The sequence below is a fragment of the Aptenodytes patagonicus genome, chromosome 2 (genome assembly GCF_965638725.1).
Source record: "Aptenodytes patagonicus chromosome 2, bAptPat1.pri.cur, whole genome shotgun sequence".
NCBI lineage: Eukaryota > Metazoa > Chordata > Aves > Sphenisciformes > Spheniscidae > Aptenodytes > Aptenodytes patagonicus.
In genome coordinates this window covers 123,018,250-123,276,000 of record NC_134950.1, presented here as the reverse complement: position 1 = coordinate 123,276,000, position 257,751 = coordinate 123,018,250, and the positions used below count along the sequence as shown (strand labels likewise).

The window sequence follows — 257,751 nt, the reverse complement described above, 5'->3', positions numbered from 1 at the left end:
TTCTTCTGCAGAGATACATGTAGCTGGAAACCTCTGTTTAAAGTGTACCTTTTAAGCTGAGAACTCTGTTCTCACTTTTCAATCATAATACTTAAAACATTAATAAATATTTTAAATCTTTATAGATACAAATACCTAGTCTTCAGCTTTCACACTTCAAACTTAGTATGACTGTTAATAGAAACAAGATTTTGCAAGTACCCAAAGGTTTGCAGACTTTGGCCATGACAGCTTTATGTCTTGGACACACATTTCACTTCCTTCTGCTAAGTGCTATGTTTAAATCCTCTAAAGTCCATTTTCTCTCATCCATTTTCATAGCATATGAACATGACTGTCTACGATTGTTTAAAATATAAACAGAACCTATTTCAGTTCAATGCATCAAAGTTATTTTGGGCTAGCCTTCCTTTTCCCTGTTTTTACTTTGTGTGTGTGTGCCATTGTCCTGTTTTAGTAATGTCTCTACAAAAGACACCGTTCTGTTTATACAGTCTTTCAAGTCTCTGCACTGATATAATTGACTATGTTAAATGTTAGGCAACAGGAAAGCCTGCTCTTACTGTTAGTCACACATTAGATTCCAGCTCCCAAAGATGCAAGTTTTCCCTTCTCTGTATCTTTTGAGCTGAAAATTTGGCCATATATGATATGGATATTAAAGAGAGATTGGGGGGAAGGAAGAGTTTCTACTCAGAAGTATTTATTCCAGCGTGCTTGAAGATCCAGTTGCTAATCAGCTTGTTTGTGACAGACACAACACACATTACACAAAAATGTAGAAGTCTTCCAGGGGCCAGAGATGTTCCTTTCTAAACATTTGATAAGTAGGTGCAACACATACCCAGGTAATAATAAAATAATTACAATTCGTGGGATGAACAGTGACTGTAGAATGCCAGTTGCTCATTAACTCTCAAGAATTCTATAGGAAACCAGGCACGAATATGTTTCCATAACGGTGTTCATTTCTTTTCACATTTTGATGCTATGTTTCACCAAGTAGTTCCTTGGCTGGAAAACCAAGATAATTTTGCGTTTTCCCACTGTTCATTCCAGAAAAGTCAGACACTCAAAATGTCTTATGCATCATCTTATCCTCTATATTTTCATAAGCCTGAAAGTATCATTTTATTTCCAGATGAATTTGTCTGTAATTCTTTTTCAGCATTTCACAAGTATTTTGTTTGGCAGGCTTTACTGAAGAACATCGTCAGTGAAACAATTGTGTGTCTTTTTATTTAGCCCTTATTTAGGTAAGGTCACTTTTGACTTGTTAGAGTAAAGACTGCCAGGTGAAGATCTAGTTGAGATTTCTTGAAAGGTATGACAGTGAAGCTTGTTTGAGCTCTTGTCTTTTCCAGCACTCCTTGCTTCTGCATTGCAATCTCCTTTGGGGAAACCAGGTTTCTTTGAGACAGGAGGGTATTTTTTTTCTTCTTGTGCAATTGGCTTGAGGGTATTTTCAGTTGCTGTCTGCAAACGCAGCTGTGTGTGACTGTCATTTTCATTTTCTGGTGTTGGACTAATCTGGAGGTGTTTTGCTTACTGTGGTTTTCGTTGTATCCTCCCAGTATTTGTTTTCCAAAAATATAATTTCTAAAAGTAAATTTATGATTGTTATATACTTAGAATTGCTGTAACAAACTGCTGAAATTCTTTACTTAATTTCTACTGTTCCTGCTTTCCTTCAAGTACAGAGATTTCTGCTAAAACACTGAAAAGTAAAGTAGCTGTTGTAACTGAGATATATTGTCATGAGACATGATCAAGTAGAGTGGCAGAAATATACTTAGTTATTGCTTTGTATTAGCCATCACAGAATTGATACTCAGTAACAAAACTCTATCTACTTGAATGCTGAAAACACTAGCTATACTTTTAATTGTGAAACAGTAGTTCAATATTTTCATTCTTTTCAAATTCAGTGTAACTTGGCCAGCTGGTTGGGGCTGGCTATATATTCCTTCAAAAAGCAAAGATGTAGCTATAGATACATGTCTTCATGAAAGTCTAGAAATTTAGCCATACGTATAGCGCACTAAGTGTTATCAGATTTTTTAGATTTCTGTAAGCAGTGCAGAAGATTTAGGCCTATATTTTCTATAATTTTTATTAGTGTCACTGTTTTAAAAATAATAAATATATGAGTATATTCAGAACACAGGTTTGTCTTTTTATGTGAATGTTTTTGTAATGAGACGAGTACAATCTATATATCTGAAATAACAGCAGCTTTGCCTCCCATGTACTATTGGTTAAGAAGGTGACACTTTGCAGATTGTAATAATTTTGGCAAAAGCTATTCTGTTGAGCAACATCACAGTGTATGGAAAGGCTACATGCTGTTATGTGGTGGTGTTAATTGGCATATAACAATGAATGCATGATAAACGTCCTACATTCTTTGGAAGTACAGTCATGCTATGTGTTTGGTGGTGGATGTACTTAGATTAAATAGCTTGAGATTAAATAGACAAGTTTTGAAGAAGTTCAAAGTGGTTTTGGTTTGAGCCACATCTAACAATGATGTGTACCTTACCTGAATTAAATTAACAACCAAGAAAATAGTTTTTTCATCCTGCCTTCATTGAAAAGTCCTGTTAGAATTATTTTTGAAGTAGCATTTGTACAGGGTTGTTTTGGAAGAAAAAGGGAAACATGCTATCTAGTAAAGATGATTATTTTCTTATTCAGTTCTATAAATCACTTTTTAGAGTCCTATCAGTGTCGATCCTTTTCATTCCTCATGGCTCTTCTGCCATGTAGGGTTGGTCTTCAGTGAAATCCATGTTGTGCAGAATGGGCCACATAGTGTGACTCATACTTGCATATGGCTCTGTACATTGACTTTTCATAGCTCTGCTTCTTATTACAGAAAAATATCAGTAGTAGAAGCCATGTGTCCTGCATAGCTTTACTTTATTGTTATGCAGCATGTTAATGCTAGAAGCAAGGCCTTGATGGAATTATTATAAATAAGACCATATGCTTATACGAGCATTTCTTAAACTCTGACAATGGGGATTGCTTAATTCCATCAGTCATCAATCTGTTCCAAAATCTAGTATGTGCAAAATATATGTAACAAAGGATTAAAAAAAACCTTTAAAGGAAATCTATGTGTGTATAAAGAAATAATTCTTGTTACAGTTTGGCCTGAAGCTGCTGTATAAAGCAGTTGTCCTTCCACTCAGTCTAAATGAAGGAGCAGTTAATTCCCTTTTGTTCAGCCATTGCAAAATAGTAGAAGCTGAACACTTGCCCAGATAAGAATGAGCAGAAACCATTTAGGCTAAAGCCTTTTCTTGGGAAATGATAAAGCACACGCAGGAACTAGGATTGGCTGGAGAAAGGGGAGAAGGAAAAGGAAATGCAGCAGAATCAAAAGCAAAGAAGCCAAAGTCACAATGACCTTTGAGAAATGAAAGGAGAAACAGTCTTGGGTTGAGTGCTGACTGCAGTAAGGCAGGGAATTCCTTACTGGTGTTCAGGGAAACAGGAGTTTATACTTCTGTTGTATATAAACGAGGTTACATTAAAGGCATTTGTGCTTCCATTATCAGTTTTTCCTTTCCAAGGGACTAATCTGAAATCTGCCAAATTTGACTAACTCTTTCATCCAAGAAGTGGGCAACAGTAACCTGAGTCAGACCCTGACCAGCTGGTGACCAGGTATTCCACGACAGTCTTCTACTAGTAGCTCAGCTGATCTGGTCATCAAGAATAGCAAGCCATAAGAAGACATTAAAAAATGACATTCAAGGGTATATTGGAAATGTGTGTATCTACTTGTTGGCTTGCTTCCAGGGTTAGCTGCTTAGACTGTGGAGTCAAAATGAGCATTTGGATAATCTAACAGTTCCCACTGCAGAGTACAGATAATAAATCTGCAGTTAGTAATTCACGCATTAAGTCCATTTAGGACGCCAGCTATTTTGTAGTTAGAAGTTGTAACGGCAGGGAACTTTCCACACTCTTTAGGCTGCTCTGCACCTAATCAGCATCAGCGAGGGGTGGGGAAAACAACCCAGTCTCAATTTTCTAGCCTCATTTTTCAGCTGTCAGAACTAGTTATAGTTTTCTCTTATAAACTGAAAAATGCTGGCAGTATAAATGGAGGGACCAGATTTGCTATTCTTGTGAATGGATACAATTCCATTGAAATAAATGCAATGTCATCGAAATTGCTTGTAAATATCATTACACTGTTAAGGTTTTGGTATGCTATTTGGAAATGTGACCTTACCTTTGGGTTCATGTAAATGATCAATTTTATTTGCATTTCTTCCATCTCTTTGCCACCTCATTCCTGTAATTGCAACTGAACCTGTCCATAAAGATATTTGAATAGTTAAGATGCTAATTTGCCAGCTTGAGGAAAAATTTATTTTAGTAAAATGAGTTAAATTTGAGTGAAGTCATCTTTATTTTTTATCCTATGCTAGTCAACACTCAGAATTTGAATACCTTGAAGAATTATGATACTAGAAGACTGAGAGAATCTATGATCGATAGTAGAAACATGGTTACAATAGTATCAGTTTCCCACAGAAACAAAGGGAGAGAGTTTTTGAAAGTATATTCCAGGTTAGCCTTTCAAGTCAGCTTTCCTGTCACCAACACAGGTAAGTTGACTGTCTTCTTTCTGAACTAATCCTGACATTTTTTCCCCAGTCAACTAAGTAACATAGCTACTGAAAGTTCTTTTTGGCCTCACACAGATCAGATCTAAATCTGTAAGTTTTGACAGAACAGAAGTTGAGGAACACATTCTCTGCCAGCATTACACTAGCCTCGAGGAAAGCACAAACGCTTTTGCTAGCCAGATTGCCAGCAAAGAAAATAAGAATTAAGACGCTTTTTGGGAAATCCAGAAAGCTGTAATATTGAAGACCAAGAGGCTGATTTGTCAAAATAAACGGGACACATAAACTAGGTATTGAAGACATAAACCAAAATTTACTTAGACCAAGAAGTGCTGAATATGAAATGACTCAGTTACTTGTGTTAGATATTTGTTGCTTCAGTTGTGCAAACCTTTGGCTTCCATTTGTCTACCTCAACACTTCAATATTTGTTCTCTTTTATACAGACTCTTTTAGGATCAGGGGCTTCATTAGAGTGGCAACCTTTTTCATTGTAAGACTTCAAACTGTACTTCAGTGATGTAGCGTTTTCAGTTCTCCCCAAACTGCTTCTTCACTTTTTTCACTTCTCCAGGTTACCATTTCAGAAATACTTGAGATAAAAGAACTTGGCAAAAAAAATGCCCAGTCGCAAATCAGCTTGTAAAGGAGAAATAAATCAACAAATGTTACCTATGTGGCATCTAGTTCTTTCAGAGGCAGCTTCCCCTAGATGCTGTTTCTGCCCTAACAACAGTATCAGGACAGTTTAAGAGTTCCATCACATTTAATATTTTCTCTGTTGACAGACTCTTTTGTTCATATCAGATGGTGAAGTAAATCCTTTTTTGAACATGAAACCTGCAAACAAAGGAAATGAAAGAATCAAGAATCCTGGAAAAAGAAGAGTTATAAAGTAGTACTAATAGTATAGAAGAGACCAGAGCCCCAAGCTGTAAATAGTCAGAAATCCATTGATACAAGAGCATAATTGCAACAGATGAGAGTCTGGACATAAATTTTTCAGCAAACTTTTCTTATTGTAGTTGTTATGTTTGGGGCTTTTAAAATCCAATATTGATAAAATTGGCATGAGTCTGACATTTGCTGCTTATTTTTCCCTATAAAGCAGATCAACTTCCCATATGTCTACATAGGAGGCAAATACTTTACAATCTGTGAGCCTGTATCCAGACAGGAAAATGAGCATGTCTGTTCATCTTCAGTGTATGCAGAGATGTCTGGAATTGAAACAGACACAGAAGAAAAGAGACAATGACTAAGTAATTCCTGTCTTTCTATTGTTAAGATTCAGACAGCTTGGTCAGCAGTCAACACAAATAAATTCCAGAAGGTAATTACAATCAAGACACTCGTGTTCTCCCATTCAGCCCAAAACAACATAGAACACTGTTACTTCCAACATGAATCTCCAGAAATTATGGGTAAAAGGAAACCAGAACCCTAGTGAAGATGCCAAGATGAGGATAACTAGCCATGTCATCTTTTCTTTTCAAATGTTAATTTTATTGAAGACTGTACTGTTTGTGATCTGTTATAATTCAGTTGTTCTCTGTAGAAGGGAAGTAAACAGAATTTTTTTTTATAGCCTTCTTTAGGTGATTACGAAAATATTTCTTGATAGTAAATGACCTATTTTTTGGTTAACCTAATCTTCTGAGGCTTTTATTATGCACCTGGCACTGTGATACCTTAAGACTACCTCAAGAAGTGACTAAGGAATTTCCATATTCGGGTAGAAGTTTCTTCCTGACTCAGAAGCATGCTATTTGCTACAGTGTATACTGAAATAGGGGGTGTTTTGTTTCCTGCAATGCATGGCTTTGCCTAGGAAAAAATTACCAGTTGCATGAGAAGTGGCTTGTGGGACAGGATGTGCTGACCCGAGATAATACAGAAGTTGTAGTTGCTGATTACTTACTACAACCTGGTTCGCCATGGTTGTTTTTTAAAGTTTTACCAGACTCTCTGCTTCAGTAATATCTTGTAGCACTAGTTAATATGGTGTGTATACAAATAAAGTATTTTAAATATTGGTAAGTGCATGCTACTTGTTTTGACATTGCAGGGCATACTAATTGGGCCTTTCTTTAACATTTGATAACTTAATATACTGCTTTTGATCGACTTGTACCTGAATGTCCAAACCATGACCTTACCCAAAGATCCAAACGTGGTAGATTCTGCAGAACTAGGAGCAATGGAATCCTCTCTCCATGTTGGCTTCGGTGGGAGGATTGAACATCTCTGGCCTGAACCACCACTACCATCATGTTAGTGCCCCTGGGACTGCTGTGAAATACAGTCACGGGCAAGCATGAAATACAGAGCTTTATTTTAGGGGCTGAGGGATGAACTCAGTATTTTTTGATGTCTAGGGCCTGAGGGTTGGACTAGAAGGTCTGCTGATGTTTCTACTTGTCTTATTTTCTATTTTTCTGTGCATAATCTCTTTGTATCTTTTTTACCCTCCCACACTGGCTTTTTATATACAGTGAAACCCTCTTTGCCTTTTTCTTTTGAATATTCCCATAAAGGTTGGGAACCATTTTGGAGTCGTCTTTTTCTCTACTACTAACTTTTTTTTTCTGGAGGTTCTTATCGTTAAGAAAGGTCCTGTGACAGTCTCTACCTGTCTCTAAGGCATAGTCATAATTTTTCTTTGTTCTGTTTCTACTGTATTGGTTTTTGGGATGAGATCACACACCTGCATGTAATATTGAAAGTGAGGATGCACCAGTGATTTAGATATTAACATTATAGCTTTAACAATATTCTGTATTTCCTTCTTAATGTAACCTAATGTCTTACCATGATTTTTAGGTACTGGCTGCATATTGAACAAATGTCTTTATTCACTTCTCCTTGATGACTCCTTCATTTTTTTTCCACCAGGATCTTATAACTAATTCAGAAGTTATCAGTGCATATGAGTAGTTTAAATTGTTCTTTCCAATGTGCACTACCTTGCAATTTTCTACATTCAATTTAATCTGGTCATCATATCATCCAATTGCTTTGTTATAATAGGTCCTTGTGGAGCTCTTCAGAATCGTTAGCTCAAAGGTTCCTGAGCATTTTATCCTGCTGCCTTTTCTGTCAATATAGTAACATGCAACATTTTAGCAGGAGCTAGGAGATCAATATGCTACCCTAATGGGAAAGTCTTATGCAAGCTAATAGAAATAAAACCAGTAGGCCTCCACATACGTTATTATTAAAAACACATTTCTCTTACAAAAACATGACCTTTTTTAGTATGCGTGTTTAAATTATGTCTAATATAACCCTTTATTTTTGGATGAACTTTAGTTGACAATTCAAAAGGATAAGACACCATGAAAATTTATGTTTTTCTAAATGGCATTGTATAAGTCTCTTCCCTAAGAGTATAGTCACAATCAACACTAAAATACATTAATGTGTTAGAATAACAAAATGTACTTTCAAGGAGAAAATCAATGAGAAAATGTTCATAAATTTTAGAAAGGCCCTATTAATAGGCCCTATTAATTGAGACAAATAGATACAAAATATTCCTAGAAGCTGGCAGTATTGAATGATTTCTGGGTTGGTAGATGCTGTCTTAATCTTGATTAATTTGCAGCATATGTACCCTTATATTTGAAATATCTTTAGTACCATATCGGATCCCTTATTGTTCTTGGCTTTTGATGGTTTTCTAGCTGTGGTTAGAAAAGTTGACTTTTTAAATTGTGACTTACTTGCATTTATTTGGCAATGCTTCTGCTCTCACTAAGCTTTTTAATTAATGATACAAAAAATATTCTATTTTGAACTTTTGAATTAAACAGTTTTTCAAGGTGTTTAGGTTTTTTTTTCCAGGCAAATGTTTGGTTTCCATTGTAAATTGAATCTGTTCTCTTGTTGTTGTTGTTGCTTACCCCATGTTCCAATCTGTTTGCTGACTGATTCAAGAGAATCTTGAAAACTTTTTAAACAATTCCTTGAAATATAATTGTGTTGCTATATTCAGGGCAAATTATTCTAACAGGAAAAATAAAATTTACCCAAACTCAAGGCTTTATTGAATACTGGTTTTAAGTAAAGATTCCAGTCAATTTACTTCTTCCCATGCAAGCCTATCTATAGTTTAATAAAGTTATCATCCAGTAAACCACTTGGAATTAACGTACTTCTCTGGGCATTTGCGGTCACAGGGAACTACATGTGTCACTAAGGCTATTGTCACTCTTTCCCCACTTATGCATCCAATATGAGATTAGTAATAAAATTATATAATTGATTTTATTAGTATTTTCATTACTTAATTATACATAAAATCAAGTCCCAGAGGTTTTTTTCTATGGAGTCATGAACCTCCCATCACATCCATATTTATCACTCACACTAGAAGATTAAACTCAAATGCTTGTGTGGTACATGTTGCATATGTAAAAAGGAATAGAAGAAGCTAGAAATTAAATCAAAATGGCGTTAATTGCTAATAAATGCAGGATGTGCAGCTGGAATGAAATTTTGTTGTTGCAGTCCTGTTTGTAGGTAGAGCCAAGATTCATGTTATTTAGATGTTTAACAGTATCTGCAAACTTGGTTGCCTTTATATATTCCTTCCATTGTCAGTGCTTCAAAACATGGAGATGGAAAATGAGAAATTCAGATCGATGCCCTATCCTCTCTGTCATCATTCTTGAGACAGCAATAGCATGAAGCTATGGGAGAATACTGCATTTGACAGAGCCTTGCTGTTCATATAAGCTATTCATTTGCTTCATACATGTGTGAGGAATATTATATGGAAAGGTTCTTTCTTACCCGAAATGCTGGCTATCCCCCTACAAATAATATCAAGATGTAGAATGAGAACAATATCATTTTTCAGACTGTCAGAAATATGAGGATTTCACAGAGCACAAATGCACTCCCTCTCAAAAATCCATGCAAGAACCCAGTCAATTCTTTCAGTAAAATAACTGTCTGCTTGCCTATTGTAAACAAAGCACCAAGCCATATTTCACAATTGCATAGTAAGTGCAAATATTTTTCTTTACTGTTTTAAATAACAGCCCCATGAGAACTCCATTCTGTCTTTCATGATTAAAACATTTCTACAGAGGGAGTTAGAGATTGAAATCTATTCATTATGGAAACTATTTTCATGTTGTTGGAGCTTTTATGAAAGATTCCAAGTTTCCACACCATTTATTAGGCAATAACATCACAAGAGAGAAACCCCAGGAATATTTTAGATTACAAGAAATCTAATAAGGACCTTCAGAACTGGGGTGAACATGTTGTGCTAGAGATTTGAAAATGTTTCAGAGAAATCTTATCATGGCTTTGGAAAAAGGGAATAATCCCCCTGCCCCTCCCTACCATACTATTCACTTGGACCAAAGTCATATCTTTGCAATTAAATCCAAATTATTATGAGTCATATGGTGACTTTCTGTTCAGTAATGGGAAACAACAAGGATGTTGGAGGAATAGTCAGTGAAAGGATTCATTGAACTGGAAAATGCAGTTTTGACTGTGAACTCCAAATCATTTAAAACCTATGGAGATGTGATGATGGGCTTTGCTGGCATTTTATGGAGAGGCATTTAAAACTATCATCTGTTTAACAGTAATTTTGCTGGAAGATACAGCAACTGAATGATGTAAAAAAATTCAAGGGGAAAAGGAGATAGAAGTGTGGTTTATTTTGCATTTGATTGCCCTGTAAAAAGGTCAAATGTAGACCTGTGGCCCACTGGGTGAGAAGCCCACGTATTTTTCCAGGGGAAAGTGATGAATTTTTCTTTCTGTGGCTAACATACCAAAGTCCAGGAAGACAGATGTGCTTTTCTTTTTCATTTTCTCAGGAAAAAAGAAAGGTACTGGGAAGTTTCTCCCTCAGTTATTTGTGTATATGGTGACTTTAGAGCTCGGAGAAGAAAAGAACTGGAATAAGAAAATCCTTTGTGCCCAGAACCAATGGAGGGTAGGACTGATTTCTGTTTTGTCCATTGTATGTATTTTAGTCCAAGTCCCAGTATGCTTGTGAAACCTGTCAAATATAAGTGATTTTCTGATGGCAGACAGTTGTCTATGTGGAGCTAGCAGAAGCCTACTAACTCCCTGGAATTGCTCAAGGATTGAAGCATGATGATTGAAGCATCCACTGAAGAGGATGATACCCTTAATACATGGTTAATACATCATCCTTAGCTGTGTTAGTATACCTTCCTTGTCCAAGCAAGCACTACATTTCTTTCTTAATTTTATTTGTTCTATTTTAGTCTATTTCTCTAAAATCTCACAATTTCCTTTATTTCCTGGGAGAGCCTCCACCAATACTTCTTTAACAGAATGTGAATCATGCACACGGCATAGAAGAAAATGGCTTGGGTCTATGTTTCACATAGATGTTTTGGTTTTATTTATTTTATTTTATTTTAATGTTATTATTAAACAGTTAATGTTTCAAGGCTTAAGATTTTCAAGGACTCAATAAAAGAGATCAAGTACTTTTTTTATCTATTGCCTTTGGCTTTACCTCTTGGAGTTGCTAATCTATACTTATTTATTTGCTTTTATTTTTAGCATGTGGTCAGAAAAATCTCTGCAAAAATAATTTTGAAAAGGTTAATGTGTGTGTGTGTGTGTGTCTAGGGAAGTGTATGATGGACCATTATTAAACCATACATTACCGTTTCATTTCTCTTCTGTGATATTGTTCAAAGCCTCTATAGACAGGAGCTTCTTTTCTGTTAGTATCCACCTGCTCTGGATGCTTGTATCCTTATTAAAGTCTCCCATAAGCAGTAAATTTCAGAGTAATCTGAAAAATGTAATGTTTGATAAAAAGATTCAGCATTTGTCCAGGGTCAGCTAAGTGGCCAGAAGGCTGGAGCTACCCAGCACAAAGCGCTGTAGAGGTATATCTGCATTAGATCAAATACTAGAAATTATATAGTTGCATTCACGTAAAGGAAGAGCTGTGCTAATTACCATTGCTGAGACCAGTAAAACATATCTATAGCATGAGACCAATAAAAATGTCAATAGGAACTCCTGCAAAATGAATCCAGTCAGGAACCTGCCATTAGCAATCAGAGATCCTCTTCAACTATAACCAGTAAGTTCCTGGAACTGATCGGTAATTAGCCAAATTGGCAATCTGTTTCTTCACAGGACATTACAGTGCAAGGCAGACTGAAAGATAATAGAGATCTATTCTTTCACTGTGCATCAATGCTTGCCATTCAAATCATACTTCTTTCTTCAGTATTTCCTAGCACTATATTTTATAGCATTGTTTATTTGCATTTCACCATGCTTTTTTATTGCTTCCATTTGCAAAAGCCCCAGAACAGTAGTAGAATTACTTAGATTTTTGTTTTGAAAAATAACATAAATGGTATTTCAGAAAAGGAGAATAATCTACTTGGAAGATTTTCTGATATAATCAGGGGTGGGAATACCTTATTGGATCAGTCAGTTTGCCCCTTTCCAGACACAATGATTCCTTATCATATAAATACCAGTATTGCAGCCATATGAATTATAAATTGCTTTTATCCTTTCCCTAGAGAGACTGTTCCATGCTCTGGGAGAGCACATGTACTGAAGGAATGTCCGCTGCAGGGGGCAGACAAACCTGGACTCCAGGACAGAATGTCTGTGGCAACTGAATGCCTGGCTTGTGTTCAGCCACAGAGGCTTTAGGTCAACTTCCACCCATCAATACAGACATAGACTAATATTCAATCTAAATGCTTGTTTTCTCAGTCCTATTATATACGTTCTCATAGCATTCAGTACCCAAGGTGCAACTATCATGTAAAAGTACCTTTTACTTTTAACTTCTTGCAGTTGAGGACTGTCACCATACCTCCTCCTTCTTCATCTGTCAGCCAGATTGGTGTATTGCTTTCTGTCTGTGGGTTGTTCATAGCAGGATAGTCATTTATTTAAAGTTGTATCAAACTATGATTTGTGAAAGTAAGATTTTGACCTGGATCTAGACCAATTTAAGTTCACTGAACTGAATGGAGTTACTATTTATTCATGATAATGAAGATGATGATAAAAAACAGGACAAGAAAGGGAAGAGGGGGGATGAAAAGGTAACAAACAACAAAAAGAGAAAGAGTAAGGGAGGACATTTAACTGGAAGGCTTTTAAATCAGATTTTGAAATGGTTAATATCTGGGCCTAGGTAGAGACCATGCATAGAGAAATTAGGAGGAGGAGGTCATTAAACAGAGGAAACTTCTAGGACTTTGTAAATGCAAAATTAAAAATCAAACTGAATTGTAAAATGTGTAACAAGTTTCATGGTGCTCTTTACTATCATGACCTTTGAGCCTAGGATGGAACCCAGCTGCTCAGTGCTCAAGAGTTCAGAATATTCCTCAGCAGTTGGTAATAAGACTGTAGAAAACATGGTCACAAATAAATGGAAATAAAAGCCAAAGCTTAAAAAGAAGCTTTTTGTTGCAAAAACCTTTCATCTGAAAGCTGTCAGAGACTGAGATGAGCTGGAGAAATGACAGAAAGCTCAAAACAGTATAAATGATGCTCTTCATAATTAAGAATTAAAACTCTGCAGCTCCTTCTTCAAGGCAGACATAGAAAGGTTCTAAATGAGTTATTTTTGTTCCACATAAAGTCACCAAGCACCCTTCTGACTAGTGTTGTCCCCATTGGCATATCAGTCCAGTGCTTAAGAGGACAGAATATTTAATTCTTAGAATAGTGTGTTATTGCACAATTACATTCATTGGGAACATCCATACTACACTTTTGAAGGCTCATTTTGTTCTCAAGGGATAAAAATTCATAGGCTAACTAATAAACTTTATTAGAATTTCCCATTCTTTTGCTAGAAAGAAGTACTGCAAATAACTAATTGGAAAGTAGTGTGTGTGCTGGTTGAGTTATTTGTCTCCATAGCACATATAAATATACAGTCTTTCAGCAAAGACATGCTCCTACAATGAGCTACATTATAATCCCTTATGTGGTAGGTGGACAGAAAGGCCAAAAGTTAAGTTAGGATTTCCTTGTGCAAGAGCAGATTCTGCAAATATGCTAGGTATCCTCATTGCCTAAACTCAAACCAGGTGAATATGGTCATGTCTTCCTGGAGATCTAGTCAGCACTCTGAGCTATGAATTCAGTTCCAGTTAGAAAATTCATAGTGACTTTCCAAAAATGCTTGTGTGCCCCACTGGGAGGGGCAAGAGCAGAATTAGGCATTCAAGATGGAAAAAGTCTCTGACCTAAAACAGTCTGGGAAAGTTGCCATGGAAGCAACTAAAGATCTGGAAAGGAGTTGTGCTCAGGACTGCTTGCTTTTACAGTATGTCCATCCCATGATTAGTAACCCTGCTCTTTTGTAGGGTTAACCAGAGTCAGATGCAATTTCCCATTGACATCTCTGAGTCTTCTCAGACACTTCAATTAACAGGCTTTGTCCTATTGATCATAATGGGCTTAAAGCCAGGTCCTTTGTTTTTCTGAATTTATATTTTCAAGCAGGAGCCAGAGAGGCAGATCTATCATCACTAATCCGCAGAATACAAGAGCCTATGGAGAAATTTTTCCTTACCCTTTGGGTCTCTTGTAATCACCGGCAATGCAGATCTCAGAACACTGTGATAGGGTAATTGATGCTTTAAGTCTCAGTTGCAAAGTAGACACTAAAGAGGAATGACAGCTAAGTGAAATTGGGCCCAAAATCCCAATAGAAAATAAATGTAGACCAAAGGTTTCATATGGATTATTTGTGATTTGACATACAGGTTTTCTTCCATTTAACTATATAATTCTGAAATCTAAATATGTCCAAATGAACCCCGAATGCACATGTTTTCAGTTGCTGAGACTTAGGAATTCTGTATCTGTATTTGAACTCTGCAGCAGGGCTCATTTCTAGAGCTGAGCCTGATCGCCTCTCTGTTGCCTTTCTGAGTGCTTAGAAACATATCTTCCAGGCATTAATTGTTGATATCCTGGGTTTTTTGCGTACCACTGTATCTAGTGGCATCACATCTAGTGGTATGCTATTTCCTGTCGGAACTTGGCTGGCCTTAAAATAGTAGAATCATAAAATATTTTACATTAGAAGGACTCTGGGAGGGCATCTGGTCCAACACCTCCCACGCCAACAGCTTTCTTAAAGCACGGGTAACTTGCTAGCAGAAAAGATCTTGTGTGGAAACCAGTTTATATACACAATTTTGGAAAAAAACATTTTGGGTACAGCCCTCAAGAAAGGAAGGTGCTCAGCATCTTATAACATGAGATCTAGAACTGTTACAGAAAGTGAAATTTATTTCAAGTGAACATGTTCACAGTATCCCAAGAAAAGTGACTTTCTACTCACATTCAAAATGTCATTATTTTCCATCAATAGATGATGCTGGAATTCAAGTAAGTGTTATAAACATAAACTAGTTAAGTCTGGCAGATAGACCCATCTTGGGAATATACATGAAAGAGATCCCTAATAATTTAACCACGTGATATATTTTAAAAATGGTGTATCAGCAAGTTTCTGAGCTACAGAGTAATTAAATAAAATACAAAAGTGAACAAGAACTATTATCCAGCACCAAAGATATTAGCTGTTTTATTTTCTCCCTTTGATCTGTTTATTAAAGTAATCCAAGATGCAGAAATTGTTGTTGTGTAACACTGTAATTCTCAGCAAGATATCTGTATTTTGTTATTAGCTCAATAAATCTTTATGCTGTTCATTTTTTAAATGTTTTTTTAACAGAATACAAATAAACTCTGATCTCCTGTTCCCATTTCTAGACTTTAAGAAATCTCAATAATGGTCCAAAACAATGAGTTGATAAAAATGGAATGCAAAGTCTATTCATGGTATTATCTCACGAGCAGAATGGGTGTTCATAATCTCCGCATTTTCATTAGACTGGAAGAGAGTGAGTTGATTAAAAACTATAAACTTCTTTATAGGAAAAACCTGTACAAGGTCTATTTTCCCCCTCACATTATGTCTTAAATTAGACAGCCAAATATAAAGCTACTTTCCCCCCTCCCTGCCCCAGCATGAATCTTGGGATAGCTTAAATACATATGTTAGAGTTAAAATCTTGGCTATAGATCTAGTTTGCCCTTCTGAAAGGCAGTGATTGTGATTCCATCTCACAGATGCTCAGAGAAGATGCTCAGACACTAGGGGTTCTTACCAGCATAACGCTTTGCTAAATACACGTTGCACTTGCAGCTTCCATACCGTTCTGCTTGCCAGGACCAACTCAATTTCTGAGTGGACATTTGTCGTGCAGCAGTTGTGTGTTTGTATTGCAGCAGCGATGGTCTTGTGAACACAATGAAATTAGTTATAAATTAGCTAGTTTGGCTATTGCTGCCAGGCCTAACACAGAATGACAGTTTAGGTGTTTATTTTATTTACTGGGTGGCACAAACTGAGCTGCATGTTATTAGAGCTACACATTTTGAAATTTCCTACCTAGCTTAAAATTAGCTAACTGATTAGTTTAAACTATCGTTTAGATATGTACCTAAGTTGTCATCACCATCATTACAGTGCAGGGGTATCCTTCTGCTTTGCACAGAGCCTATTTTGATAGGTTCATGAGACGGTGCAGAGACCTTGACGTGACCTAGAATCGTGCCATAGGGTTTCACAGGAGTTCTTCGCCGGAACGCTTGGGTACTCAGGTTGTACTGCAGAGCTAACTGGCTTTGGAGCAGGCATGCTCTTGCAGAGTTGAACGCATGCCTTTGATTTCAAGGGTACTTACGTCTTTTGATAAATGATGCTGTGGATCTATAACCTTTTCTAGGAGCTGTATCTGGGAACGTTTTCTTATCTGAATAGATCTTATCCAGCAGAGTGTTATTGTGAAAATAAGTCTTCTATAAAGACACAAAAATCTCCTTTGAGTACTTTTTTGCAAATCTGAAGATCACCTGGGGATATTACATCTATTCTAGGTGGATTATGAGGTTTTCACCATTGTATGAGATCCTCCCCATCTGAATTACATAGTCAGATAAGAAAGAAATTATGCCTTCCTTTTCTCCCCGGTAAAAACTACTGTAAAATGGGTTTTGGATTTATGAAACATATTCTCACATGAATATTTCAAGCCTAAGAAAATAACTGCAAAACATGGGTTAAGCAACAGAGATTCAAAAAGTGTTGGACTGTAATTTGTAATGATTAATTAACAGAAAAATTGACAGACATTTTGGGAAATTCCAGAGTTGCTCTTACATTGATAATTTTTCTGTCTGAATTTGCAAAATGTCATTCCTTTTAAAATCTTTACATGAAGAGGGGAAAGTGATTTCTGATATAATTTTAAGGGAATGATATCAGAAAGCCATTAACTAGCTTTTTAAACCTACAGTACAGACTACAGCTCTATACATCTCGAAATTTAACATGGCTTTAATTAGGGTTTTAGTTTCAGAACATACATAATTTCTTCTTGCAAATTAGCCATTATTAGTGAATCATTCTCTACATGGTATGCATTATAAAACCTGATTTTTGAGAATGGGTGATTTTGACTTTCTGGCTGCAAGCTTTTCACCTTCCACCGTATTTACTTGTTCCTGTGGGATGCTGAGAACCCTCAGCTCCCCCTGTCTTTCACACGACTGAGCTCTGAGCATACTTAGATTCTTTGATTAAAAGTTTGTTCCCTCGTTTGCTTTGTGCTCCCAAAGGCTTTGCTTCCAGGCAGCTCACATTCATTAAAGACTCTCTGGAAAACACATGAGACAAACTTAATTCAGCAGTGCCAGTCCAGAATAGCAATGCATGTTCAATGAGAACAAGGTGCAGGACAGTTGGCTTCTTGGGAATTGTAAACCGTCAACACGCTCTTCAGAGGCAGGTACATTTGCTGGAGACAGCACTGCATATCAGGGGATATTGGATCTCTCTTCTGTAGAAACAGTGATTTTAAAGGTTACTCTATAAGGTGAAATCATAGTGTCTCTTTACCCATTACAAATTATCACACTACTCTTGAACTACATACAGTATACAGAGTAGTCTTCATTCCATTGCTTATTTCAGATAGTTTGGGGTTTTTCTATTGCATGCACCAGAAGTTGGCTTTGGTCCTATTTCTGCATTTACTGAAGCACATGAAGTTTTGCCATCCACTTAAGGAAAGGGCAAATTTGATTAAAAAAAAAATTATGTGTATTATTATTTGGTGTATTTAGTAATATATGTACTATCTATCTAGTGTAATAAATACCTCATTAATAGCTGGCAAGTACTTTTACATGTAAATTAGGAATGAAGTATAATGCAATTATTCATCTCTGATCTAAAATATTTACATTTCTTAATTGAAATACAACTACAAGTGTGATTTGCAAAAAGCTATCGTAAATGCTACTTAATTTTTTAAAAAGAAATAAGTACCAAGCAGACATGCAGATTTCCTAATAAAGTGATTCAGCGAAGAATGTTTGATCTTGGTGAAACAAATTCTGCATCTATTGCCCAAGTGACTTTAAGGAACTACAGAATTAGGATATTTCAATTTTAAATGTAAATTTTATTAAAGTTCTGTATTTTCTCTTAAGGGGTGGAATTTCTTCTCTGTGGCATGAAGTCATAGAATATGATATATTTTATAAAAATACGTGTTCTAAGTAGTTAGAAACTAACTAGAAACTGCAAAGTTATTTTTAATCAATATGCAGATACCTAAATCATATACACAGTATACATAAAAAGGGAAATTAGACATCCATATGTACATGTAGAAGCTTTTGATGCAGTTTTTCCATGTTTGCAGAGAAAGAGATTTTTGCAGCTTGTGACGGGGCCTATTAACCTATAATCCAGCCTTTCATTTTCAGCCTGGATCCTTGGCAGCATAAGATATGGCTCAAAATGAAAGCTGCAGGAGTCCAGACTCACGAGGCACCAGTCAGCAAATAGAACCCCAAGTCAGACAAAAGCTTGAAGCATCCTAAATGCAAAAAAGAAAAAAAAAGTAAAAAGGGAAGGAAGACAACCAGTAGGGCTACTGACAACCACCGGTGCTGCTGGGGCTGATTTGCCAGTCAGGTCACTGCAGAGACCTCTAGTGAATATTTTTTAAGCTTTGTTTTGTTTCACAAGGGGTTTTTTTACCTGTTTTCTCCAGAAAGATGGATTGAGAGACTGTTTTTCCTTCTTCCCACATAAAGGAGAGATGATGGAAAAGGTAGTTTCAAGCCATTTTTGAAAGAGAAGGAATTGGAGCTTGGCGTGTGTAGTTTTAGGACCAGAAGGGATGAAGTATGAAGCTGAGACCCTTCTGGAGTCCATAAGATCTTGTTTAATTTTTCATCTTATGACATGTGTCTGTTTTCTAACTTAAAAAAATATCTATTAAATAGCACTGCCCCAAACACCTAAGCTGATCTCTGGAATTTCCAGCAGCTACACAAAATTTAGGATGAAAAGCACAAATATCACATTGTTTCTACTTTGGAAAGTTTTTCAATATCTGTGGAAGCCATTTCTCCTCCTGATATTATTGAACCAGACACTAATGTTTGATGGGTAAGGCACATGTTAGTGCTGTTTTCCTGCCGCTCTACTTGTAAAACTAGGAGTTTTTTGGAAGTCTCTATTCCATTTTATCTGGATTTCAGAGACATTAAAAATGATTTTTTTTTTAAATCAGAAGTTGTATCACCACCATGGTGAGTTTAAGAACAGAAATAGCAAAAGCTTGGTTGGATGGCCATGCTTTAGAAGCATCCAAAACCCATCTGTTGTGTGGGCAGTGCTGGGTGATTTTGATTACAGGTGATATTGGCAAAGGATGAATATGCTGTTGAGCATTTAACTTCTCACTCCTCATTCTACTACCATGAATCAAAACCTCAGGAATAGGTCACAGAAACTTTTTAAATGCTGTCAGCTAAACTGAAACCAGTACTGCCTTTAAGTTGCAGGGATGATTGATATGACCAGTTAAATCATAGCATGCTATATGCAGCTGACATTTTTGAAATATTTCTCTTCACATTCAGTCTCACATTTGTCCTGTTCTCAAGAACAAACTTACAACTCCCATGCTCTTGGGCATGATACAATAAAAGGAGAGAGAGAGCTTGTAGGGACAATTGGAAATAATGTTTAAAAGTTTGCAAAGAATCTTGCATGGAAAAATTATACAGAATTTAAGACAGATGAAGACAATAATATTCTTAGAATTTAACTGTTTCATTCATTTCTGAGTGGTGAATGACAACCTTTGAATAAATGACCAGTGAACATTTTTCTCAGATGCAAAGGCAAGAGTGTGATTTACCATGAGTGAAACCCCAGAAACTTCCAACTTTCAAGCTGCTTCTCTCAACATGTGTACAATTTAAGAATATATTTTCATCAAAAGTACTCTAAGTGGCAATAAAGGCAGAATAAGAGTTACATACCATATAGCTCGAACATTTAATCGCTTTCTCAGAGCTATTATTTAATATTGAAGAAAGTATGTAAGGAGTCCTAAGAGCCCTTTTTAGCAATTCATTGGTTTCTACAGTTTATTTCATTCCTTTCAGAAATTACACATGGTTTTGCCATTCAGTTATGTTTGGTGATGAGAATTTACTGTGTTCTTAGGGTATAGCTTGCCGAAGCGAATATAGATGAAAAGGTCTTGCTTCCATGCCAAGAAGCTATTTTTTAATTCTGTGGCTTTGCTGAGCCACAATGTCATGATATATTAGAGGCTAGTAGACTGATGAAGATCTGATGCAGAGTAAAACTTGTAAAAGCAATACTAAGAAATGTTTCTTATCATCTGTGGCAGAAGTGTGTAGTTGGAAACTTCAGTGATCATGACAAAGATTCACCCTGTTGAAAGTTTCAAAGTGCAGGTGGGCTGTAATCGTCATCTGCGTTTGCTGTTTTCTCTACTTTCAACATCTTCCTCTGGTAGAGAAGCACTGTCTTCTCTGAAAGCATTTACTTCGGTCTCCCATGGCTGGTCATTTGATGAAACAGGTTTATTATATGGGCTTCTGAGTGAGAAAACAAAAACAGCAATAAAAAGCAAGCAGATTGGCAGTTGCTATGGCAATTCCATCCTTTGTTAGGGTTGGTATAAGTCTAGGAGCTGGGGGAAATGCTCAGAAATGGTAATTAGTTTTTTCAAGAGAATATAATTTTCCATTGTGAACAGAAATTATAAAGTCAGCAATTTAACTGATACAACTGGATTAAGGAATCTAAATTTTATGTTATCTGTTTCTTAAGGAGGGGGGACATTTTCTGTAAAATAATTGTATTGTTATCTGCAATTCCAATTATGTAGTGTCAAATTTTATTTCAGATTATTGATTTTTTTCAAGTGTATATTCGTGACAGTCGTTAATAATATTATCCGAGCAAACACAAACCCAATAAAGTGTGTTATATTTGTTGCAAGAGGTCCATTAATTTCAATATAAAACATGGTGCTAGAATAACTTAGATTTTCCCAGACCCTGAGAGGAAATAATTATGTGAGTTTTGGGACACAGCTTTGAGGGGTGATCTCTGGGGAAGTTCCTGAAAATGAGATAAAGTTGCAGCTATGTGGTATTTATCCATACTGTACATTTAGGAGATAGCAAAGGACTTCCAGATTAGAAGTTTGATGCCAAGCCATTTTTTCTGGAGAAAAAATTTCTGGTGACAATGTACGTACTACTGCTGCTAAGCTTATGAAACACCTCTGGGTTTTGGGTAGGCTAACGGAATATGCAATAATACTCTTCCCCGTTTATTATTCCAATTACACTGGCTACAGCACAGACATCTAAAGGCTCTTCTTTATATATTGCTTTCTTACTCTGAGACTCTCCTTATATTAGGCCTTATTAAGCATTTTCCAGTGATGGATTTTTTATATTTCTAAGGATGGATATTGAATAGATTTAGTGGTTATTTTGGAAGTGCAATACCCAAAATTCTCTATAGAAACTGTAGCACAACCACAGCACACTAGTTGTATATCACTTGATATTTGTTTCCGATAGAGTCGAATTTGTGGGAGATAATGTTTGTCCCCATGAAGAACAATAGATTCCTACCCTCTCTTTTAAAACCAGCACACTTATAAGAAATTTCAAATTTTTACCATTTGGCAATAGCTGCATCCAATACCCTGTATTTTCTAACACAGGTGTAACATTGAGAAACATCCTCACAATGAAATTGTCTCACTGCTGTGGCTGTAAAGACACAGGAGACATTCTGGGCAAATGTGCTAAGAGAAGAGTGGAGGAGATAGCCGTTTAAACATACCCACAGAAAAAAGCATGGAGTCTAGCTAACAGCTGAGTCACAGGATAGGCTGAAATGAACCTACAAATTCAGCCAAATAATCGTCTGGTTTTATTTTTTCTTCAGGTTCTCTGCAAGAAGATTTTATGTGAAAGTACACTGAAGAGGTAAGTTAATATTAATTTTTACAACCCCATTTTAAATAAACTGTCATTGCACTTTAAAGGATATTTTTTAAAATATATGATGGCAAAACCCAGTCAAATTTTGTATTATGCCTTTGTTTCATGCCAGAATAGTATTCTAAAAGGAACTTCAAAGGAGAGGGATACTATAAGTCACTATCTTCCATTTTTGATCCAAGAGATTATGATTTACAAAAAAACCCCAACAAACAAACCACAACACAACAGGGAATAAATTAATTAATTGCAAGGAGGAACACTTCAAAGGCTGAACATGGTTTCTTTCTCTCTTGTTAATACTATGGGCTTCTGATTCACACAAATGAGAGAAAAAACAATATTCTTGTGTACTTCAGTTAAGAGGTACATTGGAGTATGGACACCTGTGTGGAGAGAAGGCTCTTCATGCATGTGGATGCATTCTCCCTCTGAAGAAGTCTGCTTCCTTATTGCCACCAAATGTGTAAGGAACCTCAACCCTTTAGCTAAATGGCTAAAAAGACAGCGTAAATAACCTCCAGGTGCTGCCCAGAGTCATATTTCTGAAATTAGGGGATATTATCCTAAAATCCCCATATACTTGCAGCATACTTGGAGGTTTTCAGTGAGGACTAGACAGCATTCTTGGAACAACTAATAACCATTTTGTATTTGTTATAGGATATTAATTAACCTCAGAGATGACCCAAAGATGTGCATAACCTGCTTACACAAGTTTTCATACCCTGATCTGCTCTGCAGAGAATGCCCAAGCATGACTGAGGGCTGCACTTGCCTAGTAAGTGACCCCAAACATAAAAGAGCAGATGTGTTCCCTCCTGGGGACTGTGGCTGGCAGCAACAAAGGTGTTATATAGCACTTCGCAGCTCTGAGAATCCATTAGGAGATCACACAAAGAATACTTCTCCAGGAGAGATCATCTGGCCAGAAGCCTGCAGCAGAGCTCTTAGAGCTCCCAGGGAATTACTTTGCATGCTTATGTGTCTAGACTTTTTGAATCATTTGTGTTGTAGAGAGACACCTCCAAAATTAGTCTAGAGAAGTATTTTCTCAAAAGTCTGAGGAGGAAAGCAACTATTCAATTGTCCTGATTAACATTTTATTAAGTTTTCCTGGTATTAACCAGCCAGGCAGTAAATTTAAATTGGTTATATGCTATACTCCATTGAAACAGCTTAGTACAGTGAAGCACACAATTGCCAGTATCAAGGAGAGTACTTTGTCCTCTGGCTGTCTGCATTCCAGGTTCCTCACCAACTGGAATATATATACAAGAATGCAGATTTTCTTTCTCTGTCACAGTCACAGACTTGAATGTGCTGAACAGACAAGTTTGAAAGGGTCTGCAATATTCATGCCAGACACAGAAGGGCATCTTTAAGCCTATACAATTGTACCAGCGTTCTTTGCCATCTGTCCCACCTGAAGGTGCAGAGGTGAAGGATGCCAGTGATAAGATAGGACTGATCTAACAAGGAGAGTATATGGGTAACTGTAATGTTGGAGAGTGAGATTTCGTCTCCACAGTCTCTGGCTCTACATGGAGATGACCCTGAGCACTAATCCAGACTAGGTCCTGATATTGAAGACTAGCCTAAACCTAGTAAGAGGTTGTGCTCTGCAGAGGTACTCAAGTTAGGGTTTTAAGACACTTGGCAGGAATGTATTGAGTCTTCTCAGTCATATGCAAACAGCTGCAGAGGTGTGTAACAATTATTCCTATCAGGAACACAACACAGGCATCGTCATCTTCCTCAGTGTCCTAAAACCTGGCAAAGCAATGCACCCATTCATTGAGCTTGACCCTGTGTGCCACGACAAGGAATGGAAGCATTCAGAGCTGTAGCCTGCATAAGCAGAGGCGCAAATCTTTCTGGCATCCTCTGTAATGGAAAAAGAGATAGAAGAAGTAACAGTGGGGGAAGTGAAAGAGACAATGGCTGGAAGAAAACAGAGCAGTGGGAGGTGTTCTGGAGCACCTAAATGTCTTGATGCAAGAGCACCAGCTCCATGACGTTATCTTTCCTGCCTTGGATAGTGGAGGTTGCCAAGGTGAGACATGGATTTTAGCAACATTGGGAGAAACAAAGCAGGAATAGGCAGCATTTGCACACAGGCACGTACTTTCTGAGCAATTAAACCTTTGTAGTTCTGCAGGTTTCTCTGTGATAATGAAATGCTGATACAGTTTGTCATATCTTTACAATGTCATAAGCTTCGAGAAAACAGGGATTTCACAATAAATGGAGGTACAGTGAAATTGCCTTGCAAGGTTCACACCCCATATATCAATGTATTTAAAAACCCAAGTAATTTTGGATGATATCTTACATTTTAATGTATTAGTTAAAATATGGTTCATGGTCTAAAATTAAACAGCCTAGGGTGATCATATGGTAGAGGATAAAATATTCATCTCCTTATAATTACAGAACTTAAATATAAAAGATTGAAACCTGGTAATGTTGCATTTTGAAAAAAAGATTGTATTGTAAATCTGGAGGGTCATGTGAGTAACATGCACTCTAGGATTTTAAAATATTATTTCCTAGCTTTAATAAATGCATTTTGTGTTGGATTCAACTTTTTCCTCAGTAAAACAAGCAAACTAACAGTGTCCTTTCACCGAGTGGTGGCATCATGGTACAGAGAATTTCCATATTAAAATGTACATTACAATTGACATAGTTTTATATCATGTATACAAATTTGAAATATGGTGGGTTTGCAATAATACTACGTAAGTAATGGAAGCAAATGCTTCCCTCCCCGCCAAACACATACACACAGCAGAAACCCCCCTTGAAGTCTACACAAGGAGGATGCGAAAAATAGCCTAGTGAAGAGTAATCAGAGGCAATGTAATATCAGTTTTCAAACAGGCAAAAGAGTGCTACAAGAAGAGACATTCTGGGTCCATCCACTCTGTTATTCTAAATGTAGTGCTCTCAGAGAACGTAAAAAAGCCTGTAATTTGTACCAAGTAACAGCAATCCACCTTCGCTATGTACTCCCTCACCTGTTTAGTGGACATCTTAGCTACAGCAGTGCTAAATTATGGTGAGACTAGATGGCTGGGAGCTATCATGGAAAAAACATTGTTATGAGAGAACTAGAGAACCTGCTTAATTTTAAATGAGGACAGCTCCCATTCTACCTGTGATTTACTATTAACTGCAATGACATCAAGGTTTCCTGACTCAATAGCTTCTGAAACACAAGTTTCTGGCCTCTCTATGGCCATAACAAGCCATAATAACATTATAATAGGATTTTAGATTGGAGAAAGGAATACAGGAAGCAAGTTCAAATACCACTGGGCAGGTTCGTCATAAGAGAACATACGGCTATAGGCAGAAGATCAACAAATCAAAATATATGTCAACATAAACTTAATTCTGACTTCAAAAAATGCTTGTAAAGGAAGGGATAGAGTCAGATAAGCATAAAGAAACCTAAAGGCAGCTATTACCAAACACCTCAGCCTTTTGCTGCCTCTTTTCAAAGTCCAGAAGGGATGGTTTAAGCATCAGCTCTAGTAGACAAATGAAAATGGTAAGGGGTGTTAGATGTAGATCCCTTCCCTCATTTTATCTTGCCATTATTGCAGACAGAAGCTGTTCTCCTGGAGCACACTTGTTTAATTTTATTGCATTTATGATGCTTCCTTTGAATTTTTTTGTCAGTGAGCAACTCCTTCAGTAATAGCATGAGCTTCTGGGTCTGTTTTATACTCTGAATCTCATTAGACAGGTGACACATACCTGTCTGGGAGGTCCAGATCAGTGCCCACTTAACAATGTGTTATCATTTTAATGGTCCTTTCTTTCACTTTGCAGTATTGCTATTTCATGGTTATAGCACCCAGCAGTGCTAAAGAGCAGCCAAGCACAAGGCCCTGTCAGGAAGAGGTCTCTATTTTTAAAGCATTTTGATTATAGTATGGACCAAGGACTTTCATGAGAAGGTCCAGGTCCATGCCTAAATTTAGGCATAATGAAATTTGTATGGATGGGAGGAAGGTAGAATGAGAACACACAGATGATAAGGACTCTTCAGATAATCAGTTTATTGAGCTAATGCATGTGACAGAAGTGCAGAGGTGGATTTTCTCTGTTCTTCTCCGCATAAGGTATTTCGTTAGCTATGTTTGTGCTATTCTTGTTAACTTCAGAATGGTTCTTCTATACAAAGGTTGGATGACCAAACCTCTAGTAATTTACTCTTCCTTGTGATGTTATTTAATTTGTTACCATTTCAAAAGAAATAGGAATGTTAGATCTACTAAACACTGAACAAATTTCAGCTCTGGTGAGAGTTATGAGTTCACTTTAGCTTTGTAATGAGGAAGGAAAACCTCTCCAGCAAAGTAAGGAATAAATTACTTCTAGTGAAAGAAAACAATTGTTCTCTTTTTAAGTAGGAAAATAAACACAATTATCTAGACATACCTGTGATGTAGGAAGTAGTGATCCATTATATCCTCTCAAAGTAATTAATGTAAGTAAGTGGTGCAATAATTTTGGAAAATCTTTTGATCACGTCTGCAGAAAACATGTATTAGTTATATTCTACCTGCCTCCTTGCTTTTTTTATTTTATATTTTTTAATTCGCTCTTTCGTTAGAGCAAGCTAAGGTTATTTGTACATCTAAAGTCAAGGTTTGGGGCATTTCAAGCTCCACTCAGCCCCAGCTAAGAGATTTCTAGTCTTCTGATAAGATATCTTGGAAATATCTTTTCCAACCTTGAAGAAGGAAATATTCCATAAGAACATATGTAGGAACATATATGTATATGTCCAATTTTGAACCTTTACAATAGCTAAAACATGTTGATTTTAATTGGCACTGAGTATTAGGTTCTGGTTCTGCAAATCTATAATGTTATATTATACATACATTTAAATATACCTGCAGGAAGTAATAAATGTATATTGCTTTTTGTAAAAGAAATGTAAATCAGAGTTCTGACTTGCTTTCTAATTTGGGGAGAGGGAAAAGGATTTGGTTTTGTTGGGTTTTTTTAGTATTTAATATTGGCTGTCAATCAGATTGTCATCAAATGTAGTCAAATATGATGATCTTCAGTCTTTTCAACAAAGCAGATGGCATTCTACTCTTCATTGTTTCTCTAGTTTTCTGTTCAAAGTGCTGTAAATTAGATGAAATTGAACATCTTCGTTGTATCAAGACTGATTTTTTTGGTAATTAGATATTTGAAAAGCCTCCAGCAACTTTGACTCTATTCTCCTTTTCTTCCTTGTATAAATCAGCACGTAGCAGATGTGCATGTGGCAGTATTCCTGCTTCCCTGCCTTTTCCATAACAGTTGAGCTAAAACTTGATCTTGTGTCCAATTAAACACATCCAGCTGTTAAATAACTAAAAAATGGCAGTTGTCAGGGCTGCATCCAAAGCTATGGTTGCAGCAACAGCAGCAAGAGGGAAAAGATTGCATAATCTCTGTTTATGGACAGTCCTTTGGCTTTTCCCCATCCGCATACCAAAGCAAGTAAACTGCTGTTAATCTTAACATCAGCAATCTGAAACGGAAATTAGACCTTGTCCATTATTTATGAGGGTGGGTGGAAAGTAAATAATGCTTTTTAGCATTAAATTGCAAATTCGTAGAGAGTTATGCTGGTTTTGGATGATATGACACAGAGAAATAAATCTTACTGCTCTCCCAATTTAACACATCAGATTCTAAAGGCATAAAAGTGGTTTTATTTCCTGCATCCCCTTTGATTACCTCCCTCTTTTGGTCTTACATGTTAATGCATTTACTCTCTGTTGTTTTGCACGAGACCGAAGTAAAACTTGGGTATACTATCAAGATGGAAGAAGGAAACTACAGGCCCTAAGCCTCCTTTCAATTACACCAATGTAAAGGAATAATTTAATTGAAATCAATAACATTTCCCTGGTGTGAGACCTGCTGACAGCTATAAGCCCTCTACTAAGAATCTAGTAAAGAGATAGTTGATGGATTTGTTGTTCACTGTGTGCAGTGGCAGCACCTGCTTTTCCATTGCCAACATCTAAATATTAGGCCACAATAAAATCTGCTGCTTGTGTGGCTGCCATTGCAAATCTGGTGCTTTGATATAAAGGAGAAAATAAAATGTGTCAATAAAGTGGTTGTCTGCCACTGACAAATTTAAGGAGTTCTTATTTAACAAGAAGAGACATTCTTTCCCCACTCCTTCGTGGTGTTTTTGGTTCCCTCCTTCACCCAGTGTCACTTTTAAAGCCTTGTTTCCTGAGTGATGGTAGGAAGATTAATCCTTTTGCAAAGAAATAAGGACAACTTTCCTTAACTGTGCTCCAGGCTGCTTTCCTTGTTGCCATCACTCTGCAACCACTCTGTATGAAATGGTCCATATTTACAATCCAGAAAGACGACTTTTTGAATGTGTGGGAGGCTATTAACCCTAGAAAAAATAAGCTAGCATTTCCATTTAACTGCTACCCTGGAGTCTTCTCACTTAACGTGTTATGGATCATTGTCTGCACAGAAAATCAGGCTTAAAAAAACATGCAAAAGGGCTGGGTACACATGCTAAATGTAGAGGAGAAGTGCTTCTTACATATCTTAAAGTGCTTTCTGGGGATGCTGGTGTAAACTCAAACAGAAAGTCCAGTTTTCTAAACATCAGTGATGTAGCACACTCCCAACTATGCCTCCAATTTTAATTTTCATAAGTAATGCTGGCTTTCTTCTGCCCCCCCCTTCCCCCCCTCAGATGTTTAGTTTTGATCTGGTAGCTTTATAACTCAGTGTTTTCCCTTTTTGCTTTCCTCAGGGAAGCTACACTCAGGGGTGTAGCCTGGAGTCATTTAGTTCTTTTTTACAAGATGTTGCCTCTAAGAGTATATTATTATCAGGAAGATATTTTTCTACTCCATTTGCACTACTTCCATTATGGAAGAATTCATTAGCTGATTGACTCCTATCTCTTTCCTCATGGAGGCTGGTAATGTTATCAGCTCTCAGTCTAAATCATAGGCCAACTCAATATTGTATGGTCATGAAAGAGCAGGCTAAGGCTATATCTGTACTGAGAGATAGCGAGATCAAGCAGGAGAAAATTGGGTCTTTGGGAACTATGTCCCTTCAAGAAAATAAGTTGGTAGCTTCCTCACACACACAGTAGGCCATATCTTCTGGTAATGAAAATGGACATTGATCCACTGACATTACTGGAGCTATTTGGATCAAAAACAATGAAGGACCTGGCCCTGTAACCCTGTTTTTCCATACTTTTTTTCATGGGCAGGCTTCCAGTCAGAATCCACTGGCAGCGGAGATGGTTTGTCATCAGTGTTCAAAACAGAGGCATCTCTCTGAGAAGCACTAAACAGAGCAGGGCATATCTGTGCTGTAGAGACCATCGATATGGGCTTCAACACCCTTGCTCTAGAAGCTGGCGTGATGTGGACCTGCATCAGCTTAAACACAGCACAGTGCTATATTATGCTGCTGCATTGTTTTCAGAAGCCAATTGCTATCTCCTCCAGACACTAGGGCATGTGGTGTTATCAGCTCAGTTAGAGCTGTCGTGGGGAGCAGTGAAAGTAAGGGTTACATGGCTGAGATATACTACGCTACTATCTAGCTTTTCACTGTTATGGGGGATTACATATCAAGGAGGGATTTATCTTTTCTGCCACTGTCTTATTGCTGCTGTGAAGCAGCAATGAAAAAACTACTAAGAAGTATGTTTAGGCAAGCTGCGTATGAAATTCCCCTAAAATACAAAAGAATCGTGATTTCATTAGTCCTAACAGCTGGGAGCCCAAGGACAGGTAAAAAAAAATATGCTTAGGACCCAGCTTTTTCTGCATCCTTTGTAGGCTTCTGATATCTAAAGAGAACTAGGGTTACCATACAGAAGGGAAGATGACATTCAGTTGCTTTCCCATCAGAAAGGTATGCTCAACTCCATTCTAGTGTTTTTTTGTCCCATGGCTTGGGGCTGTTCACCAGCAAAATCACGTAAGTTCCAGGAACATAATCACCAGATTCATCTTTTATCCAGTCTTTCAGGATCAATGAAACATTGGCATTTGAAATATTAGTAAATTCTTAATCCATTTGCATAATTTTAGACTGGCTGCAAGGTTACCAACTGCAACCTTTGGTATGCACTTGAACTTCAAACCTATGCTGTTAGGGTCATTCCTTCTCCAGGTGTATGCAAGTTACTTAACTAGTTCCACCAGTTTAATAACAAAAACAGGTTATGTGTGACTATCATAGATTTGCAGATGATGACACAGAGGATATTAGCTGAACTCTTGCTTATATTTACTGCTTAACAAATATATTCTGCTGTAGATTGGAAATGTCCTTCTCCTTTTAAATTTCCTTTATTGCAACCAGAGCAGATGTAGGCTGATTAACAGAAAAGGCAAACTGCAGGATGTTAAAAGGTCTTGAAATAACATTTGGAGCCTGTATAAAATAATGTCATAACTATCATATATATGGTGCCATATATCCATTTTTTACACAACTAGTTTATGTTTCATATTTAAAAAGTCCTTTAGCTAAAAGTTTTGAAAGTGAATGCCTATAATCTGATGTTTATACCTGTATTCAGACACATAAATAAAAGTACATGTATTCCTTTAGACTCATAGCTTATATGATGACTGGTGATTTTGTAATAACATTTCTTACATAGAACAGCTAGAGTGGGTCAGACAAGAAGGTGACCTTCCCCAGTATCTTTGGCAGTATCTAGCAGTGGATGCTTTAGAGAGAGTATTAAAAAATGACAGGCATATAGTGACTCTTCCATCAGTACATCCTCCCAACTTCTGTCAATTTAACACATTAGGGGAACCTCTTGGGTTGGAGTTTGCATCTGTAATAATATTTGATAGCCATTTAAGGATTTTTTCTTACATGAATTTATCTAGTAACCTTTTGAATCTCTTTATAAATGTGTTCTCCTGTGGCCACGAGTTCCACTGCTGAATTATCCATTGCATTAAATTGTTCTTCTCTTTTGTTTCTTATTTAAGTCCCGAGCTTTAAAAATAGTAGTGTGGCAAGCTCGATCCCTCCTGGTCTCTAATTATTTCTTCAATATTTTAAGAATTATTTAAGAGTGTAGTTTCCGCTTGGAAAAAAATATGGTTCTCTTCTTTTTAGTAGTTCTTTAGTGCTAACTAGGCTAAACTTTCCTCTTATGTAGATACCCTCCACTAGCTGCCAGGAGGCAGACAATGACAGTACCATATGTCAGTTTGTAATGTTCCCAGGTGGTAGGTAAATGATTTCCAAACACAGGAACAGATTGGTGATGTTTCAGACTCCTTGCTCTCTAAGGAAAAACACTTCCCATATAGCTCACTGTTGTAAAAGCAAGTCAATTTCTTCAAATATTCTTAAAAAGTTGTTTCTCAAAATGCTAAAATTAGAACACACCTGAACATTTCAGATAAATTAGAATAAAGAAATGAATCCTTAGTAGGAGAATGTATTGCAGAAGCTCATAGATCTCTTCCCTTTCTAACTTCTGTTATACTGTCATTCATGTTTTTTAAAATTTGTGTTTCTGACAAACACGAACCCTCTGATACCTATTTGAGATATGTAAGCCTCTTGAAATGAGGGTGGTGTTTGCTAATGGTACACCAGTACCTTTGAAAGTTTGCAAGGATTACCTGTCCAATCTGCACAGCAAATTTTACCACTAGGTGAGAAACACATTTGCTGCTGGCCTTAGGGTGCCAAACCTACTATTCCTCCTTAATGCATCTCCTTCACATTTGTGCTACTATTTCAAACTGCTCGTTAAGGAAAAGATCATTATGGCACAAGTATGTTCTTCCTGCTAGGGAAAAGGCACATTTGGGTAAAGCTGAAGATAAACAGGATTCCAAAGTGGCAGGTCATGATTTTCCTCTTCTTAAAAATGCCACAGCTGTATAAAACTAGATCTCCATCAATCTTACCAGGCTAAAAAGGGGGTCTGAAAGAATTCCTCACCTCCCTGTAACGTATACATCACTGAAGTTAGTCAGCAAGTTTTTATTTTTGAGGGGTTGTTTTTTAAAAATTCTGACTTTCTGAGAAAGAAACAGTAAAATAGAAATGTGCCAATTTTGATGAAAAAATATTTGGAGTTTTTTAGATTCAGGATATGGGCTTCTGCAACAGGGGCACATGAGAAGAAGAAAGATCCCACAGCAGCTAACAGCCACTAACCAAGGCATTTGTTTGGGATAAGAACAGGTCTGGTTAAATCATCAGTATGCTGAATATGGAACAAGGACTCAAGCAAGCGCTGATATATCCTATGAGTGCCTTACACTGACATGGTTGGCTTTTCTGGGATAGGAGTCTCTCATACTCTCCGGATTCAGTTACTGTGTTTTGTGTAAGAGCTCCACTGCTCTTGGCACCAGAGTAACGAACCCTCTGATGCATGGTTAGATTTCTCTCTTGTTTAGAACATGGGAGGCTCAAGTTGCTCTTCAACTCAAGAAGAGCAGGACAGTGGAACTGTGCCTCTTACATATAAGGTGTTTTTTGCCTTGACTTAAATAATCTGTGTTCAGCATGTCTCTCATTTTTCCTGAGAAAATACTGGCAATTCTTTATAACGAGAGCAGCCAAAGACTGAAATCTCAGAATTTTTCATGCATTCTGGTTTCCCGACCAGCTGTACAAAAGCATTCATTAAAGGGCCTTCCTTTGTAGAGGCAATAGGTTTTAATTATATGGTACTTTTAAGAATATGAAAAATACTGCAGTTTATTGGAGAACAAGACCTGAGCATTGTCCTTATAGTTACTGCTGCATCTAGCTAGAAATGTTATACTCCCCCAAAAGGTTTCTAAACAATGCAATGAACATGTAAAAATATTTTCTGTAATTTATGTGGCATATGCAATATGCAGTATGGCATAGGTGTTCAAGTGGTTCAATACAGGATGATACTCATGACGTCAGCACTCCAGAGTAACTAATCCTTCCCGTTCCTACTGCTTCTTAACACATTGTCAATAGCATGTTCTTTCTTCTGTGAGTGCAATACACTAAGATTTTTTTCTGCTTCTCTATCAATCTCCTTTAATCAAAATATGAAACCAATATGGTTAGAGTCACATTTTCAATCCATTGTATTAATGGGTTACAATTGTTCACCACAGATTCTGTTCCTTCCTCCGTAACTTAAACTAATCCTTAGGGGAGATCCAGAATAAACTTGTATCTTCAGTAAAATGCCAGTGATTTCTGCACAATGATACAACAAGGAATGAGAAATGAATGATACATAATCATTTTCTAAAAACAGCACTTGGCATTGCTCAGAATTAACTGCTGACTGTTCAGATCTTACAATTTTTACTGGGTACAGTAGTGGAGGTCATTGCATTTTTTATTAGTGTCTGCATGACCATGAGATGAGAGAAGTATAATTTGGCATGACTTCATCAGAAGGACATCTGTCCTGGTTTACAGCTATTATTTCTGTCCTGTGATATATTTTTGAGCTTTAAGGAGATCAGATTTCACTTAGTATGTAGACTAAGGGAAAGTTGGCAGCTTATAGGCAGTACATGAAACACTTGGCATCTACTGGAAAAGAAGTAAAAATGAATTCCTTTTTTTCTCTGCTAGTCTGCAAATGCAAAATTTATTTTTCAAAGTATTTCTGTGTAATAAAATTCCAAGATTTTATTTACTTGTTTATCTTTCTTATTTTACTTAAAATGCACGTGGGACTTAGTCTGTTTAAATATTTAAATAGGGAGGTAAATTAAATGAAAATTTATACCAGCCATGCACTGTGAGTTGGGCTGAGTTGAAAAATCTGAATCTGTTTCATATCCAACTCTCCTTATGAGTCAAAGAAATATGACGACACTGGAATCACGAATTCTGGAACAGCACACTCTGTAAATAAAAGTCAATATGGAAATGGAGGGAAAATATAAAATTTAGTTTCAGAGTTTGGATCTGATATTTTGGTTCAGGTCAAACTCCCTTTATCTCTCTCAACTTTCAATTCAGAAATGTAGGTATTGTGTACCCTGTTGTTAGATTCCCAGAAATGAAGCAGTTCCTGCTAGCTACTTTCCAGTTTTTCATGCTTTGCTTCCCATCATCGTTTTCAATAAATTTGCAATGCAAACCAAAACTTGATATTTAATGTAGGGATAAACTTGTCTATTGCTACCGAGATACTGAATGTAAAACATGGGAAACTCTGTAGTCTCACTTCAGTGCATTTTGCCATTGATGGTATCTTTCAGTTTACTCCTTAAATATTGGTGGTTGCTGAAAGCTGGATCAGAACCTGAAGTCAGTTCTCATTTTTCACCCTTACTTAGGCAACGTTCTCTGGAAATCAATGTGATATAAACAAGCAGGAATTTAAGCCATACTTCATAATTAGGTCTGTAGGAAAAAGGAGCAGCGTGTGGTACCAAAAGGCAGTGCTGGTTTGTGTTATCTCTTAACTGGTCCTGGCAGAACTACTCCAAGGGATGACACATCTCTGTTAGTCTCATTCTCATGCAAAGCCAGTGGAAATGCTATATGTTGGATAAAGCAGTGAAGATAAAGATGACAATAGAATGTGAAATAAAGCGGTAGGCCAGGTGCTGAGAAAACAGTCTGGCTTTACTCCATTTGTAGATAAAGCTGTGACTGACTTTAATCATTTCACTTGTACTAGGAATTAATTAGGACCTTAAGGTTTGACCAATACTACATAATCACTCTAATAATCTACAATGTGCAACCTAGTTATACCATGGAAAGGGCAGTAATAATTACAGGTTATAAATAACTTGGTAGACAAAACATGAAGTCAGAGACCTCTTACTGTGTTTTTATATGAAATCACTACTTTTTGATCTTTTTTCCCTTTGATTTCTTATTGAAGAAAAGATAGTAATCTCACATTAATATACTGCCTTTCACCTCACCGCACATCAAAAAGGTCTACACACATAGTAGCATGTGTGCATAATGTCTGTGAGTTTGTGTCTTACATAAATATGAGGCCTTTTATTTAACAGGAAGTAGCAAGGAGGCAGAGGCTTAGAGGATGAAGTAGAAAAAAACGCCAAATAACCATTTTAAATTTGTTGGACATTTAAGTCCCTAGAATATAATTATCCAGGTTGGTCTGGTTCTGGGAAGGGGATTCCTGAACTTTTTAGGCCATGTAGCACTCAGCATTTCTGGTTTATCAATGCAAAGCCATCATCTTCATGACAATATGGTTGCACAGATTGGCCACAGATCACTTACTGTGGCCTCCACAACACTGGAAGTAATGTCATCAAAACCATTGGGATTTTCAGTGGTCTGCAAAGGCCAAAAGGATCAGTTTTGTTTCATCATCGGGATGACAATCATGCCCATCGCCATGGTGGTGAGGAGCTGCGTAGGCACTGATTTGGCGCAGTAACTGTTGCAGGTCCTGTGGCTTTGGGCTGGAGCTCCCACTCTCAAGTACGGTGCTGGCCTGATCCTCCTGAGCTTGTGAAAACCAAAGCCATAGCCTCAGGTCTGCCGTAGGAGAGAAGGGTAGGGAATGAAGGAGCAGTAGTCCCTCCCTAAAGCGAATTCCTGTGTGGCAGTAGACATAGCATTTAGGAACAATTTTGTCATTCCTTACCTGCAATAAGCATTATACAGGGCAACCAAAGTAGAGGAGCATCAGATAGCTCAGAATGAATGGCCTGAGAGGCACATGTAATGATGCTAACGGACAGAAAAAACAGCTGTTGTGTTCCTCATGGTCAGAATAGAAGCAACAATGCATGATCACTCCAATAAACACACCAGAATATAGAAACTTTTTGTCATATATATTAGGTTTCCTTCTTACTCTTCTTTGTATATTGGAAATAGAAAGGAGGAGGCTGTGTGGAAATAATAAATGGAGAACTTTGCAAAGGTTGCCAATGCGTAGAGTTAGCAGACAAACTTAGTAATGGAAAATGATGTAGTAGAGTCTGAGGCAAAAGGAGGAAGGCTGAGCCTGAGTATGCTTGGGGAAAGAGGGAAAGAACACCTTTCAGGGTGTGCTCAGAGTCTTGCAGAAGTGATCTGAAAGCAACATCGGTGTGCATGGAACCTAGGCAGGGAGTTTACAGTTTGATGAAATCTGTCCAAGCCTTTCTTCCTCCTCTGGACTTCAAAGAAAACATCATGTGTTACTCTAATGAATAACGAGGCTAGAAAGGTGAGCAGTAAATAGCATTTTCTATTGTCCTATCCTGTAAATCATGCTTTACAAATCCTTTTAATCTTGGCTATGTCCGCTGTGTTATTGTGGGATGGTATAAGCCCTGCCAATGTCAACCTTGGTTACAAAAAGCATTCATTTTCTCAGATGAGCCATTTCCTTTTGGCACAGGCAGCAGTTGAGCCAGACCCGTTTCCCCAGGGCCCAGAGTAACTGTTATCTTTGAACTACTTTTTCCAGTTGATAATTTGGCCTGATCCTGTGATCATAATAGCCAAGTTGTTTGTTGTTTGTTTTTTTTTTTTTTTCCATTAGCATCATGAGTATCTCCCTTTGTTCTATAATACCATCAACCTGGGACCTACTTTCGAACCACCAGTTCAGTGGTCCAGTGACTCACCATAGTCTTTTGCATACTAAGTGTCTTCTTCCTTTGGTAAGACCTCTGCTTTAATCTGCATGGTAGACATAAGATTGAGATAAGACACACTTTGTCTCAGACTGACAAATACAAAAAAATCTTCACTGGTTTGTTACCTACCTGGACAAGAATTTCTTGCTTTCACCAAGAAAAAACATTATTAAAATCAGTGGGCCTTCAGTGGTGACAACTTCTCTGATGAATGCAAGAGTAAGGACGTATCAGCCAAATTTTCTTGAATTTTATATAGTCAGACTCAGAAATAGGGAGTATTTTTAGTTGAGAGTTAGTAAGAAAATGTTTTAAATTACCTTACCCCTTGATGATACAATATAGCCACCAGAGGTTCCTTCAGGCCAGAAGGGTTTTGAAACAATTCATCAAGGAGAATTTGTAATAAGGAAACACTAACAACTCGTGGCGGATGAGTGAAGGCTTAGGGACATTGTTATACATGAGGAATCAGATCCTAGTCAAGGGCACAAAATGTGGGGAAATGTCTGCAGAGGACATCTGTAGCACTTACTTTTATGATGTGTTCCCAGATATTCTACTTGTGTGATATCATTCAGATGCGATAAGCTGCAATTAATTTTGCCTTTGCAGAGCTATATGCCCCTCTGGGTTTTTTTTGCATTATTCATTATTCAAAGGTTGGCCTTGTCATTTGTCTGCAGAACGAAGTTCAGATACCTCTGGATCTTCTTTTCATAACGTGAAAACCGTTCTGAGTACAATAACCAGTCTTCTTACCAGTCCTCCTACTGTCTTTTTCTAGTTGTGAGTACAGCACTTTCAGAGCAAGAGGTTGTGAAATAGGCCACGTATGTCTATCATAACTGAATTAGATGTCCATCTCCTGCCTCCCTAGTTATCTATCTCTAACACTTTAGCAAATGCTTGTTTTTTGGCTTGGTTTCTCCAATCTATCACTTTTCTTCTTCAGAAATAACCTTGGATTTTGTCCTCTCTTCACAGGTCTTCTCTTTTCCCAGACTAGTTTCTTAACATTTCCAACACTTCCCATTTATTTCTCCCCAGCTGTCACACCATACCAATAGATTCATGCAGTAAACATCTCAACAATAGAATAACCTGAGAGAATGTAAATCAGCACAGAGCAGCTCAAAATCTGTCATGATCCCAATTTATGAAGCCCAGAGGTCTATAGATTTGGACCTCGATCACAGTCATCTCACAAAGAAATTTGCAACCAGTTGTGTGTACCAATACCTATTCTACAAAAATCTTCATAAGTAACTAAATCTATTGTTCAGTTTCAGGGAAATTCAGTGTTACCTCTTAATCATTTTTCTTACCTATTCCCACCCCCCACGCCCCATTTCCTAGATAAAAACCAGAAATGCCTTGCCAATAAATCCTCATTTAAAATGAATGTGCAAGGCACAAAGAAGTACTCTCTCTGTGTGTCGTGTGTGTGTGTGAGAGAGAGAGACAAAGCTTTTGGAGAATGGTATTAAACCAGCTAATACAGTTGGGACAAACAATTAGGCATCACATATTTGTGCCTGGAAACATGTCCATTTTTCCTAACTGTATCATTTGATCTAATAAAAGGATGTGCCTGTCCTACAGACCTTGTTTTATCAGAACTATAACAATACTTTTTTTATGCTTCATAGTTTCCTCAACTCATGACTTGCTAGCAAAGCAAACTCATATGCAGTAATTAATCTGGCACCGCAATCCTGTCAGCACAGGGAAAATTTGAATGACATGAAGGAGTGGATGTGAGAGACTGAACTCAGAAACATCCAAATGATTCACTGAAAACTAAATGAAGATTTAAGAATACACCTGTTCATCAACCCTGACACAGCAGTGAATAAATATGTTTCAGTAATCCAGAAAGAATCCAAAGAAACAACAAAACACAGCCCTCTATTACTAGGACTGACAGGAACAAGAGCAGAAGAAAAAATGCAGTGAATTGCTTGCTGCCTGTATTGGATTAACAAGTGAGGTATCCAAACAAAGATGGAAAACATAAAGTGAACTGATACTTCTTTTTATGCCTGATGGGGCAAAAACTACATGTTTGACTTCTGCTGAGCACGACCTATTTATAACCATGCTCCTGCAGACTTAGTGGAAATTCTCCTGTAATCATGTTCATTGCAGCATCTGGCCTTCAATCAGGACCATGCCTTTCTAGTCTGCAGTAGAGCAACGCGTGTAGTCAGGTACTTGCAATGTGAATAAATGTGTCAGAATCATGACCTTTATTTTTAGCAAAGTGGATAAAAATTAGGGATTTGAGCTATAGCAACCTCTTTTTATCCGAAATGTTTTGTGCAGTTGGAGGTCACCATAGTTCCTCTCTGATTTTATAAAGGTTTATGTAAATTTGAAGTAGGCGTACGTAATTCTATGCGTTGAAATCCACTACTACTGCTTTCATGCTGGATAGCTGGCAAATCAATAATAACACTGTGTGTGCGGTAAAGAATTCAACATTATTAATACAAGCAATGACTAATATAACTATCTTCCTTTTGAGTACAAAATTCCTCAAAATTATTTTCCCTTAAAAAAAAAATCCATTCTTCTTGTGAGATAACTCATTCCCATTTCTCTTTAGTATTACTAATATTTTGCCCCAGATCTTTCAAAGATAAGACAAATAGGCAGCATTCTCAGAAGCATGCAAGTAATAGAAACATTTTAATCCTGGCAGATGATTTCTGAGGAACAGTTTTTAAAGCAACTTAAACAAGGCAGACTGGGAGGGCAGAATTGTGTTTTAACAACGAGGATATGGAGGCTGACAAAGTCAAAATGAGAGAGATGGAATTGAACTGCTTCTGGCTAGTAAAACAAATGGTAACTCACCTGTATTTTTCTGTTAAAGAAATGCATAAAGACTGCCTCACTTTATCAGCATGTTGCCGTTATTTCCAGTGGCATATACTGTACGTTGGATTAGGCAGAACTTCACACTGAAACTCTGAGCCTCTAGACTCCCCCATGTCCTCTTGCTGTGCTACAACCTTTAAAATAAACCCTCATTCGTATCAACGTTTGTAAATCTGTCCAGGTTTTGAACAAACCTAGGTCTGTTTTTCAATTGCGTCTTCCCTCATATTATCCATTCAAATGAGAGTAATGTGCAGAAAAATACAAGTGTACTCATTTATATTTTAGTTAACTTGGGCAGCTTTTTAAGTGGGAAGAAACAGAATCCTTCTTCTAGCAGAAACCATACCTTGTTGAACAGGAAATACCTCCCAGGTCATCCGCTTGAATCATCCCAGTTGCTAAAAAGAGTGGCGGTAAGACCAGGAAACTTGGTAATCAGGGTGTCTGATGAAAAAGGGTAAGTATTGTTTGCTAGAGCATACTCTAGGTATGCTTTCTTAGGTAGTTTCTTTCTTCATTAAAATTGCCTATACACAAAGATTCACGTCTTTAATGTTTCACAAACATTTGCTGGTTTACAAAACAGTCTTGAAAATAAAATTTGATTTTAAGCAAAATGCAAGGAAAACTAATTCTGCTAGAGGAAGCTGTCTGCTTCAAAGCCAGTACCAAACACTTTTTTTTTTTGCAAGGGCATAGTGTCCTTCCAGACAAAAAAGTCTGATACCTTACAAAACTTTTGGGAATTTGCATCTTCTGAAGGAATTATTTCTTAGTCTTTCTGTACAACACTTAGCACTGTTGTTGGTCCCATGACTGACTGGCGCAGCTCCATGCTATTTTTAGTATTTCCTTAGACCTTCATTGCTCAGTTCTCTTTAGTTTTTTCACATTATGGACAAAAATCCTGACTATTTGTATGTCTGCTATACAGTTATTAACCAAAGCTGTTTGTGTCATGGAAACAGATATAACTTCAAAATGAGATGCAAACTTTAAAGTGGGCTGTTTCCCTCTCTGATTTATATTCCTTTTATTTCTTAAGTCTTCCCTGCCCTTAAGTCACAAAGTTGGCCAATTACAATTACACTCCAAAGGAAACTGTCCCTAACAGGTTTTGATCTAATGCAAAAGATCTCTGTTTTCATTTAATTTCCCCTTGTATTCAGGGGCATTAGTTATTTATAACCAGGTAATTGTTTTTAGTCATTCTACTGAACAAGATAGGAAGAAAGCAACAGGTAAAGAAAAGGTAAAATCACTTTTGAAGCTAACAGAAAAAAACATTATTTAGAAAGCAAAATTCTGACTTGTGTCTGAAATAAAGTTCCTGATCCTTGGAGTCAACAGCAGGGCTTATACTGATGTCAGCTGGACAGTACCAGTGCCAAAGGTCTTGTGATGCCAGTGCAGATGCTGAGCACACTGCTCAACAGGTTAGAGGCGTTGGAGGGATACCCCTATTATTAACAGCATGGTCTTTCCAGCCTGTTCTGTATAGCACAGTTAACCATAGTGACTACTGAGACATCCTAGGGCAACCACACAGAGCAGGAGCAAACTTGCTTACAATACAGCAAGAAGCTGTCTTTCTCCCTGTTAAATTCTCCCTCTTCAGTAATGGATCCATGCAGAAGAAGGAAAGATTTTTATTTTTTAACCAAAATGAAATCAAGCCTCAAAATCAAATCTGATTTTTAATTTTCCCATAGAGTTCATAGAATTGTGCTCCAAGCTTTTTTTATAGTGATCTGAAGCTCAGGTCTGAACTTCAGCACAAATTTTACTGGCACATCCGGAGGAATTTGTTCTGAAATTTACATTGGGTAACAAGGCAAAATGCTTTTCAGGAGCTAGAAAAATACACTGCTCTAAGTATATGTTCTACATGAACATCTAGCACATTTATAAAGAGTGCAAAGGGATGAGAGAGCCAGTAGCAGCAATGGAAGTAAAAAAATACTGGTAGATCAGCATTATGTAAAGCATGACTGTGTCTTTAATTTTTAATTTCTTGGGTTTTTTATAATTTCTGGTTGTGTTCAGAAAGACATTTGACCAAGCTTGTCTCTTTAGACTAAATTTTCTTTTGCCTGGGTGTATTCTGTTCCATATACTCTTTCTTGCCTTGGCTAGGAGAGATAGGAAATAAAAATCTGGAGGAAACAGGAGAATCGGTTCTAGTTTGCATTAATAGTGATGGAGTCAGAGCTGACTTTAATATGGGTAATGTGAGAACACAGATTTTTCCTGACAGCCAGACAGAGAAGCTTTCGTGATTGGAAAAACCTGTAGTGAGTAATGAAAATATATGTATGTGCATATATGTATGTGCACGCAGCTGACAAAGAAAAACGGGTTCCTTCACTCCTTACTTTAAGAAATGGAGAATTGCAGCTCTCCATTAGGTAAAGCGTTTCTTGGAGGAGATGAATAAACAAGTGCCTAGCAAGCCATTGGTGAAGGTTGAATAGGGCTGAGATGAGGCAGGTGCCACACTGAATGGCATTATAAATCAAAAGACACCGAATAAATAAAATCACTGGTTGGAAGAAGTTGATTATGGGTTGGCTAAAGTTTGACTTTAGTCTGTGATAAGGCTGAGGAGGCCCATTGGAGGCTGGAAGGGTAGAGGAAGAAGGGGTTTAGAGATTTCTTATTGAAGAAGTAATGGAGGATGAACTCCAAAGATTCAGCTGTCTGACATGGAGGTGCTAAATAATTAAAGCTGGCAGTTGTCTGTGTTGAAAATGGTTACATCAAAGCTGAAATGTGGTCAGTGTCTCCATAAATAAATGCAGAAAGAGAAGCGGAAATTTAAACTTTTGAATACAAACATGTGTTGCATGAGTGCTAAAATTCCACGGACAGTTTATATTAGTTGGTCTTTTACAAATGTCCTTTGTTTTCTCTTCATTTCTTCATTCTTTCCTTCAATCCTTCCAGCATTAACTGCAGTGCGAAAAACTACACATGGTCCTCCTTTAAGACAAAGCAAACTGGAAAAAGAACAGCACTAACAGATACGCATTCTTTTTGACTGACTACAGTGTTGCATTTACTTTTTCTTTAATTAATTTTATTTTTCAATGGCAGCTTAGGAAAAATGAATTCTATACTGAGGTACTACTCACACAAGTGCAAAATTCAGTAAACTGTTAACTGTGTGAATCTGTTAAAATTTTGCCTGCTCCATTACATGCACACAACTTAAGTTGAAGCTCAGCATATTTAAAAACTCGGACATAATTGTGCAGTCCTGAGGGAGCGAGGCTTAATAAGTACTCATACTTCTTCCCACTTTGTTATTACTAGGTTATTGCTTTCTTACTCCACTATCTTAACTTGTATGACTTGACTGTTCAAATAGAAACTCATTGACTTGAAAATGAGCCGCATTCAGTTGGCTCTACAACTTTTGCCTCAGAGGATAATTTTTAATAATGTAAACCTCATGAAACCACAGACATTTGCATAGGAAGAGAAAAGAATGAGGCAACCACTTTGTCTTCAAGAGAACAAGGGGTATTTAAGAACATTGTATTTTTTGTTTCTGTGTCTGCAGCTCTTAACCAAATGCTTTAACATTTCTGAAGTCCTTATTCAAGCAAAACGATTAACTTCAAAGTCTCAGAATATGGCCACGGGCCTGTAAAACTATTAGGATCATCTTGGTTGATGCGTTGTAGGACTGTGAATTGCTAGAGGGTGGTTAATAACAAGGTTGAATTTAGCATTCGAAACAGAACCAGACAAATAGATTGGAAACCTCCATTTTCCATGTGCAGCGAGGAAGTTACAGGACAGACAGGAGCACTGTAAACTCTTAAATGGTCTAAGAAAAATCCCTTGCTTTTGAGCTGAGAAGCTTGCCGCTAATGCCAAAAAAATAGTTGACTCAGGCACACTGATGAAAGAGGACACAGACGCTACGTTGGAATTGAGCTGCAAATCACAACATTTATTTACTGCTGCATGTGTGCACATACACACATGGACATAATTTGTGGTCTATCCTGCATGACACCCCTAGTGAGGGATTCCCAAGTCCTGCTCAGGTTGGTCGTTTCGAGAGAAAGGAGCCTTGCTCCTATCAGTCCAGGCTCAGCATCTACCAGCCTGACTCCTTACACTGCTGCCACAAGGCTGGGTGAATCATTACTCCAAATTCCACAGCCTGAATAGATCTGTTTTCTTTCCAAGGATTGGCCTGTTGCTATCCCAACGCATCAGATTCTGTTCATTTCAGAGTGTGACCAATGTTCAGCCAAACACCTTGAAGTGTGACACATTATAAACAAAATCACACACATTTAGGACCATCCTTTTTACTGGACGTGAATAAGAAGCCAAAACATTTGCTGATCCATCCTCTCTAGGAAAATCCCTACATGACTCTTGCAAATATCAGCAACTGTACTAGATGCACTGAGTAACTTGTACTTGCTTTAAAATCAAGACAAGGTAGATGGTGTGCTTGCTTTCTGTATTGTATCTTCAGAGGTGATGGACCTTGCCAATAGGCTAAAGACCTGCTTACAGGCATCTGCAAACCTGTCACCCTGTGGCTGCATCTGGTTGACAGTGGGAGGGTTATTATGAGTACCTGAGGAGTGGCCTGACAGTGCATCACCTGAGCCCAGCGCTCTCCCAGCATGAAACCAGGGAATGGCACTCTTTGAGACTCGTTTCTCTGATCATAATGCTGTGTCTGGCAATTAATGTCAAATTAATTAATATAGCTAATTCATACACATTAGGAGATAGATAAATATCCACTAGAAATGCAGCTGTTTTCACTATCCTCTTTTGTTAATGTTACCAAACAAAGATCAGCTGCCAATGTCTTACAGTTGTTACTGATCTGGGATGATATATAAAATGTAAACTGGGGCTTAAAACTTCTATTATTTTTCCTTTACCAACCCCCTCTCCTTGCCACTCAGTCCATCTTCACTTTGACAAATGCTCTCTACCAATGCCAGTGTGCCCTGCTGTTAACAACTCCTGCCTTCTGTAATATTAACAATCTCAGACAGCATAATTTCCACAGTGCTTAAGAGGGCTTTGTTGTTTGTTTTATTGACATGTAATAGAAATAGATGAATAAAATCTGGCATTGACTGATCAGAAACTTCTTGCACAAAACACAGCACAAAATACAGTGCGGTCTGGATTGCCTCCAAATTGAATTACTGTGTTTCAGAACTGATGAGGCAAATATACGATTTGATGGAGATTTGTATTGCAGAGCTATGGGCTGGTCTTTCCAGAAGTTTGGAAGAGTCAAGGGAGAAAGTCAAACACCTGAACCCATAGGAAATTGATGGGCAGAGGTTGTTTAGGAGGTTGGCCCTGTAAAAATGGCTGAGAACCTTTTGCAAGCAGGGATGAAAGCAGCAAATGGTAGGCAAAAGGAGGATGGCAAATGGATGGAAAACAAAGAGGGGGTTTTGCCCCTGGAAGATACTAAAAGAAAGGAAAAGTTCTCTCTGAAAATGATCTTTTTTTTTTTTCCTATCTACGCAGTACACAAAAATCTAACACTCTGTGGACAAAAACAATCAAAAGAAATCAGTATACTGTAACAAAATTCACATGCCAGGTTTCAGGTGTTTCAGTGCAATACATATTTTTACTTTTTTTCAAAGAAAACAGCCATATTCTATTTGTTTTGTCAACACTCCACATTTATTTTTAATAATAAATAAAAGGCAGGTACCTTGGCCATATCTTATATTTGGCTGAAATACTTCCACACTTCTATTGCAAGTCATATTTAGAAAAAAGACCTTCTTTTTCTTTTCCTTGACAAAGTGAGGGAAAAATACTGTTGTCAGGACATGGAGGCTGTTGTGAAACCCTTCTGGAAAGCTGCTTTGACCGGGGGATTTCCAGGAGTCACATCAGCAGACAAGTAATGCATTAGTGAATCAGAGTCCTACAGTATGTTTTGCGACCAAATACACTTAAAAATCTCTACAAAATGTTGACATTTACATGGCTGAATTTTAATAGCCCTTGAAAAAGACCCATTATATTGTTTTGTTAATGCAGTTGTTCAAATACTTTCATCCAGCTATAAAGAAGAGATCCAGCAGGCTCTAACTGGTTACATTTTCATAAAAACAGAAATATAGTGCCATGATGGCAAGGAGATAATTTTCTAATTGGATCAGGGACAGTGCAAAGAATTTTTATCAGACATCTGTTTTTAAAGTCACTTCCTAGACTTGTAAGTTATGTGACAATTCATTTACATTACAAAGCAGTCCCAGCCTCTGAGGTTGGAAACACATGAGTTTTCTTTTCCTTCTCTCCCTGAAATGCACAGTTCAGAAGAATACAAATAACATAGCTTATTTTAGTTTTCTTAATTCAGAGAAATATAATAATGAATTAATCAATCCCTTCCTAGTTTGGAACCTGATTGTAGTTTTAGGGATTTTTACATTTAGGAATAAGAATTGCATTATCTTTTCAGGGGAACGTTTAGCTTAATGTAACCCTTTGCATCCTATTGAAAGTCTCTGATGTTCACTGTATGTTTCATTTCTGCTGAAAAGTTCTTTTACAAATAAATGCATCCAACCAAAAACTGCTGTGTGCTACTCTAAATCTGGACAGAACAACTCCTAAGGAAAAGAGAGGTGATTTAGGAGGAAAAAGCAAGGAAAATTTTACTTTACCTGTGTTTACATGACAGATGGTGAGCAGAATCCTGGGTAATCTGTTAGTCCTCGTGAGTGAAATCAATTAAGTTTAGAAAAGCTATTTATTGCCAGGGAGATTAAAAAGTAATTAGCAATTATAAAGAAATCTGCAAGGGTCCTAATTATAATGAAGCAATGAGTTCAGTTTCTGGACAGGAGGGAGGTTCTAAATACAAGGGAAGTTTGTATCTTCTCTGTTGTTTATTGAGAAAATAGCAAGCCCTATCTTTTTGCTGTTATGGTGATGACCTCTGGAAAGGCCTCCTGGATTTTTATCATGATGCTGACAAAGTAACAACAGCCCTAATACCAGTTTATTAAAACCCAACTGCAGGATTAAGTACTTAGTTCAGAACATTTAGCAACAGATAGGAAAAGAATTGAAGATCTTGCTACTGTTGTATCTCATATTCTTTCATAGTTAATCAAAACTTTTCCTGCAGTTGCTTTTAGTTTTATTTAGTCATTTATTTGTACCATTACAATCATGTTTTTTTCCTCTGTTTCCAAGAGCTGGGCATAAGATACTTCTGAGAGTAATTTAATTGACACCACTAGGTTTCCATGAGGTGTACATCTGGCTCCCAGATAATGATTCAAAACTAAATTCCACCTATTTGAGCCACATAATATTTCGGTAAGTTCTTGCAGTAAGCAAATCTTTTTCTTGTTTAAAAAGTCCATTGTTTTTAGGTATGCAGATCTTTTTAATGAAAGCACTCACTCAAACTTACATGGAGAAAACCTGCTTGTGGAGAGCTCTCCTGATGGACGATGGCTGGATGATACACAAATGCCCAAGCAGCTGTTTTGGGGTGCAAGGTGAAGTGGAAGGTCTGCAAAGATGCTCCGAAGCGGTTCCCAGTGCGAAGCAGTTTACCAGGTGATCACCAGGGACTTTGACTGCTGGAAAGCACATATGAAACCCCAGCATAAAGGTGGTCATGGAACATTTCTGTCAATCATACAGACATAAACTAGGGAAACACCTAAGATGAAGGAAAAGGCAGCAGCAACAAAACCCTAGAGTTTATGGGACATGTGAAGATGTGTGGTTTGTTGAAGAGGCTTAGGCATGCCATGAGGGGAGGTCTTCTCAGTCACTTGCTGTCCAGAGTGCCCGAGTTTCTTCCCTGCTGTGCCACTGTTGTTATTCCTGACTCCGATAGACACATGGTAAAATGGAAGTTTAAGCCTCCACTGTTTCGGTGTGATGTGGTGACCCTTCAAGAAGACAGCTCCTGCCAGTAGTGATTGCTCAAACAGTAGTAGGAATTCTTTATGGCTGAGGGCTTCTTTAAACTAGATTTCTTTGTTGACATGTTGTAAGAAATGCTTTTCTCTATGTAAACTACTCTCAGATCACTATGCTGAACAAAATGTCCCTATTTTTACTTTCAGTTACCAGTGATCATCTTCAGAAATGTGTTTCATTAAGATACGGCTGAGGTATGTATATATCCTCAACACCTCTGGTTTTGAATAGTCTCTTCAGCACATTTATAAGAAAAACATATTTTGAAGCCCGATATGTAATATTTAGAGGACAGAACAAAAATAATTGTGACAAGCATTGAAAATTTTATATTCTAGTTTACTCTTTTTAATGGTGTACTCTATGCTGTTCAGCAGAATATCTAAACAGCTGCAGTCTTACCCAAAGAACAGTACTCTCAGTGTCTTCTGAATTCTTCTGTAAGGCTTAAGGTTTTTTCTTCCCTCTCTGAGAACTTTTAAAGCTTTGGTAATTTTTTTGATTTGTTGAAGATTTTGTATTTTTAATATATTGCTTCTTTTCCATCTTTAAGATATTATTTGCTTAATTAAATGCTTAGACTTCTAGTATGTTCATGCAACCAGCACAAGAACAACTTTCCCCTATTAACAGCTACCTTTTTGAGAGCCCATCTTGATTAATATGCATCAAAATGAAATCTGTGAATGCTTTCTTCAAGCCATTCAATATGTAAGCATGTCCTATGTGTAAATGACTTTGGCATTCATATCTGATAGTCTTTTGGTTCTTCTGTCCTTCCCTTTCTCTTCTTTACAAATTCTGGGGTGCTATAAGATGATTGTGAAAGACAGAAAAGGATAGAAACCCCCCAGCTATGAAGTTTAAAGTTTTTGAAGTTTGTAGGCAAAATGTTAGACTTCCAGGACCACGTATAGAGATTTAAGTAAACTGCTCAGTCTTAGAGCTGCTAGGTATTTATAGCTTCTATGATTGTCAGTGAAGCCGGTGAATGTTCAAGATGCCTGAAAAGCAGACTGCTTTAATTAAATATTTTAACCATGGATTGAGGGACCCAATGTTAAGCATAAGCGTAAATACAAAAGACAGTAGTAAAAGAACACTCCACTGCCTGCTGTTATCTGAACTTCCCATCAGAATTAGTCCTGTGAATGCAAAATGAGAAGCATTATTTTTAAAACTTTCTAAAATGGCTCAGGCCGATGTTGTGGTCCTGAATGAATGAAAGTCCAATATTTTCCATATTCTTCCCAGTATTTTTACTGTTACCTTTATTGAATCTTTGTGAGGTCTTTCCTTCTTTCATACTACCTTATCCTTCTTAGCACATGAATAATTTCATGACTTCGTAAAGACCTAGAGATGAATTAAATTTGAGATGAAAGGAAGAGAGATTAACAGTGAAAAGGAAAAAGCTTTCTCCTTTAAAAAAGTTACTCTAATACTACAAATTCACTGCCAGTGCTTTTCCGAGATTTATGATCACAGTTGTTTATAAGCCAAGACATTTTTGTAAAAAAACCTATGTGTTTAAGGGATGGTTTTATGCATGTAAGGAACATATCCTTAACAACTCATCTCCAGGTTTTATTTTTAGAACAGTGCCACAATATTTTAGTACAATTTATTAAAAACTTAATAGGCTGTTAGCTCTCAAGTTGTAAATGAAGCATGTAGGAGAGGGATTACTACTGTACAGCTCCTGCAACAGGGAATAATTATAGTCCTTCTAGAATAAGAAGGGGGTGGGAAAATACTGTGTAATAAGTTCGGTATACTTCTTCCTTCCAGTGACAGACTGATTCAGTTTTTAAAATTGCATATTTATAAGCTCCTGCTGGATGTTTGTTACCCACCATGCCACTGGTCTACAGAGAGAAGGAATGGTTACAGTTGTAGAGGGCTCATCTGTGGTTCCTCATGGCTGTAGCTCTGAGAGTTGGCAATAGAATCACCCCTGCGTTGTCCAAGAGAGCAGCCTCACGGGGGCACATTTTCAAAAGGACACTGAAAAATTTGGAATTAATTAGTTTGCTGGCTCCAGTTCTGTAAATTTGGTTGTTTGTTTATATTGTACCTACTATTCCTAGCTGAAATTGGGAACTTTTTTGAGTCTGTGTGCTGTTTTTAAAGACTGTGTCTATCCCAGGGAGCTTGAAGTCAAGTTGGCCAAAGACAGGAGAGAAAAAGAAGAGCTTGAGAAATGACCTGGCTTGTCAGAAAAATGTGCTAGCTTGGTGGCAGGCTCAGGAAGAGAAACCCAACTTGAAACCCAACATGAATGTCTTATTCACACTGGACCAGTGTTGCTTGTGCACCTCATCCAGACCTTTTGAAGCTGATGGAGATCTATCAGGCTTCAGTTCTCTTGAGTGCTAAGGAGTACTTCAAGGACAAAGAATTCATGTATATACCCTCGTTCATCCCACTTTACAACTTCCATCCATTTTACAAAGACAAATTTTACTTTGTATCTAAAACAGTTCAATTTGGATTCTCTATGCACTGAAAATTGCCATTTATTTTGGTTTGGAACTCCCTTTTTTATTTTTCATTAGGTACAAGGATGAATAATGTCTTGTGCTTTTACAAATCCCATGAGGATTTTGAAAATTTCTTATAACTATAGTTATAAAATCAAAATTAATTTCGTTCCAGTGAGGAAGAAATTCAAATCCTTCTCATTTGTTCTTTATAATTACTTATGAATTATAGTGCCTCGAAGGAGCCAAGCTTGCTGGCTTTTGACCAGAGACCAGCCATAACCTCTCTTTAAATTGTAGATCGCTGAAGAGGCTGAACCTTAGTCTTCTTCAGAAAACATCTTTTAACTTGTGAATAACTATTGCTGGCTAGTTGAAAACAAACTACTAAACTGCCTTAAAGTGGTTAACCTCAGGTATGTTAAACATAGACAAGTGATTTCTCTGAAACATTGTTTTCATACATCGTCTGTGTGAACCCTAGGATAATGTTTTCTCAGCAGCTGAAATTTCCTCCTGAATTGCACTAAGCAACTATAGAAGAAAAAGCTTTTACAGAACAAAATTATTTTAAAAGGTTATCAGAGTTGACGGACATTCTGCCAAACAAATCCCCTTTGTGTGGAGCATAGGGGTGCTTTTTAACTTCAGACTGTTACCTTACTCTGTACAGGGCAGCAGGAAGATTAGGCAAACGGATGCTCCTTTTCTCTTTGAATCTGGACTGAGGTTTAATTTCTAGCAAAAAGAAACCTGTTCTTCTTGAGCTAAGAACAGTTACTCAGTTTCCAGCACTGCCTCTGCATCAGGTCTACTCCATCAGACAAGGATATGAAGCCTTCTGTTATCCACCTCCAGTAATATTCCTGCTCCTACCAACTTCACTGCTAGCAAAGGTACAGTAAGTGCATAAAACCTGGAAAAAGGAACTTTTAAAGGGTTTGTGGCAAGCAAAGCTTCTTTAGGGACGACATGCTTGATCCCACTGATTGCTAGAAAGCACTGCCTATTGCAAAGCTGAACTGGGCATTTACAGCCAGGATTTTCACAGTCCTTAGTTGGGCACTTAATGTAGATTGAAAGATTTATTTTACATATGCAGACCCTTCGTTGCCAAACATTGGAGCACTAATTCTCTCTCCTCCTCTATAGCTCTAAAGGCTATTGGCTATGTTACGGAGTCTATAAGCTGGTGATCAGTGTACTTAGTTTGGGCGTTATAAACCGGAGTATCCACAAACTGGCAGACATAATTGAGGATGCTGATGTGAGAAATTGTCTTTATATCTATTTGCTTGTCATATAGGAGGCTGGGAATCTTACACTTCCTAGTCAGTAATGGGTTACTCCATTATTACAGCTCAATTAGCACATTTAGCCTAATTATTTCATATTTGTACTATGATTTGAAAACATAACTGACTACAGATGTTGTTAGTTGTTGGTGTGTGACATGGACTCAGCCATTCACTTTGTTACTAGTATGCAGCAACTCAAAAGAAATATCGGGCAAAAGAAGAAAAGAGAAGGGAAAGCCATAAAAACAAGGCATTGGTTGATGCTCTTGCACTGACAAAGGAAAGTCTCATTGAATAATCCAGAGTTTCAATGTTGGTAATATTTTACCAGCAGCAGCTCTTTCTTTAATCAGAAGGAAGACTGCAAAGATTGCAAAGCCTCTGGAATGAAATGCTGAGTGACCAGGCAGCTCAGGAGACCTTATAGTGGCCTTTCATACTTAAAGGGGGCTTATAAGAAAGATGGGGACAGACTTTTTAGCAGGGTCTGTTGCGATAGGACAAGGGGTAATGGTTTTAAACTAAAAGAGGGTAGATTCAGACTAGATACAAGGAAGAAATTTTTTACGCTGAGGGTGGTGAAACACTGGAACAGGTTGCCCAGAGAGGTGGTGGATGCCCCATCCCTGGAAACATTCAAGGTCAGGCTTGATGGGGCAACCTGATCTAGTGGAAGATGTCCCTGCTCGTTGCAGGGGGTTGGACTAGATGACCTTTAGAGGTCCCTTCCAACCCAAACTATTCTATGATTCTATGATTGCTATGACCTACCATGTATGTCTGAAGCTGCGTGTACCACTTTCCACTCTGAAGTCCTGGATTCCTGACACACTCAACATTTCCATTGAAGTAATAAGAAATAAAAAGTAAGATAGCCTACACCGGCAGAAGACAAATGTAGCAGGTTTGTATTGGCTGTTAATAATTATATAGCAATAGAAAACCCAGGGCCAAAAAGTTAAGTGAAAAAGGTAGGGTTTTTCCCTCTATTGGTGAATATAGAAAAATACAAATCCATAACGATTATGGTTAATGAGGGAAGAAGAATGAAGGCTTAAATTTTTCAGCAAGCAGGAGTGCGTAGAGTAAGGCATTAAACTGGAAGGGATCTGGGTTGGGAGCTGGCACTGTTTCTGGATCTGCACTTCCGAGGCTCAATTTCTCTTGTAGTAGCCACACCAACGCTCCTAGAAACGTTCCCTGGCCTACAGGATAAGCCCTAACTCAGGGGTGGCAAATTTCCTCTGGGCGTCTCTTCCAGCCAGGTTCAAAACTGTGAGTTGCCCTGAAAGCACACCAGCCCTGCTGTAAATGAGAGTGGCAAAACGCTATCAGTCAGAATTTCAAACAACCCACTGCTTGTAGCAAAAGGGACTGTATGGAGCAAACCGCTGTAGCGGCCACCTGTAATTTCATTTTAACGCCGTATTCCTGTCAACAGCTTTTGTTGTGCATTTAACCTTTCCAGCCTGTCGTGTTCCCCCCTCCCCCCCCCAATACCGGACTTCCCCTTTCGGCGCAATTATCGCTAATCCAATACAGTCCTTGTAAAACCCTGCCCCTAATCTCCCCCGCAGCCGCTCCCCGCTGCCGCAACAGCGGCTCCTCATTTACATTCGCTGCCCGCGCCTCGCCCGCCGCTGCTCCGCGCCCCCGCGGCGGGGCCGCCGCCGCCGCCGGCTCCCCCCCTGCCGCAGCCGAGGACCCTTCCCGGGGAGGCCGGGCCGGCGGGAGCCCCGCCCGCGCCGCCGGGGGAGCATCAGCGTGCGGCGGTGCCCGCCTGCCCGCCCGCCCGCCAGCAGCGCCGCTGGCTCCGCAGCGCGGGGGGAGCCGCCGCCGGCGCCGCGGCGGAGGTAAGCAGCGGCAGCCGCCGGCTCCTTCTTCCCGGGGCTCAGCCGCTGGCCGGGGCGGGTGCTGCGGGGTTGGGTTCGGCAATACAAGCTATCCCTGGAGTAGGGGGTGGGGGGGAAGGATGGGGCTCCGCTTCTGAGATGCGTTTGCTTACCGGTTTTCTCATTCTTCTTATTTTATGAAATATGATCTGGAGTGGCAACTGCCTAGTGGTCTGCGCTGGTAGTTTAAAAAGGATCGCATTGTAACTGTCCTCCTGTATCTTAGTGGGCTCGGTTATATGTGAATAAGCAGTTTCAGGGGTAGGCACGTAGTGAAAATCGCGTATGGATTATTTCCACTCTTTTTGAATGGGTGGGAGCTGCGAGGGAAGGTGACATTAATATCTATCGTTGCATGAAAAGCATCGTATCTCTGGTAGAAAGCAGGATATATATATATTTTTAAGCAGGAACTACAAGGTGCTTGTCATGACCGGTGAGCATATGTTTGCTGGGATGCGTATTGGTAATACACAACCGAAGGCACGAGACTGCTCCATATCATCATGAACTGGAAGCCTGTGGCTTGCATATTGTATTTAAAGTAGAACACTGCATGAAAGACGGCATCCTTTTTTAAACAGGTCTTGAAGCGTAGCCAATTGAAAAAGCCTGTTGTAATGCTGTGATAGGCAGTACCTTTTATCTAGGCAGTTTACAAGAGATAGCCTTCATATATTTCTCTTAAATAGTAGGAGGGGCCAGATGACTCTTTCAGGAAAATCTTTTCAAGCATAGATTGAATAGATGGGTTATAACAGAGATAAAATAGCTACGGATAACTAATTAAGGATTGAACTGACTTCTGGAGGAAAAATTGGGAAGGAAACTGAACTATGCTATGTGAATAAATGGCTGTGCTTGTGCACCAGAACTACAAAATCCACCTCTCAACTGCAGAAAGCAGTCAGGCATTCAAGGTCTATGGAGGGAGTCCTTTATATGGAGAGGCTTCTGTGGAAAAAGCTGCTAATTAAAGCAAGTAGGATCAGTCCCTCTTTATCCTATTGACAATTTAATGTTTAAAAATGACCCTTTGACTGCCTCAGGAGGTAAATCAGCAATGGGAATGTGCTTCTGATGAATGAGGCTGTCATTTTACAGCTGGCTTTTTGGAGGGATGGCACAAAATAGTAGACTAAGGAATGCAATTCAAAAGCAAATTTTAAAAAAGCTATAATTTTCTCCTAATGCTTTGCAGCAGTACCTCTGGAAAGGAGATGCAACTGTTCAAATCTATATTAAGTTCTGACTTACATTTGCAGAGTGATTTTAACCAGATAAATTGCAGGAATAGATAACAGTATAGTAACAGTGACACTACCTGTATCTGAAAATATTCTAGTGACTTTACTTAAACTATATTAATTAGACCTAAATCTATACATGCAAACAATTGGCTATTGCCTACTATGCTGTTGTCCCAGAGTGACCTGTTCTCCTCTAGTTTATGTAGCAGACTTACTGTAGGTCCTAATCATAAAGTAATCTTTGATGCAGATGCACTGAAATTATTGTGGTAAATTTCTTACCAGCTATTCTGATTGTGGTGGACCGTGCTAATCAACTGCGTGAACAGAACCTATTCATTTAGAAAATATTGTTACTTCTGAGGATTTGAAAACTGCAGAAATACCTTTAGTCCTCTTAGGACTGATGGAATTTACTCTGCCCTTGTAAACTCATGTTCTCTAGATTAATGCCAGATATGGAATACTTTGAACTTTAGTCTTTCCGCTGGAGAGATTAAAGAAAGAGGGAAGGCAATTACAAGTGTTACAATGATAGAGATGCAATTATGCGATTGTATACAGGATCTGCAGTTACAATAGCATAATGCAGAATAAAATAAAAAGCTTATTATTGACAAAGCCTTTTATTTCTGTGAATAAAACTGATGTGCCAATATAATGCTAAAATAGCTGCAGTAATATGCATACATTAAAGACATTTTTATGTATTGACACCGACTGCCTTAAAAAGTTTGAAAACACTGGGCAGTCCTTCTTCTCTTGGCAGCAGGAGGCAATATTCCTAAGTGCTTGTGCTGTAGCGTCTGCTCTGGTGCTGCCTTCCCTTGGAGGTCTTGCCAGGGCTGAGTTTTGCCTTAACAGATAAGCTGAATCATCACAGACTGCATTTCTTCACAGCCTGCAGCTGCCCATATCAAGAGTTTAGCTAAGCCGAATCCCTTGATGGGCATGCAACAGACCTCAGTTGCATCAATAAAACCCAACCAACTCATGCTCCAGTCTAGCTCATTGCAGGTAAACAAAGTCTTCTCTGAGGATTATAGCCAGACCAGAGGTTTTGGCCATGCTGGCCATTGCCAGGTAAATAGAGACAATTAATGTACACATAAATTCTAGTGTATGCACTTGCAAATGATTTATTCTGGTCAGAGTTAATGCATCTGTGTAAAAACTTTCACTGAATTGTTTTGTGACATCCTTGTTTGTGGAACATATGAACTGGTATGCCTGGTTGTATTTGCTAAACAACTAAATGAATTAATAACCAACAAATTTATGAACAGATACTAAGTTTTTGCATCCAAAGCTCAGCTGTGTGGTGGAGACAATGTGGTGTCTGCAACAGATCTCCTTTGAGTGATAGGGTGTGAATTTATGACTGTGATACTGAAGATGGTTAACTTAAAATCAGTAGAAATTAAAGTGAACCAAAAGCTATCTTGTCATTCCCTGAATTATTCTAAGGAAACCATTAGACAACACAGTTACTGTGGGGTAACTGCAAATAACTTGGCTGGAGGCATGTGTTGGCCACAGTAAATAAACAGAATAGGAAAAATGAAAATTGCTGTTAAGTTTCTAACTTAACATCCACAAAAAGAAACCTTCATAGTTGACTCTCTTGTCTGACTGAAGACTGAGTTATTCTTCAAAAGAAATAGGAGTGAGACCAGATTGTAATTTTGGACTGACTTTGTAGGCTGTTGTAAATAAAGCTTTTCAAGCTTGAGTTTGAGGTACTAGAACTCAGAATGTTGAGGTTAGAGGTGTTACCTATAGATCATTAATGATAGGAATATGGTAACTGTTGCAATAAGGAGTGATGGGTATGGGAAAGAATGACCCATCTCTTGCTCCTGGCTGACTGAGGAACTGGATTATGCAGAACACTTAGCCACCTCTTTGGGTAAGAATGTGATGCATCTCTGCTTGATGCTGGGTGGTCCTTGTCACTGATGACAATATATGTAATCCATAGTTAAAGCACTCATTGTGACCTTTGGTTTTGCTGGTAGTGTTCCCTGAAAGAAGCGTATGAGCTGGCACACTTACCAGTCTTCCTTTTCAAAGCTCTCTTGAGCACTGGGTAAGGGTCCAACTTGTTCTTTATAATGGGGATGAATTCTCTATGCTCTCTTGTCATTCCTTCTGCATCAGAAAGCAGGTTTTATCCAGTGTGCTGTGATGCTGAGGAAAAGATTTGCTAACTAAAATTGCTTTGGCAGTCTCTATTTGGGAGCATGATATAAAGGGCAAAGACATAAACACAATGCCACAAGTGGGCAATACATTAAATGCTGCAAGCAGTGGCCACTGGACCTTTTTCTTCTAAGAAAAGCACAAGAGGAGTTGTATGATTCTTAGCGTAAGGAGCATCTCAACATCTAGTTTAATTTTCAAAGTCATTGTTTCATCAGTCCATTCCACCCATAAAGTGTGGAGACCTCAAAGGAAATTTTTGTCCCACTGTTCAGGATCAGGTTTTCAACTTAGCTATGTCAGTAACATACTTGTTTAAAAAAAATAAATAAATTGGGGAACAGGGCTCTGTTTACAGGCTCACAGAATGGCTGAGGTTGCAGAGACCTCTGCAGGTTGTCTGGTCCAACCCTCTGCGCAAAGCATCTTGAGCAGGCTGCATGGGGCTGGGTTTTGAGTATCTCCAGTCTCCGGGGGTAGAGACTTTTGGCTTTTTTGATCACGGGGAAGTTTACACAGCACTGGGCCTGCTGGCAACAGATGGAATTCAGCTGTCTCACAGGGGGAAAAGGATCATTGCTCGTGAATTGGCAGGGCTCATTGAGAGGGCTTTAAACCAGGTTCGAAGGGGGAAGGGGATAAAACCAGGCTCACTAGAGATGAGCCTAGGGGTAGCGTGCCAATGCCGGGGGCGAAATCGATAGCCCAGCTCAAGTGCATCTACACCAATGCACGCAGCATGGGCAGCAAACAGGAGGAGCTGGAAGCCATTGTGCAGCGGGAGAGATATGACTTAGTCGCCATCACAGAAACATGGTGGGGTGACTCTCACGATTGGAGTGCTGCAATGGATGGCTATAAACTCTTCAGAAGGGACAGGCGAGGAAGGAGAGGCGGGGGGGTGGCTCTGTATGTTAGGGAGTGTTTCGGTTGTCTAGAGCTCAATGATAGTAATGATGATACGGTTGAGTGTTTATGGGTAAGGATGAGGGGGAAGGCCAACGAGGCAGATATCCTGCTGGGAGTCTGTTATAGACCACCTAACCAGGATGAAGAGGCGGATGAAGCATTCTACAAGTGGCTGGCAGAAGTCTCTCAATCGCTAGCCCTTGTTCTCGTGGGGGACTTCAGCTTCCTGGATGTCTGCTGGAAATACAACATGGCAGAGAGGAAGCAGTCTAGGCGGTTCCTGGAGTGTGTGGAAGACAACTTCCTGACACAGCTGGTAAGGGAGCCTACCAGGGGAGGTGCCTCGCTTGACCTGCTGTTTACAAACAGAGGACTGGTGGGAGATGTGGTGGTTGGAGGCTGTCTTGGGCTTAGCGACCAAGAAATGATAGAATTCTCGGTAAAGTAAGGAGGGGGGCCAGCAAAACCACAGCCATGGACTTCCGGAGGGCGGACTTTGGCCTGTTCAGGACGCTGGTTGAGAGAGTCCCTTGGGAGATGGTCCTGAAGGGCAAAGGGGTCCAGGAAGGCCGGACAATCTTCAAGAAGGAAGTCTTAAAGGCGCAGGAGCAGGCTGTCCCTGTACGCCGTAAGAAGAACGGGTGGGGAAGACAACCAGCCTGGCTGAACGGGGAGTTTTTGCTGGGACTCAGGAAAAAAAGGAGAGTTTACTGCTTGTGGAAGAAGGGGCAGGCGACTCAAGAAGAGTACAGGGATCTCATTAGGTCGTGCAGAGAGGAAATGAGAAAGGCAAAAGCCCAGCTAGAACGCAATCTGGCCGCTGTCGTTAAAGACAACAAAAAATGTTTTTACAAATATATAAATGACAAGAAGAGAGCCAAGGAGAATCTCCATCCTTTATTGGATGCAGGGGGGAACATTGTCACTGAGGATGAGGAAAAGGCTGAGGTACTCAATGCCTTCTTTGCCTCAGTCTTTAACAGGCAGACCAGTTATCCTCAGGGTACTCGGCCCCCTGAGCTGGAAGACGGGGACGGCGAGCAGGATGAACCCCCCATAATCCAAGAGGAAGCAGTCAACGACCTGCTATGCCACCTGGACGCTCACAAGTCTATGGGGCCGGATGGGATCCACCCGAGAGTGCTGAGAGAGCTGGCGGAGGAGCTCGCCAAGCCACTCTCCATCATTTATCAGCAGTCCTGGTTAACGGGGGAGGTCCCGGGCGTCATATTGGCAAGCCTCCAGTTGTCCATCTACAAGAAGGGCCGGAAGGAGGATCCAGGGAACTACAGGCCTGTCAGCCTGACCTCGGTGCCGGGGAAGATTATGGAGCGGTTCATCTTGAGGGCGCTCACAAGGCATGTGCGGGACAACCAGGGGATCAGGCCCAGCCAGCACGGGTTCATGAGAGGCAGGTCCTGCTTGACCAACCTGATCTCCTTCTATGACCAGGTGACCCGCCTAGTGGATGAGGGAAAGGCTGTGGATGTGGTCTACCTGGACTTCAGCAAGGCCTTTGACACTGTCTCCCACAGTATTCTCCTCGAGAAGCTGGTGGCTCACGGCTTAGACAGGTGTACTCTGCGCTGGGTAAAAAACTGGCTGGACGGCCGGGCCCAGAGAGTTGTGGTGAATGGAGTTACATCCAGTTGGCGGCCAGTCACAAGCGGTGTTCCCCAGGGCTCAGTTTTGGGGCTGGTCTTGTTCAATATCTTTATCAATGATCTGGATGAGGGGATTGAGTGCACCCTCAGTAAGTTTGCAGATGACACCAAGCTGGGTGGGAGCGTTGATCTGCTCAAGGGTAGGAAGGCTCTGCAGAGGGACCTGGACAGGCTGGATCGATGGGCCGAGGCCAACTGTATGAGATTCAACAAGGCCAAGTGCTGGGTCCTGCACTTCGGCCACAACAACCCCATGCAGCGCTACAGGCTTGGGGAAGAGTGGCTGGAAAGCTGCCTGGCGGAAAAGGACCTGGGGGTGCTGGCTGACAGCCGGCTGAACATGAGCTGGCAGTGTGCCCAGGCAGCCAAGAAGGCCAATGGCATCCTGGCCTGTATCAGAAATAGTGTGGCCAGCAGGAGTAGGGAAGTGATCGTGCCCCTGTACTCGGCCCTGGTGAGGCCGCACCTCGAATACTGTGTCCAGTTTTGGGCCCCTCACTACAAGAAGGATGTCGAGGTGTTAGAGCGTGTCTAGAGAAGGGCAACGAGGCTGGTGAAGGGTCTGGAGAACAAGTCTTATGAGGAGCGGCTGAGGAAACTGGGGTTGTTTAGCCTGGAGAAAAGGAGGCTGAGGGGAGACCTCATCGCTCTCTACAGCTACCTGAAAAGAGGTTGTAGTGAGGTGGGTGTCGGTCTCTTCTCCCAAGTAACAAGCGCTAGGACAAGAGGAAACGGCCTCAAGTTGTGCCAGGGGAGGTTTAGATTGGATGTAAGGAAAAATTTCTTTACTGAAAGAGTGGTGAAACATTGGAACAGGCTGCCCAGGGAAGTGGTTGAGTCCCCATCCCTGGAGGTATTGAAAAGACGTGTAGATGAGGCGCTTAGGGACTGGTTTAGTGGACATGGTGGTGTTGGGTTGACGGTTGGACTCGATCTTAGAGGTCTTTTCCAACCTTAATGATTCTATGATTCTGTGACTCCACAGCCTCTCTGGGTGACCTGTACCTGTGTTGGACTACCCTCACAGGGAGAGTTTCTTATGTTTAAATGGAATTGCTTATGTTTCGGTTTGTGCCTGTTTCCTGTTGTTCTTTCACTGGGCACCCCTGAGAAGAATCTGGCTCCACCTTCTTTACTCCCCCTTTTTTGCCACAAGGGCGTGCTTCTGGCTTATGGTCAACTTCTTGTCCACTGGGGCTCCCAAGTCTTTCTCTGCAAAGCTGTTTTCCCAGCCAGTTGGCCTCCAACCTGTACTGGTGCAAAAGGAGAGGGAGGACTAAACAAGAAGGGAGGGAAAAGAGAAAATGACAAAGAGAAAAGGGTTGGAGAGGGGGGTGGGAGTGTGCAGAGGAATGCAGGCAACTGGAGCCAGTATGCTGGTTGCAGCAGACTGGTTTACCTCAGCCTCATTATAATGCTATTGGGGGAAGACCACAGTCTTGAATGTCAATCCACAAGTGCTCCCATAATTTAAGCAGGATTTAATGCATCCTGCAACTATAAACAATGATATTAGTATGAATTAAAAAGGATGTGTGAGTTTTGTTCTGAGGTTGGTATATATGCTTCCACGGCAGCCAGGACACTTGCCTTTTCAACGGTCTTTGCAATGGCATAGTTCTGACAGTTTTGGTATGATTTAATAAAAAGTTTGGCTGGGCAGCTCATGTTGCTTTGCTAAGCTCTGTCTATTAAGGCAGACTTTTCCAGGAAGGGCCTTTAAGTAAAACATCATGATGCCTCAAAGGAGCAAACGTAGTTTTATGACAAGACACTAGTACAGTATATTAGTTGTGGAAGACATGGGGGAATTGGTGGTGAAAGAAGCCTTCTGTGGTCACTTAAAGGATCGCTGGCATTCAGACTGTGATCCAGCGGTAGTCCTCTAGAATAGATGATGCAGGACTACATTTAGGAGTCCTTTATGATGGTCCTAAAATGGAGGTTGCGCAATAATATTGATTGTGGGGTTTCATAATACATGTATGCATGTACATTTGAGCATATAACTCTTCCATGTTTGGAAATAACACAGGTTTATTGGGAGTTTTTTGTATCTGAGAAATAGTTGCTGCTTTGTCCTTATCATTGGTCCAGATCCACATCCACTATAAATAAGTCAATCAAAATCAATGGAGCAGTACCTGTCTGCCCTTTGTGTACCTTGCCTGTTATGTTTTTTCTTCCAGAAGATTGGAAGTCACCCAAGACACATAAAATAGAGGGGTTTTGCTTGATCAATGGTGTTCCTACTCAAAGTTTTCATAGATGTGATCTGTGCCAAGCTGTTAAAGCAGTGACTTATAGCATGTTCTGCAACTTCAGATTAGAGAGGTGCAGGTAAGGTACTCTCTCTACATGAGCACATACAGAAAAACTAAGATCAGCTTTTCACATGGTAAGATTTTAAGAGGTAGAGCTAACATCTGTAAGTGGAGCTGAAAGCAATGCAATCACTTTTACATACTGCTAATGCTCCTTTGCTCAGCCTTTTTTTTTTTTTATACCTATGTAGATTAACAGTGTAACTGAAATCAGGGCAGTAGCAAATCAGGATGTACGTTATCTCTCAAACGGCTCCCTTTGCTTTAGTTTCTGAGTAAATAGTTAAAGGCATATTGTGTAACCAGACACTTGAAGACATTCTAGGAGTTTGGTTATTTAACCTACGCTTTCTGTAGTTCATGTAATGTATATCATTATGTAGGAAAACACTGTAAAATAATAACAATATTATATGCAAAGGACCAGAAATAGTATACATCCAAGGTTTGAATACAAAATAGTATTGTAGCATTCTATTTATAATGGTAGATTCAAGGGGATCTCCTATTCATTTGTGTTTCTATCAGCATTTGAGCAGAGCATGTGCATCATGAGGGTAATTAATCTTAGTGATCAACCAAGAAAAAACAGTTTTAGATGTCTTTTCACTCTTTATCTTGCTTGCTGCTATTGGCTCATTCCTCTTTGCTCTCCAATGCATGCTACCTCATATCTATCCCTGCAGTCACGTAATTGACGATTGTATACACAGAGTCCTTGTTCTATAGGAATTTGGCACACGACGACGAATTTTTCTATTGAACTGTAATCAGTTCTTCAGTAGTGTTGTGGGAGTGGTACGCCATCAGAGTTCTCTTTACCTACATCCAGGCACATGCCAAAGCCTATGTCCCAAATGTCCTTTTTCTTAACCTGCTGCCTCTTCCTGCCAAGTCAAGTGATCTAGTCCATGGTTCAGTGAAGTGCCTCTTTGGTCCACCATCCAAAGGACAGTAGCCATTCACCTCTGTCTGGACCCTGCTTGCTTCAGGTCTCCTTGGTGCTACAGGGACAAGAAGATTGATCACCTTCTCACTGAGATGGTTGGCCGTGTAATGCCAAGGAGACTTGGCGGCTGCTTGTCCTGACCTGCAGGCTCTGGTTGAGCCAACAGGTCTGAGAAGGCAGGAGAGTTTAATGTTTTAATACCAGATTTACTTATTAGTAGATATTTGACATTACGCTGGATTTTGATTTAGAAAAGTGATACAGCATTATGCCAAAATCACGCCACAAGCATGATGTAATGATTGTAATATACAGTGGAATTGCAATGCAGACTGATTCCCTATGCCAGTCTCTACATGCTCCACTGTCACAAAGAGGGAGGTTTTGTCCTAACTAGAGAGGTCCCAAACCATGGATTGAATAAAAATACAGTCTGGAAATGTTCAGATAGCCTGCCTAGTGAGACATTCTTAGTATTTTTTTTCCTAGTAGTTTGCATTCTGCTGCTTAATTTATAAGAGTGAATGTTGTGGTTTTTTTCTGTGTTAAGTCATGGCTCTCATTTTAGCCAGTACTTCTGAAGGACAAATCTTGTACTTCACTGAAATCAAGTCCTGAAAGTTGTCAGGGGGAAGAGGAGCACCTACATAAGGTTGGTCGTTATTTGGAAATTCAGAGTCAAGGACTCCAGGGTAGTTTTGCATGGCATTTCAGATCTGAGATCTGTCGGCATCGAGGAGGAGGCGGCACAGCTCACTTGAAACATCTCTGGGACCAAGGCCTTTTCTGGCTCCATCAGGAGTTTCAGGTTTAAATGGCAATTAAATCAGATGTACCTTGTGCCATCAGTGTGTGACATGCCAGCTCTGCCATGCAGGGACAGGGTGGCCTTGTGTGCCACCCTTCATGGTGGGAAGTTACATCAGGATGTAAGGCTAGAACTGGTTAATATAGTATAAAACGTCATTGCTGATGATTTCTAGGCATTCTGACTGAAGTGAGTTAATTCTCAATTTTTCATTGTAAAAAAAGGGAGGGAGATAGCAGCCTGGTAAGATGTGTATACTACAAACCATATATACATGAAGCTATACTAACCTTTGAAATACTTGTAAACAGTTTCTATGGAGAGCAGGGGTAGATTTTAAGCAGCAGCAGCCAAAATGTGGAAAGCAGCAGGTGTGGTGCATCCCACTTTCTGCGCTGTCGTGCTGGAGCCGGGGGTGTCTGGTGAAAATCTCGTAAGGAAACAGTTGAATGCTTTGAGAAGTTGACCACAGCTCAGCAAAGCAGATCTGAACTAACGTGGACTGCCTGTCTGCCAGTAAACAGATAGTTGCACTCTGGTTAATTGAACTTTCATGAAACTAAAATATGTTTTTGTAAAATGTGTTCTGCTTGTCGATCCTGCATATAGGGGATCAAGATGGAAGTATTTAAAAGACGTGTAGATGTGGCACTTAGGGACATGGTTTAGTGGATGTGGTGGTGTTGGGTCAATGGTTGGACTCGATGATCTTAGAGGTCTTTTCCAACCTTAATGATTCTATGATATTGGGGGTGGGGAGGGCTATCTGTCAGGTACACAGGTAATGCTCTATATGCTGTACCATCTGCAGTGGGGAGTCAAGCATATGATAAGTGACTCCTTCATAGCTTTTGCCAAAGAAAACTGTAGTGCCTAAGCAGAGAACCTGTTGCTTGGTTTTCAGAGGTCCTTTTGGTTTGGATGACTAGAGTTAAATACCTGGAGGGCACTGCAGCTATAGATGCATTTGAAGAATCTCACTGTGATTCCCTGAGTAGTTCTATCAAAAAAATCCCTCTGACTGAATTTTCCTACTGTCCCACTAATTCGCTCTGCTTCTGAAAAACTTTGAACAGTGTTCAAAGTCACTTTTTTGGAAGGCATTTTTTCTTTTTTGTTACTTTAATTGCTGAACATAAATCTTGGCGACTCTGCCAACCTCCAGTTTCTCAAATTAGTAGCATTCCTATTCCTGAACTAGCATTTAAATGCTAACTTAGTTCCTTTCCACAAGAATCAACCTGTAACAGATAAATTGACAAAGAAATTGACAATTCAGAGATGCAAGTTATGCCACTTTTTTGTACAGTAAAGTGTTTGAATTTCATAAGGTAGGATCATGTTCTCAAATACATATGATATACACCTATGGAATGTGATGTTCTGGAAAGTCTGCAAAGAAATCCTGAAGAGTCCTCTACTTACATTCCCGAAAATCAATAACATGCAGAACTTTGTGGTCTCTAATCCATTAGGCTGAAAGCTCTGGAGAGCAATAGGAGCTGCATGGCACTGAGCCATGTATTTAAATTGAATGCCTTTTAGAATGAGATGAATAAACATATTGGAATAACACACCCACTTCTGTAAATTTACAGGTTGCACCAGCTGGCAGATTAAAAATAAGAAAACAAGAAGCTGGAAGAGTTGCTATTACCAGGAAGATCCAAACCAATGGACTGTATGGATATTGATATGTTTGAAGGCATCTGCTCTTCCCATTACAAGGTAAGACACAGAAGGATTTTTCTGGTGGTTTGTTTCTCTTCAGTGCAGTGCAGCTCTCTTTTGTGGCACTGCCCAAGATGGCAATGGAGGTGTTCTCCAAAGCTTGTTCAGTCTAGTGGCTCACTGCTAATAACTGTGACCTACGGTTAATGTATAACTAGACTATATTCAGACCTGAAAAGGCCTCAACTTTCAAAAGCCAATGACAAATGTGGATCCTCAGGGCCTATAAAATTCAAAGTTTTATTATGTAAAGTACCTGTTCAGGTAGTCCTACAGGTTGTCTATTTTTAGAATGTGCTAATAGGAGACCTTCCCACTCACCTAAGGCATCTTTTTTTATGTGCTTATTAATTGCTGTAGATTGAAGTAGACTTGAAACCTGTACTTCTTAGTGCAGGATCTTAATCAGGAGAAAATGTCTCTAAACTGGATGCCAGAAAATGTCTCTAACTGGAGATGCAAGTTATGCCATTTTCTTTGTACAGTCTTAGTGTTCTTTCACTTTCAGGATTGTTATATGGTTTGTTTACAAAAACTGCTGCATTTTTTCTTTTTTTCTATCTATTCCAATAAAAATTAATTACATATTGCTCTAAGCTGAGGGTGGTGGAGAGCTTGATACATTTTCTTGGCGTCTTTTGCCTGATGCCTGGCTATACTGTCACTTATTCTGAATGCTTCCTTTACTGGGTTGTTTTCAGGGAAGGTACAAAACACAGATTTTTTCAAAACTTACTTGGAACTGGTAGAAACACTTGAGAAAGACATGAAGCAAACTGATTTTAAAGTAAAATTTCTCATTTCTAAGATGATGTAGTTCTGCATGGCTGGGGGATGGCTATGTGGGACTTCTTCATATTCTCACAATTCTGATTGACACAAGGTTGCTACAGAGCAAATTGAAAACCACACCACCAGCTCTGTGTTACTCAAGAGCTCACATCAGGCAGCTGTGCAGTTGCAAAAAGGAGCAGTTACAACTGGTCTTAGCTGGTGTCTGCTTTGACCCAGAGGGGACTTTCAGCTGAAGTCAGTGCGATGCTCCATTTCTCCATTTTCACCAGCCAGTGTTAAATGATGAGGGAACCGTCTGTGCTGGGGCAGTGCACTGCCATTGCTTCTATTCTGTACGGAAATACTGGACACCAGTGTCCAGTGTTATCAGTCTGCCATTTTCACAAGCCTGAGATCCACAAAAGAAGAATGAGAGGAGTGTAAGAACTAAACTGAAAAGATCCTCTTCCTAAGGTGGGGAATGTAACAGACTGTGGCACTGCATCCTATAGAAACAGGAGGTGCTCCCTTGTATGCTGAAATAACAGGAATGAAATGTGTGAAGTATTTAGAAAATGCAAAGATAAGGAATAGCAAACACAACTTACAAGGAAAAACACCTTCAAACTCTTGAGTACTTGGGACATTCCAGTAATTTTCCGTAATTGTTGTTACGGAGGAGTGTACATAGTCCATAAAAACCTGTAAGATCTGGTCTAGATAGCAGACACTTCTCTGAAGAGTTTTATTTCCCCTCCCAGATGCTTGTGTGACCCCTGGTGTCCACACACAAGCGCTCCAGTGGAATTTGTGTTGCCACCAGTTATTGCCAGCTTCCACAAGTATAAATGCTGGCCTGGTCTGTGCTTTCTTGTTTGAACATCTTTACACTCGCATTTTATGAAATCCCTAGCTTTAGAGCAAATTCCTAATATAATGGGGGAGAGGGGAATGTCAGCTTTGGTTCCGCATATGTGAAATGAGAATACCATTTTGTCTTGCTACCTTGCCTGCTTTAATCATGTCCTTCTCTGAATTGGAGCTTCTGAGTTTGTGCTTCTTGGCATGGGAGGGAACTCGGCTTTGGACAGGGCCTCTGGCTGTTGCATGGCAAGTAATCCTTCCAAATAGGATTTGCATTCTTGCAGCAGCCATTCTGGGGGTAGAGAATGAATACATGGAGGCAAATTCTGCTTACACAGACGTAGCTCAAGTCCAGCCATTCAGAGCACGAGTCAATGGCAGACAGAGTTGCACATAAACTGAGTCCTTTCTGAAACAGAACTGGTACTAGTGCCTAAGAAAAATGTACAGGGTCAGAGCGTCTGCAGTGTCTTAGTTAACTGGATTTATAGGCACTTATTCACAGCAAAAATGTTGTTAGAGCCCCAGAGCTGCTTTGTTAGTTTTCATTTGCCAAAGGCTGTCATACCTGCAGAGTTGTTGTGTGGAAATGTGAGCTTGCAAGCCAGCTACTTCTGTGTGCTGTCTTGGTCTTCGCTTAAAACTTCATTGCTCTTTCAGTGCTGTGTGCTCTCTGCTTTAAAGCACCTGAGATGGTCTACTATAATGACTCTTCTATTTGGGATGACAGCCTGCGGCTGTAGGATAGAATAAATAACTGGAGGTAATAGTGGCTTAAATCAAAGCCAGACCTTGAATCCCTGGACTTTTATATTGGCCTTTATTTGTGGGCATTATTCTTGATAGACTTCTAGGTGTGTTTATCCTTTTTTGGTGGAGAAATGATTGAAACATCAAACAAAGCTTAGGAAGTGAAGGAACAGACTACCTTCTGGTTTATACCCAACACAGATATTCTGATATTAACAGAATATGTTAACAGGTGCTGTTAACATTCTTCTCTGAAGAAGAAGCACCTGAAAACTTCTGGGAAGTCATATATTAGAAAAGTTCAAAACTGAATAAAAATTTCCTTTAACTCATCAAAATGTTTTGTAGCTCTTGTTTTTTTTTCTCTGCAGAACATAAAGATGTGTTTGTTCTCTGTAATGAAGCACTGGTAACTTGTTTGAAAATAAATATTTCAATTATTTCAGGATACCTGAATCAAAACCAGTTCATTTTGCTAGGAGTTCACAGTTCAGTGAAAGGTTTCCTTACAGTTAAATAAAATAAATTAATTTTGCTTATGACTTAGTCCTGTCTCTCTCCTTTCTGGTGCACTGAATTTGATGTTGCTATTATTCACCTTTACTAGTAGTGCTGAGGGACCCCAGGCATTGACAAGGCCTCAATTGTGCCGGGTACCATGCCGGGTCCAGCATAAATTGCAAATGCACCTTTCTGCAAAGAGTATATGATCAAAGAGGCAAGAAAGATTAGATGGGTACAGACCCAGGAGCACAAGGGACAGTGAGACATTTTTCGTCAGCATGGTAAGCAGTGGCTTCAAGAACCTGGAGGCAGACATTTACATGTGCAACTCTCTAGCCTTGAGGTGATTGTGTTTTAAGGTGGTGGAGAATCAAAGCATTTCATCCCTGCAAGTAGGGAGGGATCCGAAGAATTGCCTATAATGTCACTATAGTACTCCTTCCATGCTGTTTTGATTTGAATAAGAGCAGTTTGATTTAAATCAACTCGGAAATGGGAGCAGCTTCTTGGCAGTGGGGGGAAGCCTTTCCCTTTTGGAAGTGAAGGTGACATACAGCTTGCCTGTCCTGCAGTGTAATTTGTCCTGACATTTGCTGGCACAGTAAGTTCTAACTGCAGTGACACTTGCCCTGTGTGACATAATTCAAAACACTTTTTCATAATACTTCCACTTGAACTGAAAGCAGCCAAACTGTCTTTTCTAATTTCAGCCCTTTTGATCCCTTGTCCCCAGTGGTAAGTTCTGCTTTGCAGTGTTTCCCAGTGCTGCCTGAAGTAAGAAGATGAGATAGCAGGTAGCAATCCAAGGTTTTTCCCCTGTCGCTACTCGAGAGCATGCTAGAAGTCATTGATCCTTCATGAGCTAAATCCTGAAGGAGTTAGCTTCAGAAGTTAGCCCTCCCAAAGAAGACATTAAGATATAGAAGTAAAAACAGAGCCAACTAACAATAAGGTGTGTTTGTGCTTGCCTCCATTTGTTACCACTAACATTGGACACTAGTCATGGAATATTATATTTAAAACCAATTGAAAGGAAAACGGTATGGAGCGAGATCAGAGTCTTCACAATCAAAACCAATGCATTTTTCTAGGGGTTTTTTTGTGGGTTACCGAGTAGGAATTGTTACAACTCTTTTTAATTTGTTTCTGCAGGAAATCTGACGTAAAGGTAAACTTGCAATGAGACTAATGTAAGAGGGTCTGTGAGTACTGGCAAAAAGAAAGAAGTGGGTACCTGGTTATGCAGGATGCATAGTGCCTCTTCTGGTTTCTTGCCAAACATAGAAACAAAAGCTGGGACACTTTTAGATGGCTACTTATTTAGCCTCAGGTTCCTCACAACCCATAACAAGTCATGGTTTTGAGGACAACCTCCTATCAGCTATGTGAGGTGGGGAAATACCCTTATTCTACCCACCCATACAGATGGCCACTGAGATTAGCCTGGGATCATGCAAAGCAGAGAACTAAATTCCACTTCTAAAACCAAGCACCAGACCTGGCTATTCACTCAATACTCTTACACCAGCGTGTTGACCTTTCTGCAGAATGAGTAGGCCATACCACTCCTATCCTCAGTTAGATTAAGGATCAGTCTGTTGAATTTTAGCTGTGCGTTTCTACGTCAGATTTAAAGTGAGTAAAAAGGTCACACTTTGTTTCAACTATTTGCTGTTCAGGAAGAGAACCGAAAATAGTAAATGGAGTACAGAAAACTACAGAAATTCAGGAGAGACTCAGTTTTGGAGTTCAGCTTCTTACAAGAAAGAGGCCAAACTGAACTTTTACACTCTAATCTGTCTGCAATGGTGAGGTTGCAGCTGAGACAGCATCACCTTGTTGTGCTAAAGAGGTCCCTCTAAAGATCCTCATACTGGAAATTAACTCAGTATACAAAATGTTACAAATGTATACAGTGTGACTTGTGTATTCATTTTGGTATCTGTGCTGTTAATTACATGTTAGATTACTAAAAGTGCATTTTTAAAGCTCTATTTGTGATAGAACCTTTCCTTTTTTGTTTGTTTTCACCTTTCTTTATTCTTCCTTACATGCATGTGCTAACTGCTTAGATTTAGTTAGATGTATACTGCTTAAAAACAAGCCTTTGTAAAAGCAAATGCAAAGTAAAATTCTTTCTTAAACAAGTGTTTTTCGGAATTTAGCATGCCAACAGCAGTGCTAAGAAGTCAAAGGAATGCTTGTGAGTAGGAAGGCAGAAGCAGATCATGTGAAGTTTCACAAGTGAAAGCCAGCATCCTCTTTTGCACGTAGTTGGAGTTGTTTATAGCTGCAAAGAGCTAGCTGAGTGCTGAATCAAAGTGCTTAAAAAGCAGGGAAAGATTTTTGACTTCTCAAAGTTCTGTAAAAGCATGTTTTCATGCATTTCAGTGTGGGATCTAAATTTAAATTGTTGGCATCTTTCTAAATGTGTATTTAAAAGGCATGGGAAAATGATATCTATGATAAACTATGTCAGAAGAAGGAATGGTGATTTCTTTTGCTAGGAAGTGAGACAAAGGTGGGCTTAGCATGGTCTTACCCACAAGATCTGATTGGGTTTTTTTGCATAGCTTTAGCCAAATTACCTAATTTATCCACCTTAAATCTTTCCTTTGGTTAAATGGGGTAATAGCACTAGCTTCATTTGGCTTTGGGAACAAAATAACGGGAAAAATGCATGTGCAGTTGCTGAAGATCCAGATCGTTAAAAATGCAGACCACTGTTATTATATGACTTTGTTCTAGTTTGAACAACATAATCAGCAGGCAGCTTTGTCTAGGCATCCTAGTGAACTACCAAATAAGTATTTAATATCCTAAATCCTCTGCTGGGGTTGTCTTTTGATTACATCAGTGTCATAATTCTTGCTTTCTTTTATAGCTGTTCAAAGAAGAGATTGGTGCTTTTTTGAAAGTTGTATTCTTTGTCCCAGTCCTTCTTCAGAATATTCTGAAGAATTGTACTTTTTGCTCATTTAGCTGCATCCACTGCTGGCTTTGCTTGCTCAGCTTAGTAAAATTTTGGAGGTAGGGTTTATTGTCTATAAACTTCAGGTGGTTCAGCTACTCTGCCTTTTATGCTGAGTCTTTTTTTCTTTTCCACACCATTCTCCAGAAGAGACTTTCAAAGCTAAGAATGACTTCAGAGCGTCACCTTGTACTATTCGTCTTTCTGATTTGGTCTGTTAGCTGTTCTTGTGTTATCTTATGGGAGAGGCAACTGTTCACCAAAAATGGTGCATGTAAAATCTTATTCTCAGAGCTTTTCTTTAAATTGAAGGATGTTTTACCTGTCACGATAGGCTTATTAATTTGCAATTGTTGCTTCCTCTTTTCAGATGTAATCTTCATGTCCTTGAGTAAATCTCTCTTAACATGCTGTTGTCTTAGGCACACATTGTTCACTTTATTTCCTGATTCTGCCACACAACCTAATAGCTTTCAGAACGGAGGTTGTCAGGTACCCAATTATCAGGAACCACCACACTACTATTATTTTGGACTTTCTTTGGCAATTTAATAATACCGTATTCTTCAGTTTTCTGTTTCTCAGCAGTAGCTTACATCTTTCTTCATCTTTCAAACTCCATGTGTTTTATGTCTTGCCTTAATTTTCCCGTTTTGGAGAATTTGACATCTTCCACCTTTCCCCTTAGGCTGTTGAAATTCTTCCTTCATCTTACTGCGCCTTTCCAGGTTAATTTTAGCTGTCTGCTTACGGGTGATCAATCTGTTTTTATTCAGCTTTACACTAAGTGGGATCTTCTTTGTGTTTCTCTCCTGGGACTGTGTTCATCTCTTGAACTTTTGCTCTGTAGAGAAGTAGAAACATTCTGCTTCTCAGTCACAAAAAAATCAAACGCATTTTCATGTTGGTAGTTAGCATTTTATTGTCTTATCTAATATCAGATCAAATAGATTTACATGGCGTCTCTTCATCTACAAGGAAATTATGCTAGCATTCCTATTCTCTTGTGCTAAACTTATTAGACAGGCATGTGTAACATCATGCCTGTCTCCTGCAGCTTCAGTTATACGTATATAAATGAAAACAGTGCTTTGTGTTCTTCACACACTTGTGCATAACTTCCCAGTGACTTTCTGCTGGGTATCTATTAAGAGTTTCCAGTCTTGTTCCATCCAGCATCTTTTCTAATTTAATGTTGCTGCTCTCATGATTCAAGTTGCAGGACACCTGACTTCCAGGCTTGGAGGAGTAAAGGAAATTTGGAACTTGTTAAAGAAATTTTGGCAAGAAGTGGAGGTAGTAATTTTCAATAGCTCATCCAGCAATAGGTTGAGAAATCCTAATGCCTGATTTATCTCTGATGTAAGTGGCACCACTTATTTTAAAGTAACCTCGGGAGTAAAAGACCAAAATAGAATGACCTGAGGCATGTACTGTACACATGGCACATCTGAGCAAAGCAGTCCTAATGAAATAGCCCTTCTTTCTCTCTTCACTTAAGCAGCTCCTGGGAAAGAAGCATTGTGATCTTCCCCTGCACAAGTAGAAAAGGCGTAGGAAAGTGATGTGATGAAACCTGTTAGGGGCATGTTCCTTAAAAAATTTCCCTGGGGTGTTTGCTTTCAAGTATGAAGACTGTCTGCACTGATCAGTGGAAGTGTTCAGGTACAGAGGAAGCTGTTCTGCCTGTTTTCCTGCAGATCTTTCCCCGAAGAACTGCAAAAAAATTCTAACCACTTCAGATATCAGACACACAGTCTCATCTAAGGTGTGCATCTGTTCCAGTGAAGCAGAGAGGAATGTGGAAAAATGTGTTTTAAACAAATGTAGTTCCCCAAGAGAAATTTGTGTTCGTATCAAAGATCCATTTTTTAAGATCTTGTAATTCTTCATAGTGAAGGGAGTAACTGAATGCAGGTGAGGAGAATGGTTCTGCTGCTTCTGTCAAGTTTCCTGTGTAACAGGCTAGTAAATGAACAAATTTAAAAAGCTTTTAGGATCTTTAAAAAACCCAAACACTGAGGTTGTTGCTCAGTGTAATTATCAGAAGGGTTTGGCAGCTAGCCTTGACTGATTTGAAGGCTACCATTAGGACCTATCCACATCAATATGAAATATGGCAAGACATCTTAAAATCTGACACTTTGTCTATAATGGTGTATTTCCTATGGAAGGTGTGGTGTTGCATAGAGATATGTTTGGGAAGTGCTTTAAGACTTGTAGATGAAAGTTGTTATATATGAAAAGTACAAAGTGTTAGAATATCAAAGGAGTAGGGGTTTATATCGAAGATTAGAAATAAATAATTGGCTACTTCACAAAATGTGTGTTTAGTTTTCAAGAACCATAGGGTACAGTGTACCAGCAGGGCTCCCTAAGAATTAGTTTTGGATACATGGCTGCCAGCGGTGACCTTTTCTTAAAAGGAAAGGTGATTTTAGAAATCGGCAACTAATAGTACAAAACCAGTCTAGCGCTCAATCTGATAGCGCAGCCATTGGAGTTTGGTTCTGAGGCAGGAGCTTGGGAGAGAGAGTTGGGGAAGGCATTGAAGGGGTGGGAAGATAATTTTCACACTCTGCACAAGTAGCATAAGCTCTTTGTTTAATCTAATATCCTGAAATCTGACATGGATAACTATCCACTGGGGATATTCAAAGACTGTAATTAAGAAGTTTTTATGTGAGAAGAGGATAACTCACTGAAACATTGCAGGAAGGGTAGCTGTGAAAATTTTTCCACAGATTTTTTTCAATGCTTTTTATCTCCAGTTTAACCTCACGTTGTACTGAAGTGCCTTTGTTTTCCCTGTCTGATAGTAAATGCATTAGTGGGTTATGGCAAATACTCGGATCTGTTGCAACAAGGGGATCATTTGCTATTTTTCTTCAAACTACCCGTAACAGTGCTCTGCAGCTGTGGCATACTACCTTGCAGTGATGCAGCAAACTAGTGTCAGGCTTTCCAAGTATTTTGTGTGCATTAATTAAACTTCACAATACCCTTCTGAGGCAGTATCTGACTTAATGCTAGGCAGTGCTCTGTGAGTAGTTATATTGTGATTAGTGCAGCTATTTATGACTGGATGTATGGTGTTGGGTAAAATCATGGAAGCTAGCCCCATCACAACCATATATCCTCCTTCCAAGGTCTTAACGCTATGACAACAGGAATGCCAAAAATAGAAATCAGGAGTCTCAGCTCCTGGGAGATTGATTTCATCACTGGGCAGCATTTCCTCCCTTAGGACCTTCTTCTGTGTGCCTACTTTAACCCACCTTCTTTCTACCTTTGTTGCAGAGGAACAGTCTGGCCCTGAATCAACTTTTAAGTGAAAGGTAATTGCAATCATAAATCTCTTCTACAGGGGGTTGGCATTGTCTTTCTTTTTAAGTTAGATATACTAGGAATCATACCGAACTGCTGCTTGCTGTGAAGTCAGTGGTGCATGAAAATTGACAACATTCAGGCACCTTTTTTAATAGAATGCCCTTACCAATGTGCAAGGCAGGTTAGTTGTTAGTTTGTTGAAAATCAACCAAATCACAGCCACCATTTTTTTCCCTCCTATCCCTGTTTCATGACCCTCTATTTTTTGTATAGATGTTAAAAGCTAAGGTTCTCATTCTTTAGTGAGCCTGCACAACTCCACCCTAATATTGCTGGGACTATCGTGTCAGGTCACTATCGTGATCACCAAAGGACTGTTCAAGCTGATTTCTTACCACTGGAGCTTACTGCCTGTAGCTGATACTGGGTAATCATGTAACTAGGTAAAGGTCAGAAGTAATCCACCACTTTGCATTCTGGCACTGCAGACCCTTTCTAAATACAGTAACTAGCTGTGGAGGTGGGGTCTGTTTGGATCTCCCTCATGGCATACACAATGTGATGAGAAAAGTAGCTAACAAAAGCTTAGTTTCTTATTTCAAGACTGGTTGCCCAATTCCTGTTATTAAATAGCTGTCTGCTCACTGCTTTGCTGCAGCATCTCCATCATCCAAAATAACATACGGACCACAAATACTGTTCAGTAACAGAAAAAATAGCTGATACCATCCTGCTGTGTGGGTAGGGGCAAGAAGTGTTACAGAGATACAGGATCTTTGCACAGATGTCCAGTGGTTTCTGGGACATGTCTCATGGCTGAATTTGTTTCCACTGTCTGCTTCTGTATTTTGAACTGTGATTATTTTTTAAATTTTTTTATTGGTGTGGAGGTATCACCTCAAGGGAATTCCTAGAGGCATTTTTCTCCCATTAATGCAGCATTTTCTGCTGAAAGGATAATCTGGTCTCACCTTTAGTACAAAGCAATCTTGAGTAATTTATGCCTATATCTTGACTGCAGAAAACAGACTACATCATAAATAGTTTTGAAAAAGCATGGGGGATCACTTACTGAAATTAACAGTAATCTTTCTATTGACTTAATGGTTGAAATTGTGTTCAGTATATTTGTGCAATTGTTTTCAGTGATTTGGACAGGACGGATCACAGGAGTAGGACAAAGATTTGATAGCAAGAAAATAGGGTTAATTAGAAACTGTGTGGTCCTGCAGCGACCCTAGAGATCACAGAAGTAAGCAGGACTTTTGTTGGACATGATACTGGTTTCTCAGCTCCAAAACAGTGGTACCCCAAAGTGTGGATGAAGTTGTTGTAAAATGGTCTTCTCCAGAAGGTGTCATTCATCAAGGTAAAGCAGCTTTTTTGTTTCTGTTTTGGAACTATTTGAATAAACATTGATCAGATACTCCCTCTCCTATTTACTCATGTGTCAATGTGAGAGATTTTGGCCCTGTGCTATTAATGATCATCATTTTAATTACAATATTTTGTACAGCGTCTTTAGCTGTAATTCTTCTCTCGGAGATTATATTATTCTTTTGTTACTTTCTGTACTACACAGCATTATTTAGCATATTTGAGAACTATATTTTGCCCAAACTTGGAATTTCTTCTGTCATTTTGCAGTACAAGAGTGTTGTTATGTTACCATATTTTTATAGTCCTCTGAAGAACACCATTCCTTGATTCCAGCATCACTTTTGTGTAGTTAAAAGGCTGATACATTATAGTCTACTTTAGATCCGAAAAAAATAATGAACACTCCAGGAACATCAGGGGTGAATGGCAAGTACTAGTTAGTCCTCTCCACAGCTTTTCTTTCTACTCCTTTGTCTTCATAAGAAGGACGAATTCAACTATTAATATTTTTATTCTCCTTTATTCAGTGAAGACATAATTCAAAATGTAATAGCTAACTGCAGAGTGCCAGAAAAGTCTAATGAGATATAAATTACCTTAAAAACTAGACAACTTTCTGCTACTTATTCTTGATTCAGGACCATGTAATTTCACAGCTACATACTTAAGCCAATGTCCTCTCAGATACTCTCCCACAGTTATTACAGTAAGTGAATTTCGGTCAATTTACTATTTGGTGTGAACAGGAGTATCAGAATCTGGTTTCAAAATAATTTATCCGTTCTGATCTATTAAATGAAATACCAGTAGCTTCAGGTCTTTTTTTTTTTTAAAATTAATAATTACAGTGTATTTATACTGTCCTTCAATTCACTTAATTCAACAGCAGATGATTAAAAAGATCACAGATAACTTGATTCATTGCCGTGCCAAAGCAGGATTGTTCCTGGTGTCGTATTTTCCATTGCCTTGCCCAATACACTTTTAGGTGACTTGAAAGACAGATTGCCCATAATTTCCTCTTCCTCTCTAGGTAAGGTTCACATTCTTACATGAGTTTCAGTAAAAGGTTCATTCTTTGTTGCAGTAAGCAGTTCATCAATGTAGAATGACTTTTGCCGAGTTGATCAAGATGAATCTGTGTATTTCATATAATAATGGAGCAGTTTATAAACCTTTATGGCTAGATAGTGAAATTGGAAGAGAAAGCATATGACCCCTCGACTTACAAAGGGTCTGAAAAGGTAGAGGCATTGCTGCTTGAACGTTAGCCACGTGATTGTCTCTTGCTGTAGGAGAGCAAAACCAGCCAAGTGGGTAAGCATATGCTACAGGTTATTTAAACTAACAGAGCTTGTAAAGGGAAAAGATGCACTTTGCTGGAAGATTACTGCCTCAAGTCAGCAAGGCTTCCTAACTCAGGCTCTTGCTGCTTACCCCCTTTATAGCTATAGAGTGTCCTTTCAGGTGGTTTATTAATTGATTGTGTTTAGGGATTGGCAGTAAACATGGGGCTTTGCATTCCAACCTCCAGTGAAAAATTCAGCGGTGAGTAGGTTGTCAGCCAGGAGAAGTTGTGGATTCAGTCCCTTGTTAGGGAAGCAATGGTGTTCCAAAACCATAATTACTAAACTCTCTGTAATCCAGAGGGAGAGGCTGATCTCTAGTATGAGTCCTTTCCCTTTTTATAACTCTTATTCTATATGAAAAAACTGGCAGTTCAGCTTAGTCATATAAAGTCGTCTTAATACAGGTAAAACTTTTCCTTCCTCCTCTCTTCTTTTCCACAGTCCACCAAATTTAAGTTCTCAACTAAACCTTTAATTATATTTAAAAGATTACTTTTATAATGCTTCCTTTACTTTTCCCAAAATTACACTCAGTCTCTTCCAGAAATAATTTCCAGTGTCAAAGTGCTTCAGGTAAGCTCCTTCTTCAAGTGGAAAGTTTATGTACTCTCTTCTCTTCTTTAATATGTTTTTCTCTATTAAATAAGTATAAAATTGAGTCTCTATAGCTCCTATTGTCACTTAACCCAGCTAGCATAAGTGATTACTGAAGTATGTACAATCCAGTGTTATCCTGCTTGATTAGCAGATCTCTCAACTGAATTTTGTTCTTCCTGTCCCTGTGGAACTGAAGCTGCTTGCCCAGCCTTCTCAATTCTGGCCAGGTAATTATCTCTGTAGGAATAAAAAAGAAAAAAAAAAAAGGGGGGGGGGGGGCAAATGGTTTATGCTTGGTTTTGAGAAGATATGTTAGATATTAATTCCCATTTGTTCTTATTACGGAATTGTGCTGACAAAAGCACTTCACTCACGAAATAAGAATGGAAGGGAGAGGAGAAGGCAAAATGAATAGGACTGAGGGATGTGCACGTGGCTTGGCAAATCAAGAACCGGGGAGGAGGTGGGGTCAGAGTTCCCAACTTCACCGCTGATTGTCTGATTTGCTCAGTTTAACTGATTTGCTCTGTGACACAAAGTACCTTTGCTCTTCAGTATGCCCATCCGTAAGAAGGTTATCTTACCTGATATTATAAAGAGTTCTGCAGATTATTTGTAAAATGCTTGGGGAACTTCGAATGAAAAGTTATATGCAGATAGGTACAGATGTAGAAAGAAATATAGACATGTACCTCAGCCTAGTGCAGTTACAGAGCACAGCATTACTGCCACCATGGAGAGGACTGGAAGAAACCCACTGGGAGCTGTTAAGTAATTTCTCGACTCTTTTTAGACATTTACTATATGTTACTTTGGCTTGGCAGCAAACGTGGTGTGATACTCAGCTTAATGCGTAAGAGTTCTGGGGGGAAGAGAGGGAAGTATGGGGAGGAAGGGTCATTTGTTGAGGTGTTTTAATTCCTTTTGTACTCTTACCCTGTCATTAGAGGCAAAATTCATTCTTTCTCTCTTCTAGAGCCCTAGCTATTTACTCAGTGTTAAGCCACTGGCATTTTAAAATGAAAGATTTTCAATGGCCAAGGATTACATCCTGAGGGGAAATAAATGGCTTTTTCAGGCATGCTCTTCCTTGAAGACAGAATACTGGGTAGATGGATGGCTGGTCAGCTTCAGGATGGCACTTTTTAGATGATTATAGCAGCTCTTCTCTGAACGCTTGCTTCTCCTACTGCTCATCAATTTCATTTGCAAATCATTCAATTTTTAAACCATTTAATGACTCTGTCTTGAAAACTATTCGAGTTATAGTGATCTGCCAAAAATAACACCAACCTGCTCTTCTACAGCACTATAGGATTCATTCCCCTTGCTTTGTATCTTCTATATATTTTTTTCTTTTAATTTCTTTTTTCCTTCCCTTTCCTCAATTTCAGCTGTCCTTGTGACAGTGGTGTTCAGATGGAGTAGAAAGCAAGGGAAGTAGTTCACTTAATGCATTCTTGCTGCACAATTGAGAGAGAAGCCGATCGGTATGTTTCAGCAGGGAGGCAGGCAAGAGGTAGCAGATGGCATGAAAGGAGAGCTAAGAAGCCATGAAGATACAAGGGAGAAGTATTTCTCAAAGAAAGATAAGTAATGTTGTCAAAATACTACGCAGGGGAAGGAAGACAGTTCGGGATCTAAGGCAAAGTTGGTCAGGGCTTGAAAGTGGACTAAACACCGGTCTTCCCAGACAGAGCATCCTCTCTGGTGAGTGGCCCATGGTGAGCTGCTGGCTACTGGGGGCAAACCTTTGGCTTCTCCACACTGAGCTAAAAGACCCAGGTTTCTAGATCAGAAGACATACAGACCTCTCAAGTACTTTGATTCATGTTTGTTCTTGGATGTTCAGGATGGAGGCACAACCTGTCCTAAGGCATTAGGCCATGTGGTAAGGGAGAAGGTTCCAGAAGATAGCCACATGTAAACTGCTTGCTTGGGGTGGTATCTACACATTGCTAACTCCCAAAGTGTGCCTGAGAATTGTCAAAACGAGGCCAGTGACAGTTTGAATGGTTTAACAGCATTGATGATTGATTTCCAGTGCCCATGGGTGTTCCTTTGTGATGTGTAACTTGGAAACGTGACCCAGGATGCAACAGCTTGGCCTTCTCTGAAGGGTATGGAAAGGGTTACGATGATAATGTAAGGTCAGACATAGGCAGTGAGGATGCACAGTGAGACACATTGATCTTGACAGTGCCACTATGGTGTTTGGGTTGACTTTACCCCAGCTTCAGGAACTGAGAGAATGTTCTGAACAAGTTTTGCTTTTGAACATCTGCAGTTCGTTTGAGCCTGAGGAGCTCAGTTGGCAAAATGAACAGGGACAGATTGCAAGCCTTCTTCCACAGAACTGCTTCAATTTTTCAGACCTTTCTGCACAAGGAAAACAAGATTTTTGGGACTTTATTCCATGAGGACCAGCCATAAAACAACGCTTAAGAGGCACTTTTTTGTTGACTGCACAAGGAATTGCACTTGCCAATGCCATTATATGAATGTGATCCTAATGTCTGTTTGCAGCAGTGCTGTAAGCAAACTTATACCATGGTTTATTTCTAACTAATTAAAGTCTTATTTAGGAATGAATCATTTGTACACCAGAATGATTTATATATTTATTTTAAATCAGAGACAGGCATTTCATACTGAGGTCTGCTGCCTCTGTAGTGCAATTTTTTATCCCCAAAATGATCTGGGGTTGCTTCTCTCTGAATCCAAGCATCTGTGACGTTAATGTTACTGCATTTTATAATTGGTACTTGATAGTTTAAGTGGATAATCAGCTAAGACATAAATGCAGCTTACCAGGAAACAATTGAGAATTTAGGATAATAAGGCTGATTAGACACTGTGTTATGCCAGTCTCATGCTAAGATAATTCTACTGAGTTGAAATTGTACAAATAATGCTGTAAGATCCACAGTGGTCAGGCAGACCCCCTTCACGTATGCTTGACTGCCTATCTTTGAGTAGACACAGTCTAAATGGTAGTGAGCTCCTGTTAGTGAGAAACATTAAATGCTCCTCAAGTCTAGGATTCTAGACATTACCTCCTTGAGATCTTTGCAACTTCTTTATTAAAGAAGTTTGAAAAGCAGTTAATAACATCCCATAGCAGTCATCATTTCAAAGACTCTTCTTCTGTTATCTAGGCTTAATATTTTAGATTAAAACATGAAAGGAGAAGCATCTTGTCCAGCATTACATAAACCTGGTGGCTTTTAGCATTCACTGGGAATGCTTGTTTGCTGCTAAAGCAAGTGTTAATGCTCTGTAGAGGAGGGAACCGTGTGCGTTCTTCTGGTGGACAAGCACGAGACCGAGAGTGCACGATTTGTTCAGGCTCTTAATTCAGGGCCCAAGCAGTAGAACCACGTGGTCCACTCGAGCTGTTTGGGGGAAAGGTGAACAAATAAAGCTTTTAAATTACCTTTGTGACTCTCAGACACAAGGCTTCATGGGGACCAATTTAGTCTCTGGCACAAAAGATAACAGCTTTATCGCTTGGCTATCACAGGGAGGTGACACAGAGCCTGGTGTGGCAGACATCGTTGCTGGATATAGTTTTTTATGGTGTTATTTGTAGCACAAGAAGGAGACCACTCACTTTTGTGTCCCAAGGGCTCATTCTGGCCCTGTTTTCCATGCTATGGGGATGGAGAGCAAATGGAGGGAGTCCAGTGATGATAATACTATTTTTTTTTTTCTCTAGAGTGTGCAGTGCTTCCCTGATACCAGGAAGTACTTTTACTAAGTAGATTGAGCTGTCAGTGTCTTGTGTTGTTCTGGGACTCACGTAACCTGAACCATTTGGATCCATTTGTCAGATTCCTCTGTGCTTATTAGGCTCATGAAATCCACACACTCTGATGAGCAGTTAATGCTGTATCCAAAAGCACCGGCTAATCCCCCGAGTGCCTGTCTCCTTTTGGCACTCTCCTGGTATTGTTGTTTGGCATGCCCTTGACAACTTCAATGTCTTAGGAGCAGCAGCTGGAGCTGTATGTTCAGTGGCCATGTGATGGTTGGTTGGGATGTGTTAGACATATGCTGTGTGTTCAGGGCTATTTAAAGGATTAATTTACACGAGCCATGCAGCTGAACTGAAGCTAGTAATCCTCAGTCTATGCTCATTACTCCGCCATGCTTAAACGCAACAAACTATTCCTCTTATTCCATGTTTATTTTTCCTCCCAGAAATTCACTGGGGAAAAAAATATAATAGAACAGCCTCTGTGGCTGGTTAGAAGGGAAAGAATGAATTAATTTCCTCCAGAGAGTGAAATGCAGGCAAAACTTGCCTGTTCTAGGCTCTGTCTGGCAGGAGCCAGGTGGCCAGTCTGTCTGGTTCATAGATCTGAACAAGCCATGGCACAGGCTTCTCTTACCCAGGGAAGACACTGGAGGGGACTACGGGTTGAGGGGGGCTTTTCTGGGGTTATTAAGGTAAGGGGGAAAGAATGTTGCTGTTTAGGAAACAGGCTACCAGTGGAATGATCGCTTTTTGAAATAATGTCGCCAAATTTCTTCTTTATCTGTTGTCTATATATTGGGTTATTCTTTTATCTCTGTACAACAGTGTCTTCTTTCCATAAAGGTCCATTTCTTTTCTGTACAATGAGGGTCATTTCGCTGTGTCTCCTCTTTTGTCCAAGCATAGGAGGCTTCACTTTTTGCTTTCTTTGAACTTGATAGATATAATTTGTAGTTGTTAAGATGAGACTTTTTTTAATACTTCGTCTGTAGAAGTATGGCAAAAGTCCTGAACACTGATAGTCCAAGATGAACTGGCTCTCATTTGAATTTTTGCTTTGATGCCAAAGTAATTTCTGTGAAGGGATAGCTCTGGTCTCTTTTCAGAATTTTGTCACTGAGGAAATGGCTGAACTGATTCGAATAGTATCTGGTAAAATTGGCATCATCCTTAACCCACAGAAAACGACACTTCACATCCTTGGCTTACTTCCTAATAACAACACAATACCATTTCCATCAAGGTTTTAAGATCCTGAAAAGTTTCCTAATAAATATCTAATTGCAACTGTGTCAGTGGATCAGCATGGCTATGAGTCAGGAAGACTGAGATACTGATTTCTGTCCATTTTTTGGGGTACCAACTGTACATCTACCTGACCTCCTATCAAGCTGCTATTGCTGCCTGGGCTATACATTAAATTTCTAATAGACAAGTTTTTCCTTTTTCCCCCACATCTTTCTGTAATGTTTGTTTTGTTTGTTTATGCGTGTACTTATTCATTTATCATGCATCCAGCAAGATGAATCTGTCTGAAGAGCAACTGAAAGCAGTCTAATTCAGCCGTGTCCTCGCACAGCATTTTTCCAAGGAGAAGTGGAAAATCCCACTATGACAGTCATAGCCCAGCTGCACATCTTAAACACTGTTGCAGCTCTGAATGACTCAATTGTACAATTTAAATAATGAAGTCGAGCTCAAGTGTTTTTATTGCAACCAAACAAATAGATGCACATTGAACATGGCCCTGCCACTGTTAACTGACGTAAAACACTAGGAAATGTCATATTTCTTGGTGCAGTTAAAAACCCAACAGCCCTATCTCAGCATGGCTGTCACATTTATATTGTAAGTGTTTTATGATGGCCACGGTTTTTATTGATGACCCTTACTACCCATATAAAATGTGTTTTCTTCTAGCAACTGTATTATCAAACTGACATCACACCCACCCCCCTTCCCCCTTCTTTCCTTCTCCACATCCAAAGCAACTTTTCACAGTAAATTGATTCAGGCATTTCACCTGTTTAGGTATTTTTAAAAAAACATCACTAGTAGGTTAAAACTATAAGGTGAAATTATAACATTTCTTATAGCTCCCCTTACACAAGAGCATGTGGCACAGAACTTTATGGGAAGGAAATGTCAAATCCAAATGCTTACATAGCGAGAAAAACTAATCCAGCTCTCACTAAAGACCGTAGAGGCTGTTTTGTGAGATTTGATAATGATCTCAGCTTTGATAATGAACTGAAGACAAATGACTTGAAAAATCTGTGCCTTTCCCTGTTCTTTCAGAGGAAATATACTAAGCTTATGGTTAAATAGTCATTTACAATATGATCAGCCAACGACAGTGTTAAAGGAAGGAAGTTTGGTTAAGTTCAGAGAAGCTGAAAGTTCAGAAAACTTAGAATAAGGTTTTTTTGGATGATTGTGGCACCTTTTATATCCTAATTCTAGCGAAGTTGGAAATACTGTGTGAATATGTTCCTGGGAAAAAATAGTATTTTATTTGCAGCCTGGCAGGAATGGAGAGATCTATAAGCTGGTTAAAATGAAAACCAAATAAAATTGTTTGGATTGCATTGCTGCCTGAGGAATGCTTGCTCTGAATGTTGGACTATGTATTACTCCATATTAAAAATGCCCTAATTATTCAAAATGTGTCTTAGTAGATTTTGAGGAAAAATCCTACAAGATTTAATTTGTTTAGGGATGTCAGCTGAAGGTGCATTGCGCCTTGGGATGGGAAGTTAGTGTGTTTTCTGGTAGGAAACCTGATTTGGTTAGGAAGATTAATTATAAATGCCAGGAACACTCATGGCTGGAGTATGGTCTGAAAACCTACTGAATTTACAGTCAGAATTTAGTCTTAGGTGGGATGAGAGATGGAACAAGCTAGATAATCTTTTTAGATGGATGGATGAGCAGTTTCTCTAGGAAAAAACAACTGACTGATTTCCCCCCCCCCCCCCCCCCTTAAAAGTAGTTAACGTTTTTTAAGGTCTCTTCTGGGACCTTTACAAGCAAAGCATAAACACTGAGGCATGACTCTTCAGTGCATCTGCTTCACGTCAGCCAGTATGAAGTAGCATGCCTCTAAATGGATGCCTAGCCCTTAATATAGTGCGAGTTATTGCCAGCACACGTGCAGCAGTTCTGCTTGTTTCTAGACATGTTGAACACACTGCACTTTGGTATGGTTAATCCACAGGGCAGGTCTTCTGCAGTTGATCTGGGCACCTACAGTTGTCATTTGCATTTTAGATATCAGCTAGTTCTCTCTGACCAGGGTTGTTCAGTGTCCAAAAATTCCAGACAAATAGTCAAACCCTTATTTTTTCCAGTCTGTACAAATTTTCAAGCAGTAAAAAAAATAAAAGGACATAAAGAGGAAAAGTTGGACACAGAATAGCCCTATTTGAGGTTGTCTGTTGTGGTAGGCTGTGATTTCAAAGCAAGGCTGATAATCTTGAGGCTTCTGAGGTCCTTGACTGCAAGGAATTGCCCAATCACATTGTCTGCAGGTTGAGAAACCCATGCTCTATCCTATCGGTTGTCCTCCACCATGGGCTTATGCAGTTCATAAATAGGAATGTGTTCTCCCTTGCTGACTTCAGTGCAAGCTTGGTGTGGGTTCACCTGGAAAGCTGAAGATAAACAGGTGGGAAGTAGAATGGTAAGTGTTCTTACCCGTTTTGCCTGAGTAAAAGCAAGTTGTTTACGGACCTTTTCTTGCTTTAATGATCTATGTTCCACCTCTTATTCCAGGAAGCTGTGCTTATCTGCTGGTACCCATGACCAGTGAGCATTATCCTGGACACTTGGATGACAAAGAACTGTTTATTTACCACCTAAGCAGCTGCAGTGTTGTAGTGCAGCCTTTGAGGATGAGAAGAGCACATGATGGACGCTAATTGGAAGGCTTAGACAACTGAGCAGTACCTGCCTTGAATTATAACCTTGTGCTGTGCTCTGCACAAGATATGTAAGATCAAGGCAGAAAACCTCACTGAGAGCTAGGATAGAGTTTCAGAGACTGCAAAGAAATCTGTTGGCAGTCCTTGAAATGCCTTGTTGAATGGCCACTGCCAAGGATGAGTGGTAGATGTGCCTCAACTGCACCTGCCTGAACGAGAGGAAAAAATTTTGACGTGCTGTTGGGGAAATCTAAGCTGTGTGGTGTTGGTTCTGCATACATTGCAAATCTTTGAATTTGAGAGAGCTATGCCTCAAGACCTGAACAGGCTTATTTTTCATATGTGGAGTTCCGCAGAGACTGCTTTGTAGATTGTTTTTTAGATAGCTATGATTTTTACAAGCCATGGTACATAGATTGATGGGCAAAATGAAAACCAAATACCAAAAGTACAGACAGTGTAAACAATTATCTCACCATGAGGCATAAAAAGGGAACACCTTAGTGGCTAGCAGCTTAGTGACAAAATTTGTCAAATGATTACTTTTCCTCTTTGGAGCTTTTCTGGAGTTGCAAGACTGTGAGCAGGGTATCAGGGGTAGAAACCAAGCATCAGTTTTAGTGGGACATTCACGACAGCAACGATTGTCATGTGAGGGGTAGAGGGTGAGTAGGCACCAGGAGGAGCGACAGGCTGATGGAGAGTTACCTTGTCATTCTCCTAAGATGGCAGCATCTGAGGTAGGGGAACTAGAAAAAATGCCACTTGTATATGACAAGATGTATTCTTGTTGTAAGGAGTAATGCAGTGATATTTGCCATTTTCCTTTGCAGTGCTGCCTGACAGCCAGACTGTTCTCAGGAGCACTATGTTGGCTTGCAGCAGAGAAAGGGTTGATGGATCTTGGTCACTTTTGGTGGTTTCACCAGTAGACACCAGTTCAGTGACAAGATCCTGTGTTTTCTGTGTGTGCCCTTGAAAGGAGTCATTGCCCCTGCCCTCCTTTTTCTTTGTAGACATACAGCAGTCTGTGATGAAACATAAATTTAGAGTATTGTTCTGTGCCAAAAATCTGTTCAATGTTTTCATAATGCAGCTAGAGTGATTTTAGGCATGTGTTTCTTTTCTTTAACCTGCTTGCAAGTCATCTTTATGCCTTAAAGAGCACGTTGTTCAGTGTACTGCTTGGCCATCTCTGTGATACCCCTTTTCAAATGCGGTGTTGGTTTGTGTCTAAAGACAGGAAATTTTTTAGTCTTGGCCCTTCATAGAGGCACATTCAGTACAGATACCCACTTGGTAGATAAAGTACAAGGCTAGATGTAAGGAAAAAGTTGTTTGCTTGGCTTCTTGCTCATTGGGCATAGGAGCCCAAAGAGAGAGAACTGGCATCGAACGGGAGTATAATGGCTGTGTAGCCTTTCAGATGCAGAGTGATGGTGCAGGAGACTTCAAAGACAAAGTGCAAAGCAATCCAGGAAGCCTAGTTGTCAGCCCAAGAAAACACCGTGGAGGAAAATCACATACACACAAAATAGGTATTTTGTGACATAACTCATACTTCTGCACCCACTTTTGCTAGGAGTAATGCTTAAGATGTTTTGATAACAGGGCTGATGTTATTTGGATGCAGAGATTTTTACATAGACATAGCTAGTGCTGGTTGCCCGTGTAGACAGGCTTTTACCATAGTGTAGATATTCCCTTACAGGACTGTTCTGGAGGTGTATTATAGATATTTCTTACCACATAGGGAAAATAGTATTTTTTTAAATAACGTATGCATGACAGGTTTTCTAACCCAGGTACCTGAAATGCAGCTCTTGCTTTCATGGAAGTTCCAGGATTAGAGGCTCACGTGTTCCTGTACAACAAAAAACCCTTTATTGCTATGTGTGTCTCGTCTCAGTATGAAATGTTGACCTAAAGCCTTGCTTGTGTTTCTCCTTGTATATCCTGGCAGCAGAGTAGCTGTTGTTGCTGCTGCATGAGTAACAAAGGCTTCCTATTACCATCTGTCATGTCATACTTATAATTTTCAAGATCCAACCATGGACCTCCTGGTGCGATTGACTTCGATTCATGATTGACATTAATAGCTATTTTTAAAAGTCAAAAACTAGGCTTTATTTCTGACAAGGGGAGCATGTTTGATTGATACTGAACTCATTACAATCATTTACTAGAGTTCGGGAGTCCTGGTGCAGTGACATTTATGACAGCTTTGTTTCAGCATACATGCTTACAACTGCGTTCTGGCTGGGGCGGTCTTGCTCCGATGCTTTGAATTTAATGCCATGTTTTAGAGTTCAAAGGGAAGAAGCACCTATAGAGAAAGTAAACACCCTTTCTAGACAGTTGTCCTTTTAGAGTGGGGGACCATAAATTAAATGTAACTCTTAATGCATTGACTTTAGCCAATTTTTTGTTTGCATAAATGGATATACCTGCCTCCTTTAAGCTGCGGCATACTGGCAGTGAAATGCACAGGGAGTTGAGATGCTTTCTGCCTGCTGAAAATATCAGAAAATGCTCTGCAGTGGTACTAAATCCCTAGCCTTTCCAAAAGGCTCATTACATGCTTGAGAAAAGCAGACTTTTCAGTTAGCCTTACTTTTGTCATTCATGCCTGATCGCTTTTTATTTAATGTACAGTAAGTAGTCATGAGAGATACAGCCAAAAAGTTTTGATTCAACTTTGTAGCCAGGCTACAAATAAAATGCTTTTGCCAAAAAGAAAAAGGGCAAACACAGACTTGTATGAACTGAGTTCGCAGAAGTAAATATTGCACTAGCTTTAGGTGCATTGATTACAAGAAAAAGAAGGGACAGCTGTGAATGAAGTCCAAAGGACCAACAGCTGTGGCCTGAAAAATCAATATATTAGAATAAATTGTGTAAAACACTGGCTGTCTTTGAAAAGCATGTTCTGTGGAGAAAACTTTTAGAAGTAGGTATTGCACTTCAGAACTTTGCTCTTATGCCATAGTTTTCCTCCTGTACATTTTGAATAATTTATGAACAAACTAAAGGAAATTTTGAAGCTTTTTTTTTGTGGCAAAATTCTAGACTTTTTGGTACTCAAAACACAGGGCAACTTTAAGGTTAAATGCTTAATTGATGTTACTGACTACGCAGTAGCATCTAAGTCTGCCACCAAAATTTGCCCTACTATTTCTGTGCAATGTTAAGGAGTTTTTTTTTTTTTATTATGAGCCTGTTTCTGGTCCTTATAATAAAGTTTTTAAAGGGTTCCCTTCTAGCACTCTGCCTCATTTATACAAGGTTGTGAGTTTGAAGGGCTGGACTGACACCAAAGTAAAACAGAGCTCTCATCTCCTCTGTGTGAGACATGGAATAAACAATAATAAATGGTAAAGACTGGATGAGCTTAGAAATTCTGCATAAATAAATAATGGGCTAAAAATCAAGTTTGTGCCGAGTCAGAGGCAATTATAACTTTTTAAGCCAAGTGTCATAATCTTTAATGAAACACCTTACAAAGATATAAGTTTATGGAATAGTTCATGAAAACAGCAAGCTATGAAAGGCATGAGTTCTTATAGGACTATATAGCAACATGATACATGAGTAGAATTGACTATATCTGATTGTACCCAATGCAACTTCTGAAATAAAGCAAAACTTTGAAGAGGCATATGTCATTACAGCCCTCTACCAAAAGATGGGACAGAATATACTCATCCTGCAGTCTCTGGGAGCATCACTAGTATCTAGCTGACAAACACTACAGGTTTTCTGGCAAAATTACGCTCATGGCTGCAAGAAAACATACTCACGTTTGAAGTAGTACATTGGATCGTGGTGCCTACAAGCAGATACCACAGCCCTCAGGATGCACAGCCAAGCTATTGTTTGTGTATGTAAAAGAGGTTTTTGTTCTTGTACAATGCATGAACACTTTTGTAGGTGTTTGTTGGACATGCTTGTGAAAACTTGATCTTTCAGCTGGTAGCCTTGTGGACTGAGATTGTATTTTCATTTTCATTAAAACTAGACTTGATTTTTGCATGAATATCACTGAAGGAATAATGTAACCTATGTTCAGGCCTATCAAATTTTGTCCTTTCTTCTTCTAGACTGTGCTTTAAAAAAAAAAAAAGATAAAAATTAGAGTTTCTTGGCACAAATTTTAAATTTCTTCTGAAGCAACCTTCCTTTTTTGAGCTGACTTAGCGAAGTGCCCCGACAGCTCTGTAGCATTCATGCTTTGAATACAAGTTTGAAATGCAAAGAACGTGTCTGTTTTAATATCACTGGCCAGGAACAGTGAAGGGAGTGTAATTCTTCTCACCTTCAACATAATTCAGAGCTCCTGGTTCTTGGGGAGAGAGTATTGGAAGAAGAGTCCTCAATTTGGAAATGACTTATGATTTGTCTTTGACTAGTTTTGATTTCAGATCTATGACCAGGTGAGATGCCTGACCAGGATGTAATCAGAGGATCATGTTTTGGTGGGAAAAAAAAAAAGTGGAAGTAGCTGGGACAAAAACTTTTAAGCATTTCTGTACATAATACAGAATATTTTTTCAAGTACATGAGTGAATACTTTCTGTAAAATTTGTAATGACCCTTATGTTCTTCTTTATGATCATACATATTAAAAAGCTGAAAAGTGAGATACAGTAAGGCAGATAATTTTGATCAAAGTTGGTTTTCTTTTATTTGAAAAAAAAAAAAAACCAAAAAACCAACCCAACATCTAAATAAAAGATACGAGACAGTGTTATCCTCTGCAGCTGTGAGGTGTATTGAACAAGGCTTGTGTAATTATAACTACAAGCAAAACAGAGTTCAGTTACTAGTTGAAGGTCTCGTACACAAGAACATGCCCATGCCAGTATGAGTAGGCTCGTGGTGGCAGCACTGTGATCATGGAGCTGGCTGTCTGCAGATCCCTGGGAATCACTGAGCTGCTTCTAGATGTTCTACAGCAGAGATCAAAGTAAAGTAAGTTTACTGTTAGGAGGCTTAAATTTGCTTGAGAGGCCATCTCACCTCCATTGGAAAATACCTAGGGAGGGTCTGCAAATGGAGAAAGATTAAAGTCACTAGACTGCACAATTACGTATGTATGTTTATACCGAGGAGCTAACCTAACCCTAGATAAAAGCTCTCAAGGTGGGTTATTTTAACAATTGGCTTCATGTATATACTGGAAAAGAAAATTCTTTTCTTCTGGTTTCTTCAGATGAAGAACATTTAAGCATCAGACATTGACTTGTGGGACAAAAAACCAGATTGCTCATGAGAGCTCTCCTACATGATTGATCTGTATTGAACTATTTTAGCAAACAATCATAATGCTTTTATGGTCAGCCATCAACTAACAAGACTTTTAAAATCAATTATTTAGATATCAAATGCTACTTTGGCACAACTGTTACCTTCTAGCAATGACTTTCTAAGTAGATTGTACTCCAGAGAGAAACCAAAGTGTCTATCTGCTGTTGGCATGATTTATGCTTCAAGTGTTGTGCATAACTTCAACAACTATATTTGCATACTCAATTCTAACTATTTACAAGTGAAGCTTTTTAGTCATTTTTAGTTACTTTTGCTTACGTGGTGTGTGACGTGGTTAACAGACTAAGTTTTAATGGATGGGGCTAGTTGCTACAAGACGGGTGCTTTCTCGAACAGACTCTGCAGTTGAGGCATGTTTCATGCATAGATTTATGTTTAGATGTTAAATGCTTACTTTTGTCTAGAGATTGAGGTGATCACATGTATAAAAATTTGTAGACTGTTTCCTTAAGTGAATGTTTGGTTCTAAACTGTAAGGCTAGACTAGAAACTACTAATAGGCTAGACTGTTTTAAGAGATACCAGTATGCCGATTAATCTATTGTTTTACCTTGGTTTCAATGAATTTGAGATACACATTGTCATTTTTTTAGCATGTGCGTATTAATATTCTAGGGTGGTTTTTTTAATTGGCTTATTTTATATTCATGTTTGAGTCTGAATGAAGAGTACTTGTGAGCTCTGGCTTTTCTCAATGTCTTTTTAAAGAAACAGGTGGTTATAATGTTGAGGGAGGCTAGCTCTGTACCTTGCATATATGAAGAACTCAGAGTACCAGAAGGATTTTTGCAAGTTATCCTATGTCTTCATTCAGCTACCTTCTGCTAGAGAAAGAGCTTGTGATGAGAGAGAGGACTTTGCAATTACTACAGATCTCTCTGTTAGTCATCCATGTGGTTGTGTCTTACTTTGCTCACTGAAGATCTTTTTCTTAGTCCTGGTCAGCATGGGGAAAGTGTTGTCTGCAACATCTTTTGCATACATTCTTCTAATGTCACAAGGTAGTATCCTTTTGAAGACGTAAGATGGCAGAGGATTCCAAACATATCCTCATAAAATAAAATCTTCCACTTCAAATTGTCACTAGAGACTCTCTACTGGGTGAGGAGTGCTCTAGAAATAGCTGTTCCAGGAGAAGTGCCTTCTACATTTTAATCACCAAGCAAGTACAAAGTCATAGAATCTCATAAACTGTGGTTAGAAGGGGTCTCTGGAGGTCACCTCGCCTAGCCTCCAGCTCAAAGGGGGCTACTGCCAACAGTAGATGTTGGCAGTAACTGTGGCTTTGCCTTGCTGAGTCTTGCAAACCTCCAAAGGTGGAGATTCTGCATCCTCTCTGAGCAAAGTAGCACTCCAGCATGGTCATTTTGCTCTTAGGCAGGAGGTTCAGCTAGTAATCAGTTGGCATTTCATGAGCACCCAGTTCTAGGGAGAAGGAGGAATTAATCTCTTAAACTGTAAGACCTACACTGTAAGTCAAAACACTTCCCATAAGTAGGCGTGCTGAAGGAAATGTAAAGGGGAAATTCCATACTGGTTTCCTTTAATCACTTTAAAACTCATCAGAGGAATTTGAAAATCAATTATACAGACATGACTGCAAGCCAGCATATCTCTTGTGGAAACAGCAGAATTTCTTATCCTTGTTTTGCTGATCATGTCATGAGGAATCTGAAGCAGTAATCTGAACAAACTGAAGCTTAGGCAATGTTTTATCAGCAAAACAGTTATGGATTTGTGGTTAACAGCGTATCGACCATGTATTTTAGCGCAGTTGGCACTTTTATCCTTTAATCTGCTTGTAAACCCTTTTCACTGGCTTCTAAGATAGGATTTCTCAAAATATGTAAACTGCAGAGTGGATTGTGTGTAATGTTATACTGAGGTGAGCATCTCTTGTGGTTAATATGATGCCATTTCTTCACATTAGGACTATGGAAACAGTTTGATAAATAATGTAGTTATTGATTTTAAATAAAAAGAAAGAGCAAGAACAGAGTCAAGAGTAGGTCAAACTGGACTGAGATAGATACCATAATAGTTGGTTTGAATATATATTAAAAAGTTGGAGTGAACCCAACAAAGTCTGTATTGGGGCAAGGAAATGAACTCGACGGTATTCCTTTCAGAAGTAATTCCTGATTTCTGCTAGAAATAAGACTAAGTGCACAGGAATAACAGTGATAGAAATTCTTCGAGATACACTTTTTTTTGTTGTTATGCATAGAAACTCAACAAAAGTCTTTCAAACTAATTTCCACGGGAAATTTTGTGTGCCTTTTCCAAGCAAATTTGCCGATGTCTTTTAATTTCAAGAACGATCAATTGTTTTAAGTTGCAACTCTTGTGATTATGGAATACGCCTGCAAATTTACAATACTTTTTACAACAATACAGCAAGATTTCATATCTAGTTGTCAGGAATTTTGCCTGCCTGATAGACGTGTGCCTGAGGCAGGTCTTGTTTCATGCACCACTTCCCTGGTGAGCTCTGCAGTATAGGTCTGCTTATTCAGAGATGGACTTCTCCTTACTGCAGTTGAGTTTGCAGGTTGCCATGAGCATTAAGCAGTTCGAAATATGTTCTCACACTTTAATAGCAGCGAGTTCCTGCCCTTCCAGGGCTGGCTGATAATAAAGTTACTGTGTAGAAATGGATAGAGGACAAATGAAGTGCTGTTGAAAAGCTATATTGTGTCAAGTAATACGGAGGAATAAAACATTTCCAGGGCTTTCATTTTTTCTGCATTATGTGAAATGGATGAGAAACGGTTTCTTTGTTCAGTCAAGATTTTTGTTATGAGGCAGCTAGGTCACCAAGATTGGCTTATAGTGAAAACAGGAGAGGAATATCGCTGAATCCTCATTGCTAGCCGAAAGCAGGAGTGAGTGAACAGTGTTCAGTCACAACTGAGAAACATGAAATGGCACAGAACACAAGCTTTCTGTTTTATGAGAAAACCTAGGTAGAGGACTTTGTGTTCTCATTACGAATAGGCATTGTACTTGATTGTATGTAGAGTCATAGATGTTTCAGGTGCCAAAGCTGTATTGATATCACTCGCAGTCGCCCCCCCATACAATCCATGCCAACTCTGTAGTACTTGCATCCCTTTATTACATTGAAAAGTAATGACTGAGAAGTCTGTTTCTTTCCGTCTCTGTTTCCTTCCTCTAATGGGTTAAACATTTTCTGTCTTTGTAAGAAATGAATCAATACAAATGGCTGAAACTCCTTGAAATGTACATCATGTTTTTTTCAGTTAAAGGGTTTTTTTGATGACAACACTTGAGGTCTATTATGTAGTTAATCCTAACCTTCCCCTAAGGTAGGTAAGTAATATTCTCTCCATTTACAGCTAGTTAAACTGCAGCAAAGAGATAAAGTAGCTTGTCAAAAGCAACACAGCATCATTGCCAGAGAGGAGGCTGGGACTCATAAATTCCTGATGCCCACTGGAGCGTATTTTGAATGACTGGGCTGCTGTGTCCTGACATAATAACATGCACATGTGATTTGTATGTAGCTGCACAAGTGAACAAGAATGCTGTTTTCTGTATTTCTTGACTGTTTCCTCATGCCAGTCAGATGCTGTTCATTTAACCAGCACCATTTACTAATATTTTTGTTAGGCCATTGTGTATTTTTCTCAGGTTTTCTGAGTTCTGTGTCAATGACACACTGAGAATGTCATAAATTGCTAACAAAAGGGCAAGTGTCAACTTCAATAAATCCCTTATTGAGGCCTTTTCTCCAGGAAAGGAGATCTCTGCATCGTGTACCAAAGACTAGTTGATTGCTTGGTACAGTAAATCAAACCTGTGATGGAATGGGTAATGAAATTCTTCAAAGGGTTGAAATAGTAATTTGCTTTCCCTAGTAGGGCTCCTCTTAAATATGTTTGTTTAACCCTTTTCAGATTGCCTCCATTGATCGTTACTCAATGCTTTGTTTCCTTTTCTCTTTTACTATTTAAACGTTACTTTTTTTTCTGCAAACAAGGCAAAATAGTTTGTGCATAAAGAGCAGTGTGGAGTATTACCTCTCTGTGTTCAGAAGAATATGGAAACAAATCTAAACAACTAAGTGTAGAAAACTTAAAAAGGAAACATACTGTGCATATATGTAAGCACATAAATACATGTGCAGATATGTCACATACATATTTATGAACACGTTGACTCGTACATCAACACTTAATTTTTTTCTTGTATTGGAGGGAAAAAAATGGTGTGAGATGAGGTTGAGATTGTGTGATAAATCTAGAAAGAAAGGGGTACTTGTTCTGTGTGTTGAATGCTGGCAAAACAAAAGGTCCTCCCAGTTTGTAGTTTTTCTGAACTCTCTGAGCTGGAGCTGCAGGGATTAACTCTGACAAGAAAAAGGGGGAGATAGACATCCCAGACACTGGCAAACACATCGTAAGACCTTGATCCAGCACTGTTAAAACTGCTTGGAGTTTGATATGGGGAAAGCATCAAGCTCTTTGTGCCTGCCATAAGGAGAGAAGTTTTATTCTTGCATTGGCTCATTGGTACCCACTAGCAGCCAGCTAGGACTATGCATGCCACGTGTGCATGTGGCAGTGTAAGGCAAGGGTTTGTTTTTGTCCATGGTCCTTTATTGACCTTGCAGACACCTATGGCCAATGCTGCCAAATCATGGCAAAAAGATTGCTGATTGCAGTGATGTTGCATGTCTGGGGTGGCATTGGCACAGTGAGAGATCTCAGCTCAAGGAGGAGGTTGGCCGCTGGATTGCAGGGCAGATAATTACCTGCAAGGTGTACTCTTCTGATGCCAGAACTGGACAGAGGTAGATAGCAGCCCAGTTCCTGATGTGTTGAAACTTCACGTGCCTTATTCCAAAATAATATATCTGTTGTTTGGAAAGTATTCTTCAGAGAGGCAGGTGAGAGGAAGTTTATAGGCATTGTTGCAATGTTGTGTAATAGAGGTAAACTGGAGGCCCAAACAATGAAGGAAGAAAATTATAACTCACCACTCAAACAGAAGATTAATTAACTAGCAGGTTTGTTAAAAATAATCAGGAGTATACCAGAGGATCTGGGAGTGAAAGCTGAGCATCAAAAGTATCCCTTCCTACCAGGGATGAGGATGACCTCACTGTATTTCATAGATTTATAGCTGAAAACGGCACACTGCCTTTGGATTTTTTTGTCTCCCTGGTGATTGCTGTTGGCCACTGGGTGCTTCAGCATTGCATTTTTCTCATGTAGCTCTATGACAACTTCATATGGGGAGCTCACTCTTAAAAATGACAGTTGCTGTTCATCCTTTTTTGCATAGAATATTTTAAAGACAAAAAAGACCCACCCCCAAAATTTTAGTAGGTTCTGTGGGACAGCAACTCGAAGTCATTCATATTTAGGACAAGAGGATTGAAAGTAGGGTATTGCCCACAAGGACAGGTGCCTTGAGCCCTTGATATAATGCATTGTGTCTGGGCAGTGAAGCCAGGACAATTAGACATGATCCTTGATGTAACTTTGCTTCTTGCATTAAAGATTTGGCATGGAGCATTGCTGTTGGTCCAGACAACTCATGACTAACACTGGTTGAGCTCTGCTAGCTAGCCAAGCCGTGTGTGGCTTAACAGAAGGCAAAGCTTTTTATCTTCCACCTGTTCAGGACTGCACACTTTTTCACAGACCCAAGAACAGGATAAATCTTACAGGGATGTAAGTGAAATTCTTGTACCTCTCTCCCCTCTGATTACATGGCCAAAGTCACAGCTTAATCATCTCTTAGATGTGTAATGACAGAGCTATTCAACACTAAAAGTTAAAAAATCTGTACTTCAGTGTCACTCTTGTGACATCTGCTGCCCATCAGATGCTGTATTCAGTGGATTATACAGTGAAATTCTGATCTCATACACAGATACTAAATCACTTTTCACTAAGCTGAGCAATCTCTGGAGTGGGAGATAGAGTTTAAAGCGCATGTCATGGTTCCATAAGAGTATCCCTTTGAAACTGCGAGAGGAAGTCTGCAGGCTGGCAGAATGTCATTTCTCAGTGAAAAATTAACAGTTGGTCATGATCTCTTCCCAAAAGTACCTTAGGGTTTTTTCAGCCTGGTACTTGATTTTTGCACCTCTAAAAGATGGCACTTCCAGCCCTTGATATCACTCTCTTTTGTCTGCTCAGTCCTGACTCTGAGGTAAGACTGCCATCTATTGAATCCCCAACATTATCTCCTGCAAAATTTAGCTTTACATCCAAATGCTGACCAATTCCAGTCCTGCTTTGTTTATGAGACCTGACAAGATTGGAGCTCTCTCTGGCATGTCTACAGGCTAAGTCACCTTGCAAGCTGCCATCAAAGTGTCAGAAAGCAGCAGCTGAGCGAGAGCTCTCACCTTGCTGCATTGATTCCTTTTACACTGAAAGAAGCCATTACAGATGCATCTTTCCAGAGTTTGGTTGTCAGATGCATTTTTCCAGGGCTTGTCAACTTGAGTAGGATGCAGCTGTCTTCCATCAAAGAGAATTTCAGGCACTTGAGGATAATAGAAAGAAAGAGACAAGAATAACTTTCAGAAAACACCAAATTGGAACATGATTAAGAAGAAAAAAACCTTCCATTCAGCTCATTGATTCCTCTCAGTGGTTTCTTTCTGCTTTCATTTATATGCAGGAATACTATCTAGTGTAATAAGATTCATACCCTGCACAGTAGTAGCAGAAATTTTTAAAAGCACTGGCAGTATGCAATTTTCAAATGCCTCCTCCCTAGACACCACTTCACTTTAATAGTTTGATAATGTGGAAATCCCGTAAGCGCAACACTTGTCATTTACTCTTCTGTGTTTCAAGACGCGTTTTGTGATTAAGAGCCTGCTCTGAGGCCCATGGAGATCCTCTCTCCGATGCAGTGGACTTTAAATCGGACTCTCTCATTTAAAGAAGAAACACGACCACAACCCAAGTTCACTTGAACCCATGTGGCTCAATGCTCTTTCCTGGATGCCAGCGCAGCAGAGCTATAGCAATTTACCTAAGCAAAGTTGAGGGGTCTTGAACACCATTGTTGAAGCATTCTTTGTTAGGCTCTGGGGACTTATCTTACACAGTCAAGAAGAGCATGTGCTGGCACATGGTGAGGCAGCTGGCCAGCTGTAGATACACAAGGATCACTACTAACCTGGCGCCTGGTAAGTTTTCAGGCATTCCCTCTCCGTGCACGGAGCAAACCAAAGGTGCCTGGTTAAAAGCTTCATTTCACTTGACATCTTTTGCATATCTGTCTAGAGGACCTCATGTCTCTTGGGCTCCTTCACTGTAAGGCTTTTCTTCTTTAGCAGTTTTCCTTGGAATATCTCCTGTGCATTATCATTTTCAATGGTGTCATCTCTTTCAACCAAGATCCTAAATATCATGCACTACAGGATGGAGCTAAGCATTGATGCCATCAAGCTCAAGTTGTGCATCCCCAGAATATTAAGGGCTCTCATTTTATGTTGCCTTTAATGAAAATGCATGCAGCTATGCCAACTGAGAAATAAGGTAAATCACAGCCCCAGTTCTTCCTCTTTGCTCTCCCAGGATCTGATGTAAGTTATTGTGAGCACTCAGTCCCAAAGGGTGGTATATTTCCCTTCAGTGATAAAGCAGCAAAGCTGCTTGTGCTTGCAGATCCTTCCCTTTGGATTTGGAAAGGATAATGCTTTCCTATTCAGGCACCGTAAATGACATAACCCATCACCATCAGAAAGCAATGGAAAAAGGAAGGAGCAAAGGTGAACGTAAATCTTATGCTAGCTTGGCAGTGCCTGGGCATTGAGAATTCACTGTCCGCTGCCCGCTTTCTACAGCACGAAGAGCAGAGGCCTCATCTTGTTCTGCACGTAGTAGTCAGCTGCGGCACTTACCCTGAAGCTGTATGAGCAATGAACTCCCAATGGAGCCTGAAATGCTCAGCCATTGTAATGTGCAGTATAAAAGATGGAAATGTCCTCATCCCTGTTAAAGAGGTAAATTGAATGGGCACAGAAACGAGAAGAAAAGGGTTTGGAGTGGATGGAGCAAATGATACATTTTGCCACAGAGTATTGGGTGCTCAAAAGGTTATGTTAAAGCACATGACTGCTCATGTGTAGACACATTCTTGGTGTTCATCACCTGCTTTTCTCACTATGCAAAGGCAAACGTGGGCTTCACCCAGCCTCATCCTGCACAGTGGTCCTGTACAAGGCCTTTCAGCACAATGAAAGTACTTGTGCAGTAACACCTGTCTGAACTGCATCTCGTGGGGGTAGGACTGACAGAAAGTGGCATCAAAACTGAAACATGCTTTTCTTCCTTGCAAAATCTCCATTTTCTCTGTTTACCAGTCATCCTTGGGGCTTTTCATTCAGACATCAATAAATTTGTTCCCAAGTGCCAGGCACCCAGAGAATGATGATGGACTAAGAGCTCATTGTGTGCTGCAAATGGCAGCATCTTGTCCGTGGCTTGACTTCCAAGTCTGAGGGAGATCTGCTTTCCCTGAGCACATTGGGAAAAAATTGGGAAGTGTAGTTGGGCATTTACAAAAACAAATTTCCCCACTCTGTGTGTGTGAAGTATTAGCCAGGAAAAACAACTAGCTAGTTAATATATGTGTTTTATTCCTCCTGGAGCAAGTATCAATATGGATCATAATTTGTTTATGCTGGACAAAGAATTTACATAACTTTAATAAGGCTTTCTATTAGTTTGTGACAAATAACGAAATGCCAATATATTCATCATTCCAAACCCATTAAAGCTGTCAGCTTTGCAAATGATTGATAAAATGCTCTGATTTAGACTTGCACATTTTATCCTTTACCACAACCACTGCTTCTCACCAATTTCTCATCAGGGAGAAGTAATTGGCCAATTAAGTCATAGGCCATGATATCTTGTAGAGTGGAGTTAAATCAGTGATAGTCTAGCTCTGAACAATTTGAATCTTAATGTAGGATAAATTAAGCTCTCTCCTTTGCAGTTGCCTTCATATGGAGTCCTCTGGTCTGAATAATGAAAAACCTGAATTTGTCAGTCAGGCAGCCTCTTTACTCTCATGGATGTGTTGCAGGACTGGGCTCCACCTTTACATTTGTTACTGGAAAGACATTACCAGCTTGGTTGTTAAAACAATGCCTTCTTTATTTGTGGCTGAATCCTGACATCCTGATAGCAGGAAGAGTTTTGTCAGTATGAGGACTACAGGATTTGATTTTGGAACTTTCACAGATTACCTTCCCCCAGCAGTTTCAGCTTCTCGGTGGTAATAGTTGAACTAATATTAATATTCCAGTAGTGTGTAGAGGTTTTGAGCTATACCACAGCCCCATGGTGTCACAGATGCTGTATAAACCCATAGTGGGGAAAAGTCCCAATCCTGCAGAGACTACAGTATAAACAGGCAAGACAATGCATAGCAAAAAGGAAGTGGTATCTCTCTTTTTTCAGATGGGATATCACTATTCACGTGGGATAACAGAACAGTAACACTGTTTTCAGAAGTGTGGAGAAATAAAGCATTTTGCCAAATGTCAAAAAAAATCTCTGTCAGAATTCGGAGTGAGCCTAGGTTTCTTGAGTCCCAATACACTATTCTAATAAAAAGACAATCCTCCTCCTTTGTGATTTCTAAACAAAATTTAAGCATACCTCTGATAGGCTGGAAATGAAGTAGCATTCTTCTGGGAGATGAGAAAAAGTGTTTTGCTGAGTGGGTAACATGCAAAAAGTAAACAGAGATCATAAAAATAAATTAGCTTTTCTTTTTTCCCCTCTTAATAATTTATAGATATCTTAGCAACACCACTAAAAATGTAAGAGTTGTTTCTATTTTGACACAGAGCACCACCTCATACTTGGAATATCTTTAGCGCTGAAGTTTAGCCTGGATGCTTGGATAAGTAGGAACAAAACAGGTGAAGTGTGTGTTTAAGTGCCTAGTGGCAAAAGTTTTGTATGTGACCCAGGTTTGATGCTTATGCTCCTGGATCACTTTTCTGCATTCCTCTGCTGGCAATGGCTGTTCCTCAACTCAGGACTGAATGTTTCCAGGAAAGTCCCTCCCTGAAATATGCAATAAACTCAAATGCTGATTTTTAAATTAAGCCCGTGCCCAGATATTTTTCCACACAGAAGCAGGGACTCCAGCAGGGGACTCAAAAAAGCACAGTTAAACCTGTAAGTTCCCTTAAAAAGAAATAAAATTCCTTTGTGTTTTTCAAGAAGCTTCTCTGCTGATAAAACATGGCTTATCTATTCGTAACCCATCCCCTGGGTACAAGTCAGACAACACATTTGCGGAAGCAGTAGTAGGACCATGAAAAGCCCTGCCTTGGGTTACATTCTCCACTGAATCTGTGGAGCTGCCACCCAGCTTCCAGGAGTGGAGAATTTGGTCTGATGTCTCTTGGCAGTTGCAGGGGCAGATGAGGAGGGCAGTAATGCTGCTGCTGCTCCACTGGAAAGATGACAACAGCAAAATGTCAGCTTTGATTGTGGTAGGGCTTTTCTCAGCCCAGCATGGAAAAATGAGTTGTTGAACAATTCTTTTTGGTGCTCTGTGAACTTTTTGTAGGTGGATCGTGTGCCCATATGTTGAGGAACAGACTTGGCCTTTCACACCACATCAGAAGAGGTTGATTGCTTTTTTGGAGGGAATTTGCCCAGACACCATCAGGGGATAAGTAGTAACCAGCTGGTGAGAGGTATTTAGAACAGACACACATTTGGAGATTAAGTTTTGACTGTTGCACTGATGGCCTTCAGCCTTGTTGCCTTAATGGGGCGGACTTGGCAGCACAGAGGAGTAGGAACACCTGTCTGTTGGCTTCCCCAGCTCTGGCTTGAACACCATATCATTTGAGATGCTGGACATCTGCTGCTAGGCGTTGCTTTTGTGAGCAGTTGCGTACATTTTCAAATAGTTGCTTATGAGATAAATGTAAAATTTGGCTGGGGCAGGGTGTCAGGAAGCAAAAACTGAAGGTGAACACCTTTGCTTCTGGAGTGATCAGTGAGCTTATTTATAAAAAGCTGTAGAACAGTAGTGAAATGGGTCTCAGCTGTGCTGCACGCTAGGCTTGTTCAGAATCTGAAAACAAGATGCAGAAAAGCACCTGCATTTAATCAGTCTGGGGAGAGTTGACTCTAAGCTTTATCAGGATTTCTGATCAACTGCTGGTGCCTAACAACACCCATGGAGGCACTGGGAGTTGTTATGTCACTGGCAAGATATAATGGTGTTATTAATTTAATGCTCTTTAGATTGTTTAATTTGGAAATTCAGATTTAATCAAATGTCAAACTCACTGTCCAAATTCCTAAATTAAACATGAATTGCTTGGGAGATTTTCCAGAACTGCTGTTTGTTGCATCAACCCCACTGTCACTTTTATCGGTTGTAAAAGCAACCATTTTGCAACAAGATAATTTGGCCCTTGCTACAGGAGCCCGAATAGCTGCCTTGAGACATTCTGAGCCCATTTTCTGTAAGAACCTGCAATTTTTAGTAACATCATAAAAGTCAGTTTGATGGAGGCTGAGCAGGAGTGGAACAAAGCCCAACAAAAGGAAAGGTAATTCCCATTCTCATTATGGCATTTGTTTGGTCTCCATATCTTGGTAGTTGTCTGCTTAATGACTGTCGTCTCCTTGATCCTCCCAAGGGTATTCACGTTTGTCTGCTTTTATAAGAAATGAGTCATCTAGGCTGGGCATCTTCATTGCATAAAAGCATCTACAAAGATCTAAATGTGTACACTAGGGTTTTGTTTTGCTGGTGAAAATCATGTTGTGGGATTCAACTCTGCAAACCCTGTGCTATCTAAAGTTGCTTTGTAACAGCTTTGTGAAAAAGGGAAAGACCAGATTTAGAATGTAAATCTGTATGGTTATTTGTTAACAGATGAAGCTCTGGAGCAACTTTTTTATTTGATCTGTACTGGAGTTTTTGGTTTAGTGTTATACATGTCTGAATGCTACATCACTGTAGTCTGGTTCCTTGTTAACAGCAGGGCTTGTGTGAGTTGTGCGCTGCTGAAAAGCTTGTCCCTCTTCTGTGTGTGAACAGTTCGCAACTGAAATACAGGTGCATCTGGTTTTTATCCACTTCCCTCCATTCTGGCACTTTGTAATGGCATTGAGGATGGGCTGTGGGACAGCAGCCATTCTGGATTAGAGTACAAATGCCACGTGTCTCCCCCGTCCCCTGAAGAGCTGAAGTATTTGGAGCAAGGGCTTTGCATGAGCCTGTTTTCATTGCATAAATGCATATGTTATTAGAACAATTTTCTGGACAGTGTGGTTTCTGATCTTTTGTAAATCCAGAACAACTGAAACAGATTTATTTCATACTTTTCTTAAGCTAATTGAAAACATAATTTAGTACTTAATAAGGAATATAAAAATGAAATGGTCATTAAGTTCAGTCTCTTAAAATAGCAAGTGACATTGTGCTAAGTCCAGAAGGGCTCACAGAAACACACTCTGCTGCTCCTCCCTTCCCAGCATCACAAACAATGCAAAACCCCTTGCTCCATAAATAGACTTAAGAAATACCACTATTACTTAGATTTTTATTGCATTTTGGCCTAGCTATTCCCCCTTTTTTAGCTTCTTTATTAGATAGTATTCAACAGATTATCTTTCAACCTTTCTTAATAAAACCAGCCGGGTATAGTTCACTTATTCTGTTCTTGGAGTTACTGGAAGAAAAGCAGTTACAATTGGGTTGTGTTAGTGCAGGATGGATTTTCAATACGCTCCTAAACTTTGGTCTGACCCATGTACTCTTTATGCTGAGAACACCAAGACTCTCGTCTCCCACATCTATTCAGAGACCATCGGTGGTACCAAAAAACATGTTTTCTGGTCTGTATAAAAAGAGGTGCATCTTCACTCCAACACTCCAGAGAGGTACTTGGGATGCTTCGTTGTAGCAGTCATAGCATTCAGGTATGGATGGGACTCTTGGCCTTGTCAGATCTATCACAGCAGGATGTGACTGAAAATTTTTCAGTCTAGACCAGTAAAAGTGTGTGTGTTTGTGTGTAAGATATGACTTCTCAGCTGAGCTGTTGAACGGTTTCAGAAGCCAATGGACAGCTGCTGTTTACCTTCTCCTCACTCGCTTTGTCATTTTTGACCTGTTACGTTAATTTTGTTTCAGCCTTGTTTCCACCCAAATGCGACTCAGGCTGGTCACTGGCACCTGCAGTAGGTGGAGCGGGAAAGAAGGAGGGAGAAAGGGAGAGGAAAAAGAGCTGGCAGTGTGGTCAAAAACAGATGGTATAGGAGTATATTTGGGGGATGATATTTTGCTTCCAAGAATATTTTATACCCTTGTTATTCTGTTTTTATGAGTTAAGAGTCTGCAGTTAATATTGCTTCGTTGCTAATGTGTAACAGCTAAAATGTGTTCCTCCTAGTGCTGTAGAAAGCTGTGTCCCAACAAAAGTGTGAAGCTTTGTGTCAGAAAAGCAAAGTGACATACTGAGTCCTGAGCAAGACTTTTTTTTTTTCTTCTTGAAGGGTAATGAAATCTGAAAAATGGAGAAAGCTGTTTTGGTTTAATATTTCTTGCTTTAATGCGAGTCTGGTAAAGGGCAGTATGGGTATGCTGTGAAGTGGACGTACAGAATGGGTAATTTAATTTTGTTGCTGTTGTAATCTGCTGGGCATTTTTCCAAAACAAGAGTAGGGAGTAACTGGCATATTTCATTACAACTGCCCAGATGACTAGGAGGAGATTAAGCCTTTAATTACAAGATGGAGCATCCTGAGCCAGCGTTACAGCTTGTGGCTGAAGCCAGAGCCAATCCTAGATAAACCTAGAGGGTCTCAAATAGATCACCTGTGTGTAACTGGTAAAGACTTTCTGTCTTGCCTACTTAAATATTCATGTTATTGAAATGATACATATATACGTTTTAAGAGGATTAATATTTTCCATGAACTGGAATAATTCCCATGAGTCTGGTCTCCTAACCATGTGGCATTGAAGCAAACTGACAGCCAGTTCTTTTCCTCTATGTTTGCATATCAGCAACGTAATTTTTAATAGGTGCTACCCTATGTGGATAGGACTTTTAAACACCATAGTTAAACCTCTTGTCTCCTTTTTGACTTTTCTCTTCAAATTTGCAAGGCTGGTTGCCATCAGCAGTTGTGAATGATTAACATTCTTGCTGATTTTTCTTGCCATCAGACTGTCAAGCTAGGAGATGACATGCAGTACTCACGTGGAAGTGGCAGAGAAAAGATTTTTTTTGTATTTTTTTTCCTTGTTGTAAAATGGGTAAAAAGCTGAATGGAGTGAACATCACGAGTACCAGGAAGGGTTGTCTTTTGAGAGTATTTCATTAAGCCAACCTGTATGAATGAGTGATTTTCTGTTTTACTCAGAACATTTGGAATAATGATCTTTCATTTGAATATTTTGGTTTTTAGGGAGCTCCTTCAACTCCATTTGGCTCTAATGGGGGTTGAGAGGGCTCAACTTATTACAGGAAGAGAGTCCTAGAATTATTCCTTTATGCACAAGACTTACACAATTAAATTTGGCATCTGTCTGTAGATGGTGTTTTATTCAGTAAAATATGCTGGAATAGTAGCCAGAGCAGAGTGATAAAATTTATTCTACTAGTTCATATGCATATGTTGAAGATTGGCATGGAAAGCTGTATTTTGCCAGTGTCAGATGGTCTGCCAGCGAAATGAATGAGATAAGCATTCACTGGCATAATGCTTGGATATTGCAGACAGTACCTGGCTGTGAAGAACAGCCATTCTGTCTCAGCTCTGTAAAGTTGTAAGATGTGGGTAATATTGTTATTCAGATACCTTAAGACCTGGATTGTGATCATTGATGCTGAATGATCAATTAGCTCCTATCTCCATCCAGAAAGTCTCAAAGCAGCTTGCTGTCTTGGTAGAGCAGTGCTACTGGGCTCTCCTGGGTTAGAATTAGTGTAGCCTAACACTCTGGGTGTAAAGCAGTCATTTGGCTCCAGCAAACCCTTCTGGTAGCGGGACATTGTTGGGAAATTTCTTGCTCTCCAAATTTGGGAATCCTAGAGGATGGTGGCAAAACAGGGGCCGTGAAAACTGGATATAAGGGTGCTTAAAGGCATGAGAGCAATGTGAACAGCTTTATTGGCTCAGAGAAAGCTGACCCTGTCTCCTGTGTTAGGTTATGGGCTTGTATATTTGGAAAGAGGGGAGCTAACTGCAGTTTAACCAGAGAGTTAATTTTCACATAACAAGTCTGGCCTGTTTGTAAATTACTATGTTTTTCTGAGAGATGAGGAGAACATATCAAATAAACAACAATCAATATTCAGAGTGGCCAAGGAACAATGGAAGTGTCCTTAAAGAGCTCGCATTATATATTATAATCAGCTGCAGTGGTATTAAAGAAAATGTTCTTTTTTCCCCCTGTCTTCATATTCTTCCAATCAATGCTGAAAGATTATAAAAATCAGTTTCAGGTGGTTTTATGTGCACAGTATTTAATTTGTGGCACAAATCAATGCAAGTCAGGAAGAAGGGCACAGAAGGGTTGAGTTGTTTTGCCAATACACTGTTCAGTGGCCTGGTATGTTTTTTCATCATTGCTACACATGTAGGCATCAATATGACCCTGTGCGAGTATAAAAGGATCCATTTTTGTGCAGGGTAAGGATCGTGGTTCTGGTGGTATGAAAGTCGGTGTCAGCATTGTTTAAGCCTGCCAGTATGAGTAAGTTTGAAGGATTTCCCCGTGGTTTTAACAGAGCAATGTGCGGTTCTAGTGAACTTCTCTGCAGCATCAGGAAAGTCAACGTGTTTGATGTCTGTGGTAAACCACATAAAAAAGCGTCAGTGGGAAAATTCCCTTACTAGTGAAATTTAGCTTGCGCAAGCTATAATTCGTGCGGGGTGTAGGCATCCAGGTCCTTTCATGCAGTTTAGCAGCACCTTGACTTTAGTAAAGCTCTGATCCTGTAAACAGTTTGGTACTCCTGCACTAGGAGCAGTATGCATTAAAAGTAGCAATTGAAAATAGCTTTCAAATAGGATTTTTTTTAAAAAACCCCATGGATCCTATACATTTTCCTTACATGTGTCTGCCTTTGGTTGGCATGAGGTGGCCTCTTCCTGAGAGAGGGCCCTAAGAAGGGAATGATAGTGCGGGTTATTTTAGTCATTACAGTGTGTTTGTCTGGGAGAGCAAGAACTAAGTGCAGATACTTCAGCTGTAGTTGAACAACTGAAATGTTGGTGACCATCAGGAAAAAACTAAAAATGCATATGAAATCCTACTTTAATGGGATTATTTTAAAAAATACTATGTCCTGTGAATGCCCCGTTTTAAACGTTGCTAGTCAGAAATCCTGTAGATGACACAAAATTTTATGGAGCAGCCTTTTCCATGGGAAAAGTACAATACAGCACAAGCAAGCAACAGCCTAGTGAGCTGATCCTCTTCAGCATCTCAGTTCAGGCAATCCTGCTGCTATATTGGTGGGATTTTTCTGCAACTGAATTGTCACTTAATGAGAGAAGAGAATATTTTCAAAAGTGAAAATATCCCTGCTAGCTTCTTTGGAAAGAGTTTTATCTTTTTGAGAGCTTTTAAGTTGACATTGGGGAAGTTGGTAAACTAGCAAGCATTTTGATATGTAGAGGTCAAGGATAACTATTACACAGAGTGGCTGGCAGAGAAAACCCAGGCCTTTTAGCAGTAGATTCATGCCACAGCAAGTTATGATCAGGCAGTTAAATAGCAGGGTTATTTGTATCGTCCATGTGGCACTGCTGTGCTATTAACTGTTCCTCCTAGTGTCCTCCACAAAAATGTTTTTGAGAGTTTATATTTAATTGCATATATATCCTGAGGCCCAGTCTTCTTGTCCTTGTATTATTCGCTTAGCAAGGATACCAAGAGCTGCAGGATAGGGCATATTGCTTTAGCATAAGAAATCCAAAGACTTTGTTAAAGTAGCTCTTTCTGTTACTTGTTCTTATGTATTCTGCTTTGCATCCTTTGAACATGACAGGGATTTTTTTTTCCCCCAATAGGAGTGTACATTGTGAGCACCATAAAAGTCCCTTGGCTATGGCTAAAAAATAAAGGAGAGAACAGTTGCAGCTATTCCTTAGCTAGCAGCAGCAATCACTGCATGCTGCATCGGCTGCTCAGCGGGCTCTGCAGCTCCCTGCTCAGTAGCTAGTACAATTACCTTAGATTATTTATGGTTATGGGGTTACATAAGGAGTAAATTTGGGGAAAATTTCCATTTTCATGGTACACCTGGAAGCGTCAGTCATTGCACAAACTCGGCCACCTTACCTCTGTTGATGCAGAAGCTGAAATACCACCCGTTCCAACCCTGCTTATAAACTACTTTCTTGGCTGTGCTTCTGTCGTCACCTCACATCTGGGTGTTCAGTGATCAGCCCCACTGAAAAAGAATGCCAGCCAGCAAGAGGGTACATCTGCACTAGTGTTTTAGTTTGGTTTAGAAATGGGCTTTTGAAGTGAACACCTCCAGTTGCCTGCACTTCTTACGCTTTGGTTCACAGCGGTCCTGGTGCCTATGAACTGGGTTCCTTTTGGATTAAATTAAACCAGGAGATGCACCTCATGTATCCAACTGCTAGTTCCTATTCAATCCATGGGAGACTACAGTAAAGTTAGTCCCAAGTAAGCCACCCTGAAACATATACTCTGTGTGTGGTTGCTGGGCTCTCAGCACCACTGTTTGTCATACAAAACTATTCCTATCATGCCACACTACTTGCTCAATACAAGGCGGGACTAGCAAGCTGTGTAGAGCAACTCACTCCCTGGAGTTCAGCTCAGGCCTTCGTGCATCTCTACTCCTGTGTGGAGGACTCCTTATTCAAATCCTACCTTGACGGAGATGGTGGTGGTGGTTGTTTCAGCAGCCCCTAAGTGCTCATACCTGGGGAGGGTGAGATCACCTTCTCAGACACCAGCAGGTGGGCAGCTGCTGGCCAGGGAAGAATGCCTCCTTTGTCCTACAGTAACCGTGGTCCTTTGGAGTTGGGTGATCCATATGAACTCCATGATTCATTTTCCTTCCTCACTGTTGCGAAGAAATGCCACCACCAGGACTCTGGATCTATTAAGGGCTAGAAGAGCAATTAAGTCTGCTTCATTTCACATGCTGTTAACTAAGAAGTGCTGAAGATGGTGCAGGATACAAATACTTTCTGAGTAGCAAAGTTTATTACTGCTACTATCTGAATGAAACAGAAGAAATTATTGTAGTTATACAGCTGATAAATGATCAACAACAAACACATTGTGTGGAGGCTGTGAAAGTTCAGAAGATGCCCCACAGCAGCTGAACAAAAGATTGGATTTGCAGCTTACTCCCACTATGTGGGCTGGGTAGTAAGCAGTGTATTTCATCCTTGCCAGGATGGCTGTGTGGGCTTCTTTTCTTTCATGCTGTACCAGAAAACTGTCTCTGTGGTAGCTGCACAATACCAGCGTTTTCAGTATTATATTACCATAACTGAAAATACTACTGAATTGCTAGGAAAGTGCCAAATTAAATGTTCCAAATAACCATGGTGCCATTTGTCTGACAGATAACGTTTGATTTTTCTGAAGAACCATACAGCATGCAGAATTAGGCGAGAGGAAATACACTGCATGGATATTAATTCTTTAATACTTGAAACTACTTAGCAATGAACATGTAGATCAAAGCTTTGCTTGAGAAGATTGAGCTTTCGAGACAGGAGATATCGGGAGCAGTCTGGAGCAATATGACAGGATCCTGTAGGATAAAAAAACACTGATTACATTTCTATTAGTTTTAAAATCTCCTTTGTGTTCAGTTTTGACATCTTCATGGCTCTTGTATTGCAGGTTAAATGTAACCTGTTAAGCACTCGATCTGTTTTCCCAAATTGACAGGCACTAGCTTTCCGTTTTTAATAATATATATACTTGGAATTTTGGTAGCCATCATTTAAGGAGAAAGTGAAGATACTCATTGATTTCTGATTGTTACCTTAGATTATGAAAGAAAGAGGTGGGTTGCAATAACCATACCCAAAAGAGGTATTTCAGACAGGTCAGATTTTCATGACCTCAATTGCTATAACTCATAAAATGGAAAAAGGAGGGATAATCTTGTATTCCTTGTTGTGATGTGTATTTAATGGTCTGGTTCATATCTAAAGTCCAAGCCTACCATAAGTAGATTTGCTATTGATTTCATTGGAAACAGAAATAGTATTTTATAGCTCAAAATTATGTAAAGCCAAATCTGACCCTCCTGAAGTCAATGACAATTATACCAGAGACTTTGAAAGGGACAAAATTTGGCCTCAGGCTCCTCTAGATATATATGTAAGCTTTCTAAAATGAATTGGAGCACTACTTCAGTTCAATGACATGAAAAAGAAAATAAAACATTAAGGGTCATTTTCCTCTCTCAGTGGCTTGTTAGCATTTAATGTACTCAGCAATTTGTTAGTATCAAATCTTCCGAGATGGTGTGCTAGGTATATTACAATTTGGTGTTACTGAAAAGGATCAATTAAGTAAAATACTGATTCTTTCATTGCAAAACCATCATATTTCATTAGAATTAAAAGCGTTCCTCTTTGTGTAATTTTTAGTTATTGAAGAGCCTGAATTTCATCTCATGAAGCTGTAAGTCAGTTGAAGCAAATTAAAGTCCCTACAAATCCTATGTTAGTAAGAACAGAAACTGATCCAATTCTTTATATTTCCTTGATATATAATGCGTGTTTATTTCTATAATTAGCACAAGTATAAAAAAAATAGCACAGATTAAGACAGTAAACAGTCCTGTTTACAGAGCTTTGATTTTGACTCACTGGGAGGGGAATGCTGAGCACTGGCTTAGTTAAACATACAAGAAAAGGAGTAAATTATCAGAACAGAAAAGCAGGTTTTAGGAGATGTTAATGCTACTTATGTTGATAAACCTCCATGTGATACAAGAAAGTATATAAATGGTTATTTTACCATTGCTATTTTTGCCTTTTGGTATTAACTGGCAAAGCTTCAGTTAAGGAAAAGGACACCAAAAGGTTAAATTCTTAGTGTTGTTTTTTTTTTCTTTTTAAATAAAAAAAAGGTTTTTAGCTTCCTTCTCTTTTTTTCCCCCATTTTCATTTCCTTCCATCATTGCTAGTACCACTTACAAACACTTTTGGGTCTGCTTGATTTGTCTTTAATGGGTATAAGCGATATTGGGGCGGATTTCCAGCATGTATAAAAATCAATGTGGCTCCATTGACTTCAGTAGACATACATTGATTTTGACCGAACAAAGACCTGGTATTTTATTTTCACTGTCTTTTCTTCCAAAGAGGTGCCTGAACCTTGACTTTTTTTTTCCCCAAGTCTTACAAAAATGCATTTAACACTGCTAGATATCAAATGGCAGTTTCAAAACAGTGGGAGTAAATAACAATTAACAGAAAGTATAATATGCCATAACAGAAATGTAACTCTATCTTCCAAGGCTAATTAGCAGTTGAAAGTCAGGTTTTTCACATTTAATTTGGGTGTGAATAGAGCAAGTCTTTGTAATTGAAGGTTGTCAAAAGAGGAGATTTTTAACAGCTAGCTTTTAATTTATGACGTGAGTCATTTGTTAACTGGTTCATGGCTGTCACAATTTAGGGTGCACCTGAGTCTGTGGGCATCTAGCACGCTGCCCTGTGTTTTAGCTATGTACCTCTCCCCTGGTTGCTGGGCCAGGGGAGAGGCCATCGCACTGGAGGCTGTTGTCTCTGCAATGAAGCGCTGTGAGGTATGTAGAATATATGGCAGTATATAGCAATTTGGATGCTCAGCGCGCATCACAGCCCACTGGACATGCCTGAGGCATGTTGTGAAGCACCTTGGGGAAGGCTGAATGATTTTTCTACCCAAAATGTGCACCAGTGGTGCATTAATCCATGCCCTGCATTGGTTTATTGATACTGAAGTACAGAACACTTTTATGAAGAGGTGAAAGTGTAAAATTAAAAATGAAGGGGTTTATATGCGGCAGGCGAGATTGCACCTTGAGGCATAGTGTGTGTCAGAGCAGAAAGGGAGCCTTCTGGCTGGTAGTAGCAGGTGAATTGAATTTTTCACGGTGTGATCTGTGCTCCTCTCTGCTTTCCCCTGACTTCTGTTGGGCTGAAGGTGAGAGGGAACAATTGATCCCATACCTTTAAAAATCATGTAGAAAGAGGTCTTTCCTGTATCAGAAATAGTGTGGCCAGCAGGAGTAGGGAAGTGATCGTGCCCCTGTACTCGGCCCTGGTGAGGCCGCACCTCGAATACTGTGTTCAGTTTTGGGCCCCTCACTACAAGAAGGACGTCGAGGTGCTGGAGCGTGTCCAGAGAAGGGCAACGAGGCTGGTGAGGGGTCTGGAGAACAAGTCTTATGAGGAGCGGCTGAGGAAACTGGGGTTGTTCAGCCTGGAGAAAAGGAGGCTGAGGGGAGACCTCATCGCTCTCTACAACTACCTGAAAGGAGGTTGTAGCGAGGTGGGGGTCGGTCTCTTCTCCGAAGTAACAAGTGATAGGACAAGAGGAAATGGCCTCAAGTTGCGGCAGGGGAGGTTTAGATTGGATGTAAGGAAAAATTTCTTTACTGAAAGAGTGGTGAAACATTGGAACAGGCTGCCCAGGGAAGTGGTTGAGTCCCCATCCCTGGAGGTATTTAAAAGATGTGTAGATGAGGCGCTTAGGGACATGGTTTAGTGGGCATGGTGGTGTTGGGTTGACGGTTGGACTCGATGATCTTAGAGGTCTTTTCCAACCTCAATGATTCTATGATTCTAAATCTGCTAATTTTTCTGCCCTGTTTTGACCTTGAATTCAATGTACCGTGATACCTTTCAGTGTAATGGTAGCATGTTAGCAGCAGCACAGACACATCGAAAGCATTGAGAGGAAAACCTCAGATGGTGCCATTAGCTGGAATTGACGAAGTGGTACTCAGTGGTGCCCTGGCTACGTTCTCTTGAATTTTAGACATGTTTACTCAGTTCTTGTTCGTATTTCTTTGTTAGTAGTGTGTTACATTTTGCATTCATTTAGTTGATGGCAAAGCAGTTGCCACTGATGATGATGTTTTGTCTCTGCATGTGAAGTTTTGTGCAGTCACTACTTCTGTTGGCACAGAGCTTTGGGATTTGACCTCTTAGATATGAATTAGAGCAAGCCTGGACATTCAAAATGCAACAAGCTTTGTCAGAAAATACTTTTGCATTGAAAGGAAAGCATTGTTTTACTAAAATGTAGCCATTTCATCTAACCTCTGTTTCTCAAGTCCAAGATAGAGTTTCTGGTCACAAGAAGAATAATGTCCCTCTCCAGGATACGTAATACCCTCTTGATTTACACACTCATCTGAGAAGCTGGAGCTATAGATTCAAGTCCCTGGTTGAATCAGACAAAGCAACAATTTGAGCTATTTTTTCCTAGATCCTAGGTGAGGTTTTGTTTAGGGGTTTGGGGTTTTTTAATGAAAATTTTAAGAGTAAATTCCTTACCCCAGTGTGGAACAGAAAAATATTCAAAATGTTGACAATTTTCTTAACAGAAAAAAAATCCTGCCCTTAATACTGCATTGCAAGGAGTTCTTTCTTTGTTTAACTGATGTGTCCTTCATAAGGAAAACATGATGGGTTAGTTCAGACCTGTAGGACACTGTCTGCGATACATGCTGGTCTGGAACCCTATCTCTCTGGCAAGCCCTGGAAGGCGAGGAGAAAAGTCTCCAAACGCTCCCTGCTGTGACAAGGGAGCTTCTGTGTTAGCATACCAGTTTTTGGAGCTGCTACGTCCATGCTGTTGGAAAGATGGAGAAATGTGGGAACACGATGTAAGCTCCTCTCTGCAATGTCTCCACTTGTGGGGAGTGGAGTTTGCAGTTTTGGGGGAGAGGGTGGTTCTCATGGTGTCTGGAGGACAAGGACATGGATTCTTCCTGACCATTGTGGAGCACTTGCATGGGAGGGGAAGGCACTTTGGGCTTCAGTAGGACTCTTACTACCTTCTGTTAGAGACAGAAGAAAGCCTTTGTTTTCTCCTCTTCCATCTTTCTCTCCACCCCCCACATAACAGTTGTGAAAAATCTTCCCTTACAAATACTCTTTAAATATGCGTATGTATATTTAGGTATACACACACACATGTGAGTGTATGTGGGTATTTCTTGGATTGTCCCGGGGATGTGCAGGTGGTCAGCAGGTGGAGAGCACTAGCACATAGCAAATGACCTGATTAGTTTTCCCCTGTTAGTCCAAACAATGCCAGCCCTGCTAGTTATTTCTGGAATGTGTTACAGCAGACCCATGTTCAGCAGACTAGCTTTGTTGCTAAGGAATAGTGGCAACGACAAAAAAAAGCTGATATCTAAGCTTTTCAGAAACAATGTCTGGGGGGATTTCCCTCTAGACTTACAGTACATTAATCTTTCCATCCCTTATCAGAATTGCAGTGTATTCATGTTCAGGTATCACAGCTTGGCTTGGGGAACGTTTGTAAACACAGACAAATGTGTCGTCTTTGAGCATTAGGGGTCTTTTCATTTCAGGAAAGCAATTTGGCCACTTCAAATAATTCTTTACCTCTTGTGAATTCAGCACACAGGAATGGCTCTGGCTTGGCAACCCCAGGTATGCAAAGCTTCTGTTTTGCCAAACAGCTTTTACTTAGGAAAGGGGGAGAGATGTTGTCTTTTCTAACGTGTGGTGAGCAGATCAGCACCTGGTCAACAAAGAAGGAAACCTAAGTAATACGGCAGCAGAATGGAGTTCTTCACATCTGCATCCGTCCATATGAGCAGAGAGACTCTGCAGCATCCTTTTAAAACTTGGCAGAGTTAATTCCAGTGGTGGATGTACAGGGAGGACATGAGTTTGCTGTTGTTGCTAGTGAATTGCAATATCCCTTTAGTTCCAGAAACAGGCAGGCTTTGGTGCCTAAAGCCCTCTCGCTGTAGCTGCTGTAGATTGCCTGTCATGGTCATTCTACATGAACCTGTTAACTGTAGTTTTCTTAGCTGCTGTTCAATAAATTGTCTGAGTTGGAGCTTGCAACAGCTTTCTTGAAAGGACAACAAGTAAATAAACATACAAGTAAAGAAGAAAATTGTGAGGGAGGAAAATAAATCTGTGTGTGTATCCAGTCAGTTGCAAACATCATCTCTAAACCAAGAATTGGCTTAAAGCATCTCCAAGAGTCAGGTACAACTTACACCCACAATAGAAGGGTGACAGGTACTGTGAACTGCAATTATCAGTATCCTTTTCTGTGTGTGCTCATGGGGAATGGTCAGAAAGCTGGATAACTGTGATACCAATAACTAGGGTCATTAATATCAATTATTACTCAACATTAGCTACCCATTTTGCCTTCAGAGACGTGCTACAAAATTCATCTGCTTTCAATAAAGTATGAAATCATAGAAACTTTGGTCAAGAAACTGTTTCCTACTTCAAGTGATAAATTTCCTGTAGCTGAAACAACATTTTTTTTTGTACCACTCAAAACTGTACAATATACCAGAATATAGATCGTGTCATTTTTATTTTTCTTGAGTATTACTGTCAGAGTAAATCCATAAAGATTACTAAAAACTGGCTTCTTCTCTCAGCCCTTTCATTTGTAGGGAAACAAATGTGCCAGTCTCAGCAAACAGATGTCCACATCATAACAATCATCATCACAGTTGGCTGGAAACATTGTCTGTCTCATAAATGCATCTAAGGACTGAAGAGACTCTTGGTCTCTCTAGGTCAGACCTGAGAGAATAGCAAAGGAGAGTAAAGAGACCTGCTTTGTTACTTGCACATTATATTGTATGGGTTTTGAAATCCCAAGCTTTCCGTGCATGTCCTTTAGGAATATCACATTATTAAAACAGGCATATAAACAAAAAGATGTAGACAGTATTGCTGTGCAATGGTTACACCATACTCAGCCATGCTCGGGGAGGGGGATGCATTAAGGATTTAGTGCAAAGGGAGTGTGAGAAGGAATTCAGTTTTATCCCCAGCCTCGGCACAAGCTCTGGATCAATTTGAAGGAGTGAACTTATCAGAACAGAGGTTTGATCTGAGTGCTTTTGGGGTTTGCTTTTGCATTTTTTGGGAGCTTTGCGCAAATACTTTCACCGACTCCTGTAAACGTGTAAGTCAGACTCATTGGATATGCCTGGGATCTAGCTGTATATTTTTAAGATTCAAAGACTGCATGGAAGTGTAATTTCCTGAATCCTGGCTTTGCATCCTTTCTCTGGATGACAACATCTCTGAGAGCCAAGAGTAAATTTACAGACAAAATAAGGTGTTTAGACCAACACTTTAGTGAGGAACAACTTAAAATTTGCTGTGGGTGGTATAACTTACCAGCCACCAGCATATGCAAGACGTTAAGAGCAGGATGCTTTGGGGGTGTTTTTGTTGCAGATTTACTAAAGACGGAGATATCTGCCAGTCACCGTTGGTAAGTAGTATCTCGCCATAGAACAAGCGTGGAGAATTGCATTGCTGAAACACTGAAGTCCCACTTCACAGATTATGGTGTGTATGCAAAGAAAAAAGAGACTGTATCTCAAAGCGCTTTTCATGATCTCAAGTTGAATTTTTTGGGAGAGGAGTGGGTGATTTTAGACTACTACCTTGTAGGGTAAAGTCCTGTAATCCCAAACTGCCACAAACCACTGTCTCTAGTTTTTATCAGAGTTGATGGTGCCACAAGTGAAGTCTGCTGGGGCATTGGAACGGGGATGGATCTTTCCTCACAGTCCTAAAAATTGTCCCATAACATTAAACCAGAAGAGCAAGTCTGACCTGTATGGGGAATCTTGCCATATGCAAGGCTGTGGTGTGCTGTAAATGGTACGCGGGTCTTTTTTTGGTTCTTGTGCTATGACATGCCATGTGTGTAGGATGGTGGGGGTAGGGAGAAGTGTCAGGAAAATGTTTTGTCTTTCAAGAGGACTGCACTTTGCCTGCTTATATGGAAATGATAATGCTGAATTTTTTATATGGTTAATTTCTATAGCAACGAAAATAATCTCATAAATATAGGATTATTGCTTCAGGATCAAAGAGGGGGAGAACCTGGGCTGTGAAAGAGAAAGTTCTTTGTTTAAATATCTTAGCAGCAAAAGGAGTAACAAAACAACTCTTGAGATCTGAGCATATTTTCCTTTTACTTCTTGATCACCTGCAAAACCAAGCCTTAAATATTATGCAAATAAAAGCAAAAATGTCCAGCTTTCTTACTGTATTATCTTGTCAGTGTTGTTCATTACTACTGAGTGCTTGGCAGACGATGAAATAATTGAAATTGAGGCAATAAAGTATAATTAAAAGAAAACCCCTCTGTCTCTTAGCAGTGCCCTGGCATCAGTTGGCTGGAGGGTTAGAGCCTGAAAGAGAAAGCGATACTGTCTGCATTGTGAGAGAGACTGACTCATCCCAGACTGCTCTTAATGGGGACCCCAGTGGAAATATTTCTTCTCAGCAGGCTGGTTTTGGAGGGCAGCAAAAACATACGTGGGCTTGCTGAAGAATTCTAAATGGAGTCCACTGCAGTTTTCGCTAAGAGAAGATTGCTTCAAGCATCTCTGTCCTCCGCTTCTTTTCATCACATGTCATTTTGAAGCTGTTTTGTCTCCTGCATACCTATTTACATATCATAAAGTTAAGGAGGAAATGTAGGTTTGTAGAAAGGGCTTGCCAGCTGCCATTTTTCCTAAAAGAAAAGCTGCAATTTAACATTAACCTAGCAATTAAGCAAAAATTTATGCTAACATGCTGCTTTCTTGCATAAAAATCCCTCTCAGCAACTCTGAAAATTCTCTGTGAGAAAGGTAATAGAATAATTCCCAGCATCTTTGATTTGGAAAAGCCATTTTCTGGCATGATTGATATTTCCTTTGTGTTAGCTTGGGAGGCCATAGAAAGAGGAGTAATCTCTCTGATGGGTGTACTCCACGCTGGTGCCTGGGGTCCATGATACATTTGTCAGGCTTTAATTAAAGGACTGGAGTTGAATTTCCACAGTAATTAACTTTTGTTTGCAGTTATACCATGTCTCTCATTTTTGACACTCACACTTTCCTGTTAGAGATAGAAGCAGCAATTGGCACAAAAAATAAAGAATGTGTAAATGAGGAATAATTTAAGAAATGGCATTGTATTTGCCATGAATTCTGAAAGAAGACAAAACCACATTTTCTTTCAAAGTGGTTTTGTTGTTAGCTACCTAATATGTTTTCTCTCCTGCATAAACACATATCCCATTACCTTGGTTACCCTCCCTTATGCAATGTCCGGGAGTAAACAAGCAACTTCTGTTCAGTAGTCAGCACGTACCCTGCATCTGAGTTACAACAGGTCTTTCTCATTATGTCTTGTAGAAATGTTTTGTTATCTTTTGGCAAATGTTGACTTTTTAAGCATGAACAATATATGTGCTGGGGAGGCTATTCAAACATTATCCCTAGACTGAGACTTTAAGTTCAGTTATGGGTAGGATCTTTAAGAGTAAACGTCACAGGAGCCTACACCCTATTGTCAATGATGGGTTTGGATTGCAGAAATCTGTCTCATTGAACGTACAAATTGCTTTTATTAATAGGAGTTAGGTACTTGAGTCTGCTCTTTAGATACAGCTTTTTCAGGTATCTTTCCCTTCCACTTTTAATTCATGTAGTTTTCTACTTATGCTTCACATGTACTGTGAAGTACTATTATGTAGGAGCACAAGTAACAAAATCACAGGTCATTGTTGTTGTTCTTATTTGGCTTGGCCTTAACAGAACAGCCTTTCCATGAACAGAGGAACACAGACCTGGAATCCAATCCCCTTTTGTCTCAGCTGTTCTCTCAATCACCCTTTCGCAGACCCACTGAGCTCCATTTTAAAAATTAAGGTTTTTTATTCCACTACTGCAGTCTGAAATCCATGCTGCTTAGTGACTATCTTCTTACTTCCAATCCGAATGCATTCATAGCCAGCTCACACCATGTCCTCACCTGTGCCAACCAGCACGTTCCTGCACTCCTGGGTGAGATAGGTGAAAGCATCCTTGCAGGGCGTTACAGTTGAGTTAAAGACTCTGAGCAAAAATTAACTTCTCAGGTATCCGAATGTTGTCGTCTCACTCTCAGAATAATCTTAGTGCCTTCCAGAGAGGAGCTGGCTGCTTGCTAGCTTTTTTTTTCTCAGACCTGTTGGTGTAAATTGATCTTGGAGTTTGCTTTCTGTAATTTACAGCAGTATCTTGCTCCCCAAATACTCGAAATGTTATCTCTTGTTTCTAAACTACAGATCTGGACTTGCTACTATAGCTTTGAAACAGATGATGAGACAGTCCCTCTGAATGCAATACTACCAAGAAAGAAACAGCTAAGAATAGTATCACTTCTGAAATAAAGCACCAGAGATAATTAAGTAGAACAGTGTAGTAAATCAGTGTAGCACTTAAGGGCATGACAAAGACCATGAAAAGAAAGGTAATAAGTTGTATGGTGAGAAATGCTAATTGATCATTATTTGCAATTTCAAGCAGTGTCTCCAGATTTCATTTTAATATTTCTTGTGGACTGAAAAGCAAGTGCAGAACCAAACTGGTTGTGATAAAATAGAAGCATGGAAGCTAGAGAGAGACATGGCCTAATCAAGCACCAAATTCCTGTGAAATTATTCTGTCTGGCAATATATTTCAAAGTGTTTTGCCTATCTATTTTAGAATGTGCCAGCTCTACTCACCCCACTTGTCTTGGAAAACTGTTCCATAACGGAATGTGTCTGGGTACTGTGAAATCCTTTATGATATTTTCCCTATATTTTGTCTTTCTTAATTTGTCTTGATTCTTCCTACTTCTACCATCTCTATACTTCATGTGTCTATACGGTATTTATCCACTGTCTATTAAAATTGTTCCTTGTAGATAATTTCACCAGCTCTTTGATCAGCTTTCTCTCTGAACTTACTTCAGTGCTAGCATCTATTTAGCAATACTGTGTCATGGACTGAGTAGCATATTTTACATGCAGTTGCTCTAGACATATTTTGGGGAGGAATCTCATCTGTATGTTCCACTTGGAAAAGCAACTTGGGTTTTAAGCTAAGGCACGAGTTGGAGACTCTGGAAGTCTTGATTTGATTTCTGGCCCTGCTCAAGTCCCCAGATCTGATTTTGGACTAACCAGTTAGGCTGGAATCTATTTCACTGTCTTTTTTCTCTAAAAAAGGCCTGTTCACTTGGGGCAAGGCACCTAGGCTTTCCATGTCATCAGTGAGTGGAGATGGGCACCTGCAGGTAGTGAGCCATCCTATTTTAAGATAGGGCTTCATCCCAACTTTGTTAAGACAAGATCAGTTATCACCCAGCATGCCTTGTCTTTTTTTGCATTGATTAAAAAGGAGCTTATGCAAATAGCTTACATGATATTCCTAGTTTTTATATGGCTAAAAAAAGGGGAGATGAGCCTTGCCTCAAGTCTGCTGTTAAGCTGGATAACAATTCCTCCAGACACCATAGAGTCTTGCAAAGCAAGAATTAATGTGCTTGGGTCCTACATTGGTAGAGAGGACTAGCCACTGATGAGGTCAAAACTCTACAAACCGTATTTGCAGTATTGCTTGAAAACTTGTGTGTGATGTGCTGTATTATATACCATTACTTTTGATCTTTTTTGTTACTAGTTCATTTCCAGTGTTTCCTTATTCATCTGTAGAGCATTTTATGCCATAAATGTATAATGCATTTCTTCCAGGATCTGTCTGTTTTCCACATAGAGCTATTACTTCATATTTTACAGAGAAGTCTCTTACCTGGAGTAGGGTTTCTGGGCTATTAATTGTCCTTTGATGCTGTTTTGCAGACCAGCCTGAGTTCACTTTGCTCCTGACTGCCCCAAAAACGCAACTTTGAATGGGAAGCCCTGTAGCTGTCTTAGCTACACTTGATCCCGTAAGATCTGTCAAGAGGCTGGATTTATTCCCTGGAGCATAGCACCACACTGTGTGGCTTTCGCCTTCAGCCAGCTCGCATCTTCAGCAAAATATGCTTGCCCTTATCTGCAAAAGACTCTGTAGATGTAACACAGATGTTTTAAAGTGTATTTGTCTTGCCTGGGATTGCAAGCTCTTGGCTCCTTGGGGAGATACTTCTTTGTATATAGATGGTATCTAGGAGCAACAGTTTCTCTCGTTCCCAAACGTTTAAGCTGTTTGAAACCCTGCCCTGCACATGGTGAAACTGGGACTCCACATGCATTCAGGATGCTTTTATGGCGTATATGCAAGGTGAGAGCATACTGTGGCATTGACTGGAATCATCCCATCATGTGCAGAGGCTTTGGAGGCACCTGCCAGACATCTACAGCAGCTGTAGTCTTTCTTCACTCTTGCTGTAGCCAAACTATTGTACAGACAAAAGACCTGCAGTTAGCTCAGCTACTTTGTATCCAGGGGCCTGTGCTTAATATCTCTGACAAAATGTGCATAAATTTTTAACAGAAAATCCCTTGGTTTAATATTGTCCTGAGATCTCAAGCTGTGGATGATTATAGATATGTCTCTGAGTCAAGAAATAGAGCAAGGAAGTAAGTTTTAAAGCTGTGTGTCAGTTTATTCTTTTCACCTAAATTATAAGTCAACAGGCCACAGAATCAGTCTGCACCTCTCAGTTTGTCCTGCTAGAGCTGTTCTGCCTCAAATGAATAATAGTTTAATGTTCATTAGCCAGAGAAACTGACCCCATCGCCTAGTGGACAGGGCACTCGCATTACATGTGGGAGACTCAGGTTCAAGCCCTTGTTGTAGTGATGTCTTAATTATTTATACAAAATGGAAAAATAGCTCTTGAAGGGCAGTGAAGGAAGTCTTATGTTAGAGTACTCAGCAGAGTGGTGGTTAGAGCACTTAGCTGGTTATCCACAACCTAGCTATCCCAGGTGTGTAACTTCACCACCAAACTACAGAGTGGAGCCTTATCTTTCTGAGAAAAAGGTTGAAAAGCTGTTTGCTCATCCAAGAAGATTTGGAAAATATCTGAAACCTTAAAAAAAAATATTGGGGTGGGAAACATGTAACTTGTCTTACTGAACAATACTCTGTCGTACACACACCAGCTGAAAGTGTCAACATCATCTGTCACTCTTCAGTTTTGCATTTCTACAAATGACTAATCAGAGAATGGGGCAGCACTGCATCAACTCTGCTATCTCTGCGGTATCCTAGACCTGTAAGCTGAGGCAGTAAAAACCAAGCCAAAAAATTTTAACTTGTGTTTAGGCAACGATTCTCCAAAATACAGAATTAGTTGAAACTGGTATAAAAAATTACATTAACTTCTTGAATTTGCAGTTTGTAGCTAGTGCCATTCCAAAGTGTAAATACAAAGAACTTGTACATATTGTAAATTCACATATGCACATTGTCCTCCTACTGACATATTAATGCTATTTGTATGGTCAGCCTGCTTTAGGAGCAGTCAGTTGTCAGTAAAAGTGTCACAAACCCTAGGTAAGACAAATCTCAATATATGGGTCTCATTTGCATTCATAGCACAATGGGAAAGACTGTCAGAGTGATGAAGATGTAAGGGATGGAAGCTTGCAGAATGCAGCTACTGTGTGCTAGGTTACTTAGGCAGCCTGAAGATAAAGGTATGTCCTATTTCTTCCCAAATTCATGATGAGAAAGATTGTTCGGAGCTGCAATTGATTCATTGATAATGCAGAGGTGGTATATTTTCAGTGGAATGCAGAGAGAACTGGTTCCTAGGGGTAAGTTATTAGGGAGCAGGAGCACAAGATTTTCTTTCCAAGTGAATAATAAAGCATTTGCATTGCCCTCAAAATGTCTAATATTGACCTTTACTAACAGCAGGACATCAGATTCAGTGGACCATTGCTTTTTGTGACTGTGCCTGGTTTATAGATCCAGTGGGTTATGGTCACTATGACAAATCCCACTGTTCTTTGGTGTGAGATGTTCTGTTTTCTCAAGAAAACAGTCTCCCTCCCAGCCCTAACAAACCACACTAGAATCGCTCTTTGTTTGCATTTTTCATGTTCATTTAGCATTTTGGTGAAAAGCAAGCAAGAGTTTTGTTCTGCTGTGTTACAGCATGCTCAGTTGTAGTCCTACCTGGTGGGAACAGATGTATCTACTTCTCCTTCTTCAGAAATGCCTTGCAGGGCTTTGAGACTTGAAATGGCCTATTATCTATCAAATAACAGATGTCTTCACAGATTAGCCTCTCTGAGTAAAAACACAATCACACCACACAAAAGATGATGATTAGCTAGTTGAATAACAATAGGGCAACTCCAATGCAGATGTACAGGAAACAAGGAAAGGATCAGACACTTATATTTCTATTTTTCCGAGTTCATTATATACATTCAATTTTACAATGACATCTTAATGTTAAAGCTGCGATTATGCAGCTTTCTGTTTCAAAGCTTCTAACTTATGATTTTTTCAAATTAAAATAATGTATTAATATTTCCCCCAATTACATGCTAATAAAAGACTTAATTCAGTTTGCATACAATTAATGCATTTGTTGCAAAAGTATTCTATATGTTAAGTCCATTTTAGTTAATTTCTTTGAAGATTTTTCAGTTAAAGATTTGCATTCATATCTTTCAATATGAATGAAATTGAAGAACTCTGCAATGATAAATTCCCTAAATCATAATACATCTCTGAGTATATGGTCCAGCAAGAAAACAGACAGAAGTTTTGCTTGCATATTTTGGAGGGAAGTATATAAAGAATCAGACACATTTATCTACAGGACTTCCCCTACTTGATGGTTTGATTGCTTCCTTGAAAGGTTCAAATTCCTGATGTGATTTGGTGGGTCAGAGTCTTCTTGAGTGTGAACAGTATAGGTAAGGACTCTGTTGACCTTGAGTCTGGTAAAGGTTGCCTGATGCCTCACTCAGTAAAACCCCTTTGGTACCATTCAAAGTGAAATTTTCCAACCCAGAAAATTTCTTTTCTGATTTCAGGCTGTAATTTTTTCATTTCGGTAAAAATAGTTCAGTCTCTGAGGAAAAAAAAATATGGGGAGGGAGGGGAATCATATTTCATGAAGTTACAGTACCTTCTACTGTTTTGTGGGACTTCTATATCACAGATCAGGAAATTGAAGTTTATCAGGGAAGGAGGATGCAGGACAAAAACCAGAGGGATTTCTCGAGTGGGAGTCAAGGTTAAAGACTTTTTGCATTTTAGTGGAAATCTGCCAGTTTAGACTGTGCTCTGTCTGAAAAATCCATATCCACGTATGTTTCTTTAAGTTTTGCAGCTCAGCTCTCCTAGGATTTTGTCAGTAGGGAGTTTGTGCAGACCATGGGTATGAAGGTTGTGACCATGGTCCAGGTGGTTGGCTCAGGTATTGAAATGATTAAGAAAGAAAGGACAGGGGTGGGATATGGTCCCCATGTAAGGGAAACGAGGAGGGGGACAAAGAGATGAATATGTGGAAATATGTGTGAGACACACACAGAGAGTAGGAGCAGAGAGGAACTGAGGAGGAATGGGTGGGACTTTTAAGAAGGGATAGAGAGAGCACACAGGAGAGAGAGATGGACAGGACTCTGGCAGAAGAGACCAGACTAGTAATAAGGCAAGGTCAAGTGTTAGATCAGGTGTCACAAGTCTGGGCTGAGGACCTAAAGGCTCCAGTTCTCTGGAGGATTGCGTGGGTGTCAGTAGGGCTGTGTGATACAATTTCTGAGTTGGGGTCTTTTTTTCTCATTTTCCTTTTTTTTTTTTAAAACTGCGTAAGTTACACTTAAAAGCCTGTTAAGGGTGCAAAGCAGAGCTCTCTTAAATAAGGAGAGATTTCAGTCAACACTGCTCAGATGAATCAGTTTTTTTTTTTTTCTTAGTGTAGTTCATTATCTCACCCCTTCCTCCCATAACTGTACATCATTCAGATCCAGCTTTGAAGCCAGTTATTAATTTCCTGGGGAGCACTTCTGTGGCTCTCATTATTGCAGCATCTGAGTACTTTACAAACATTAATGAATTTATCTTCACTATGTACCGATAAGGTGAAATGACATTATACACCAGGGAAAATGAGGCACAGAAGCATAATGTCAAGAAGGGACATTTAATTTAGATGCCCAGTATGAGATGTTTGTGCCCTGATTTTCCAGAAATAGCATTTGATCATCCTTTCTTTGTTCTGGAGTTGGCTTTTGCTGAGTCCATCACAGTTGGAATCATTCCATGCTTCCACAGATCAGAGCGCAGGTGTTTTGTGCTCTGCTCTAAGCAAACAAGGAAGATGCAATTAATGACCGCCTGCACAGAGTTTGTTTTTTGTGACTTCCTTGGCATTAGGCACTGAGGCAGAGTCTCCAGGTCCCCAGGGCAGCTTTTGGCTGCCCTAGGCACAACCATGGTGGTTCTCCAAGCCCTTACCTCATTCTCGTTGGACTATGCAATGCCGTCAGTGGCAAGGCAGAGATGCAGCAAACAGCAGGTTCCTTCTTGATGTGACCTTGACTCGCTGAATGTGTGCGGTCAGTCCCTGCTCTTATGCTGAGTGAGGCTGGATAGTAGACAAAAGACTGAAGTATGTGAGTTTATTATTTGGACTCTCACAGTGTGTACAGACCGCAGCCAGCGCAGACTTTTGCACTGCAGGGGTAGATGCACCAAAAGGGCTCTCACTGCTTCTTACTGATTCCCTTCTTGTGTAACTCTGCTGTGGCAATCTTAGCACACAGGAGCAGGGGGCTCCTGAGGCAAGAGAGAACCTGAGGTTTTATTTGAAAAGGATCCTTCATTGCATCCCTGGGCTGCCTCATGGCTCAGTTGCGTGAGCTGATACGGGGATGAGGGGAGAACCACGTCATACGATAGACCCGTGGCTGGGCAACTCCTATCTTCCATCCTTGCAGGGCTGAACTCATGGCTCAGAAGTGAATTGCACCCAGAAGAGACAACACATTTCCCCAGACTTTTTACAGCCCACAGAAGCAAAGCCATGGTGTAATCAAGCAGGGCATAGAGAAGGCAGTCTCTGTTTCCCTGAAAGACTTTTCTTTAGTAGGAAAACAGAGGGACAGAAAGATAAAGAGATGGTTTTCAGATGCACAAATAGGAGTTGGGCTCCATTAGCTTTCAGTACGAGAGGGGAATCTCACTGAAGTTTGTACCCACAAAAATCTTGCTGTAATAATTATCCAGTGTCCCCCAGATCCTCTCCTGGGCTGTTCTGTACTTTACACAAGGCCATTCTTCCCCCTTTTTCCTTCATCAGTTCATTTTCATATTCAAAATCCAATTTAATCACATCATGCTATGACAATGGCACTGAAATTACTCTGGGTTTGCACTTGGCAGCTCAGAACATGGTTTAGCCCATCTTAGTAGCAATGTAGGAAAAGAATATCTGACGCACCTGAAGCTCTATCCTCATTGCATTTTAGCTGAGGTGAATCATTCAGGCCGATACTTATTTATTAAATCCACCTATCAAATGTGCAGTCTCGGGGTTCTTATTCTTTTCCTGCCTATGCTGTTTCTTACCTCTGCTAGAAAAAAAACCAAAACAGCCTTCTTAAAGCAGAGGCCTTCGCTTGCACTGCTTTACAAATACCGAGCCAGGTGCTGGGGTCTTTACTGAAGCAAAGCTCCCGTCGGGGTCAGTGGGTTTTGCCCAAGGAAGAACTTCACATTTCTGGGCAGTAAATGAGAGTTTTCACTAACATATTGGAATAAATTGTGCATCTGAGCATAGTCTTACTTGACAGCATGACTTGTTTTCAGATGCTGCTGTTCGGGATTTCCCATATTCTTTCATATGCGTTTCCTTCTTGCTTACCTGCACGTCTATACGTGCCAGTGTTTGAACCTTTTGAAGGAGGGAAGATGAGCTGTTTAGCCAATAGCAGTCTTGCTGGCTGCATAAAGCGAAAGGGAAGAAAATAAGACACGCGGTGATCAGCGTGCTAAATCCTCTCCAAAGCTACAGACCTGTCATGTAGAGCTAAGTCTCAGACAGTGCCAGGTTAACACTGGATGTGCCCCTATCTCTCCTTCTCTTGCCTTCAGTCCCCTTCTCCAAAGCCTGAAGTTGTTGACATCACGTTGACACAGAGCAGGGCATTATTATTCAGTTGCATAAAAAGTAAATTTATATTGAGTAAAACCAATAAGCCGCACTGCTCTGACATTTAATTTTCTTGGAAACTCTTCCTATTGAATCAGGCAGGACCACATACATTTTCAAATGAAAGGCAGTGTTTGCACTGCAATAACCTCGCATGGACAAGAATGAATAATTTAGAAATTACCAAAAGCCTATTTCCTGCCACCTCCCTCCAAACCTGAAATTTTATGGGGCTATATTTCTGTTTGATGACATGTAAAATTTTCATTTTATTCCCACCTGCTGTGTCAAAATAGTGTGCAAAATATTCTTCTATAAAAGGGGTTACTATTTATAACTGGGTCACTGGCTGGTAGTCCCCTATTCTTTCTGAGGCCACTTCTTCCTTTGACATCAAACCCTGGGGCTGAAAGTTGAGGATAAATAAATGGTGTCCCTTGAACTAGACACAGTCATAATAAACTCTCAGATGAAATGTCAGGTCTAAGCGAGTGTACTCTTCTACTTTCCGGTGTATGTTGATCAGCCCTCTAAAGCAGAGCAGTCATATTTCAGAGCTCACTTTATCTCCCTTCTCTTCTTACCATATTGAATGTCTGATTATAGGAGAGGTAGCAAATGGCTGTGTTAAAGGGAGGTTTAACCAGGGAGATGTAGGTCAAGGCAGCATCTTACTTTCCGTGGCATATGATTGTATACATCATTTATGCATCCATCCGTCCAAATCTGCCAAAGATGTCTCTATTTTTAGAGCATGAGTTGTTATAATTTCATACAAGAAGCTACTTCAGACAGACTTAGTTTTTGAAGTGATAGACACTATTCCAAGATGAATGTGTGCTCTAAAATAGCTGTGCAAAGAAAACTAGCAAACGGTTCAGTTGGAATTGCCGCAGACATAACACCCTGTCATGGGGGCAAAAGGATCTGGCAAGGCGCACGAGGAGGCCTTAAAAAACCCTAACCTTTCATGTTTGTTTACTGTACTGATATTTTTACTAAAATATCATTACAGATCACGTTGTTTTTGTTAGGAATTTATGCTCTGTTAAAAAACCCCAACAGTATGGGTTACTATTAAATGTATTAATGCACCATTGAGACTGAATGGTTAAGAATTCAAAAGGCGGTTATGCTTTGCTACCATGCTTTTTTCAACTATAATAAAATGTTTCTTTCAATCTTAGGTACTTGTATATGTCTATTATAACTTGTCATTGTGAAATTAGATCCTTATGCCATACTTACACATTATGATTAGAGTTGGTTCAAAACATTCCATCCAAAACTGACATGGAAATATTCTTAAACATATATTTTGATGGGATATTTAATATGATTTTCTTTTCACTGAAAAGAAAAAGGGGAAATGTCATGTATGTTTATTAATTTTTTTCCTTTTTTCTTTTTTTTTTCCTTTTGTTACTGGGAGAGGCGTGCTAGTATAAATAGGGAAATAAAGACAGACAAGCAGAAAACATAGCCATCATCTGCTATATACATACATAAACAAACATACATGTTCAATTCAAAGTTGCAATTGCAATAATGAATGCATTGCTTTTTATTTAAATTTTTTGGCACCTGTGGTGTTTATGTTCTCCTTAATTATGTGAACTTGTTTGATACAATAGGATGGGCCACAACCAAAATACACTGGTGGGGCACTGTGACCTGATTCAAAGCTCTTGTTCCTCACCCATCTTCAATTTTCAGAAAGGCTGGTTTTGTGGACTGGATTCAGCATCTGATGGAGTCAGAAGACCACTATGTTGGCGTCCTTCACTGGCAATTATTTCCTCTGTGCTTTACAGACGTAGATTAGCCAGGGAGCTGGGAGACAAAGCAGAACGTATGGCTCATGGGCTGGGCTCATCGGTACTTATCTTACATCAGGTCAGTTGAAATTCCTCTAGAGATGGGCCAAAACTTAGTCTATCTTGACCTTTTTCTTCTTGTATATCCCCTGACCTTCTTAATCTTTATGGTGTCTTGAGGAAAGTTAGTAAAAGAGACCCTCTTTACAGTTAAAGTTTTCAAAGCCAAAACCCAATTTGTGAGATTTTTGTCAAAACAATTACAGGCACTTTCCTTCCTTAGCTCGTATCTTTAGTTCACTGTAAATCAGCTAATGGTGATGCACAATATTGAGCCTCCTTTGTGGTGGTTTATTAAAGGTTATTTGTTTAGCTGGATAATAAAGGGAAGATGATCTTGCAGTTAAAATGTTATATTGAGGTGTTTCCATCTCTACTACAGGTTTTCTTTAAAGTCATCTAGGGCCAGTGTAACAGTGTTTTCAGTGCTACAGTACAGGTGTGTTTGACAGCAAGGCACTTGCTTGCATTTTGAATACTCAAGCATCTTCATGGAACTGGTATTTTGGCCTAGATTTCAGACATGCAGAGCATGCATACTCCTCTTTGTTTACAGTTGATGTTTTCCACTCTTGAACATTTGACCCAATCAACCAACCTTACGAATACAGTACCATATTATAAGAGAGGGAAAATAGTACCTTCTCTTTGCACCCTTTTTTCTTCTCTACTTGAAATATTTACATTTAATCAAGCTGAATAATGTGAAAAGCCTGATTTCAGCTGCTTCGCAAAGGTACACCCTTTTCCGACTCTCCAGTGTTTATTACAGTGCAGGCAGAGCTATTTGCTTGCCTGTTCTTTACATTAAGTCCTTTTATTGTGTATCCTACACAATAGGAACAAGGGAACAGTTTAACACAGGGGCAGCAAAGTTAATCCTATAAACCTTGATATCCCTGTAGTTGGAGAAAGCACTGGGTGGGATTTCTTTGTACAGATGTTGGCATCCTCATTTTCAGTGTTATGAGCTGAATCAATGGTGGACCTTCAACCCTCTGAAACTCAATGGAGAGAAACAGCCCTACATAAGAGATGGGTCTCCTCCTTCCAACAGAGGCATTTTAAACAGGTCACAGGCATCAAGCTTCAGAGAAGCCAAATCTACCTGCTATCTACAGAGGGAGTTTAGGTGAGTAAATCAAATGTCAGCATCCACATTGTGGACACGCTGAGGCAGGTGAGATGCCGTGAGAGATCCTCCGGGGAAAACACGCCATCACAAGAGTGATGTGGAAACGGAGCTTGTTTCTACGTCCGTTCCCTGCTGTGATTGACAAGGAAGAACAAGCTGTATTTTCTTTATTTTCCCAGAAGTTACAGAGATATCTTAACTAGCGTAGTTCTGTGTGCCAAGAAAGTCTTTTAGCAGGAGAGCTTCCAATGGTTACAAAGTTGTTGTGGTTTAACCCGGCAGGCAGCTGAACACCACACAGCCATTTGCTCACTCCCCACCCCAGTGGGATGGGGGAGAGAATCAGGGGGGAAAAAAGTAAAATTTGTGGGTTGAGATAAAGACAGTTTAATAGGGCAGAAAAGGAAGGAAAAAAAAATAATAATGATGATAAAAGAATATACAAAATAAGTGATATACAATGCAGTTGCTCACCACCCGCCAAACGATGCCCAGCCAGTTCCCAAGCAGTGGTCACCGCCCTCCGGCCAGCTTTCCCACAGTTTATGTACTGAGCATGTTGTCATATGGTATGGAATATCCCTTTGGCCAGTTTGGCTCAGCTGTCCTGGCTGTGCCCCCTCCCAGCTTCTCACTGGCAGGGCATGAGAAGCTGAAATGTCCTTGCCTGGTGTAAGCACTGCTTAGCAACAACTAAAAGATCAGTGTGTTATCAACATTATTCCACACTAAATCCAAAACACAGCCCTATACCAGCTACTAGGAAGAAAATAAACTCTATCCCAGCCGAGACCAGGACAAAAGTTTTCCTGTCAAAGAGCAGACAATTTACACTGCTGAATGCTTCCTGGGCATAGTGCAGCATGTGAAATTTTCATCATGCTCTTGATACCATATTAAAAGATTTTCTTTGGTTTGGCTTCCATAAGACCCAGAAAGTAAATTTTGAAAAATTACACAACGTAGTCTTAAATCTATCATATTTCTTTTTTTTTTTTTTTAAAGTCTTTTCAAGGGGACAGTGAAAGGGTCTTTTCACTAAGGACTATTTCTGTACAAATTTCTTGACCCAGTTGTTTCACTTTTTTTTTATGTTGCCCTGTGAAAGGTGCTCCTCCCCCAAACTCAGAGAAGTTGGACTCTCTTTCTTCAAACAGTTAGCAAAAATAGCATGTTTCAAGCTGTGCAATAAAATTTCATCATCAATGATAAGTTTAAAATGGCCATTAGTAACTGAAAAGAAAGAACTATAATGGAAATATTTATGTAGCTAGACCTTAACACATTATTATTAGTTTTCCAGTTGAAGTAAATTTACAAAGCACATATTCGCATATGTGAGATTTCCTGAAAGAGGTTTGAATGGCTCAGGTATGTATGTCTCATATTACTGTTAGATAATAGAGATTTTCATGTTATTCAAGTGGCAGAAGTCACTTCCTCCACCTGGAAAATGGCACCCTGGTACTGTGACTAAAAAAAAATTGCCTTTTTAAGCAGCAGAAGACAAATGGGCACCCAGAATACCTTCTATGGCAGTAGATTTGTTGTAAAGTAAGAGTATCTAATGACATTCTGTAGTGCCTTAAAATGACTAACGTCACGATCCAGTGCTGGGTTGTTGCAGAAAATAGACACTGACCTGTGGGACTGTCTTTCAGCTTTGATGTATAATAAGCTGATAACAGTAACCAGATGGTTAATTCATTTGGAACTAATTGGCAAAAGTGGAAAAGTATTTTTATGTGTGGTATAACTGCAACAAAATAATATCTAACTAACAAGCAGTGTAGCTTAAGTAATGGTGTAGGAGAAAAATGGAGCAAAGGAACTTCTATTACATAAATGCTACTGCATCCAAATTCAACCATATAAAAGTTTTAAAATGCATGCAAGAGTCTTCTCCTCTTCACCCCTAATGTGTATTGATGACCAAATTCTAATTATCCCTACAGCTGCTAAGTCAGTTTGATCCTTATGAAGATGTTAGCTTCTCAGAGCTCCACAGAAATTAATGATGAAAAGGAGAGGCTTCTTCTTATCTTCTTATTCTACAAATGGACAGACAGACACACAGAGAGTCATGTCTGTGCACCCGTGGGAACAAGAAGCAACCAGAACAATTAATGTTCAGACCTCTCTTCCACTGGAGCTGCCTTCAAAAGTGTTTGCTAACGGTAGATAATTAGGAACAAAATGAAGAAATAAAGTCCCTTGCACTATAGATGGAGTGTGAAGGACATTCAATAGCCTAGCGCTTTATGGTTGTTCAATCTCCATCTCTGGGACTTCTTGGTTATAATCAGCCAGTAACCCTGCCTGTCACAGCTTTTCCAAAAAGGTCAGGGGGCTCAAGCTTGCTGGAGGGTAGGCACACATCAAAGCAGGGAGGTCTCACGTGAAATGACCTTTTATTTGTGCCCTGGTATTTTTCCTCCCAGTTTTCCCTACCCTTTCAATGCCTGCATTTGGCTGTTTCAGTGATTGTTCATAAGATTACCACAGACGCCAAGGCATTAGACAGCCAAAGGCAACAGCAGTGTTACCTGGCCTTTTCAGGCTAAGTTCTTCCCCTGGCCATGGTCACCTGGACATGAGGTTCGTCAAGTCCATCGATTCTTATGACAGTGGACCCCAAGAGTGTAGGTCTTTCCTCCCTCTCTCTTTCATTGACACGCCCCAGCTTCGACATGTGAATAAAGGAAGATGATGAAGAACGTGGGAGTTAGCTGACAATGTCCTCCACTCACCATGCTAATGAGAGTAGCCTTCCTTTAAGTGATCATCTAGCCTAGGACTGTTCATGGACAGGCTGTCACGGTTGGGAGGAGGCCTGTGATGATGGAGTCTTTTGAACTTTTATGTTAGAGAGCAGAGATGGGGGACTGGGGTTTCAGAAGTTAATGATGAGCTGGGGAAACTGAGGAAGAGGGAGCAATTACTGTCAGTTTTCCTGTGTATTGACACTGCTTTGTGTGTTTTTCTTGATTTGTGTTTATCCCTGTGGTAATGGGAAGGTATGGATTCAAACACCAGTACAAGCATAACCACAACCAGGCTCAGGCCCAGTGGGGATTGTAGATGCTCTGCACCTGAATGCAAAGAGAAGAGAGGCTTTGGTTGTTGGTTTTTTTTTTTCCTGGATGGTATGAGATTCTCTGCTTATAAGTCCATGTTATGTAGGATGCAAGTCTTGTATATGCAGAAAAATGTGCTAGTATCTCTAGTTCAGCTCCTACCTGACTATTCCTTATGGACATATGACAGGTCTACACAATGCCAGCAAGACTGGTTCTGCTCAGCTGTGATATCCTGAGGGTAGATCCTACTCTTTGGAGACATTAGGAAAGCAATTTTGAGGATAATTGTGGAAGCAGATGTGAATTGCTCTTTCTTAGATCTGCAAAGAGGACTCCATTCCAAAGAGTGCTAAAAGATCTCAGTATAAAGGGGACATAGATATCAAAGATGCTGCACTCAGGATGTTATAAAGGAAGATGGTAATGATGGTTTGCATGTTTGAAGCAGTGGGAAATAAATGATAGCAGACAATGTGGCACATGTTGAACAAGAACACAGGATTCTTGCTTGGAGGAATCTTATTGCTGCAAGTTAATAATCTTTTTATGAGCATGCCCAGAAGCTTTTTGGGATATAAATTTTGCGAAGTGACAGCTGGATTGTGGAAGGCCATTGAATTAAGAAATAAATCACGCAAACTTGAAAACACAAAGTTGCGCTTGAGCCCTGTGTAGTCAAGAAGAGTACACCTGCTTCCTTTTATGAGGCACACTTGCATACCCTCTAAGTGACTAACCTGTGGGAAGCAGTGGGTGAGGACCTTGGTGATGGAATTTACGCTGGGTGAGTAGCTGCTGAGTTACAGCTCTCTGAGTTGTAAGTGAGGAGCCTCTGCTGTTGCTACCTTGTAAGGCATTCGTTGAACATCACAGGACAGTATGATGCTAAAAGGATCAAGGCTGAGTTTCCTTGATTGGGGATTCAGTGATGATTGGAGATGGAAGAACTTCTGGGTGTGTCTTCTTTTCCTCTTTCATTTTCTGTAGAACCAGGGATAATATAGCTGGAAACTGCCAGCGATGCAGCTTTTTCTTCTTTCCAGAATGATCCATAGAGGAGAGAAGGCAGTCAGAAATAACATTATAAAGTTTGGGTGCTTCATGGGATGGAAGTGGCATGTCTTTTGCCTGTTTCCTCTTTGCATTACCGTTTTTTCAGCTTCTTTATTTCAGTCTCCTGGTTTCTGTTTGACAGACTCACAAAGAGAAAGGGTTGTCTATTGACTGTTAGCTTTGCCTCAACGCTCATCTTCCGTTCTTCTCCATTTCTTCTTTAATTTAAGGCACGGTTGGGATTTTATTTTTCCCCATCAGACATAATGAATGGCTGGGAGCTGTCAGCTCTTTTGGACTCTCTTGACTTCTATTCATCATTATGTCTTCATTGTCCTCTTTAATTTAGCTGTGATGTTGAGGGGATCGCTTACTGTGAAAGACAATATTGCTCGCTGTCCATAGGGATTTCACACATTTCTTCATCATCCTGTGTAAGATAAACTATATGTGAAATACTGTGCACTAAAAAGGGCAAAATATGTAAGTCCATTTCAGACACCAAATGCTTCGCTGGTATTTTCAAACACAGGTATCTGAGGCTAGGCATATGACACCTTTTCTGGATACAAATTTCCACCAATTTAACTACTGAAGGTGGGTCTTTCTGGATTGAAATTGGTTTGAGTACAAACTTGCACTAGCTTTATTACTTTGTTTCAAAATATACTAGTAGGTACACCAATATGAATTACAATATAGAAAAAAACCAAAAGTCATAATTAGTCCGTTATTTCCTGGTTTTCAGAGGAGAGACAGTGGGTGTTCGGAGTAATTGGTATGCCCATTTACTTGGAGACCTAAATATGGATCTAGGAAATCAAGGTTAAGAATCTTTTTTTTTAAAAAACAAAAACAACTTAATCAAAGATCTGGTATATTTGTAACAGATAATTCCCTCAAATACTCAGAATGGCTTATCAAATATTAAAGCACAGTATGTTTTAAAATTAATATTTTGGAGACATGTACTCCCGAGAAAACTCAGGGAAGTGTTAAAAAATAGAGTGAGGATAAAATGGGTACAAAATTGAGGTACTCAGATTAGATTTTTGATTATTAAATTTTAACACACATTTTCCAAATCTGTTTTTTTTTTTCCAAGACCATTTTTGTTTCTGTTCACTCTTCATGTTTTTTTCTTCTTGTAAGTGACAGTTGGTGTATTTAAAACAGGTGGCAATACTCTGGTTTTACATTAATCTGCCCAAGGTCAGGAACTGGCTGTGTGTCTGCATTTTCCATCTGCACGTGCACAACTCTGCTAATCTATTAGTGCCTAAAACTGTATGCTCAAATACTTAAGAAAACACGGGTCAGTGAACTGGACCTCTCTCAGCTACCAGCCGCTCAATATGTAACCTTTCTTGCTTGTGATAAATAAATGTATTTATCACAGAAGACCTGCAAAAGATTTTCATAAACTAAAGACTACGAAACCCAGGTACTTCCAGGAAAAGAACTTTTGGATTAGGGGTGCCTGCATGGCCATGAGATAGTACTGTGATGGCTGGACATGGGTTAATACTCAGAAAGGAGGTTTCCTCTGCAGCTTTTCAAAGGCCTGACCATGAATCTTTGCTTTCTCTCCTTAGAGATACAGAAGATTTTCCATGATTGAACTGTGATTGGAAGCTGCTGAAATTAGTATTAGTGTTGAAACTGTGGCAACTTCAGAAGCTGTTATATACAATAGGTGTATGTTTGTTATATAATAATAATAATAATAATAATAATAATAATAATAATAATAATTCTGCCCTTCATTGCCATCTCTCAGAAATGTCATGGTGGTAAAATGGCAGATGAAATTCGGTGCTGATAATTGCAAAGTCACATACATAGGCAAAAAACAGTCCTAGCTCTACATACCTGAGGAGGGACTCCAGATGAGTTGTTGCCATTCAGGGGTTTGTAGCAGGCAGCTCTATAAAACAGTGGAGTAAAGCTCAGCAGCAGTTACAAAGGAAAAGAGAATCGTAGGCAGAATTGGGAACAAAGTACAGAGGAAACAGGAGCCATCACTGTCTAATACGAAAATCCAATACACACCCAAGTTTTGATGGCTGCATGTTATTTTGTTCCCTAGTCCTCAAATCCGAACTGGAAGGGATACGTACAGCTTAAGGTATGATGATTATCAGACATAGGGTATATCTTCTGTATGGAAGAAAGAAAAAGATGAGAATTCCTCAGCTTGAAAAAGAGCTTCTAAATGAGCTAATGAAAGACTAAAATTGCGTATGACACAGAGGAGATAAGTAAGGAATAATTCTTGTCAAGTTAAAAAACATGGCAGCTGAGATACTGTATTCAGCTCAGGGTTGCTGGAAATAGAGCAAGCTATGCCAGGGTGTAAGGATTACTTTACACTCATGTTGTTTCACATGTTATTTCCCTACAGTCCTGCTAGCAGCTAATGTTAAAAGGGTAATGGGCTCGCTGGAGCTTTCACCTGGGTAGGTGCAGCAGTGGTTCCTCTGTTCTTATGTCAGGTCATGATTCAGGCACTTAATGGGATGATGGTTCATCTGCCTGAACTTTGTGCAGCATTGACAGAGGTTGCAAGCAGTCTCTGTCTTTGGAAAACCATCATTGGTGTGATTTGGCTTCTGAACGTATACAAATAAATCTCATAAAATGTCTCTTGCCTTACAATATCTGTAAAATAAATCCTTGCTTTGCATGCATTTCCTGTACACAAGAAATGAGGTCTTAGAAATTATGGAAAGTTTAATTGCAATATTTTCCACTCGTGTTTAAATTTAACCCTAAGTCACACCGAGGACTTTGAAGAAATTGAGAGGTTGTAAGCTCATGGCACCATTTAGTTTATACATCTTCACTGAGTTCTCTATGTATAATTTTATGGCCATATAGTCAAAAAGATAAATCTTCTAAGGGCAACAGAAGAACATAGTGAAAGTTTTCCAGTGCTTATCTTTGTTTCTTTCCCCATATGCATACTAGTTCCTATTTCTTAGCACAGGGTAAATTACCCTAAGAGTCCTGTCTAAATAAATACATACACAAAAGCATACTGTTTATTTTAACTGCAATAACAGAATTTATAAGCAAATACCTTTATACATTATGGGTAGCATTAACATGGAGATGGAAGACAAATAAGGAAAAAATGTGGTTCACAGCCAAAAACTGTATCACATCACAGTTGCCAAGCACAGTTCAAATTATACAAAGTAAATAATGTGCATTTAGGTTTGCAATTTCAGATTCTCCCTTTTTTCCATTGTAATTTTATGACTTCAGATGGGTCAGTGCTTGTAAATCCTGTTTTGACAAAAACTTACAAGCAGAGCCCTTGGGGAAATGGAATCTACATTGTCAGTGGCTTATCTGGTTCTTGTCCTTTCCTGCATATATTTTTATTAATATCTTAATGGATGCTAAACATAGACTTTTTGTATATGTGTCTTTGAAAAGTGCTGTAATAGACTATATGATGTCTATTTATGCATAAAGACTGAGGGCTTTTTACTATGTCTGCTTTGTTGTTTGGTAAACCTTAAGGAGAAAGGGGTGAACAGGAGTGCCTCAGCAAGTTTTCATGGTCAAACAGAGGCATGAGTCTAATTCTGATTTTGATTAAAAAGTAGTAAATTATTTCACAGATGATTGCTTTCATTTAGGAGAAAACACCTTGCAAATACTGACATTTCTGCAAGTTACTCAGATGCTTTTAAGGTCCAGTTTTAAATGGAAAGGAAAGCGTGGGAGAATCAAAAAACACTGTGTTTGTGTACATAAATTTCCGTATCTAATAACTTAACAAAAGATGCTTGGGTTTTGTTACAGAACACAGGCAAGAAAAGTCATGGTCCTTTTGAGGCTTCCACGCTAAAGTCAAACATAGTTCTGTTTTCACAAACTCTTCAGCATTTACTCAGTTCAAAGGTGTTATTCATTGGTTTGACTTGCTTATCTTATGTCTTCAAGATTGCATTTTAAATAAGCTCTGAAAGATTTATATGGGGGCATGTTAAAATGACTCAGATATGTCCCCAGGAGTTCAGAAGATGAAATTATGTTGAACTGAAAACTAGAGGATACTACATGCTATTTAATATTGACAAGAAGCATTTTAGGAGGATGATCTGAGTGTCCTGTCTTTCAAAGTTGGTTATGAATCTTCAGCAAATGCTTTTTTATGGAACGAAGAGCTTAAATGCTGTGTTGTCTTTGGGTACTCAGTGAGACATTACTCACAGCAGTGCTTTGGGACTATATTTGCTTTTCACTTCTGATTTATGCATTTATTTTCCTCACAATGTGAATAATTAATATCAGCATGATTGGGATTTATTTTTTCATAATATTTTTAAAACTGAGGTGAAAAATATCTGTGACAAGTATTTGAAAATACCATCTGAGGACACATAAAATGTTATTAATCACCTCCCAAGTGGGCAAAGGCGGGGAGATGGGGTGGTCAGGTATTTTTGCCACATCCCATTTTCAGACAGCAGTTACAAGAATTATGAGATTCCCTCCTACACCAAGATAGTTCAGTTTAGGAGAAATAGAAAGTTTCCAAGGACATAGAGAAGATTCTCCAGTTGCCGCAGCTCTAGCTGCGGCCCAGGTAGCTGTTGGGGTAGGTCAGGAGGTGATACGAGCTACAACAGCTGTCTAACGTGAAGTTGAAAATTGCCAGGACAAAGCTGCCCTCTGTGCTACCATTTCAACACAGTTTGGGATCTCCCCGCTGCGGCACCACTGAAGTTCTGATTTGGAAAGGAGTGTGGATTTTCTCCTCACTGTACTTCTTGAGGGATGCGAAAAGGTGAGACTTGGGGAGGAGACTCCAGCCCTGTGTGCCCAGCACAGCTGCCTCGTGTTTGCTCTTCCAGTGAGGATCCTTTCTCCAAACTAAAAAGAATCTTGTGAGATCGATTTTAGCAAGTCATAGGCACAATGTGAAAGTAATTCTCAGTGTGTGTATTTTGTATACTCCTGAGAATTTTTCCCCTTTTTGGCCATAGCTCTACCCTTCACTGCCAAGCTGTTGGAGAGCATGGCTAACACAAGCAAAGCACAGTTAGGCAATTTCCCATTGCTAATCAATACAGTTTTCCTGTGAAGCTTCATCTTACTTTTTAATCAACAGGTATAACAATAGAACATATATTTTGTAATAAATAATTTTCTTCTCTTGATTTCTTTGACAGAATCATGAATAAACTGGCAGACCAGCAGGACCACATGATACCATGAAGAGAAGCTTACAGGTCCTCTATTGCCAACTGTTTAGTAAGTAAATATTAATATTTTTTTTTTCTGTAAGAAAGGAAATATTCAAATCCTTACATAAGATAGTAATATTTATGCAGGGCACAATTCAGGGAAGTACTTAGCCATGTGCCTTGCTTCAGGTACCTGGGGGAACCGTATGGTGTTAACTGAGGTATTTGGAGATGTATTAAAAAACCGAATTGAAGTATCAGTTGATTCTGCAGAGTCTTGCACAAGAGTAAAAGTGATTCACCATGCCTTGCAACTGTGAATGCCCTCAGAAAAATGAGATGCAGAAACAGAGGAGGATGGTGGTTGGAAGAAATAATGCAACGGTTTTGTAGTCATGGTTTTTGTCTAGTTCTCAGTGGACAAAAGGGATACATACCATATGGCACATCTGGTGCTGGTCTTTCAATAAAAGATCTACGAGTGAGGGAAGGGAGCCCCAGATTCACCCAGCCCTAAATTCTGCATCACTTCCTGAGATGACTAGTTTCTTTTTTCTAAGTTTTGGCTTTCAGAAGAGTCACCCAGTATGAAAGTCCAGCAAAACAACTCAGGCGAAATTTAGACTGTGTAGATGGGTGCTGCCTCCCCTATTCACGGGAGTAAAGCAAGGTTTTAGGTGTAAAACCATATTGACACTGTTTGGGCATTTCTGTATACTAACAATTTTCTGTGTCAACATCACAAGCAACAGCTTTTCTTCGAAATCTTAGAGTTTAAATAAAATAAGAATAGACACAATGTAAGTGTAATCACTCTGTCATATGTTTTACAAAGGAAATTGCTAATTTACAGTAAGAATCTAAAAAAGTTTTTTTTCATGTGGTCTCTTCAGCAGAATTTCTGACTTAAAGATAAGCATTATAGTACACAATTTTGTATGGATTTCTCTTATTCTAGTCCAAGCAAGACAGAAACCTGAAAATCATGCTTAGTATGCATGGAATGAACAATGCAAGGACTATTGCTTTTATTGGCATGTGTGAAAATGAAGTCTAACAAATATTTTATGGACTGTTACAGAAATCTGGTTAATAGCATATCTTTGCTTTACTCATTACCATCAGGTTATAAAGTGAGAGATTTCTTTTTACTTGCTAGATTGGCTGGTGTTCCTATTCTTATTTACAGCTTCTCCTGTGACATAGGAGAAATTCAGCTGTGTCTACACGGCATCTGAGGGGGAACTCCAGAGGTGCACCCAAGACCATTTTGCTCTAGTGAGCATAAAGCTAGGCCAGATGTGCCTAGGCGGCCTGCCCAGCATACCTTTGGCTCCCAGAGGTTGGGTGCTTGGCTGGAGTGCAAAGGGGGAGAGCTCCTCGGGGAGGACTATAACCAGAAACCCACTGACAGCAGTGTGGGGTCTGTGGTAGTTTTACAATAGCTAAGGACCCAGAATACTTTATGTCACATTTTGACGTGTTTCTGCATGTTGAATAGTAACTTAATCCTAAAATGATCTCAGTTGCTGGAGCAACTTTAGGTTCATTGTAATGAAAATATGAAACTAAACTGTATGAATACATTTCTATCAACATGGTAGGGGAAAAAAGGAAGGTATAATCTACATCCAACCTATCACAGTACTGGGTCTTTCTGTAATTTTTTTTTTTTAATATCGTGCTTCCCTGTTTGGCAGCATTCCCCTTTGTTATCTCTGCTGCTTTAAACTGTATTTTTCAGGGTAATATGTTGAAGATCTAGGCAGCAAATAGAGGAACACTGAAAATGAAGAGGGAAAGACTGAGCAAACTATATATATATACACACACACACATATATGGTATGAATAGGCAACGATATTGTGAACTCCATGAGGTAATTTGAAAAGATGGATTCTGACCATACTATTTCTACTGACAGATAAACAAACTGCTTTATTTCTGAGTGCAGCAAAGATGTGTACTAAATGTAGTTATCATTAAGAAATGCAACAGCTATAGCTATATGAGAGATATTTTGGGCATCTGGATTGAGTTTTTTCACTGGCTGGTTGGTTGGCTGGTTTATAAGAAGCCTATGGCACGATCCACCAAGTTACTTAATTCCTATTAAATCAGTTTTCTTTTAGATGCCCTGTAGGTGTGTTACTTAAGTTTACTTTTTCCCTGGTTACACCATTTTTAGTATTCTAAAAACAATCTCCAGAGAGTGCATTCTGCAACCAAGGAAGAGGAAATTACTTTAATGTGTTTCCTGTAACTGTTCTTTATGCTATAAGAGGGGCCTGCAGCATGGTCTTACTTGTTTCATTTGCACAAAAGAGGGAAAATTGCTGCTACTATGCAGAGAAGGAAAAAAACCCCGAACCTTCAAAGAAAGTGTCAAACGAGGATGTTCTACTTTGGGCCGATTCACCAGTATCCTACACCTGCCTGCCTTCCTCATCTGCAGCTGCAACAAGTGGGTCCATGGTGCTGCCTCTCTGATGTGGCAGGATTTTCATCTTGTCTGCTGTGTTATGAGTGATTAATTGAGGCTTAGGGCTATAGAGAAGGGCCCTATGTATGTACTCTTGTGAGTCAAAAACTGGGATGGCTTGAACAAAGTGTTGGTGGTTTTTGTAGAAACAGTGATCAGCTGGAGAGACAAAACTCTCTCTGTGCTTGTGTGAGCGTGCCTGTGGCTAAGGAAATGTAGGAAGAAGTAGTTTCATTCCCAAACTGATCTGTTGCTATGGGGCTTGTCACATCTTGGTTGAGTCCCAGCTGTGCCACTGGGCCAGTAGTGGCTACACCCTTCTGTGTATTTGTTTCCACCTCTGTTCATTTGTGCTGTGTTCAGCTGTGTCTGTGCAGTGTCTGAGACAGTGGGACCCTCGTACTCATGAGGACTGCTTGGCTTTGGGGCTAGAAGAAAAGACTTATGTAGACATTTGTCTGATTTACAGACTAGTGGGATTAATTAGCTGTATTTTTGAAAGTCAGGCCCATATCTAAATAAGGTTTTAAATGTAGCATATGTCTTTTTTTGCGAATTTTAGATAAGTTATGTAATCAGTCTATTGCCATCCATATTCTTCTGCTGTGCTATCCAAAATGAGCATATTCCATCCATTAATGCTGATCAAGAATAGTATGTGAAAATGGCACTAGCAGCAGCTGCTCTTTTGAATATGGTTGTAGCTGGCTTGAATCTGATCCCAGTTGCCAAGAGGTAGACTTTGTAAAAATTGCAGTGCTACGTTTGGCCCAGGACAGGGGCTCTGAGCAATGCTACTTTACCTCTAATCATTCATAATTTATGAATAAGTAATTAAACATGTGATGTAACTGTAAAGAAGCAGTGCTTTCAAACTGTTTCTTCAAAGATTCCATGTAATCTGAAATCTCTAAGACATTTAAAAAAAACATAAAATGATTAAAACAAAAAATTTGGAAGAGGTTTCTTAGTGAGAGCTCTTTGAAGTCACTAGCTAGATTGAGTTGATGAGGACCAATTAAAGCAAAACATGTGTCCACAATTTGCTGCCATTTGTTCTAGGCACATCTTTATGGATGAAGTTTGTTGCCTCTATAATGATGAAGATGCAAATGCCTTTCCCAGGAGGCTGAGCTATCTCCATTTTTTATAAAGACCTAATGTGATGATTTAAGCCCTACAGCATGAGCCACAATATGTCTGCACTTCTTCTAATAAAACATGCACATTATAATTTCCCATGCATGCACTTTTCACAAAGGGCTTCCAAGTTGCAAATAAACAGGAGAAAAATGTGGAGAAAGGTGAAGCCCTTGGCACGTGAGCTGTATACGAGACTTTCTTACTTCAGACATTTATTTTCCTGAAAAATGGAAGGACTATCTTCTGTTTACTGACAGCACCAGCATCTGTATGAGGACCTGTCATCATAGCATCTGGAAATAAACGCCAGTCTGAGTGTTTCCTCATGCCATTATCACTTACTGTGTTCCCAGGCATCACTCTTTCATCACCAAGGCCTGGCACAATGCCCAGTAATATCAATAGAAAGATCCTCCGATGTACAGGCTTGCACTCTGTAGCAAACATGGCAGTGAGTGGCCGTGCCTTATAATACAGGCTGTCACAAATCTTGTATCCCCTTGCTGTGGATGCAGCTCGCCTTCCTCGGTTTTAACTGGCAGCCTTTCGGTTAAGTCTCTTGCGGTGAAGTTCACGCTGTAGAAAGAGTTAGCACAAGCCAGTGCTCCATTCAGGTCTGAAGCAAGTCCAGGGGCTCATCCCTCTTTTCATAAATATTTGATAAGCATTGTGAAATTCCTATTTTAGAGAAGACCCAATTCTCAGTGCCTTCTGAAAGGTGCTGAGCAGCATTATCTCCTAATGCCTATTGCCTCTAATAGGAACCAACACCCACCGACTCCTGTTTCTATCGCCAAATACCATCTGTGAATAATTACGTGGTATTAATAAGATGGTATGCCCTGATGGCTCGTTTATACAAGCCATATACATGGCTTGTTTTATAGCAAGTGGGGAGGCATGGTAACAGTAGAAAAAAGGTTACTGCCAGAAGCAGGAGAATAACCTGTTCTCTGCCCATAGTAGTAGATAAGGCATGAAGAAATGCATTCATAGAGCACGTAGCTTGACGTTAGACATCAGGCAAAAATGCTTTAGCAGGTTAGGACATTGAAACGCTAGAACAGGCTAGTCAGGAGGACTTTAGTCTGCCACTGAGGCACCAAATGGAAAAAAACATCTCTCGGGAGACAGAGGTCATCTAGATGATTTCAAAAGCTCCCATCAAACCCTCTGATCCTGTGACCACTAGGTACTGTGTCCTTAGCGCAAATGAGCCTGCTTGCTTTGACAGAGGGCTCTCAGTTTTCACGAGCTATGTATAATTAATCCGTGCGATAGAAATGTACAGCTGACGTATGCTTAAAGGTACTGGGGATCACTTGATACAGATCAGCAGAGAGTCTCTTCCTATCATTCACGAGGACTCACAGAGAGAAAAGTAAACATTTTTGTTGTGCTCTGTTAGGCTGGTAGGTGTTAGCTTGAGCAAAGAGAGCAGCAGGGAGTGGTTATCCAGCAACGGATTCCGTCTGGTTTGCTTAAAAATTAGAAAGGTAAACAGCCTCTGGGTATGCAGTGTTTCATGTACAAAGCTTTTTGGGATACTTGCTGGGCTGGAGCATTTGTACTTGAGAGTCACGTGGCTTGGTAACAGACTGCCCATCGGGCAGCTCACAGCAAGCCGTCCATCAACACTTGCTTTTCCCAGAATTCAATTAAAGGTTGTTGCTTCAGTTTCTCAGTAAAAACTTTGCCTTCTTGAAAGAAGCTGCAACTTTCCATTTTGTGATCCCTTCCTGGAAAACAGACCTTTTTAAAGAGAGTTTTAAAAGCAAACTGATGCACCTTATAAAGAAACTAAATTGAATATGCATTTTCTTATCAGATGTAGGCTCCGGTGTCCTTGATGTGCCCTTTAGTGAGATTTCAGCTGCACACACACAAGAATGTGTGTTCCTGCTCGCTGCCTGGATAAGCACAACTCTGTGAATCGGATGGCTCTTGTGATCCTAAACCTGAAATTGTTCCCATGAATAGTTTGCAATATTTATTTTAAATTTGCTGGTTCCATGAACGTTCTTGCTCTTAAAGACATTACAGTTTGGTAGCATTTCACAGATTGCACAAACTCATTAAAGAGTTTGAGGTACATCTTTTGGGGAGGGGATGTTCTGCCTTGTTCTGCCAAGAGCAGATATAAATTTAGGACACAGCAACCCTCTCAAACAACTAACATATTGTGAAAACTTCTCCACTGTTCTTGCAAATTTGCTGAAACACAGAAAGATGTGGAATAGGCCTGGGGCTGTAGAATTTCAGGTCATGGTTTAAGTCCTTGACGCTGAATTTGGGATAAAAAGCCAACAGACAGTTACTTTATTATATTTGCTCTTTCTATTGGCAAGCAAGCAATTCGTGCCTTTGCACGTATCATTTGATAGTCTTATTATGTTCTTGGCATTAAGTACCTTCAATTTTATGCTTATACTGTATATTTTTCAAAATTAATGAGAACCTGGATAACTTCCCAGTGTTCATATTCATCAAGCATTCACACACCAGTTGTGGGACATTCTGGTAACAATGTCCATGACCGTTATGCTAGAAGACCAAGAGATATTAAATACACACGTATAAATATGGATGTGTACCCAAGTTGGAAAGTGCTGCAAGGATTTGGTTTTAAAATTCCTTTCTGTCTTGTTAAAACAATAATTTGATAGGTCAAAAATGAATCCACAATATTATTTTCATCTTACGTTGTGAATTATTTGTGTCTTGGACCTGAAGCAATCCCTATTGTACGACAATGTATCTGTCTAATCTTCTGTTTTAGATTCAGTATTGTTTGCCTCAAGCCTTTAGAGACAGGTTTTAGAGGGAGAGTGAATAGGCAGGAGTACAAATTTGACTTTTCTCTATTTTCCCTTTCAAAAGTCTATTCATCCATCTCTAATAGAAATGAAACTTCAGGAACAAAGACTTAGCAGCTTGTGCAATTTCATGTGTGTGTCTTTGAGACTCAGCGTCAAGTCAAGTGGAGGAAGAAATGTTCCTGATATGCAGACAGGAGCCTAAGCGACCATGAAATATTGATCCTATTGAGTTCGGTGGCAAAACTCCCATTGACTTTAGTAGGATTGGGATTTTATTCCCAGTCTTTATGTTCCCAGCTTGCTTTGATGTGTTGCATTATAAAACAAAAACATCCTGTCAAACATTTATTTCCTTCCCCAAGGCCTTCTTTTCTTGCTGGCTGTGCCTAAGAGACATTAGTATGTTTTTCACAATATTGCAATAAAGCCCTAATCCAGCAAAGGCAGTTAAATATGTAAATAGAGCTCTTCGCATCAGGCAGACTGCTCCTACAGCAATAGGATTCAAGCCATAGGCTTGAATCTCTGTTGGACTGCGTTCCAGTAATTGGACATAAGAAAATTTTTATGTCAGCACGCACGCTGGTGTCTAATGTCCATGAATTTTCCAATGCCTGTGACAGTGCTCCTGTGAGAAAGACAGAAAAATGGCTAACTGTTAGATACTTAATATACATTGTTATCTGATATTCCCCCACATGCGAACTGCCATGCACATGGACGTGTACCATTGGTATCGGTAATACAGTGATATTTATACCGCTGTGTTAGGTGCTGGAACTTTCATATATTAAAAATGTCTTTCACTTTTTGCAAAGCCTTTGAACTCTTCTCCCTCCACCCACCCCTTGGCACTCTACATCCCATTATTTTTGAACAAGGAAGACCTAACTGTGGAGGTTATGCCAGCTTTGATCGCTCCTTTATGTGTCCATTGTAGCTTACTGCAGGCTGTGTAAATAATTTAGAAGAAATACTTCTAAAACCAAGCTCATTGCAGGCTGTGGAAACAGTTTGGAAGAAATACATATAAAACCAAGTGTCATCCAACTTGGCAGCATGTGATGGGCATTATCCCTGTTTCATCTCTAAATAGCAAATACATAGATGTCCTCTCCGGTTTTATAATAGATCTCCAAAGAACCTGAGCGTATGCCAAAATTTAAGCACATTCAACTCAATGAAAGACTTCAAAACTCCACCTTCAAAAAAACTTGCTGTGAAACATCAATCATCTAAGTTAGTCTTTGGAATAAAGCCATTGCTTTGCAAAGCAGTGCATCCGGCTGGTCTTTATTTTGAAGATAGGCATCTACAAAACTTCCTTGACAAATCAAGGCTTATACATAATTGGTATGAATGTATTGTTTTGTAGTACATTATCGGTTTAAACTATGTATATCCTCTAATGCCTGAAACCTCAAGGGCAGGATGTGCTCCCAAGGTCTGGAAAAAGCTGACAGCCTCATTTCACATGATTTTTTTCCCCACATTATTCTTGGATGAAAGGAAGATGTTTGTTATGTGTACCACAAAAGATGTTTGAAAAGTGACCTTAGCAGCAACAATACTCTACCCCTGCTATAGTAACTTAAAACCACATCCCTTCAGCTAGAGAAAGCAAGGGAACCGCAACCCCAAGGCCATGTTTTCTTGGGATGGAGGAGCTGGGTCCCCATACTGGCTGGTGTGTCTGTTGGAATGTGTGCCACAAGTGCGCAGAAGAAACCCACCACTCCAGGTTTTGAAGGAATAGTGCTGTGTAGCCCTGCCAGCTTTCCCATCACTGAGCTTTTCTATACTGTGATGATGACATGGTTCTTCGAGCTACTCTTTTCACTCAAGACCAGGCTCCTGTCATATCCAGGGACAAGGGCAGGATTTTGGGGCCAGGTTTTCCAAATCAGCAAATGTATAACAACTCAGTTGGCCGCTCAGTGAGTTTTCCTAAGTAGCTAAGCAGGTTAACCAGGTGTTCATCTGCTTTTCATCTTAATGGTAGCTAAGTATGAAACTTCTGCAGGTGCCTTTAAGAATTGCGCTAGGCATGTCTGTTTGCATATGGAGTGCCAAGATACTTTAGAAAATCTCATCCCTTTTCTCCTAATATAAAGGAGCAGACTTTGTTTCAAAACTATGTAATACAGTGCAGAACATAAGTCTTTTGCTTCAGAGTTGATGAATAATAATTGGTGCTTACTAAGACCGAGTTATAAAGAAAGGGAAAAAAAAAACCAGAAGGGGGACTGAATCAAGTACACATTTACAGTTCCTAGTAGTGGTAACAAATGCTTCTTACTCAGTACTTTATAAAGTCACGGCATTGTGTAGACATTAATTAGTTGATTTAGGTTCCAGTGAAATTACACAATTAATTTAAGTCTCCAATTTAAAATGTTACAGCTGATGAGCTGATCTGTCTCATGTTCTAGGAGAAGCATTCTGTCCTTTCTATACGCTCCCACATGCATTTGGTCCACAAAGTCTGCTCTTGCATGTTCATGCTGCCACGCAGCTTGCCATGGTCAGAGTAGCTTTCACAAGACGATGCTTTCTAATTCTGCTATAACAGATTCCAGCTGCTGGGAGAAGAAGAAGGAAGAGAAACCTTTTTTGTATCCTGTCAGTGAAGGGATCATCAGGGAAGGAAGCAATGCAGGGTGGGGAGAGATGGCTGGATATTCCTCTTAATAAAGCAGATATATTAATTTCTTATTGCAGGTATAGTTGCAATCTGTAGGTGTATTTCATATACCCACTAAAACACTTGTGCTGATCAGATTTATTGGGTGCATATTCTTGATTCACTATACTGTTGTTCTTACTCTGTACTGCTGGTGCATATAGATCTCTTTCAAGCCACTGCCATCATTAGTAGAAGCACATGTCCAGTCCTGTGACACCTGTGATAGAATAAAGCATGCTCTGCATAGAAATCTGAAATATTACTTAGGTGGAAATGTTCAGACCATACAACAGACTCTATCTCATTGTGGTCTTTAACCCATGGACCTTCCTTATTGCTGGAAAGGGAACAAGCAATTCCCTCTCATCCCTGAGGAATATTGGTCTTAAATAGCGTGATAACCAATGTCATCAGTAGTTATGAGTCATTGCAGGAGAACCTAAAAGAGTTTGAAAATATGTGCACTTATGCAAGACCTCACATCACATTTCACTGTGGCTTTCAGAGTGAACCATGGAGTATTAGTGACAGTACTTTTGTGTAAACTGCATGAAAACCAGCATGATTTCTGGCCAGATTGTAAGTCCATTTTGTAAATCCCGGAGCTTTGTAGCTGCTGGAATTCCCTTGCAGCCAGCCTGTGAGGGGCTCTCAGTACTTCAACATGAAGTTTCTAATTCTTTATGCATTTGAAAAAGGCACTGCTTCTTGAAGTTAGCATCCCATGGGAAGGAGAATGATGACTTTGCAGTATCATCTAAAGCATTAGATATTAGTGGCTCCTGTAGAAGCTACAAATTCATTATGGTATCACAGCTTCTCATTGCTGAGGGCATTAACAATTAACATACAGACACCACAATTAAGATGTCAAAGAGAAGAAAGTGAAGATAACAAACAATGAGAGTACCTGATAAATGGACAACAGTATGCTCGCAGGGCAAACCACTTGTATTTGTATATAGAGAGTTAATTCAGAGCCTTAAAGCACAGGGAGAGAAAGAAAATGGTTTCAAACCCTGTGATCTGTTGGCCTTGTCTTGGAGGTAGAATGGAGTAATTATCTCCCATTTTATGTCTTTCGCCTCAGTAGTGCTCGGGTTTGGCTGTGTTGTTTCCTTAGAGCAACTGGCCATTTCACCCAGTTTAAAGCTGTTTTATTCTGCCATTTCAGGAAGGAAGAGCTGTTTTTTCTGATCGAGGCCCTATACGTGCCCGAGAGCCTCATGTCAAATCCCTGCCCCGAGACCTACTTCTTAACGCTGAGGTTGTGAAGCATAAAGTTAATCACATTACAGTCTGCTGCACAGAAGTGCCCTGACAGTTATTGAGGATGAAGCCTGCGCCAGAGAGAGGAAGAGCAATACGTGCTTAGGGAAGGAGGGTGCTCCGAGACTGATTCCCAGGAGCAGACAAGGAGGATACGCAGGAATGGAGTAGTTGCTACAGCTTAATAGGAATGGACACTAGCAGCTTTTTTTTCAAGCAGAGCTATCCCTTAGGAGAGACATCATCTACAAGAAGGAGTAACAGGACCCTGGGCCTCGGCTATGCATATTGCAGTGCATCTTTCCTGGCCCTTGGGAGATTTATGACTGGGACCATTAGTTGCAAAGTCACTGCAAAGCGTGTGTGTGACTGACAGGGAATTAGATATAAATCCTCTGGCCTCTGAGGTGGAGATGGCTGGACTGGAGACAGCATAAGACAGAGAATGCTTAGTGTACATTGTCCAAGAAAGGGCTTCTATGGGAAAAAGGGAAGTCTTCTCTCCTTGTAGTTTACAGAGCCAGAGAAAACCTGGGGTGAGTGGTGTGCAGTGTACCTAGACTTGATTAGCTCTTGTTTCAGGAAAATCTGTTTCAGAAATCAAAGGAAATTCTAAGGAAAATGTCTTGATCTTAATTGTTATTGGGAGCATCTCTTTATCTTCCTGGCTATTGAGCTTCTCCTCTGGATTACAAGTTACCTGTCTTCATTGGTGTTTCCCAGTGTAGAAAATCCATCTTTCTTGTGGAAGGTGACGATGCCATTTGGTGAGTTCATGTGGTTATTCGAAGCCCTGAGAAGGCCACTGCTCCCTCCTGTGCGAGTGCCCTGCTCCTGGCCTCGTGAAATAGGCAGGGCAGCGAACGCAGCAGCAGGGAGAGCTGTGGGGATGCTGTAGCACCAAGCCCAAACCAGGATATCCAGTTAACTGTGCTTCACTGCTATCAGAGCAACATGCCTTTCCCACAGTGGTTTTCACTGGTGTATCAAAATTTTCAGCATTATTCCCCTGGTTTGCAGGCTCTGTTGCGACCCAGAGCTGCACGGCATGGTTCAGCGCAGGAACTTGTGCTTCTCTGGGCTCTGGGCTGGCCATGCTCCAGAGGAGCCCCGTCACAGAAAGAACAGCTTGAGGGTTACATTCAATTAGCATAAATTGCCAAAGGCCTAAAATACGTTGTAGAGCCAGTGTGGATTGTTAAGCCTCAAAACACGCTCCCTTTTTCTTGCTGCTTTTCCTTTGCTGACTCTGGAGGAGAAAAGGCTTAGAGCCCATTTTGTTATTCTCAGAGGAGGGATGTTCCTGATGCAGCTGCAAGAGTGAGGCCTAGTCCGTCTCCTAGTATCAGGGAGACCTTGGGCTGTTGTTCTTGTCGCTGCATTTCTCAGTATGTCCTGTCCTACACGTCTTATCTTTTGAACTGTAAGCATTTTGGGCTAGGGGTTGACAGTATTTGGATGTGTTGTACAGTGCTGAGCGTACATTTGACTCTTAGTTAGTAATTTTAACAATTAATAGGAAATACCATATGGCTAAAAATATTGTAACTCTCAAAAGAATTATTGGGTCATTTATTTTTTGTGCATATGAGTGTGTGCCTCATTTAAGCCAATTATTTTTCTATTAACTGGCATTGGTTATGCCATCCTTCTGCTTTTATTTGTAGAAGTATTCAGATTATTACAGAAAGTGTGAAGAATGAATGAAAAAAGAAATCTGTCTCCCAGTACTTGTCTTTTAAAATTAAATTTGCTGGTTGAATAATCCTACATTTAATCCTCAAAGGGATGTGTCCCCTATAGGGAACATTCTCTGCACCCTCAGGTGCCTGCTGTCAAAATGTCAGAGGATGGGAGGTGAATCCAAATGAGTTCATGAATCCAAATACTCATTTGGAAATCAGGTGGTGTTTGATTATGACGTTACCAACACCTATGCTAACATATTTAATCATAAATGTGAGATTTATGGAGTAGAGACATATTACTCTCAAATTTTAATTTGCAAGTTGTAGTCTGCTTTTCAGACAACACAGCAAAGTTATGATAGAGTCCCTCTTATTCGCTGTCTCTTGACTTATGGGAGACTGGGAAATCTCAATCTGCAGTGTTTCAAGGTGAAATTTTTAAGTCTAGCAGAGGTGATGCTTTTCGGCATGGCACGGACAAGTGTAAAGCCTCTTCTGTGGATTGAAGGGATTCAAGCTTTATATCCATGGAGGAAAGGAGGTCACACATGGTCCTGCTGTATCTCCAAACTGCATATTGTGTGTCCCGCTTTTTGGACTGGAGGCATATTGTCACTGGCTGTGACAAGAGTTTCTGTTCCTGTTCAGTGACTATATTGATAGGAGTGGTATGCTGCCGAGCCCGTGATCTAGCGCAAAGGATGCATCGGTGTGTGTTTGTTCTGGGCAGCATCATTCACAAGGGAATGAAACCCAGATCAAGCATTTGGCTCACCTCGGTACTTAAATCATCAATGTAGTATGTACAGTTGATTTTTAAAGTAATGCATGAGCTTATAGAGGTGTATTTCTCTAAAGTTTAACTGTGAGTAGAACGTGATGTTTATTGCTGTTAAGAAAGGACTGTCATGCAGTATGTCCATTTCACTGATAATTTTGGAAGAACTATTTCTTGTGTTTAAATATTAAGTAGAAATTATTGAAAAGCTTTGACTACTGCCTTCATGAGAACCAAAGTACAGATAATTATATTTTTAAAGTGTGATCTGATATGCTGAGGGGGAACATGGGGGAGAGGTGTGCAGGAAGATGCAGGTTTGCATTAGTATTTTTTAAAAACAATCAAGACTTTCTTTTGTGAAGTAAAGTTGTTTTGTGGTGCCAGATGTATAAAGACATTGGTTGTTTCAACCTCAGCTGTCACTGGCAGATGAATAACAAGATAGTGAGAAGAATTGCAGACGGATCGGCAAGGCTGATTTTTACCAGTCAGAGAGCTTTGGAGATTACAGTACAGCATGAAGAATTTATCGAGGTGATTTATCCACAGTGCTTGTGAATACATTACATCCATACTCTGTCTCAACTAGTATAGAGCGGGTCTCCATATCTACAAATGTATTATTAATGTTACTTTGGAAAGCAATGTGTTTTTGCATAGTTTCAACATCCTTCGTGTTCATGGATTTTGAACATAACTCTAAAATTCACAGTAAATCTTCTGCTATTGAAACAAATAAATTGGGGGAATATATTAATAAAAAGACTTCTTAAAATGACATTTCATAACAATGCTCAGTCAGCCTTCCTGCTGCCGAGAGCCCCTGGCAACCAGAAGCAGAAACCTCTATAAAAGAGACTTCTGAAAAAACAAAGGGGGAAAATCGCCTATTCTGATTTTGCCTGTGGCGCTGTCTTCTTGTTTTGGAAGCTTCCATCATGAGGTGTGCTTTGTAGAAAAGACAGGTGGAGAAAAGCAAGCTAAAAAAAGGCAATGGAGGAGGTATTATTTCATGTTCTGTACTCTGCTTTTCCTCTGCATCCATCAGTTCTTGTGGTAAGAGGGAAGCCAAAAAACTTACTTGGTAGAGGGGGGGAACCAAAAGCTTATTTTTACAGTCAGAGATAACGACAGTCATGCTAAGAAAGACTCTTCAGCTTGTGTGGTTTTCTCAGTCATGAGATCAGTGAGGGTGAGTTCTCTCTACTTCGCAGTGTCAAGCAGTTCTTCAGCCGTCCACCTCCTGCTCACAAGAGCCGCTAGCTGACCATGCTGATGTTTATCTCCTGCCCAGCCTTGCCAGGTCCATGTATTTTGTTGCTCAGCATCTACAGCCAGGGATGAGTTACCAAAAGAAGTAGCTCCTTTACAGCCACCAAAGGAGGACCCACACCTAGAATTTCTTATTGCAGCATTTCCAGGTGCTCCTTGTGAAGTGCAGAGGAAGGAGTCTGGCAGAGCTGCCCCTGCTGCAGCTGGCAAGCCCTTTGGAAACTACCACCGAAGGAGGAGAAGTGGATGAGGGTAGCTCACCCAGCAAGGGTGGGGAAGATTGCTCGCCGATCAGTGCGGTTCCTGCACGTCAAAGCTGTAGTAAGAAAGAAAATGAAGTCGTTCTGTGAGGCTAGTCATCTGTGGCTGCTTTTTCATGCAAGAGAAAGCAAAACATATTTTCTGCAACGCATCTGTGCAAGAGTAGAAAACAATCATGAATTTGGCAGTGAGAAAATTTTCCCTCTATAAAGTTATTAGCTGCAATGGTTTCACTTTGACAGCCCTGAAATGCACAAGCCACTGAATTGAGAACTTCTCAGGTTTGGAAAATTCAGAACTGGTAGTTCTGGACCGAGTTATGGCAGAATGCTGTGGAAGCCTCTGGTAAATGAGCTTTAGAGATTTACATTCTCAGGTTTGCTTTTCTGAGTAAGCCAATATGTATTAGTGCAGCAGGCAGTATTTTTTATGCAGGAAAGGTAGGATGCCAAAAGTATTATACTTGTCATTATATAAGATCAAAAATGCATTAATTTATAATACATATTCCAATTTTAAGACCCCGTTAATTTCAGTGAATTGCAGGGTTTGGTTTGAAGGACAAGTGTGTTAATGAAGACATAAATCACCAGTCATAAGCACCTCTTTTGCCATTTTCATATATAAAATCTGTAGCTGCCTTAGAGGTTCACTGATATCATTCATAGTGCTTCTGGCCACTATTGAGGATATATTTTCATGACAGGTCTGGGGCTTTGTCGCTTATATTAAACTGTAAGAGTTATAGATTGGGAACTGTATGTATCCAGGGGGATACGGATACCTCATAGTCTACTGAATTTGCCAATATTTCAGTGTTTTAAAATATTAATTTATTTTTATTCCATTACTTAATCCATTTGTCCATTGTTCAGCGTAAGAGAGTTTCAACCTGTCTGCCATACATGCATTAAGCACATCTACTACCCTATGGTGCATTCATAAGTCACTGTAGATTGTTAAGATATTGCCTCTAGGGTAAGTTTGCATATGAACTGCATCAGTCTTCTGGTTTCTTCCCCTTCTCTGACCCCATTTTCATTTGTAGAGGACCTTGGCACTGCTGGTTGTCATAGGAATGTGGTAGGATTATTCAACAGGAAAAGGGGAGATGCATAGCTTTGCCCATAACTCATTCAGGCTGCTACCTCCAGAAGATGCCCATCAGCATCAGCAAGGAGCACAACATGGAAACAGCCATCAGTGAATTTGCGGTTGCAGTAACGTTCTGGTGAGGGCAGTGGCATTCCAGTATTCTTATTTCCAGCCCAAAAGCCTCTACAGACCCCAGCAAGGACCAGGAACCTGTTGTTTAGGTGCTCTACAAACGTAAAGGTGATGGATATCTGTGAGTGAACTGTATACCCCGCTGTTCTGTGATCTCGTGGAGAAAATATAGTGCAGTGATACATTTGACAAAAATATTGCAGAACTTCTCAAGGAATTGGTGGGGAGACACTGAAGTTACCTAACTGTATCTCCTACAGCTTTTGCAGAGAGGCAGAGGCTAAACTGTGTTACAGATGGCTAGTCTTCACCCCAAAAGAGTGCTCCGTGGCACAGTTTGGAGATGATGTAAAGGAGAGACCTTGGAAACGTATGTCTGACTGCTATGCTTCTATAGTATTCCTGTCAGGAGCCTTCTAGCTATTTAGCTTTGAACTGAATTATATTTGTGATGGCTCCTCTCTACAGCCAATTTTTGTGATGGAGGGGATTAATGGGTCTCTTTTTTAAAGGAGCATTGCTTAGTTTTAAGTCGGTATGCTAAAAGCACCCTTAGGCTGTTTTTAATATATGTTGGGATTGCAATACTCTCAAACACTGCTGGCAGTGATGGAGCGAGCACCTGCAGTTTTCATCCTTTAATTTTATCTCCTAGCATTTGAACAAGAATTAATCGGACTGTGAGGAGAATGCTGCAAAGTTTAGGTAGAGTTGTGGCTGCCTAAGCTGCTTTCCTCAAAAAACCAATGTCCTACCATTCCCCTGTGACTGTGTCTACGCTGGCAGTCACTAAATCAAATGCTTAGCATGAATGAGTGAATGAAGGTCCAGCTCAAGAGAAGATCCAGAATATCTGAGGAAGAAAAAAAATAGTCCTGAACTTCTCTAAAAATTATCGTTACAACTGAGATAGAAATCATTAACATGCTTTGGTAAAGAAGGAGGCTCAGCAAGTACAGGTCAGTCAACGAAGCAACAGTATGTATAATGGGATTGTGGAAGCATTGGAAGTGAGGATTAATTTTTAGTATTGTTTAGGAAATACTTCACACAAGTGAACGAGAATGCAAGAGCATGAAACATGCTGCATTTGCTCCATAACAAGAAGAAAGATATCACCAAAGGAAAACCCTGGAATCTCTAGTGCTCTGAGTAACACTTCTAGGTTTCTTTCTGAACTTTCATTTTTCAGCGTATGAGCTGCTTGATACCAAATTGTTTCATTGCCATAAGGAACAAGTAAAAGTAGTTTATTCTTAATGCTTCTATAGGATCTAAAGATCATACTCTGCCTGTATTTCTAGTAGAGTAATTTCAGAGTCACACCACCCAAATTTCTTTAATTCACTGAATCAGATTCTCAGTGCACAGAAATAAGTGCATGATTAGCTTGGTTTAAGTCATTATCACTCCACTGAAATAACTTATGCTATTTTATATATACTTTATATAGTAGGTATTTATTTTATGTATTATATTAGTAAAATATGGAGATGGTACAGACAAGTATGACAGATATAAATCAATTACTTATCTGAGCTGTGACTGGCTCCATTTAATATCCTTGCTGGGAGTGCTTCTTGCCCATGATGTTTGTAAAAGCTTGTAAGTAGTTAAGCAACTGATGTGCTGTGACTGGTGTTTTTTATACCAAACAATAATTTTCTAGTGTCCTGTTGTGGATGAATATATTGAGTAAGCCACAGTGTCCATGAACTCGTTGTTTTATTCATCTGTTATACATAATTATAAACTTAGGACATACCTGCAGTGCAAAAAAAAACCCCTGGATTAGTTGGTTAGATTCAGACAAGTGAAGACAAACAGTGAAGACAAAGCAGGTTTTAATTCAAGTTAGGACTTGGTCAGGTAAAGCTCATCTTTTAGGCACAGCTTTACTGCAGTTAATAAAATACTGATACTGTATTGCAAACCCATTGATTTAGTAGAACATTTATTTGCAAAACTTTAAGCTGGTAGATATCCATTAAAACATCTTCTTAAGGATGTTCCTCCTGTTTTCCACATTAGTGTAGTCTCACAGAAGCATATATGGAAGGTCTGTGCAAGTCCTTTTTCACATGCAGCTACTTGCATGAATATTCCAACTGAAATCCCTCAAGTATCTCTTAATTTAGTTTCTGGTCCTTGACAACTTCTTTCTTTTGCTAGTACAGGCATTTAGGCATTGTCAGAGCATAGCTGGTGCGATCAGCTCCAGATTGGTTGATCTGATAATTTAATTTTGAGGAGAAAAAATTTAATTCACTAGATTATCTTTGGATTTACACTGGTGGTAAATGTGATCTGGTTTCCTCCACACCTGTTCCAACGAGAAAACTTACCTACTGAATTATTTTAATGTTTTCATATCCCTTCCTTGTTGCATTTGCTTTACATTTTGCCTATTTACGGTAGTCCTAGATAGTAAGCAGCTATCTAAGCTGGTTGCTTGTCATGTGAGAGACCGATAGCAGACACCTGGCAGGGGTAGGATGCTTCAGACGAAAATGATCCCCTGAAGTATACCAATTTTGCAGCTATACGAGTGGTGCATAGCCCAAGGAGGAAAGTTGTATGGAGTGACAGATGGATGCCTCTGGTTGACTTCTCTGTAGGTGCAGGAGGAGCAGATGGCAGGAACGATAATGTCCAGCCATATGATTTTATGTACCTTTGCCCCCTCAGCATGGCTGTGAATAGTAGTAAGACTGGGGTCTTGTGAGTTACTTTTCCATGGCACAATGTGCTTCTCTCAGCAGAGCAAAAAGAAAAAAAAAAAAAAAAAACACCTCGCTGTTGTGCATCGGACAGCAGACACAAACATCTCTGGTAATTCAGACACAGACACAGTTATGAACAATTACAAAAGAATAATGTTGTGCATTATTTCTTCTTCTGAGGCTCTCATGGTGTTTTGTGCAGATAAACGAACAGCTCGTACCTCATTAGTGAGATCCAGAAATGAATCGCCCTTAACTACTTCTGTGCTTGGTGTACTATAAACACTTGTTGTAGGTAGTGTAACCAGGTGCGTAATTAGTTTCTCTGCCTGTTTCGCAGGTGGGAAGCCAAATCTACACAGGGAAGAAACTTGTAACTTACTTGAAGACCCTCAGCAAGTTGGTGGCAGAGCAGAGCTGGAGTGCCAGCTCCAGCCACCACGCCAGCCACCAGAAGGCCACCTGGCTGTGGCAGTGCCATGCAGCCAGCCTATGCACAGAGTCCAGGTGTCCCGTAACTGGGGGCTCTTAGTGCACCTGAGCTGGAAGCATTAGGTTGGGGGTTTAGGTGTGGCTGGATGATTGGACTCACGTTGCAGAAACATCTGGAGGACAGTCTTTCCTGTGTAATTCCTGGTTGCTGTATGTTTTTGGTGAACATGGACCCAAATTTTGAAGTTTTGCCTCAAAACACATTTTTTTTCCTTGACCGGACTTAGTTCAGATGATGACTTGATCAAAGCAGGAGAGTGATGATTTGATCTGAGATTGCTTCCATTTCTCAGAGTGATGGCTGAGTAGTTCTTCCTTCTTGGATGAAGTAATGCCTGATCGTGAACAGACATTAATCTCTACTGAGAACATTTTGTAAAATGGAAAATGGAAAGAGAACGAATCCAGGCTTTTTTGCAGCTCTTGGCTTTCTTCTTCCATGGCAGAAAGAACTGAGTGTTTTATAGGAAGGGTCCCAGTTCTCCCTTTTTTGGCCCCAGCTAGCAAGAAGCTAAAAGGCTAGATAGAGCAAAGTGACTGTACAGTCAGGGTATAGTGACCAGGCTAGTTTCTGGTATGACAGACCCCATTGACTGCTGGGGAGCTATACAGTCTCCACATCAGCAGTCTTGCCCACAGAAATGGAATAATATAAGGAAACCTTAATTTCAGGAAGCTTCTTCCTCTCACCTATGAACAGACCCAACAACCTCTCTCACACCTTTACAAGAGCCACTGGAAATCAATATGTAGAGATAAATGGGGCTGTTTAAGGTGGATAGGGTGAAGTTACTACAGCCAGAAGACTGCCTCTCAAGTATAACATTGTCAAGGTTGTGCCCATCCTCAAGTGCCAGGGACAAGGGCACAAAAGTTGAGGAAATCTTTCTGTAGTTTATTATTTCTAGTGGTAATAATAATACTGTTGTGTTCAACCAGAAGGCCTCACTTTTCAAACCCCATACACACGTGTGCAATACCCTCCTGGATCCTAATGCATTCAAAATCAAAGGGACAAAGGGAAGATGAGCAAAAGTATTATTTTAGCTTTGGAAAACTGAATCGATGTAGGAATTGGCTTCCCCAAGATTGCAGGGAGATCTGGTAGATCCAAACTCCACCCTCAAAGCCCTGCCCAGTGCTTCAGTGCAGGATCTTCACTCCTTTTATCAACCAGTCTAGCTTACTGAACTAGGGGAAAAAAATGATCCTGTGTTAATTTCTCTTCTGGTCTTCAGGATTATAAAAAGAAAAACTAACTAAGCAACAAAAAGTAAATGATTTTTATTTCACTCAGAACTGTATAGTAAGTGTAAGCCCTGCAGATAGGTGCTGTGTAAGTGATTAGCACTCCGCTCACATAGGGAGCTTATCTTCTGGGGAGGCAGAAGTCCCCTGCTGTTTCCACATAATCAGTATGGCTTTATGAGGGAGAAAAGCAACACATAGTTTCTATTCAGAAAGGGAGGCTTTGTACTTATCACCAAAGTGGATGAACTACAATGAAATGGTAGTGCCTGTTGAGCACATAGTAGGACACCATTGCTTGCCACAGGACAATGAAATAGGTGTATTTCTTTCCCTTTTTAGTGTACACTGAAACCTTTGCCCCTGCTCTTCACTTGTCATCTTTATTAGAAGCTGGCCAAGTATATAATAAATATAATATAGTATAATATATAATGTAATATAATTCCAGAGTACTCAACGGGTAGACTGAGCATACACTGAAATGCTTGTGCGCACCTCTTCCTTACTCGCTTCCCTTGGGAGAGATGAGATTGCACTGATTTATACATTTTCGTCCTATTAAGAATCACAGATTCAAATCATCTTTGTTTATATTGGGTGTTTTTGGCTATATTGGGTTTTCTTACTGTCTCATGTACTTTTTTTTGACAGAGTTTCCTTATCTTTCATGTATTTTTGTTCTTGTTGTGTGGATTCTCTTTGCCTCTCACATTTGATCAGCTCGCTGACCCTGGCCAGTGGCATTACCGTGCTGAGTAATGCCCAGCTAGGAGGGATATCTTGGCTTAAGCATGGCAGAGCAGGGCTGAGATGTCGTTCTGAATAACTGGCTCTACTGCCAACTTCGTCAGCAGATTTCCCATTTAACCTTGAAAGACTTCATCCATCTTTTGCCTCATTTCCCCATCCCTGCACCCCATCTTGCCTGTGTCCTGCACAGAGACTGTGGCCTGCAAACATAGCAGAGCTGGTGGCCGTAAGTGATGTGGTGGCTTAATGTCTTCTTGTGGGTTTTCTTTTTAAATTGAAGCCAACTCCCCTTCAGCAGCACTCACGGATGAAAAGGCCTTTAAGAGTTGGTGAGCTTTAGCAGGAGAGGAACCACTTACTCTGCATGAACCTGAGTGTGCCCCAGAGGCTTCTCAGAATGAGCACATTTGAAGAAAACAACAATTAACTTTTCTGAGAAAATAAAGATTTCAAGTCTGATCAGACCATCCTCTGTGAAACAGACTCAGACCTGCCCTGTTCCTCTGGTTCATATTGGTTTGCTAATAGCAGTTAAACAAGCATTCATGTTGGTCCTTTGGGATCACCCTTATAAACCAAACCCTAGACTTGGGTTTTTGTGCCGTATGTGCACAGAGTTACTGGCATGATTAAGACCTTGCATGTATGGAGAGAGAGCTAGAGAGAAACAGGGGTTTGTTTATCAGCTCAGGAGAGGTGTCCTGCTCTGGCTGTGGCTCCTGGGGACACGCTCAGCGCATCAGGAATACCTGAGTGTAAGATGTTTGACTGTACCTGGGATGAACACGTACTGTAACTGTGAGAGAAGGGATGCTGCTTCTAACCTTATGCTTACAAAGTATTAGGTGCCACATGACCAAGCACAGTCATACTCATTAATTTGATATTCTGCTATTAAAAGCTGTTTTTATAAAACTGCTTGTTAGCACAGAATCACAGACACTGGAAACAGGAAAAAAAAATATTAGGACATATAGTCTACTTTTACACTCTGCCAATTGTCTCCAGATGTTCCCACATCATATTTTCCAGCCCTGATACACTCCTCTCTTTAATCACACCTCTGAGTTTAAAAGTTACCAAGGAATAACAATTCAAGGTCTATTATTATCTCTCTGAATACCTCATGACTACGCAGGACATGAAACCTAAGTTATATAACACAGAGCTAGAATTACGTGAAAAGCCCACAAGATTTCTCCCTATCTCCTATTTCTTCTTTTCTTCTCATCTGTGTACCTTTGGCTTTGGTATTGAGCTCCATTTATTTCACATTGACCCACATGTTCCACTCCTGGTGTGTTGTTCATGTGCAGATGTAAAATGCACTGGGCAGATACCCTAGTGCATTACAGAAACTGTCCAGGGAAAGTTAGAGGTTTCAGTAAATAGACTACGTCTTTGGGGACTTTTGATACTTCAGACAGTATCACTTGATATTGATTAAAAACCTGATTAGGGGTGAACCTCCCCTTTCGTTCCTTCTTTACACAAAGCTGGAGGTAGCTTGAAATGTATGCTTGAGGAACCTTTCGTAATAACAGATTAATATGTTGCTTCATATATATAATAATTACTACTATCTACTGCCAGTGAAAAAGCACATTACACTTCTTCCTGCTGATAAGATGATGAACATCTTAAAATGATATTTAATTTGTCAGCATTAGTATTCAGAGTGAACACAGCTTTGTAATGAGTCATAACATATCACTTCCAGAGCTGGAACTGCTGCTTATGCATTGTGCTGGTCAAATCTAGAAAAGTTTTTTGTTTGTTTTTATTTTTTTCTGTACTAGAAGCACTAGCAATTTTAAATCAAATCTCAGACAGGTATGAAGCTAAGTTGTAACTTTAAAAATGAGGCATTCCTATGGCTCTTTCCATCCTCTCATAGCCATATATTCAGTGGAATTTGATTATTTTCTTTCCTTGCGCTCTTAATTCTCAGACTGTAAAATCCCACTAACTGATTCACTGCTGCCTAACGTGCCATGTGTGTGTCTACCAAAATTACTATGGTGTCCCTTTACAGGCTAACGAAGAGCAGGGTCCCTGGCACCAGGTGCTAGCTCTACAGCGAGAAATAGGTAGTCTGTGTCCCCATCCATGTACCTTCACCTCCTGTCTTACTAGGTGTTTCAAGAAATTCATTTTGGAATTTGGCAAGGGAACGGGAGATCATATATGGACAGATTCCTCTGCACAGATAACAAAACAATTAGTTCCAATTTAAGACAACAGTCATCCAAGCTGCTCTGCACGGAGCCAAATTGAAGTATACCCAAAACAGATTGCAGGATGTAAGCCTAAATTTGAAACCTCAATATTCTTAGAACTTTTTTATTTAATTATTATTTACTATTTGTTTATTTTGTAGCAGTTCTCCCCTCCTTCATCAAGCAGAGCATTTCCATTAAAATCAGCCAGTCAACTTGTGTAAACGTGGCAGAATCAAGCTTTCGATATTAGTAATAAAGAATAAATTTATGGGACATTTTTTCCACAACGTAATGCCAGCTTTTCTTTCCACCAGGAGAGACTGGCTGTTCCATGGCAACTGGAATAGAAATATGGTTTTTCAGTTGAAACATCCTAAAGAGACTCATAACAATGAGGCCCACTCAAGACTGATGGGAGGGAATTGGTGATTTTGAATTAAGTGCTCCGACCATTTTAGTTGGGGCTATTTTCTGAAACAGTAGGGCAGCAAGTCTCTGAAAACCCAAATACAATCAGGCAAAGAATTAACTTCTCCTTTATAGCTGCTAAATTGAATTATCACTGGAGGGGGGGAAAAAAAAAAAACACAACAGTTTACCGAGACATTGATTCTCTCTTGTTGTCAAACCCCAGCTGTTCTGTGAAAAGGAATAGTGGGGTCAACACACCGCTCTTGTTCCACACCATGGAGGATCAATACCTGCAGTATAATTCAGGTACTTGGAATTACAAGGTCTTGGCAGCTATGCCTGCAGGTTAAATGGCAGTCAGTGCCAAGTTAGTAGATGTCTTTTTCCTGAAAGCCCCAGAATGTGTGGTTTTTGCTTCTTTTCTAACAAGAAGGGATCTTTGATTTCTGACATTTTTAAATTGCGTGGTCTGCAGACTAGTGGGTCTATCAAAGGTGGGTGTGTGGGGTTAACTCTGGCACCATTTACACCAAGGAATCACATTTCTTTGCTTCTCACATAGCCTGTAATTAATCCTATTTTATAATGTTAAGAGAAACAGATTCTGTGGATCATGATGGCAATTGGGAAAGGCCTCTCCTGTGACTGGGACCAATTTCACTTTCATGAGAAGGACAAGGCTGAGGTATCCAAAGCAGCAGCGTGCACTGGTGGGTGGATGGCAGCTCTGGAGTCAAATCACCAATGCTCCAGCAGATGTGCCGGAGAGCTTTCAGATGGATTGCCGCTGCTCCTGGGTTTCAAGTGCTGTCTCTAAATAATCACCCCCATCACCTGTCACTGTGGATTACATTATTTCTGTTCTTACATGGCCATACAGCAGGACGAACCATAAGGCTCCTTCTGTACCTATGCACATGCAGCCTACCTAACGCTCCTGCCAGGCTGCCAAATTACAGCCCTCATCGTGAGCTAAGCACAGGCTCTACGATAGATATTTTGCCCCTGAAGAAAAGCTAGTGAAAAAACTCAGGCATTGGCAGGAGACATGATCACCCTTGAAGAGCTGCTCTTCTGCTCAGCACTGCCCCTTCTCTGCAGGTCGATGCGCTGTTACCATCAGCAAGGTGGAGGGCAAAAGCACAGGTTTGGTTCGTTAATGGAGCTGTTGTGGCATGCAGAGGCCAGGTGTAGACAGTTGGCTTCCCCGGCAGCGCTTCTCTGCCCTGCAGCCAGCCTTTGGTTCCTGGGTCTCGCTGAGCTCCTGCTAGGCACGGGAGCAGCCTGGGATGGGGGCTCCTGCTTTACTCCAGCACAGCTCACCACCGCTGCTCGGCAGGTTAGCAGTGACTCCCATCAGGGCGAGGAAGAGGATGGTACCCAAGACAGCAGGAGCTCAGTGGGACCGATCACCAGTGTATTGCCAGGACCTGCTTGACTGGCCCTACCTGTGAAATAATGCAGGCAGCATGTCACATGAAACAGTGCAGGTGCATCTCTATACGTAAAAAATGGTGGTGTGGTGCTAATCAGCATAAAATAAAAGCAGCATGGTCTGCTGCCCCAAGAGACCCCTATGCTGGGGCAGTTGGAGCCCAGCTGTACACAGCCCAGCTCCGCACACTGACTCACAAGAGCACAGAAACTAATCTAGCGGGTATAGACTGTGGTATTTTGCATGCATCAGTTTGATTTCATCAGTTGAATATTTATGGGCGCTGCTGAACGGTCCAACTTATATAGCATTAAGGAGGGGGGAAAAACGTTGAGTTACATTAGTTTGTGAATGCTGAATGCTTTTCCCACCATTCAGTACATTCTGTGGCACTGGAAGTGTCTACAGACTGATCTTCTACATACTCCCTGGGAGTATGTTCATGTTGAAAGTTTCATATTATGGTAAATATTTCACCCTGCATTACAGGGAAGAACAAGTAGATTTCTTGCCTCGATCTCTTTATCCAGAACCTCTCAAAAACCTGATATCTACCTAATATCTGATGTGCACTTCCAAGAGGGTTTTCCCTGTCTTTGGAACAGTGCAGCAGCTCCAAAAATTTAGTTGTCTGTCATGACAGTACCTTCATCTGGAGGGACTTGGAGCACAAGTAGATATGGAAAGAAAAATTCCTGAACTTCAAAGAAAGATACATTGTTAATTATTACCAGTGATGGAAACTGAAAGAAAATCCCTGGCTCACCCTTGCAAATAATATTTATGCTCCTGCCTTCTGTTTTCATCGGAAAAAAATAGCATCCCTAGCACCATCTAAAAATCACGCTCTGTAGTGGCAGAGAGGGAAGTGTGCCACCCAACGAATAACAAATACAACTGTCAGCAGTACCCAAAACCTACAATTTTTTACAGGTCTGTCATCTTAGAATTCACTAGACCAAACCATACTTAGCTGGTGAGACCAGATGAAGTAATAGATGAGCTACAGACTGTCCCTGCTGTGGACAGCTGGTGAAGTCATTTAACTTTTAGCTGGAGATTTATCTGCAGGCTTTCACTTAAACATCCCTGAATACAGAAGCACAGAAAAGGATTGTATCTATCTATCTAAAAATATATAGATATAATTCTTACATATTTTAGAGAATGAGAACTTACTTCTGAGTCAGGGAGTTTTCAAGCTTGTATTGTTCTAATGTTACCGTAAGTATTTCGGTATCACTAATAAAATATAGATTGCTCAATATATCAAGTTCACAAAAACTGAAGGACAGTATGAGCAATGTAACCTCAGATTTTCCATATGGATTAGGAACGAAGCTGTTTTAACAAAATGGAGACTTTTTCAGGAACAATATTTTTTTTAAAAGTTTGAAATTTCTGTAACCTCCCTGCAATTATGGGATAGACAACTAATTGATTGGAATTTTGAATTTTTACTTATACAGAAAATCCACCCTGATCCTTGTTTTTACTGAAACATTCAGTGTTGGAATTATTTTGGATTTCCTTTTGCTAGGAATGCCCAGGACAGGATTTTCAACTAAATATATGCAACAGAATGAGGAAACAATGTTTACAGGAGTGCCTTGAGTCTAAATGAAGGCATTAGCAATTGTTATTATAATAACAAAGAAAGGTGTATCCCCTCTTGGCAAATTCCTGTTGTTTGCTTATCTCATGTGCAGCTCTCTGGTGTTTTGTTTGAAGAACATTTATTGATTGTTCCTCATTAACTACCATGTTGTATTAAATGAAGAGAGTCAAGTCCTGTTTGATATACTGCCCTCAAACCCGTAAGCTTAGCACATCCATCCTGGTTGCATTTTTTCCCCACTGCTTCTATTCATTAGTTTTAATGGACACTTTGAAAACTGCATGATTAGAAGCTGATTGTGCTTAATTCATTTTTTTTTAAAATGAGGGAAGAGCTCTTATATTGTAGGAAAGTACCAGCTCATCCAATTTGGCACATCTAACATCTAAAGCTGGGTATGTCTAATCTGATACTATCTTCCTGAGAATGGCCAATATACTAGACAATGCAGAAGAGAGTATAGGAGGTTCCCTAGGGAACAACGGCTAGGTTAACTTCGCTTAATGACTGACTTTTGTCCTGAAATAAAAGAGTTTATTGTTCCATTTTAAGCTATTTAGATTAGCAGTGTGCAGTCTTTTTTTTTTTTCCTAGGTAGAGCTAAATTAGCTCTTGTTTGAGTCTTATTAAATTCCTCTTTCTAAAGGAATAACACAGACTATTTGTGGTCACCACCCTATTCCTCTCCCCTTCTGTTCAGGACCGTATACCAACTTAGTTTTATTTCTATAGCTTCTCAGTTTTCACATATCTTGCTATTCTAGATGTCTAGATATTGAATACCCAGATAGAATAAACAGGAATGTTCGATTTACCTTTTCTGATTATTAGTGTGCAGAACTGTCTCACAATCCCTTCTGTGCATGTCTTCTCTAAGCCTTAAGTCTTCATCTCTTCAATTTATCCTTGTAAAAACCTTAACGACTTTGATTATTTTTAACATCATTCACATTTTGCTTCTGCCAGAAAACACAAGGTATTGATAATTTTGGGGCTCGACACAATACTCTTTATCTGATCATATCTATTCCTGATTCATACATCTATACTTCCGCTTCAGCAAATTTAGCAGAATATTGGCTACATAATTAAAAAGGAGAACAGGACTGGTTGTAATGTTACTTGATAATTGTATAAACGAATCATAAGCCCGAGAAGTGACATTTTAACAATCATCAGCTAATTGAACTGAAACTTATAAATAATTGGGGAGGTATGACCTCTGCTTGAAGAATGTAGTCCTGCTCCTTCAGCCTAACCATAATTCTGCTGCTTGAGTCATCAATTCCTATGCTGCCTGTTGTTCTCTGGATAGCGATGTTGTACACATGCATCATGCAGCACTGACACAAACACAGTTTATTAAGCCACTTTCATCTCTGGTGAAAGTAAATGCTACTGCTGATGCCTGCTGCAAAGTCATCTATATCAGCTGAAAAAGTTCTGCTATTGTTGTCATATTATAGGCCATAATCCTTCAGAGCTCTGGAAAGAGAAAACAGTGCCAGCTACTGGTTGAATTGAAAAATGGGCTGTTTTGGGGGTGCCTAATATGCATTTTGGCCTTTTTTTTTAATTTCATCCTCAGCACAAAGTCTATTCCACAGCAATAAATTTTAACTATATATTTCTATTTCCTTGGCATCAGTGGGACTAAAGCACAAATTTATATCAAAACACTGCCTGAATAGGAGTCAGGTGTGGGTAGATGCCCTCCATCCCATCTCATGCCATGTCAATTCTTCCTTCCTGATATGTTAAACAGATACACCTTGTGGAATGATTGTCCTCTCTAAACCAGCTGCAAACTAATTGCATATTGCTCTCCACTGTCAGGTCATTTCTTTCTTACTTCATTTTTAGTGGGAAGTGCGAAAGGGCCAGGTGGTGCCTGACAGAGGACAGGGTTGTGAGATTTTGTCCAAACAATATCCCAGAACATCCATTTCTGAGCAGGCAATTTCTGTATATATGACTTTATCAGGCATTTCAGTGAGCAAATTCAACACCTGCTGCATTTACCCTTACCCACAAAAATTGTCCTTTGGGGGCTCAGCTTCGACTTCCAAGAAACTTTCTAGCCTTAAAAATTGTGGGGAAAGCTCAAGAATGTGACCTCAGTGTAACGGGACACCCCACTGCGGGCAAGCCTTTTAGATGATTGATCTTCTGCTCTGTTTTGGAATGTTTTGAAGCACGCCCAGTTTGCACACTGACCCTACTTGTAATCTCATAGCCAGCCCATGCAGATGGCAGATGATTTCCAACAGACACGTACACGTGTGGATTTTGCTGGCTGGATTTTAGAGGAAGGTTTACTGGCTCACTGCACTCACCAAATAGCCTCTTTTTCTCACCTGAACAAGATCTCGCCTCTGGGAGACGCAGCTATTTCCAGCTTCCATCCTTCTTTGAATTCCCAAGTCACCAGAGGCTGTGAGACAGCTCATTTCACAAAAGCAGGATCAGCTCAGGAGCAGTATCTCACACCAGATGCTGTGGTGCGCTGTGGCTCGGTGCTCTCGGCTTGTGCTGGGTTGGACCCAAATGTCTCCAGCAGCCACCAAGGTGCACCTGGGAGCCGGAGCCCTGAGCCAAGAGACCTGAGCTGGGATCCACTGCTCATCACGGATTAAGATCCAGCTATCAAGGGTCTCTTGAGCCAGTCTGCTTCATGGTACCTTTAGGAAGCCAGTGAGAAAAGTGGTTCTTACATGCACAGGGTAATGTGTGCTGATCCAGCCTCCTTTTACCGCTCCACAGCTCTTTTTAAGGTGTAAGTCAGTCACTGGGGGGTGAATGTACAACTGAGACAACTCAAAACCTGACTACACTGTCTGTATAATAGGCTTTGTCTCTGCCTGAATTTGCAAATAGCCTGAAACATTGGTGTCATGGTTTAACCTCAGTTGGCAACTGAGCACCACACAGCCGCTCGCTCACTCCCCCCCGCCCCAGTGGGATGGGGGAGAGAATTGGAAGAGTAGAAGTGAGAAAACTCGTGGGTTGAGATAAAAACAGTTTAATAATTGAAATATAATAATAATTATTATAATAATAATATACAAAGCGAGTGATGCACAATGCAGTTGCTCACCACCTGCCAACCAATGCCCAGCCAGTCCCCGAGCAGTGGCCCCCCCTGGCCAGCTTTCCCCAGTTTATGTACTGAGCATGACGTCACACGGTATGGAATGTCCCTTTGGCCAGTTTGGGTCAGCTGTCCTGGCTGTGCCCCCTCCCAGCTTCTGGCTAGCAGGGCATGAGAAGCTGAAAAGTCCTTGACTAGTGTAAGCACTGCTTAGCAACAACTAAAACATCAGTGCGTTACCAACATTGTTCTCATGCTCAATCCAAAACACAGCACTGTACCAGCTACTAGGAAGAAAATTAACTCTATCCCAGCTGAAACCAGGACAATTGGCTTTGAGCAATATGAACCAAAAAACCCCCAAACAGTTCTTCATAGCAAAACTACAACAAGTTTTTGTTTGTTATTTGTGGTGACTGTTGTCAGTTTTGATTGTGTCAACAACTTGGAGCTCTTCCGAATATCAGTCTCTGCTTCACCAATTGTTAACAGCTGCCAACTGTATGTTCTTCATGTAGACCATGCCGTATCATCAGCTAAAATGGCAATATTGGCTCCAAATAATGACCCATTTAGCACTGTGTCCTCGTCAGGCCCATACCAAAATATTCTGAAGCTTATTGATACATCATGGGTTTTTTATGTGGGTGAAGGTAGCTCTACTGTAGATCTTGGGGTTAGTATCAGAGCACCGGAGCAAGCTTCAAAGCTTTTGTCCCTGAGTATTTTCACCTCTGCCCAAGACAATTTATCCTATGGTCATGTACAAACAGTAGCACACTGATGGATAAACAGTATTGCTGCTGTGTCCTGTTTGGGAGCTGTAATTATTACTCAACAAATTATTGGATACCCTGGTGGGATGATATTTAATGTTACCTCAGGTGCACAGGAACTGATTAATTGTATGCCCCTGTAAGCAGGCATTACATTTCAATAGGGTTTTATCATTTTGTCTCCCCTCCATTGGGTACTTGGAGGGCTTTCTCATTGTTTAACTATCCCATGCCACGATCATTTGCATCTAAGGCAGAGGGAGGAGATCTAGCCCTTCAAAGTCTGTCTGGGACCATGACTTGGCTTCTGTGAGAGTTTGCACCACATCAATTAATGCAGATGATGATGGTTAGTTCTTAAGCTGATGTGACTGAAGGTTTTCCTCCCCATCTAACCCATACATCAGATTAGTGAAGCCATTTAAAATGACTCTCGGTCACAAAAGAGAACAGTAATTGGGGCACTTTAGCCTCCAAATCCAAATGAGTATGTCTGAGATGGAGCTCGCCCCTCATATGGCATTCGGGATCTTGCTAATCAAGATGGGTTAATGGAAAGATGAGTTTAGACTGCTTGTGAGTTAATCCACAGCAAAAATCTAAATTAGCTGTCTGGGTACTGAGAGCATTAGGATATTTTATAAACCTTTAAACTGCTCATGCAGTTCATGTATTACTCTGCATTTTAAATCAGTCTCATGCAAATCAGCCCCACGGGAGGAAAAAGGGTTAGTTAGATCCTGATTTCTAACCTGCAGTTTTGCTTAAATTGTGTTTTTCCATCACTGATTTACAGTCCTGGAGTATAATTCTATAAGCAGAACCTGAGTTGGACTAAAACAACGTGGTTGTTACAGCCAGTGGGGAGTACTGTAGTTCAGATCTGCCTCCATTTATGCTGCAGTAAAGGAAGAACTATTTTTGTTCTTTCATTTTGCTTTATTCGGTGGACTTCATCCCGCAGAGGAAGTAGATCTACAGATAAAAGAGATAGTTTGGAACTCCCTGAAAATGTTTCTGTTAAAGCATAAACACATTCATACTTTCAAAGTGTTTTCTAGCATTTGGCTGCCTAATGCTGATTTCTAGTGGTTTTCATGCAAGTGGCTTTGTCCCTCGTTATGAATGTCTTGATGGTTTCTCAAGTCTAATTTCTCTCTCGGCTAACCAGCATTGTTACCCGGATCAATTACCTTAAGGTCCATGATCAGACGTGTGCCTGCGTGTGTGTGTGTGCTGACTTCTCCTCTCAGTGTATCTCAGCCACACATACGTGGAAAAATTAATCTGATGAGCAAGTCCTCTTTCTTCTTTTCCCTTGTGCTCCTTAAAGACCTTAATTAATCTCAGTGGAGAAAAAATAATAATCAACACTTTAAACAATGAGTTTTTGCTTAAGACCCAGGGGGGATATTTTTTAAGCAGCTCATGGTGGTTTAGTCATGTGCAACTCATTTGAACTCAGTGAGAACTGCATGCCTAAAACCATGCAAAGCAGTTTGAAATTTGTACATACAGCAATGTATAAACATTAAGTATCAATGCTGTCTGCTTTCAGGTAGTTTTTCATCCCACATCTTGTACGTTGAGGAGGCACCAATTCTGCTGAGTTGTTTAGATGGGAACATGTCAGAAATTACAGTGTTTTACTGCTGGCACCTTCCCAGACAGAACACAAAGCTGATTGTTTCTGTGAAAATTTTCACATCTGACTCAGTATCTTTTCCTTTGTCTGTTAACTTACCTATAAGGTCTTCTAACTGTAAACAGGTAGCATCATCAGTTTCTTGATTTCTTGGGTGCCTAAAGCGTAAGTGGCTGCCCTTAATGTGGCCTCAAAGTACTGTATTTAATTCGTGTCCTGTTACTCTGCCCAAGAGTGCTCTGGATTTCAGCGACTGGCTCTCATTTAGGCCATCAGTCTCAGCTAGGTCAGCATTTTAATTCAGATTAGGAAGATACTTTTGAAGTGAATCTCCTGCCTGTCCCCACTTACTGTGCTTTGGTTCACATCAGGGAGCTTTTTCAGTGTGCACCAATATGATTCCCGTGGATGAAACTAGGCTGGAGTCTGCACCCTGGAGACTGCACACTGACATATCCCAGCTGCTGATGGATGCTAGAGCTAATCAGAAGTAGCCCCCTGAAACACATACAGTGTAGACATTGGGTCCTCAGCACCTCGTGCTCCACTCTAGAGCTCCCCACCTCTTGCACCACACTATTTGCTAATGTGGATGTTGGTGCTTGCTTCTAGAGTCCTCTAGTGCTCTGAGTTGGATTGGGTTGTGCATGATCTCCACTCTTAGTCAGCATTTCCGGGTGAGATAGGTGACTCCAAACCAGTCACGGTCTCAAGCTTCATGGCCACACCAAACCCATTATCATTCCATAGCAAAAACACTGCTGCTGTAAGATTTACTACGTATATATGCACAAGGTGAAATGAAGATCAGAATTTTTCCTTCGGAACTGGGTTGGCAAGAGACTTAATGAATGAATGTGCAGCTCTTACTGACACTGGATACCTAATTCAAAAGTCATCCTGCCTGTGTTAAAATCATAATTACCAGCAAGTGAGAAAAACTTACCTATTTAGCTCATGTTACTTTTATTTTAATTTGCTTATTTCTCAGTTTTCATGCGCTATCAGATTTCGAGTCCCCTGTTGTCAGGTGTAATTACTTCAGAAGACTTGGTCAGAAGAACCAAAGCACAAAATTTTCAAAATCCCTCTTGATACAGTTCTTCAAATCCTTTTGCCTGTGATAGGAAATGCAGTTAGGCTAACTTGGTAAATGCTTGAAATAATTTAATAAAATCCTACTTTGAGTGTCAAATACAGAGGTTCAAAGCAAATGGTTTCAAATTCCAAGGTTAAAATAGAAATGCTACATAATGGGTCTTGAAGGAGCAGGAAAAAAAATCCCTTTCATTGTGGTGAAATGCTGAGTTCTTTCAACTTCCTGTGCAGCAGTTCTGATTTTTTCATCATTCTATGTTTTGAACCACAATTTAGATTTAATACTATGCCAAATGAGATAATTTATCTTTGTCTGACTGCATATTTCTACTTAATCTACTTAACAGATTTCTACTAGATCTGTCAACCATAAACACGACTCTACCCTTATACAGATTTGTTTCATTGCTTGTGGCTGTGTGATTACCTCTCCCGTCTTTGCTTCTGTAAGCTTTCTTTCATACATAATGGCTTACAGCTCAGTCGTGGCTTCTCCAAAAAAATTTTTTGTATGCATCTGATTATGCTGTTGGGAATATAGCATCCCTTCTTAATCAGCAAATGCACATCGAGTATACAGCAAAACTGCTACCCTAAAATACTTTCCACTGATACTGCGTTTAAGTACCTTACAACACAGAGTGTCCAGTTTGCAGTTATTTTTTGTGATATAAATAAACAAGCATAGTATTTTGCATATTCTCAAGTTGTGTAAATATACGTGAAATGGATCGCTCAGGCAGGTCCTGTTTTCCCCAGCCTTGCTCCCACTCAGCATGTGTTTAACATTGCACCTCTGGAAGTGGTTCCAGCTGGTCTTAATCTTATTCCATGTCTCTCATGAGTACTTCAAACTATTTATGCTAGTATCTACACTAGTAAATTAAGCGTGCCTGAGAACAATCCTGAGAGCTGATGCCAACTGGCACAAAGCAGTGGGTTGCTGAGGTTTACTGACATCTCTAGGCTGGGAAATTCTCCCAGTCTGCAGAAGGGGGTGGCTGGGTCCCCACTGTGCTCGGCAGCAGTTTGGTAGCTCCGCTGGAGCAGCGCCAGTCCTGCGCCTGGGAACCCTTTTGCTTTTGGATAATGTGGACAACTGCAATCCAGGACCTGGGGATCTTCCTCAGTCTTACTTAATTAACTAGTATAGGCATAGCTTTATTCAATGTTTGTGTGATGTTTTCCAAGGAACTTAATACGTACAAGTCCCTAAGTCAGATTTACAATTTAAGATTCATGTTTCTCTGAGTTGGTAAGATTTCACAGTGTTTCTGAAAGAAACATTTAAAATTTTTCATGCTGCCTAGTTGCCATGCAAGTGAAAAAGTGCTAACAGTGTAAAGGGGATAGAAGTGAGATGAGATTTTGCATGGCTGTTCTGTGGAGCACTCTAATACTGAGCAAAATCAGAAACATTAGACTTGGAGATCAGCATCAGTGCTGTGTGGTAGAAAATGGTTACGGAATTACTCCTTTTAGTTGACTTACAGTGCCAAGTTTCTGTGGAAATGCACTACGCTAGGACCCAGCGTGAAAGAAAAATTTCTGGCTTTGTACCAGAATCAAGAAATAAAGAGAAATGGACATATAACAAACCTCACTGGTTTCTGTTATGGAGTTCTGTTTACTGTTTTCTATTGCAGTGTTATGATCAACTTTTATGTTGAATTAGTGTATAGTAAGAGAGCTCAATGTAACAATTTTTGTCTCTTGGATGGGGGGTTTGCACTGAAGTAACGAAGAAAGTAAAAGTCTTCCTTTCACTCAGTCTGCTTGAGGAGTGGTTTTAGTTGCCAAATCTTTCTTTTCAGTAGGGAAAAGAAAAAAAAGTCTTTAAACATAAATCAGACTATATGGCAAATAGTTCTCCCTTCCAAATCAATTATTTTAACACAATGCATTTTTTAGAAATAGTTTCCATTGATTAAACAGTATGTAGCGAGCCAGAAAGTTCTGACTCATTTTTTTGCAATGATGTATTGTAATAAGGCTTATTCCTGTTTGAAGTTAATATACGTCAACTGAGATTTATTTAATTTAGGCAAAAGTATTGCGACAACAGCAATGGATCATATTCTGTTGTGTTGCATTTTTGGTCCACTGAAAAAGATGGTAACAGGAGCTGGTGGTGTTTTTTGCCAAATAAAGAAAAAAAAAAAGCCCATCAGTTACTGACTGGCTCATCTCTTTTGGATGCTATCACCTGTGTTCATCATCTTTCCATAACGAAAAAGATCAGCTGAGAAAGATGGAGAATTTTTCTGCAATGAAATAAAAGTGAGGAGATCAGTTAATGTTCTGCTGTTAAACATCCTCTCGATAGGGAGCCTCTGGCTCAGTTCAAGATAATAGACAATGAAGCTCTAAGACAGGAGCAATTTAAATTACATTTTAATCAACTCTCAGGAGGGAAGGCAGCATTATGTGAAACCATTAATAGAAAAACAGCAATGTTTCTTACTCTATCATTTGTGTGCATTATGCCTGAACAATCTGATGAATTAGCAGATTATCTCCTAATTCATTCAAACACTCTTCTGTGATGCTTTGAAAAAAATCACATCCTGCCTTCATGACGCCTTTTCAGAGCAATAACATCAGATAACCAGAGTCTCTGATCGAGTTTCATTGGATTTAAAGTCTGATAGAGGGGTGAGGGTTGAAGGCACTGTAAATGTAGGAGGCAATGTTGTTCTCACCGCTGCATTGTGACTTTGAACAGAGATATTTTGGCTTCCTTAGACTTTTACGCACCCTGTCAATGTTGCTGGAAAGACCTATAATCTGTGCCTACACTAGAGACTTGGCCCAGAGCCCAATGAGTAGGCTGTGCTTTCATGTAGCTTATTCTTCTTCCAGAAGGCAAACTCAATCAGCAAAACATACCGAACGTAAAAATTATTTAGTGTGAGGTATCACTGACAGAGATGAAATGGCAAGTATGCTGTGTTAATCCCACTTCCCAGGCTGTAAATGGAACTGCTGATTAAGAGCAGCAAATCAATTTGCTAACTATAGCTCTAAAAATAAGGTGTGCTGCAAATAGAAAATTAATGGGAAATGGATAATGTTGAATGGATTGATCAATGGAAATGTAAGAGAAGACAAATGATGTGTAACTTTACTTTTCCCTTGGCTAATCAACTTCACGCCCATATGTAACCAATAAAGGGAGAGGGAGAGATTGCATTAATAAAAATTAACCAACCATGCTGAACACCGCTCCTCCACAACCCTGAGGAATTAGTGCAGGAAAGAGAAAAAGTGTTTTACATGAAAAAAGCTTGTATTGCCGAGAGTCTTGGTTTAGCTGAAATAGATCCGCTGCGTGCCTTACATTATCCCCAGACCCACCAGTCTGTAGTGAGGCGATACTGGGAAAGGGCAAAAATGTAGGCGGGGGCATTACCAGAGGGAGAAGGGGTGATGTCTAAGGAGCTTACGCTGAGCTAGAGGAAATATTAAAGGGTGACCTGTTCAGTTGCTCATTGCCATTACTGGGTTTAATTTGCAATGGTGACCATGATCATGGTTTCACCTCACATGCTATCACAGTGATTGATTCGGGATTACTTAGAGTGAAAGAAAATAAAGAACTTTGCCTCTTAAGGTTGGGCAATGTTAGTGAAATTTGGAGGAAATAAAGCAAAAGTAGAACTCCTCAGCTCAGAGATGCAGTTGTGCTGCGACCCAGATTAGTCCGAATGTCTGCAGTTGTGCTGTCTTGTTTCGAGTTCCCTCCTCCTCCTTTTGGCAGAGAAACAGCCAGGTGACTCATGACCTCTTCTGGGAGTCAAGCAAATATGTCTGCATGGGGCTCCAATGCTAATCTTGCGCTCTTTGAGAGCTCATGTCTCTACATCATGCTATGTCATGTCTTTGTTCCTAATCCGAAAACCACAGCAGTGTTTCTCCTTCTCCCCAAGCATGGGATGGCGGAGAGTCCAGATAGAATCTACTCTTTTTGGAGCAAAGGTCTATTTTTCAGATAGTTTTCTTTCATAACCATGGGGTTTTGAATATATTTTTCATTTTCATAGGTAGTAACCTGTACTAATCTCTATAAAACTGAAAACATTAAAGACATTCCAATTTTTGAAAAAAGGGGGAAATCTGGGGGACGTTTGTCTTCAAGAAAGCCAAAACTAAATTATTTTTTGTTTTGACATTTGAAGATCCCCAAAATCTCATTGCTTTTATCCTTTTTAAATGGAAAAAAACCATTGTATGCAAAGACAATTCAAAGCCAATCCCCCATTTCTTTCAGGAAATATTTACCAACTTCTGACCAGGAGTTCCTCTGATCAGGAAGTTCAGGATTAAGTCCAGCACAGAGCGAGGTCCTGCCAGTGTGGGTGCCAGTGCTGTCTTCTGCAGGCTGCTCTGGGCACTCCAGCCACTCTGGGCAGCTGACTGTCTTTTTGCAGACCAAAGATTTCACCAGCCCTCCCCCCAAAACAGGCATGTCCTGGGTGAAGGCTTGTTGGCTTTATGCCACTGACTGCAGTCATCACAGCATAACTTCATGTTAAGATCATCCCATTTTCAGGAAGCAGGTCCAATCCCAATGCTGTCATGGCAGGTCCCATCCCATGGCCATCACGGCTTTGCACAAGCTTTCCACAGATGGGTATATTTATCAGTGGCCAAAGTCCTTTGGCAGAACAACATGTCTTCACCATATCTGATGATCTTGCATGTGGCGCTAATAAGAGGCGCAAGGCTTAAATTGTCTTTCCAATAAACATTTAATTGTCCTACATGCAGACCAGTTTATGATTAATCCATAATTGTTTTGGGGTGTTGAGGTATGTTCTGAGGGGAGATGTTTATTTATTTATTTGCTTTCCTAAGCATGAATGAATATAATAAACAAAGTCACCAGTCTGCAACAGGTCAGTATTGATATCCAGTACAGTGAGATATCCAGCTGAGATCAAATCCAACTTGCATCTAACACCATCAGTGTTCATGGGGCTTCACTTGATTGCTTGGGGAACAGAGGGAGAACTGTGAAGGGGAAGGTCTGAGATGGAGATCCAGTTATGTGCGTGAGATGAATGGGTGACCTTGCAGATGATATGTGCAGTCGAACAAACCAGACAGCACTTAAACAAAAACCTGAATGATTTTGGAAGCTCTCCCTAGGAATGATGCTTTGAGAGGGTATATAAGTCAAATGATCATGACCGTGCTCTTCATCTGGCTCTAAAAGCTAAGCAGCGTTGAGGTTCCTGCATCAGGAGGTGACCATACTAATCTAGCATTTGTGTTGCATGAAGTGTCTGTGTTATCGCCAGCGTCTGGATGTACAGAGAGCTTTTAATGTGGCATGGCATGGCATCCCAAGGAGAACACTGCGCCTGAATCTTCAAAGATGCTCTTGTCTCATCGGCTTCCAGTTGTGTTTATTGGCAACCTGCAGCGTGTTGCCATGCAGCTGGTATGCAAGCTGAGGAGAACATAAACAGCGCAGTTGGGAGACGACACACGCTGCTCCCAAAAAGAAAAAAAAGTCTGAAATACAGCAGCAGTAGCAGAAAAACACACGTTTTGATGAGAATTCCATATGGAAACAAAGCAAAACAGAGAGCCAATCTCCCAAATGATTATTTTTGTGGCAAACCTTCCCTCTTCCCTGATGCTTCCTCTTCAACAAACTTCAGCTGTAATTCCTCACCATTGACTAAGGTGTTTGGCAACCTACAGGCATGAGTCTAGCCTTTAGCTGGCCTTTTTAGATGCCGCCATACTGCAGGGCAGGGGTGCCAGGACCACCTTATCTTTGCTTTGCCTTTACTAATAGAGGCAGCTCTAGTAGTCCTATAGCTCTAAGGCAGTAGAATCCATCAGCTCAGGGTTATGGCCAGGACACCCCAGCCATGCTCTGCATACACAGCAATGAACATTAGAGCACAGGCTACTGGTTTTGAGAGCAACAGCAAAGTATGCTGCAGGCCACGTTCTTCCCAGCCCGTTAGGCTGGCAAGACAGCTTAACCTCCTGGTCGGCTTTCCTTCCTGGATCCCTCGCTCTTCCACCCAGCACCGGCTTTTTTGCACAACATCCAGGTCTTAAGGTGCATGTTTTCTTTTCTAGATGTCATGACAGTAGTTCATGAAAGCTGGGTTTTGCTCCAGCAGGTACAACCAGGTACAACCAGGCAGTGAAAGCACTGCCTGTTTCTTTCCGCTAATTGCATGCAAACTACTCAATCTGCCTTATTCTCCTGCTTCCCTCTGTCTGCTAAGGACTGCAAATCAGGTGCACGCCAGGAAAATAGACAGAGGTAATACTTGAATTTCATCTTTCCGGAGAGACCGGCATGTCAGAAAAGAACAGGAGGTCAAAGGCAAGCTTTGCCTCCTCCAGTGTGCTTCAACCTCCTTGACTTCAGAGATGGCTTTTCTTTTCACTGCTTGGCCTTTCCTTTACTGTGTCAGTTTCTTTTGCATCCCCGGGCCAAACGTGTCTTACAGTTGTCTTAAGCTCTGCTTTGTGAAGGCGGGATATTGTCAGTGCTCCGTGTCCGGATCGAAAAAGTACTGGCAGAGAGTCTGACTGAAGTGAGTGCCACAGCCTTCCTGCTGGAACAGGCTTGGGCGCTGCTTTTGTAAAAACCAGAAGTCAAGGATCAGACATGTGAAAAGGCGAGCAGTTGTTATAAAGTAATTTAGTAAATAAAATAAGTGGATATCAGATCCCCAGCTGGAGTCATTGCAGTCCTAAGTGCTTGAAAATCATTAGTCAGGCTCTGAGAAATCCTAAGATTGGCTTAAATAATATGAGATTAGAAAATGCATTTGGGGTTCATTTAGTTGCCTTTCGATATTGAAGCATTAAAGGCTCACATGGGTTAGAAACGTATTTTTATTAAAAAGTGAAGCAGAGCTTTTCAGTGGGGCTGCTTCCATGTTTGAAGGAAGTCACAAAACGTGGCAGGAATTGCTGAAACAGTTCCCCGAGTTTTCGATCTGGGAAGGAGAGCAGCATCAGCTTTCGATGGATAAGCACCTGGCTCCCCTAACTCCACCGGCACCAAGGCAGCTGCTCCAGATTTACACCTGAGCAAGCGAGACCAGAGTCAGAGTAGACTTCTGCTGACAAAAAATGATGCAATAAATTTAAAATTAATCTTTTATTTGTTTACCTTCTAATTCCCTCGCATCCCTTTTCGGTTTATATGTCAGGCAGCAAAGCACAGGACAAAAAATGTGGAGTATTATATAATGAACATGTTCATTACATTCATGTAATGAATGTATTATGTTCATACACTTGGGGTCATGTTTTTTGCAGTAAAGAGGATTATTTCTAGTCAGCTCCATTTATATGCTGGAATAAAGATCCCATATGAAGATGAGGATTTTCTTTTGAGATATTCACTTATCTTCAAGAATGATAAAATCTGTTAATTGATGTAATCTCTAAGTAGTGGCGCTGAGGTACGTTTTGATGAGCGCTGTCTGAGAATTTAAAAAAAATCTGTATCTTCCTTATTGATACAAACAATAACTAAATGCACAGCAGTTTTAATTAAATTGTCAGTGTAGTGACAGTGACGTTGAGAACGTGGTTGCACAGTCATTCCTTTTTAATGATGTCTCTTCTCGGTAGTTGGGGTAATTCCAGATTTATGAGGATTAGAAGAGCCATGTACCCCAAATTCTTTCTTAGAGGTTCGTAAGAGACTGAAAGTATTGTCATTGCAGTGAAACCAGAGGCAGGGTAATGACAAATAGATAATTCTCCCTTTCTGAAATCATGTCTTGTGTCTTCTGGAACATTTTCACATCTATTATATGTGCGGCTAGAGAGAGCACAGGCTGCCCGCGGATGCAGAGACTACACTAGCGTGGAGGAATGGTGGAAGAGTGTTTCTGAAGCAAAAAGGGATGCTGCTTACAATGGTGAGACAGTCTCCTACAGTAAAACTTTGCCTGATTTTTAAATGGGACTAATGATTTGGGGCACTTCAATCTAAAACACTGTGAAGGTTGGGGAGTAAGTTTTTAGAGGACTGGTAGTAGCAGCCTATTCAAAATTGGAATGCTGTGATGTTTCTGACATTGATGCTTGGAAATGGAGGCATCCGTAGCCAGAAGACGGGTCAGTGGACATACCCGGCGAGTTCGCTTCCTTTTATTCCCCGCATTTTGCTTCACAGATCGTAGTCTCTTTTTGTACAGAATTTCTATTCAGCGTGTACGCTTGTGCAGGCCAGCGGAGGGGGCGAGGCGGTGGCGATGCCATGTGCTCCTGCCTGCAGCCCCGCTGCCGGTGCCTGCCCTGGGCAGGGTTAGCTCAGTGCCGCTATCCCCCATGTGCCAAGCTCAGCACTGCCTGCCCACACCAACGGGATTTTCATCAATAGCCGTACAGTGTGTGGCTCATTACTTCTCCCTTAAACAGCAGTGTGTAATTAAAGCTGGTAGAAAACAGGCCTCGAAACAGGAGCTGAGAAATGAGGTCTCTGGTTAGGATGAGAGGGAATGGCCAGTGCTGTGGCTCTGTCTTGCATAGCGGGGGGCACCACACACTTAACCCAAGCCCTGACATCTCCTGACTCCATCTCTGGTTTGAATAACAGCCTTTTCATATATCAGAGTGAAGGAACGAGGTATTGCTGTATAGATGTCATTCCTGTTCCTCAAGTGCCTGTCCCTCCTGCACAGGGGGATACATCACCACACACTCGCCACAACATGCACTAAATTACTTTATAACTACTGCCTGCCTTTTCACGTGTCCTATTCTTGACATCTGTTTTTACAAAACCAGACAAAGTCACACCTTAACTATCTGGTTGATAACACGTTCACACGCTGAAATCCTCAGCTTACATAAAATTTCCACTGATCCCAATGCAACTCTTATTTGGGTGATTGAGGGTTTAATTCCTCGACATAATAAACACCTGCCATAGAGGGTGGAAGCTGGGAGAGCTGGGCGCTGTGCCGGGAAGCCCTGGGTTGCAGGTGGTGGCGGCACAGCCCTTCCCAGCCACACCGGGGCTGAGGCTGCATCCAGCGTGGCTGGAGCTGAGCAGGAGCACAGGGGTCTTCCGCCTGCCCTGCACCGGGGCACGTTTTACCCACCGGGCCGGTTAGCTTGTGGGTACGGACATCCTTTCAACGAAAATCTCATTCGCTCAAGAATGCCTCATGTTTCTAAAGGAAAATGCATAAATGAAAATATGAACAGCGAGCAGAAAGTGGTAATTAATGTCCGGCACACATGTGCAGCATCACTGATAATGTTGCCTGGTAACAGAGGAAGGGATGGCAGAGCCCTGCAAGGAGCCAGTGGCAGCCTGTGAGTCCTCTTCAAGGCTGAGGTTTTTCCCAGGGGAAAGAGAGAGCCCCACAGACAGCGCTCCCCTCCTTGGCGACCCCCGTATACAGACATACATGCATGCATTCATGCATACATACATTTCTTTTGGGGCTGCAAAATGCCATCCTGAATAAATAAATACATACGCTTTCTTTTCATCTTGTACCAGACACTTGTGTTTTGCTGTGAGGTGCCTACAAAGGGCTTTGAATAGCAGTACGTTCCAGCAAGGAAAATTTTTGCATCCTGTTCCTTTGATCATGATGGCATGGTGAGAAGGAAGCAGACTGTCTTCATTTCTGTAACTAGGTAGGGTGCCCAACTTGACAAGGAAAAACAGTTCTTACCCTACCAATTTGCTTTTTATGACCTAAAGAGCATTAGAACAATTTATGCATTTGTAAGTGCATTAGAAAGAGGCTTGAAAAGAAAAATGGCAAAGTCCTCAGGAATCAGCATTTTTTGTCATTCCTTAGCGTATTCCATTATATGAAATTATAATCTGTTTCCCTTAGTTTTCTTTAGTGTGTTTTCCACAGTTATAAGGTTAGTATCATTTTGGGTTCCTCCTGCAGTACGTGAAACTGTTAAATAAAATTTGTATTTGGTCAATAAGCAAAAATATTATTACAGCAACTACCAAAGTCACAAAAATATACACTCCTACATATACACTCCTGGCAGGCCCCAGCAAAGATTTTTCGTTCAGCCACTCTCAGTCCCACCCAGTGCTGAGAACTCGAAGCCCAGGATGGAGTCCACCCACAAACAACATGCATTATCAAGCGAAATGTGTGCTCAGAAACAAAATTTCCATCTCTTAAGGACAGAACTAATTGTATTAGGCATTTTAATGCTGAGACAAGTCAGTCAGATTATATATGGTTCTCATCAGCCCTCCCAGAGGTCAGAACAGTCTTTATCTGCAGCTGAGTGGCACCCCAAAAGGATGTGCATTTTCTTTTCTTTCAAAACTATCTTGTGAATTCAAATAAATTCCTTCCTGCCAGAGATGTGGCTGAAAGCACTGATGGCCGGCACGAGCTTGTGGAAGCCATGTACATATGCATCTGTATAAACTGATGTTTGTAATTCATTCAAGAAATAGTTTGTGTCTCTCAGTAACTCCTAAATGTTTTATTAAAATGTTGATGGCATTGGCTGGAAAGGAAATAAAAGGATTTTTTATTTATAAAAAGCCTGTAAGTAATTACTAGTTCATGCAAAGGAAACAGTGCGACTGCAGTAAAGCCTGAAGACCTTTTTTAGCATCTACCTCTAGGTATTTTCTTAGAGTGTAGAAGACTGGAATTAAGAAAACCTATTAAACAATTGAATGCCAGCTTTTACAGTAACTGTAATCTAATAAAAGATTAACCCCTCACAGCAGATCTATGTATGTTGCCAGTAGAAGGTTTTTGACTGAGCTGTTAGAGGTGTCGCTTTCATCACAGGCTAATGACTAGATAAATAAAACAAGCTCATCATAAAAGAGTTTCAGAAGGCTTTTTTATAGTAATAAAAATTAATTGCCTACAATCAAAAGTGAAAATATGAGTACACAAGGGAGATTTGAAGGGAATCATAAAAATTGTTTGGAGAATTAAAAAGTTACAACACATACGATGTGATGATACCTTTCACCACAATCCTAGTGTCCTATAAAAAGGACAAATACCAGCTTTGTTTTTAAATTATGGCAACACTAATTGAGGACAATAAAGAATAAAAATGTAATCTTTTAAAGGCACTTTCGATTTATAGGCTGCATTATTCAGAGGGCGAGTGCTGAATCCACTGAAAACCATTTCATGTTTAAAATCCTGACCTGTACAACTTTGCGGGAATGATATGCAGCCCCAGTTCTAATTACTTGTGGTACACGGGATCAATGGATTTTCTGTTCTCTTGGGATTACCACAGGAGCAACGAACAGGGCATTTCTGAGCAAGGGACCTAGTGAAATATTACCTAGCGCATTGAGTAGCCATGATATTGGAAGGAAGGTTAGATACCCTGAAAGGTGCTTTTCTGCAACTCTGAAGCCATGAAATTGAACAGCAGCCAACCCCTTTAAAAGACAGCACAGTAATGAACTGTAAAAAGGGGGGGAGTTCAGTGAGATACTGCTTTATAAACAGTAGGAGAGAGATTTTGGCTAGCAGACAAACTCCTTCCAGCATCGTGATGAAGCACGCATCGTCTTCCTGCTGGGATGCTGCCCATTAGCATCAATCCAGACCACAGTGATTTGGGTCTTCCAAAGGAGCCTTTTACGCTAATGAAATTAACAAATATAAATTCAGATAGCACCTTTTAAGCTTATATGGCTTCTTTGTGTGTTTTATTATTACTAAACACAACTGTAATCACAATAACAGCTAACGTTATATCTGAAGGGGGCAATAAAGTTAGGACGTGGAAATACAGTGCAACTCCACAAATTGATGTCAGGTTCATCATCCGATCTTAGTGGGAGCTTCAAGCCATGGCAGTTGGGTTGCTGTTAATAATTCAAAATACAACTCCATGACTCCCTGCGCTGAGGACGAAAACATAACCAGCAAAGCCTGTTTATTTTCCCCTTCCCTATTTGCTGTGGTGCTACTATAGTGTTTTTTCCAAAGAGCTGCGATTGCCACACAAAACACGTGGCAATGTAGATAGCTATAAGGAAATGATGCAGTGGAGGTTGTTGTGAATGGTGTCCTTTCTCATTCTCAATGTAGAGCACACCTGGTTTGGTAGGGTTTCTCCCTGACCACCTGCTCACTTTGAACATTTTCTGATGATGACCTAGCAAACTAAATGCCGACCATCAGAACTTTTGTTTAATGCCATAATATGAAGCAGGCTGAGCCGTGGCAGCCATGGGGGAGCGACAGAGAAAAACAGGTAAGCACAGCAGGATGGACTTACATACCATCTGGCATCAGGAGTTTTTTTATTACCTGTGTTTTTTGCATTTTCTCCAAATCACTTCAGCTGGGTGGGATTACCCCCCGAAAATCAGATCACTTTTGTAAGTTGCTAGAATACATATTAACATATTTAACTTTACATGTTCACATTTGATGATCTCTGTCTAGGAACTTGCAGTTTGACAGGGAGTGGGGGAAAACTTATGGAAAAGTTCATTTTTCTTTGACATAAAATCTAATACATTTCTAATTTTGGCTATTTTGTTAGAACTGTGCTCTTTGGACCAAATTTTTCCATCATTGTACATCAAAACATTAGTTCCTAGGAGCTGAATTTGGTCCAGAAAAGGGATGAGTCAGCAAATAAAAAAGTAGGAAAATCTTCCCGTCAGGTTTTTCATCCTGAGCATTGAGAAGTGAATAAGCTTTCTAATACCAAATTTAGAAGCACATAGATCCTGTTTACCTCCATTTGACCCACAATTGGTCCAGCATATTTTGATTAGCAAGGGGTCATCCAGATAATCCATTAAAAGTTTGGCCAGTTTTGTCAGCCATCATGAGCCTACTGGGCCCACCTAGTTGGTTTGGAAAGCCCCAAAACCAGATCCTCAGGAGATCTCCAGTATGGTTTTGTTTCTCGGGAGCTAAAGATTCTCACAGATAGAAGGGTTTATCTACTGATGGTTAAGGTATAGTTTCACCTCAGCAGAATATTTGAGCCAATACTTGGCTATTCCAGTTCTTCCTGGATGCTGTATCTGCAGCACCACTTAATCTGGAATATAAACCTGACGGTGACCCTCTGCACAGCTGGGAATTTCATTTACCTTACACCTGCACTCTCAAGTGCCCGTGATTTTATGGCATACTAGAGGAAAAAGGGCTCATAAGGATCTTGAGTACCCAAATCTTTGTGTTCACCTGTCTGTCAAAGCTGTTGAAACTGGAAGGTTTCTCATGTTTCATTCATATCCATGTTCCATATACCCCCACCACCTATAGCATAATAACAAGAACACGATGCGGTCCTAGAAACTGGCAAAAATGCAAACCTCAAAGCTGCCAAATTAAGTAAATTTGTCAGAGAAGTAGTGAAAGCATCTGCAGGCTGAATGTCATGAATTTCATAAGGAAGAGAATTCCTCCAAATTGGGGCCAGGCACATTCCAGATGGCACAGATGGTTTAGCAAGTGACAGATTGGAAACAGAACCCAAATTATGAGCAAGTACATAAACAGAAATCAAAATTTCTCCAATAGGTAGGAGTCAAAGTCTGAAGGGTCTTCAGAAACAATAATAACATGTTAATTTTAAGCCTGAAAAGGTAGCCAAGTGCAATGCCTGAATAAAGATGGAAGATGACAAGTTGTGAGAAGAGCGCACAACTTTTCAGTAGCTGCCAAGTTTGGAGTAGATTCTCAACAAAACAGAGAGGCAGAAAATGGCCCCCCAAACGCAGCTATAATCCAGCCTGGAAACTGCAGATAAACAAGTCAAGATTTCATTAACTGGCTCACTGCAAAACCGGTCTGAAAGCTGGATGGAAAAAATGACATTGTTATGTCTTTTTTTAATCAAAATGTAATTTTGACTGACTTGTATGAGAGCAAATTTGTAGATGGGTGAAAATGTGCAAATCATAAAAACAGTAAGTACCCATGGCTATGTGAAGAAAATGTGTGAAACCAATAGGAGCAATGAAAGAAGAATCAGGAGTAAGAATATTTCAATATCAATAAGGGAGGGAAGGAAATCACAGCAAAGCTAACAGCATATGGGGAAAAGCGAGAGGAATCTTAGCTCAGAGTTAAACAAAGACTGATTATTTTATACTCTAGTAATGCAAACCACCGTATGTGCTATCTTTAAATTCAAGATAGCAGAAAATTTTAATTAATAGAATAATAATGCTAATTACATCGTAGGGGCATTATAAGAGCCTATGAGTGTGAAAATACTAATTATAGGTTTGTGTGTGTATGTACATACGCATGCACATACATATTTATATACACAGACATGTAATATGTATGCATAAAATTTTATAGCTGCAAGCATCTCCTGCTCCCTTTAAGCCACTGGTAATACAGCTCCCAAACAGCCATCCTCTTGGTGACAATGCTGTCATCCATTACTGATGAATCCCTGGATATTAAACACAGGCTATGGTCCTTATTCATGTGTGTGAACTGGTTTTGTGACCCAGTGAAGGATTTATGTAGAGTCAGAGTGATGGGGAACATGCGGTGGAGCTGGCATGCTCTCTCTTAATACCTCCTAGACTTTTCCTGGCATTATGGACAAGGAGTATTTTGCTGGGAAAAGGTAGTAATAATAATAAAAGCAGTGGTGGTCCAGTCTTTCAGGCATGATTAGCTCTTCCATATGTTCCCTCTGCAGAGGGGCTGTGGACATACTCTCTCTTCCTGCTCTGTTTTATGGACCTGAATATGTTCCACCTCCTAGAGCCACCAACAGCCACATACCATGAAGAGGCTGGAGCACTTCAGTAGCTCTGTGTCACACCACGCACACATACATTCCCCTTCAGTTTTCAGGGTTGCAGAGCGTCATTTCATCTAATAGGTTTTGTTTATGCTTTTATCTGGCCAAGTGCGCTAAATAAGCATCCCTGGGAGGCAAGTCAAGGTCTGGATTTGTTCTGGAGACGTGGTTCAGAGGAACGGTCTTACAGCAGGGATTAGTCCATAGTACTTTGGTGCAAAGCTGTATCATAGCTCTTCTGTCACCCCACGTCAGAAAATCTTTTTTTTCAAAGAGGGTATGTGTAGCCTATGAATAGACCATAAAATGTCTATTTCAGAAAATTAAGCGGGGAAAAAATAAGTGTGTTTAAATTGAGCAGTTTTGCCTGCTGGCCAGGCATGTCACCTCTTTTTTTCATCTTTTAATCTGCTCTATCTGTAGTACCATCTCTGTATCGCCTCCCTGGTTTCTTATTTTCCTGTCAGTCTCTGCCCTACTCCTTGCCCCACTGCCTTTCTGGATTTCTTTGATATTCAGATCGACTCAAATATGCTCTCAGATCAAGCAGCGGAAAAAGCAGTAATTTAAGTCACAAAGGCCTGTGCACATTATAAATCCCAGATAGGCACTTCTCTTCATATCTGCCTGCCTCCCCTCCAAACATCACGAGAATGTTTTCAGGGCCTGATACCGCCTGCCTCCTCTATTTTTCCTGAATAAGAGAGAAAAATCCCCTGTGGAGAACCCAGAGACCCCAAAGCCTCTTGTCTCCTCTGATGTGCAGCACGTGCCGGTCGCACGGGAAGGAGGGGAGGGAGCATTGCCGGGGGGGGAAACGCGTGCTTCACTCCTTGGGTGTAGGCAGCAAGCCTGTAGCTTAATGAATTGGCGGCTTTCATCTTAAGAGGGGCTCGTGCAACGTCCTTAATTGGATTTCTCTGAAGAACTGTAGGTCCTAGATGATCGCCTGGAAGGGGAAGGTGGTAACAAACATGGACGTGCAATATATGGCGTTGCTTAAAGGGAAGGCAAGGCACTGGGTTTGCGACAGGGCTCCAGACCGTCAGCGCCAGCATTGTGTGACAGCTGCGATGTGACGGCGGGTGCATTGCATGGGGCCTGCCTCAGTGACTGTGCCTCAGGCACAGCAGGAGACCCTATTAAAAATATGAGAAAACTGCCAGCCTTCGTGCAAAAACACAGCCTCCTGTGCGACAATTTGTCTGACCCCAAAGGGATGGCGGTGTCACTGGGGGAAATCTGTATTCCCACCTCACTCCTCTATCTCTTGACCTTGCTAAAGTCATGCCATCCATCTTTGGGCCATGCAGGACTCACCCCACTGCCTCCACGGGCACACGATGCGGATGCTGGGGGCACTGGCAGCCAGTCCCCCGGGAGCACCTTGTTGTGGGGTAGGAGCCTGGTTTAGGGCTACCCCAGGGAGCAAACAATTGATTGCTAATTAAACGTGGCTTTAGGCTGTGGTCACTACACCTTTGAGAAGATGATTAAAGGAAAAATGTGTTGGTGTGTTCTCTGGTTAGAAAAAAATGTTTAAAATCTCCATGTCCCACCATCTGTGGAGGTGGTGAGGTTCTTTCACTAGAGGCTTGTGACAACATGCAATGGGCTCTCACTAAGCAAGAAGAAGCAGATACTGGGAAATTTTCCTCATGGCTGGGAATTCCCCTGCAATTCCTGGGATGACTATATTTTGCTCCCATTGGAGTTGCTGTTGACTTCAAAGGAAGCAAAGAGACAAACTGGGATTCTGCATGTACGAAAGGGTGATTTTGCCGGCACCGGCTTTGTCAGAAACTGAAAGAGCCTTCACACCAGGAGCGGATTATCTGACCTGTCTTTTTTTTTTTTATTATTATTCCCTCTGCTATGACTGCTAATTTTTTTAAGTAATTTTTTTCTTTCCCTTTCCCAATTCCACTTCAGATGCTTGATCCTGCCTAATACTTTCTCTCTGACCTCACAGTCTGTTGCCATGGAAATTCAGCTTTGTAACTTCGCTGATGGATTAGGGAGAAGACAAAAGATAGACTGGGTAGGAAATGAACCTTCATTTGCTAAAAGGGCAAGACTGTGGTCGTGGCTGTACTGCTACCGAGCCTGAGGAGAGCAAAGTCCCGACTCTGGATTTGCCATACCATGTCTGGGATCGGGCTCTGGCCCGGCTGGTGTGTGACAGCACCAGGAAAGGGGTATAACTGGAAGCCCAGTGCTGGAAGAGGGGGTTCAGCCTGTGCCTTTGCCTACCACGGGTGGATCATGTCTCGGTGGCTAGCAGACGGGTGCCAGAACTTCATTAGCGTATGGGCCCCTGCTGGGAGCCGGGGCTGCTTGGGCTCCAGTGGTCTATACGGCTGCAAATTCAATCCCTCATAGAATCATAGAATCATTTAGATTGGAGAAGACGCTCAAGACCATCGAGTCCAACCGTCAACCTAACACTGCCAAGTCCACCACTACACCATGTCCCTAAGCACCACATCTACAGGTCTTTTCAATACCTCCAGGGATGGGGACTCAACCACTTCCCTGGGCAGCCTGTTCCATTTACCCGAGCCAAAGCACACAAGGCTCCCTGAAATACTTGCATTTCAGTAGAAGGTCTTAAAGAAATCCCACAAGAAAAGGCTCTCTATTAGCAAGGTGAGGCCAGATGTCCATTTAGTATTTCGGCTTATTGCACCTAATGTTTGCTGTAGAAAATTGTGAAGGTTATCCCTTGGCCTGCTTGCCCCCAAGGGATTACGCAATGATTTCAGTGGCTTTCCAAGAGGGTGGGCGAGCAGCGCTGCTGCCCCCACGCAATGTGCTGCATGTGTTGCTGAGGAAGCGTGGATCCAGCCAGGCACAGAGACGTGCAGCACTTTGTTGATCAGCCCCTGAGATCCCTGCAGCATCCAGGACACTGTTTGACATTTCAGTAGAATCTGACGACTTGCAGTATGTGCCCAGAGCACCGTATTGATGTCACTTTGCTGGATGTGGGCCAAGCATCCAAAGGGCAGTGAGTTGGTTAACATGATAATCACGTTGCATCCTAGTCTCTCCATATGACAGAGCTTTCCATTCTTGTTCATGATGCTGCCACATTTTTCTCTGAGGGCAAATGTGACTTAAGCAAAGTGGTAGAAGGGAAAGAGACTAGTCAGCATTCATCAGGAAAAAAAAAACCTGTGGTGAAAACCAGTAATACTAGTGATGATAAACATCAGGAGCGACTACCACCGCTGTGGGATCCAGTCTGCTGGGTCTGATAAAACTTGGAGGACTGAGACCCCCAATAAGCAACGGGAGTGCTGGAAAATGAATAACCGATGAGGATCAAGAAGCCTTGGGGTGGCAGGGACTTCCATGTCCAAGCCAGCAAAAAGAAGGGGGAACTGCCATATCATCAAGAGGTGGTGCCTCTTCTCAGGGAAGATGAGCGCCACAGCAGCTGACAGAAGTGCAGCTGGCTGCAAGCAGCATTTAACAGCTGGCTTAGCATCCAGCCCTAATGAAGGGCAGAGTGGTCCTCACGCCGTGGGAGTTATTCGAGTTCCCAGCACAATTTCATCCTCTTGCCAAGGATTAGAGCAGTGCAGGGCCACTGCCATTCTGTGGGGACAGAGTAGGGCCCAGGTGCTTGTACAAAATGAGAGCCGAACTAAGGGTTTTATCTACAGTCACTTTAGATTGGTGGAAATCCTTCCACTGATGGCAGTGGCCTCAGGATCAGACCCTGAATCTTTGCATCTTGCCTTGAACAAACTTGAATCTTTTTTAACGTGGGGTCATCCATGTTATCCTAAGAATTTGCCAGTATTCCCAGCCCTGAAATGACCTCTGCTTTCTGGCGGTTTCCTTCCCCAAGATAACCTTATCATGGAGGTGTCACCAAGGTCCTTTTCCTCTGTGTGTCCTGCAGGCATGGAGGGACGGCTCTGCAGGAGTCTCCAGCCGCACCTGCTTCTGGGTTTGCGCAGGCTATGCGTTGCTGTGTGCCGGTACTGGGCTTAGGCTCATGGAAACTTGCTCCTGGCTGCTTTTTCCAATTTCTTGGTCACAGCTTGGCCTCATGAACAAAGCAAGCAGAGCACAGGGAAGGAAGAGGGCTGTGATGCACTCACCCCATCCAATTTCTTCTTTATCAAACGGACATTAACCAGGAATTCTTTGCTATTGAATTGGATGTTGTATTTTAATGGAGAATATAGTAACATTGCTCATGCAATACACTGCTCATGCCATACATTTCCCATCATCAGTCTGAAATAGAAAACTGATTGATATGATCAGGATTTGACTGGCAAAGCTGTAATATCACCAGCTGAACCAGAAGCACTTTCAGCTCAGTGGCAGAGTCCTTTCTTAATGTAGCTATACAATACTTTAAAAATATTTGCAATGGATTTATTTCCAGCTGGATCTAAATCCTCCAGCAAACTCTAGATTTATTACCTCTATCGTGTGTAAAATACCTTCTTTATACCTCACATCAGCTTCCTTTCAAACCAGATGGCACTTACAGTTTATGGCATACTACATTATAGTCATTTACCATCATACATATTGTGTTCTTCCATGGCTTTAAATGTTAAAGGACACCTTTCTGCCCTATTTGAAAGGAGGGGGAGAGCAGAAAACCCATGTATTAGCAAAATTGCTGTCATTTATTTCATCACATCAAGGCAAGTATGGTTGAAATAACCAATCCATTATAAAAGAGGTAATACATCATTCATTATTTGCTGCTTGCTATGGCAAGCCACTGGCTCAGCACATGTAGACTTACGGATTTCGTACGTGCAAAGCTATAATGAATGTGTAGTTGTAATGAGCAAAATTAATGCTAATATTTACTGCTCTACAGCGACTGCTATGTATCAACTCTTTCCCCCTCCCTTCCTATTTGCCCCCCTCTGTACATGCAGGCAAATGTTCCATCTATTTAATTTCCATCCCAGCTATCACTCAGTAGCAAGCTAGTCAGCTGGGGCTCCTACCCTTTAGCAGAACAGAAATAGAAAAGAAACCTGAGGGAGGTTGGTTTGCCATGCTGCTGTGCCCTCATGTCTTTGGCTGCTGTCATGCCTGTGTGTGAGGGCAGCTGCAGAAAGATGCTGGCTGCGTACTTCTCTCTCCACCAAATATTTTAATCAAAATATATTGAATCAACTGGTGGATGTCTGGCTGTGCAAAGCAACAGTGAAATTCGGCACCAAATGTTTTGAACTATTGTAACAATGTAATATCTTATACTGGTGTATATACATTATACTGTTCATGTTTATTTCTATATCTAGATAGATAGATATAAAACAGTATACGTAGCAGGTAGGTAGATAAATAGATAGACAGACAGACAGATAGGTATGTTACTATATCCTTAAAAAGCCAGCTGGTTGTAGCATCCTGTAGTAAGTCCCTTTATTTAAGCTCCTGCCCCATTCATTACAGGGTCAGAGTGGGGCATAAGTAGGCTGGATCAGCTGTCCCCTGCTCCACTTTGGGCGGGAGGAGGCCAGAACACCATGGGGACACAACAGACCCTGCATGTCCCCTCCCAGGAGTTGCAGACAGCCCTTCTGCAGCTTCACAAGAAGGCTCCTTTGGCAACTCCTGGAAAGGCAGAGGTGGGCAGGGCAGCAGGTCTGATGTCAAGGCTTGGGTGGCTCTCCTTGTGTGTCCTGATGTTCCTTTGGACGCAGCCTCTGGGGTTCCTTTTGAAGAAAAAAAGAAACGTCCATGTGATGTCCCAGCCTAGCTCTTCACAGTTGCTTATCGATGCAACAGGGCATGCTTGAGGTTTGGTGTTTATAGTTTCTGGACTCATTAACTACATGTTCAGGAAGTGAATCCGTAAAACAAATTAACCCCGAGCGATGCATCAGTACTCCCTATGCTGCAGACATCATTCCTGTATTCTTATTTTTGCCATATGGACAGCAAGAGCACATTCCAGGACTGCTGAATCCAGGCCAGGACATGCTACTCCACATGCACATCCCAGGCGTTTGAGCCTACACTGAATCACCTGCCCATTGGCAAGGGTCACCTGCCAGCTAAATGTAACTAATTTCCTATGAAGTACAACTAAATCCTGCATATTCTCTACTGGGATATATCACACAGCCCTGATGACTGCCTGTCTCTTCTGCTCCTCCCTGAAATCTATCTGATCTTCTTTCCCACTTTAAAAAACTTTCTTCCTTTTCATTAAAAAAAAAAGAAAAGACAGACCTTCCTCATCCCCTGTCCTCTAAGTCCCTGGGCAAGATTGTATCTGCTTTTTTAAAAAGTGTTGCTACTATTGGATTATATCATTATTTTCAGGGTTTGTAATGTTTTTCTAATCAAATTACCCTGTTTTTCTGAATGCTGAGTTGCAGATACTTTATAAATACCATTATTTTATTATTTTTAAATAGGAAGGCTATATGTTCACTGAAAGTCTGAGTGGTAAACCTCCTCTTAATTTGTCTCTCCACCTCTCAGCATTCCCACATCAGCCACAGTAGCTAAATGGGAGTTGCGTGCATGCACCTTGGGAAGCAAAGCCCCATAAATATGCATACCCTGTAACCCATTTCTAAAGAGGAACAGCTTCACTATTACAGTTAATTCCTCAAAACAGCCAAAAGATAATGGGTCCGAATCTGCTCTTGGCTCTGCTTCTGTAACCCCTGTGACCTCAGTGCATTGCAGGTGCCTCGTGGAAAGGCAGATCCCCCTCCCCCTTGCGTCTCGTTATGTCCTGATCATCATCAGAGCATCAGGGCAAAACTGAATCTGACGGGGAATCCCGATGGCACAGGAGGACTGTGCAAGCTTTTTGTCATAGAAGGATGAAGCAAAAATGGCAGAGCAGACACCTGGGTCCTTGAGAAACTGCTGTCTTCTGCCCACAGCACTTGCCCTTGATCACAAAAAAAAAGAAGTGTTTCAGCATCTGGCATCCCCTCTTTCTGGTGATCTAGACATGGGCATTTCTGTCTCAGTATTTCTATATTTGCCAGAAGAGTTTGATCAGGAGCAGAAAAAGTCATTCATGGCTCACTAGAGCAGTGAGAGGTTGCAGCTTTTGACAGGGTGACAACTGAGTAATAACATGTTTTCACAGGGTGGCCCCATGTGATGTCCTCGGTGGCTGCATGCTGTACTAGAGATTCCTGGTCCCAGGGAATGACATGTGAAACAGGGTAGTTACGCAGTGTTTCATAACCACTGCCTTTGGCTAAGGATGTGCATACAGTTAGGCTGGTCAGAATGTTTTCAAGTGCAAATAATTTTTAGCAAAAAAGGGACAACTAGAACTAAAACAGCTTTTCTTGTCAGTCTGTGTATCTTATATGCAACAAAGCAAGTTGGTTTTTAAGCACCAAACTCAAATTCCTCCTTGAACCCTCCATTATGAGCATTTGGAGTTGGAGCTTTTGCTTCCAGTGGCTCAAATTTTTAAACATCTACTTTGCTCTTATCAAAGCTGCAGAAGACAAGCATGGGTGCAAGTGTTCACTGGAGAACGGATGGACGATTACAATGTCCCTGCAATGCCTAATGCAGTGAGGGCCCCTCATCTGATCAACGTGTCTCCATGTGAAAGCCATAAATATATCGGATGATGATAAAACCCCTGGGCAGGCTTTGCAAGCAGCAGCGTGGAGTCCTGCTCGCGCAGTTCTGGCTGCGGTCTGGGCTGCAAGGCTGAACTTGAAAGATGGGGCTGCTAAAGCAGGCAGTGAGCAAGGATCTGGGTGAAGTCTTGCAGACATTCCCGATAGTCCTTGTGGCAGGGTTCCTGTCTGCCAGACATAAGAAACAGATTAAAATTACCCTAAACAGCCTATGATTATCTGATGCTAAGAGCAAAAATGTCTCTTCTAGGAAAGAAGAAAGCCACAGTCCTGCTCAGGAGCATGTAGGCTCTTACAAAGCTAATTTATAATGGCGGCGTGGGACCTGCCAATTACTCCTCTGGAAACAAACCACTGTTACAGCTTCAGATTCATTTCTGTTTCCAGGCTTACCCCCATTTTCCACTTGTTCCCAGTTTTCTGAAGGAAGTTCCTCAGGGGATGGCAGCGTACTTTTCAGGCTTGGCCTAAAGGTGAATATTTCAAGAACTCTCAGCAAAATCAGCCTGGCTGTTTTTATGATATGTGGGTGTGAAGATAAACCAGCTATTCCTATTTGTTCCGGTTGCAGCTTCTCTGCCCTCATAACTCAAGAAAAGCTGACGCTAGGAAATTTGAACTCAGCTTGTTTTATAGACCTCGGTGATGAAGGAGAAAACAGTTCGTGTCTGAAGAAAATAAATTCAATATTTCTAGACTTGGGAGCAATTGGAGTCGAAGGCCAAATTTTGCTTTGAAACACAGCAGTGCAGCCCCACTGAAATGCCAGTCCGAGGGCAGAGCTCATCTTGGCATATTTTGTACATATTCGTGAAGAAATTTGTTTTTCCTAGAATGTTAAACGAGGTCAAAAGGAGGAATGTCAGATTTATTCTTCACGAAAGGCCCAGTTCCAGCTCTGATGCCAATCCATGGGCTGAAGTATAAATAATGTGCATTCGGCATGGAGTAGATATCTCAGCCATGTCAATGGGAGGTTTGTGCAATGATCAGAAATAGGATTTGGCCGTGTATAGCAATTAACTTTTGCAGATAACGTTATTTATTCTGGACATATTTCTTGTATCCAGTATTGCTCAGTAAGAAAATATGCATACTCTGCCATTTTCCATTCCTATTTTTCTCTGTTCCCCTTTTTCCTTCCTCTGTCTTTCTCCCTACTCCCTGTCTTAGGGCATGTCCTTTGTCCTTCCTTCTTCCTTTCCTTCCTTACAGCAATTCTCTAAGCCTGCTATCTGCAGGGGTCTCTCTAATATCTTCCCCATGCCAGGGAGTGGTAGTTAAAGAGTTAATGCTGCCACTTAAGTGTCAGGTTTGGGCTTCGACTTGACATGTTGGTGACAGTAGAGAGAGACAAACTTTCATTTTTTAGAAACCGAGAACACAAGTATTGATTACATCTCATCAAAATGTTGTGGGATCGGTCACATAAATCCATTGAGTGGGTTTGAACCAGCCTTTGACTTGTTTTTTTTTGTTGGGTGAATTTTGTTGTTTCTGTCAAGCTGAGCCCTTGTGTGAAATTCCACATAAATTCCACATAAAATTCCACCAAATCTGCCCCTTCATCTTCAAGTAAGGTGCTTGACCTAAGAAAAATCACTGTAAGCTGTAAATGGTTAAAGGGAACAGACATGTTAAAACCCCTTAAACCCATAGCCTATTTACAGAAAGTGGATTTTTCCAGCCCCTGCCCGTTATCGGATTGTCACATGCTGTATCAGGCAAACTGCAGATGAACAGTAGTTATGAAATTGAGTCTTCCTGCCCCTAAGTCATCACAAGATGCCTCCCCAAATGGCCCAGCCATCCCCTGACATCTCTTGACGCAATTCTCTGCTTGGTCCAACAGCCATGTGCCTCAGCAAGGCCCTCTGGGTCCAGCTGAGGTCAATGTGTCAACCACTCAGTTCAAGATGATTTTACCTCTTGTGAATTAGAGTCAGAGCACTCAATCCCTACACCTGAGCTGAGCTTCAGTCATCGTGACATACATTTAGAGTTAAGCAAATGTGATTGTGGCTTCACTTTGCATGAGCAGGCATCCTTTTAAATGGATTTTTATCTTCATAAGCTGTATGCCGTGCATACATGGTAGGAGGTTTTGCCATGTCGAGTTGATGCCTCCATATGAGATGATTTTGCCCAGGGTCTGTAATACAGACTAGCAAGGAGCCTCACAAGTCTGGATTTATATCTCCTGTTCCAATGGAGACCACGCTGTGTGGACACTTTGGACCACCTCAGCATGCTCCATCTGATCCATGGTATTGTCTTTCTTGGGCAGCCTGTGTCAGTAGTTTTTTCTAACTTCTGACAAATGAAAGACCTTGATGTGTTTACTGGAAGAGGAGCCTAGACCTAAACTGTAAAAGATTGTACTTTTTTCTAATCTGTTTATTGATAAAAAGATGAACAAAAAATAAACATGAAATATATATGTATATGTTAATTAGAAATAACACTGATATGCCCAGCCTTATTCCCCCACAACTGCTGGTATAGCATGCTTGTGCCTGTGGCTACACAGAAGGGACGGCTTGTCAGTCCAGAGATTTCATCTTTGGACAAGAAGACTCTTCAGCATAATCATACACACATCACAGAAAGACATGTAAATGTACACCACCAGGTGTCTGCTAGGAATGGATTTGCATAACTGCTATCAGCAACTCTTATTCTGTGGAGGGTGAGTTTGATCATATTCATGCCTGTGAATGAATGAATGGGTGATTCATTTTTTTTAAACAGATTACAATTGGTTATTTTGTCCTACCATCTAAAAATATTATTTCGTTTCTCCTTTCCCCTTCTGTCTTCCCTTTCCTCCTCCCCCTTGCAATCAGCGTGTTTGTTAAAGGCTAGTAGCTCAACAGCGCTGTCTCAGGAGGGAGGTGTAGGGAGAAGCACGCATTGATATGATCCTGTTAATGAACTGTGCCACGGTGATGAGGCTGGAGGTCTGGAGGGGTTGCTCTGCGCTGCTGGCTTTAAACGTGTTGTAAAAACGTCATGAAACGATAGAGTGCACTTGGTCTTGCAGCTTTCCAGCCCCAGGATGGCTCCAAGTTGGCAGTGCTTTTTGAGTTTCAGTAGGGCCAGACAACTCGCATGAGCTGAGGGTCTGGTCCGTTGCTCTAAAGTGCCTACAAGATGGTCAAGCATGTGTGTTGCCTGGGCCAGGAATTGAAAACGAAGGGCTAGGTGGGGCCTGCTCACCCCACAAGTCCTGCTGCAGGAAAAGCCAAATGAACCTCTTCCATCCATACGTACATCCATGTGGCTGGAGAGCTGTGATCCACTGGCTCTTTACCTCCATCTTTTGTGGAAAAGTTAACGCCCTCTAGACTTAAAAAGCCTCTGTGGAATCACACAGGACAAGTTTTAGCCTGTTGTAAAAAAAGATCCGAATCTTTACTAAAACTTAAAGGATTTTAACGAATTATCTCTACAGCAACCTGCTGGTTTCATCCCTGCTAAGATTTCCCTGTGATTTTTCTCCCAGGCCCCCATATGTGCTGCATAGCAGCAACTAGGAAAACCCTGATGCTATGTGCACCTGATGGCTGGCCCCAGAGCTTGTGATGCCCTCTCTTTCTCACTAGACCGTTGTTGTTCTGGAACCACAAAGGGAGCAAGATTTAAAATGGTTCCCTTTCAAGCAGCAATGAAGCAGAGCAGCTCTCTGCAAGGTGACTCAGCCTGCCCTTGGGCATGCCTTTTTTGCTGCTGTTCCAGAAACCAAGAGGCAGAGCTTTCCAGCTGCACCCTTTCCCCTTCATCCCCGTCCCTGTCCCACACTCGCATCAAGGTCTATGATAGGCAGCAAGATAGAGCTGTTAAGATAACTCAGTGCTACGCAGACAGTCCTCATATCAGGATGGTCTTGTTGAGGGAGGTCGTGCTCTCCCTGTGCCTCCAGAGCTACTCTATAGGTGACTGGGCAATAAAGAATCAGTGAAAATCTCCTGCTCAGATTAAAGCTTGGTGTCAGTCGTTTTGCTTTCCAACAATTCCGCATAATGTTTCATTTTAAAATTTTTTTGTTGTTGTTTTCAGGGATTTTTTTTTAAAATAACTCATAAGAATTGTTGTCAACTTATTCACTTTTTAATCATGCTCTGCCAAGAGCAGCTGCTCCAGTGGTGAAAGGGTGTTTGTGTCCAGCTGCTCCCGAGACCCTAGTGAGCAAGCAGAGACAAGCACTTCTCTGCTTTGGTTCAGGGCTGAGCCTTACATTGCTCCTTCTCCTCCTCTCTTCTGGAAGTACCACATCTGGACTGACTCCAAACCTGAAAAGCTTTAGCCCAGTTAAATAATTATTGTGACAGTTATGTGTCTCTTAAAACCACAGGCTTATTAGGGAACCATAATTTTGGTCGGTGCCTTAAGTACATTCTTCACTTTTGCCATCTTTTCAGTCCTTTCTAAGCTATTCCACATACGTTTTTAACATGTGCCAAAGATTTTACATATAAAAAGAGAGAAATTTTGGAAACAGCACTGAATAAGTTAGGTAATGTGATGTAATTTCAAGGAATAAGTCTGTATATTTTTTTTCCCCTACATGGTGTGTGCCACGTAGCTTGGAAGATCAGTTACCGCCTTGGACACATGCATGGTAGCTAGATGATTTTTCAAGAGACATGCTGAAAAAACAAAGTAGCCAAGCCTGAGCCCAGTGCGAAGAGTTATACAGCCTTTGACTTCAGTTAGTTACTAAACCCAAAGATGAATCTGACTGTAGAAATTAAAAATGTGTCAGAAAAAAACCTGTGAAGCGCCCAAGGCACTGCTGATAAATATGAAACATTTGTGTCTTACTAAATGTATTTTTTCATAATTACCAGTATATGGATTTGTATTGTTCAAAGCCCTAACAGTGAATCTCCTGTGATGGATGCAGGATAAAACAGGACTAATTGGAAGCATTAATTTAGACAGAGGCAGAAGTTGACATGGAGCTCTGAGTAAGAGATGCTTTATATTGCCATAGCAAGTACAAAGTGCTTGCCTGTAATTTGCAAGCTCAAATCACACCACCTTCACAAAAAAATTGTTACAAACTGTTTCTGTGTCATTTTTTCCTCTTTTTGTTTTATTTCTCTCCTGATAAATATCTCGGACCCAAGGTCATCTTAAGGAAATAGTTGTAATGCAATAGAAACATTGCTGTAGGTGCTGCTGTGTTTCTGGCAATGTAATTGACAGTGAATGAGCATGCAGGAGCTGCTCCCGGCAGGGACATTTTTGAGTAAATATACACTAAATAAGCACGGCGGAATGGGAGAGTAATGTATCTGCATAAAGAGCTGCATGCTATACATCCCCTGAAAAATCTTTTGTGGTTTAGGCCTGTTACAGCAGAGGTGCATGTTGATTTTGCTGCTCCCTCTGCTTTATCTGCCTGCTCCCACCCTGGTCCCGGTTCAGTAAAGCGTTGATCATGTGTGACACTTCTGGCACGTGGGTGATGCCACCGACATCAGATGGAAGCGGCTCTCGCTCCAGTGCTTTGCTGAGGCAGCGTCCAAAACAAGAAGTCGGATTCTGACTGCATCAAAATACAACCTTAGGTAGGTTCGTGTTATCTTAGGCATTTCAGCCACTGACCTTGGTTCATGCCAGATAACTTGTTTTCCGCTACTATATACGAGTTACTGTTTGTGAATAATCTTGGGCCAAGCAGCTGTTTTCCACATCTTTGGTATGCAAGTACTTGAGTTTTATTTAAATCTCCTATTTGACTGACACACTAATTTCCAGCAAAACAACAAAACAGGTAAAGGGGGGAATTAAGCACCCAAGCACCAGCTGTGCTGAGCTGTCATGATGGGTTCAGGTGGCCCACCCAGCACCCAGATTTGAAGAGAACAAATGATGAGCCTCTCTGCTCCTTTGACTACTCCTTCCAGTTCTTAATTGCCATTAATCTTCAGAATATTTCTTACTTCTCATTTGGTCATTGGTCTTCAGCTCCCAACGTGTTTTACTTCTGCTGGTTCCTTTAGTGTTTCCTATGTTCTCTCAGAGTCATTTGTATGCTGAATAATCTTACTAATCGCAGAGGGGTTGTCCTCGATTTACACTGGTGCAGCAGAAGCCACTATATGTCCCAGTGGACTTCTCTTGACACTGCTGTCAATGGTCCTGGAATTGGTCCCTCGAGCAAGCCTTCCATTATTTATTTCCATCCAGTCCTTTCAACTCATATTGAATGGGGCTGAAACTCGGCACTTTATCTTAAATTACGTCCTTCATATAATGCTTCTTGGTATTCCTTCCTCTTGATGTCCTGACCTTTACTAAGGCTGTTGCTAATATATTCTCTTAGCCATGGTAGTTAATGTTAATGCAAAGACTAATGTTCTCCTGCAGCTTTAACGCTGGTATGCCACACTTAGTGCTCTGTCTCCAAACAGAATTGCTTTCTGATATTGCACTTTACCGTGGGAATAATTTTACTGCTCGGGTACAATGACAGCTGAGAATGCTTAAAAAGAGTGGGAGAGGAAAGGGAAAATGTAATAAGGCAAAAGTGTGACAACAAGACACTTATGTCAGTATTATCATTGCATTTCATGGGAATGTAACACCTGACTGCCACACAGCTCTTCCAGAATCTGTCTGTTGAGGGCCCAGCGATGTTTAATTGTAGTTCATTCAATGTGCTTGAACAGAAAGTTCTTCGTTTGTCATTAGCTCTGCTGCGCCCTAGTTTCAAGGTTATGTTTTGTATATTAATAAATTAGGTTCAGACCAAGGAAAGCCTGGATCAGAGCAGTGTAAGCAGTAAAAACATGTTATTAACTATTTCAGAGATGAATTTGTCTTTCCAAATGCACCACTGGGTACATGTGCATTTGCATCGTTTCTGAGGAAACAACCCACAGCTGTGTTTGAAGTTTGTTGCCAATGCATCAGGATATCTCAAGCCGCCCCTGGGACCCAGGCAGTCACACATATTAAGGGCAGTGCAGTGAAGCCAGGTGCTACCACTAAGGTAGGCACTGAAATTACCAAAAATCGAATGTTCCCATTACATGGCTGGCATTTCTGCACTTCCACCGGAAAAAAAAATCAATAGCCTTCAAGAGCAGAGCAGCCGGATCACAGGGCTAGACACACATCACACAGCAAAGCATTAGGACAGGCACCTCAGGACTTTGCTCCTGCGATGCTTTCTCAGCACGGGACACCCAGGCTGCACATTTACTGTAAAGGCAGAGGTGTCTGAGCACTTGGTGCTCTATGTAGCCATACAGGGTTTCTGTGCAGCATTGCACAGCCACCATGCTCCTGGAGGGGAGATGGTGCAGGGGAGAGGTAGGAGAACAGCCACTCTCTGGTTTGCCTGCTGACTCCAGCCCCCGTCAGCAGTAGCTGAAGAGTAAGTACCACGCTTTGGGAACTATGTAATAGCCTGACTGAAATAAAATGAGGCTCCCAGTGTAGTTGCTGGAGGGGGAAGGAGAGAGATAAGATGTCCACGTCATATCACCGACAACATAACTGGTATTAACGAAACAGAAGTCAAGGATGAATGAACATTGAGGCTGAGCTAACTTTCACATGAAGAGAAGATCCCTGAAGGGCTGTGTGCTGACAGGGCAACATGGAAAAGCTGGTACATTTAATCTCTTCACAAGGGCTGTTCTGTGAATAATCAGAAGTTGTTAGGGTTGTCAGTCCAATTTCCTTCCAAAATAAAATTAAGTGTGGAGGTGATGACATTTCAGGAATGGGTGAAGTAGATTCTCTCCTGAATATAAATAGAGGCAGGTTTAACCAGAAAGGAGAGACAAATAAAATATCCTACTTTTAAAGTACTGTGCGAATAACGCTGTGATAGGGGTTATGCTCATTATTATTACTATTATTCCAAACAGCGATTCTATGTTGGTGGTGCAAAGAAGCACGTATGACAGTGCCAGCCTGTCACATTTAAGGCAGGATGAAACTCTAATGACCTGAGTCCACTATGAACACTTAAACCATTGAATGTAAATGATATTTTGGATATGCAACGTGTTCCTATGAAAAGACAAGACCAACACATGTTCAAAATAACATTCCAAAGTAGCACACACATATTGGTAGTGGAATTTTTTTAAAAAAAATGCAAATGTGCATGTAAAAAGAGACCATCCACACAGAAAGGTGAAAAAATTTACCTTGTTGTGTAACTGCATTCATGCTGAATAGGAAATACGAATTGCAGAAGTGAATGAACTGCAGAGTTGATAGAGCATATTTTTATAAAGTGAGATCCTCTTCCTAACTTCATATGTATTTCCATTTGAATTACTGATCCCCTGACTAATCAAGTACACTGTATCACCATGTCATCTCACCCTTATGTTCTTTGTGTATGATATTGCATATCTCCACCTCTTGAATCTAATTCAGGAGCAATAACACTGAATGAAATATAAGCAGCAGAGTCCTGCTCTCATTAGCAGAAATTATATCCAGCTACTGCTGTGACCTTACTTATAAGGACATATGATTTACTACACCAAGTTGGACCATCGTTCCTTCCAGACCAATACCCAGCTTCAAAGGATGGCAAAAAATCCATATCTCAATACATGTGCAATCTTGCAATTCACCTAATGGAGCAAAAAACCCTTTCTTCATCTCTGCAGTGAGCAGCTGATATTTTCAAGAAGGGAGTTTGATCTTTCCCTTTTATCTTTGTATGTCCTAATGCAACATGCACCCCTGACACGCTTGAGTTTCAGGCATGCACCTCCATTTTTTGCAGGCTGTGGAGGGGCTTCACTGGCCCCCTTGGGCCATCAGCAGACCTCCTTGAAGAGCAGCTCACGGAGCACCCATGTGGCTCAGTGCAGCTGGGCCATGATGAACATCCAGGTTATTCTGAAATCGGCCTTAGCTGAAGCCACGTTCAACTCAAGACAGCTAAGAGGCAATACAAACTTTTGTTCCAGAAGCCAGAAGAAAGCTGTCGCTAGTCTGTAGGAAGGATGAACAGAAATGAAAAGTAACGGCTCACTTCTTTCCCTAGCAACCTTACATCCACTCCAGAGGCTTTGCTAGCCCTGTATAATCCAGCAGATAATAAAAGCAGCACGTTACAGCCTTTCTGGCTAATTTATGTGTATCCTTACATCCTCAGGCTGTGCTCACAGGAGAAAATCTGGACGTGGAAACTCTCTCTACCTTTTATAGCCCAAGTCCATCTTGGGAATTATTCCCATTCCAGTCTGACCCTTTGTACCCCAAACCAGTAGCCAGTCCCCATACTGGAAATGCTGACTCCCTTGGTCCTGGCCTGGTTTGGTTCTCACTTGCCCAGATGATAAACTGAGACAATGAATAACTGCACAAGCACCCCCCCTGCATTTACTCACTCTGAGGCACAGTGTCCCTTTTCCTTCAGCTGGGCAATGGTCAAAAAATCAGAGTAAAGCTTTTCTGCAGGTAAATATAATAGTTACTTTCTAATTGTGTGTAACCTGCTCACGTAACAAATCAGTGCAAGCTCCTCATTACAAGCTCTCATTGGAGATCAAGCACAAGGATAACCAGGCACTTGGAGGTAATAATGTGTTTGAAGGGGGCATAAGTAATTAATCATCCAAATTACTTCCAGTGAGCAGATGAAATGACTGAAATACCTTCAGGGTTTGTAGAAGTTAGTCAGCCTATGCATAACTGTAACATCTCTTCTGGCTGCAGTATCAACATTTCTGTACCTGCAGCTGGAGAATTTAAGCACAGCTTTTGCAAGTAGAGAAAAAAAGGTCTGCATCGTCAAAGCAGAAGGTCCATGAGTAGGGTGCTCTGTTCTGCCTCCTCACCAGTTGTCATACAGTGTGTTAACAATATTTGAAATCAGCCATGGATCAGAAGTTACTAGGAAAGACAGACAGACGGATAGACAACCTGTTCCAATAAATGTTTCCTTAGAAAAGACAAGGTAAAAATGACTGTGCTGTAATGAAAGAGTATCCTGAGTCCAGAATAAGCGTCCTTGATTGATAAGTAAATCGGCATAAATTACTTAGAGCTAGAGGCTTAGTCCTGAAGAAATTAGGTTTGGAAAAGATGTATCATCTGGTGCTGGGATCAAAAGCCTCTGGCTTGGTTACCTCCAACTACAAGCGGGAGGATTTTGAAAGGAGTGCAGCAGATCTAGGAGCTGTGATTTTTTGGAAAAAGGCTTACGCATGAAGAAGTGGCTCCTACTTCCTCATGCTACCTGCCACTTTCCAGTTCAGCAGGCGCCAGACATCTTGCCTTGCAGGGGTCAGGCGCAGCTGATGGGTAGCATGCTGTTTCTTTGAGAGGAAGCAGCTCCTAGCTTCAGCTGAATTAGTGCTTGCCCACTTACCCTCTAATATGGGAAAGAAAAATGCTTCCTAATGCATTACCATGGAAAGGCTGCCAGGCCCTGCTCTAGTCCACTCTTCATGCCAATGAAGTGTTGCTCTCTGAGGCTTGTTGTTTGGTGTTCAGTAGAAACTGGTTCCAAATGTCCAAAGCAGTGGGATTTCCCTTCCTGGAAAGCATTGCAATACAGAGACGACATTTCACCTTTTCAAACATCACTTTTATTTATCCCTTTATTGTACTAAACAAATCCTCGGTTTGCTTTATGATGATGCCATCTAAATGTATAGAGGGATACAAGGTGGGATTCATCTCACCTAATTTTCATCACCTGAAAGCTGGACATCTAGTTAAAGCTCATCATCCTCTATGTGACCTCTTTTGCTAATGGCAAGAGAGGAGCCTCTCTGGGGTACTGGTCAACCTGTGGACGGGGTGAATTGCCTGCCAGAGCTACAGCTATCTTAGATTAAGCATGTAACTTTTACATATCTGAAGTTACTGTTTTGGGGAGTTGTCAGAAACCTTTTTAAGATGGCTTTGAATCCTCCTTTCCCCCTTCTTATTGCTGCTTGTGAAATGGATACCCTTGCTTGAGTCAGCATCTGTGACACCATCTACATCCTCTCTTCGGCGAGATCCTTTTTTAAGCTTTCCATCAGAGGCCACAGCTATTTGTGTCGTTGTCAAAACTCTTCAAAGGGTCCGGTGACATTGATGGTAGGTCTCTTAGAAGCCAAAGGTTCTGCAGTAACATAAATAGGATCAGCAGCACTAAGTGCAGGTGAAAGAAAAGCCAGCTGCACATCCTTTCTGTCTCCCTTGGCAACAGCATCCTGCCAACAAAAACTGCTGCCAAGTGAAGGCTGGAAAGGAAGGGATGTGCATTTGCAAAGCTGGGGCTGGACAAGCTTTGTGTGAGGGGTGAGCTGTCAGACCAAGGAACACTCGTGTGCTTTTAAAATTATTTTTGGTTTGTTCCATGTGGTTTTGGACAAGGGAATGCACAGAGCCTCTGTCCTTATGAAGAGTTTTCATCTGAAATTCCAAATGACGGTCTCTGCAGTTTTAAGCCATATGTTTCCATCCATGACAGCACACAGGGAAGAAATCTGTGGTGAGTTACTACTTACAGATGTGGCAAATCCTCCAGCAAAGGTTAAAATACATGGCATGGTTCTCTTGTTACGCCAGCTGCAGCTTCGTGCTAAATCATTGTTTCAGCAGCAAGCTCTTAATCAGCCATGAGTTCTAGAAACTGCTAAACAAGCTGATATTTGCAAGGACCAATTTTTTTTTTTATAATGCACTAAATATCTTTATTTAGAAAAACCTTCAGACTGGAAACAGTAAGGGTAAAAAGTGAACTGCAGATGGCAGGGAGAAAAGGAGCATCAGCATGAGAGCACAAAAATGCAAAGCAGATCTAAGATTATTATTTGTACTCTGTCTTTCCACGTCCTCCATGAAATGATCATGGCTGTGAAAACAGAGTTTGTCTAACTACGGGTAAAATATACTTGTGATACAATATATGCATCTGCCTAGCCTTCCTGATAGGGACTTCAGTCCCCGAAAATCAGCACTGGGGTCACTGTTGGAGGCTCCGTAGCTGCTAGTGCTGCCGAATCTCAAACCTATTGTCACAGCATCATTCCTTTCTGATTTGGCCACAGCGTCAAAAAAGAAGTCTGGCTGCAACATGCTTGTATCCAAGGCCTGAAAAAAGGAGGATCTTCTCACCTGGTATGAGAAGAGAGAAGAAGGAACTGGCTTTTCTCTCTAGCAAAATATTAGGAATGAATTTTGTGAGGAGCCCATATAACAAAACTGCTCGGGCTGTTGCAGCACCCCTGGATACAGCAGAGACTCTGAATCAAAGACTGAGTAGTGGGGATTGCCCTCTGACCCCTGGGGGATTCCTACACTGCTCTCAGGAAGCCCCCAACTTGTTGCTCTCGTACCGTTTCCCCGTGCCTTTTGAGGGATTGGTAGTTGGCTGCACAGGGCACATTTTTGTGCTTTTCGGGCAGTGTGTTCTTCCAGACACCCAGCTGTGCCAGAGAGAAAGAGAGAAACAGAAAAAAGAAGAAATGGAAGAAGGGAGGCAGGATTATGGCTTTAGGAATCACAGGATCTGTGGACTTCTTTATGGTTACAAAGTAGACATTGCCCATTCACCACTGAGGAGTGAAGAAATAAAATACAGAACATGCATTTTGATGCCAGGGAAGGAGGAGAGAAGATCATCGCTATTTCATTCCCCATATTTTCCTCTGACAGGAATATTAATATCATTAGAGATAATTGAATAAAGTGGAAAGTCTGGTGGAGATACAGAAGGAGGTAGATCTGTAAAATCCATCCACACGCAAAAAGCTAAATGCTGCACTGGAGGGAGGGCACTCTGCCTTGAAATAGGGACTGAACAGCCTCACAAGGACGTGCAGCCGGGGTGCTTGTTGCTGTTTTGTTCCCAGAAAACGAGAACTGCCAGCAATCCTCTGGCATCTGAATAGACCCGTGTCAGACAAACTGTATCTGGACTTGATGGGAAACCAAGCTGGAATACCAAGCAGCCCTTCGATCTGCTGGCGGAGAGTGGAACTGGCTCAGTAAGTAATCTTGCCTTGCAGTTGCAAAGGTACTCCATAAAGGAGCAAGCCCTCTTGCTGCACAGCCCTGCAAGACACGCCTGCCTGGGCTGTCTCTGTCCTCATTCCTCCAAACCAGTTCCAACAATAACAGCAACTCCTGCGTGCAGCTGCCTCATTAGGGAGAAGATGTATTTTTCCTTTTTCTACTGAGGGATGAAGCTTCCAAATCTGTGTGATGTGAGCAGGTGAGGATGTCTGCTGACAAGTCCAAATGATATTTTCAGGTAAGTGATTACCTTGAACAAGCAGCTAGAGTCAGGCTCTTTCTTTTTCTTACCCTCCTCTCAGTAATTACTGTTGTCCTAGATTGTCAGTAAGCCTTTTCACAAGGTTTAACGGCTCAGATGTCTGTATATATTTAGCTGAATAGGGTATCTGAAGCATTTCTAAAGCACCTATTTCCATAGTATCTGTGAGTCTCTAGTGCAGTGGGAGAATGAACTGGGAGCTGCCCGCTCTGTGACTACACGACACTGTCCTATTTGTATCACCCATTGTTTAACTCCCTGGAGGACCAGAAATGAATTTTGATTTACAGGCTCACTCTCTCGAAGTCTGTGATGGAAGTGCATCTTAGAGGCAATAATAGTGTTCCGCAATGTTTTTATATCGTTAAAGGACTGGGACATCTTGCCACATGAAAACTGGAGCTACCGTTACTGTTGTTGCACAGGGAGTGTCAGCGAGTACTGCTTAATTTGTTTGTACATGTGATTTCCAGAGCTTCTGCTGATGCTGTTTTATGTTACTGCAAAAAGGGCTGTTACTCCGTGTGTCTCATTCCCTGCATTTTACCAAATACCTTGTGTATCGAAGTTGGAGTTGATCACCCTGTCTAATACTTACAAGGAAAAACAGACAATAACTTGTAAGTTATTATCTAGGAGTTCTGGCATGACAGCCACTGATAGACAGGCAGAGAAGAGAAATTTTCTATGCAGAGTAACCTACTTTTTTTTCCCTCAGTTCTGCCACCAATCATGGAGATGAAATTTACTTAACTCTTTGTTTGTACAAAGGCTGCTTTATTGTGAGTGAAAATCATATTGCTTTGACAGATTACGAAGAAATGACCGTAACAAAAATGACCATAACAAAAGTAATAATATATACTTTCTGCACAGTTTCCATCTATTAAGGATTCATTTTGCTCCCTGTAACATTTTAGGTTTGCTGAGAGACACATGAGAAGTTAATAGTATCGCGAAGAAAGCTTTCGTTACAACTATAACGTTGCTGTTGCTTTGAACGGGTTTTGCACAACCTTCTCTCACTATTAGTAAGTCAAGACTGTTGGAAGCACAGAGAGGCTTCAGCATCCCGTACACTGCCCATGTGCACCCAAGCCCTGGGTCTGTAGATAATGGGTCCTTTGTAGGATGGCTCCCTTTGCTTCCCTTGCCCGCAACAGTCTGAAATAATGAGTCCCGCAGTAGGTCTCTGCACAAAAAGCTTTTCCTGTCTTCCTAGAGAAAAAATGTTTGCCAAGTACTGCTCAGGGTGGCTCTGTTTGTCTTGCTGCGAGGTCCGAGGTAGCAGAGGCCAGAAGGGGTCAAACACCAGACTGAGCTTGTTGTGCATATTCATTTGCTGTAGAAAATGTGAATGTGGAGCTCAAAAGTTTCCACTGTATCTCTGGCAATTAAGACTTGGTCCAAAGTCCGCTGAAGTCATTGGGAACCTTTCCACAGGCTTTAGATCAGAAGTTATGTAAGTTTGTGTTGTGTAAAGGGGGTGCCCCGGGGAGGCTGAATGTGCGAGCTGGCTCGACAGCCGCTTGCCTGCTCTGCCATGTCATGCAAAAAGGCTGTTCTCGAACTGCCCATGAAGTGTCCCGTGCAGCACCAGGCGGTATTAACTCCTAAATGAAGCCTTTTAATGTTGTCCTATGCCAGGAGACTGGCTCCCAGCGGGGAGTCCCGAGGTCCTGAGATAAAACAGTCAAAGAACGTCAGCTGCTGGGGCCGGAATCGCTTTGTTTTTCTGGTTTGGAGGGAGGCAGTTCTGCCTCCTGCGTGTAAATAAAAGGGTTATGAGGAAGTTCCCAACTGGTAGGACCCTGCGGATTTCATAGTCTGGGAAAGCAAAATATTCCTAACCCCCGACTTTTCTGAGACTCGCTGAGGACATCAACCGCAGTCTTTTAAAACATTGCTGTAAAGGAACTCCTTCATTTTCTTCACATATGCAACTGTACACACCATTTCTGGACTCCTCATAAGTGTACAATGGGAAGAAGCACTGCAGGGAGATCCTGTTGAGATTTGAACCATTGCACCAAGTTGTCAGGAAGGAGTTTTTTATGGCTAAATGTACATTGGCACCCTCTGTGTACACTCTGCTGTCACTCTGCTGTGCTTCATCCTTGAGTTAATTAATTTTGTACTTAATATTCCCTTCTTGGTTCACTATGCAAGACCACAGGATGACACAGTTCACACCACAGAGACGTCAGGTCAGTCAGCCTTCTCATTAGGGTTGAATGGTTTTAATGTAGTCATAAAACTAGACTCCGAAAGTGGGAATTCGACATACAGCATTTAAAAGCCAAACCAGTTTGACCCCTTCTGAGCATGAGCTCCTACACCTTAGAAATGGCCCCTTATGAAAAAACTTAATGGTGTGAACTGACCTTTGAAAATGTGATTTATTATTATTTGCTATAATGTGCTTACATCAGTCTGTATTACCGTTATGCCAGCAGATAGTAAGGGCTGCCAGTCCTTACCCCAAAGGCCTCACGCTCTAAGTAAGATCAGTGCTAAGAGTCTTAGGCAGCCAAAACTGAAGGATTTTGGCAAAGAGCTGCAGGACTGCACTTTGAACTGACCAAGAGCATCTGCTATGTGCCATCTCACCTGGGATATCAAAACTTTGGCCATAACAACTTAATAGCAACCAGAAGGTTTCCTTTCAGTGGTAGTCTGATTGAGGGTAAGCTGAGGCACCGGGGGACGATTGGCGTCATACCCACCATGGCCCTTTTCTCAGTGCGGGTGCATTTGTGAAGCAGAGACAGAGATTGGGAAAGGAAGAAATTTGAAGGGGTTGGTTAAGTCCGTTTCTGTGCCAAATGCCTCCTGCGCCTTAGTAGAGAAATTCAGAATATCATTTTCCTTGGCTTAAGCCAAAGTTGCCAAACAGGGCAGTCTAATACCAGGGACCTCAATAAGAGTCCCACTTTGTAAGACATTGCATATCCTCAAGTGATAGAAAAATAAGCGGGAGCTCTGGGCAATCAGGTCACAGCGAATCCAGCCAGAGCATGCTTAGGTTATGATGCAGAGCATCTGAAAATACTGATTCCAGCTTTACTTTTGCTTTCCAGTTGGCTGTTGATCAATTATAAAGCCAATTAATTCTACTTAAAAAGGCCAGCAAAGCCCACTGTGAAGTCCTTATTATCAGCTGATTCTCCCTAAATATACAGCACTGGCTATTTTTACAATGATCTACTAAGTTGAATATTTTTTCAGTAGTTAGGGGCACAGATTAGCTCTGGTTGTCACTGAGGGAGTTACTGTGGTCCATTCAAGCAATAAAAAAAAGTCCTAAGAAGCTGTAGCTTATGGGGCCACAGTGGCTCTGCAGAGGCTGTTAAAGGGAGTCTAGCAGATGAGCAAAACCTGACTGCCACAGCCTAAGACAGCCAAATGTCATGGTGGTTACTGTTTATTGTCAGATAAATTACTTCTGATGTAGTATTTCCTTTGAATAATTATTCATACTTTACAAGCCACCTAAAGGTACTAGCTAAATGCATCTGGCTTCCCGTGCCTGATGTGTGGTGACCTGCTATCACAACAGACTGCCCCAGAGAGATTATACATCTTTATAGCAGCAAACTTCTGATGTGTCAGTATTTCAAGAAGTGGAGATGGATATTAGGTAGGTTTTTAGCCAAAGATCGGGGTTTCTAACCCCAGGGCACAATATGCAGAAAAGCTGTCAACTTCCTTATTCCTTAAGGAATATCCTGAAGAAAAACATTAACCCAATAGAGATGTTTTTTCTGCGCATGAGGTGTGAGAGAAAGTAGTTACAGAAAGAACATCCAAAAATTTTAGCAGGCATTACAATCATTATAATCTACTATCTCAGATCTGTCAATGCACTTCATCTTGTGTGCTCAGAACAGCTGGCCTAAAGTTTCCTGAAACATTATCTCCACACACCAAATAAAAAAAAAATCGTCATCCTTTCCTCTTTGAATTTGTTCTGTGGCAGCAACTTGTCTTGGCATGAAATATTAGCCATATGGACACTAGAATATCTGCTTTGACCTTGACCTCAGAGTAAGTGCTGCCAAAAATGTGAAGATAACTCCTGCCTTTCATTTCCAAGAGTGATGCTCCACGAGTATAGCACGATCTGCTCTCCTGGTTGCATCTCGGTGTACAGAATATGTTTTTTTCTTTGACTAGGTGTTCTGCTAAAAGCATATTGTCTGCAGCTGGCTAGGAACTGGGAAGCAGTATCCCAGATGATGGTTTATTTGGCAGAGATATTTATTTCAGAAATAAAAAAAAAATGAGCTGATTTTAGCATCAGGCAGTGGAAAGTGCATTGCTTGTAATTGGCTCTCACGACGTTATCCAATCAGTGTTTTCATCTTCTGGATACTCTGCAAAGTAACAGGAGGTTTCTGGGGGCAAGACGAGGTGAATTTTGTTGGTTGCAGAGCTCTGTGCTGTTCTGGTTCAGAAATTATGGTTAGTGATCAAAGTAGTGCATTTAGCTGGGTAGGAGGAATAGGTACTGCTCTTCTGGTGAGTTTTTGCTGCGTGTATTGCACTGCTTGCGAATGGGTGTGAATGATGGACAGGATTCAGAATAAACACATTTCATGGCATTTGCATCTGCCCAATGTGCAACAGAGCCCTAGGGCCCAGTGGACACCTAATCAGAGATCTTCTTTCATTTTCTCAAGGCCCTCTCTTCCTTTTCTGCTGGTGCCCATAACAGATATTCCCAAGTAGGGTAGAACTAAATGGCATAACAGTGCCCACGGAGAAAGCTGGCAAGCCTGGGAAGGGTGGAGAAGGGGGCAGGAAGGTACTCCACAGTCTTGGCTGGAAGGTGATCATTTCCCAGTTTGGAGTCCTGCAGCTTTGATGAACTCATCTCCCTGATTTGTTAAGGCTGTGACAACATTTTTCACCTTGACACCGCTGGTTGAAATTCACACTAGCACAACGCTAATGATGCCATCTGATGATGCTCAGTGGACTGTGCAAAATGGATTTATTCCGTGTGCTTCCTAGTGGGCAGAGATCCACATTACACTCGACAGCTTCAACATATGGAAATGGTGACGTGTGATTGATGTGGTCCCTGCAGGTCACGCTAACTCACGGTGTGTTAGCGCTGCATCCCGGAGAGGCTTATGCTACTGCAGCTGCCCACATCCGTTATCTGGACTAGGAATAAATGGAAGAATTGATGTTCCCGGTGGTGTGAATCTGGCACCTCATGAAATGATGTGCACCACAGAGGGTGGCGGGAGGCAAATTTCACACAATCCAATCCCACAGCACATGTGAGCACAGAACAGGTTACAACCAAATATTTGTATATGGGCGCGAAGGGCAGTTGTGTTAGATTAAGTCAGACCCCTAATAATCACGTGGCTTTTTAAAATGGCTGTGATAGCTATGTTTTCTTGTTCATTTTTAAAATTTGGAGATTTCCACATCTCATACTCTAAAATAAGTGACTAGATTTTCTGAAATTGCTAAGTAAAGGACAGCATATATAACCCAGGAAGCCCTCTCATCAGACATCCCTTCTTGACCTAATTTTCAGCAAGGGCTAAGCAGCTGCTCTCTCAAAAAACAGATTGCTTAATGGCATCCAAGACTGGAGGCAGCCAAATTTAGGATTTTGCAGCCAAAAGAACGAGCGGACTGAGGTTCTCCATAATGATGCGGACGTTCATCTGGGAGGCCTCCTGGCCAAAACAAAAATGAAAACGTCTTTTGTTTCTACCCCTAAAGCGTAGGACGCTTTGTAGCTTCTACAAGGAAATCACCTGCCTACGGCACTTTAAAACACTCTCCTGAGTCCATACTGCAAGCTCCTCTCTCCCTTTGCCGCAGAGATTCCCTGCAACCTTCCTGTTCCCACCTCGCCGCTCCCGTGGCCACGGGGCCACCGCAGCCCCTGTGGATTTTCCTTTCTCTTCCTACTTTCCCAGCCGACAAAGTTGGATGCTAACTCTTCTGTCCTTCTGCAGAACATGGAAGGTATTCCTTCCAGCCGTGCCATTCCCTGTCCGCTGGTCCCTCCCTGATGTCTCACCCTCTCTCTCTGTTTTTTCCTCCAGGTGTTCTACTGATCTTGGCACTGACAGAAGAGCTGGTGTTTTCTGTTCAGGTACTGTCTCCCACTGTCTCCTCTTCTCAGGGCTTCCTGATGGACACTACCACTATCACAGCCATGGGAACAACACCTCGCCACAAAGACCGCCATGCAGCAGAGCCCCTTCCCACGTCCGCTCGTGCTATTCCCCGTCCCGTCAGCCTGGCGGAGAAAGCCCCTTCCACCGGGCAAAAGCAAGCGAGCGGCCCTCGCGTCGGTGAAAAGGAAACGTATCATTTATACAACCAGAGTGCTTTGTACTCGGGACAGACTCGCCCCAAGGGGAAAATATTCCAGGTTTTCAAAGGCAACTTCACAGAGTCCTCAGAGCCTTACCTAAAGACGACCCTGCACTCTCCCTTCCCTACCCTGAGGAGCCCTTTCACAGACCACCCGTTTCAGTCCCAGACCGCAGCGTCCAGTGATCCAAATGGCACAGGGCTGGCAAGAACTACACACTCAGACCCTTCTCCCCACCGCAACACCTCGGGAAGCCTTAGGGAAGCAGAGCGAGGGGACGGGGCCGAGCTAGTGGTGCAGGAGGCAGATTTTGCCACCACAACTGCTGGACCATCAACTGATCCTGAAGCAGTGTCGGTGCCTTTTAAACCCACCCGCTACGGTGTATGGGATATGCTGAGCAAAAACAACTCTTGGGTAACCTTGAATCTCAGTACAAATGTCCCTCTGTTTGCTGGCCCTGGATCTGCAACAGCAGCAGCAGGTCACTCGGTTCAGACCAGTTTTGACGTCGGCATCTCCTCCCCGGCAGCGGGAGACCCCAAGGGACCCGCTCCAACGCAGCACGGCGCGGTGACTAACGCGACCTTGCTGGGCAGTGCTCTCTCTGCAGCGCCTGCCACGAGGTTGTCCAGCTCCATTTCCACGGCTGGCTCCACCGCCACCGGGAACTTCCTAAACAGACTGGTTCCTGCTGGGACCTGGAAACCTGGGGTGCAAGGAAACATCTCCCATGTCACTGAGGGGGACAAACCCCAGCACAGAGCAACCATCTGTCTCAGCAAGATGGACATTGCCTGGATCATTCTGGCTATCAGCGTACCTATATCCTCATGTTGTAAGTTAATTGGTGCTTTATTTTGCTGTCTCTTTCCTTAAAATTCAGATTTCGGCCCATGATTCAAGGACCAGGTGGAGAGGTAACAGAGGCAGGGCGGCTTGAGATGGATGAGAAGCGATCACTAGACAGAGATCACATTCACTGACCAAAGTGCTTAGCTTCAAAATGCAGGGCTAAAATGTTTACACTCAAAGCATACTTGCTCTGTTGCTATTAGAAATCACTTAGTCTCTTTGGGCACTCCATTTGAGGGTGTAACAGAAGGCTGAACAACTCTAGAAGGCAAAGCAGCTTTACTTCAAGGTGTTTAAGCTGGTGACCAAAAATCATACAAATCTTTAATCTAGGAACCACTATATGCTGCCCTGGAATTGGATTTAAAAAGCCCACTGCTAACCCAAAGGATTAATGACAGTTTTAAAGTCTCATAACCAAAGTGCTGGTTTCCTCCATTTTAAGTCCGACTTTGCAGCTGCCAAGGGAGCAGGAAGAGTTTGAAATCCTGGCCTTCAGACGCCAGGAGTCAGCCACCTGCAGGACCGGGGCAGGTTGGGTTCCCAGAGCTGGCTTAGGGTCTCGTCATTTGACTCAGTTACAAAAAACACATGAAAAATTATGAGAAAGCTTGTGAGTGGGTGCCAGGGTGTCCCCTGCTTAGCTGGGTTATATCAGCGAGGTGGGACAACATATTCTCTGGGGTTTCACAGTTGCGGGGTGTGATTACGCTGATCTGTCTAGAGTGAAACAAAACCAAACATTTCCCAGCCTTTGCTGCCTGAGGAAACATAAAAGGGTAGCAGCCAACAATATTGAGTATTAATTCTGTTATTTACAGCTACGAGCCGTACTGAGGACAAGGCTAGATGAGCTGACCGAGCCAGTCTCGCACACAGCTTACTCCTGCGAAAAAGGAGTAAGTGCTGCTCTCTCCTGCCCTCTCCCGAGGCGCAGCCACCTGATTCTGCCCCTCTCCTTCTGCCTGGGCCTGACCTGACACCTCCCTGAGACACTTTCAGATTGCTAAAGTGGCCAAAAAATATTCACTCTGCTCTTTGGTACTTTCTGTCCACCCAGTGAGCTGAATCAGCTCCCCGCAGGGTCAGATGAGCACGAGACCTGGCGCAGATGAGGCTGCAGGAATACACACCTGGAGAGGGAGCCACACTAATCCTCTCAGCAGCCGCAAATTATTGGATTGGCTCAGCATATCTGTTAGACTTGCACCTCTGGGACCATCGGTTTCTGCTATTGCCAGCATGGTTAAAACCACAAGTGAGAACAAAGCTTAAACCTAAAAAACGGACAATCAAAATAAAGAGAAACCAAAGCAGAAGTATGCATACATACTTCTGCGAAAGATGGAGAGGAGAAACTGGGATATAGCAAGCACATGATGAGAAGCAGCAATATTTGATGAACAGTGCCTTGTCTATCAATCAGTAGAAATAGAGGATCAAATAAATTCTTCCAAACATTATGTTTTGGGCCAATATTCAGAAAGAAAGCTGATCTGGATGGAAATCATCCGAATACAAAACAGAAAATATAATACCATACAACACAAGCATAGGAAGCATAACCAGTGTGTAAACTGATCTATGATTCTGCCTGCAGTGTGCCATATATGAGCTAATAACTAATGATAGTTATTATTATTATTAATAATAATAATATGAAGAGTCTGTTGGCAGGACTTCTACCCCACTATTCATTAAATAGTGGTGTTTAAACTTTTCTTCTTATCATATGTGCCATAACAGTATGTGTTCGTATGACTGTGCCTATTCTGTTTCTTGTATTTGTAAGCTACATTTTTTAAAGAGGCAAATGTTATTTTGAAAATTATCTATACCAGCTCTAATACAACTGAATGTTTAAATGATTCAAATATTTAAGTCCTGCTTTCAGGACCAGATTTCTGAGGATGGTCTTCAGTGGGACTCTCCTTTTAAAATCTGGGGATCCTCAGACATATTTCAGAGTTGAAATGAATGGTAGGCAGGTATTTAAATGGGATTTTTTTGGATCTGGCTGAAGTGCCTAGGGAATTGCTTTCATCCAAAAGTTATGCTGTTTAAACTATGCCATGATAAGTGCTGTTGTACAGGCATAGGTTATTCCTATAGGAGAAGAAAAATAAGTTATAACAACCTAAAGCACTTTTACCCAGATGCACATGTATCAGTCATGGCTGCGCTCTGTGCTGCACACCGGAGGGGCACTTTATTTCCTGACCCTCAGGCATCTGTGTATCTTCAGGCACGGGTGTGCGGTGTGCGGTATGGGGTGTGCAGTGTACAGCGTGCAGTGTGTGGTATGGGGTGTGTGGTGTACAGCGTGCGGTGTGCGGTATGGGGTGTGCGGTGTGCAGTATGGGGTGTACAGCATGCGGTGTGCGGTATGGGGTGTGCGGTGTGCGAAGGGGACTGTCGCCACCTCCCGGGCACAGGCGCCTGCAGCTGAGGACAGAAGGCCCCGTGCTGGCATTTGCTCGTCGCTTCTGGTCTAGAGGGGGCTGATGCTAGAGGCGGACGAAGAGTACAGCCATTTGGTTTTCATTTCATCTTCAAGGGGTGAAAATGTTTTTGGTGAGAGGCTCTCACAGCTGTTGTGGGCATGGACTGAGAAAACACTGTCCTGCTCCTGGCTTGGGATGCTGAAAGGTGGAGGTATCTGGGATATTGAGATTCAGCCCCATGCTTTTAAATATCTGAACTGCCTTAGGAGGGAACAAGCCACAGAGAAAGTCACTGAGGACTCCTGTCATGGGAGGTTATTGCTGCCTTGGAGCTGCGGGCTGGCGGCTCTGTGCTCAGGCTGGCACCTTCAAGGCTGCTAGCCAGACCCACCGAGGGGGACAGCAAGCCCTGAGCTGCTGCTGCAACACCTGTGAGAAAGGATAAGGCCCTGCACCAGGGGGAGAGGCAGCCCCGAGGCAGGGAAGTTAGCAACGCACCCTGGAAAGAAGTGGAAGGAGGTGAGGAGAGGCAACCAGAGCCTGTGCATGGCTGCAGAGCTGCAGGAATCTAATTAACTCGGCTCCCTCCTCCTGCTAATGAGGAGTGTCCCTGAGCCAGCTCGCTGATGTCTGGGCTGTTTCCAGAGCCCTTGCAGAGCTGTGCAGTGGCCAGCGCATCTCTCCTCTGCTGGGAGCCCTTGTGCCTTTCCCCATAATCTCTCCCCTGTGCGAGGGGTGGCGAGGAGGCTGGAAAAGCCTTCCTTCTCAGGGGGCTTCTGGGCACAGCTTGTGCTGCCAGAAATCCTCAGAAGGGAAGACACACCATGATGCTGCAGAGACACATCTGTCCCTCTCTGATGCATGGCACAGTAGGGCCCCACGCACTGCTCATTGTCACACCTTTTATTGACAGGCACCTGGTAAATGAAAACCTGTGGGCATTTTAACCTCCATAGCAGGGGAAGTGACCTGCTAGAGAGTGACCACAGGAGCCCTTGGCTCCTCGTCCCCACTGGAAGAAGTGCCTGGGATGCTGCACTTCTCCTCACGGAGGAAAGACCCTGCCAGGGCTCCTCACTGGTCCGTCCCTGCCATGGGGATTTGCACCTAAGAGCAGGAGGCAGCAGAGGGTTTGTTCAACATCGCTGTGCCCTGGCATCTGAGCCCCACTGAGTACTGGCAGGTCCTGCCAGCCGTGCTGGTGGCACGGGTCAGTGGCTATAGCAGTAGCCTGAAGACCTGGTCCTCAGGAGCTCGCCTGCTGAAGTAAGAGATGGTATTTAGCCTCTCCATCCTTACAGTACATATTTCTTTAAGGATGCATAGGTTTCTGAGTCCCACTGAAATCCCTTAAAATGTGTTATGATTTAACCCCAGCCAGCAACTAAGCACCACACAGCTGCTCACTCACTCCCCCCCCCCGGGGGGAGGGGGGAGAGTATCGGAAAAGTAAAAGTGAGAAAACTCATGGATTGAGATAAAGACAGTTTAATAGGTAAAGCAAAAGCCGCACACGCAAGCAAAGCAAAACAAGGAATTCATTTGCTACTTCCCATGGGCAGGCAGGTGTTCATCCATCTCCAGGAAAGCAGGCCTCCATCACGCGTAATGGTTACTTGGGAAGACAAACGCCATCACTCCAAACGTCTCCCCCTTCTTTCTTCTTCCCCCAGCTTTATACGCTGAGCATGACGTCATATGGTATGGGATATCCCTTTGGTCAGTTGGGGTCAGCTGTCCCAGCCGTGTCCCCTCCCAACTTCTTGTGCACCCCCAGCCTACTCACTAGTGGGGTGGTGTGAGAAGCAGAAAAGGCCTTGACTGTGTGTAAGCACTGCTCAGCAATAACGAAAACATCCCTGTGTTATCAACACTGTTTCCAGCACAAATCCAAAACATAGCCCCATACAAGCTACTATGGAAAAAATTAACTCTATCCCAGTTGAAACCAGCAGAAAATGCTAGCCAGAAAAGTAATGCTTTGAATTTGAATGCGTGAGCCACGTCTGCTGCGTGAACCTGAGGAAATTGTTTCACCTTTTCGTACCTCAGTTTCATGGTAGAAATAACTGGGGTAATGTTGCTAACCCCATTTGAGAGCTGCAAAAATGAAGGATTCTGTATCATTGCATTCCCAGAAAAGCAAAGTCATATATAACACTGATATCAGTGTTTTCTGCATGTCACAGTTTGAGTTGTTTTTGCGGTGTCCTTCAGGCAGCCTTGAACATTTTTGTGCATGTGCATTTGTACATGTGTGGGTGCCTGTCTCTGCAATACAGAGCAAGACACAATATGAACTCATTTTAAAACCTGCCATCCTGGTTCTTGGACTCCCAGTAATTACAGAATGACATGATAAAATGTGGAAGAACAGAAACTTGCAAATCAGATGCGCAGAAGTCAATTCAGTCAGTCAGTTCTGCTGACACGGGAAAACGCGAGAGGAAGGCTGAGCCTCCGAACGCAGGCATCAGCAGAACTCAAAGAATGTATGAAGAATTGCCTTGGACCTAACCCCACTTAGCTCACATTTCACGCAGTGGGACACGCTCCAAAATTATCTCACCCACTTTCTCCATCGCAAAACCTACGAACATTTGCTTCCCGGTCTGAAGCGAGAGAGATCCCAAGCCCTGAGTCTAATCCCCAGGTGTGAGCTCAGGCTGAGCTGAAGAAGACCCTCCTGTCTCCAGATGTCAGCAGCTGTGGTCAACAACCAAACCCATCGTGATGCCTGTATTACAGCTAAGGCTGTACTACTATAGGTGACCACAGTAAATGAGGGAAATTGAAAGAAATATGGAAAAAACACTATTTTAGTCATTGAGGCAAGGGTTCTGTAGAAACTTATGATCTGCAGGCACAGGGAGAAGTAAATTAACATCCTTCAGTCTGAATATCTCCTGACTTATAAGTGCTTGCAACGTTCAGGTCTGCTAACATCGTGTTTTACGTGGGAGCTGGAGAGTGGGGGAAGGGGGTATGCAGCTATATAAAATTGGTAGAATATTTAAGTGAGTTGAAAGAAAGGACAGAAGACTATCAGGAAACTGTAGGGAGTTGGTATGATCTCATTACTCTGCATTTATGAGGCCAGTATTGAATATGGTGTATAATCCTGGTGGTTTATGTTTTTAAAAAGAGATTGGAAGATTAGAAAAGAGCCATGCGAATGATTTAAGAGCTGAGAAATGCAACATAACTCCACTTGTGCCATCGTGTAGTCCAAGAAGAGGCTGAAGCCCACATCTATGGGGGACATTTCTGATAGCATAGTGGAAGCTTTTAATAAAAAAGACAAAAGGAGATTGAGGAGGCGGCGGATAAAGCTGGAGGTATTTAGACAACAAGGGGAATGTAAACATGTCCTCACGATGGGAATTAAGTATTGAAACAAACTTTGTGAGAATGGGATGGATATTCGGTCACTCCATGTCCTTAAATGAAGCTGGGTATTTTCCTATGAGACGTGCTGTACCTTAAATACAGTTTATGGTTAAGTTAACAGGTGAAAGTCTCCTGGTGTGCAGGTGTTGTGCAGGTGAGAGTAGATGATGGACATGTTCCTACCAGCCTAGAAACCTGTAAATCTGTAAGAATCTCATTTCTCCCATTTGTGGGATGTATTATGTCCTGTTTCATGGGTGGGGGGACAGATAATGCAGATGTAATTTGCCTTAGGACCAGAAAGAAGCCAGCGTCAGAGCCAGAGCTTGTCAGCAGCTTTTAGTCCCTGAACGTGTGGGTTGACTTTTCTCCCTCCAGACTAGCAGCAAGTCAGAGGATACAGGTTAGAAATGCTTCTGAACTCCCTGAACCTCCAGTGTCCACAAAATTGCAGAGACCCCTGATATTTCCTAACATGTATTGTAATCGCTGTACAGGGAGCTTCAGGCTGACACAGGGACAACGCTGAAGTGTCCTTCTCGTGGCACTCGCTATTGACTTTAACATGGAGCAGGCAAAGGGAAAAGTCGGTTTAGCTTTTCTGACTCCCGGAAAGCATCCAGGTGAGAGTTTGAAAGGCAGAGAACAATTAGCCCTTTTTCTGCCCGAAGGGCTGGCCATCTCTGAAACAGAGGTGATACATGGCAGCACTGAACAACAGCACTTTCTCGTCCTTACAAGGACATCACATAATATACCAGGAAAGATAAGTGGGGTATTGCAGCTATTGTTTCTCTCTTTAGCTCCATTGTTGTTATTATTGCCATTTCTCCCTTCCAAACCATATCTGCCCTCTATGTATTTCATCTACTTAATATGTCCTCGCTGGCCATCACAACTGTCTGTCTGGAAAGAGATTTTTTCTGTAATACACATAATTCTAATCATGGGAGCAAATAGATACCTAAGAATATCGGTAAATATCGTTCCTAGTATTGTTCTGGAAGTGAGCGGTCCTATGCTAGCTACATTAATTTCACTGAAATATGCCCCAAAAGGGTAGTTAATATGAGGTGAGGAGGAAATAACCCCATTCCAGCCCTGTTGTCCTCTCCCTCTTAGATCAGGTCTCCTCCGCTTTGAATTGGGGCAGCTTAGGTAGACAGCCTTCTGCTAAAATATGTTATATTCGAGGAAGCTCAGGAACACGTTTTCCATGGTCTTCCATCCATTTGCTTGTGTGTACACTAAGGTTGGAGACCAAAAGTGTGTAATTAAGGGAGAGAGCATTATTGCTGTATAGCAACCGTATCTGTACATGGCAAGGCCATTTCCTGCTGGAAGAAGCAGAGATCTCCCTCAACTCAGTGTCACTGGCTTTCCAGCCCCTAAAACCCAAATCTGATACTCCTCTGTCAGCAGCCACAACATTTTATAAGCTGTAAAACCTCAGTCTTTCAAAATATTTGCACAGCGATACAGCTGGCTTTACTGGGGCTCTCATATCCTCAGGCACGTTCAAAAATGCTCTGTGCCTTAAGGAGCACTTGTTACTGGAGTACCGAAAAGCTCCAAGGTCTGTTGGCTCTCGCCAGCAGTGGGGAGGACTAAATGTAGGTCCTGCTTCACTTTATAATCTTAATGAGCCTGCAGGCTGGGCTGCAACACAGAGAGGGTAGCAGCAAAGCAGGGAGCAAAGGTGCAGCCCTTCAGGAGGATGGGCATTTCTCCGGGCAGGGAGAGCAGTTCTGCTGGCCCCCATGGGATGCCTGCCTACGGGCGCAGCAGCAGGAGTCGCGCTGTCGGGCTGTCGGCAAATGAAGTTATTGGTGATAGAAAGACTGAAGCAATATGAGTCAAAGACAACAGTAAGTTTGATGATGACCTGCTTTTCTGAAATACGCAGGAACAGCGCAGGAGATTTTTCCATTAGTTTTGGAAGAAGATTTATAGCATAAGCTCACCTTTCCCTTTGAATGAGACATAAACTGCCTGAACTCAAACCCGTTAACTTTTTTTTCTTAGTAGCTTATTCTTTTGTTTTAAATAGAGCTCTAGCCTTGCACTTTTGTATTGCCGTTTTATGTGAGTAGACAGGATAAGAAGCTAGACCCACAGCATATGGGTAGCTGCAATGTTTGTCAAAACATACAAAGCAGCTTTGACCTCTCTGCAGTCTTTTGTTTCCTCTGGGCTATAATTCTAATAAATAATTTTGGCTGTAGCTGAGAAAATAATATATTTTTCTGCTTCATGAATATTTTCTCTCTTCTTTTCTACCATGAGGGGTTTAGAAATTATGGAGTGAATTTACAGCAGTGAATTTTACAGAATTCCCTATTTCACAGGTACAAATCAAAGTAAGTACATGTCCAGCTACCTGTCTGTCTGTATAAATCAGGTAGATTACAAGCACAACCAGTCAATTGATTCCACAGGTGTAAGATAAGCACACAGAGCTTATGCATTACTCCTCTGAACAAACCCTTGTACATGCTTCAGCTTCTGCCTGAGCAAGGACCAGTGGGAGCAGTAAGTTCATTACAGTGGGTTTGCCTGGCTTTCGTAAAATTGCCAAGATTACCCATCTGAACTGCAACAGAGATGACTAAACAGAAAGCAATTCCAGAAAATAACATTCAACCAGCTTTGTGTTCAGCCCGCCCGCTGGGGAAGCGTTATCCTGGCACCTCTGCAGTCAGGGGGATGCACGTGGCTTTGAGACCAGGCAGACAATTGTATCAACAAGTTTCACTCGTTGGTCACTTCGTCTTGCCTAACTGCTCTACTTTAAGCTCAAATATTTCAGATTGCAGAAGCTTAAGTGTGCTCCGCAGATAAGAAAAAAAAAATCCAGGCTCAGGCACCACCAATGCCCAGGCAAGTGTGGGGAATGGATTACGCTTATCAGTAGATCCCACATCCTGATACAGCTGATGGAGACAGGCAGAAAAACCCCAGCTATGGGGTTAATGCTGCCCTGGAAGCACAAGCTACGTGAGACAGGTGCCGGAGGGGATCTCCACGCCACCTCATCACTGTCTCATCCCGCTCAAGAGCCCATCTGTTCCCCTTGCTGGTCACTGATGTTTTGGAGCATGGTCACAAAATCCAAGTTATGAATGTGAGGTGACAGGGGCAGGGATCAGTGGCACTTCAGGGCAGAAGCATTTGGTATTGAAGACATGCAACTACGTGCGTTTATGAATTTGGTATTTGAGCCTAGGGCAGGTGTCTCTCACTGCCCATTTGCTAATGTGCTCATCGCTGCAGCGTCTGAACACGCTAGAAGCAGAAAAGATCTGTGCAGAGGCATCCTTCACAGTCCCTGGGGAGTGCCCTCTGTCCTAGAGGGTCTATAAATCCCTGCTTAGGTATTAAAATACCATCAGTTACAACACCAAAGCTTTTCATTAGCCAGGCAGCCACATCTTGAAGATTATAAACTCACATCAAAAAGAAAGTAAAAACTGCATATTCTGCCAAGCCCAAAGCCTCATCTGCTTGGCCCAGATTCTGACTTAATTCTGTGAGGTTTGTTAGGAGAGAGCTAGATCTGCCTGAGAGTGAATCATATGAATGAAGGTCACTAGGCCTTTCCTTTAGTAACGTAAAAAACAAATCCATGGTACTGATGAGTCCTTACTGAAACAAAATAACCACATTTTTGACATGTTTCTATTGACAGCAGTTCTGCTGACAGTCTGCTGCATGAGGAGGAAGAAAAAGACATCCAACCCAGAAAACAATCTGAGCTATTGGAATAATGCTATTACCATGGACTACTTCAACAGGCATGCTGTAGAGTTACCGAGAGAGATCCAGTCCCTGGAGACTTCAGAGGTACCTCACTTGCAGAACTAGTGTCTGAAAACTGTAACTGAAGCCGTGCTGGGAGAAGGGGAGAAGAAGTCATATTAATAAAGCCTTGAAACCCCTATGCATATTCAGGGAAACAGCTTTTTGAGAAGGACTCACCCCTACACATGTATAAGATGGGATAACTATGTCACCAAAACCAGATTGCCATCCTATTGCAGATATAGAATCATAGAATCATAGAATCATTAAGGCTGGAAAAGACCTCTAAGATCATCGAGTCCAACCGTCAACCCAGCACCACCATATGGAATATGTTCCATATTGCTGTGTGCTCACAGGAGTTAACCACCTCTAGGGGAATTTGTTCCCAGGTTTCTCTTCCTCTTGAGCCTACGGCCAATGTCTAGCCATACCATGACTGCTTAGCAGACCTCTTTGGGCTGGCTTGTTACTGACAGTCAGTCATTCTAATCTGTCTATTGTGTGTGTCCCATGCAGCATCAGATAAGGGGGGGTAATGAGAGTTAATGAAAAAAAAAATTTGTGCATTTATGTCTCAGGAGCCGCCTATAGCTTCTCAAATACCAGTTCAGGGGGTGAGTGTTCCCAGTATATAAGCAATCAAAATATCAATATATGACAGTGTGTAGTGGTGGTGTATACTCATCAGCCTTTACTTAAGGGATCTGACTGGTTCAGTGGGATTATTCATATATGGGCAGGTGATACTACTGATGTATTCTCTGGCCTCAGAGATAGAGAAGAATAATTTAGCTTAGTTCAAAGGTATTTAAAACCTAGTGGAGAGTTTGGGTTTATGCTAAAGTGATTTTCAGATCAGCTAGCTGACTAAGTCATCTCATTAAATAAAAAAAAATGAATGTGTTTAGAAAGGAATCTCTAAGATGTGACTAGACAAGCACTCACAGTTGCTTCATTAGCCCCACTTTGCTGGCAATCATATTGCTCAAGCTAAGGCAGGACCTGGTCTAGACTTACCAAGAATTGAATGATAGGCCTATTCACATATAGGATGATGTCCAAAAGCTGTCATCTGAGTCATTTAAACCTGATCTTCTGACTGAACTGGGGCATGCTCGGGTAGCTTAGAACCATATATGTGGTTTTCTGACCTTAAAAAAAAGCTGGAGATGCATCTTTGAGGTGTCAAGCCCAGCTGACAGACAGGAAACTGTTGCAATATGTCATGAAAGTGAAGAAAAAAAAAAAGAATGTGAAAGTTCATATTCTGCTAAGGAACCTGAAGTTTGGTGCATCTGACTTCTGGGTCCCCAGACTGAGAAAGAATCAGCCTGACTATCAGAGGAGCTCTTTACTCATGGCTCCTTCTGCCTGAAGAAGGGCAAAACCGGCTCACCAAACTTCACTCTCGGGGAGCCGGGGCCCCCAAAATTCAGACACTTTTGGAAGATTGGGAGAAGCGATAAAAATAACAGCCCATTTCTCACCTGCATTCGCACAGGGCAGCAGAGTGCCCTGTGTGCTCACGGAGAGTGGGGGATGTGAAGTGCTCACCCCGCTTCTCTGTCTTTCTCCTAGGACCACCTGTCCGAGCCACGCTCCCCCGCCAACGGCGACTACCGCGACAGCGGGATGGTCCTCGTGAACCCCTTCTGTCAAGAAACGCTGTTTGTAGGACATGAGCAAGTCTCTGAAATATGACCCCACAGCTGCCCATGTATTGCAGTTTCATCTCTACTGTCTCCAAATTATAAATAAATATATATATTATAAATATAACCTTTGTGTAACCCTGAATTACAAGAAATGTTTTCAGCTTTTCGTTTCTCCCTCAGAATTGTCAGCCCCTTTTTTATAAGTGTGGTAAAACTTTACAGAACAAACTGTGGCTTTATAAAATAAAGGTATTTCTAAGCAAAACACCTGTCAGATGGACTGTTTTCTTCACTGTCATTTACAATCTGCTGCTAAATATACTTGGTCTGGAAGAATATTAGATAAAGCTGGTTTTGGTGCAGGCAGCATGTGTTGGGTATGGCATCCTGCATCCTGCGTGACATCACTCAGCCTGGCCATGAGCATTCCTGCTCGGTGACCATCCCTTCTCCTGCTGTAAAATTACTTTGGTCACTCCCTTCCTTTAGACTGCCAAGCTAGAATACAAATCAGACAGGACCAGCTCGGTTGCCAGAAGCAGTCCGTACGGCTTGTGTGCTAGTCTTGTATCCTTTGCATGACTCCAGCACCGCCTGAGCACTGACTGGGACAAGCCCTCCAGAGTCTCCCTTCCAGTAAAAATCAGCCAGGGTCTGCCAGCCCGGCAGGGGGAGAGCAGGGGAGCTGGGCTACAGTGGGATGATAAACGAACCTGAGGCACCCATGGAATCCAGGGCCACGCAAGACATGGGCAAACCCATTGGGGTAGTAATGTTGCCCCATGACTTTTTTATGTTACCTTCTTCAGACTTAAACAGGAAAGCCAAGTTCCATTTTGAGCTCCAAAACTATTTTACATGAGCAAGGACAAGAATGACTTTTCTTCCTGCATAAATGTCCTAACCACACTACACGTTGGACTCACAGCTGCTCCACTCCGGCCCAATGAGTCCTGAATTATTTCCTGCAGAGCAAACAGCCTCAAAAGAAGGCACGTAGAATGTCTCCTTCAAAGGAACAGAAACCTCCTTTGAATTTATCAGAAATCTTGAAATCTGGTGACTAAGGACTCCCACCAATAGAATGCTGTGGCTTTGACCACATTTCCACTTCCCCGCTGTTTTATTTATATCTTGTGTGCTTAGACTGCTAGTGCCACTGAATCAAGTTTCATCATACCCCGCTCTCCTTTCTGAGACTTTCTTTCCCCGCTTAGGAATGAAAACACAGTGTTTCAGAGCAAAATGGCATTTCAGTCCTACCCAGTTAAGCACTAGATTGCAGGCTGTAATAGTGTTAGGGAACTAGGAGGGGTGAACAAAGCTTAAATGATGGATTACAAATAGGTTGTTACAAGGAGACGCTAACAAGGAACATGGAGTGACTTTGCCTAAATCAATGCTCTCTCTTTGAGTAACCCAGAACTGTTACCGTGGGACCAATTTTCAGTTTTGCTTCTCAAATTGCCTTTTTTGTATTGTTCGGCAAGTGAAATGGCCTCCGTCCTTTGAGGTCTCGGCCGTCCTCTCCCCACCTCTGGCCATCAGTCTTTGTAGATTATTTTCTACCTTCACTCCTCACTTCATCAGGAGCAGGCTGTGAGACAGCAGGGAGTTTGCCCCCTGCTCCAGCTGGCTGCTCCGTGCCACTGGCTGCTCAGGTTTATCGCTTGGTTGCGTAAAAGGGAGGCTCGGGCAGGACAGGGTTAGCGTGGCATCGTTAACCATATGCCTTGTTCAAGGTGAGCCACAGCTGGTACCAGAAAAGGGAATTATAGCAGTGGCACATCTGGTCCAGCTGTTCCCACCTGCCAGCAGTGTCCCGGTGGCTGCGGTTAGTCAGAGCAACCTGACAACTTTACTAAATGATGACTGGAATCGGACCAAGACATGGCTCCCCCCGGGATGGGGGGGGCCACAGAGGCATTGTCGCCCCTCCTTTCTCCCTGTCCTACACGTGCACTTCTACTGTGCCGAGGCACAAACCTGAATGTGGGCCACCGGCCTCCTAAAATTAGAAAATTGTAATGTTATAGGGACTCTGCTAGGTATTTGATTTTCTGCTCAGAATCAGAGAGTAATGCACTGCTTCCCTACGAGGTGACCGGGGCAGGCAGGAAGACATGGCTGTGTATGGACATGGATGGGCACTTCGGGAATATATCTTTTCACCGTGGGATAAACGCTATGCAATATGGTATCTGCAATCCTCATGATCAAATACTAAACAGCCTCCTGGAAATCACTGGTTGATTATAGAGTAAAAACTTCCTGAGGGTCTTACCAAGAGCGAAAGCAATCTCATGAGGACCTTCATCTTCTATTTCAACAGGGAGGTGGAAAGAGAGAACAAGGCTACAGAGAACTAAATTCAGTTCTTTGCAAAAAAAGTCCATATTTTTACATGTTTTCTGTACGCGGTATTGCTTTTGCAAGGCAGATTTTTTTTTTTTATTTGACACAGAGCAAGTACACTGAAAATGTTGTGTAAGAAATACTGGAGGATTCCTCTCATTTAGCCAGCACAGTTTGCTTGGTAATCTAAATGCAAAATGCCTAGAAACTAGCCAAAAATATTTGCAAAGCTGTGAGATGCTGCACTATTCCCATGCTTCACACAACCGGGAAATGGTGACCTGACTGTAGGCAGTCTCGCAGTTCTCAAACTTAAAAAACAAGCAAAACAAACTCCAGCCACAAACCTGGCGAGCCAGGATTAGGCACCCACGGAAGACAGGGATTTCTGATTGTATTCCATCTCGCCAAAGACTCACCACCGCCCCTGTACAAACCTACACTGCATTAGGGCAATGCCCAACATCAGCACATTACAGGCATGCCTACAAAGATGTGCACATGGTAATCCTACACTGGAACAAGTCTGGCATCCTGGCTGTGAAGCATCCCTGTGTGTAGGTAGAAAAAGCTATACCTAACATGGTATCGTGAAGGATCCCACTGTACCATGAACACGTCCTACTTATATACCTATAAACTACCCACCTGATCAGTAGTGGCTGAAGAGCAGTGACATAAAAAGAAGAGCAAGGGGAAACTCCCCCATCCCCTGCAATAAGTCTCAGGGATTGTTTTGCCCTTTTCTTTTGGTTCAGTTGCCTCACTTTGTCACCACGTCATGCAGTCAAAGTGAAATGGGCCCTTGTTGAACAGACCAAGTGCAGTTGATAATGTGACGTTAAACTGACTGAGCAGGGGTAGACATGAGGGTGCTTGTCGCTAGTTAAAATCTGCTGGGTTTGGGGCAACGTGCCTTGGTCGGGTGGTGAAGCCAAAGCACAGAGAAATCCAGAAGCTGCAGCAGGGCCAAGGGAGCATTCGAGGCTTTGTGGCAGTGAAAGGCTGGCTCGGCTCAGCTTGGCCGTGGCTCTGCTGGCTCCTCAAAAGTTTGGGTTTTGCTAACTTTAGGTAACACCTTGCTGCAGGAGACTCTGTCTGGAGCAAGCATGGGTGCAAGCAGCCAATGCGTTTGTAATATGTTTAGATACCTGTGCGTATAAGGGTAGGAAATCATCTGGGTGTCAGCGTAGAAAACACCGCTCGTATTTTAACACGTACTTTGTACTGAATCCCTGTCCTGCTGTCCCTGTAAACACCATTGTGCTTTTCATCTGCCACATTTGCAGCAGCAGCAGCAGGGAGATTTCCCCTGAAATGGGATTGCTGACCCAGCGGCCACCCAGACAATGTGACGGGTGCTTCCAGGCAACACAAAGCCTCCCTTCCAGAAAGCCGTCGCACAAAGCTGAAACCCCACGCGAGCCCCAACCTGCTGGGCTCGGCACATCCCTCCCGCCAGTGCGGGGCGAGGCGGCCGGGCTGAGAGGCGGTGCTCGGTGGGCTGGAGCAGCAGCATGCCCTTGCCGAGGCGCCGGTCGTCCTTCTTGGGGCAGCAGCCCTCTTCCTCCGCGGCCGAGAGCTCGGGGGCCCCCGGCCGCCGGGTGAGCATCGGGGGCGGAGGAGCCCTGTCAAGACCCCCTGGCGTCTACGTGGGCACCGTCCCCACTGGTGGCGTGAGCAGCTTGGGCACCCGAGTGTCCCGCAGAGCCCTGGGCATCAGCAGCGTCTTCCTCCAGGGTCTGCGCAGCTCCTCCACCACTGTGCCCCTTGCCCCGGGGCTGGAGAAGGGCAGGGGTCTCTCCTATGAGAGCCTGAATGTCTGCTTGGTGGAGTACATCGAGAAGGTGCGAGCTCTCGAGCAGGTCAACCAGGAGCTGGAGGAGCACATCAGAGTCTACCTGGACAAGAAAGCGGCCAGTGTGAGCAGCTGGGGAGCACTGCGGGAGAACTGGGAGGCGATTTACCATCAGGTGAGCGCTGGAGCGCTGTTGGCAGCGGGGGGACGGAGGGAGCTTCACAAGTCATTAGCAACCCTGAGCGGCGAGGGTTGATGCTGATGATGAATGCTGCCTGATTTCAAGGTGCGGTGCCCTAGACGGAGGGTTTTAAATCTATCTTCATGATAATTAGCATTATCATTTCACAGTGTGCTGTGGAAAATGCCTATTAAGCAGGACAATTGTCTCAGGCATCCTGTGCATAGGGGCGATTGAAATGCACCCCAAGGCGCGATAGTCTGGGCTGATTAAAATGGGTGGGTTTTCTTCTTAATTTTTTTTTCTTAGCTGTGGTTATTACACTGAGCATAAAAATTATTAAAAGAAAACTGCTAGGACTGAATTAGTTTATCCCTCAACATGATATCACAACAAGCACATTGTGGGGTTTTTTAGTTAGCAATTCAGATTTTTACTTTATTCCCTTGTTTGCTTGATCACATTTTCAAAAGCTCTATTTGCTTAAAAATAATAATTACATGGCTACAAATGAGTGACTCCTTTCCTTCCCTTTGTCGCCACCCCACCATCCCTTACTCCCACCTTCTCCGTACAGCACAGGCTGTGGGTTCTCCGGGAAAGTGTTTATTGTGGGGGTGTGACACGGTGTTTGCATTGACCTCATGGACAAGAAAAAGTCCCTTTTGTTGACCAATGAGACCAGTAAGACTTTGCAGGCTGACGTCCTGCTTGCAGCAAACACAGGGCTCTGTCCACTGAGGTCTCGGTGCGCCTCACGAGTCCTGGCTTCTCAACTCCCAGCCAGCGGGAGCGGACGGGACCCTGAAGAGCTGGAGCCCGGCATCTCGCACATCTTTTCCCGGCAGTGCTTGTGCAGGTGCAGAAAATGCTGTTGGCGGGTCTTCAGAAAGCCTGAAAGACAACTTTAAGCTCCCCAGGACAATTGTGTGTCTTGCATTGGGCTGGCCAGAGTTCATTCTGGTGTAGGAAAGAGGGTGCATTTTTACAGTGCGCTGCACTTTTAGGGCAGGTCTTCACCCAGAACACTACAAATGTCTGAACCCTGAATGCAGCAGCATAAGCTGTAGTACAAAGATCATGTCAGCAGAAACGCCCAGTTAAGCACCAACTTTTAAAGTTGTTATCTTTTTGTATTGGTAAATGACATCGCTGCTGCTAATCCTATAAAGCTTCCTGAAGGGACTAGCTGCTGAAGGCAATGGGTGCTCTGAATCTGGGGTGCTTACGGAAAGCCATTCCCTCGAACCTATCATCTCACTGAGGTAGATGGGGACTTTGATGTGAGATGGGGGGTTAATGCTTTATAGCCGCCATCCTGTGTTTTCCAGACAAGTGTCCCATTTTGCAGCTGTAGACCTCACCTGTAAAACCTACCGGGGCTTATGGTTAAGACCAAAAAAGTAGGACCATAGGTACTTTAGGAAGGACTGTTTGATTTTTCTTTAAGTGAAACTCCAACATTGTAGTGCAGATGAACCTACTCATGTACTAATTTTTCATGCAAATTGCTTTCCTTTTAACCTTTCTTTATATTGTCATCCTGCCACCTTGCCTCTACCTCCCTTTCTTATGAGTAAATAAGAGCAGCTCATAATGAAATCTAGCTTGAATATTGGGCTCTTCCTATATAAAATCAGAAAAATAAAGCTATGTAGTAATAGCATTTGCAAGTATCATAGAAAATAAGAGAAAAAGATTAGCATCATCCCTATCTATTTAACCATTAAAACACATTAGAGAATACATAAAGTTTTCCAAATTACTTCAATTAAATCAATAAAAGTGGCATCACTTAGTGGGTTTTGACTTTCTCAGATATAATCTGAGCTGTTATGTACAATTCTGACTAATAAGTTCTTCGCTTTTTATAAATTAAGCATCTAACCAAGAATAAAAGTAGGACCTCATCCAGCCCAAACACTGATTAACTCATTCATCCTGGAGCTAATTGGCAAAAGTATGCCAGCATCAACACCAAAACTGTCACATTTATTAAAACAACATCAAAATCAGTTGCTGCAGAAGTGGCTGCAATCACAGCAAGTCAGTACGCTCTGCAGAAATGGCTGCAATCATAGAATCATAGAATCATTAAGGTTGGAAAAGACCTCTAAGATCATCGAGTCCAACCGTCAAACCAACACCACCATGCCCACTAAACCGCGTCCCTAAGCGCCTCATCTACGCGTCTTTTCAATACCTCCAGGGATGGTGACTCAACCACTTCCCTGGGCAGCCCGTTCCAATGCTTGAGAACCCTTTCGGTGAAGAGATTTCTCCCAGTCTCCAATCTAAACCTCCCCTGGCACAACTTGAGGCCGTTTCCTCTTGTCCTAGCGCTTGTTACTTGGGAGAAGAGACCGACCCCCACCTCGCGACAACCTCCTTTCAGGCGGTTGTAGAGAGCGATAAGGTCTCCCCTGAGCCTCCTTTTCTGCAGGCTAAACAACCCCAGTTCCCTCAGCCGCTCCTCATAAGACTTGTTCTCCAGACCCCTCACCAGCCTCGTTGTCCTTCTCTGGACCAATCACACCAAGTCAGTACCCTCCTGCTATGACGCATCCCAGTAGGAAAAGTAAAAGGTGTTCAGGAGCGAGGTGGTACAGAAATGAGAGACACCTGGCAGATACATTTCTAGATGTAATTTTGGTAAATATATTTAGATTTTCTGTAGATGTCCACATCTGCCTTAATGTGACATATCCTTTTTTCAGCCTCCTGCAAAATCTGAGGACTCATTTTGATTCGCAGCCAGCCCCGTGCATTCAGCCGGGAGGGATGCCTGGCAGCCATAAACCCCTCGGTGCCCTTCGTATGAACCAGCTGTGAAAGTTTTGGGGCGGAAAGCTGCCTGAGCAGCCACCTGGTTTAACCCAAACACCCACGATAGGAACAGATTTTGAACAAGAAGCAGCAAAGAAAAATACACAATTGGGGTGTGTGTGGTGTGGCTAGACAGGAGCCCCTTCCTCTGCCCTGCTAGTGAGAAGACAAGGATACAGCCATGTAGCAGTTGCAGACTCTCTTGGTCTCAAAATCAGAAATGTGACAGGCCCATCTCTGCAGTGGGGTAGGAGAGACCCTTGCGGACCAGAGGGCCCGTTTCCCTCCTGCCCTTCCTGGGATGTGCTCCAGCATCCCATATTTCAGGTGCTTGTCCTCCCAGCAATAACAACTGGGTGCCAGCATTTCTCCCAAACACAGGGCTAGGGGAAAAAATGTGGCAACAAGTGACTCAAAGGGTATGAGTGGAGGGTCCCTCAGGGGAAAAACCACTCGTGTTTCATTGCAATTGTCAGAGCTATTACTGCAGCAGGGGATCACAGACAGGAGCTGAATGATGGGAAGCCACTATCCAGCTCACAGCATTAATTATCCACCTGGGCAGCTGGTTTTTAGCAGAGCAGGTGGACACACGCTAATTGGGACAGGTGCGAAATGGGAGGATTTTTGCGGGAAACAAGGGAAATGAGAAATCCTTGCAGAGAGGAATTCATGTGACAAATATAAATTCATCTCATTTTACCCCGGGCATACTCCTTTTCTCCAGGCTTCATCCCAGTCTTCTTGTAGAAAATTCTATCTCTAATCAAATGCGCCTCTTCTGCAGAATAGGAGGTTGTTTGCCCAGGGAGCAGGGCAGCAGAGAAATAATCTCTGCGAGTTTACAGAGAGGAGAGGGTAGCTCAGCCTCCGTGACCGTTCAATTACGGCTGCGTGGGAAATGCAGAGATTTATTTTGTCTATGAGATGGCACGTAGCGCAGTTCAGATCACAGGAGTAAACACAAAAGCAGAAGAAGGAATCAACGTCCTGGACCATTTTTATCGCTGCTGTGACTCCTGTGCATGGTTGCGAGCATTTGAAAGATCACCAGAGTTTTTCTATAGAGATACTTTTGTTTGCACCTGGCCTTACTATCAGCATTTACTCAGTGTTAATATTAAGTCTGGAAAATATACAGGACTGACAGCCTGAGGAATCACCACATTTGGACTTGCACACAGTAATTTATTTGCTGCGGGGCCAGGAGAGCCACTGAGTATTATCGGTAACACACTGTAATGCAACACAGTGCATGATTAGGGTCTGTAAATTGGTGAAATAGCATTCTGCCACTGATCTAAGGGCACAACAAACTCCCACAAAATGGCACAGAGCTTGGTCAACCACCATACAGAGGATGGCAATAAATTACTTTTAATTATGTCCTCTCAGCCACTTCAACAGCATAACCTTGGACTACCTTCACATACAGCTGTGAGGTGGGGGAGGGGAGGTTTTCTCCTTGTGCTTAGGCAACGTTATAGTTTTTACAGATCGTTTCTTTAGGAGGCATCTCCTGCTTTGAGAACCAGACGTTTTTTGATGCAGTCCTGTTTACTTATAAAATATTTGATGTATAAATGAAGTCGTCTTTTCTTGGATGCAGCAGGAATCAGTAAAGGACCCATCAATCTTCCCAGCCTCTCTCCAGGTATTACCTTTCCCAAAGCAATGCAACAAATGCCACTCTTGTTGCCTTTGGGTTTTCCTCCTTCAGGTTCTGAGAAGGGGTTCAACATGGAAAGCATGACTGAAAGCGTTATGAGATTACTGCTTGGCATCTGAGCAGCAGGCACTGGGTTGTATGATTTTAGCCTGATTTAGCTGTGAATTACAATGTGTTGGAGGCAATGGGCTGATATCTACCATTTCTTTCTCTGTGCGGAAGGAAAGACTAGACCAGCGTCTTCTGATCTTTCTCCATGGAGGCACCATTTGCTTTAACTGAATGGAACTTAAAAGCCAGATAATTTTCCATTACATGAATAATTAAACCATGAGATTCATTATCACAGGCCACACCTGAGGCCATGAATTCAGCAGCATTCAGAAAGAGATCAGGCATTTGTAAGAATAGCAAAAGTATACAAAGCTATCGATAAAGCATAGCTAAGAATTTGAAAGGAGTAGTAAATCTTGCAATTCCAAACTTGGTCAGATCTCTGTTAAACATCAGAAGTTGCCAGCCACCAGGGATAAGTTCTACTCATAAGTGTCTGCACCATATCACCCTTTATCAAGGCCAGAGTCTGCAAACTCCCTTGAAGCAGATGGTTTTCCTTCTTGCCAGTCATAACCCAGTAAATGGGCCAGTACATTGATGCAGATTTTGATAAGATTTTTTTTGCTAAAAATTAAAATTGTGTTTTCATGTCCATAAAATCACAGTGAAATCAAAGAAAATTGTTGCTGCTTTCTAGTTAAGATGTTTTATACCACAAATATTCAGTGTTAATTCAAGAGCTGAAAAAAAAATCGTGTTCAAAAGGTGTATGTGCATCACAGATGTGAGTGTTGAAAGACAATACATGACTTAAAAGAACTGTTATTAGTAATAATATTTGCATTTTGATAACACTTCCCATCTTGGCCATTTAAATGCCACATGAGCATGAGTGAACTAAGCCTCCCAGAAGCCCTGCAAGGCAGGACAGCATTGCCTTCTACTGTACAAGAGGAGGAGGCAATGTCCAAGTGCTTGCAGCATTGCAAGCCCTCTCATTTGCAATGGACACAAAGAAGGGTGTTTCCTAAACTGCTGCATCATGCGTTTTAGTACGTGTGTCAGCAAAGTGGCTATGAATCTGTCTCACTAATGCTGCGTGTTTGCATCCAGCTGTTGATTATTAGAGAATTAAGTCAAACCAAAGAGCCACTAGATGGAAGTCTTACATCTCATCTCCTCAAGCCTAGAAAAAGGCTTTCACAGTTCATGCAAATCAGGGATAATTTTTCAGGAAACCTGGTTTCTACATAGAAACTACTGTGTAATTATTTATCCTACAGGTTCACTGTCGGATTTAAAGTGTACACAGCTGATTTCCAGGAGGGCTGAAAGGCTAATGCCTGCTGGCTCCCACTACAACGCTCATTCCTGAAGCCTTCCAAACATTAGACTTTTTTTTATACCATTTTTGCTTACACGGCATAGGTCAGGTTTGTGTGCAGTTTTGGAAAGCCTTGCACTTTCTCACTGAATATTTGGCATTAGCCACCAGTCTATGAAGAGGGGAGTCAGGTATTGACTGAGTCCTCAGGAGTATGGCACCAGGGTTCTGGTAAAGATATCCACTGTGGGGCAGGTAAGAAGTCACCTCCAATGTCCCAATAAAACCACAAGATTACTACTGAAAAGCATTTTTAAAAAACAGCTTGTCTACGTATAGAGGCAGAAATCCAGGCAGTGGCAAATCACCAGCTACTCATTGCTCCTGCTTTCATTGCAGCCCAAAAGCCATTTTACACTGGATTCAGCCTCTAAACTTAGCCATTAACATACCTCTGAGTGGCACTGTGCAGCTCACAGGATTTAATGTTACTTTTGCTCATGGGATGTTCCCAATTCCCTCAAAGACATTCATTTTCATCAGACTTTAGGTCAGATATTGTAACTGTGGGGGCTCACTGCCAGAGGCAAATGGACTTGTTTTGACAGGGCAGGGCAAATCACGGGGCAGCATTTCTGCTCCCTGATTTGAGTCAGGAGAAAAAATAAAAGCTTCTCTGATGATCCATACTTGTACGAGTTGGCAGGAAGACAAAATGCAATAATTTCTGTAGCAAAAAAGAAAGAAAAAAAATAAGGGAAAAAAAGGAAAAGGAAAAGAAAAGAAAAATAAAATAAAATAAAATAAAATAAAATATAATAAAATAAAATAAAAAAGAAAAGAAAAGAAAAGAAAAGAAAAGAAAAGAAAAGAAAAGAAAAGAAAAGAAAAGAAAAGAAAAGAAAAGAAAAGAAAAGAAAAGAAAAGATAAAGAAGATTCCAATGAGGCCAAGAGTAAATTGTCTAAATGTTAGGAGGAAAAAAAAAAAATCAGAGCTTGGGTCGAAGAACTGCCTCTACCTCCATGCTGCTGCCTTGTAAAAACTAAATGTCTTTTCTCCATCTTTCAGGAGAAACTCAGGTCCTGCAAGCGGACCTGAGGACAGCACAGCAGCATGGCCCCAAAGTCCCGGCTCTGCCCAGCCACTCTGAAATGCCGCAGAAGGGACGACCCGAGGGCTGGGGAGTTAGGCCAGTGCTGGTAAAGCAGCGTTGGAAAGAAGCAGGGAGAAGGAAACAAGGGGTTGAATGATGAAGAAGAGCCAGTTCTGTGTGCAAGAGAGCACATAAAGGTCTCCTGTACTTGTGTGCTGCATGGCGGGGCTGGCTGGTATGCCCTGAGATACCATCTCTTTGCCCACGCCTGTGGCTTTTGTAACATCTCTGACTCCTGCGCGTTCGCTGCGCTCTCTAATTTTCTCATGCCTAAACTGGGGCTTTTTTGCCCAGTGGCAGTGTTCATGGGACTCGTCTCCTCTGCCTAGATGCTATTTTCATGCAACATGTTGGAACTGCATGTCCCTGAGATGGCCTGTCCCTCTATCATACCGGTTGGAATTGGCCAAGAAATCCCACAGTTATTAAAGAAAAATTGTCTGCCCGTGCAATGGCATGAGGTCTGTTTCCTTTGGAAGTCAAGCCAAGCTGGAGGTGGCAGGAACAGAGCTCCAGCCCCAGGCTTCCAGACACAGCCACCTTCTCTTTTTGTTCCTAACAGTAGGTGAGAATTAAGCAAAGCACTCATTTTAATTCTCATGCCTCCTCAAATTTAAAAAATGTAGAGTGCTTTTAACTTCGTGATCCATTATGGACCTCTCAGTGCGGGGAATAGGTTATTCCTCCAGATCTCTCCTTGTCAGATGCCTTCACATATTTCATATTTGTTTGTCCAAGAATTTGTAAGACATTTAGAGCAGTAAGCCATTTTTCATGAGGATGAATGTTAATTACCACGTAGAAATACTTCAGCCTTGCATGTCCACCTCCACCCCATCATCAAGCAGCAAGCCAAACAGCAGGTAGGACCATACTAAGGCAACAATCCCACTTGCAATACTTGAGATAACTTGTCTGGACGCAGCCTTGATGTCTCCACATTGCATGGCCTGTTTCACCTTGTGTGAGCAGAATGCTTTGGGGAATTTGCAATCTATCTCATTTTGTTGCAGACTTAATTATCTAAGAAAGATTTCTGCTTCAAGAACTCTCCTGGCCCACTTAAAAAGCTGCTCTTATTCATGTGGTGGTTTATTTTCAACTGCAAATCTCCATGCGTATCTCCTGAAAAAGACCAAAGAGATGTTCAGTTTAGCTCCTCCAGAGTGATGGCATGGACCATGGGATGGCTGGAGCCCCCAGATAGTTATTTGCAGAGATGATTGCTGTAATCCTGGTACCAAATTCAGCATGTCTTCGGTCACCTCCATAGCTCAGTGCACGTGCGACTCCATGGCAGGCAGTGGTCCTTTTTACCTTTTAATTATTTTGTATAACCCTCTTGAATCACAACGGGCTGCTATGTCACAACCCTTTCCGGTTTGCTTACCCCTCAAGTACCTCCTGGGTATTAAAGATACCCCCCAGAGCCATAGCAATGATACCACAATCTTATTTGCACAATCTTTCCAAGGAATTTCACATTCGGTGTAATAATCTTTGAAGACTGCCTGCTCCTCAGGTCTCATATGTATTGCAAGAGCTTACATGATCCCATCAGAGAAGAAAAACAACACTCTGGGAGCTGAGGATGGCTCACAGGCAGCATGAGCAACAAGTATTCCTTGGCTCACTGAAGAGGACAACCCTGAAGAGGACTGCTGATATGGGAAGTAGAATAGGAACTGCATAAGTGCTACTTAAACTGTATCTAGAAAATATGTGGGACTTAAATGATGAACATACCTTGTGCACAGTAATGAATTTTACCCCTTGCGACCAGCTGACAATCAGAATAAATGTGTTTCCACAAGAAGATGAATGCTTAGGAGCAATGAACAGTTTGATGACAAAGTGCAGCCTATTTGCAGAGAATTTGTGAATTTGTATGTACAAAATTAATTGATTAAATTACCTGGAATGAGTCACTTGAACAGCCCTAGGCTAAAGAATTATTTTCAGAATCAAAGCTATACATCTGCTTAAGGTACATGTACAGTGCAAGTAGCTAATGTGCTGAAGCTCTTCATTGCTTGAGCTCTGTTGTCTCTTTCTTCTAGGTGAGCGAAGCAGTCCTTGAAAATGCTCGTCTTATGCTGCACACCGAGAACATTCAAGCCTGTGCTGAAGATTTTAAAGACAGGTAGTCTTGTGGTGGCACCTAGCTGGCCACTTCCTTTGAAACGTTGCCTTGGCAAGCGCTTACTCTATAGGGGAGTAATGCTTAGTGAATAGAATGGGTTCGTTCTTTTAAGTTGAATATTCAACCACCTGACTTGGGAGGGGTTTTATAACAGCAAAATAATTATGATGCTGACATTATTTTGGAAGATTTTGAAGATTTATAGTAACAAAAATGTGCACTAGCAAAATTACTTAAGCTATTCTTTGATATACAGACATTGATCTCTTACTAAGAGGTCAGTATTCATTCAAATTTGGGTTGACATTTTATAAAGGCAAACATTCATGTGATTATTAGTTTCAATTTGCAGTGCCACACAAGTGGTTTTGGAAGTAAAAATCATTCTACTGCAGCAGCTGAAAAGCAAAAACTGTACCACTACAAACGTCAGTGTGGAAACATTAGATAAGAAAACAGAAATGGGCTGCACTGATTTTCCTTGTCTTTACTGAGAGAAATGAATAGTAAAAGAAGATCTTAAATACTGACAAACTACTTTTTTAACATCTTCCTATTTGCAAAGCCTAATATTCATTCCATGAAGCTCTTTAAATTTTACTCAGAAGGCCTGATGATCCTTCTAGCTTTTATTTGTAATGGACTTGTTCATTTACAAATAGCTTTTGCAATATCTGACACAAAAACTGTATTTCAAAATAATTGATTTTTATTTCCTATGATTTTTATCATCCCTTAAACTTCTGTCTCTCCCTGGTATTATTTTATTTAATTGTATCAAAACGTGTTAATCATGTTCCTATGTTTGCCTTTTATTTCAGAAAGGTACAACTCTGAGCTACCCATTTTGTGGCTTTACATCCAGCAAGCTACACTCATATTTAAGTAGTTATAAAAAATATGTTTTAAAAATGTCAGCTGACTTGGACAAGCAGTCTACATAACAAAAACAATGTCAAATCAATCCACAGCAGAGTAAAAGCTCCTAATTCTCACTGGGATCAGCTGCCTCTTTCCCTGGCTGTTGAACTCCCAGCAACGAAGGTGGCTCTCAAGGGGCAGAGTGCAGGTCTTGTTTATGAAGCTGGTTCCTGTCTAACCTGCCAACCCCCCTGTCTAACCTCCCTGGCCACCAGGTCCCCAGGTTGGATGGGTTTGACACAAAAGCCTCCCACCCAAGGAGATTTGCCACCCAACCCAGCCACATTTTCAATGGAAAGCCTAAAATGAAAAGGTACAAACAAGAGTGATGCAGCAAGCAGCGCTGTGGAATAGCAACTGCCTGTCACAATTTTCCCTACCATTGCAGCCACGGTTTAGAAACTAGCCATGTGCTTTAACAGCAATGCTAGTTGACAAGCCAACAGCTCAAATTTCCTATTTATTTTGATACTACTAGGATTTGGTCTTAAGGATGGGCTAGGACCCTGGAACATAGATCAGACTTCCATCAGCATGTTCATTAGTAAAAGTAATGCTTGATGTGCGCGTGTTTTCTTTAACCATAGCTCTGAAAAGTTTTTGTGTAGATGAATGAGCAATTATTCTCATTTTATAGCCAAGCAAACAGAGAAAAAGCCACCCATAGTCATGCTGTATATAAAAACCAGATCTAGCAAGAGACCACATGCCTCTCCGTGCTTATTCAGGAATTCTATCAGGCTGATAACCACCATAGCGCAGACTCCTAACTTGGCCTGTTTTATTACGCTTTGAGTTAATGACAGGGTATTTCAGGCAGGGTATTTCAGGCAGTTAAATTCAAGTATAGCAAGACAAGGTGAGAGCGAAGTATATGTTCTGTGTTTCTGTGCCTCTGTCTGGGACACATGAGCTAATTAGCACAAATGGTGTCATTTAAAAAAAAAGCAGAATTTTCTTGCTGAGCTGTGCTGTATTAAGGTTTGGGGTTTTTTTTCTCTGCAGGTACGAAAATGAGCAGCCATTCAGAAAGGCAGTGGAAGATGAAATTAATTCCCTGTATAAAGTGATTGATGATGCTCATTTAACTAAAATGGATCTGGAGAGTCAGAAAGAGAGCATGAAAGAAGAACTAACTTTGCTGTCAAAGAATCACGAAGACGTAAGTCTAGACTCAGGCCACTGCAAAGCCAATGTGTGCCTGTTTCATTTGGTTGGTATCATACATCTAGTGCAAAGCAAGCACTAAAAAGCTCCGCCTGCCATGTCTGGGTGGGGGGATTCTCCTGAAACCTGCTTCTATTTCTCTCTTCTCTGTTAACTTAAAGCACTAACCTCCGAGGCATGATCAAATTACTTACATTTAAGTTTTAACTCTTTCTCATCTGATAAATATGACATGGAAGAGATGTCATCATTTCTTGCTAGACACCACGTGACGGTCACAGGGTTGCACAGCCACATATGTGGACATCTCAACAGTAAGGTCTGATTCTCAGCCAGAGATGTAAAGAGAAAATGCCTGTGCAGGGAACAAGCTCTGGTCCTGCTGCACCAACACGGAGCTTTAACTGGGCTCTTCTGAAAAACTCCTCCTTGGCTTAGCAAGCTGCTCGGTTCCCGAAACCGAGTCTCCCCTGAGCAACGCACCACTGAAGCAAGTCACAGGGACAGGCAGCTGGAAGGGAAGCCCATTATTACCCAGTTTCGCAATACTTTTCCACTTACTCATTACATTCACCTTCACTATTTGCATGAAGGTGGTTTATTCCCTTCAGCAGGGGTTTCAGGATCGGACCCAAATCAGCATCTTTACTGATGGGGGCTCAAATGTGGAGCTACTACTAATCCCATGTAAGGGACAGCAAGCAATTGTGCTGATGCCTCAAAAGTAAAAGAGAGCTTGAATTGAGATGGCTCACGGAAGCAAGGCACTATCCTACCTTACATTTCTTACAGGTTATTTCTCCAACCACAAGATTTCAGCAACATTGGCAGGCATATGGAGACTTGGGTTGCCAAGATGAGGTTGCTTCATCCCCTCCCTACTTTCATGGGTCTAATCCCAAGGCTGGCATTTCGCAGAAAATAATCAGTGGCTTCAGCACCACTGCATGGCATGAGAAAGATGGAAGTTGTTTTAGATAAGAAGGAAAACAGAAAATTGATAGAAATACACAAGATCCCCTTTAAACCTCCGTGTACTGCAATGATTGCTGTGAAACCAGAAAATTTGGACCGATGCTGTTCTCTGCCCATATATATGGCATAGCAAGAATAACAGCTTTCTAACAGCTCCTCTCGCTCTGCATTTAGCCAGCGAGGAGCCCTTGCAGGGTGGAAGGATGCTCCTTTCTTTACCCATTGGGAGTATCTGAGCATTCACAGAACCACCCCAGCACAGACCTGGTTTTCCCATGGCAGCGGCACCAGGGGAAGCTGCTCAAGAGAAGTCACAGAATAAAGGCTGGAAGCAACTACTGCAATTACTCCAGCTGAGCTCTGGCACAATAAAGTCCCAAGGACTTTCCTGAACTAATTCAAACCTTTCTTTCCTCCAGTGCCCCCACTAGGAAATCCATGTCAAGTCCTTTTGAAGCTTTTGTGCACTTGGAGTGGGCACATTTTGAGGCTTTCATTCTTGCAGGTTCATAATTCACGTATACCTGCCCATCCTTTTTTTCCAGTACTGTCACTGTCAGGGGCCACTGCCTACAAACACAATTCCCAGATGCTTTTACACCACTTTTTTTTTGCTTATGTCAATAGCACATATAAACAGATTGATGTAAAAGGATTGTGGTGCCAGATAGTTCAGATACATGTGCAAATCTCATTTATTCTTGTGTTCCTGAACTCGGTGTACAACTGATGTGCTACCTTTAAGCATGCAATTCTAGACACACTAATTTTCTCCTGCTTACATGTTTTTGGAGCACTTATATGTAAAGAAAGAACAGAATGCTGTCCCAGAGGAGAGTGCTCTTCATCTAACGTGCACATGCATAAAAGCACACATGGCTCACACAAGCTGCAAGGCTGTAGAGCTCCTGTTGTTTTGCACAACTTGTTGTATCTCCCAGTAGATGCATGTCTATGTTATTGCATAGTGCAATGTAGTTGTGGTCCTGGGTGTGCAGCATCTGTGTATGTCAAGCTCTGACTGCTGGAGAAACTTGCCACTGTGAGAGGGCTGCTCCAGGCAGTGCCCTGGTGCAGGGCTTCAGTCTCCTTCCACCAAGGGGAACTCCAGCAAGACTCCCCATGCACAAGCAAGGCAAATCCACACCTGAAAAAGAAACCCTCCAGTGCACTAGATCATTCATGTAGAGACACCTTTCAGGACCAAATTTAATTACTCTCTCTGTGGAACCAAAAGAGCTCTTCCTTGAGCCCCGCCGAAGCTACTATTCAATTGTCCAGTTCACCTTCTTTTATGTCTGTTATTTTTGTTCAAGGATGTGAAGGTGTTATACAAGCAGCTTGCTGGATCTCAGCTGGAAGAACTTGATGTTCCCCTGGGAAGTGGCCTGGACGACATACTGGAAAAAATCAGAATCCACTGGGAGAGAGACATTGAAAAGAATCGTGCTGAGACAGGTGCCCTGCTCCGTACCAAGGTAAGCGCTCTGTAGCTCACTCCAACTTTAAGGGATTTGAAGCAAACACAAAATCTGTCTAATACTTTACAGTAACTTTGAGGGCTGAGTGTTTGTTTTTTTCTTGAAACAAAAAAGATGGTAAAAATCTAAAGGATTTTGGTCCAAGTCCATTGGAAAATACACTCATAAATATCAGTGACTTTCTTGGGATGCAGAGAGTTAAGTAGAGGTGGAAGTGACCCTGCCGATATCACAGGTATTTGTGGGAGACTTCTAAGGGCTCTGAAATGTTGGCTGAGAAAAACAAACTTAATCAGTTGGATAAGCCACAGCCGTTACCCTTCTTACTAGGGCCATTCCTCCACTGAACAATTTACAGGGGTCTATAAATCAAAAGGGCAAAGTACATTGCTCTACACTAATTATACAGCTACAGACTCCTTGTGGGTTTCTCCTTGAAATTGTTTCCTTTGGCAGTGGTGGGAAAATTGGATATTAACTTAGACATGAAAAGTGATAATAGCCATTCCCTTTAAAAGTTCTCTCCTTTCCTGATGCTGAGTCTGAAACAGCCTTTTAATGCAGCTTTTTCTCTGTCATGAAGGATCACTCATTTTCCAAAGTGGCTGGCTAAAATAAGTATTTTTGCAGAGCTGAAGCATTAAGTTCAGTGCACAATCCTGTATTTTAGAAGCCATCTCATTCTGAGCTGGCTATTACAGCAGATCATGGCACACCAAATTGTAACTACAGCTGTGCTATAGAAATATTTAGCAAAAACATACCCCCCCCGTTCCATGGTACAGAGATGCTATCAGAGGAGTAGAGGGTAGTGAAGCCAAACTGCAAGAAGAAAAGCAAGATATATGTTTGCAAAGATATATGCAAGCTCTGAGTAGGTGTTTATTTTCAAAATAAAGAAGAAAAATCCTGTGACAACAGTGATACCAAAGGTGCTAGGAAATGTACAAGAAGCCAACCAGAGAAGTTTATCCCAGAGATCTCATCAAGTTTATGAGCAAGCCAGACTGTTACTAAGCAAAGTTTTCATAAGGTTAGTCTGCAGGGGCCTGATTTTCAGCTTGTACAGCCCAAAGGAAGTCAGTGACACAGTAAAAAACTACATGAGCCCAGAGAGTGATCCATACAAAGCATATGCAGCCCTGAAAAGCCAGAGCATCCTCAGTAGCCTCCTAAGCTTTTCCCAGAAAATCTTTTCCTGGCCCACTGCTGGGTTTCAGCAAAATGAGCATTACTCTGATGGCACCAAATTCTTCAGTGTCCCCACTTTCCTGTCATGCTTGTTCCTGTTCCTCCTCCTCCTCCTGTGCAAACACACCCTCACAACTTCTTTCTTCCCGTTTCTTTCATACCTTCAATATCTGGTCTTTCAACTGCAGAGAGGTATCATTTGAGGAGAAAACTGCCAGCTCATACTAGACTGATCATTGGATCCCACTATTGTGTCTTTGATTGTGGCCAACACCAGACGCTGCAGAGAAACACCTAACGCATCGCTACTAAGCCATCTTAGTTTAAGTTGTTCCTGTTTTGGTTCGATTTTTTAATGGGAGGAAGAATCAGAATATCACAGATTTCTGAAAAGATCACTTTCAGTTCAGAGCAGGTTCTGGTATGACATTCTAGGGTTTTTTGTCCCCAAATATACCTCTCATTAAACCCAGATGATGCAGTTTTGTATCTTACACGGTTTTGTTTCTCACACAGATCTATTCAGATTATTACTATTTATACAGACGACAAGAGTTCTGCTAATTATGTCCAGCCCTTTTTCCAACTAAACTTGTGGATTTATCTTATGTGGCTAAGTTGCACCATTTGGTTATCCACACCGTGAAAAATTTGTCCTTGTTCTTTTGCGACATCACAAGAGAGAGAGCAGTTTCCTCCTCTCTTTTGCTCTTCATTACTGTTTTCTTCAACCTCTCTTTGTGAGTTTTCCTTGGTCCCTAACACTTTAATTTCCTTTCTCTGCACCCACTCTTTGGCGTAGCTGTGACCAGTTGAGACCAAGGTATTTCAAATGGTGTCCTAGCACTGACTTAGGTGTCAGGGCAGTACTTTTGTTATTTTCTGACCAATTCCCTTGCCTCATTTGCTTTGTCTTCTGACTAGACTTGCAATCTTGGCTAGATTTTCCATGGGTATTTAGACACCAAAACATACAAATTTATATGCATACCTAACAGGGTTTTACATGGGATTTTTTTAGATGACTAAGTAACCTCAAAACTCCAGTCCATTGGTTTGAGCTCTGCATTTTTTTGTCCATAACGCTCAAAACCTTTCCCTGAATTGACACAAGTGATTTAAACCCTTGTAAGGCATGCAAGCTGCTTAATATTTTCCCCCAAACATGCTTTACTTAATGATGTGGTGCTGTTCATTCATGTAGTTTGATTCCACACATCCACCCCTGCTCATTGCTGATCCATATTGCTTTCTGCCATTCATAAATCCTTCTAGTTCATGATTCATCCCCAAGGTAGTAAACCTTGAGGCATCAAGCTGTTAAACTTCTGTCATAATGGAACTAGACCTTAATCCTCCTCTTCATGTCCTGTCTCTTGACCAGCTGTTGATCCATGGCAATGCTCTGCCCTGAGCACGATTACACAACTTCCTCTGTCATCCCCTACACTAGATCTCGTAAAAGGTTTTGAAAAATCTTGTGAATTATGTCAATTTTTTCGCCCCCCCTCCCCTTTGCTACTTTGCTAACACATTCCCAGAACTCTTAAGAGCTTATCAAAGTCTCTTTCCTTCTGAAGATATCACGCTGATCAGACCCTGGATGTTGGTGTTCTATCCCCAATCATCCTTTAATTATCTTGACTCCATGAAAAACAAACTAATGAGAGATTCTGCACTCTTGCACAATGCCTGGCTCAGAACTGTATAGACATGCTTGAAATCCACACATCCCTAGGAAACTCAAGCACCAAAATGATAAAGATTTAGGGGGATGATTTCATCCTCTCCCTCCATTAATCCAGTTGTTTGTGGGCACCACAATTCGGTATAGCCCTTCCCTTGTGGAGCATCTCAGGAATAGGAAGAGCAGAGCCCCCAGAAAACACGAATTGCCTAGTGAAGAGGGCAAAAAGACTACGTCTGCGCTTCTCTACAGAAGGAACCCCAAAGCTGAGGCCAAGTGTCATGCCCAGCAGCACCCTCCACATGGACTCTTAGGGCAACTCAGTTGGTAATCCTGTAAGGAGGATGGGGAAACCTTGTATGTACCAAAAGCTTTAAAGCTTATTCAGTGTGTGCTTACTTCCTGTGTCATCCTCAGTATTTAGGGCCTGATGTGGCCACCTCCATCTACTCCATCTGCCTGTTCTATCATTCACATCACTAAGGTCAGGTAGCCATGACAGCTTAGGGTAACTCTGGAAGAAGTTTCAACCTTACCTGTGGTGAGGACAAGTTGGATTTATAGGTAGCATTTGGGCCACCAGCAGGGTAAATGTGAATAAGAGATGCCAGGCTTCAGGTAATGGGTGTAGGCTATAAATATAGATGCAAAGGCACCCTCACTGCCCTATGTACTTCTTTAACAAGAGGCATTTATAGTCCTTGTACCATAATAACGTGCAGACTACACTCTCAACACAACTTAGGAGACAAAAATTACTCCAGAGTGGCAGGTCCGTGATCACTAGGCTGAGGTCACCAGGACTAGTGAGGTGGGATTATGTCTCTCTGAAGCACAAGCTCCTGTAAAGTATTTCTGGAAAATACAGGCTCTGTGCAATTTGCTGGAAAGGACAGTTTTGGTGCTTGGATTGAAATTCAGCCCTCTGCAACACAGGTTCATAAATCCTAAGTTCTGTTTGAGACTTAACTGCTGCTTAAATGACCTTTTGCACCTGAGATTATTTCATTCACAGTGATCAAGGTGTGGGGTTCACATGATGGTACCAAAAAAAATTATAAAAATTATTTCTGGTGCATGGTCCCAGATTTTTTTAAAATTTGATCTTACTTTTAAAATAAAAGAATGCATAATCAGAAAAGCAGGACAGGGTAAAGATGAATTTTCAGAGTGGAATGGAAGTATTTTGCATAGTTTAACTTTAGCATCAACCAGAAGAAATTGTAGGTTTTGACAGAAGAATTGTATTTGCTAGAGAGCCCAGAGCTCTGGATTGAAAACCTTGATCTCAGCCCTCATTAAAAAGTATAGAAATTTTATTTTTACTAAGGTACCTTTTCCTTCACCTATTTTCAAGGAGCCTGAACTAGACACATATAAAAACCCACAAGCAACAAGAGCATGAAATTGCCTAAGAATATCCTAATTCAATTAACAGAAATTATTTTTCTGACCTGTGATATGACTTGCTGTCTGACTCATAGAATCCTATGTGAAAAAACAAGGTGTGAATACTTCTGAAATGCAACAGACTAACTGAAAACACCTAACTTTAAAAAAAAATATTATAGCATAGCTACAAAATGAAGAATTACAGCAACATTTTCTTTTTATAGGTAATTTTAAACGTACTAGTATGAATGCTGAACAGCTTTTGTTGACATAGATAAAATGTATACACTTATATGTATAAGCCATTTTACAGTAAATGCATAGAAAATATGATAATTTTGACACTAAGAAGTATCCAGAATTGTTCAACCAAGGGATTTAATATACAAGAATCAAACTTAAAGTCAAATTGCCACAAACTGTGAAAATATTAACTGTCAGCTTGGTATGTAAGGAAACTAAAACATAATTTGAGTAGGCTGTGACGACAGTCGCAACCTTTTATCAGCAACAGGCTGAAACGATGGCTGCTGTGCGAACGCAGGAGGAAGAGCTGGTGGAGTGCCTCAGGACGGAGTTCCATGAAACCGCCTGCAAAATACAGAGCTTGCAAGCAGAAACCGAATCTTTGAGAACCTTGGTAAGTAACGTTGGGTTTTCAATGGGTACATTCCGTGCAAATTCCACATGCCTTCTGAGGAAAACATTCCCGTCTTGGGATGCAGACTTACGAATAAATCCCGTTTTCCAGCGGATACTGTTTCCAGAGATGCCAGACATTTCTGGGCTTTTCTTGATTGACGTGGTGCACTAAGTGTACCACATTTGACAACCAGGCCCCAAATTTCAATCTTCAGTGTCTTCATACCCAATAATAATTTTGCTGAGATTGCTGGGTGGGTAGTACTTGACAATGTGAAGAACATCTGCGCCTTGTAACCAACGTAGTTCAACCTTTGTAATGATAATACACATTTTTCAAAGTATATAAAGAAAGGAATTCTCAAAATATTACATCTCCAGTTAAGCATATTCAATAGAGATATTGGCCAAACCTGAATAAAAAATCACTGTGAAGCATATGAAAACTGACTGGTTTCATGTCTGCTGTCCTGCCCTTACAGAAGAGGGGTCTGGAGAACTCTTTATACGACGCCAAGCACTGGCACGATATCGAACTGCAGAACCTAGGCTCTGTCATTTCCAAGCTGGAGGCAGAGATGGGAGAAATCAAAGTAGAAACCGAGCAGCAGCAGCGGGATCGTGACAATCTGCTGATCAGCAAACAACAGCTGGAGAAAGACATTGCTGCATATCACTGCCTTCTGGATGGAGAACAAAGCAGGTACTTGTCCTTAAAAGCAAGTGTGCCACAAGGATGGAGAACATGTGCTCCCTGGGAAGGGGTTGTAAGGTTGCTGGAAGCAGGAGGACTAGGGTGGTTCTCGTGTTTCATAAGGCTGGGTGGTAGATGGTGAGGTTTGGAGAAGCCACCAAAGGGGAAGAACACCCCAAATCCAGTCGTGCAGAGATTCCTGATGTATTGGAGATGGGTGGTTTCCATCCCTGCTGCAGAAGGATGAGGTTTAGGAATACGGCAGTAGGTCTATGAGTTTCACTTCCCTGAAGATTTGAGATGTGAGATTAAAAAGATACTACAGCATCTGGGCACTACAGTAATGGCTGCAAAGCAGCTGTGTTGTTGTTTCTTGCCTTGGGTACATTCTGCCTTCCCTCCTCCTTCCCCTATATAGTCCAAATATTAAAGCTGTGATCCTGGGGAAGCCCCCTTTCTAAGCACACAAGTTCCCCCCAAAGTCCGAGGACAGAATCTGGCCCACTGACTGTACTTTTTGTGAAGAAACATAGTTCAGACTCTTAACATTTGTCCTCTGGGAATAACCTGTAAACGCCTTTACAGTGGTTGGGTTGCTTGGTTGGGCTTTTTTAAGATCCTTAAACACCATTAGTCATGGAACCTCTGAGAATCTGATCCACAGATTTTGACTTGCTCTTCTGCTCAGGTTAGGGAGGAATTTTTTTAGAATCAGATCCTGCTGAAGTTGATGAGATTTCACCAGCTGAACTGAGGATAGTACTTGGTTCAGCAATTTTCCTATTTGTAGTAGTGACCAATTTTTTTTTTTTTCACTTTCAGCTGATTATGAAACTCCCAGCCCACAGAAGACCATTGCAATTAAAGCAAAAGAAGATGTCACTGCCAATTATGTTCATGAAAGCTAAAAACCCATCAAAGCAGCCTGCTTTATTCAGTTTGATTCAACAATCGAAGTAGGTTGTAGCTTGAACAACTTTATTAGACCCTCCTCATGTAATTGCTTTGCTTACAGATTTCAATTTACTCATGTTGTTAAAATTATAATAAAAATAAAGAATATCAGGTTTTTCGTTTGACTTTTTTTTCCTTCCAGTATTTTCCATGATAGCTGAAGGGTGTTGGATTAAGAACATAGGCCCTCCACTTCCCAGCAAGTAAACTCTTTCTTTTTATAGTACAAGTTTATCAAGACTGAACTCCCCCTCCACTGTGCACACAGCATCCGTGTGGAAATGGCGAGCCCTCTGTTGTGTCACAAGACCATCAGCTCACTAGTGTGAAATCTAATTGAAATAATGCTGAAGCAGTTAAAGTGTGCTATTAACTCAATGCGATTAATTTTGCAATACGTAAGCCAGCATAAGCTGGATGGATGGATGGATGGATGGATGGATGGATGGATGCAACCATCCCAGCAGTGCTTAATAAACATGTTTTAACTCTAGACTAAACTTCTGGAAAAGTTGAAGATGCAGGAGAGCAACAGCAGTTCTGTCTGGGTTCCAGGTCTCATCCTTTTTCTGCATACTGAGAGTCCTAGCCAGGGTGTCAGTTTGTGCAAATGTGATACTTTTTGATATATTGATATATTTTGATACTTGTTTTTTATATGCTTGGCTCTTTCTTGATATCAACATCCCTTAAGGCAGGTTGGCCAAACTTCTTTTGAACAGGCACCCACATAGCACCAATGTGTGGGTGACCCTAGGTAATTCCTCTTATTTTGATGGTATCATGATGAAAAAGATTTGCCATCTTTCACTTCTGACTTTCTTTTATATTTTAAATATTGATATCCTGATTGTATTGCATTTGCAGTATGGTCATATAAAGTGCCAAGATGGATCCCGCATTTTCAGAGAAACATAATGAGCCTTGGCCCCTATCACACAAAATCTTAGCTAGATGGCTGGCTTTCCTTCACAAGTCCCTGCTCAGGAATGAAGCTAACCATACATGTGTTTGTTGGATTAGGACTTTACAATATCAACAGTTACACAGGATGACAACATAGTTCATTAAGTGGACTCAAAAGACTACTGAGAAAAGGCATATATTAAAGAACATAATGGCATACAGCATATATGAGAGGTAGTCTGCAGATATTTTGATCTTTAACTGAAACATTAGCTAACAAAGCTACTTAGTTTTTAATGACTGATAAAATCAAATATACTCTAAATCCACTCTACTTGATCCACCAGTGAATAACAGGAATCAGCACAGAAGTGTTGTCATGCCTTTCCTTGCACATTCCCCCACACATGGAAAATTCTTCCCGATACAGTTACTTGACAAACAATTCCCCATGCAACCTCTGCAAAAAGGCTATTTGGCATGTACCACCTGCAAGATTTTGATCAAAAAATGGATTAAGAGATTACCCAACAACAACCAAAAAAGAAAGGCAGATGGTGGCAGATTCCCTTTTTTCCTCACAGAATGTAGGCTCCTCAGAGCAGTGATAATACCTTCTTACATATCGGTGCAGAACTTACCAAGCTGAGACTCCATCAAGGATAGTGATGATGAGAGAAAATATACAGAAATGGTGGTACAAGAGATGAGATGGCACAGACCCTCGGGTTGTTGTTAACTGGATGCTGTCTGGGAGTGGTCACTTTTTGACATTAGTGAAACATAGCCTCCCCCTCATTCTTGACACATAAGAGAGAGCAGTTTCTCTATGATTTGAGAAGGAAGAGGGAATTTACAAATAATTTGTGCATTTCTTCATAGCAGCCCCCGATAGGTTTTCAGGTTTTCCTTCTGTCTCATGTGTGCTGTAATTATAGACAGCAGCTTCTATAAACAATCAAATGAATCCTACAGCGTAAAAATATACAATCTGGCATCAGATCTCTTAGCTATTTTCTAGTGATGCTTCAGGTATGAAAAGACGCTGCTGGCTATCCCACTGTGAAACTGTTCTTTATAAATGTCACTGACAGAGATAAACCGGGTGAAATTATGACTCTACAATCATACTGTGATGTGAAAGGAAGGATTTTTTAAAGTTTCTTGTATGCCATTTCAAGTTCTTGTTCCAACAAAACCTGGATTGTAGGTTCAAATGATCCAGCATATGTCATAAAAATTAAATTAGATTCCTGCTGACATGTTTCTTCATTGGAATGGAAATAGTTGCTGCAAAATCAAGATATTCCAGTACGGGGAAGTGGCTGGAAAAGGAGGAAGCATCTAAGCATAAAAAATGAAGTTCCGGCAGCTTTTCTCTCTATCCCTAGCGAAGACCAAAAGCCACTGAAAAGATTATTTGTGAATAGTTCATCAGAAGTCAAACGTAGCACATCTGGCCCTTCTAAAACAAAGGGCTTTCATACTAAGTGCCAAAGCTTTGTGAAGAAATCTTTCTCTACTTTTACACAGACTGCTGCTAGCTACCTAGCTAGCTACACAGCCCCTCCAGCATGCCTCGCCAGCCTGAATGCTATCTAAGCATTAACAGTCTTCACCATGTGAGATGGGAAACTGAGAACATGAGAGACTAAAGGCTTTCACAACTATTTGTCAGTGCTAAGGTTCATAAACTGATTTATCTCTATATTTATCCTCTAGTCTAACAGTTGCTATATTAAATACACGTGAACATGTTTCCCACTGGTTTTCCTAAGAAAACCAAAACCAGAAAACAGATTTTATTATCTCCTACTGCAGTATCTATCACACCTATAATTCCCATGAAGGGATTTGTGGCATTTGCTGTTATGAAGACTCAGGATGCCGTCAGAGAGTACAGATAATACAATCTAACAGCCAGCTGCTGCATAAAAGGACATTTCTACTCCCCCTCACTTGCTATGTGTTCCCATCACACTGTCTTGTGTTAGCACCAAGACCTGTCTGATGTCTCAGGAGGCAGTTCAGGAAGCAAAATCAGTGGAAAATTAGCCCTGCAATACGCAGGGAAACTTTCCTGCCACTCAGCTCCCTGAATCAGGCCACTGCAGGGTCAGACGTGTACCACTAGCAGCAAAGGGATGGGAGGGGGAGAGACACTAGTCAGGGCTGTAAAGCACAGCCACCCCCCTTGGCGATAGCTAGTCACTAGGTCGGATTAGCTGTACCGTCAAACCATATGTGTACTTTATCCTCCTCCTCAGCCAGGCACAGCTTCTTCTCTGCCACAGCTTGAACACACGCTGCTGCATCCTCGGGGGAAGCAGAGGGTGCCAGCCCTATGCTAGCCCATGCTTCATTTCAGATTTCACACTGAGTAGCAGCATACCACACCAGCTAGGAGCTGGTACTCTAGCCTGTCATCCTACTGTTTACATTTTAGCATAGGCATTATTATACTGATTCTACAGTTAAAAGATTATTTTTAAGGTGACTTCAAGCTGGCATTCAATACTTCAACAAAACACCATGCACTGCTGCCACCGTTGCCTGCTTTCAGATGGCAATTACTGGTGGAGAAATGGGCATGATAACACTCCTCCCTTCTGGCTGTAGAGGTCTGAAATTACAGCAAACTCTTAGCACCCCAAAGCTGATAGGAAGGCTAAGCTCCTAAAGAGAACCAGGGCCTGTGCTGTGGCAAGGACTCCACCAGAACCCTTCCGCAAGCTGCTCTGCACCTAAGGGCACCTCCTCCGATTTCCTTAAGCAGGCGTCTGCCTAAGAGTTACCGAATGAAGTGTTCTTCTGCTTGTGCTCTGCAGATGTCAAAGCAGTTTGCAGTGCTATCACCTTCATGTCACAGAATGGAGATAATTAGGTATGAAGAAGTAAGGGTAAGACAAAACACCGGGTAACTGGAAATGGAAGCCTGCTCCTAACTCTTGCATCACCCACAACTCACTTCGTCTGTCCTTTCTTCAGTTTCTCCACATGAATAGTGGCTGCTGCATCACTTCCCCTACATGCCGTAGTGCTTCATTCCTCAATCTTTATAAAATGCACCAAGATGCAGAGGGAACAGCATCGTGGCAAGACTCATCATAGCTACAGGACGGAGACGAGAGGTGAACAGGCACCGCTGTACGCCACAACAGGCACGCTGCAGCGTGCACTGCCAACGGGGGGGGGAGGAAAGAGACAAAGTCCTCAGACTCCTCCAGGTAAATCTGTACCTGAGCAGAGGCATTCAAAGCACTGTGTCTTGCCAAAGGTTGGTCACACAGGTCAGTGATACACAGCGCAGCAGAAAGCTGTCTGCTGAGCTCACGCTCCCGTCACGGCAATGTGGCATTCTGGATATATTCCTTGCATTACAAACATTACTTCTGCCAGCCCATGCCTGCGAGCATTCTTCAGCCAAATGTCCTCTGCATCAGTATTGAGGATCGTTGAATTTGAGAGAGGAAAAGAAAAAACAGAAATACTGACCACCTTTTTCTGCATCTAACATTTTACACAGCAACAATCTTAACCATAAAAGCTAACGCAAAGCATTCGCAGAGAACTACAAACGCTGTGCATCAGCACGTTTTCACAATTTTACATAAAAATAAAACCAGAGGTGGGAGGCAAATCCAAGCGTAACTGCATAACTAATGCTTTCTTTAAAGTGCCAACTGAGACATGTCTTTAAATCTGGATCTAAGCCTTCCGAGGCCTAAAACGTTGCTGCTATTTTCCATGGTTTCCACTGAGTCTGTTCCAGATTTAACAGCTGAAACGTTTCTTGGTACTCTGCTCCTGACAGGTATTAAGTTTCTAATCCAGAGTTGCTCATTCCAGCCTTACAGCACTGTGTCTGCAAGGGACAAGTGACGCAGACGCTAAAAGCAGCAAAAAGGCATCGGGTTCGCATTCTTCAGCTAGGGGTTATCTATAATAATGCAATGAAAATATTTTACCAGCTGCTGAAATTCAAAAAATGTGTAGCTTAGAATCAGACACAGCACTCTACTTAGTGGCCAGTATTAGCTTATCTACCACAAAAGCTGAGGGATACAAATTGTCTGCTTAGTTGCATGTTATTATCAGTGCTGAGCCTGCAAGTTACGGCATGGTGCAGTGCGGAGGTATGTCAGCTTCCTGGGCAGTAATGGAGTATAAATGCAAGGGAAGGCAGCGCCTCGACAAAAGGGACGTCAAACACTCTTCCATACCGAGCCGTCCTGCGTCACATCTTCCATGCGACCTTCTATCAACCGAAGGGGACAGCAGGAGTAGGAGGGGAGCCCAGGTGCACCAAGGAGACACAGAAAGTGAGACTTAGCTACTGAATTTGCTTTCTACTTCAGTAATTATTCTTATCACAAAATAGAAAGTGTCGTTGATCATGTGGCATTCTCGGTGTTACCAGATGAACTGTTATGCTTGCAAGTTTTAGTTCTCGGGGCCTGCTCTGTGCGGGATCAAATCCTGTAAGTGCATGGAATGTCAACGGTAGCAGAGAAATACAGTGAGAACGCAGCATGACAGACATTAAATGAGGATTCTAACCAATCTCCCAAATGCAGAACACTCGACTACAGTGATTCAGTTACTCACGGCTACGAAACGCTTCACAAAGACATGGAGTATTTAACCTCTTTCTGCAATATGACAATGGCGCCTCCCTTGTTTTTTCAAACAAGCTGAGAATTATGGATGGAAACCACTAAACAACAGTATTTTCATGGACACAAGTTAAAGACTGTCAAACACTCTCCAAGGTTCAGAAAAACTTTTCATTTATATGTTAATATATACACACATATGTAATGATTTCAAGAGAAAATATCACAAAGCATAAAATACTAAATAAATCAAGAATACAAACATGCTTACTTTTATATGATTGTAATACAAACCAATGCTTATTTGACAGGTAATTCTCGTCTGGGCTCACACTTTAGCAGTAGGAACATCTATCATCTTTTTGACGGCTGACCAACAAAAGAAGTCATCAGAAACAATGTTTCATGTAATTATTTATGACTCATGACAGTCTGAGACTGTTTTTCAAAATGTCTGGCCTCAAAACCTTTTGACAATGCATTTTGAAGCCGTGGTGAACTTTTTAAACACCCATGTTTTTTTCCAGAGCTAAAGGTCACTACAGTACCCAAAGCTAGTGGCGACAATCTGCAGACACCCACTGTGAGGTTTGTTTTCCAGCAGATATCCCTAGGCTTCACTACGAGTCAGGAAAGCAGCTAGGAAGTTCATGCCAACACATCCGGACATCCTAGACAGAGTGGTGTTTCAAGTCTTACTCACTTAACCACACCATTTCCAAGATGAAAGCTAAATTACTTCCTTGCATCCTTTACAATGACAGCGTTAAGTGCACGTCCCTTTCCAGGGTGCGGGGAGGCCGAGCCTTAGTCATCTCAGCCCACGCTACGAGGGAACGCCACTTCACCTCACGGGTGGGGGAGCAGGGCACAAACCCAGCCGCCGCTTGGCAGGCTGAGAGGCCCCCTGGGCCGGCAGGACTGGCTGAGGGCAGGGGCCGCTCCAGCAGCCCTCTCAGCCTCCTCGGAAGCAGCTCTCGCAGCGCTCTGTGGGGACAGCCCCCTCGGGCTGCCGTTCCTGTCCCTCTTTCACTCCGCGGCGGGCCCCGACAGGAAGGGCCTACCCCCGACGCGGGAAGCAGCCAACGGTCTCCCGCGGAGCCCCGGCCGGTCACGGTCCACCTGTGAGCCCTGCCCGGCCGGCCCCACGCACGG

The 257,751-nt window shown here is 41.2% G+C and overlaps 2 protein-coding genes across 5 annotated transcripts; both read left to right on the top strand.

Annotated features, from left to right (window-relative positions):
• The first annotated feature begins 53,185 nt into the window (after positions 1-53,185).
• On the top strand, positions 53,186-226,717 carry TMEM108 (transmembrane protein 108). Of its 4 annotated transcripts, none has more exons than XM_076332309.1 (6): positions 53,186-53,227; positions 64,971-65,100; positions 139,153-139,234; positions 214,040-215,152; positions 224,695-224,846; positions 226,386-226,717. In XM_076332309.1, the coding sequence occupies exons 3-6, from the start codon at positions 139,195-139,197 to the stop codon at positions 226,506-226,508; spliced, it is 1,428 nt and encodes a 475-aa protein (XP_076188424.1). In that variant the 5' UTR covers positions 53,186-53,227; positions 64,971-65,100; positions 139,153-139,194; the 3' UTR covers positions 226,509-226,717. The 4 variants fall into 4 exon arrangements, with proteins under 4 accessions (XP_076188424.1, XP_076188422.1, XP_076188423.1 ...); XM_076332307.1 differs by having other exon boundaries at positions 224,692-224,846; XM_076332308.1 differs by lacking the exons at positions 53,186-53,227; positions 64,971-65,100 and adding an exon at positions 74,269-74,304 and having other exon boundaries at positions 224,692-224,846.
• A 3,614-nt stretch (positions 226,718-230,331) lies between these two features.
• On the top strand, positions 230,332-251,028 carry BFSP2 (beaded filament structural protein 2). The gene is made up of 7 exons (XM_076332107.1): positions 230,332-230,790; positions 239,888-239,970; positions 241,897-242,053; positions 244,350-244,511; positions 249,293-249,424; positions 249,909-250,149; positions 250,943-251,028. The coding sequence occupies exons 1-7, from the start codon at positions 230,335-230,337 to the stop codon at positions 251,026-251,028; spliced, it is 1,317 nt and encodes a 438-aa protein (XP_076188222.1). The 5' UTR covers positions 230,332-230,334.
• Positions 251,029-257,751: the final 6,723 nt, after the last annotated feature.

Coding starts and splice junctions, on each gene's coding strand:
- TMEM108 (XM_076332307.1), top strand. CDS start 139,195: ATGAAGAGAAGCTTACAGGTCCTCTATTGCCAACTGTTTA. Junction 139,235..214,039: donor CCTCTATTGCCAACTGTTTA/GTAAGTAAATAT, acceptor TTTTTCCTCCAG/GTGTTCTACTGATCTTGGCA. Junction 215,153..224,691: donor CGTACCTATATCCTCATGTT/GTAAGTTAATTG, acceptor TTCTATTGACAG/CAGTTCTGCTGACAGTCTGC.
- BFSP2 (XM_076332107.1), top strand. CDS start 230,335: ATGCCCTTGCCGAGGCGCCGGTCGTCCTTCTTGGGGCAGCAGCCCTCT. Junction 239,971..241,896: donor GCTGAAGATTTTAAAGACAG/GTAGTCTTGTGG, acceptor TTTTCTCTGCAG/GTACGAAAATGAGCAGCCAT. Junction 244,512..249,292: donor GTGCCCTGCTCCGTACCAAG/GTAAGCGCTCTG, acceptor ACCTTTTATCAG/CAACAGGCTGAAACGATGGC.